Source organism: Amblyomma maculatum, chromosome 3, assembly GCF_055883805.1.
Source record: "Amblyomma maculatum isolate TAMU_Amacu chromosome 3, ASM5588380v1, whole genome shotgun sequence".
Classification (NCBI taxonomy): Eukaryota; Metazoa; Arthropoda; class Arachnida; order Ixodida; family Ixodidae; genus Amblyomma; species Amblyomma maculatum.
In genome coordinates this window covers 57,361,915-57,619,202 of record NC_139346.1, presented here as the reverse complement: position 1 = coordinate 57,619,202, position 257,288 = coordinate 57,361,915, and the positions used below count along the sequence as shown (strand labels likewise).

At 45.6% G+C, this 257,288-nt stretch overlaps 3 protein-coding genes, 1 long non-coding RNA gene and 1 pseudogene across 7 annotated transcripts; 3 read left to right on the top strand and 2 right to left on the bottom strand.

Moving 5' to 3' along the window:
* Window positions 1-29,716: 29,716 nt before the first annotated feature.
* Window positions 29,717-31,330, bottom strand: LOC146194819 (uncharacterized; annotated as a pseudogene).
* A 12,065-nt stretch (window positions 31,331-43,395) lies between these two features.
* On the top strand, window positions 43,396-103,511 carry LOC146194817 (monocarboxylate transporter 12-like). Of its 4 annotated transcripts, none has more exons than XM_084597568.1 (7): window positions 43,396-43,709; window positions 71,704-71,830; window positions 73,887-74,100; window positions 84,631-84,774; window positions 86,117-86,435; window positions 97,901-98,439; window positions 103,026-103,511. In XM_084597568.1, the coding sequence occupies exons 1-7, from the start codon at window positions 43,663-43,665 to the stop codon at window positions 103,202-103,204; spliced, it is 1,569 nt and encodes a 522-aa protein (XP_084453694.1). In that variant the 5' UTR covers window positions 43,396-43,662; the 3' UTR covers window positions 103,205-103,511. The 4 variants fall into 4 exon arrangements, with proteins under 4 accessions (XP_084453694.1, XP_084453695.1, XP_084453696.1 ...); XM_084597569.1 differs by lacking the exon at window positions 43,396-43,709 and adding an exon at window positions 71,439-71,548; XM_084597571.1 differs by lacking the exon at window positions 43,396-43,709 and adding an exon at window positions 72,288-72,394 and having other exon boundaries at window positions 73,845-74,100.
* On the bottom strand, window positions 49,479-52,023 carry LOC146194818 (uncharacterized). The gene is made up of 3 exons (XR_014705483.1): window positions 51,919-52,023; window positions 49,905-50,054; window positions 49,479-49,653 (listed from the first exon to the last, which is right to left on the bottom strand). It is a non-coding gene; the product is annotated as an uncharacterized LOC146194818 (long non-coding RNA).
* Window positions 103,512-119,543: 16,032 nt separating the features above from the next.
* LOC146194816 (monocarboxylate transporter 9-like) lies at window positions 119,544-223,576 on the top strand. Its single transcript, XM_084596646.1, has 5 exons — window positions 119,544-119,719; window positions 122,713-122,856; window positions 125,437-126,468; window positions 128,923-128,996; window positions 223,487-223,576. Exons 1-5 carry the CDS (start codon window positions 119,548-119,550, stop codon window positions 223,574-223,576), a joined length of 1,512 nt encoding a protein of 503 aa, XP_084452772.1. The 5' UTR covers window positions 119,544-119,547.
* A 1,478-nt stretch (window positions 223,577-225,054) lies between these two features.
* LOC146194815 (monocarboxylate transporter 12-like) lies at window positions 225,055-251,053 on the top strand. Its single transcript, XM_084596645.1, has 6 exons — window positions 225,055-225,451; window positions 227,726-227,920; window positions 231,713-231,856; window positions 236,881-237,211; window positions 248,854-249,380; window positions 250,884-251,053. The coding sequence occupies exons 1-6, from the start codon at window positions 225,385-225,387 to the stop codon at window positions 251,051-251,053; spliced, it is 1,434 nt and encodes a 477-aa protein (XP_084452771.1). The 5' UTR covers window positions 225,055-225,384.
* The last annotated feature ends 6,235 nt before the right edge of the window (window positions 251,054-257,288 follow it).

Below are 257,288 nucleotides of genomic sequence, written 5' to 3'. Positions count from 1 at the left end.
ACACACTCTTACCATCCGCGTGCCATCATTGTTACTTGGAAGCGACCAATGAGCTGACGCGTATAGAAAGGCCTGTTGGCGTCATCGGGAGGCAGCCCGTAGGTAGATGGCGCCCTAATCGGTGACGAGAAGACGCCCGAAGCAGGGGGTAAAACTGAAATTTTTTTGAGTGCGACTCGAGATCGGGTTCACGCCTTTCAGGGTCGGCCTCGGTTTCGGCTGCGGAAACACATTTCATTCCGGTTCGAAACGGCTCAGCCCTGCCCGAACCGGCTCAGACAGGCTCAGGTAAAATGACACTTTACGTACGCTTTTGCACTCCACTTTTTTAATAGTGAGTTTTCTTTCTTGTTCTAGTACATAAAAGCTGAAAATTCATATAGCAGTCCGTCTATTTTTTTTTGTCGTTTGCTTCGCTGGATGTAGAGACCTCAGAAAGATGTTTTAATGAGTGACCGACAGTTAGACCAGGATGAGAAAAAAAAATATTATTTTCGTTAATATTTAACTAACTAAAGCGGTCACCGCCGAAAGAAACCTAAAGGAAGATGTTTCCTGCTGAGCTTTTGATGTACGCAAAATTTTACATCTGCTTTATTTTAGAGTCTACCGTCCGCTACTGAATGCACAAAGTTTCGTCCGGCTGCCTCTACTCTACTTTGAAGTCAGAGTCAAGGTCAAACCAAGTAAAGACCCAAGTACACCCCCATATATATATATATATATATATATATATATATATATATATATATATATATATATATATATACCATATGTGTGACTATACATCGCATAGCACACACGGGCGCCTTTGCATTTCACGTTTCTACAAACGTAAAACGCAAAGCACCCATGTTGTGGCCTGAAAGGCTCTGATGTAAGTCCCCTTCGATACGTAATGGTGTTGAAGTGGTTGTTGTATTTGCTCTAACACCGGATTAATTGTCTCGCTCATGTGGATGTGACAAGATACAACCACCGTCTTGTTGCGCTTCACGGTTTCTTGCTTGGGTGCACTATACACATTCATCTAGAACAACTCTGAGTCCAGACTGGCATGTTTAGTCACATACTTCTGCAACAGGCATGACATGACATCATGAATCCTCGCACACATTTCATTATGGGCTCAGTAAGTGCTGACAAGTTTTTTTTTTATTTGCCAGCAAAGACAGAATGAAGAGGATAATGTCGTTCTTTGTTGACATCATCGGGGATGACAAGAGACGGTATAGTTTATTTCAGAAAATGCTGTCTCAACGCTGATTTATGTAGATGTCACAGATAGAGGAATTTTAGCTAGTGAATACAGTTATGGACGGCGCAATGCTTTCTCCTTCCAAATTTCAAGACTCGTGTCTGCTTATTCTGGACATCTTTTAAAAAATGTAGAGCCGGTTCTGCACTTTTTCAATTTTAAGATAACTGCCGCTGTCTCCGAGTTCTTGCAGGAAGTCTATAGACACTGATCACGCAAGAATCCTCGAAACTGTTAACAGAGCTCTAAGTATTCATGTTACGCTTAAAACCGAGATGGATGCCCTAAGCAAGCGAGTCCAGGAGCTTGAATCATGGTCGAATCGTTGTCAAATGTCCCTGCCACCAGGAATGTTGATCAAGGAATTTGTAAAATACAGGACACAATTGACGACCTTGAAAACCGCTCTCGTAGGTCAAATGTACTTTTCTTTGGTATCGAGGATTCCGATGAGTCTGAAAACTGGGAAGCCTCGGAACGTCTCGTTGGCGTCATTTGTAGCGAGATGATTGGTCTAACTGCTTCTTCCATCGCTAGAGCTCATCGACTCGGTCGTTTTTCGACTGACAAATGTCGTTCTATAATTTCTAAATTTTATAACGACAAAGATGTAGAAGCAGTCATAAGTATGGGCTTCAAACTAAAAAGCAAATGTTTCAGCATTTTGCGGGACTATTCCGAGGCCGTCCGTGTCAAACGTCGCAAGCTACTGCAGTTTTGCAAAACGATTAAAAAAGAAGGCGACAAAGTGCGTATCAGTTCCAACAAGCTTTTTATTATTGAATGGGACACTGATGCTAATCATGCTGTGTGCGTATCACGGCGCAGTGCGGACTGACATTCCTCACGTAGTCGGTCGCTCGGCAGTTCACTACATTCAAGCCAACGTCCACCTACACGTGTGGACACTGTGCTTTCTGTACACTAACATCTGAAGTGTTTTGCCGAAGAGCGTTGCGCTGTCATCATTCATTGACTCATGTTATGCGTCACTGGTAGCTTTTACCGTTCATGATGATTGTAATTTAGTACAGGGGTCATTCTTTAATTTTTTAGGTGCGATAGGAACTCTCGTAGTGGAGGCGGCGTCCTTCTCGCTATCAGAAAAGAATGTATTGTTGTTCCAGTCACTGTTACTTCGTTTCTCGAGTGCGTTTTAGTCTCAGTGCGGTGCGGAGCAACTAACAATATATTCGGTGTTTTTTATTGTCCCCCCGACCTAGTAACTGGCTTTTCGAAAGAATTTTCTCGAATTCTGAGTGAGATATGTACGCGTTTTCCCAACAGTAAGTTGATCATCTTCGGCGACTTTAACTTTGCAAGCATTAACTGGAACTCATTAGCCGTCCCTCACAGTAACACTGAAGCTCATGCTTTTCTCCACTCCAGTCTTGATTTTTAGTTGACGCAGCTCATTCATTTGCCTACGCGATCCTCAACTAGTTCTGCTAACATTTTGGACCTTGTGTTCTCAACCAATCCGGACCTCTGCTCCGACCTAAATCACCTGGATGGGCTTTCTGACCATGCCATTATAACTGGCAATCTTCCTTGCTCTTACAACGAAAAGAAAATCAGAACAAAACAAGTCCTATGCTACAATAAAGGCGACTATGTGTCTATTAATAACAAACTGCTCCGCCGGGGTGGCACACTAGTTAGGCACTCGACTACTGTTCCCAAGGACGCGGGATCGAATCCCGGCTTCGGCGGTCGCTTTTCCGATGAGGCGGTAAGGAAGCCGCCCGTGTGCTGTGCGATGTCAGTGCACGTTAAGAACCCCAGGTGGTCTAAATTTCTGGAGTCCTCCACTACAGCGTCTCTCATAGCCTGCGTCGCTTTGGGACGTTAAACCCCGCAAGCCAAAGCAAACCTAATAACTAACTGCATCTTTTTTCCCTTGAGTTCCTGGATGACTTGTTATCTCGCTCTGTTGAAGAAAATTAGACACTTTTCAAAGATACTCTCACCGACCTTATCAATAACTTCATCCCGATAGTTACAATCAAAGAGAATAAATGTGCACCTTCGTTCAATCAACAGCTTCGTCGACTAAGTAATAAAAAAAGAGCCTTTACAGGCAAGCAGATAAGGACCATCTTTCGAGTGCGTGGAAAAAATACAAGGAATGCGATAAGCTTTACCAAACGTCCCTCAAGTCAACCAGGCACCGCTTTTTCATTAATCACTTATCATCCATGTTAGCAAATAACCCTCGCCGTTTCTTGAAAGTGATAAACCCAAAAAGCCATCCCGATATAATTCTCAATGATAGTGATGGGATTCCAGTTCCTGACGCCCGCTGTGTTCAGGTATTTAACGATGCGTTCTCTTCCGTTTTCACAAATGAAGACACCTTGTCAGCGCCTAGCTTAAATAACTTTCCTAACATATCAATGTCCGAAATATTAGTCACTCAAACTGGTATATTATGCCTGCTTAATAATCTTAAGATTTCTGCCAGTTCTGACCAACATGGCTTCAGTCATTATATACCCAAAAGGACATCGCACTGCACTTGTTCAATAATAACTGATCTGTTCTCTCAATCATTATCATCTGGTCTCATACCTCATGACTGGCGGGTTGCCTAAGTAATACCGATCTTCAAAACCGGTGATCGTTCTTCTCTGCTTAATTATCGCTCTATATCACTAACGAATACTTTCTGCAAACTTCTTGAACACGTCATTAACAGTCAAATTTATAAGTACCTGGAAAACAATAACATCATTTTCAAATACCAGCACGGTTTTCGCAAGGGCTTCTCTTGTGACACACATCTCGCCGGATTCGTTCATGATTTTCATTCATTCATTGATGCTGGTGGTGAAATTGATACTGTTTTTCTCGATCTTTCAAAAGCTTTCGACTGTGTTCCTCATCATAGGCTTATATTCAAACTAACTCAGTTGAATATTGACCCTACTGTTGTTGCTTGGACTGCGGACTTTCTCTGAGCTAGAGTTAAGTTTACCTCCATTAATAACTACAACTCCACTCACTCTGAAGTTACTTCTAGGGTACCACAGGGGAGCGTCCCTGGCCCACTCCTTTTTTAATTATATATTAATGATCTACCCAACGCTGTCTCTTCTCGAATTAGGCTCTTTGCGTAATATACCGAAATATTTCTTCTATCATTGACCAACAATGTTTGCAAACTGACCTTGATGCAGTAACCTCATGGTGCACAGCTTGGCTTATGCCACTTAATACTTTTTGTCTTTTACTCGCAGCGCTCTCATTCCCACACCTTGGCGTTCATCTGCAATCTGACTTAGCATGGCACAACCACATTAATATAACTTTAGCATCCGCACATCGCTCACTCGGCCTTCTAAAGCACAACCTCAGACAGGCTCCCCCCCACCTGAAGAAACTAGCGTTCCTCACACTCATTCGTCCGAAGATTGAATATGCATCAGCCATCTGGGATCCCTGTACAAGCCTATCTTATAGCTAACATTGAGTCCTTGCAGAACCGTGCTGCACGTTCTATTTATTCTGACTACTCACATACTACCAGTGTCACTGCGCTAAAAAATCGCACCGAATTAGACGATTTGCCTTTCCGCCGCAAACTATCACGGCTAGCACTTTTCCATTTACTGTATCATCATACATCGCTCCGCCACGATGTTTTCGTATCACCATCAGCCTTCTTTCCACGGCTCGATCATGCGCACAAAGTTAAGCGCATCGCGTGTCGTTCATCTGCATTTGCGAAGTCATTCATACCACGCACTATCATACAGTGGAACGATCTGCCAGCACACATAGCCATTAAATCTAACGCCTCCACATTTCACAATATCATCCGCAGTGACGTTGACATTTGAAATGTACTTTTTTGTCAATACGTACACGCTATAGTATGTTCATTTCTGTTACGCCTTATTGTTTTCTTAAACCTATACCTTGTACTCTATTGATTTCTATAACCTGTTTCTTTATTCTCTGGTGCTTAATTATTTTCCATGTTATATTTAGCCTGTTTATTGTTCATTTGCTTTTGAATAATGTTTCTGTTACATGTGTTTTTTGTTTTTTACCCTCGATGAGGGCCTTTAGGGGTATATTGAATAAATATATCCCCATCTCGTAAGCTCCTAAGAAGGAGATTCTGCTGCCACCTATAGCGGTACTTTATTCCGCCGGTAATCCTGCGAAGCCACTTCCAAGTGGTGACCAAATGCGGTTTTGCCCGGAACCTTGCCTTGTAGGTCGAAGTATTGTGATATCGAGGGTCTCACCCTGCACTTGACTGATATCATCACAATTACTAACATTCGCTCCTGTGGATTTTTCCCTTAGGACTGGTCACACGTTCCTTCGCTTCGCTTGACCTCATCCCTCTTCATGCTTTTCAAGGTTTTGTCCCGACTTTCCTCGTCAGAGCGCCATCCGTAGGCCAGGGTATGCATGGATTATATTTTCTCTCAATAGTGTTCTTCCAGCCTTCAATACAATCTTTCTTGTCTGTCTTAAGTGGGATAATATTTTGCAGATCCTCGGTGCGCAATCATGTGACACATGGGCAATGTACCCTATGTGTCATGTACAAGTATCTTGTGAAGTTTTTTGTTGCTTATTTTTCTTTTAGAGAAGTGCACTTTTAGGAGGGCGCGACAAGGGGGAATGAAAAGGCAGCACCGATTCATATTTTCGCACGAGATCTGTCATTTCGAGGTGTGTCCTTGTCTAGCGTTCCTGCCATCTCCAATCCCTCTCTTGTACGCACACCGAGGTGGCTCCATGCGGTAGAAGCGATCCTTCCAGTGGGAGGCCAGTAATCGGCCCTTGCATGGCCATTGCCACTGTGGCCAACCAAAACTCATCGGCCCAACTTCGGCCGCCAAGCTCGGCCCGAGCGTGGGGATTGGCAATGCATGGAAACGAATAGGTAAAAATAGACTTCGTGTTGCCGTTGAAGTATCGCAAATCAATCGCAAATTTTCAACAGGGACTGCTTCGAGCTTGAGGGATGTTTGCGGTGTGCCTAGGTGCGAGAACTACGAGTCACCTGTTTGCGCTGCGGACACTTAAGGTATGTCAAAGGCTAATGAGGACGAAAGTTGACGTTTTAGGACGACTGCGTGTCACAGCATTGACGCGGCTGAGGGTGTAGGCCGGAATGTAGTCAACACCACTAATGTCTCGGATGTCTGTCGTCAACTCAGAAATGAAGGCGAGTTCTCGCTCTTCTCGAGGCATATATAGGGATGCAGATCAACGAATTGAGTAGGTGAGAGGCTTGTGATCCGTGAAAACGGTGAACACTCGGCCTTCAAGTAAGTGGCTGAAACGACGTACTGCCAGGTATATAGGGAGGAGTTCGCGACCGAAACACTGTACCGTGTCTGAGCAGGGGTCATGCGTTTTGAGAAACATGCCACACACCACTGCCCTGCTGCTGAAGAACTGCACCGAGTGCTGTGTTGGAAGCGTCCGTCTTGAGCGCGAGGGAAAAATGCGGGTTTCATTGAGCGAGTAAAGTTTAGCCGGCCAGGCCGCGCTTGATGGCATCAAATCCGTCACCCGCAGCGGTGTCGCAGTGCAGTGTTTTCGCAGAGTTTTTGCCGCAAAACATGCTGTCGAGGAGTTCCGTGAAGGTGGTGCAGTTTCTCATGAATCGGCAGTAAAAATTTGCGAGGATAAGAAACTGGCGGAGCTTGTTGGTTAAAGTGGGCTTTGGAACTCGATGATGGTTTGCATTTGTCAGGAAGCGGGAGGATGTTGTTGGTGCCCAAGTGATGGACTAGAAACTTGAGCGTTAGTTGACCTAATTCACGTTTTTCTGTGTTGACAACAATGCCCTTTCACGAAAGGCATTGGAAAAGTAGGCGCAGGTGTTCGAGGTGTCTTTCGGGGGATGAACTTGCCGCGAGAATGTCATCCACGTAGGCGATCACGAAGGGTAGGCCACGTACGACGGAGTGGTTGAGACGCTGCGTGGTTTGTGCAGCATTGCAAATTCCGAATAGTATTCCTAAAATTCGAACAGTCCGAATGGTGTTGTGATCGCTGTTCTGGGGATGTATTTTTCGGCTACCGAGATTTGATGATAGGCTCAAACAAGACATATTTTTAGAGAAGACGTTTGCAAAATGTAGCGCTGAAGTAAAAGCTTGTACGTTTGGCAGTGGGTAGCGATCTCGGGCAGTCTTGCTGTTCAGGAACCTCAAGTCTCCGCATGGTCTCCGGTCTCCTGTCATCTTAGGAACAAAATATAATGCAGATACCCAGCTGCTGGAGGATGGTCTGATGATGCCAAGTTCCAACAAGTGCTCGAATTCAGCGCGGGCCACTTTGAGCTTGTCAGGCGCTAGGCGTTGTGGGCGTGCGAAAACTGGTGGTCCTGATGTTATATGGTGCTGGATTTTGTGACGCACTGATTGAGTCCAATCTGGGGTTGACTTTAGCTTGGGGAACCCAATAAACAGAGCTGCGAATGGCTGTTTAACAACTATAGCACTTGAACGTTCTGCATCAGTAGTTGCACACGCTGCGATGCCGTGAATGAAGAGTTTAGTTGCGAAGTAGGCGCTCTCGCTTGACGTTGACGAAGATTTCATGCTTGGTCAGAAAGTCGGTGCCGATGATGACATAACCGACATCAGCAGCCAAAAACACTTACCAGCAGACTCTTCTAAGCCCCAGGTTGAGCGTCAAGGAGCGCTGGCTGTACACAGGGATGCGAGTGCCTTTCGCTGCTTGCAGGTAGGCAATTGCAGCGGAAGCACGTTCCGCTTTTGTGGCTGGGAGAATGCTCACATGAGCCCCGATGTCAATGCGAAATTTTTGTCAGGTGGTTAGGTCAAACGATTAGTGGTTAGGTCAAAAGCCTAGTAAAGAGCAGAGACGTCAGTCTGCCAACCAAGATCCGTATAACTCGTGCTATGGTCTTTCCAGTTGTGATGTATGGATGCGAGAGTTGGACTGTGAAAAAGGCTGACCGCCGAAGAATTGACACGTTTGAATTCTGGTGCTGGCGAAGACTATTGAGAGTTCCTCGGACTGCCAGAAGATCAAATCAGTCGATATTGTCAACCATAAACCCTGACTGCTCATTGGAGGGTCAAATTCTAAAGTTAAAGCTCAGCTACTTTGGTCATCTTATGAGAAGAGAGGAGTCGCTGGAGAAAGATTTGATGTTGGGAAAAGTTGAGGGTCGCCGGAGAAGGGGTAGGCAGCGAACGCGATGGTTAGATGGCATCCTCGAGGCACTGCAGATGAAGTTATGTGATGTTAGGAAGATAGTGAGAGACCGGAAAGCGTGGCGTGACATGGTCCATAGGGTCACGAAGAGTCGGACACGACTGAACGACTGAACTTAACTAGGTCAAAAACGTGGAACAGGCGACACCTTTCTTGGCACTGACCGCTCGTCGCCGCTAGTAGGCGGCCGGCCGGTTTTCCGCCCAGACCCAAGGCAAGAGGCAATTACGGGCGTTGGCGCCGAAACGGCGGTGATAGTAACATGTTGTGGGGCCTCCGGATTTACTTCGTTCCCGTTCTCTATGCCGGCGAGGCGTTGATGACCGATGAGGTTGGTGTCCGTGGCGTCGGAGCGGCTTTGAGATTTTGATTACCGTGATGAGTTGCTCGAACAATGAAAAAAGGCGGTAAACTTCAGAAGTGGCCGTGGGATGAGGTGGCTGGGGAGTGGTGACAGGAGCGGCTAACAGCGAAGCTTGTATGGATGTGTTGACGGCAGCGACGCTGAGATGTGGCGAGGCCACCAACATAACTTTGTCAGTCAGCGCAGCCAACGATGTGAAGTCCACGGTTGCGGCAGTGGTAAGCACCATTCGCAGGTTCGATGGTAGACGCTGTAGGAAAAGTTGGAGTAACAGAGCATATGGCTAGACATTCTTTTTCTGTGACGGAGTAATAGATTCCGCTTTTGTCAACGAACGGCTCGCCTATGCAACGACGTATTCTTCAAAACCGGGTTTTCGTTGCGCATGGACAGCGCCGAGGCCGACGCCACTGGCATCGGTATGAATTTGAGTGGGAACAGTTGGATCGAAGTGCCGTAAAATGTGAGGTAGACGAGGAGACGCCGCAGTGTTGTGAAAGCGGTGTCACAAGCGTTTGACCTACCGGTAAGGTCGTTGTCGCCGCGCAGGAGGTTCGTCCAAGGCGCGGTAATAGTGCAAAATTTCGGGCAAACCGTCGAAAATAAGAGCATAGGCCGATAAAGCTGCGGAGCTCCTTCATAGTGGACGGCTTCGGGAACTTAGCAACGGCGCGAAGCTTGGCAGGATCAGGAAGTACGCCGTATTTGTAAACCACGTGGCCTAAAATCGTGAGTTCACAAGCGACAAAGCGACACATTTTCAGTATAAGTTGGAACCCAGCTTGGGTCAAACAGTTCAACACGCACTCCAAACGGAGAAGGTGGCTCTCGAAATCAGGAGAGAAGACTACAATGTCCTTTAAAAAGCAGAGGCAAGTTTCTCACTTTAGGCCATCGAGTATCGAATCCACCATGCGCTCAAAAGTGGCCGGCGCTCACAAAGTCCGAAGGGCATGACGTTGAATTCGTATAGACCATCAGGTGTTACAAAAGCAGTCTTGGAGCATGCGGCATCTGATAGAGGTACTTGATGATATCCTGATCGCAGGTCTAACGATGAAAAGAATTCAGCTCCTTGCAAACAGTCTATGGCGTCATCAATTCGAGGGAGCGGATAGACGTCTTTGCGTGTGTTGTTAAGGCGCCTATAATTGACGCAAACCGTATAGCGGCATCCTTTTTCTTGACAAGGACGACAGGAGAGGCCGGCGGACTACTGGACGGCTGAATGACAGCTCGCTGAAGCATGTCGTCGACTTGATCGTCAATAATCTGTCGTTCAGCTGCCGAGACACGGTATCGGCGCAGACGCAGCGGCCTGTGGGTACCGGTATCAATCTCGTGGGTGACGGTAGCCGTGCGGTTGAAGTGGCTTTTTGAAATATCGAACGAAGAGCAATACTCCTCCAGTAAGTGAAGAAGTTGGGAGCGCTGTTATGGCGCGAGGCTAGCGCCGACAGAGCCAACAAAGACTTCGGCGCATCAGAAGAAGTAGGCTCAGGAAAAGTAAGTGAGACGACAGGAAGAGGGGAATCAGTGCAAAAGTCCGGGCTGATCACGCCATCGATAGTCTTTACAATACCCAGGCACTCACCACGAGGAAAGAGCAGGGGCTCAGCGAAGGGTTGAAAACTTGAATTAGGCTGCAGCCGTCTTGGACAGTGAGCACTGCGTAGGGTAGAAGCAGGGCGCGGCGAGGTGCGAAGCTCTCAGACGGGGAGAAAATGACGGCGCCATCAGGTGCGGACAGGCAGGAAACAGGAATGGTAATAAATCAGCGCGGAGGGATCTCGATGTCGGCAGTCAGTCAGCTTGCTGGACGCAGGAAACAAATAGATATCCGAAGGGGCGTTGCACGAGAGAAGTTCGATTTTGGCGCGAGCGCAGTTTATAATGGCGTGATGGTCGTAGCGAAAGTCCCACCCTAAAATAAGGTCATGTGAGCACGACGACAGAACGACAAATTCTATGGTATATAGTAAGCTTTGAAAGAAAAACCTGGCTGTGCAAGCCTCCAAAGTCAAGACAAGCTGCGCATTAGCGATGTGAAGCGAAAGGTCAGGTAAAGGCGTCGTCATTTTGCGTAGCCTGCGGCACAGTTTTCGATTCATCACAGACACAGCAGCGCCAGTATCCACAAGGGCTAAGACAGTCACTCCCTCCACAACAACTTCAATCAGAGTCGAAGGGATGAAACGAGGCCTTAAATTGCTCGACGCACTCGCAGTTCTTGTATCGGGAGCTGCGCTAATTAGTTTTCCCGAGGCTCGTTGGTGTAACGACGCATCGGTGAAATCGAGCGCCTCGGTGATAGAGAGCGGCGGCGAGCAGGTGGTCGATTGGCAGCGGAATCAAGGTCGGCAGAAGAGGGACGTGGCGCATATTCAGCAAGCCCGTAAGCATAAGGACGAGAATAATCTATAGGCGGCTTGACGCGGCGAAGACAGTAACGCATAATGCGTCCAGCATCACCACACGCGTAACAAATTCGTAGGTTGTCCCTTGTACGCCAAGGGTTCGAACGAACAGAGGTCGGCCGAGGAGGATTGAAAGGGGCTGGCGGCGGTGGAGGACGGGCGAGAGGGGGAGGGCAGAACGAGATATGCGATTCGGTGCTGGGGCGTCTGAGGATGTCGGCGTACGTAGCGGCCGCTGCGACTGGAACCTGCTGAGGTGTGATTGGTAGCGCCTCAACCACTTGATCCCGAATCACGGCTTGAAGGCTTAGGGCTAGGTTAAAAGCAGGATGCTGAACGCTTTGAAGAAAGGACCGTTGTCGGGCGACCTCCTCGCACACAAAGTCCTTGATCTGGTCGTGCAGCGAGCTGCTGGTCGTCGACACAGCCAAGCTTGATAGTGAATCAGGCTGTACGGATGGTTGTGGGGCTGGATTACGCTGTTGGCAGAGCTCACAGTATGTCTGACAAAGCGTGAAGACTTCGGCAACGGTGTTGGGGTTGCGACTGACAAGCATCTGAAAGGCGTCTGCTTTGATTCCGTTTAATATATGCCCGATACGCGTTTTGTCCGGCAGGGACGCGTCTATACGTGTGCACAGACTCGCAACATCTTCTATATAGCTGGTGAAAGATTCACCGTGTTGCTGGCGTCTAGATTTCAGGCGCTGTTCGGAGCGCAGCTTTCGGACAGCAGGGCGGCCTAAGATATCGGACAAGGCCCGCTTAAAGGCTGACCAGGTGGTGAGCTCTGTATCGTGGTTATGGTGCCAGAGACTGGCAACGTCCGTCAGGTAGAATACGACGTTGTTGAGGTCCAGGGCTTCGTCCCAACGGTTGTAGCCGCTTACCGGCTCGTAAGAGGCAAGCCAATCCTCCGCATCATGATCATCAGTCCCGCTGAATATGGTCGGGTCCCGCTGTCGGAGCGCTCCTGGGCGCACGACGGGGGTTGATAAAGAAGCAGAGGGTTGGCTCACATCGGTTGTCATTGTATGTGCGATGGTGTGGCTGCGTAGCTCCAGGATGGTAGATGAAGGGCCGAATCAGCGCACTCCAAGTTTTAACGAGGTTTCTTAACCTGGGGATCCGAGAGAGATAGCTCGCTGAGGCGTAAGTCCGAGGCTTCTTTTTCAACAACACCATCTCGTGCCGTACGCTCGCGGTGCGCATGCCTCAGAAACTCATCTTCCTCTTTACACAGCAATTAGTTTTTTTTCTGCACCCCTGTCCGCATAGCGTACTTGCGAAACAGCTTTGATGTACATATGATCATTTATTGTTAAAAATTGGTAAACTGTGTAGATGAGCCACGCCAAACTGTTTTACTGATCGATTTCTATATTTTTCTATGCCGACAAACCCCAGCAGTCTGCATTTCACGACGCACTTTACAAGAATGGCGCTGGACTATACACAGAAAAAATAACACAATGAACCTGTTTACACAGAAGGAAGGATGAAAATGAGAAACCTGCATTATTAAAGATTGAGACAAGCATCATTGCATATAATCGAAACTTTGTGACAACATACCAGGTAGAAAATATCGATATATCTGTGCTTTATGTAGAAAGAGAACACGTTGGCATGATTAGCGCGGCCAGTTCGTATAGAACAAGCTCACACGTAACTTCAGTGTGGCATTTCAGCTGCATATCATAAAGAGAAGTGACGCCCTGGTTTTCTCGGGGCACATTTGACTGTGCGCTATCCCGCTTGTTAGGCCGCGGTGGCCCTTTCTTTAGTGTTTCGGCGCGCGCGCAGCAGCAAACTCCAAGCTACGAGAAAGCGACGCGACCGATTACGTCATCTCGGCCGCCGCGCTGCGCCTCCTCGCCCTCGTCGCCATGCGCGGAGTCAAGCGTGCATTCCCCCGCACGGTCCCGGCCCTCCTCCTCGCTTCGCGCGGGAGGGCTGCGCGTGTTGACCATGTTCGAGAAAGTTCGAGGCCTCTCCAGAAGGCCAAGGGGGGAAGGCATAGCTTTGGCAGCGCTAAGCTGTTTTCCGTTCCTCCTCCGCATCTAGAAGGTTCGGCGCTGGCTATTTAAGAGCACGCCGCGCAGGCACCCACGGTTTTCTGATTCGATTCACGCACGAAGAAGACAGCGTACCAGGCAGGCCCCGACTGAGAAGTCGTTAAAAGAGCTATGCGCTCGTTTTGCCATTAGTTATTCACTCAGTCTCTTTTGCAAAGTGTGTCGCCTCTCAGTCTCGTGTAAATAAGTTTTCTGTACCCTGTGCTTCGTGTTCTTGTTATAAAAAGTTAATGTTGGTTTTGTTACGGCGAGTTCGTCGGCCTTCGTCAAAGTGTGTTTGTGTTTGAACTGCACGTCGCCTGCCGAATCGAGGAGCACCTTGAAGAGGTGTGGAAGATTTGAAGAAGAACCTTTGACGTTTTTCTCCGCTTTTCTTTTTTCTTTAGCTTACAAGAAATGCAGATTACAAATATTGCTAGCTATATCCATATGTCTGGGCTAGACGCCTTATCAAAATAAAGCAACTGTGTTTATTCATAAGCATCTTTTTTATTTATTGCTCACTGCTTTAACCAACAGCGTAGATAACAATAACCCCATCCACGACAATTATGTGAGATAATTTTTTTCTGATTACTCTTTAGCAGATAGATCTATGTATAATGAAAAGACAAATTACACCACGCAGTTCCTTAGGCCATTTCTAATTATCGACAATCTCGAAGGCGGACACCCTACAATGCCCCGGTAACTTGCTCGGGGGCTGCCATCATTCTGCCTCCCCAACGGGGTGCTTTATAAGAATTCTACATCGAGCGCAAAAACATACTTGCTAGTTATACCAGCTGATCTAAAGCACAAAATCCTCCTGGCCTGCCACGACGAACCAACTTCCGGTCACCTTGGCTTCACACGCACCCTAAACCGAGTACGGCAGAACTATTACTGGCAAATCTTACTCCAGGCGTTAAAGGTTATGGCCAGACTTGCCGACAATGCCAGAGGCAACAAAATTCCATTCTCAAGCCATCCGGCATGTTGTTATCTATTGAAACACCCCTCACCCCAACAAGGTTGAAGACTGGGCAAATTGGTAAGCGTTCATACTTATCCAGCCAAAGGACGAGACACAGGAAAGAAGAGGACAGGACAAGGCTGGACTAGCAACTGAATGTTTATTGATTAGAAGAAAACAACGAAGACTCCTTCTGAAAAGCACGCGCACAACCCAACCGGTGAAATGGCAAGAAATTTGGAAGAAGATGAAGAAAATTCAAAGTCAATTCAAAGTCAAGGCCTAACCAATGACTTTTCTAATAGATCGAATTCCTTACAATGAAGGCTAACCGACGCCTAGCCACACACTTGTCCTCGGCTTTAGCAATGTAAAATGCTTCAACCAACTCTCTGCAGAGTTGATTACCATAGCTGTAAACTACACCCGTATTATCGAAATCAGGCGCACAAAAGGACGGGTCATGCTCCGACTTACACTCTCGGGATTGCACATGTAGCGCGAGATTAGAACTCGCCTTCCCTCCCAGATAATTAGAGTGCTCCGTCAGGCGCACATTTAGACATCTGCCTGTCTGCCCGTAGTAGCACCGGCCACATTTGAGTGGAACGCGATAGACCACATTCTTTCTGCAGGTGGTGAACTTTTTCTTATGTGACACTGCACAACAAAAACTATCACGAGCTACACTGTCTAGCCCCTTTCTAACTCTGGCGCACAAGCCTTCTATCTTGTTTCTCGGTGTAAATACAACGTCAACATCGTACCTTGCCGCCAGTTTCTTAAGTCGGTGCGAAACGCCATGGAGGTACGGTATGGCGGCGACCTTCTTTCGCCGCGTCGCCATACCGACATCACCCTACCCCGTTTTGCTCTTCCTCGACCGTGTTAAAACACGTTCCGACAGACGAGCGAGATAGACAGTTGGAAAGCCTGCCGCCAACAACTTCGAAATTTGTTGTGAAAATGCATCTTCAACACGGTGATGACAAGATTTACGTAATGCGGACTTGATGCATGCGACCGCCAACCGCAGGTTCATGTCGGTAACATCATTTCAGCATCAAACAAAACACTCGGTTTTCTAAAACGTCACCTTCGTCTTGCCCCACCACGTGTTAAATTGCTCGCGTATAAATCACTTATAAGACCCAAATTAGAATATGCATCCGCCATCTGGAGCCCACATCAAGCATATCTAATCACCGCATTGGAAGCTGTGCAGAATCGTGCTGCCGGATTCATTCATTCCTCATACTCATATGACGTCAGTGTGTCATCCTTGAAAGCTACATCCGGACTGCCACCCCTCTCTTTACGTCGTCGCATTGCTAGCCTCACCCTTTATCACAAATGCTTTTATTCTCCTCTCAATCAAGCACCGTATATCACCGCCGCATCACGCATATCTCACCGCACCAGTCATCCCCTTCAAGTTGCCCGCCCACTATCACGCACTGCTACGTTTTCAGCTTCGTTGTTTCTTCGAGCAGCCACGGGCTAGAACGGCCTACCCCATGACATCGTCGCCATCGCTTCAACATCTGCTTTTCAAGAACGCGTAACAGATCACCTTCAATGTTAAATTACCATCGCTGTTTGTTTTCCTCACTACAAATGTAATCCCCCCCCCCTTATGTAACACCCCCTGAAATGGGGGCCTTTAAGGAATAAAACTGAACTGAACCCATCCTTTACCAACCTCGAGTGGTCCGATTCAAAGCTAAGCAGAGGCTTTCCTCTGGAGCAACACACGTGATTGTCTTCAAAGCACAGGTCCAAAACCATAAACTGTATATGGTGATCTTTATGAAACTCGTACGTAAAAGACAGGCCCTGACCTTGCTCTTTGAACATTCGTAACACATCTTGCGCCAAACTATCGAAACCATCCTTATCCAAGAAAATAAGGTAGTCATCGACGTAGCGAAACGCTACTATACCGATGGCATTCAAACCTGGCTTCAATGCGCTGTTAGCTTTAGACAGAAAAATGTCGCTGAGCACAGCAGCGACCTGCGACCCAATGCATACCCCTGACTTCTGGATGTATGTGCTGCCCTGCCAACAGACGAAAGTGGAACTAAGGTAAAAGGATAACAGCTCCAAGAAACTAGCAACCGATATACCGCACGCATTAATAAATGCCAGTTCATCATTATCTACAGTGATGCAGTCTTGCACACACCTTAGAAGTCCGTCCTGCGGCAAAGAATAATATAAGTCCTCCACATCAATGCTCATTGCAGAGCACCTACCCGGATTTCTGTCCAATAAAAATTCTAGCACCTTAGAAGAACTCGGAATCAAAAATGGGTCCTTAACTTTTAACATCTTTAGATGATTCTTCAAAAATCCCGAAATCTTGTACTGCCATGTTCGACGTTCCGAAACAATTGTCCTGAAAGGAATGTCCGTCTTGTGCGTCTTCGCCGAGAAGAAAACATCCAAGTTGGCATTTGTAGCTGCCTTCAACCTCGAACTTAAAGCCTTCAGGTTGTGATCGTCTAACCAAGCGATAGCTTGCTTCCTGTAAGACGATGGCTTCGCTTTCACCTTAAAGTTCTTGGCAATCGCAGCCGAGGCTTTTTCAGAGAAACAGCTGTCAGGTACAACGACGAAGAAACCTTCCTTATCAGATACCAGCTTTGTCCTGTCCTCTTCTTTCCTGTGTCTCGTCCTTTGACTGGTTAAGTATCAACCCCTCACCCCATTTGAGCAAGTGGGCATGGACCGTCTAGGCCAATTGCTTTTATCCTCTAATGAAAAGAAGTGGATTGTAGTCGCCACAGACTACCTGACACGCTGCGCTGAAACAAAGGCCCTTGCCCGAGGTACTGCCGGAGAAGTTGCTCACTTCTTTATGAATGAAATTGTGCTTAGAGACGGTGCACCGTCGAACATTATTACTGACCGAGGCAAGGCATTTACTGCTCGGCTACTGAGGGACACCTCAACTCTCAGCCATACCGATCATCGCACGACTACAGCCTATTACCCACAAACAAATGGCCTACCGGAACGACTCAACAAAGCGTTGGCGGACTTGATTTCAATGTACGTTGACGCTGAACATAAAACGTGGGACGAGATCCTGCCGTATGTCACCTTTGCCTACAATACAGCGCTCCAGAAAACCACGCAGTTTTCACCATTCCCTCTCGTATATGGCAGGGAGGCCCGCACGATGTTCCCGTTCAGGGATGAAGCGGTAGAACCCGATGCCGCTCATTTCGCGGAACAGGCCGAGCAAGCTCGCCAGCGGTCCCGCTTGCACATCAAGGAGCAGCCTGCCACCGACGCTCGATACCATAACCCTCGGCACAGGGAAGTCCACTTCAAACCAGGGGACCAAGTGTGGGTGTGGACCCCCGTGCGTAACAAAGGCTTGTGTGAAAAACTGCTACATCGGTATTTCGGACGCTATAAAGTCATTCGCCGCTGAAACAGTGGCAACTACGAAGTGTGAGCGTCAGTGTTCAGCGTCAGCGACCTGAAATTGTGCACGTGGTACGCTTTAATGCCGTACTTTTCACGTGACTGAGTGCTGCGTCAACGTCGCGTTTTGTAACCTTGCCGCTGCATGTGAGACCGACTATTTTACAGCTCACCTCACCCCTAATTTTTTTTTCTCTTCTCACCATGACATTGGGACGACGTTTCGCTTTCGCGGGGGGGGGGGGCCCGCTGGGGGGGATGGGGAATAATGCCACATGCCTAGCGCCGCGCGGCCGCCGTGCTTGGTGCCGACGTCAACGAAGTGGTTGTTGGCTTGACAGGCGCGCTGGTGCTGGACACTGTCATCGGAGCTAGAAGCAAACCTGACTCTCGGGTCGTAACTTCACGGCTCCTGTGGCTTGAGTTGTGACAATATTTAAGCCTCACAACTTTGCGCAAGTTATATCTGAGCGGAAATTTTTTTCCAAAATTCTTTATATTTTAGTATTGCTCGCTCGCGGAAGTTATATCTGAGCGCAAATTTTTCTAAGTTAACTGAATGCGCTCTACAGCCGTAACATAGCAATTTTTTTATCTGCAAGCACAGTTAAACCAAGAAGCTTCCCCGGTTCCGGGCGTTCTGTGCTGGTCATCTCCAGCAGAAGTTATCCGCCAAGACGCATGCACTTAAAAGCGACACGGAAATCTTGTCGCAAATATTTAGAAGGACTGGGTGCAAACGATACACTTGCCTCCAACACGCGATGGTTGACTCTTTTTTTATGCCTCCCCCCCCCCCCCCCCCTCATCTATGCTTCGTCTCACAAGATATCTTCACCATTGTGAAAGAGCAGCCCTTGCAATTGTGTCCCTAAGTGTCTCCCGCTCCTGGGCACTATAATAGAGAATTGTGCTCATACTGTCACCCCCAAGTCGGTGCGTAAGAGCACAATTGCTTGATGCTACGCTTGATGTTGATTTGACCGGATGCCTCTGGCTTTCGCAGTGCTACAAATATCTTGTGAGACAAAGTGCAACCTCAAGTTGTATGTTGAAGCAATGACGATACTTGACAGCAGTACTGGCGTCACGAAAACCCCAACTTTGTCCATGTTCACAGAACACGCTTGTCTCGTTCGACGGTTCACTGACCCTTGATGCATTTTCTCTCTTTTTACCTCTCACCCTCTACGAACGATCCCTACGCTGCGCCAACACTCGCGCACGCCGCGGCGGACTGAAAAAATGGACGGGGGAACACGGATGCGCCTTTTCGGCCCAATACTTCTCTCAGCACAACCAAAATTTTACATTCCATCAATACACTTATCAGCACTAGCTGCCAAATGAGTGAGTACATTTCTTGGTTCTGTCTTAAAAGTAGTATTTTGCACGCACATTCTTGGCCTAAAGGTTTGCGAGCTGGACAATGAAAAACAAAAATAATCATTTATCGCTACTTGGTCTCCAAGGGTACAAAATTGTTCATGTATTATTTCAGCAGATGAAACTCTTAATTCTAATCATTTAGTTCGGTTTTTCATCAAGCACCTTGCGTGATTGGAACAGGTAGTTTTTGTTTTGAGATTCTTAGCCTGTCCTTTTTTTTTGCATGAATGCGCCGATATGCTCTTAAGCTGAAACAGCTGAAATTTTCCCAAGGAAGATGGTCTTATATAATTCGTTTTACTAAATTTTCGTGCTCCATGCTCTGTACACCGCGCCTGAGGGGCCGCATAAAAAATAAAGCGATATATAGGTTAACATGGAGCAGTTTTTCTTTTTTACGCCAGTACCATACAGGTCATTTCTAACGATGGTTGACAGAGTTGCTTCTCGCTCAGCCTCAGCCTACCTAAGTTCGGAGTATTTCCCAAAATTAGGGCTCCATTCGATGTACACAATTGTACTGTTTGTTGTGGTATTTATTTGTTTGTAAAGCTGGCTGATCATTATGATTTTCTGGAATAAAATGCTGTAGCGTGGCGTGAATTTCCCAGCCTCAAGGCTTTTCTGTACGACATTTGTTTTCACGTCTGCTTTGCAAAGGAAAATATCTCTTACTATTCTAATCAGACGCGGAGCGTACATATACGCGGTGACATGCGACTGCTTCGTACTCTTGATCAATCACTATTTGTTGTACGCATAGAATGCTGTTAGCTCTCACATATTTTATGACCAGAAATATTTAGACTGATTGGTTTCTGCATGAAGGTTTCATTTCGTTTTGCTTGCAATGCCCATCTGATCTTAAATTCTGCTTTAAGGGTCAGCATCATTTCCAGTTATACTGTCCATCTCTTCGGCGACTGCAATACAGTACCTTGAGTATCATAAGCATCGTGTCGTAATGAAGCATGGAGAAGAAAGAAAACAAGCATTTAGGCACTTGGAAGCTCAGCGGTAGCAGGTGATGCTTTATATAAGCTAGTCACACTTCACTTCGGCTTATAACAGTCCTGCTTTTTTATTGGTCAGCGCTTAGTACCTCATTACTCCCTTTTCTCTTCTTTAACGCATAACAGGTTTCTAATGCCTCTTAGCAGTCGAGCTGTCTCAGTGTATCTCTTTTCCATGAAACTACGCAATATTATTCCTCCATGGACAACTTCACGTGTTTTTGTGGCCGTAAATTTCGTTGCCGCACACGAACTTTGCCATGCGCCTGAAAGAAATTAAGTCAACATGTCCTGCATTTTGTTCCTGGCAATCAACTGCGGTTGAGCGGCGTTCGATATGGCTCGGTCTCAAGCCTAAAAGTGCTCCGCTTTTTGAATTAGCGGACATAAAGCAGGAATATCACCTGCCACGTTTCCTAAATCTGCACGCGCATGACTTTCACTTGCAGTAAATGCAGTACAAGAGGCCTTTTTTGTTGTTTTGCAGGAAAAGAGCTTTCCTTGATGCTTACTGTACTACGAGCTTCCCATATCTCGATCATTGTTTCCATGCAGCGTTGGCTTATAACGCCACAACGCAAAAAAAAATCCTGGTTGTGCGACTATGAACTTAGAAACTTCGCTGCAGAAGAAAATGACTAAGCACATATTACCCATCCTGCAATGTTGTAACAGTTGCTGCTGAAATCTCTCTGACAGAGCTGTGACATACGATAACTGCGCGTGGGGAGCAGCGCCAACAGTATATTTCTTTTGATTTTCTCTGTTTCCGCAGATTCTATATCCATTACAAGGGCGACATAACATCGCTGAAAAACAGGTTTTCATCATCAGATGGATTCCCAGAGCAATCGCCCGTGGAAAAGGGTGAAGGAGACACCTGGCTGAGTTTCCTCACACGGCATCTGGAACTGGCCACCATTTAGCCTCTTGTCCTGCACTTGGACCATACCGGCGTTACCTTTCGAAGAAACTCGCCACTCACCAGCCACCTAAATACAAATGGTGCTGCCACTGGGCCTTCCAGTAAGTTCCAACAACCTCCGGTACACATGCGCGCTCTCTTATTACTAAATAAAAAAATCTCATTCACAATACATATTTCTGGTCTTGCTTCAATGCATTTTTCCAATGAGTTGCACAAACATCTCTAGGCATGTGAATGACTACAAGCAACCGATTGGTAAAAAAACAAAACACGAAAGCAACATATAATTCAGATACTAACATTATGCATAAAGTATATAGGCTTGGCTTACAAATACTGAAGTGACAATAAATTTGAGAGGATGAAAATTTTCACAAGCCAATGAAGAACATCCGACGACAAATATTACGATAGCCGACAATCACGGTTCGGTTGCCAATAAACAACAGCCAGTCATTAAGAATATATATAAATATTGGTTTGAAAGTGGAAAACCAGCATCGAAGTATGCCGGATTTTGCAATGGCTAAATATAGGTCCTATGTCAGTTTTTAGACCGGTTATATATTGGCTCGGGTTGAATTTGGGTCAAATGCCAATAAAGGTCCGACATTTGTGCCAATGTTTTCCTATGCTGTGCCGGTTTTGGTCCGATGCTGTTGTGCTACTTGAGGAGGCACACACGGAAACTATACGGTACCGCCTTCGGCTGATAGCAGCAGGCGTGCGCCCAACGCACTTCGTCAGAACAGGAAACATCACGGGCCAGCGTCGTTAGGAGAGCTGCCTACAAACCTTGCGCAAAGTACTGGAAAAGAGAAAGCCTAATGGTCCGAATTTGGATCTGGTTGTTTGGTATAGCAAGGCTGAACTCATCAGACGTGCAGGTTCCCGCTCACCCAACAGGTAGCGTGCACAGATTTGTCTGGCGACACCAAACACTGGTGTGAAGAAGGCTGCATGACGTGGCGCGAACTGTGCTTTGCGCGCGAACTCTTTGTGAGGATTGCCGATCACATACGCCCCTCAATAGGACAAAAAATGTTCGCCCATTCTGTGCACCTTTGTGAAATTGATTCTGTACTAGACCCATCTCGTTTCACAAAGTTCATTTTGTGTTGCATTCATGTGTGAAAATCCATACAAGCCTTGTTTTCGTCGCGGGTTGTTGCGGCTTTTATTGTATTAGGATAGGATGAGCGGAGACTGCGAGCTCATTTTTTAGGGGGTGTGCGTAAGACCGCGATAAATGCAGCATTTTTTATTGGCGCTGGCACGCGTAGCTCCGTGTTGCGTCTAAAGAGCAGCCGAACCTCGCTCCTCGGAGCCAGGATTCAAGCGTTTTGTTTGTTTGTTACGCGCCTCTTTTCCGGTGCCGGTAGCTTCCCGAGTACGCTTGGAATGCGGGAACATTACGTTTTTGTCACCGCCTCGACTTTGGAAGACTTTCAGGACGCGTTAATTGCTACGCTCCCCTCTGCCTGGGAGGGTCTGTTTTCCAGAAACACGATTTCTCGGTGGTCCCTCACGGGGTGCATGCAGCTAACGAAGGAACAGGGCAGTTGATGGACCTGTTCGACACACGGCGTATCGAAGACACCCCAGCCGCGCTCTATTCAGCCCGAAAGTTGGGTGCGCGGGAAGGCATTGTTTATAAAGCAGTGGTGCATTGTTTATAATGCAGTATAAAAAGAGACACTTGGTGGGCTGTAGCGGCGGGAAGAACGGCCGTCTCACAGTAGCGAGTAAGATGATCCACACATACAACAATCCAACGATTTCCTTTTCGCGACTTTGGGAAAGGACCCAAAAGGTCAACTCCGACTTTCTCAAAAGGAGCCTCGGGCGGCATTACAGGGTGAAGCATTCCGGGGGTTACGCTAGTAGGACTTTTGTGACTGACACTCAGGACAGCTGGCCACATACTGGTCAATCGTGTGGCGAATCTGGGGCCAGTAGGATCGCTGCTGAGGTGCGGTGAAAAGTTCTCACCGATCCCAGGTGTCCGGAAGCTGGATTTTCATGCATGACGCGTACAACAGACAGACGGAGGCTTTTAGGTACTACCAACTGGAACCGACGACCAGTGTCTGAGTAAATATTCTTGTACAGCAGACCATCGCGTACAGAAAAGTGGTTGTTCGAGTTTGGGTCCTGAGAAGCCTGCAAGAACGGCTTTACGTGCTGGTCGTTCTGTTTCTCTGTTCGGAATATTGTGAAAACTCGTAGATAAAGGAGCGATGTAATGCGCGAAGTTGTCCGCGTCACATTTTGTCGTGGCAAGTGCCAACTGCCAGAGGCAGTCCTCATCTGTGTGCCGTCGGCCACTCTTGTAAGAAATAGTATAGTCGTATTCTTGTAATCGAAGAGCCCAGTGGGCCGGGTGACCAGACGGATCTCGGAGATTGAGCTACCAGCATAGGGAATGGTGGTCAGTTACTACTACGAAAGACCGTCCATATCAGTAGCAGTGAAAGTTCTGCACGGCGAGAACAGCTGCCAGACACTCCTGCTCTGTGATAGTGCAGCTGCACTCAGTCTTGCTTACAGTCCGACTGACGTAAGCAATCACATGTTCGCGGTCATCATAGTGCTGAACGAGGACAGCCCCGATGCCTATTCCACTTGCGTCAGTATGCACGTCCATTGGAGCAGAAGGGCTGAAGTGCCGTAAAATAGGATATGAATTTAATAGGAACTTCACTTGCCGGAAAGACGAGTCGCACTCAAATGCCTACTGGAAGGGATAGTCTTTGTGTAGCAGGCACGTGAGCGGGTACGCGACATTTGCAAAATGAGGAATGAAGTGTAGAAAATAGGAGCAAAGCTACAGGAAACTGTGAATTTCCTTCACATTTCTAGGTTGCTGAAATGCAGCAACCGCTACGGTCTTCTGAGGACCAGGCCGGACGCCCTCCCCATCAAAGAGGTGACCAAGCACCAACGCCTGTCGTTCACCAAAACGGCACTTCTTTGAATTTAAAAGGAGGCCAGTTTGGCGCACGCAGTCCAGAACGAGCACCAAGCGGTCGTTGGGCTCTTGGAATTTTTGACCAATTATGACTACGTCGTCAAGATGGCACATACAGACCTGCCATTTCAGTACACGTAGTATAGAATCGATGAATCTTTCAAATATCGCAGGCGCATTGCAAAAACCAAAGGGCATTACATTGGATTCGAACAGTGATCGGGAGTGATGAAGGCGGTGCATAGGAGTCTGGAAGTATCCAGACCTCAGGTCTAGAAATAAAACATAGGACCCAGAGTACAAGCCGTCAATAGCATCATCAATGCGGGGAAACGGATAAATGTCCTTTTTAGTTACTGAACTCAGGTGGCTGTAATCTACACAAAATCGCCATGTGCCATCTTTTTTACAAGAATTACTGGAGAAGGCCACGGGCTGCACGACTCTTGAATGACGCCCTGCTTCAACATTTCACGAACTTGCTCATTGATCACCTTGCACTCGGATGGCTCCACACGGTACGGGTTTTGGCGAATAGGATGCGCATATCCAGTGTCAATGCATTAATTGGAGCGTGATCTCGTGGCTTTCGAAAAATCAAAAACTGATTAAAACTTCGATAAAGGATCGAGAACATCACGCACTGTGACATTAAGGGAATGACTAATCATACCACGGAGCTCAGCGATCACTGAGGACGCTGAGACATGCCGCTTAGGTAGATTCGTAACCAAGACCACTGATACGGGGACGTCTTCACTACAAGACGCCAGCTTCATGCCAGCTGCTAATATAACTGGCTGCGTGGAGCAGTTACTGTTCCACAATCGCGTGCGGCCCTGGGTTATCGCCACCAGAAGAGATGTCTTCGCACACTTCGAATAATTAGGCGTCATGGTAGCATCAATTCCTTGCTCGCACGACGAGACCACGAAACCGGAACGCACTGCACAGGCATCGGGGGCACAACGGTACCGTCGTACACACAAAACACGTCATCACGAACAAGAGGTTCGTCGAATAACTCAGGCAGAAGGCAGCCTTGAACTCTGATTTCGCCCGTACAGCAGTCTACGTTTGCGCCACACATGCGCAGAAAATCGGTACCAAGAATTACATCGTGTGTAAAGTGGGGCAACCCGACGAATTCCACTGGAAACACGGTTCCACCAAGACACACATTGACGTTAAACACTTCTAAATAACGCTATGGAAGTTAGCATTTCGTTTCAAGAAAACGTTACTTTTAGTCCCAGCATGCTTTGAAACGATAAGCTCATAGTCAAATTGTCGCACCCGTGTCCACTAACGCCATTGTGAAAATACCGTCAACTGACACACGGATCCTATTTTTAGCATGGTCATGGAATGAGGCATATCTGCGAGTAGCGATTGCTCTCCGGCGGCCTCACCTCCATCGGCCGCAGCGTCTAATTTCCTGGAGCGATGCAGCGGAGACGGCGAATGGCGAACAGCGAGCACGAAATGCAGGGGGTGGAGCTAGATTCCGGTCGGAAGCTGGGGAGTTGTTGCGTACGTCACCGGCTTGAAACTGACCATGCGGAGGAGGCGGCCAGTATCGATGGGCGTCAATTGGGTGATCACTGTGATCACTGGTCATGCCTGAGTAAGTTGGCCGGCCATACCGTGTTGGCGACGATGGCGGCATTGTCTTGAGATATGGCCTGGGATGCCGCACCAGTAACAGATAGAAGCAGGCCGGAGAAAAGGTCGGTCCTGAAAGTACTCGATGTCAGGGTGTCGATAAGAGCCAGGGTCGCGCTGATCTGTAAACCTGGATGGTGGCCTAGGTCTTTGTGGTCGAAGGTCGTTACGCTGAGTAGGATGCCTCGAAGAAACAGGGCTTGAGAAATGTTGCTGCAGCCATTCGTTGGTAGAGGGAGGGTGTGCGGTGTGAACAGATGGGTACTAAGGCTGTGACTGCAGCGTGTAGGCTGGTTCCCAAGGAAAAGATGGGTGGGAGGACACTTGTGAGGTGTGTCGGCTGTGAGAATCGAGCCGTAGCTGCTCTTCACGAATTGTTCGTCGGATAGTCGATGTAAGGTCCGCCGGCACGTGCTCGTCAACACTGGCGACGTTTGTCACATTGGAAAGTCTTGCAAACTTAGGCGTTATTCGACTAGTCTTCAGTGCTTTAAATGTGCGGATGTTGCGAAGGACAGCGGAGACAGTCGAGAGATCATCTTTAGCGATGAGAAAGTTATAGACATCATGTGCAATGCCCTTCAGAAGATGCCCGACTTTGTCCTCATCCGACATGTGGGAGTCTATCGTCTTGCACAATTTGAGGATACCTTCGGTATAGGTAGTGCAGGTCTCACTGGGTAGTTGGACACGATGGGCGAGGGTCTGCTCGGCCCGTTTCCTGCGCGCGGACGAGTCACCGAACCAATATTTCAGTCAAGTGACAAAGCACTGCCAGTTCGTCATCGTGTCCTCGTTGTTTTCAAACCAAAAAAGGGTGGTGTCGGTAAGGAATACTACGGTGTTGTCGAGCTGAGTAGCGGCGTCTCAACAATTCTAGCGGCTCACCCGTTGCTAGTGGCGGAGCCAGGTGGCAACATCCTCTCCCGTTGCGCCAGCGAAAGAGCGGAGCTCCCGGTACGGTGTATAAAAGGCTGAAGCAGCTTGACTTGAAGTGGTAAGAAGCACAGAAGTAGACTCAGTTGGGAGCGGCATGGTATTGAACATTGGCGGAAGTCCAGCAATGCGGCGGCTACGACGATGCTCCAGGGGCGCGTGATGTCGAGGAATCGAAACCGCTCTCCACGGAACTGTAGCGGTCTTGGTGTCACGACTGCTATAGTTTGGAGCAGGAACGACACAGCAGGCGAGCAATCTTCGGAACTCCGGTTTATTGCGATCTGGCCGCGTATTTTTCTGGCCAACAAATGCCCACGAAACATAGATTACAGCGCGCTTATATCAGGATAAACAGAGAAGGAGAATGGGGCAGCGCTCTTACGTCGACACGTTGCCATGAGCTAGCTGTTCGCTTATCGAACAAACACTACATTCCCTTCTCCCTAGACGATGCTTATATGGTTACACAAGGCTACAATAAAGAAACATTTTGACTTAACACAGGCATAAGCCAAAAATACCTTCACAACACTGACGAAACTTTCTTTTGCACAATCTCGGCTGCGATGTATACCGATACGAGGGACGTCTTTGCCTCCTTGAGTACCAATGTTGTGTTGCAGGTTCGTTGTCCGTGGTACTCGGAGGATGCCTGGAGTCGCAACTGACGTCTTCAGAAATGAGGGGTTCCACTTCAGTTATGGTTGTGGCTGGTTCCCGAGGTTGCCTGGTATGCGGTTTATCAATACTGGCGTGACGGTGATTCAGATGGTTGCCACAGTTGCCAGGAGTCATCATCATTAGCGCTATCACCCTGACTGGCAGTGGTCCCTGGGTCCAGCTCCCTTACACGTATATGGTATTGATGCCGTTTCCAGTCCATGACTCCACGCGGTGTCGTTACCTGTAAGGCATAGGACCTTGGCCTCGAGCGTGATGTCACAGTTGCCTCCAACCATCTGGAACCTTGTCTATACTCCGCGACAACTTTTTTGGCACCGCTAGCGAAGCTACGGGGGAAGAGCATCTGTAAATGTGTCCCTCCGCCATGTAGTTCGGAGGGTCGACTTCCACGGAGCCTCTCACTGCAGTTTCAGTTTCATTTCCGCGGCCAGAGAGAAGCGCTTTCCGCAGATTACTTGTTGGAGTCCGATATCTTTTTTTAATAGGTTAACGCGCGCTTTATAGCCACCATTAATGAAGAGGAGCCAGACGAGAATGTACTGACATTGCACACGCTCGTCCAATGTCCATATACTTGTCACACGAACCACTTCGTGTATATTTACGAGCACTTACAAGACACCGTTTTCACCCATTCAGCAAGATTCTGGATGAGAGGCCGGACTGCAGTTTTACAAGTGCACTCCGCTGCCATCAGTCGCAAGTACCGACAGGATATGCCCTCCCATATCGTCCCACCCAACCACCATGGAAGATGGATAAACCTTTGGTGCACCTTCGTGTTCCCGGAATACTAAAGAAATCAATGGTACCAATTAGTGGACTCAAACAACTTACTCTGCACACATCTGGTCAGAATATCCCAATTATATACACGTATACACCGATGGATCTGTGTCAGGACAGGCATCCGCTGCAGCTGTGGTCATACCAGCTCAGAAAACGACTCTGCATTTCCTTTTGGGACATACCTCTACATCAACCGCTGCCGAACTTGTAGCCATTCGGGAATCTATTCGCTATATATGTGGGGAACCACCTCAAAAATGGTGTATATTCACGGACTCGAAGACTGCATTACAAATTTTGGAAAACTTCTTACGCCACACTGTCTATCAGTCCCTGGCACTAAACATTATGGAGCTCATCACATCTGCCCAGCTGCAAGGCCACATGATAATGTTTCAATGGATCCCTGCCCACTGCGGCCTCCATGGGAATGAGCAGGCCGATGTTGAAGCGAAAAGCGCACTCATCAATGGCTTCCAAACAACTGTGCCTTTTTCAAGAGCGGATACGACGTGTCTTCTAAAGAGTTATATGAATATTGCTACAGCAGCTTAGTGGGCTCAACCAGACGCCCGACACATCCGTCTAAGAAGGCTCGATCGAACATTTAAACTTAATGTTCCGCGCAATATTCCGCGTCATCAGACATGCTTGTTACAAAGACTTCGTTTAAACGTGGCTTTCACGCGCAAGTACTTACATTTAATTGGACAGATGGACTCACCGGAATGTTCAACTTGTGGCATCCCAGAGACTGTGGACCATGTATTATTGGTGTGCCCAGAGTATGCGAGCGAAAGAAATGTACTAGCTGCTTCATTGAAGCTTTTAGACAAGAGGCCTCTGTCGGAGGAACTGCTGCTGGGCGCTTGGCAGGACAAGGGGAAGGGCGTCCAGGCAGTGCGTGCTCTTTGCCGTTATTTGAGCGCCAGCAGACTTGATTCACGCTTGTAAAGCAAGCTGCCGTGTCTGTATAGGTATATTTCATATGCCTTCTCCCACATCGTCACCCATCATGACCTTCTTTCTTCTCTCCTTCGCCTTCCAAAGTGCAGAGTAGCAGGCCAGATTTGAATTATTCGGGCAACCTCTCTGCCTTTTCCTTTCAATAAATCCATCTATCTATTTTTTTATACGTGCAACCAACCGTGCGCAGCAACTCTCAGTAAGGCATTATAACTCTTGGCTCGCACATTTTTCACTAACGAAGTACAAATAGATAGCTTACCTATTTTTTAGCACTAGAAGCCAAAACTAACGTGCGGTATTGCGCGATTTATTGTTACGCTTCCGTGAGAAATAAAAAGTAAAGTGCAAAGAAGAGACAGCGCCTAAAATGATCTTTGCTAATGCTAGTAGAAACCATACATATATCTGTTCTGTGTTTGTCTAAGTAAGCATTCAATAAATGATTGGGCCAGTAGATCACACCACGTATTTTCATATAGCACAGAAAGCTACAGCAGGTAGTGTTTCTGCGTAAACACAGCACTGTAGTCGAATAAATTAACAAAAATATATGGATGCTCCACAACACTGTCATCACACAACGTGACAATATTTCAGCGAAAATAATAGGAAATTCCTTTGAATCAGCAATCTTGATGTCACCCTTCCAAATCTTCCACGCCACTCATTTCGCTGCTTTCGCTGGATGAGCTAGATTCCGAGTCCAGAGAAGTTATAATGGCATCCAGCTGCGTGTCAATTACTCCATCACGTTCCCATGCTTCTTCTTCAAGGCGTACAACATGGGCGCAGTCTCATGAACAATTCTCTCTTGCAACGCGGGAGACCCCTTCGTCCACGAGTTTTTCTACTGCGGACAGAGTGAACGTAGTGTTGTTGGCAGCGACGTAGCCTTTCACTTGACTCCACACCAGCTCAATTGGATTAAGTTCACAATGATAAGGAGGCAGCCGGACTACGTCGTGGCCAGCACTCTTTGCCAGAGCATCAATGCGGTACCCAGAATATCGATGTTTGTGTTGGTTTACAACCTGCAACAGTTCCTCCTTTAGCTGGTCGCCCGAAAACGGAATGTTTTTTTCGGTCAACCAAGATTCAATGTCGCTTTTTCGAGTACGCGAAGTTGGTACTTTTTCCAGTTGCAATCTGTGGTACGGAGCGTTATCAATCACTATTACACTGTTTTGATCAATGTTCGGCGCTAATTGTTTCATGACCTACTTTTCGAATCGAGCACCGTCCATTTTGGTGTGGTAATCGGCAGTTGCTTTTATAGCGCTAAAGATCAGGCACGCGTTTTCGATGAATCCATTCTCAGTGCTGGCGTGAACCACGATCAATCTGCCGCCTTTGCCGCTTGGTGCACGAAGTCCAGTTGTTAGGGCTTGGCGAAAGGCATCTTCCCTTGACGCCACTGTGGTGTCTGTCCAAAATTTATCTTTAACGTGGCCTGCATTAACCCAGGTCTCATCAAGGTAGCAAACGGTCTTGCAAAAGGAAGTGAATTTATGTGGCACGCGGTTTTCTGCATCACGAAGAGTCGGACACGACTGAACGCCTGAACTGACTGACTACTACTACTACTACTACTACTACTACTACTACTACTACTACTACTACTACTATATTACTACGACTACTAATAGTAATATTAATAATAAAAATAATCATAATAGTAATAAACAACGAGCCCAAGGTGATTTTGACGCGATCTTCGATTTAGGACGGACAGAGGTTTAAAAAAAAAAGCATACAGACTTATACATGCAGCCCCTAAGCGGCCCCGTCGCTATAAGTGATCGCAGGGTTCGTGAGACGATGCACCTGGACGGTTTTTATCGCGATCACATGATACGACGAAGCCGGCAGCGCAGGGCACTCAACTTACGTATGACCGTATCACTTCGTCTATTATGCGCCTGCCTCTTCAGGTTCATCCAAACCGCTTCCGACACTGCACTGCGCTTTTCCATTGTAATTGTCTTACAGCGCTGCAATTAAAAAACAATACATATTTCATCTTTGCCTTCTCACATAATGCATGCAGTTACATGTCCAAAAATACCTAACAAAAAGCGTACTTGCCTCTGCTTCTTTCTCATTTCCTGGATCGTCCGGGGGTACTTTCGTCGCCACACGGCGATGCCGTATCTTCCTAGAAGGGAAGAGTTTCGCTTGCGCTTCCGGAACGCAAACCCGATATCGTTTAGTATCGTCTGCAACGTACGGACACTTATATTCGGCATATCCATATCGTGATCATTTACTACGTCCTTCCGTAACTTTGCAGCAGTCGGCACTTCGTCGCGCATATAATACTGATGAACTTTGCTACTCAGAGCAGCGAGAGTGAAAGTGTCGCACCTTTCAAGCCGCATCTTCCCGGTTTTTTTTTTTAAATAAGCCCAGGTGACCACTTCAGCTTTCTTCGCTTTGGAAATTTAAGAGTGCAGAGAGGGTCTCCGCTTTAATACGGGAGACGGCACGCTCACTCACACCGGTGAGCTCGCTGACTTTGCGGCGCACGGATGATATAGAAAGCTGAGGCTCACTGCTCCTTACACCAGCGTACACGTTGCACACCATCTCTTTTCCCTGCTTGGACAACCATCGGTTTTTCAGTCTCACTTGCATCTTCTTTGGCGAAAGAAGAGGTATATAGTTTCGGAAGAACCCGACGCGGCGCAAAGAGAAGACTCCATCCTCTTCTAGCGCGCTCGTTGTTTTGAAGACCCGCAACGGAACTCAAGGAAACCAAGAAAACCCGGAAAAGAAAACAAAACGCTTCGCAGTCAGCTTCCAACGCTAGCGAATCGTAGTTATGTTAGAAATGTGCTTAAGATCACAAGTTTTATGATTTCTATTTTCTTCAAGGCTAAACACTAATTTTAACTTGGGAACTATATTCACCCGAGCAGGGAGACAATGCCTTTCGGCCCCGCAGTCTTCCCAGCGGTGCCAAGAAAAGTTGACGCGGAGTATAGCATTTCTCACGAACACTCTTTCACCAACGGCAAAATTTCTGTGCAGTTCTCTTCGCCTGCGTGTCTGCAGAAACTGATTTTGCTCGACTGCTGAACGAGCACTAGGCTTTAGTATATCGAGCCGCGTTCTAAGGGGTCGCCCTATCAAAAGCGTTGTCGGCGATTGCCGAGTCGTAGCATGCGGTGTGTTCCGGTATGCTAGAAGGAAACTGGCTAGTCTCTTTTCAATAAACCGGGCTTTGATGTCTTTTCGGAGAGCTTCCTTTATTGTTCGGATGAACCTCTCAGCCAAGCCGTTACTTGACGGATGATATGGGGCTGACCGCAGATGTTTTATTCCGTTCATCTTGAAGAATAACTGTATTTTTTTGCTGCAAATCCGTGACCCGTTATTAGTGACGATAACCTCTGGTTATCCGAAACGGCCGAAAAGGTCACGAAGCTTACCAATAGTAGCTTCTACCGAATTCGAGTGCATGAAGAGCACCTTTGGCCACTTTGAATGGGCGTCTACCGCCACCAGAAAGTTGTGTCAAAGAAGCGGATTAGCGATGTCCAGATGAAGCCGGGCCCATGGCCTTGTAGGCCACGCCCATGGATGAAGGGGAGCTTTGGTAGGCAGCGAACGCTGCTGCTGGCAGACCGAGCACATCTGTACGGGGTTTTCCATGTTGGCGTCAATTCCTGGCCACCAGACGTAGCTTCCAGCAACTACCTTCATCAGCACAGCGTCGGGACGGCTCTCGTGCAACTCGTCCAGGATCACCTTCTGTAACGACATAGGAACCACAATGCGCATTCCCCAGTATAAAAAACCTCGTTCACAGACAGCTCCAGTCTATTCATAACCAAAGGTTTCATCCCTTCATCCGTTACATGTTCGTGCCATTGTATCGTGACCGCGTGAAGAACCTGTCGTAGAATGGGGTCTCTTGAAGTTTCTCGAGCAATGTCGGAGCTTGTTATTGGAAACGTTTCCCAGCGAAGTGCGTAGCATGCGGTTACTTCATCGTCATCGTTCTCGCGAGTGTCGGGTAGTGGTAGACGAGACAGACAGTCTGCTTCCACGTTGCTTGCCCCTGAACGATAGACCCGGTCGTAACGGTAGGCCAGTAGCATAGTGGCCACCTATGCAACCGAGCATCAGCAATGCTTGGTATTCCTGTCTTTGGACCAAAGATGGTCTCTAAAGGCATATGATCAGTTATCAAGTTAAATAATCAGCCATAAATGTAATAATATTTTTTTTTATTTCCCAAGACAAAGGCTAGAGCTTCTCGCTCTAGCTGGTTGTAGTTTCTTTCACTGAGAGACAATGTGCGCGATGCAAACATCATCGGCCGTCTAGAACCATTTTGTTCCACTTTCGCTAGAACGGCGCCCAGCCCACATGATGAAACATCACACACTACCTGAAGCGGTACTTCCGGATCATAATGTGCCAACAGCGGCGCTACTACTAGTAGCCTTTTTATCTTTTTGAAGGCAATGTCGCACTCTTCACTCCATGTCCACGGCGCATTCTTACAGAGCAGTTAATTCAGTGGAAACATTACCGCTGACCGCTCTGGTAGAAATGTTCCGTAGTATGTTACCATGCCCGTAAGCGCTCTAAGCTGCTTTTTCGCGTTGGGGACGGGAGCTTCTATTACGGGCTTAACCTTCTCTGGCGCTGCTCAAATTCCTTGCTTACTAACCACATGACCCAGAAACTGCAATTCTGGCTTTAATAATTCACATTTCTCTGCCTTAATACGCACTCCTCTTTCCTGTAGCCAGGTTAGTAGAGCCTCTAAGTTATCGAGGTGTTCCTTTTCGCTTCGGCCCTTAACAAAAATGTCATCTAAGTAGCATATTACCCCGTTCAGCCCCTTTAACAAGTTGTCCGTGATTTTTTGAAAGAAGGTGAGAGCAGAGCCAACCACGAACGGCAAACTTTACTGCAAACAGTCCTTTGTGGGCATTTAGGGTGAGGTACTCTCTAGAAGCCTTGTCCATTAGCATTTGCTGGTACGCTCGACTCAGGCCAATTTTGGAGAACACTTGCCCTCCTGTCAAAGCAGCAAATATTTCTTCAATCTTTGGTAAGGGATAGTTTTCAATATTTAAGCACGGGTTCAGTGATGCCTAAAAATCCCCGCAGATGCGTACACTGCCATCTTTAATTACTACTGGCACAATTGGCGAAGCAAAACGACTGTTCGAAATTTGCTCGATCACACCCAGACCAGCGAGCTTATTCAGTTTTTTCTCCACGGCTTCTTTTAACGCAAACGGAATGCTTCTAGCTTTACAAACCTTTGGCTGCAGTTCCGGCTTGATAGATAGTTGAGCTTGCTCACCTGTAATTTCACCGAGATCGTTACTTAACAACTGGCGATGACGGTCCAAGACTTCTTTCAAGGTCCGGTGGTCTTGAGCATCCACGTAATGAACGGTACTCCAATCAATCCTGAGCTGATACAATCAGTCCCGTCCTATGCAAGCAGGGCGCTCCTGGCGGAGAATGTGAAGAGGCAGCTGTAAAGAGTGGTTCTTAGGCTTCACTTTTACTGTCCCCACCCCCTCTGGACTCACACACTCCTCCGTGTACGTATGAAGCAACACCGATGCTGGGCGTAACTTCGTTTTTGTAAAACATGACCGGAAAAGCCGGTATGACATTACCGATACAGCTGCTCCCCTGTCGTGTTTAATTTCAAGCGGCACTTCCTGAATACACATTGTGAAGCATATCGGCTCTTGTTGTGGTTTATTGCCCGCTGCCTGTAGCAAGAGGCTCGACATCATCCTTGACCTCGAACACGCCGAAGCTTTGCCTCCGGCCATCTTTTCGCTGTGTATCTTGTCTGTTTGCGTTCGGAGAATGCGAACAAGACGTCGGCTCGGAGCCACACGGCTTCTGAATATGCCTAACTTGGTGACATCTAAAGCATGTAGCTGTTCGGAATCGGCAAGCATGGTTGCGATCACGCAACCCGCATCGCGTACATGGCGAACCGTCTCGTGACCGTCTACCCTAGGCAGAAAAGTTCTGAAGGTCCTCCTCGGTCTCCCTGCTAGACTGGCAGTCTGTTACGTTCTTAGAAGCCGCCTCGACTGATAGTGCAATCTCAACCGCTTTTGTGAAAGCCAGAGACGAATCCTCAACAAAACGTCTCTTTTGGATGTCGGCCCGGGTCACACCACACATAAATATGTCTTTCAGAGCTTCTTCTAAATTCGCGCCGAAATTACATGTTTCCGCGGACTCCTTGAGGTCTGCTACGAACTTCGCAATGCTGTCTGTTTCAAGGTGAATTTTTTGGTGAAACTTTGCTCTTTCCGCGATGACAGATGATCTGGGCAAAAGATGCTTTCGTAATGCTTTCTGCAGTTCTGCTAAAGGTCGACTGGCTGGCGCACTCCGGGTGGTTAAACTCTCCAACAACGTGTATGTTTTCGCACCCAAAATGCTCAGGAAAGAGTCTCTTTGTTGGCGTCTGGAATGGTATTCACTCAAAGGAATTCGTTATACCTTTCTTCATATGTATCCCAATCTGACTGAGATTCGCCGAAAGCTTCCGCATGCCCAATCGTGGCCATCCTGGCTGCTTCCCAGTCGCTCTGCTGTGGGCCGTCTTCTAAGACCGGATGAGTCTCTGTTTTAGTAACCGTAGCAGACGTGGTCACCGGTCTGCTTCACCATCCTCGTCGCCAAGTTGTTGTAGTTTGGAATAGGAACAACACAGCAGCCGAGCAGTCTTCGGGACTCCGGTTTATTGCGATCTGGCCGCGCATTTGCCTGGCCAACAAATGCCCGCGAAACGTTGATTACATCGCACTTATATCAGAATACAAACAGAAGCAGAAACGACGGCACCCTTACGTCGACACGTTGCCATGATCTAGCTGTTCACTTATCGAAGAAACACTACAACGACGTAAGGCAACGCTACTCCATCCAAACTACACCCGAGCCAGACAGCAACTCCGCTACCACACACTTCTTCTTCGTCCTCCTACACTTTCAGCTCCTCTTCTAGATCCATCTAGTCTGTAACAATATTTTCACCTCACGGTTGTGTTAGAGCAAGTTTATTTGCATTGTCGTAGAGTTAAAATCGACTCGTTAAAATTAAATTTAGTTTGTCTATCACGTTACCGTAACTTGGGCTCAGCATGCAGCCGCGCTATAATTCTGCCGTTTCGGTACCTTACTGATGAGAAGACGTTTGTGAACAATTGCAAACAGTACTCTTGCGTACGACTCGCATATAATTCAACTTGTAATGAGTTCTTCCTTCCTGTGAGCGATTTAGATCCTCACCAATTCGGCTGTGTTGTCGCTTGCATGGTGTGTGCCTGTAACACCGACATATTATAGCGGTGTGCTGTCAGAATCAACAAGCTAACAGCAGGCAAGTTTTGTTGCGATTTATTTCTAAACGCCGCCGCATCAGGATTGTTACTTTTCATCACTGGGAAATCTAGCGCCCATCAAACCGTAGTGCCTTCACGTCAAGCATGATACATTTCTTTGAATCCTGCACGCACACTGTCGTACATGCCAAAGGAAGAAACAGCAACAAAAAATGCTAGGTGAAGCATGACAACTCAGTTCTCATGTGGTATATAGAGGTTAGCGTACAACAGTAGCATCGGCTATGAGGTACGCCGTAGGGACGTGCTCCGAAAAATTAACGAATACCTGGGGTTCTTTAACGTGTGATGGCATCGCACATTACACAGGCGGCTTCAGCTTCGTCTTTGCCGGAGAGCGGCCAGAACTTTCGTGGTTGCACCCATCTCCTCCGGCTCAGCAGTCAAAAGCCCCATACAATGAGCCACCACAGGAGGGTACAGCACCGTTTTTCCATTTCTTTTAATTTTTGAACAAATATGAACGCAGTAGCGGCTGAATATGAAGCATTTTGATGCTTTCGGTGTGTGAGAAAGATCTGTTCAGCTGTTCGGGTCAGGTTATAGCAGGTAACGAAATTTTGTTGCGTCTCAGACTGAAACAACAAAAAGCTACTACGCTCAACAGTTTTGCATGCCGACCTTCTCTGAAATAAAGAAATAACGATTTGGTTTTCCAGACTAATTTTTGCGCAGTCTGCACTCATGGATTACCCAACTTGACCAAGCGACTATTATAGTCGGACTTAAACTCCCGTTAAGACACGGCAAGGGAAATTCAAGAACGATCGAACCACTGGTGACCGATACACGTTTTGCTAAGCAGCCTTCAGCGCGAAGCTTACCGATTCGGTTAACATCTCACACCATGGAGTCCGGTCCAAATCCTACATTATCATATGCAGAATCAGAAAAGTAAAAAAGCAAGACGTGTGCGTTTATTACTTGTCATGAGCTGTCCCAGAAAAAAAAGAAGCGCCACCGCGGCGCTTAAACGGCAATTTACATTTCGCAACCTGCATGGTAGGCAAACTTCGTATAAGGCGTCAACGAGAGAACAGCGCGCTTCAAAATGCTGTAGTACACTGTGGAACAAGGTAAAAGGTGAGTAGCGAGGCAGAGCACGCACGTAAATGCATAAGTGGTAGAATGCGTTAACGACGGAATTGAAGAACAATCGTTCACGAACACGTATTCAACGCGAGGCGCCTGCGCGACCCACGCGGTACCGCAGTCCCCTGAACGCGCTCGCCCGATAGATGTCGTCTGGTGTCGAGAGTAGGAGCGCGCTCGCAGCCTGAGCGCGAGGGTGAAAAAATGTGGTCTATAAACCGTTTACAAAAAGCAAGCAAGAGAGGTGGAAAATGTTTTCTAACCAGAGTCGTTGCCCGGCCCATTGTTGCCAGCACCGTGGGGGCCGTGCATTCGCACGCTTCATTCATTCCATAGCAGCCTTGCCCGTCGGTATATTGTCGTTTGAGAGACTTAAATGCCATTATGAGAGCACATTTTTAGTGTAATGTCATCCGGAAAACAGCGCGTGTTCGTGGACTGCAAAAACAATAAAACAAATTGCAAGGTGAATGCCGAGATCGTATGCGGAAAGCATGCAATGACAGTCTGAGTGCGGCTATGATATGTTTCTGCTTTGCCGCTTTCCAGTCCACCTGATTTGAACCGCCTATGAACATTTCGTGTAAACCAGACAGACTTAGTATCAGTGACTGACACACGAATACGATGTCCATTCTACTTCCTCCGCTGTAGTAAACACGCACGCCGAGCAGGCCGTGCCTACCGCAAGACCTCCGCGCCAACCATACGGTGGATTTCTTCCGCCCGCGGCAGAAGAGCGTGCTAAAACCTGTTCTTCACTTAACAGGCTGACAGCAAAAACATATATTTCTTGCGGATCTCTAATCCATACCGTGTTGCTGATAACTGCAAAACAAACAAGTTTCTCAACACAGCTAGCTGCCGCTGGTGCGGCGCGCTGTTCATCGTGCGCACACTGGCTTCGCTGCTAAGGCGTCACCGAGGTTTACATCTTTCTTTTATCGATACAATGGGATCGGCAGTAACGCAGTTCCACAAGAGACCGTATTCTAGCGCTGAGAAATTACAGAGCGCCGTCGGATATTCCTTCCATGCGAGACAATTTAGGCCTAGCGACGACTAGGAAAATAGCGCTAAGCGAGAGTGCTGTCGTCCGCCACGCCAGCGGGCTGCGCCGCTTTCTCAAGCGCTGCTGTATGTACTGTGAAAAACTGCGCCGAGCTTAACACACCACAAGAAAGAAGACGAGACAAAGGCGCTACTCACAACTGAATTTATTGAAACCCACGAGTGATCTTATATAGACGAAGCTGAGAGCGTACCATTTTCGACATTTTGCTCAACAATACGTCGTGCAAACGATGTTTTACGACAAGACGGAGATACGACGTTGCTGCACCGCCTGACGTAAAACAAGGCTGCATAGAATGTCAACGGATGGTACCTTAGACACTGCTTCTTTTACGTGCTGTTCTCGAACCATGGTTTAACTTCAAAGTATACATTGTTGAAGCAAGACAGCTCGATCGTACGCGTTTCGCACTCGGTCGCCGGCGCACCACCGACATGCATGCATTCGTCAAGCTCGGTGAGCGATAGCAGACCTTAGTGGTGTAACCACGGAGAACGCTGCCCGCGCCTTTAGCGAGAAACGAAAGCAGCGCAACACCGAATTTAAATATGCACTGTCGAGAGGAAACACACGACATGAAATTGGTCGCACTTCACGTTAAATCATTGTGGCGATGACTGAAAGCATCTTTCGTATATTATCTGTATTCCGTGTTCGGTAGCTGCCCGTATGAATCATTCGCCGTGTATCTGTGTGTACAGTTCCCATTGCAATTATTATATAATTGAAGGTACATGTATTGTGAAAGATACAAAGGATACATCCTCACAGCCAACTGTGACGAGTTCGGCCTGCGGAAATGGAGCGCAGTCCTTCGCAGCTGCCCCGGCCGCTACTGCTGTTTCCAACAGCTGCCGCCATGCCAAATGAATAGTAAACGGTTTGCTGGAGCGGACAACAGAACACAAAAAAGCTCCGAAGTGCCGGATAGCTTTCATGAGCAAAGCGATACAGCGCGTTTACACTGCCGCATCGCAGCATCAACACGCAGAGCACAACCAAGCTGGCGCCAAGAGGAGCCAGAACAGACTTTTCAAGTTTGATTCATACGGGGCGCCGCCATCTTCTCATAAAGGCTGCGCTGCTTAGTCGGACACGGACAAAGGATTGGAAAAACGCTGAGTTTAAGCGCTGATGTTATCCAATCTTTTGTCCGTGTCCAACTAAGCAGCGAAACCTTTATGAGATATTCCGACTAGCCCAGTCCCAAGCACGCAGCCATCACACTAAGCAGGCTGCGTCCAGGCATCTAAACTAAAATGATGGATACTGCTGACAGTAGTCGATTTGTACACAGGGAATAAGGACTTCCTTCTATCGCACTGTCATGGGCAGTAATGAAAATGGTAGAATATAAAAATATACTTCTCAGTAAGGAGACTGGCACTTTGCGCTAGGAATTTTTTGCGGAACGGTAAATTCTACAGCTCCTTCATTTACTCTCGCTGTAGAAAAGAACCCTGTTATTTTCTACGACAACACATAGCGTACAGAAATAAGTTATTAAAGAATAGCATGGTACAAGGAGGAGCAGAATCACGAAAAGAACATAGCGCTTATATTAAGGCCAGCATTTCTTTTGTAGCCGTTCAGGTGTTTATTGCTTTAATTGTAGGCCTTTCGCAGAAGTGCATTTATAAAATTTGCAAATGTTTGTATCTAAATATACAAGTTTAGCGCAAATAGCGACGCCAGCAAATGCTTTTAACACACCTCCTTGGAAGGAGAGGTACGCGCGCAGCAGGCTTCTAACTCTGAAAATTTATTAGGCCAGCACCTTTATCACTAATATTCGCAAGCGTGCCTTGGACTGACGCCAACGCTACACAGCTATGCGCCGCTACCGAAGCAATGTTCTCATCATGTTTGCGAAGACTAACGACCGCTTGAGGGCGTTTCGATTTGTCTTTCGCATTTGTCTGACTGCCGGGGAGAGAGAGTGCGTGCTCTTGACGGGCCCACATTTTCGCGTAGGCATGGTTTGCTCGAAAGCCGAAAACATGTCGCATATTTTTCTCTTTCGGCAAGCCGACATGGTTTGCAACAGCTCGCGCCACGTTACAGTTCGACCTCAAAGCTGCCGCTTGAAAACGAATGGAAGTTAGCCTAAGCACAGTTAACGTATATTTGTTGCGTTTTGACGGTTGGGTAGTAGATTAATAAGACTAGAGTTCAGGTTGGTCTCAATGGCTTCATTTTTTAACAGCGTTCATTGACGTGTTTTCTCGTGTTCGTGTTCAGGGTTGGTATTCCAAGTTTGCTTCCTTATCTCATCTATCTCCATGACCTTCAGTTCGCTGACTAGTAGCAACACTGGAACTGCAAATGGAACTGACATCCGGTTCCGCTGTTTACACCAAACGAATGTCCCGAGGTCAATCAGATAGCAACACTTGAGATAACAACGCGAACGCGGAATACGGGACCAGATTGCCCCTTTGGCCAGACAACTCAGGACGATCGTACATTCTCGCCTGTCAAGGCTGTCTATATAAAGGGGCGTTTCGAAATAACAAAACATCGGAGGAAGTTCAATAATATTTATGATTCCAAGCTAATTTTGACACCCGATTAGGAGCAAAATATTGTTACGGACAAGGAAGAAGAAGCGGGCAGTGGCGCGGGCAGAAGCGCTCGCGCTAGGCCCTCCGCGAACATTCATTAAACGTCATCTACCATCGCCATCGGTCATGTTCTGTCTCCTCTCTTGATCGGCTTACCGCTTCGTAACATTTGGTGGAGGTGCTGGGTACGACATCCCCATCCTCCCCTTGGAGCATCGAGACCATCTTCAAGCCGGGACCATCACCGAGGGCCCAGGGACATCGCCGAGCAGCTTCGCCCAGCCCTTCAAGCCCAGACCTGAAGAACTACCACCGCCCAGCCCCCAGCCCGGAAATGAAGACAAGGAGAACAGACATAGCAATCAGAGCCAAGACGAAGGACCCGAAAGACCCAAAAGACCCGAATGACCCGGAGGAACCGATAGACACGAAGACGCAACCCCCGCCTAAGCTGCCCGACGTGACCTCGAGCCATCGGTCCCATGGTCTCTGGTGACGGATGGTTGACAGCTCCAAGGGAGGCGGATCAACCACGCATCAGACATCGTATCGGCAAGCCGTTCTATTCTTCCTTCTTCCTTTTCTTCTTCAAGCATCCAGACACGCCCATCATCACGCCATAAAATCATTAACATCGCTAAACTTCCTCGTCCACGATCGGGACGATCGCTCGGTGGCCCCGGGTCATGTTACGGACAAGGAAGAAGAAGCGGGCAGTGGCGCGGGCAGAAGCGCTCGCGCTAGGCCCTCCGCGAACATTCATTAAACGTCATCTACCATCGCCATCGGTCATGTTCTGTCTCCTCTCTTGATCGGCTTACCGCTTCGTAACAATATGTTTAGTTGTATCCAGACATATAATAAAGAAGCTTTTCAGTGGAATATACTGGCAATATAGGCATCGTAACAAATGGCCGCCTCTTAAGTGCACATAACCAAATAATAAATTCCTGGTGCGTCCTGGGGGCCTAAACATCGTAATCCCAACAATATTTGCAGTAGAATCTTTAAACTTGATCGGCCTGATTACAACAAACTTAAAGCAATGGATGCTCAAAAGCAAAAAGCTTTCGCGCATGCACGCACTATGCAATGCAAGCCTAATTTTGCGGAAGCTCTTTTATTCCGCATGTTTCTTCTAAAATGCATCCCCTGCCAGCCGCGAATTTTTCACAGCAAACTGTAGCGCCGATTTTCTCTACGCATAAGGCTAGCCATATTCTAAATAGGGCGTGACAGGCGTGCCATGAGCACGCACTTTCTTTTCCTTTGGTTAAACAGAAACGCAAGACATGCAACGTCAAACTGTGCTACTGCTACGGTGATCCGCGGCTAAAATATCGATTTCATTGGCTCTGATACAGCGGCTTAGGGTGTGGTGGAATGGCGTCAGCGAATCGCACTGCCTGATTGTCCTTCTAACCATCCGTGGTCACCACTCAGCCACGATCGCGGTTACACCTGTATAGAGAGAGAGAGCGAGAGACCCTTCAATGAAGAACAGAGATTTTAGCCGGCGTTTAAATTTCGCTGACATGCTACTCTGGGTAGGAAGGGGTATTGGGGAGGAAAAGATTGAAAAAGAATCGTGAAAAGATTAAAAGAGTGCAGGTATGAATTCGTACAAATCAGTTCGGGACTACTACTAATTCGCATATGGGGCTTTGGCTGCCCAGAGGGAAAATGTGATAGCCGTAAAGATGGTGGGCCCAGGGCAACCGGAAATAGAGAGAGAACGTTTTCCCAGAATAGAACACGGCAGTAAGCACTGTTACCCAGACCGCATTGAATTAATGTTATGTTTTGCACTCGATGAGTGCGATTGCTGACGCGGTTGCAGCGAACGCAAGGACAGTCAGAAAGACAGACGTTGCCCAGTTTAGCACCGCGAACAGGAGAGTTCAGACGAGTTTCGTTTGTCATGTGTAGTCGTGTGTGTGCGTGTGTGACATTTTCCAAGGCGCGGAGATGGGAAGGGTCGCTAACCTCGGCTAGCGTGAGTAGTTTTTACCCGACACTAGTGTGCAGGTCTCAGAAATGCCTGTTTGGGCATGAACTCAGGGTCGATAGGGCCGACACGCGAGGATGTTGAACTTCACAGAAGGGCCCACCATAAAAACAAATGCTCCGATAATGTGTCTCTTTTCTTTGTGTCGTTTACGTTTCTGTCAACTTTTCTACGATGCAAGGTTGAACGTTGTACTTGTTACACAACGCCTTGGTTTTTGAGTTGACATTTAATGCTCAGCGCTTGACCACAGGAACATCCAATGAGCACCTTTCCACAACTCTTTGGAGCTGTGTGACGTCCAAAAAACATCTAGCAGCAACACTGCTGCACCTTCATGTTCGTGACAACGAATGCTAGCGGAGATATGCGCTGAACTGTATGCCGAATACCTCTACGCGACCCTAAAGCTGTGCAGCGAGCCCTGTGGGAAAATTGGATGCCTGCAGCTGAGCGACGTGTCCAGATTCCTGGCTTCAAGGCTTTGTGAGTGCTAGGTTTTTTTTTATTACTGAGTTTTGCCAGATTGGTTGATGTAGTAAAAAGTACTCAAAATAGTGTTTGTTTTGGAACCCAATTAGGTTGTTAAAAGCCAACAGTGGAACGTAGAGAAAGAAGCACTTAAAAAGCAATCCATGTGAAGTCGTTGCGCAAAGCGAAATTTCTGGAGCTGACGAAGGAGTTTGGTTGGATGTCTCAGACACACGCAGAAAACCAGGGTTTGAATTACGATTTGGAGCCGTTTTAAGAAGTGGATTCGCTTGTACCGCCTTTATCAAACTCGTGGAATCGCTGGCACCGGTAGTTATGCGTACAGAACAGACATCCGGTTCCGGTACTTCTGCCTATCAGATGACGAAGTAAGGGCGAAAACTACACCCCCGAAAACGATGCAAACTACCCAAGCAGCACACCAGCATTGGTCCAACAATGGTTCATCACTGGAAAAGAATGGCATCAATATTGGACTGATATTGGCATTTGGGCATTTTACTACATTCTCCATTCTTGGCCCATCTTTCGTTCCAAGATTGGTCCAGTGTTCAACCAAGCTGGAGCCACCAATGTAGGCACAATATAGACTTTCCATTCATGCACCATGATTCTTGCCAATACTGTCCAGCATTATACCATCATTGTATTACCAATATTTGTTTAATACCAGCTATTCCATTGATGGCCCATTGTCAATGCCAATATCATACCAATGGTTAGCCATTGCAGGTGCACTGGCTACTCCATTCATGCCGCATATTGTCGATACCAATATTAATCGAATGGTTTATGGGTACACCGGCTACTCCATTCATGTACCATTGATGATGTCAAGATTACACATTTTGTGGCACTGCCTGTGCAGGCCATAAAATGCAGCCTTTTTCATTCTAGCCATATTCGTGACAGCACATCGAACTTGCTGGGACAATAATGGCCTTTCAAATAGGAATGGCCATAATAATTCAAATTGTCGCTCATGAGCAACCATTAGATATTCACAAAACAAGGGCATGGTTCACAAAGAGATAATATTTATTGCAATTGTTACTATAGACGGCAGTTGTTACTAGCCAGCGCTGAGGGCACACACAGCCGCAGTTAGCAGGGCAGTGGCAGGGTTGGTCAGGGCAGGCCGGGCTCTCGGGAAGTGGAAGGGGCCAGGGAGCTGGAGGGCACACTCATAGGCGTAGTGAGGGGGCTGACCCTGCAATTGCATTCACAGGTGGCATGCCTGGTTCGCCAGGGGAGGTTTCAGCAAAACGCCTTTTTCTTCCACCCCCCCTGTCACAGGAACCAGGCAGCCACCTGCGAATAAATGCGAGAGCCTCCAAATCGTCCACCCCAACTTTTTCGCAAAAGGCACCTGCACAAAAACAATGAGGAAACAAAATTTACAACACTATTACGAGGCATATAAAATCGCGTGCATTATTTTAGGAAGATGTAGAAAATTCCAGAATTCATGTACAGAAATTCATGGTCAATGAGAAACACTATACTGATGAGTTCCAGATTAGTTTCAGCTGCCTTGGGTTTATTAGGATGAAAGACGCACATACATTGCATAGCATGTGCCCTGTTGCATTTTGATCGCCTCCACAGCAATACGGCTGAGACAGCCAGTGTTTCATCCCACACTAGGAATAAGTGCTTGATTGTTGGCTGTCTACGCATATGACTGGCGCGCTAGTTTTTTGCCGCTCCTACGCTTTCGGCGATGTGCAAACAGTTTATACTAAATATCGTTACCAAGAGAATGTTCGGCGACCATTTGAATTTTTTTTAAATGGCTAGATATAATATACACAAGCGATCTAAGCCCACGACTGCTGCACTGGCCGCTGGTTAGCTGATATACGCTTTTGACTGGTTTTGTGGGTAGTTCACTTAAACGGGAGCTCACTTAAACGGGTAGCTCACAGGTGCATCATTTTTACACATATACTGCTTGTCCAAGCAAATTTGATCCAAGGAATAAAAAAAAAACATTTCGGAGGCAGGCAAAGGAAACCAGATACATATTGCTGGAAGCTACCTTGAGCGCCACAGAAAAGGTTTTGTTTGGAATCCTTAATTGACATTATTTACCTAAATTACTGATTATTGACTTACACAATAAATGGTGTTGCTACTTTGAAGAGTACCGGCACAAACCACGTTTGATTATTTGCGATAAAGAGCCCTCACGTCTGCATTTTGAACGCCAGATACAGTAGGAAACCACGAAAATACAAAAATCAGATTCCTGGACAATACAATTGAGGACTTGGCTTGGCTCGACAGCCCTGTGTAGCGTTAGATCTACAAGTTGCCTATGGTTTCTTCGTCCGCGCCAGCACATTCGTCCAGCAAGACTGTATTTGTATTTTACAGCTAAAAAATACTGTTCCACTCATTTGTATCCTTACCGCTTTGTAGTCATTATCCGCATTGCAAAGTTCGGCGCGCTCATTGTAACTCGAGCCTTCATGTGCGCCAAAGGGTCGACGCGAAGCAACCATCGCCAGCATATCACCCTTACTCATGCATGGGTCTAGCCATCATAGCGGCAGGTTATTTTGTCCGCTCAAAATCATGTTGTGAGCAGCACAATCGAGGTGCGCGAATGGGCTGGTAACGGTATCTACATAACCCGGAATTTATCTGCAGCTGGAAAAAAAGGTACACATGAGGTTTCTAACCGCAAATATTGAAACAGGGGTTTCCGAACGTGCTCACCGACTCTAAGTCCTACTTATTGTCTAAAGTGAATATTTAGTACTTGAAGCGAATAACCTCACTTCGCTACGTACACAATAAAAATTTTCTGCGCTGTCCTAAGTGGCTGCCAGCAATGCGCCACCGGTTTCCATCGTGTTTCTAATGGTTTATTTATAACCCTTGGCTCAAGATATGGGGCGCAGCAGGTGTGATGTAGCTTGAATAAAACCTGCAAGAGATTGGGTAGATTTGTAAGGTTTACAGATTTCACTTACAAATTCTACGGGAATCGCGTCACTGCGGCCTTTCTTTGACACGTAATAGCGCTATATTCGTGGCTAAAATAAAGTACTCAACGTATTAATTAAGCTTAGCAATTGCAGCTATAACAGAAAGTGAGGGCCGGCGACAGCTAAGGTGTGCCTAGCTTTCAAATTTTCTTAGATGACACAACCGTTCGAAATATGGAATATTAAAAAAAGCCCTTGATATTGGCTTTCTCACAGCGTATTATGGGTGCCTTAGTTTAGAAACATAATCCAGGTCCCATGGCCATCTTTCGTTTCCAATGAAATTCTTATATGTGGTGGGCGAATATCAAGACACAAAAGAATTAACTTAAGTTTTTCAAGATACGCGTAGTTCCCTCGAAAAAAAAAATTGTGTGGTATATCTCTAGAGGTAGAAAACGCTGTTTTTTCCATTTCAAAATGTTGCAAGTTTGGATACCATGATTTTGTCATCTACTATGTTTTACTCACTAAATATATGCAGGTTTTACATTTACAAACACTATTAGAAACCTGTTTTGTTTTTGCAGTTGAGTTATTAAAAAATCGCAAACTTTGCTTCAGGAGCGTTATGCTGCAAAAATATTATTCATTTTTAACCTTATGTACTGGCATATGATGCATTAGGTTGGTTGCACTAAATATGTTTTCACTTCCTGACGCATGCTCTTAATTCCAGGCAGTATCTGGAGCTCTAGACCACTAGGTGTGTTCTCCACAACGGATCAAAATTGCTCAGAATTCGAAAACAGCAGTAAAGGGCAAATTTGCTGCAATTAAAGAAAAGATCATCTCCGATTTTCATTCAAATCCCTCTCAAAAATCTTCAGTACCTCAAAAATATCGCGGACTGAAAAGTGTTGCGTTATACTGTTTAAAAATATAACACTAAATATTAAACCGAGTGCTTGTGCTGATAATGGCCAAATTCAGCCTTCATTCTTGCAAGATCCAATAATATCTTGTCACGGAAACTATTTCTCTACATTATCTAGGTTCCATTCTTTATTTATGAAAAAATTTGAAGCTCTAGATTTGTGTGTGTTTCTGCATATTATTTTGAAATTGGACAAAAGTAAGAAAATGTTAAAATAAGGAAAACTGATTAGAATTGAAGAAACGGCCGCAACATCAATTTTTATCAAAATCTGTGGAAACAATGCAAAGTATATTATTAATATGAGTCAGTAAATATATTGAATTCTGCAAAATGTAATATTAGAAATATAAAAATGCCTGTTTTTGTTCTATAGATGTGCTTATATGGCTCCCCCTTATGGAGTAGGCATCAAAACTTCAAGTTAGTATTTGCTGAATTTAGTTACATTTTACCTTAAGTAAAATTTAAAACCTTGTCAGCGCTTATACATCCTTTTTCTGCTTCTGGGCAAATAGCTTAAAATGGTATTGATTCACTATTTCTGTCAATTTCATGGCAGAACGCAAGTGAAGGCTGAACTTTTTCTCTGTCCTGCATTCTTTTTTATTGCTAGGTGCAATAGTATTCAATCTAGTTTATTAATATATTATTCCATTTCTCAGCTTTGACCACCACTAACAATACCATATTTTTGAAGATGATTTTTCAATGTGTAAGTTTTATAATTACAATCATAAGCAAATCGCTTTCCAGCGTAATTATTTTGGTGGCGTTACAGAGAACACACATAGAAGGTTAGAGCCTCCAAATTCTGCCTTAAATTAACAATATGACCTGCGTAATAAACACAGAATGTTTTAGTGCAAACGACGTAACGCATCACGTCAGTATGTAAGGTTGAACATTAACATTTTTGTAGCGCGTTGTTCTTGAAGCAAAGTTTGCGATTTTTTACTAAATCAACTGCATCAATGAAACACACTTTTAATACTTCTTATACAAGTAAATGTTACGCAAATGCGGTGAGTAAAAAGCAATGAATGACAAAATTTTACGCAACCAGCCGGCCTCTAAACTTGCAACTTTTTGAAACGACAAAAACGGCGTTTTCCAGCTTTAGTGATAGGCATTTTTTTTTTCGAGAATACTACGCCGCATCTGGCAAACCTAAGGGTCATTCCTTTGTGTCGAGAGATTAGCCCACTACATATGAAAATTTAATTAAAAAAAATGGTCATGGCACCACGATTACTGTTCCTGTCCGAAGACATCCATATTTGTTTTCATTTCGTCTCTTCAAACAGGCTGGTTTAGCCAATGCGGTGAATAAAAATATCATCGCATATATTAAAGATTTTCGCGCTATATGTTATAGCTAAAGCTACCTATATTGTCACAACTGTCATACATTATTTGTAGCTGAAACAACATCACAAAAGGGATTCGATTGCAAATTGTTCGCTAGTTAAATAGACGTACGAGATGACACACGTATACTTTGTAGAATAAAATTTAGGAAAGAGCAGATACAAACTACAGGCGAATAATGCTATGATAAGGAGCATATGTATTACTCCGATTAACAGTAAAAAAATCAACTTTTAACATATTAATATATTCGACAAACTATTGGATGCCCACATAGGAACACAGTTAATGAGCTCATCCACGCATATAATGTCTATGGGCATTAGATGTGTGGATGACTTCGTTTTATTCCAATTCGTGCGTCACTCAAAATAATTGAGCGAGAAAAAAGTTAATGTCTACACAATTTTCAGTGAGTATACCACAAATTATACTAAGGTGCCTCATATATGTCACATCACCTAGCAAGTGAAATGGGATAACAGAAGTAATCTGACTCTAACTCTGATCAGCATTTCGCTTTTGCGCCATCTTTGTAAGTTTTTAGGCGGGCTTTTCCACTGATTATCCTCTTCTTTATACCCCTGCCACCCACAGGACACAAATCTTCTGGGGGCACCGAACTGTTGGTTTTCGCACCAGTGATACAACTTAATGGATCCATTTATACGTAGAAAACACTCTCGATGCGCACCTAAAAAAAAAAAAAGGAAAGCATGTATGTGTAGGCGAAATCATTCACCGGCGATTTAATAATATGATTTGAACAATAAAATCACACTCGAAGTAACAAAAAAGTGGTGGAGAGATAGGAATTGAAGCAATGAAAGGCGGTTGCTTTCTGCAAAAAGAAAAATAAAAAGAGGTCCACCGTCTATAAGAATAGGCAATAAAGATAAGGCATATTTAAAGGTGCATGCAGCAGTTACAGTGATGCAGTGCTACCTTTCTTTAGGCAGGCTTTTCCGCTGATTTTCTTCTTCTTTATTGCCCTTCCAACCACAGGACGCACATCTTCAGGGGGTTGTCGGTTTTCGCACCAGTGATACAACTCAATCGATCCATTTCTACGTAGAAAACGCTCCCGATGCGCATCTAAAAAAATGAAAGCATGTATGTGCAGGCTAAATCATTCACACATGATAAAACAATATGATTTGAACAATGAAATCAAATGATCACACCCAGAGAAACAAGAAAGTGGTGGAGAGACAGAAATTGAAGCAATGAAAGACGGTTGCTTACTGAACAAAGCCTATAGCAAGAGGTCCTGCGTCTATAAGAATAGGCAATAAATTAAGGCACGTTTATAGGTGCATGCAGCAGTTAAAGCGATGCAGTGTTACCTTGCTTTTTCACTGCAGTGATTGGTATAAATATTACAGCAATTGCTAGGCATCTCAGGTAACCCCATTGAAAACTTCATCCAAGATACCGAGGAGCAGTGGCGTGTTATTTGCAGCTGTTAACGGAAAGACAGGCTATCCTATGAGTGCATGCGCATTTCCTCCTTTTTGTACCTTGAATAAAAGCGACTGAACAGTGAGTGTTGCAAGAGGTGCAGCGTCCCTAGGAATGGGGAACAAAATTAAGTTTTAGTAAACAGAGGTACAGAAAGAAGCAAATATGCCTGCAATAATAGCATGATGGCCTACCTTTTGATCAACAGCTGTAAACAACCTGTCACTGCCAGTCGGTTCTTTAGATAGGCTTATCAATGCCAGAGCTTAAACCTAAGAGCAATATGAGTAATATTTATTGCGGTCACGGCCGTAAACAATTCTAGCGCAACACTCCATTACTGTAACTATTCAACAGTCCATTTATACATATCGTTCATTAAAGAACCATGCACATCATATTAAGTTGCTCTTTTCTACTCCCAAATGATTTCCTATAGAATTAGAATACGTGGATCGCTGCTTCGGTTTCAACATTCTTGCACGATGGCTATGGCGTGCACTTCACGCAAACGGTACGGTACGTGAGGTACAAAGAGCTGTAATTGCCGAACAGGCGGACCTGACGGCCTGTCCCATTTCGCCTGAAAGTGCGCGCCGTGATCGAGCGCTTCGCGAGCGACATATTTCGGGTGATATGGTTGCCTCATACCGGCTGTCAATGTTTTGTACAATGTGTCCCGCGTGCACGTTGTTTACTTTGCAGTGACAGGGACGCAGTGCACACAGGCTTATGTGTCTTTTTGTTTGTATTGTTATTTTCCCCCGCCTTCGAAGCGCGTCTGCGAAATCGCTCTCCTATTGTCGCCGCTTTCTGATAACGCCCTCACCTGAAGGCGCGTGCGCAGAAGGGGGGCGTCGATTAAAAAAATTTTGAAAAGGGGCTCACTTCCGCTGTTCACGGCTTTCAATTCCTCAATATGATATTAACCCTTATAAAAGTGGAGGTTCATTATGACTTCATTATAGCCTAATCATCAAGCGGCATCACGCACACAATGTCCGCCCCACTGTAAAATTCGCTTGCACAGACGGCACGGACAGTTTTCAAAACTTCGTCTGTACATCTGAAAACAAAAAAAAAATGCCCTTAACTCTTCACAAAATCCAAAAACTGTGTGAACATGGCTTCCTGCGCGCATAAGAGAGGCTGTCCAAAATATATGTACAAAGCTTGGCGCATAGTATCTGGTTACTAATTGATTGCGGCGCGCTGCACAGTCAAAAAACTTCGCAAATGGCTGCCTGCAGTGTTCTGTCACGTGTTGGTGGCATACACACCTGTTACGCACGGCTCCTCTATTTTCGGCGCAAATGCTATTCATATCGCGTCCACGCACTTGGTTGCATGTAACCCGGACGAAAATTCGCTTAGTTCTTGAAGTCATGCTTCGCGCAGTTGTTTCGAAAAGAATACGGAAAGAGAACATTTGGGACTGGCGGGAGATTATATAGAACCAATTATGAAGCAATGGCATGCTGCAAATATATATACTCACGGTCTAAGATGACGGCGTTCACTGAGTCCGATAATGCCGATGGTATTCCGCCATTGCTGTAATCCGTACTCCGGCGACATTTCACAGCTCAGCTATTCACTGATATGTAGCAAGCACAAACCGGAGCACATGGACACGTATAGGCGCAAGAGAAAATTATGCACAGCGCAATGAAAAAGAAAATTAATGAGGGAAGAAATTAAAGAAAGGTTTAAGAAGCTGTCACAAGTCTTGTAGCGTCTTCAACAAGCTCTGAAATGAACGCTTCGGGAGGAGGCCGCACAGCAGCGCAGCTGGGGATGCTTTCTGTTGTGTCTTGCACGAAGACGCGTAGGCGAGGGGCAACAGCGAACCGCTCAACCAGTGCGCGATTCCCGCCGCGGTGTTGTGTTCGCATGGGCTGCGCGTGGGAACGAAGGACCAACGACCCTCTCAACATTCCGTTCCTCCCAGCCCTCTTCTGCTTGCACCGGCCAGCCGTGACTTCGGACCGTGCCGATGAGCGGCCGCCAGCGCGCACCGCTCGAGTCGAGTTCTAAAAAATAGTTTTGTTTTGTGTGTTCGCAATCGCATTGTTTCTTCAAGCCAACCACGTACATAACATTTTCTAAAAAAAAATAGAAAGCCTCCCCATCTACCATCCACATTCTTGCGTAAATCCATACAGTTGGTGCATCGACAAATGCGAGCGTCATCTTTCCCCTCCCGTTCGCCACCTATGATCGAACAAAGGATGGTCGTTCGACCTTTTATATTTACTTCAAAATATTATATATTGTTGCGTGATGACTGATTAATAATGTCGAAAAGGCGGAGTTCCGAGCTTCTCTTCTATTCTGGCCAACTTTGGTTATAGATTAATCAAATTATGTTCAAGTTATCTAGCTGAAAATTATCTGACTAAATATATAGTTTTTATTTGTATTCAGTTGTTCGCTTTTCAGGTATGAGTAGATGTTTTTATAAAAATTCTCAACATCGGCCCAGGAAATGAAAATTTCCTAATTTGCAGGCCTTTATTTCAGAAAACGTTCATGGTAGAGCAGCAATAATTCCACAATATGTTCTCAGCATAATTATCCGCAAACAGCTAAAACTCATATTTTTATAACATTTGAATACAAAGATACGATCGCGCTAATTTACAGAATACAGCGAATATTAAAAATTTTTAGGAAAAAAAAACAGTTTTAAGATTGTTCAAGCTTTTTCCACCCATTCTACACTACCTCAGCTTTCAAAACCATTAAAGAACACCTTGCATACTTTTGTAGCGCAAGTAATTATGGCCACTTCGATAAAGCCTTTGTCCAATTATAGCGCACCGCGCAGTTCTGAAGATTCTACGGAATTTGTGAATTGTTCAAGGTTTTTAAATTTTGGCATATAATTTTGTAACAGGGAGAAATATATTTACAAAAGAGGATTAAATATACATTGAGGAACAGCCAAGGAGCCAGGCTACGAGGGCCCCCGTTCGACGCACTTCTTTTTCTTAATCTTCCACAAACGAGCGCGCCACTTCGTCCTCATCATTCTCCAGCTATAACAATATTTCTTCGGTCATGTTTTGTCTCGACTTCGCGAATCGACGATGACAGACACAGCAATGAATGATTCAGAATCAATTTTGTGCGCGTCGAGGTTCTGATGCGCTGTGGCATCAGGCAACACACAGACGTTTTTCGCAATCACCTTCACCTTAACGCGGATTGCACAAAAAGACGATAACGTTCAATGAGCAAGCAACGTATTCCAAATCATTTTAGTAGAATGAAAGAATTGGAAAGGGCATGGAAAACTGCCTCATTAAAACAATGTTTCTGGGCTGCATTCGTTTTTTCGAATGACTCGACAGCGCACATTATTTTCATTCCTGTACAGTTTTTTTATTCCTTTGCCACCGCCTAGCGCGGCTGGAATGGTCAAACTCTAAACTAATAGGCGGAACAAACTATTTTTGTTGTTTATTGTCGATATATATGTTGTGCGCCATATAAATGTACCGGGGCCTTCATGCTGGCAGTCTGCGCGAAAAACTGTCATTTTTTTACCACCGTGTGAATGCCCAAAACTAAAATGGTAACCTCGCGAGTCTTTCGGCTTTTCATTTTCATGAAAGTGATTGCCAGTGATTGCGTCCAGAAAGTACACACATCATATTCGGTCCTTTCTCCAGGTAAACAGACGATGCTGCGCGTAGTTCCTTATGGATAATACAAAAGCACTAGAACAAAAACATCGCTGAGAAAATGGTCATTTGTTCCTTCAACTTGAGGCAACGTTTCCCTTCTCGGCAATGAAAACGCTACCTTCTAATCACTAATTTAATGTCACATGATCATGCTATGGCGACACGGTTTCGTTTTGTATGCGCGTTCTCACTGACAACTGGATTTGTACTAGAGGTTAAGTAGATGCAGGGATGTAATCGGCGTCCAATACAGGCATATCGGTCGTGAGTGCTAGCCGGCCTGGGGTATACATATGTGGTCGCACGGTCGTGCTATCATCAGATATAATTGTGCGACAAACGTATGCGCCTGCGACAAAATCTGCATGCATGCCAATAGCCTAAAACCGTAAACACATTTAGCTGACCCCCAAAAATGCGCAGCATATGAGCGCACCGAACAGACGAATCCAGACAACTGCAGCGGTACGTGCTTGAATGCGTTATAGTAATTGTCCCGTACGTGGTACTCTGTGAGGTCCGAACGATCGATCGGCTGAAATGTTGTCGGAATTAAATGCCGCGGTTCGGCGTCCAGAGCACGTGTATTCAACCATAAAAATGTAGAATTTGTTTTGATTGAATGGTCAACGGAAAATATTCACTTCACCATTAAAGCTGCGTTTTTAGGATGGCAATGACAATCGGGAGATCAGGGTGCAAAGTGGTCCATCGTGGGCAGTTTTCATACAGGGATAGCTAATATTGGAAAAACACAAGACAAATTCGTCCATTACAGCCAGTTTAAAAAAAAACGGGACTTTCAACGTCGGAAGAACACAGGACACCTTGTTTCATTGTAGCCAGTTTTAAAAACTGAACGGGCAACGTCGGAAGAACACAGGACAGCATGGTCCATTGTAGCCAGTTTTAAAAAAGGAATGGCCAACGACGGCGGAACATAGGACAACTTGGTCCATTGTAGCCAGCTTTAAAAAACTGAACATCCAATACTGGAAGAACAGAGGATAACATTGTCCATTGTAGCCATGTTTAAAAACCGGAGCCTCCAATGCTGGAACAACACAGGACAACTTGGTCCATTGTAGCCAGTTTTAAAAAACGGAAAACCCAACGACGGAGGAACGCAGGACAACTTGGCCCATTATAGCCAGTTTTAAAACCCGGTGCGACCATATTGGAGAAACAATGGCAATCTCGGTCCAATATAGACATTCTATATGTACGGCAGCGCCAATATCGGGAACTCACTGTACATCTTGGCCCAAGCTAGCCAGTGCTGGCTATTGGCAGTGCCAACACTGGGAGAGCACTGGCTAGCCTGGGCCATTGCTGGACATGGTGTTGACTGGCATGTCCTATGTTGGGAGCATGCTGGTTAGGCTGGCCCACTGTGGGGCCACTGTTTGCCATCGTACTTACAACATTGGCCCAATGCTTTGTGCTGCCTGGGTAGTAACATGGAAAATGAACTGCCATAGGCTATCCTGGAAGGCTGAAGATGTCGAGGTTTCGAAATGTCCTGGGATCACTATGGAGGTAAGGTGGCTAAACAACAACAGGAATAAGAACGTAAACAACGAGAGAAAGAGTAGCGCTATCGACAACACATTTTGTAAATTAAGCGTCTCGAGGTAGAAATGAAACGCGCTCGTTTTGCGGGCGGGAGAAAGAGTGTCACTTAAAATGACTTACCTGATGGAGCATATAATGCTTGGAGAGGACATTGCTTTGCTCCTGGTAACTTAAATTCGAACAAACGAGCGAGAAGCAAAGATTCTCTCTTGAAACTTGGCCAGAGCGCTTACCCACGTTGGTACCCGATATGACGGCTGATGTAAATGACAAATTGAAGAAAGAGGGAGAAGAGTATTTCGACAAAGTGAACTCTAGCCGGCTAAAATGTACTGGCTGTCAGCTGAAGCCTTCCGTTAGAAGTTTTGTGATAGGGGGAACGGCAAAACTTTACGAAGTTTTCCTAAAAGCATTTATGAAACATTCACGTTAGTCTCAAAGAGGAGCAAGGGTTTGGCGACGACGAGAAAGCTCTGCAGTGTTTGAGGCAGGAAACGTTTTATGAGTCTTATCTGAAAACATATCGGAATATTGTGGACAGGTGTTCGCCCTACAGTGAGTGTAATTCGACTTATGAATGTGATTATGACGATCTGAGAACGAGCGATACTGTCTACAGGATAAGCCAAGTTTTAGTACAGTGACATAGGGCCGCAGAGATGGCCGTGGGGTGCATGATGCCTCGCTCTCATGTATCACGAATTGTTAAAAGGATAATTCTCTCCACGTTTGAGATATTTTCGTCTGTCAGAATAAATTAAAAAACAATAAGGCGCAGATGCAAGTCAAAGAAGTACGACCGAACATCTTTCCGTTTTTAACTTTTTCAGCCTGTACCCCACCATGAACGGAGAAACTCCTTTGAGGAAATGAGATCGCTCGCATTTCATAGAACCAGAATTTTGGCCACTTTTCTGCGCACTGTTCAAAAGCAAAACCAAATATAATTTTGTCTCGTGGGGTACAAGCGGAGGAGGAGGAAAAACTTTTTTTTAATTAAAATTGAGGCAGACACCCCCTGTAGGATCCCTTAGTCGAGGAGCTCTTTGGCTGTTTTCTCTAGCTGGGTCCGCTCGACCAGTTGTAGCTGATTTGTGGGTTGCGTGCCCAGAGGGGCAGCCTCCCAGGCGAAGGGGATAAGGTTTTGGATTGGAGGAAAGCGGTTGGAATATGGAAATTGCGGTAGATAATGTTAGAAAGCGGGTGGGGTAGCGTCGCAAGTGGTGCAGTATAGTAGGAAGACCGTGGGGTGAAAGATGTGGGCGAATTGAGGAGATATTGTCACGTGGTGGTGACCAGGTCGACGACACAAATGAAGGGTCGATGATTGCACTGAAGGAACTCTTTATTGGGCTGACTTGCGCCCGCAAAAGAACTAAGCAACTCGGCGGCGGCAATAGCAACAAACGTCCTCGTCGGTCGTCGGACAAAGAATGCTCGTCACACTCGGCAACGCTCAATTTAAAGGCTGCACAGAACAATCTAGATAACGTCGCCAACAGCTACCAGCACGGGCTGGAACATTGTGGAAAGACAACTGAGTGGCCGGAACCTTCGAGACAGTACTTGGTGCATCTTGCGCTACAACAAAGCTGATAAAGGTGTGACTCGCGACATCCAGCATTAACAAGCAATGATTACGGAACTGATACGCAGTCCAGAATCAGAGTGATAAGCCTGTATGCCGGCGGCTGTTAAAAAACAACAAATACTGTTTTGAAGGTTTCGCGGCATTACTCCCACCTTAAAAAAAAAAAAACATCGCCTCGATGTTCCAAAACAAAGAAACATAAACACTGCAAAGTTTAAACACCACAGATTCTTTAACGCGCGTAATATGGCTTCAGTCGTACAACATGTACAATTTCTGGGCGTGCGCGTCGCCTTTGTAACGCTGACGTTCCGTCGGGAATGACTTCATAGTCCGGTGGTCCGACGCTGCGAAGGATTTTGTATGGCCCAAAGTATCGATGCAACAACTTTTCACTTAATCCGCGACGTCGAATCGGTGTCCAAACCCACGCTTGGTCTTCTGGATTGTACTCTGCGTGGCGTCGTCGTAAATTGTATCGTCGGCTGTCGGTGCGCTGTTGGTCTTTAACACGTAGTCGTGCGAGTCGTCGAGCTTCCTCTGCACCCTGCAGGTAGGTGGTGAGGTCAAGGTTGTCTTCGATGGTTACGTGCGGCAGCATTGCGTCGAGCGTCGTCGTGGGCTGCCTGCCGTACACAAGCTTAAACGGGGTCGCTCTGGTCGTTTCCTGGACTGATGTGTTGTACGCGAAGATCACGTATGGCAAGATGGCGTCCCAGATCGGCAGCATTGCGTCGAGCGTCGTCGTGGGCTCCCTGCCGTACACAAGCTTAAACGGGGTCGCTCTGGTCGTCTCCTGGACTGCCGTGTTGTACGCGAAGATCACGTATGGCAAGACGGCGTCCCAGGTCTTGTGTTCAGCGTCGACGTACATGGCGACCATGTCCGCGATCGTTTTATTCAGGCGCTCCGTAAGACCACTGGTCTGGGGATGGTACGCAGTTGTTCGTCGATGGCTTGTGTGACTGTATTCCAGGATGGCTTGCGTCAACTCTGCCGTAAGCATCGTTCCCCTGTCCGTGATGAGCACTTCTGGGGCGCCGTGTCGCAAGAGAATTTGTTCAACAAAAAAATTGGCGACTTCTCCCGCGGTACCAGAGCTCTTGCTTCGGCGTAACGGGTAAGGTAGTCAGTGGCCACGATGATCCACTTGTTACCCATAGACGAAGCTGGGAAGGGGCCGAGGAGATCCAACCCAATTTGTTTAAAGGGCAGGTCTGGGGGCGGAATTGGGTTTAGTGGTCCTACTGGTCTGATCGGCGGTGTCCTGCGTCGTTGGCACTCACGACACGTCTTCACGTAGTGGGCAACTTCGGCAGGCAGTCGCGGCCAGTAATACTTCTCCTGGTTTCGACGCAAAGTGCGTGAAAATCCGAGGTGGCCTGCTGTGGGCTACGGCACTACGAGAAGCTGCGCGGTCTTGTTGGGTGCGAAGTTCTTTTTCACGAAGACGGTCTTGTTGGGTGCGAAGTTCTTTTCCACGAGGAGGCCATTGCTTAACGTGAAGGATGATAAATGTCGCCTGAACACACCAGGAGGGGAAGCGGTCTTTCCTTCCAAGTAATCGGCTAGCGCTTTCAGCTCAGGGTCTTATCGCTGTTGTTCTGCGAAACTGCTGGCGCTTACCGGTCCTAAAAAGGCGTCGTTGTCATCGTCCTTCGGGGGAGCATCGACGGAAGCGCGGGATAAGCAGTCTGCGTCGGAATGCTTCCGGCCCGACTTATAGACTACAGTCATGTCATAAATCTTGAAGTCGTAGGCTCCATCTGGCAAGGCGGCCGGAAGGATCTTTCAAATTAGCCAGCCAGCAGAGCGCGTGATGGTCGCTTACCACCTTGAATGGTCGGCCGCTTAGGTATGGACGAAACTCAGAAGTGGCCCAGATGATTGCAATGCACATCTTTTCGGTCGTCGAGTAATTGACTTCGGCTTTGTGAGGGATCTGCTAGAGTAGGCGATTACTTTCTCCTGTCCGGCACTCTTCTGAAAGAGAACGGCTCCTAGGCCAACACTTTTCGCGTCGGTGTGAATTTCGGTCTCAGCGTTTTCATCACAGTGCCAAGTACAGGAGGGCATTGTAGTCGGCGCTTAGGTTCGTCGAAGGCTTCTCCTTGCGGCGCTTCCCATTTAATAGGTACGTCAGCCTTTGTAAGCTGCGTCAACGGTTCGGCGATCCGCGAAAAGTTTCTGACAAATCGTTGATAATAAGCGCACAGCCCAAGGAATCGGCGCACAGCTTTCTTGTCGACAGGTGGTGGGAATTGTGCGATTGCAGCTGTTTTCCCCGGGTCCGGGCGAATACCGTCCTTGCTAACGATGTGACCTAGGAACCGAAGTTCTTCGTAAGCGAAGTGACACTTCTCTGCTTTTAGCGTTAGTCCCGATGTTTGATGGCTTCCAGCACTGTCTGTAGTCGTTTTAGGTGGTCTTCAAAGTTTGACAAGAAGACAACAACGTCGTCCAAATATACCAAACAAATTTGCCACTTCAAGCCGGCCAGGACTGTGTCCATTACTCGTTGAAACGTGGCTAGTGCGGAACAGAGGCCAAATGGCATCACCTTGAACTCATAAAGGCCGTCCGGTGTGATGAATGCGGTCTTCTCGCGATCTCTTTCGTCGACTTCAATTTGCCAATATCCGTCGATGAGAAGTACCTTGCATTGCAGAGCCGGTCGAGAGTGTCGTCGATGCAGGGAAGCGGGTAGACATCCCTCTTCGTTATGCTATTCAAGCGGTGGTAATCAACGCAGAAGCGAAGTGTGCTGTCTCTGTTCTTGACCAAAACGAATGGTACCGCCCAGGAGCTGTTCGATGGCTGGATTACGTTATCACGCAGCATTTCCTCAACTTGATCGCGAATGGCCGGCCGTTCTCGCTGCGATACACGATAAGGGCTTTGGCGCAGAGATCGGTCGTGTTCGTCAGTTATAATGCGGTGCTTGGCCAGTGGTGTTTGTCGTACCTTCGATGATGACTAGAAGCACTTCCTGTAGTTTCGAAGAAGTCTGCGAATCTGGTGTTTCCTGCTGTGGGTTAATACTGGTTTTATGTCAAATGTGGGCTGACCGAATCGGTCCGGCGCGTCTTCCAGCGTTTGGTCGTGGAGGGTGAATACATCTTTGAGGTCTGCTAATTCGTCGAGAAAAGCGATGGTCGTGCCCTTGTTGAGATGCCGGTATTCTTCAGTGAAGTTTGTTACCAGCACCTGAGCTTGTCCTCTCCGGAATTTCGCGATGCCTCTTGCGATGCCGGTACCTCGTTCCAAGAGCAATTGGATATTTCCTTCGACGATGCCTTCAGCGGTTTCGATGTCTGTGCTACCTATGGTGACGGTCGCCGTCAGCATAGGTCAGCATTGATCGGGGTGGCACGGTCAATTCTCCATCGAGGACGTTTAGAGCGACGTGTTGCGTCGAAGTCGTCTTAGCAGGTATGGCTTTGTCTGCAGAGAGCTTGATAAGCTTGGATCGGAGGTCGATGATAGCCCTATTTTCATTTAGGAAGTCCATGCCTAAAATCACATCGCGGGAACACGGCTGCAAGGCCACAAAGCTGGTGGGGAAGGTACGCTCATTTACGGTTATTCTTGCTGTACAACGTCCTGATGGAGTAATCAGGTTTCCACCTGCGGTGCGAATCAGCGAGCCATCCCAAGCGGTTGTAACGTTCCTGAGGTGGAAGGCTAACTGTCCACTGATGACTGAATAGTCAGCTCCGGCGTCTACAAGGGCAGTGACTCTGCGACCGTCGATATCAACTTTAAGGTCACTTGTTCGCGTCCTCGCATTGCACGTGGGCCTTAGTGTCCGATCTCGACTCCGTCGTTTCTTCAGGTCATGCCCGGGCATACCGTTGTTACTTCGCTGGGCGGCGGTGTCTGCTTGCACTCTGGTCGTGTTGTCGTCGATGTCGTCGTGTGGAGCGGCGATGAAATGGTTGCGTCATCGTTAGTGGTCGTCGGCGGCGGAGGATCTTCGCCTTTAGCCAGTGAGCAACCTCACCTGCAAAGGTTGCTGCCTTTAGTTTCCCATACGAGGGCTAGGAGACCGTCCTTGCACGTAACCGCGGCCCGGCGAAGCAAATCGGGCATTGTACGGTGATGGGGAGCGTGACAGACGCCTTGGCGACGAGTTCTCTCCTCTGCGCAGGAAATCGTTGATTTCCTGTGGTCGCTCGCCAGGACGGGGTCGTGGGGCGTCGACAGCGAAACCACGGAGGCCGATCCGCCTCTACAGGCAGTAACGGAGGATGTGTCCTGCCTCACCACAATGGAAGCAGAGCGGTCGGTTGCTTGCGGTCCTCCAGGCGTCGCACTTTCTGGGGCTTGGGGGTCGCTGGTAGGTTAGGCGGGCGGGGACCAAGGGGCGGCTTTCAGAAGCAGGGCGGTAGCGACGAGGGCTTGGGAGGTCGCGTCGACTTGGGAGGTCGCGTCGGGGTGCAGGACGACATAATGCAGCTGCATAGTCCATCGCTGCTGATTCATGCTCTGGAGCCGTCAGAGTCGTCGCTTTAGGAACGCCCAGCGCCTGCTGAACTTCTTCACGGACGACGTCCGCGAGCGTCGCCACCTGGGGTTGTTGCGATGATGGTAGCATTCGGCGGAGCTCCTCTCGCACGATCTCCCGGATGAGGTCCCGAAGGTTCTCTCCGCTTGCAGATGCGTTGGGGTAGTGGGTTGAGCAGTCCGGCTGAAGTGGTCGCTCGTAGGGGCGCATTCGGGTGGCCAACGTCTTCTCGATAGTAGACGCCTCCGTGTCAAATTCCGCCACGGTTTTTGGCGGATTTCGGACAAGCTTTGGAAAAAGCGATTCTTTGACGCCTCGCATTAAAATTTGACTTTCTCACCTTCGGTCGTGTTAGGGTCGGCGCGGCGAAAGAGGCGCTTCATCTCCTCAACGTATGCCAGGAAAGACTCGTTAGTAAGTTGAAGTCTTGACTGAAGGAGGATCTGGGCTCTTTTCTTTGGGACGATGCTTGAAAAAGCATTCAAAAACGCTTCCTTGAAAATCTCCCAATCCTTCATAGCTGCCTCATGATTCTCGAACCAAACTCGGTCATGTCCTCGAAGGGCAAAGTAGACCTGCCTCAGTTTCGCAGCGTCGTTCCATCCTTTGAATTCTGCCCCATGGCCGAAAAGGTCCATCCAGTCTCCAGCATCTTCATCCGGGTGTCCGTGGAAGCAGGGGGGCTCACGGGGTTGGACGAAAACAACTGGTGCTGTAGTAGGCTGGGCCATTGTCAGCGTCGATGCCTTCCGAGATCGAATTGGTTCAGGCAGCAGACTGTGTTCGGGATGTAGGCCTTGAAGTCGGCGGCTGGCTCGGGGACCTGTAGGCTGGTCTTCCAGGGCGACAGGAACACGGCTTGAGACTTCGCTTGAAGGATCAAAGGCAGTACCGCCCCCAGATGTCACGTGGTGGTGACCAGGTCGACGACGCAAGTGATGGATCGATGATTGCACTGAAGAAACTCTTTATTGGGCTGACTTGCGCCGGCAAAAGAACTAAACAACTCGGCGGCGGTGATAGCAACACACGTGTACGTCGGTCGTCGGACAAAGAGACTCGTCACACTCGGCAACGCTCAATTTAAAGGCTGCACAGAACAATCTAGATAATGTCGCAAACAGCTACCAGCGCGGGCTGGAACATTGTGGAAAGACACCCGAGTGGCCGGAACCTTCGAGACAGATCTCGGTGCATCTTGCGCTACAACAAAACTCATAAAGGTGTGACTCGCGACATCAAGCATTAATAAACAAAGATTCCGGAACTGATACATGGTCCAGAATCAGAGTGATAAGCCTGTATTCCGGCGGCTGTTAAAAACAACAAATACTGTTTTGAAGGTTTCGCGGCAATATGAACAAATGAGTCTGGAATTGTCGACAGTATGCGCTGTCGACGCGAGTTAGCGTGTGATGTAGTGGCGGGTACTTGACGTGGCAACGACTATAGTGCTGAACAATTGTAGTGTAGTTACGAGGTTCGATGAGGGTGCATACTGAAGGTTTAGGGAGGCCATCCACCGGTGCCCGGAAGCTCAGGTCTCGTGCAAACGCATGATCACGCTCATTTGCGAAGATGCCCTCGTGTCCACGTACCCATGCGATGGTGATGTGATCGGGAGGTTTAGGTAGTGTAGCCAGTATTCTAGCGCATGAGTGTGGGAGGGTCCCTGGCTGGAGATATCGGTATGCTGTTTGGGAGTCTGTGCATATCGTGGTGTGCTGAGTTAGAGAGTGTGATGGCCAGGCATTGGGCCTCGATAATGCTAGTGCATCGGATGGAGGCCGCATTGAATCTTGAAATGCCAGTGTTCTTGAACACGGCAGTGCAGATGTGAGGAATGTGTGGGTTATGTGAAACATCCGTGTAGATGATGTCCTGTGGTTCGGAGTACTGCTTAAAAAGTTATAAGGCCCGGGCTTCATGACGGCCTTTGTGGTGTTCAGGATGCCTATTTCGGGGAAGGGTGTGAGTTCGAGGAGGCTCTGTAGATGCAGTGGGACGGCTGTTTGAGTGTGATGTGAGGGACCAGAGGTATTGTAGCCCATTGAGTGCAGGAGATGAGTGCCTGTAGGTGTTGTGCAGAGCCGAGGTTGCTGGATGGATAGGTGCGCCTCTGTGATCTCCTCAGCATTGTTGCGTACGTCTATTTAAAGAAGCTGAATTGTACTTGTATGACGAGGTAGATGAAGGGCAGTTTTACAGTCGCACTAGTGTAGGACGTTAAGTTTAGTGAGTTGAAGCTTGATGTGGTGGTAATAGAGAAAGTGGTAGGCTAGTGGGGTAACGATGAGGGCATCTAGAAGTCTTAAATGGTCTTTTTCTTTGAGGCCGTGATGGCGGCTTGCAATGCGAGGGATCAGATGCGTGATCTGGTATATCTGGCTCTGCAGGAGGTGTGCAGTTTAGGCTCCTCTCTTGTCCTGTTGAATGGGGTGACCCAGCACTCAGATTCGTGGTACTCTGGCAATCGGAGCGTTGTCAAGGAGTACAGTGATGTTCGGTTGCACGTATGGAAGGCTTGATCATGAGGCGTACAGGCGCAACCTCCTCGTGAACGGGCAGCTGTGAATGCTTCGGGATTCCGTACCTAGATTAGAAGAGTTTCTCCCCTCTAGCGGAGAGCCCGACATGTTCACGGGTGAGCACGTCAGGAATAAGAAAGCTGTAGAAACTCGCACCATTCGTTCGCAGACAACTAAAGTGCACTTATCGGACCTACCGGATTGAGATCAAAGCGACGGTGTCACCAGCGCGGCCCGTATTTTTTAAAAGGTCAGGTCAATCCAGCGCACAATGGGGTTGTTTTAAGGATGTTATCGCTTAGGCCTTGACCAGCTCAAGAGCTGGGGAACTCTGTGCAAGGGATAATATTGCAGAGGCGCCACTAGCGAAAAGTGATAAAATATTGGAAAGGTTCCTTTCGAACAGAAATATAGGGTTTATAGCGAAGCTGTCGAACAACGAGAATCAGTCGGGGGAGCAGCACGATGAGGCTCAGGGCACATTCAAGCTGGCTAGATCTGGGCTTGATATTTTGAAAGAACCAGATTAAGGCGAAACTTTGGAGAGGCTACAGACGTAAGACGAAGCAAGTGAAGTCCAGTTGAAAAAATCAACGGATTCGGTCGCCTTTAGAAGGACAAAGCGCTGCCCAACAACAACAGCAGTTCCGCGGTGCCAGATCAGCTGACGAGCTATTAGTGGAAGCTTCGGAGAACGCCAAGGCGACGCAAACACGGAGCCCGAGAACAGCCTAGAGGAACATGCCGCGATCAGGAGGTCTAAAACAGCACGAAACTATTTCAGTAAAAAAGCCGGTCAACAGAGTAACTTGGTATCTGGTGCGCTAAGAAAAGGCTGCGGAGACTGGCGCGAAGCCGTCATTTAAAAAATGAGGAGGGTTCAATGCTGCTGAACCGAATATGGAGCGAAAGCATTAGCTGCGGGTGACCGAGCTTTCTTCTTTTCCTTTTACTTGGTCTTCTTGTTCTTCTTTTTATTTTCCTCTACTTCTTTCTCTTCTTCTTTAACTTCTTTCTCTTATTTGTCTTATTCTTCTTTCACGTTTTTTCTTTCTCTTTCTTTTTCTTTCATTTTTCCTTTCTTTTTCCTCTTTCTTTCTTTTTTTTCTTCCTCGTTTGTTTTTTCTTTTCCTCTTCCTATTTCTTTTTCTTCTCCTTCTTCGCGGCGACTCAAGGTCATTTGTGATTGCGGCCACGAACTACGCGACGGTCCGAAACGTGGTGCATTAATGCTTTCCCAGCAAAAGCTGAGAAAATGAACTATGAGTACTTCCTTACGAACGAAGAGCGACTGGTTAAAGTCAATTATACTGTAACGCAATAATCCCAAATTCACTGATAGGACGACCTCGTGTAGCATATACAGGAACGGCGTGAATGACAAAATGAAAGCGCACCTGACAGGAGAATATAGCCAAGAAAGAGGAAGCGAAATATAATTTGGGAAATGCAAATGCTCGCCAAGTTCGCAGATGCATTGTAGTTTTTATTGCAGGAATACAGTAGGCAGAGCACATCAACGGCACGAGACAAGAAGACAATGTCGAAGCGCGCGTTGTCGTAAGTTGAAGCTTGCCTTTGCGACTAAAATTATTCCAAGTTCATTAATAAAATTCAGTCCATACGGTAAAGGCGATCGCTTAAGTCTAGGCCCCTAACGTGAGAATCAGCCTGAAAGTAGTTCATTTTGCGAATTCGCTTCATGATGCAGCAACTTTAACGTATTGCCTTTTTCAGGTGGATTTATAAATGAAAACAAACGCCTGGCATGGCTTATTGGAGTCCGCGTCGTTTCCTCCTCCTTCTTCGCGGCGACTCAAGGTCATTCTAAGTCAGCGGTTGAGTTTTTCGCACTTTACTAAAGGTTGCTGGAGACGAAAAAGCAAGAAAATTTCCGCGATCTCACTTTGCACAGTCCTTTGCAAACCTGAAATGGAAAAGGAAGTCTTCAGGCTGTGCTGGCCTCAAGAAGCATCAAGACTGAATTGTGTTTGGAACATCACAGAGCAAAATACCTTTGCTTAAGGTATTCTGTCCTCTGCTCATCGGCATGTCTCCCCCCCCCCCCCCGCCCCCCTTGGGACTGTCTGTTTCGTTTCACCTCTTTGAGTGGGATCGCCGATGCAGCTATAGCAGACGCAACAGCATCAGGTAGAGCGACGAATAGTTTAGCTCTTCACGTCGGTGAACGCCGGCCGTGCCCAGTGGTATCCTAAAGGCGCCGATTTGAAAAGAATTCGACAAGCATGACTTGTGCATGGACGTTTTTCAGCCACAAATATGTCTCGTGTTGCCTGGCTGTACCAGAAAGCTGGGCCGGCATGCACGCTATCTCGATATTTTCTTCATTTCCCTCAAGTGATCGAATGTATTTCAGCGGTGGTTGCTAATGCCTCCCGACGGGGGCCTTCGCCCTTTGCGGACGAGGCTTCTTGCCACCGTTGTATCTGTGTCTGTTGTGCATTCCGCCATCGCCTTCGCCACTGCTTCGGGGCCGGCCAGTGGCTATTGCAACACGCGTCTTTCTTTCTTCCTTCTGTCTTATTATCTCTTTCATGCCTTTTTTCTTCCTTCCTGTTTTTTCTTTCTTTCTGAAATACCTCAATTCATTTCTATCCGCGATGGATCAGCTATAGCCAATTGGCAGGTCCTCGCATTCTTTCTTCTCCTTCCAATGGGTGCGAAAACAAGAACACGGCTCGTCCGCACATACGAGCCAACGTTTTTTTGGGGCGGAGAAGACCATCCTGGCACTGTGTTTGTTGGCGAACTTCTTCATGTCATATGTGCCACCTTATGTTCATAAGGGGCAACAATGGGTGTGGTTCCAATATTGCTGTCACTAGATGAAACAGAGCTTCGATAACAAGATAACGGGCTTCTATCAGTGGGATATCCTGAACACCTAACGGTAGCTTTTAGAGTCCCTATTGCGGAATATGAAGGGGCACAGACGTTTGAAAAAAAAAAAGACGCAATAACGGAAAGATTGGATCCAGCCCTATTGTCGCCCCTTATATACATAAGGTGGCACATAATATGATTTGACACAATAGTTCAGGATCTCGCTACAGAAGAGATGTTCCGCTCTAACCGAGGATGGCAAAATTACCCTAGAAGCAATGAATTTTCAGATAAATCATTACTGAGTGCGCGGTAGAAGTAGGCGGTAGGATAGTTAGAGAGGATACCGGTAAGCTGTCTAAGGAGACGAAAGAATTGATTAAGAAACGCCAGTGTATGAAAGCTTCCAATCCAAGAGACCAGATAGGACTGGCCGAGATATCAAAGCTAATAATAAGCGCAAGGTTGCCGATGTAAGGAAGTATAACATGGAGAAAATTGAGCATGCTGTAAATAACGAGAGAAGCCTTAAAGCGGTAAAAAGGAAATTGGTCATAGGCAAAAACCAGATGTATGCGCTAAGGAATGAGGCGGGCACCATCATCACGAATATGGAGAGGATAGTCAGAGTAGCCGAAGAGTTCTATACATATCTCTATAGTAGCCAAATTAGTCAGGACCGTATTGAGATTGGCGATAGGGAAAAACGGTCAGACGTTCCACCAGTGACGAAGGACGAGGTCAAGAAAAGCATTAGAAACTATGAAAAGAGGGAACTTAGCTGGAAAGATTCGGATAACTACAGATTTGTTGAAGGATGGCGGGGATATCCTGCTAGAAAACCTGGCCGCCCTGTATACGCAGTGCCTGGTGTCATCGACGGTGCCGGAACCATGGAAGATTGCAAACATTATCCTTATTCATAAGAAAGGGGACGCTAAATACTAAACGTTACAGACCAATAAGCTTTCTATCTGTTACGTATAAGGTATTTACTAAGGTAATCGCCAATAGAATCAGCACAACCTTAGCATGCAATTAAGCAAAGGATCAAGCAGGTTTTCGGAAACTGTACTCTAGTATTGATCGTATCCGTACCTTCAACAGGTGATAGAAAAATGCTCGGAATATAACCAGCCCTTATACATAGCATTTATTGATTACGAAAAAGCATTTGACTCAGTAGAAACATCGGCGGTGATGCAAGCATTGTGAAATCAGGGTACGTGAAAGTGCTCGAAGATATATATAGTGGCTGCACAGCAACTATAGTTGTGCAGAAAGAAAGTAACAAAATTCCCATAAAGACAGGTGTTAGGCAAGGAGACACGATATCCCCAGTACTATTCACAGCCTGATTAGAGGAAGTATTCAGAGACTTGGAATGGAAGCAGTTAGGTATAAGGGTAGATGGAGAATACCTCAGTAATCTGCGATTTGGTGATGACATTGCCTTGCTATGTAACTCGGGGGATGAGCTGCAAATAATCCTTGATGAGCGAGACAGGAAAAGTAAAAAAAAGTAGGCTTGAAAATCTATATGCACAAGACTAATGTAATCTACCACAGCCTCGGGAAGGAAGAGCAGTTTTTGTTAGGTAGCGAAGCACTGGAAGTAGTAGACGAATATGTCTACTTAGGACAGGTAGTAACCGCAGGTCCGGACCATGAAAAAGAAATAACAAGAAGAACAAAATTGGGATGGAGTGCATTTGACAAGCACCCACCGTTGTTGACTAGCAGCTTACCGGTATTCCTCAAAAGAAAAATATACAACAGTTGCATCTTATCTGTACTCACATATGGGGCTAAAACGTGGAGGCTACTGACCAAGAGGGTTCTGTTAAGTTGAGGGCAAAGCAGAGGGCTATGGAACGAAAAATGGTAGGGGTAACATAAAGATAGGAAGCATGCAGAGTGGGTCCGAGAAATAACTCAAGTTACTGACATTCTAATGGAAATCAAGAGGACGAAATGGGCATGGACAGGACATGTAGTGCGAAGAGAGGATAACAGATGGTCGCTGAGGGTAACAAACTGGATTCCAAGGGAAGGAAAGCGTAGCAGGGGGCGGCAGAAAGTAAGGTGGGCGGATGAGTTTAAGAAGTTCGCAGAGGTCAGGTGGATGCAGCTAGCACAGAACCGGATTAATTGAAGAAATATGGGAGAGGCCTTCGCCCTGCAGTGGGTATAGTCAGGCTGATGATGATGATGAGGCTATGTGGTCAGTCCATTTTTTGTTTAATGCATCGTGCGCATTCAGTATAAAATATTCTTGCTTACACTGGCAGAGATAAGCAAACATCAGCGCTCCAAGTCAGCATAAAAAATCCTCGAACGACCAATGAGATTAACGTGGCACTCTCGAGTAGCGTAAGCCTTCATCAGCGTCCTCCGTTAGTCCTCCGTTAGTATAATGAGAAGCATCACGGTTGCTATATATAAACGACTTACCTTGCAAGATTTCCCCTAAACATCGAACGTATGCAGATGAATGCGTGCTATAGACCCTATTCACTATCAAGTTTAGAAGTCGGCCGTTGTGGCAACACTGTATTGCGAAGCCGCCATAACGTTGGGCGGTTCGAAAGTCGTCCTTTTTTACCCTGCTGCGCTCCGCTCCGCTCATTTGTCGGATACTTGAGACGTCGTTTGTAAAGCCGTCCAAAGAGAGCTCGGATTTGACCTACGCCGTAGCCTAATTCGCCATAGGCCCTCTCGCTTTTTCTTTCCCCCTCTCTCATGTTGCGTTGTGTGTGCCTTGGTTGCCAGTAAAGCAGCGATGACGTCATGTGAATAAGCTCTATATAACATAATTTCATCTCCCCTAGATCACATTTGCTTTAATGAATCATTAGTTATATTTCTAGATATCGGAACATGGGGCGGGGGGGGGGGGGGAAATCAAGATGAACTGTTGTAAAAATGCGGTGATATCAATTACTAAGAAATCTCGCCCAATAATACGAATTTAATGATAATCATCTAATGTAAAGATATTGGTCTCTTTTCACTACCAAGCAGTCCTGGTCGAAGCACGTTGATTCCGGTAAAGCAACTCGAAATAGGCTGAGCTGAGGCCATCCAGAAAAACGCCCTTAGATTTATGTACCACCGTTATGACATTCAATTTTTTTATTGCAAGACATGTCTTCACTTAACCTAACATCTCTTGCTCAACAACCGACGGTACGTCAAATTTTTTAATTTATTTCATCGCAGTATTCAGTCGTTCTGTCGCCTCTGCAGTAAAGCATATATCAACTTCGCTGAATTATCTTCTAGTAGGAGATATCATGCGCTTAAGATTGCACCTTTTATTGCGCGTGCAAGCATTTTCATACTGTTTTTTTTTTTCAAACAATAAAATTTTGGAATTCACTACCATGTGCAGATGGTTTTCTTCAATTAAACAAATTTTTTGCCTGTGCTTCAATATCGTCGTCCCTAACAATTGCTTCTGTATATCTTTGACAAAGCTTTAGGCCATAAAAAAATACTGCAACATATTCCCACTCCTGCTATAGCGCCAATGCGGTTAAATAATAGTAAGTCTGAAAGTAACCTAGGATAACTTCAGTGGAACCTCTTTTAGTTTCCGGACTGGAAGCAGGAAAAGTTGAAAATGCAGGAATTGACGAGTACTAACAAGGCGATGAATATATGTGTGCATTCTGTATTGCTGTAGTCTCTGCAGGCTACGTCGCATATAAACGAAAACTTTGTACACAGTTCTTCTCCTCACCAGGACTCTCAATTACAAAGTCATATATCACCCAGGTGAGCAAATATATATACCTGTGAAATAAAGCGCGTGGCGGAGCCCTATATATTTTGGCTGCTGGTTGATATCTACTTCGTTCTCATTTACTCGACATTAGCAAGCTCCAAAAACAGTCACAGTAAAGCAGAACGAGTATTCTCAGAACTAAAGCTGCAGCATAGTACAAAAACATAAATACGAATTTGAAAAATGCATAGAGGCTGCTCATGTATGCGCAGCTGCACATGAGGTGCAGGAAGTACTGAAGCAGTGAAGCTTGCTGGTGGATAGAGCATCGACGCGCTCGACATAAGCGAGCATAAGGCATACAGGTGGAAGATAGCATATAGGGCATGCAGCTTAAAACGTTTCGGACGAGCAAAAAGTCATAAAGATAGCAAGGAACGTGAAAAGTGGCGGCGGTACATAAAGCAGCCTCCAGCTAGGTATTTGTGCACGCAGGAGACCCGGCTTTTTATCAGAGCGTCCCACTAGCGCTCGTGCAAAACGACGTAGTTGAGCTGTTACTCGTATCTTTTGCTACTGCCTTGATATCTTTTCTTCTGGCTTTTCCGTTTCTGGTGCATAGCAGAAGCTACGTGGAAGTTATAGTCCGTCGATTGGCCTGGTAACACAAACAGTTCCATGCTCGACACCACAGTTACGTCGCGGCTTGTGACTAAGGCGTGTTTTCGCCCACCACACTCTAGTCGTATTTCTCGGTCGAGATTCGAGACAGCTTGTCAACCATGTGAAACGACCCATATGCATGGTTTTGTCCAGGTGCAGCCCCGGCAGACGAGCGGGATTGGATTTGACCCAGCGACAGAGTGCATTGTTTGCATGCCTAAGGATGGAATGTCCAAGGGAGCAGCAAATCCGAGAGCGGAGCAGCGCCTCTCATAACGTGGTAAGCTGGTTATTGTCATACTTAAAAAAAAATCACATTTTTGAGCAATATTGGCTAGCCTGCTGATGAAGTCATCTCACTAGCAAAAGGTCTACTACCTAGTGACGGAGCACGCGTTACGCAATATACTCTAGCACTGCATTATAATAGATGAGTGGCTAACAGGAACAGAGAAGGATGATGCTCTACAGGTACTATATTCGCACAGCAGACAATAAACGAAATTCCGCTTTATTCTGCATTGTGATCGAATTCAGAAATGTTGTGTAACGTTTCAGATTCTGAACCAGACTCTGAAGATCAATTTTCTGGTATACTTTCGGAGAGCCTTGTTGAGCTCTGTACTCATCATTGTAATTGGTGCGTCAAGATGGAGGAAAACTTGCTGGAGAAATTATTTCTTGCCTTAAGGCGATGTTGATACACTGCATTGCCACATTTGCAAACGCTTCCGCAGAATACGGTGCGTGGATAAAGGTGAAGCAGCCGGGGCGCCCGCAATGAGGCCTGGAATGCCAACTCTGCGTTCTACTTCTTACCTTCTCCTTGTTTGCCATCAGTTCTGTAATGTATACTTTGGCTTGCTTTTTTACACTGTTAGAGTCATGAAGTGTTGTCTTTCCTAGAAACCACAATTCTTTCTCGTACGATTACACAGAATGATATTCTAAAGCGCCATGTTTTCTCTGGCGGCGCTCTGACTACCGCCATACACACAAAAAAAACATCCCATATTTGATAACAGTATCGAACCGCATGGCACATGTTTTGTTATTTGCCAGAATAATGTACGCGCCGAAGTTCCTTACCGGAAGGTGGATTTTAAATGAATGTAACTAATCTCAAACTTACTTTTTGACAGGGGAGATAGCACTACGTTTTAGTATGTTCCTTGTTCATAGTTCACATTGCTTTCCTTCAGTGAGGTCCCGCATGAATTGAGACTTTTTTTTCTTTCACCTCCCCATATTTTATTAGTGATTTGGCACTGATCAAGCGCTCGTATTTTATGTGTCTCTAACCATCATGTTGTTTATTAATATCGTGTGTGGCCCTCGCAGTCATCAAGGCAGCAAAGCGTGTATTACATAACGTTGTTTGTGTCGCCGCGGGGTGGAAATAGTGTTTGCTTGACGCCTGCATTCGACATGACGTTCAATAATAAGCGAGATATGTTACATGCGTGTAACGGAACATAATATGTCTTCGCCGAAATGTACTAATCAATGTGAAGGATCATAGCGAAACAATATCCGTTTATAAGGGGAAAACAAAGCAGTTTTGACTGCTCACTAGCTGGTACCATCACACTGCTGAAAGAATTTTGTTGACTGTGACCTTACAATGAGGGCCGTACACTCCATCGCCGAGTTTATAGCATGCTGGCCAACATCGTAAAGCTGTAGCCACCAAGTACGACACGAGCGCATTTATACTGAAAACGTTTTCACTGATATACGGCCGAGTTTGTTCTACCTTATCCCTACTTCGAAATTCTTGCGTCCATTAGCTGCGCACTGGGCATTTGCGTATGCGAGATGGTGACAACATATGAGACCACGTTGATACGTGATTGAGATAGACATAAAGCCATGCAAATCTTGAAGCAAGCCTTGAAGCAACTTGAAGCAAGGTTGATGGGACCGGCAGCGTCAGACAGCTGGTATTTCTAAGAATGACGCGTAGAGAAGTGGAATTGTCCTGTTGTTTCTCTTTGGGTATTAGTTTTCTTCTTCGTTCACCAGAATTCTGCCTTACAGTATTAGTTATCTTATTACTACAAATTATCTAGGGAGAGGTAATTTTATCTTCGAAAACGGACTCGTCAGGATCTGTGTTCTGACTACACTAATGCCACGACCGCTCGATGGAAGCGCACTAGTGCGCTTCCATCGACCGGTCGTGCTACTGCTTCGAATGACATAACTAGCCATTAGCTTTTTCAATAGTCCTTAAAAAGCCGGATCGTTGGACGTTCTGCTTTCTTATGAGCATACTTTATTGTTATTCCCAGCTCGCTTAAGATCGAACTGGCCTCATTCCGCCACTCCGTCAGAATCCCCGCGATATGGGTGATGGTGACCGGGAGAGAAATGGACCGGATCGCTGCTGGAGCGTGCCAATTACGATGGCCTGTGCCACTTTCCTGCTGTGCATGCCGTTCTCCAGCTTCGGCCTCTTCTACGTGCTGTTCGTGGAAAAGTTCGCTGTGACACGCGAAGAAGCATCCTGGCCTCAGAGCGCCTGCTCCATGGTCACTCACGTGGCAGGTGAGACTGGTATCAATGTATCTGCTTGGATGATAGTTATCGCGATATGTTCCTGCACAGGCTAGGTTTTCTTTAAAAAAGAAATGTGAGACGAATGAAATAATTTTTTGAGCGTCCTTGTCGTGTTTTGATTGTTCTGTTCACAGACATTTGCACTACTCTGCACGCATAGGCATGTAATAGATGTCTTTGTCTAGCTGTTGGTAACATGTTCCCTGAATGCTTCTGGGGTGGGGAAAAGGGTGCTAAAATGATACGAAACGCGCCTGTGCGTCGGCGGGCCTGGCCATATAAGTAGCCGAAAAGAAGTATTCAGGACTGATGTCATCATCATCAGCCTGATTATACCCACTGCAGGGCGAAGGCCTCTCCCACATTTCTCCACTTAACCCGGTTCTGTGCTAGCCGCATCCACTTGACCCCTGCGAACTTCTTAATCTCATCCGCCCACCTAACTTTCTGCCGCCCCCTGCTACGCTTTCCTTCCCTTGTAATCCAGTTTGTTACCCTCAGCGACCATCGGTTATCCTCTCTTCGCACCACATGTCCTGCCCATGTCCATTTTTTCTTCTTAATGTAAAGAAATGATGTAAAGTAACTTTATTGCTTTCCAGATATTGGGACAACTTGTACTGCCATGCAGATGGATTCGATACCGAAAATGAGTGAATTTCAGTCAAGATGCGGCCGTTGCAATTAACGTTAAGCTTCCCATACTATTTTCATGAAGTCACTTTGCAAAGACATCTCTCATACCTTCAGAATTAAAACTGACTACTATAACCACCAGGAACATGATGATATGGGTGCAGGGAAGAGTTTAACATGAGTACCTGTATATCGGGCCTGTGCGGTGGATCATTTGACAGGAATTTAGGTCAAAGCTTTACTAGTCTTGTCGAGCCAAGGCCATCAGCTGATCTAAGCTGCGGCGCGAGAAGCCAGCGCCGTGCTTCTTCGCACGTGTGGCAGACAGACCCGGCGGCGCTCGCTTCTACTTCTGCTGCTTCGCTTCTTCTTCAACGTGGTGCTTCTGTGTTTTCACATACCTGGCAAACTTTATGCGTACCGGTCTTTATCTCTTCAAATGCGTAATGTGGTCCCCCCAGTAAAATGCAATCGACACAATCGTGTCGGCTTGACCCAGCTGTGATATCCTTGAGGTTCACGTAGAGCCATGAAGGAGGTCAATCTATGCAAAGTAAATCTGGCCATACTTAATCGAGCTTCTGCTCTGTAAATTAGGTTATCTATATGAGTCTAGCCTGGCTTAGCAACAGAGCATAACAAGGCTTTCACCTGCACAACCACTTTACCTGAGCTAAACCGCACCCATTTTTAATTGTTTCGCACTGGGCCTGCAATCCGAGAGTGCGCGTGGGAGCGAAATTGTCGGTGCTTCCAAGAAATGCAAGTGCTTGTACACATTTTTCTTTATGGGCATAGTCATAGTATCTCAGTGAGGCCCTTCATGTTTGGTCAAGTACATTAAATCTGGGCTGACTAATTCTGTACCAATAATTCTGCTGCTGGTGATGTCAAAATTCAATATGTCACACCACTGCAGGGTCTGCGCCTTTTATTAGATTCTCATTTTGTACGACAAATATACAGTAATTACCGTGCTTAATTGAAAGCCTGTTTAAAGCGGGATTGTTTTCGCAGAGAAATATTACGTGACCACGTAATTCGGTTTATTCAAACTCCGTCAAGCCCGGTGTCATTACATGGCTACATTTACCATGTTACGTGTTTTTGAACTCTAACTCTCGGTTCAAGGTGGATGGGGGTCGTTTCTTTATATGGTACGGGTTGACATGAATTAATGGGAGTGGCGCAACTAAGGTTCTTCTACCCTAGTTTAAATAGCATAAGGATTTCCATATAGCAATATACACAATGTTGCATTACGTAATATTATAACAAGGTTTTTTATTAGGCATAATTTTTTACTAATTGTATGCAACTGATTTGCTTCACTAAGTGCATTTGTGTCAAGGAACAGAGAATTTAAAGAACTGAAGAGTGCATATATTTATTAATTCTTAATAATTGACTTTCATGGCACCTGCCATACGAGGGCTGACACCTGTGGTACTATCGCCTAGACTCAGAATTCTGTAATTTCGAATAAACAAGGGTAAAGTCAATAGCAAACATATAAACCTTGGGCAGCTTCGGTATACATCTTGGGCAGCTTATTTGCGTCGTAGAGGGGAGGAATATGTTTACAGGGTACTATTATATATTCTAAATTATACTATGCATATAATTGTGGGCAGTGCACCCTGCCAGGGCTACGCAGTGGTTAGGGTGCTCGATTACTCTCCCCAATATTGCGGGATCAAATCACGTACTCGGTGGCCGCTTTTTACTGGAGACGAAAAGCAAGGTGCCCGGGTTCTGTGCGATGTGAGTGCATGCTAGAACTTCCCACGTAGTCAAAATTTCCGCACTGTTCCGATACGGCCTCTTATAACCATAGTCACTTTGGGATGGTAAACCCCACAAACCAAACCAAACCCTTTGTGGTCAGTGTGACCGTACGAGCTCACGTTTGCAGACAGACGACTCTCAGCAGGACGCGGTATGATATCCCATTTAGCACAAACTGAGTCACGAATTGTGGTCAACACAAGGTTCTATGTGGGCAATGCGAGTGAGCCCGTGTGGGATCAATGCTGGTTCCTCAACGGAGGCCGGCGTAGGTCAGCCTACAAAGACCCCTATGAATCTCACTTCGGACTGTTGGAGGAAGCCCAATCGGGGCTGACCACATTAACCCTTTCATAATGCTAAATGTGCACATCCCAAATTTGGACAGATTTTTGCAGTCGCTTTGCCTTTGAATTTAGTTGTCCTCTGCTATAATGGCATGGAAACAATCCGTGTTCAACAGGTTAAAGCCCAGTTCGTGCTTGCTTAAACTATTTCCGTAGGGGGGGGGGGGGGTATAGATAATTGATGGCCAGCCCCAATCCCACGTACGTGGCTCACCTTTATTCATTATTTACTACTTGACTGTCTTTTCTAAGCGAACCTCATTGAATTTTACAGCCAGTGTCATGTAAGCAATACAGCCTCAATGAATTCGTGTTAAACGTTTCTGTCAGTCAATTTCCTCGTTCTGAACGATAATAATGTACACAGAGCTGCAGCCTGTCTAGAACTGCCTCATAAAGGGTACAGTTACGGGTGTTTATGGTCCAGATAATTGTGCGCTATTTACGTGCAAGCAAGAAGACAAGCCATGAAGTTTTTCTAATCGAAAAAAAAAAACGCTTCTCATTATTCCACAATTTATTCATAATATTTGTAAATAAAGCATGGGCAGAGCGCATGCACACTAGCATGCAAGCACTCGCGTATGCTCTGCCCATCTACGGCCAATTTAGGACTGACAGCCGCATTTAATCGACAGCTTCATATAACGTAGCACTATGTTTTTGTGAAGAAACACCGCCCTTAGTTTGCGCCGACCCTCGTTCTTAAATATTCTGATGTAAGCAACACACGTACGTGCGAGTTTTCCTCATCCCGAAGATCGGTATGGGAGCTGCACTGTTTTTTGTAGGCAGTCTCAACTGGTCTGAATTCCACTTCTTCCCTTTCAAACCTATGTTGATGTTACACCTGGATTAAGATCCTCTAAAAGGGACCGATATGTGACGGCCCATATGAGACCTAAATTGGTTAGTGCAGGCGACATAACATGTGCTTCAGGAGGCTTAGCCATTAGATGTCTAATTCACGGAAGATTGTACCTGCTTTTAAGGGACCAATTGGGGCTGCATGAGCGCCCATTCGTTTTTTCGTTGCCCTCAGCGATTCATGTTAGGAACATAGCGATTTATTTAAATTTATTGCAGCTGTGCCCCATCAGGGACCGATGTAGATAATAGAATGGTTGCCCCAGAGCATTTGCTTAGATTGGACGCTCTGGGACCTCACATCCGCTAGTGCCTGGTTAGTCAGCTATGATGCATTATAATATCGCATTATACGGGGATGAGGTACGGTGGGGTGTTTAAAATAATGTGCGTCTTTGAAATGCGAATTTTAATGTTTAGAGCTTTTCTGCGGGCTGCGATATTCTTCGTATTAGTTTGAAAATCGTGGGATTGTTATAGGGCACCCATATTCGCATCACATCTCAGCCGAAGTCCGAACGCCGCGGCTTCGATACTGCCTTGCGATACTGACCTGTGTGGACAGATTCGATACCGACTAGAGCGAAAGGGCTACAGCAAAACAAAAGATTATTGTATTTGCTGATATAGAAGGGGTCGCAAAAGCTATCAATGATCCAATAATCACAATGTCTGTGGTTCAGACTGCTTCATGAAATGTTGAAATAGCTGGAGAGAGAGTTCTCGCATGTTTTTGATGACCAGCAATACATCCCTTAGTTTACACCGTAATAACCACTGTTATATTACCTGTTGTTTTGACTTGGCGTTTTAACAATATTGTGTGGTATGTGCAGATATTTTAAAGCGGTTTCTCACTAACGCTGGATCGGCCAAGGTTGGGGGCACCCTGAAATGCCTGCAGTGCTGCTTCTAACACTGGCGTCTACAACTAAAACAAGCTTTTTTCGTCACGAAATATGTTTCTACCTCTAGATCACTTCTCAAAATTCTATCTCTCAGCGGTAGCCATTGCCAGTAGATAACTCTGAAACTTGTCTTATAGTTAGCGTTGTGCAACACATGCTACATACTCTAGCATATGTGGCTAGTCAAGTCTCGTATTCTTAAGGACAAATTCTGTATAAGTAGGCTTTGCACAGCTAATATTCGGTTTGTGGGAAATATGCCTGCGCACAGAAACCTCTTCGCCTTTGAAAAAAGTCAGATCACAATACCGTTTAACCAGCTTTATCGGACAAGAGACGTTCGTGCTGTTTGAGTTCAGAATATAATGACATTTGTCTTGAAGTTGGATGCATAGAAAAGAGGACATTCTTTAGCAAACAATTAGTTCAAGGGACAAATTCGATCTTTTAAACGTATGATATATATATTGAAGCAGGGAAACCCATTCCAACAGCTGTTTATTGCACATTGTGACCACAAAAAGAGCTCTATATCTAGCCTAGTATGGCGAGGGCGTTCACCTGCGGATAAAAAAAGGATACAACACATGAAAAGGCCCATCTGCTTCTCCAGCTGGTTTCTCCTCTGTCTGTTTCAATTTCCGCTGAACAGTGAAAAGCATACAGCTTGGCAGTCTAATGTCAAATGGCATTCGCTTGCGTAGAATTGCCATAGAATATTTCATGTGAACAATAACCTCATCGGAAGGCCAGCAAATAAATTCAACGTTACGCTGGTAGAACGAACTTAGCTATGAAATAATATTGACATAACAGGTTGAATATGAAAAAACTTGAGAACATGCTTGCTTCAGAAATTTTTATTTTCATCTCTTCCAATATATATCTGTTGAAAGGAAGCAGTCATAACGCCTAAATGACTTCACTGTTAATGATCGGTCTGCTAAACACTGCTAAGCGTTGACTTAGCGAGCGCTGGGCAGATGTCTTCAAAGTGCCTTTCAGTCATCGCAGAAGTTTACTCGGGACAGGGAGCTTTATTTGCTTCTAACATGACACAATACGAATTAAAATCTATTGTCAGGATCCCGTTTCCAGTGGACACATGTGAGGTCAAAGGGGGAGGGGCAAGCAGACAGTTATAAAAAGGCTATGAAAAACATTGCAGTCAGTGCAGATTAAAGTGCTACGTGTGTCGAGGTACCATATTGTAACCCGCGCTCACGATGTCAGTTCTGGAGGGGAAAGAAGACGAAGATCGTGCGAAGTGCGCGTGGTTTTGAGCCGCCGCTGTTTTACCTGGTCAAGCGCCTGCTCTCTGCCTCTTGTGCCTCAGCGCCCCAACCTCATCATTTGACCCTGTTCTTCTGAACTGCCATCCGGGTAGCAAAAGAACCCGTGACATTCTGGTGGATACGCGGGATAAATGCAGCACAGCCCCTCAACACCCGCTACTCTGAGACCGCGCCCAAGTCTCAGCCGCCGCCCCTTCGACGTGGAGGCCGGGATACGTGCCAGCCGGCGATTTCAAGGGCTTGCTCCTGAATTTGGTCTGTTGCCGAACTCCGGCTCTCTACGACTTACAATGGCCCGGAGTACCACGACCCAATGTCAACAGACGGACTCGTTTCTCGCACCGTCCGTGGTATATTTACCGATTCCTCCTCGTACGGCTGCCACGTTCCATGGCCATGCCTCCGAAGATGTCGAGGATTGGCTGGAACAGTACGAACGTGTGGCCCGCCACAATGACTTGAATGCCGAAAACTTTCTTCAGAATTTGTATTTCTGCCTGGACAATACTGCTCGACACTGGTTCGAAAACCACGAGGCCTCCTTTACATCCTGGGACACCTGTAAGGAAGAGCTGCGACGGACGTTCGCCAATCAGTATCGACGACAGCGAGCAGCCCTTCCGCAAACAAGAGTGCAACGACCCGACGAAAGAGTGACAAATTTTGTGTTCAAGACGTCTTCCGATTCAGCTTCCGGGCCGACCCCCGTGCCACCTACAAAAAAAGGTGCGTGCACTCATGCGGGGCGTCAAGAATGATATTTTCGGCATGCTTATTCGGGATCCGCCGACTACAGTGGCGCAAAATGTAAATGAGGCAAAGAACATCGAGCGAGGCTTGGTTACGCGAGCGGACCATTATCGTCGCCTTGCTAGAGGTTCCAGCGTTTCCAACCTTTCACCTGCTCGCTTTCCTGTTGGTTCCCTCGACACCGAAAACCTGCGCGAAATCATCCGCGAAGTTATACGAGAGGAAATACGGCTGCTGCTTCCACCTGCTGATGGTAAGGCATCCTGCGCCCTCACGGATGCTGTCCGCGAAGAAGTACAATGTGCCCTTTATCCACAGTGCTCTATTGCTTATTAATCTACTCAGCCCGTTGAGACGTACGCGTCCGTTGCTAGTCGCCCGCCGCCGCAGCAGCCTCCACCGCCGCCTGTTCGCCGTCAGTACTTGCCTACACAACTCCGTATCCCTGCGTACGATCTTCGTCCGCAGCAGCAATGGATGAACAAGGCCGACGCGTGGAGGACAACCGACGAACGCGCGCTATGCTTCCTCTGCGGAGAAGCAGGCCCACGTCTACCATCGCTGCCCTTACCGCAAGCTTGGTCTTCGCGGTTTCCAGCGGAATGCTCCCCGCCCGGATTTCGGCCAACAATCGCGTGACATCGCGGATTATCTGCGCCGTTCACCACTACCCGACAGGTCTTCACGTCGCGACCTTCGCTCGCCACCGTTCCGCTTTTACGGTTCTCCCCTTCGCCGCAATCGACGCGAAAGCCTGTCCCCTCGTCGGGAGAACTAAGCCCGGTGACGTTTGGAGGTGATGTTGCAGAATCCTTTCCTGTTAAAGAGCCTCCACGTTTCTCGCCCCGCTCCCCCACGCGAACCGACGATCAACCCGACGACCTTCCGCCGAACTTCCTGCCAAGCTTTCCGACGAGCTTTCTGACGAACTCCCCGACGGAGCTTCCCACGACCGTCACGCGGCACAGTGTACAATAACCTTGATGCTGTGATCGGCGGACACGACGTGACGGCACTCGTCACACCGGTGCAGACTATTCTGTTATGAGTGGAGAGCTATGCCGCCGACTTCGCAAGGTAACGACGCAGTGGGATGGCCCCGATATCAGAACCGCTGAAGGCCACCTCGTGAGACCAATCGGCAGATGCACTGCTCGTATTGAGACTAACGGTCTCAGGTGCCCGGTTACCTTTGTTGTACTATCAAAATGTTCCAGAGACATTATTCTCGGCATGGATTTTTTTAGTGATCGCAGTGCTGTGATCGACTTTACCGACCGCCGTCTTACGCTTCGTCAACCTCGATATACCTCGGCGCAAGCAATGCCCCAAGTTTGCACGGCACCCGTCTTGGCGGAGCACGTGCCCTTACCGCCCCAGTCTAGCCTATTTCTCCCTGTCACGTTTGACCACGTTGCTTCTGGTGAAGTTCTGCTGGAATGAAGTGCTCAGCTAGTTCTTGAACGGGGTCTTGGCGTTGCTCGAGGTCTCGCGCAGCTGTGTACTGGCTGCGTACACGTCCTTGTCACCAACTTTTGTGGCACTCCACAGCGCCTTACGAAAGGCAGGGCACTTAGTACCATCGAGAGCATTACCACCCCTATTCAAGTTGTTGCCCTGTCCGAAGGTGCTTTCTCTTCCTTCTCTTCGCAGCAGAACGATTCACATTTGGGTGTAAGCATTGCACCTAATCTCTCTGTGAGCGAGAGAGCCAAAGTGATAGCGCTGCTTGCAGAATTCCAAAACTGCTCTTCTACGTCATCCGGAGTTCGCCAGGCGACCATTGCCAAACACAAAATAATTACCGATGACGCTGCTCACCCTGTTCGTGAGTCGCCTTACCGAGTTTCTTTCAAAGAACGTGAAGTTATTCAGAACCAAGTTCAAGAAATGCTGGCCGACAATATATGTTCCAACCCTAGTACAGCCCATGGCCAGCTCCAGTGGTACCAATAAAAAAAAAAAGAATGGCACTCTTTGATTCTATGTTGACTATCGCCGCCTGGACAACTTCACCAAGAAAGATGTTTATCAAAAGTGGTTACTGGCAAATCGAAGTGGATGAGCGTGCCCGACAGAAGACTGCTTTTATCACACCAGATGGTCTATATGAGTTTAAAGTGATGCCGTTCGGCCTCTGTACCGCCCCAGCAACCTTTCAGCGCGTTATGGGCACCGTCTTGGCAGGACTGAAATAGCAACCTCGCCCAGTCTACCTTGACGATGTAATCTTCTCAAGCATGTTCTCCGATCATCTTCGCTGAAAGCAGTACTACCAGCTATAAGAACCGCAGGCCTCACTCTGAAGCTAAAAAAGTGCAAGCTTGCTTTCGATGAACTAAAATTTATTGGCCACGTCGTCAATAGCGCGGGTGTTCGTCCAGATTCCGATAAAACAGCCGCCGTCACCTCCTTTCCTACACCATCGGACAAGAACGCCGTACGGTAGTTTCTGAGCCTTTGTGCTTACTATAGGCGCTTTGTTCCAAATTTTTCTCATGTCGCTGCACCACTTACTCATCTCACGAAGGAGAACTTCGCCTTCCAGTGGTCGGTTGAACCGCAGCGTGCATTCGACCGCCTTAAATAAAGCTTACAGACTCGGGCGCTTTGACCAGGACGCCGAGACTGAAGTTCGTACAGACGCCAGCAACAAGGGCCTCGAAGCCGTGCTCATTCAAAAACAGAACGGGATTGAGCGTGTAATCGCGTACGCAAGTTCAACATTATCGAAGGGAGATAGCAGGCGCTTGACGAGGCAAAGCAGCGGCGGCTTAGAACCACCTGCACTTCGCACGATCTTCGTCTTCTTCCCCCTCCAGAACTGGCACGGTTAGCGCGGGTTACACGTTTCAGTTACGCTGGAGTGCGCATCGGGACGATTCGCCTTTCAGGGGCAGTAGTAGTGTAACCCGCGCTAACCGTGTCAGTTCTGAAGGTGGAAGAAGACGACGATCGTGCGGAGTGCGCTTGGTTCTGAGTCGCCGCTGCTTTGCCTCGTCAAGCGCCTGCTCTCTGCCTCCTGTGCCTCAGCGCCCCAAACCATCCTTTGACCCTGTCCTTCTGGACTGCCGCCTGCGTAGCGACGGAACCCGAGCCCATACTTCGTGAACATCTGAACGACAAAGAAGGAAAATTACACTTCTCATGAAAACGAAACCGTGTCGAAGTGCATTTTCATTCCATGTACAAAAAATGACGTAATATAAGGATTATAGTGCAACCCAAAGAACAATTTCCTCTTCACCAAATGTACAACAAAACAGACAAATCAACAGAGGAAATTACAGACCAGAGAAGAAGAGCGAGAAGAAATACCGCAAATTTTAAAAACAAGGTATGTTTGCCCATGATTGTCTAGAATAATGCAGATGAAGAAATTTAACATGGAGTAATGCTGATTAGAAACAAAAGCTACCTCGGAATCTGCAAATATAATTACAATTCCACGCGGTAGATAAGGTTTATGTTATTATTTCGGCTAATAAATATTGTGTGAAGACACTGCAGTTTTGTGTCTTTATTATATCGTAATTAGAGTAACGTAATTCCAGAGCTGCTAGCTTCCTTATTTCGACATTTTGTTTTCATTGTTGTCTGATAAAATGGAGCGAGCACACAATTTTAAAGCTAGGATCTGGGATAACATTGTTTATCAAAAAATTCACCTAGCAGGTCTGTCGCAACCGGCACTTAGAAACAAGTTCACTACTCTTTTTTGCAATTAACTTGATTATGTTAGGTTTTAAGCAGTTGTAGCGATCAGCACTAAGCAACAATACCTTAGTGCCGAAGAAAAATTGCAATGGTGATGCAATAAACTGGTATGAAATGTTTACGTCTGTGGGTTCCGGATAGTGTCCAATGGAATAAAATTGGCTTCGCGAAACCATCGAGCTCAGAAGTGCCTATTTTTATATATTCCAGGATTGATTGTATTCACGCTTCAACGCCATATAAGCACGTACCACATCGTTCTAATCAGCTGCATCGTTAACACAGTGGCGCTGATCACGTCTGCCTTCGCACCGACCATTGTATGGATGACCCTGACATTCGGTATTGTTCATGGTGAGTCACCGTTCAGCTGCTTTGGGTTTAGTTATGAGAACTTCATTTTCAGGTCGAGGTACCATCGTATTGCTGCAGACCTATGCAATCTTTATTTCTGCTGCCAACAACAGCTGTCGCAGCCTTTTATTTTGCTTGTAACGCCTGGAATAACTATGCATCCTTTGCTCATGCACAGGGTTGCTGAAACTGGCTTTATCAATTATTCTCGGCTAGTTATAAACAATAAGTGTATGTTTTGTGGCTTACTTTAGATGTCTCTCCCTCGATTTGAAATTCAGAGCTGGTGAGTGCAACTCCCAATAGACGTTCGACTCCTAACGAGCACATTGGCTACTTGCAATCTCTGTGGCCAAATCGCTCATTTCTTTTGAGTGCTATACTGAGTTAGATAAGAAGCTTATTTCAATGCAACCCAAGTGTCTTCATTTATTGCCTCCAGCGTTTTAACAGGTCGCCATAATATTCTTGAAACGTTCTTACATTTTTGAAACTATCAATTATGAACTCTTTAGTTTGTTACTCACTTGCACATGCCTTACTCACACCTCTTCCGCTATTCACACCTATTGCGCTATTCAGTGACTCTATTGTGCTACGCGGTATGAATTTACATAGACCTATGACCCTAATGGGGCGTTCAACTGAAAGCTTTGTATAGTTTATTAACTTAGACGATTCCCACATCAGATACTTATTTACCCGGTTAACGCAGCTGGTAGTTATATCTAAGCTACTGCAGTGCTACTTCGAGGACAAAACGCTGTCAAAATTTTGTCACTCAGCTTTAATATTGCTTTACTGCATCTACCTAAGCGGGTATTATGGCGTTTCTGTTGTGTTAGAGGATAGACCTTTCAACGTAGGTGAATTGCTTCTCCTCTCGCCTGGTGGCACCCCTTCTTGCTATGGCGGGTATGAAACAAGTCTGCTCGAAGCCTAGCAATGTTGTGCAACGTATGTTTGCCTACGTCTTTAGTTCTGGCGAGAAAAGTTGCGGCCTAAATTAACCGTTCTCTCTTTAAGTTATTTCTTGTTTGCTTGCGGGCTATTACATCGCGCTCCAGGTTACGTAAATTTTTGAGATACCTGTTTTAACTCTGTATACCGAAACCTTTAGTAGTTCAGCCTTTTTACATACAATTAAACCATATACTTCTTCCCGTGCTAAAGGTTGTGTTCAATGGCTGTTGAGTGTGTGTCGAAAGCTATTACTGGGGATGAGCTGTAGCAACTGCAGTAGCAATTTTTGTGAAAATAAAAAGAGACATTAAGCACATATTGCCCTCAACACTCGTCAGTAAAAGTGAAAACAATGGTGTTAACTTTCATATACTTGCAGGTTTCGGGCACGGCCTGTTCTTGACTTCGGGTGCAATATATGTCTTGCTTTTCTTCGACAAGTACCGTTCGACCGCAACTTCGCTCATGTTCGGCGCTTGGGGAGTAAGCGCCGTCATCAGCCAGTACGTGCTCTCCCGCCTTGTTGATAGGTACGCACCAGATGGAGCAATGCTCATCTTCGGCGGTGTGCTCATGAATTCGGTTCCGGTCGTTATGCTGGCCAAGAATCCCTACACCATCGGGGTTCTAACGAGAAAAATCAAGCCATCTCACAATGGATGCGGCGCTACTACAAGTGACGCTACAGTAAAAAAAAGGTAAAGGAAAGCAGTGTTGCCAAATCCTAGCGACAATTTAGTCTTTGTAGGTCAAATGCTTCTAATGAAACCTCCGTTTTTTGCATCGCTATCTCTTGATATGCAGTCTCTCATAAGAGGCTTCTACCTTATTTACTTACAAATGAGCTCTGCTGATTCAAAGATCCATCACACATCTGAATAGAAGGTAGGGGGGGGGGGGGGGGGGGGCAGTGCAGATCTGCGTTAGGCGGCAGCAAAACTGGCGCTGTGCTTTTGTACAAAGAGTAGAAAAAACGGTGACTCAGGCTCTGATGAACTCTTTCTGCCCATTCTTCCCCTCATATTCGAGCACCACTTATTGCGACAATCAACTACCCTAATGGTTTGCGCTACTCAGTGAGTCGCTACTTGCATCTTTTAAGTCGTTTGTCAACCTCACCTAGAAATGCTGCAGTCATGTTGATTACCCCTGCGTGCTGCCGTTTGCATAAACCAACTATCTGGAAGTTCAACCGTGATGCCGCGTTCCCACCATAGCAATATTTCCCAGCTTTCATTAATAAACGGCTGGCGAGCCACAGTCGAGACGCATAAAGCGGTGCATGTAAAGCAAGGTAAACCTAATGAAACGAAGATAAAATTGCCTTTATTTCAGTTGTGTTTATAAGTAAATGTAAGTGGAGTGGTTAGATTGGAATGGAAAATTCAAATGAAGCAAGGAAAAAAAGCAAACCCCGGGACCCGAGTAAAGCAAGTTTTGTCAACACCCAGCAGGAATACATTCGAAATATACAGTTTTGGAAATGTGACAGAAATTCGTACTGCACCCCTCACGAAGTTCGCACATTACAAATATGGGTCCCTTTGGTGGCTTGACTCTTCTATTTGCTGAACTTTTCGTTTAGTCGTTTATAATTTATTAAACCTTCCAAATATTCGTTCTTACGTAAGTGGCCTGTAGAGCACTCTAACACATATTTTGCTTTGTTCATTGTATTGTGCATTTCTTTAATGTATGTCATATCGCGTCTTTATTATGGCAACCTTTCCTGCCTGGTTTTTAGATGCTACGGGTAGTACAAATATAATCGGCTTTCATTATTAAAGGTCCGTGTTGCGTTTGCCTTCCTTCCTCACAGAAAACGAGGCATCTCCAAGTTTGAAGAAAAATTTACACAGGTTCAACTTTGCTGAACCGAATGTGGAGCGAAAGCTTTGGCTGCGAGCAACAGAGCGTTCAATCAAAAACAACCAGCATTCCGTTTTGCCACAGCAAATTTGAAGGCCCCGCCTTCTAGAGAACGCGTACGCGAGGCTTGGTCTCCCTTAACACGTGACAAATTCGATCTGCATTAAAAGCACCAGTTTATCTCGGAAAAACGACAAAGCATTCAGAAAAGAGCAACATCGGTCGTCACTGCGCTGCAAACTCGCGATAATGCAATACCAATAATAAAACAGAGCGAGGTGAGGGCTTTAACGCGGCAAGACAAACACAATGCGACGCGAATACCGCGAGCTATACGGCCAAACTTTAACGACGCTACAATAAACGTTGCTTTTCGCGTAGCAGCAACTCACGCAAATACGCCTACGCCACCTCTGCATGCACCCTTTCCATGTTCGTCCGGACAGGCCTCCGTTCCAATTACGTCCGTGAACATCCCGCAGGCCAGTGGCCTCGAAGGCCGCGCAACTGGCCCTCGCCGGGCTCTCGCCGGGCAAAATCCTCGAGTCTTGCTTCGGACGCACTTATCTACGCTCGTTTCCTCGTTAATAATATGCGGCGCCCACAATTGCCAGCTCGCACATGCGCGCTCGCACTGCACGGGTAAGCACCAATACAAATAGAACAAATCCCGCACGAACTGAAACGAAAAATGGTGAAGTTCATCAGCGTTCTTGCATTCTATCCAGAAACCGCTTTTATGCTCAGCGCAATTGGTAAATAAATGACTATATATATGCAACCTATTCATATGTGTTACTGTGCATGAATTACAAGAGTTGTGGAATATGGGAGCTGTAGGATATATGGATTGTAGGACACAGTCGGCGTCCCTTGTGTCAGAGAAAAATGCTGGCCCCCCCTGAGTAAAATGTACGCAGGTAAATTACAACGGATAAATAAAACAAAACTTACCGTCTGCATCGAGAATTGAACAAGCGTTCCCCCTCATGCCAGCGCAGTAAATAAAGCATTATAAAACAGGAATGCGTGGTTACTGTGGCTATATTTGTCCTTTTACGGAGTCACTTTTATTGTTTCGCACTTTCGCAATTAGTATTCTTTTCCCAAGGGCTGTCGTAATTCGCCGATCGCTCTCTAAACGCGCTGACTCTTGTTTTCTGCTTATCACCGTAGACAGCCAATGCCCTCTAATATTAAATGCAACAGTTTTATTTAATGTACATCTTAGAATATCCTAAATTACAATAGGCTGGCTTTTCGTCATCATCTTGAAGCGTATGTGTTTCTTTTACATGCAGAGATATATGCTTTATTGCTGCATGGCATAACGAATCTCTTATCTCCCATGCTGCCTGCGGAGCAGCGGCGGCATGTTTTGGTTCCCACTAAGTGTTTGTATATGCATAACTACAAATAAGTATCGCAGCTGTCGATTTATAGTTAGGTGGCCGGTTAGGTTTTTCAATCATGCTCGAGCACGCGTGGAATGTTCCTGGAGAAAGGCTACTTTATTGCTTGCACGTCCGCGTTACAGGCTCCTCATCAGTCGAAGATAAGAGCCTGAAGCCTAAGATCAGAGGCGGTACAGCGATTGTTTCTTGTAATTAACGCATACTTCACGGGAGCCCAAGTAATTTTCAATTCATATGAATTTCACAAATGCTATGTTGTTTTAGCTTTTGATTAATTTAAATGAACATCAGACATGTATATAAAAATTCGCCTTTGCAGCCTTGCACAAAAATATCCTCAAAGTTTAGGAGCACATCTACCCCTATATCATGGTAATAAGTCCTGTATCGGAAATCACAGGACCTTATAATAAGACAAATACCCAAATGCTTGAGTGGGTGGGGCTGACACTGGAAGACGGTTTCGGCAATAAAGGCAAATGTGTCCAGCCAGCCAGAACGTGTGACAAATTGGTCGGTTATCTGTCTTGCGCCAGGAATTGTGTCATCTTGGAGCCGGTCGAAAATAGGTAGCTGGGGCTTGAACAGGCACTGACAGTAGAACCTAAGTTCGTGGCTGAGGTCGTGCAACCATTACGGCGTAAGTCAAAGGACCAGCGACAGGCTTTGGGATGACATCGTCATAGGTCATGGGAGTGGCGACAGGTCTTGAAACAGCGTCAATATGAGTCAAAGTAGCAGCAGCGACAACTGATTGCGCATGGAGAGGCGGAAGCACCTCAGAAACCTGCTCCTGGATAGCCTGTCTCAATGCCGGAGCCGAGTGGTGTGGCTGCTATTGAGGGCTAAGAAGCAGGAAAAGCTTCCACGGCACCTCTTCACGAAAAAATGCTTCAATTTACGGCAGTAATGATTGGGTTGTCGGCTGCAGGCTTCAGTCTGAATAGAAGTTCAACCTGTGCATGGGGCTGACGTGTCAACACCCTCTGCTTGTGCAGCTCCTCGAAGCTCCGGTAGAGTGTCAAGACTTCTGAAACGGAACGCAAGTCGCGCACTGACAACTGGAAGGCGTCATGGTCAATACCCTTCAAGATGTGTTTGATCTGTGCGGCCTCTGACATGTTGGCGTCCACACGTTTTCACGAGTCGAAGACGTCTTCGATATAGCTTGTAGCGCTTTCGCCAACCTGCTGCATCGTTCACGTAAGCGCTGCTCGGCGCGCAATTTCCTGAGAGCCGGACGACCAGACGTTTGCGAGCGTCGTTTTAAATGCAGCCCACGTACGGATATTGCTTTAATGATTACGGTGCCACACGTTTGCCGTGCCGGTTAGATAAAATATTGACACGGCGCATTCCTCATCTTCGCTTTGGGCTTTCGCGAGCGCTTGGCTTCTCGAGACAAAGAAGCCGAAGTTTTTGTGTTGAACCGCTGGCCTGAACTTGCTCGCTGCCGCTGTGTGACGTCTGCTAAGACCAGACCCCGTGACATCTGGTGGAGGTGCTGGGTGCGGGAGAACTAGAAGAGGCAACCTTTGAGGGAAAGGTTGCTAATCAGAAAAATGCTAAGGTCAACCCAATGGTCGCACCGTTTCACGACGACACGACATGTCCTATTCTGATCCGCTTCCTCGACGCACCTATTCTCCGATGACACGGAACCATATTGAATTAAAACGAAACGTCTTGAGTTAAAGTTTAGCGCGCCTACTTGATGATGGAAAACCAACTAGCTGTCGTTACAGCATTGCACACGAAACCAGCTTGTGTCCCTACGGAGCCATGACTGGACCCCACGACGTTCCTGCACAAGCACAGCTGTCCCCGCCGACCTGAACATTTCAGTGGACGCAACCGAGGTCACAGCGCTCGTTGATACCGGCGCTGATTTTTCTGTACTAAGTGGATCATTCGCGGCTAATCTGAAAAAGGTGACTACACTGTGGAAAGGCCTGCAATTTCGTACTGCCGGTGGCCACTTGATCACAACTACTGGTACATGAACGTGTCGAGTAACTGTGCAAGAAGCAACGTATCTATTTACATTCGTCGTATTTGCTCAGTGTTTCCAAGAAGTAATACTTGGCATAGATGTTTTAACAGAAAATGTAGAATTTACTGACAAAGACAGACACGCCTTTCACAAGGCTCAAGGAAATGTACTGCTGGCCTCTTCTTAATTCACACTTTTCACAGTATATCCAAACGTGTCGCCGCTGTCAGCGTCGTAAGGTGCCGCCGACCAAGACTGGCATGGACGTGCTGGTACCATTTCCCCTTTCACTCTCCGGTAACCGGTTGGGTCATTATTGCTACGGATTACTTCACACGATACGCAGAAACATCCGCTCTAAGCAACAATACAGGCCTAGAGGTCGCAAAGTTTTTCATCGATTGCGTTGCCCTGCGTCATGGCGCACCGGTGATTGTGATCACTCAAAGAGGTGCCGCATCAAAGTCCAATTGCTGAGCAGATTTTGATTCACAGCCACACATAACACAAGAAGACGACACCGTACCCTCAAACGGACGGCTTCACCGAACGGCTGAACAAGACAATCACTGACATGCAATCTCTGTACGTCGACGCAGAGTCCAAATGATGGGGTGAAGTGCTATCCTTTGTCACTTTCGCCTACAATACGGCGTTCCCGGAAATAATGAACATGTCCCCTTTCCGCTTAGTCCACGGCCGCGAAGTGACCACAATGCTTGGCGCCATGTTGCCACAACTGGACGATGACAATCAGCACGATGATGTTCATAACATTTTACACCGCGCCTAAGAGGCCCGTCAGATAGCCAGGCTGCGAATTCACCAGCCAGCAACGCTGAGATGCCCAACGATACAACCTCTGACGCAGTGATCCTCATTACGCAACTGTGGTTTCGGATACGCCGACGGGGCCTCAGCAAAAAACTCCTCTGCCGATACTTCGGAACGTAAAAGGTGCTACGACCGATCAGGGACCTAAATGACGAAGTTGTTCCGGATGGCATCCACAATTCTTGACGCTCCGCGCTCCCTAAGGTGGTCCACGTGGTTCACCTGAAACCCTATTACGACCGAAACAGTTGACATTTTTGCTAGCGTTTGTGTGTGTGTGTGTGTGTGCACATATGTGAACCCATCAACTGCTTACCGTACTACTTTTTTTTCTCAATCTCAACCTCCCAGCATCGGGACGATGCTTATTTACCCGGGGAGCCATGTCACGGCGCATTCCTCGTCGTCGCTTTGGGCTTTCGCGAGCGCTTGGCTCCTCGAGACGAAGAAACCGAAGTTTTCGTGTTGATCCGCTGGCCTGATCTAGCTCGCTGCTGCTGTGTGACATCTGCTAAGACCTGGCCCCGTGACAATATGAAGTTGTTCAATTTAGTCTCGTCGTCCCATTTATTGTTGACGCTCACCTGTTCGTAAGGAGTAAGCTAGTCTTCAACATCGTGCTCTGAGAGCCGCTGAAGACAGCCGGGTCCCGCTTGCGAAGGGATCCGAAGCAGATGAAAGTTGGACTCGCCTGCATGCCAAGATGTTGAATGTTGTCTGGCATGGCAGGTATAGGAAGAGTGCAGCTACGGAGCTCCAGGACCGACGTTTACACCCCGCACCTCCACCAAATATAGCCTGGGGTTTATTAGAGGTGCTGGGAGCCCGATCTAGGAGCCCATCAGGAACAGTCCAGATACGAGTAGGTGCAGAGCACACACCGATAGCGATGTCACTGGCAACAGCGCACGGGAGTTTCTTCACTTTGAACGTACATCTTCCTCTTTACATAATAATATAATCGATCAATCAATCAATCAATCTTTATTTTATAGGCGCAGGAATAACCATGTGGTCTTCGTGCTGCAGCAGAAATAAAAAAAAGAAAGAAAATGAAAATGCACACACAAGGTTTACACACACCGATAGAACACAAAAGAATAAATAAATAACACGTGAAATGAAACTTAGACGAAAAGTATCACGGAAAGAAAGAAATCAATGAGTAGCATGTCATATACACAGTGAGAGAATTGTTTAGCACATCACCAAAGAAAAAGAATCGATAGAGAGAAAAATGCACCAAATAACTGACATTGGTTATAGTAATATAGATATATACATAAAATAGGCTACCGTTGCAGGCGCAATAATGGCGTGGCACCTAATAATAATAATAATAATAATAGTAGTAATAACAATAATAATAATATAATAACACCTTCTTTGAGCCATATGACATGACAGAGAGACCGGCAGTAAATGCTGCCACATAGGACATCTTGAAGCCTTCGATATCTCCTAAAATATATCCCTCATGCGATATACAGGAGTAAAAGGAGAGTGGTAGAATACAGCACCTATATGCATGCCCCATGCGTCCTCCTGCTTACCCTGCATGCATCTTTTTGGATCCTTTATGGTCTTAGTATGCTCCTACTTACTGTCATATTAGTTCATAACGGATATAAAAATCGCATTCAAACTTCGCGTTTTCTATACCGGTATTCGATACCGGCAGACGCTTACCTGTTCCTCTGTGTCAGTTCTCGGCAGCGCGCGCATGCAAACGTGAAACTACCGTTCACCTCTTTTCTGCACCGGCGCATGAATCGGTTGTAATGCCGCTGCCTCCCTGCTCTCAGTGGAGAGCACTACGTACCCGACGAGTCACCCACGAACGGTTTGCGCATGCGTAAGGAGGCTGAATACCTAGGCACGTCTCAGCACGTGTCAGCACGGCAGTGGGGACGGGCGCGGTGCAGCGGCGGAACACCTGTGGAACGGCGCAAGTGGTAGCCATGGTTACGGCGCATGCGCAGTTGTGGCCTCGGACAGGTACTGCGAAACTCGCTTTTACTAGCCTAGAGCAGCTTTCGCTCCAAAACAGAGTGATGGAGAAGCACTTAGGTTCCGTTCTTAGGAATATGACCCGACAGCGGTATAGAGTCCGGTTTGCCGCCTCCCTTCGAGATGTCTGTGCGCGTAGATGCAGCTAGCTGCTCACTTACTGTATAGATAATTAACTCGTGCTCATATGATGTTGCATTTATTCAACAACATACAGTCATAAGCTGCCATGTTATAGGATCTACCACCCAACAATTGTTTAGAGCCTGTGTTTACCTTGGCGTAGTATAAGAATGGGACTGCGGGCATATGGTCAATGTTTTTGACCAGGCCTCCAAAGGCCCACGAGGATTCGATTCCCAGTTCACCCTTACACTCAAAGGAGAATCCAAGCAAGCGGCTCCTGCCAACAAAGAGATGTCATGAGGTCTCATAATGTCGCACATCCTGTCAACGAAACAGTGCGGACCATATAATAAGCCTACTATCACGTACCTGAGGCACGCTCTTAAAACTTCGCGGACAACACCCAGTATGAAGAGGCCACCACTTTTTAGAAGACCGGTCCACAAACGCCAACGCGCTATAGCTTAATGCAGGTGTGTCCCGCACCGGCAGGTTCTTCAAGTGAAATGCATTAATCAGCATCTAATCTTGAGCTGGGATCCAAAAGGCTGCGCTATATGGCTATTTCTGAAGAACCATGACAGCCCTTTTTTTGTGTCGTGACAATACACTTTAGAATTCAAAAGTGAAAAGACATTTAATGTCAGTTTTGTCCCCAGAGATATCATATTCTGCTGCCACACGTATAGAAACATGTCCAAAAAGGGTTATTAAATAAAAGTTCATAGAGAACAATGACTGCGATACTATTCCTATGAGTTTTCGTTTAACGAAAGCTGGAAGTCTACATGCCAAAGGTAACATGAAATAAGGCATAGCTGGCACTCTCGCCGTTCCATGCACACCGAAATGCACGAGGGTGGCGCTTGTGAATACTTTCAAGTGCCCTACTAAAGGCAGTGCCCTACTTTTTGAAGCTAGATCAGGGTGCCTTAGAACACGCAGCTACAAAAAGAAGTTTAACAATGGAGATGACGCATATGCTGTATGTGGAAACTCCAGTGAAAAAATTGACCACATTATACTCGAATGCAATGGTATCCATCCGGAAGTTGATGCAGGCGCAATCACTTTTCCTGAAGCTCTGGGGTTTAGAGATAACAGTGGCCGGGTGAATAAACCGGCGGTGGAAACTAACAAAAAACGGCTGGAAGATTGGTGGCTTAAAAGCAGAGAAGTGACATAATGTTAGTAATGTAGGAGCAAATTTTAATAAATAGAATGATGGTTTAGTTAACCAATCTAAATCAATAATTAAGATATATGGAGAAAAATGAGCATGATAGCTACTGCTACCACCCCGTTTCAAAGGGGACGCTCCTATATTCCATCCATCCATTCCATCCATCCAAGTAAAGTAAATAGATACTTATTTAACGATTCCATATAATGGTAAGAATCTATGGTAGAAAGAGGGCAGATAGGTGGGATTTTCACATTGCACAAAAACGTGAACAATGTTTTTAGAAAGACTCAATGAGCTAACTAACATTTATTCGTCTGTGCAGACCTTTTACTTAAATTTTGCCAAGTAAAATTCAGGCCTTCAACCCTTCTTCAGGTTCATTTTTTTTTGGTCGGTTATAGTAGGTAGGACTATTCCGCCATAACTGAGTTGGATAAGGCCATAAGCAACATAGAGAAGCTTCAAATACAACTTCCATTATTTTACACTTTGAACTAAACTGCTCTTCAAGTGAAACATTATAACAATATACACATCCGAATGAATAATAAGACCGACTGCAACAGCCCATTACAAGATTTTCTTCTAATGTGAATTCAGGTGTTTCTATCCGGAGTTTTACGGTTTTGTTGGGAAAGCAACCCTACGCTAGTCGTCGAGTCATTTCGCGTGGTTCAGCGTGGTCCAAGCTGCGCTTACACGAGGAGCCTCGTGACAGAAGCAGAAACTAGTTTGTCGGAGCTGCCGTCGTGGCAGCGTTTGACAGCGCGCTCCGCTGGTGCCAAAGAAATGACGTTATAACATCGGCCGGCACCAGCTGCGCAACACTCTATACGTTGGATGCGCGGATAAGAAGTGTGTGTGGTGTGTATATATAGCAAGGAACGCGCGGCTAGAATCGCCCAACTATGCAAAAGGCGAGCCCGACCGCTGTTCAGCGCGTAGCCTAATTGCAATTCTAAGCATAGCGATGCCGCTGTTGGTTTCACAACTCAACTAGGTGTAACCGGAGCTAGACCACTGTCAATTTTTTGTTGGTTGGAAGTCCATCTTCTGCTGGGCAACCTTCCCATCTTTACGTCTCCTGCTCCTTTTGTAGCGTCTAAAATTATGGGCAACATTTAAACTCCGTCTTAAGGGTATGACGCGAAAGCGTAGACTACCGGCGACATATAAATCCCCGTTTTAAACAAGCCGTGTGAACGTGCCTCTTTAACCTAAGAGTAGTGTGAACGCAAGGTTCCTGGCAGGCTGATTCTGATATCGCCCTGCTATATATACCTCCTGCAAACGTAATGCCAGGAATATCGATGTCGATGAAGGGTTCGTTCATGTGAGCTGCCAGCTAAAGCCTGCTAGTCTCATGCTTGGTATTTTTAGCTCACAATGTCAACTCCAGCGGACGGCTGCCAACACCGGACTTTCGGTGCACGAGGCTTTTAACGTTTTTGCTAAGAACATATAGCAACTAACAAGCTTCTTCCACGCCATGCTATTTCGAGAGGGCAGTGTTGCTTGAACCTATTGTTAACATCACGGCCTCAAAGCCTTTACTTTTAACGCACCCCACGTTGCGGCGACAGTGTGCTTTATTGAGAGTATCAAAAAGCGTAGTAAAACGTCACAAATCTCGCGCTGTTCTCTGGTCTATGAGATTTTAAAAGAAATAAAGAGCGGTTTATATTATATCTTCACCTAGATAGTCAGCGGCCTCTGCTGTTCTTATTGAGCGTTTAGTCATTCAATGCGCAGAGGAAGCTATTTTGCTTTGTGAGTGAGGAAAACAGCCTAAAATTGAATAAATTTATTAATATTAAAATAATATAATAACTTGCAAAATGATGCAGTAGGTCACAAGTAGGGTAGGAATGGATGGTACCATTAAGTGGTATGACTATGAATGAGATGCAAATAGGGTGTATGCAAATCAAAAACGGTTACGTGTTCACGACAACGTTCAAGTGGTTATGCAGACAACATGAGCGTGTTCGTTATCTGAATACCACACCTCTTATAAACGATGATTAGTAAATCCTTAACCACGTGTATGTGCCTCAATCAGCCAAAGATAGTGAGCAGCACTTGAAAACATTTGAGTATAAAAAAAGAGAGAAAAATTTAAACATTGATGAAGATGAAACTTGATAAGAGGCGGAAACCTTTTCAATTTGACTCTCGGTACGAATAAAATTCCTTTTATGCCCTGAGGCAATCAACTTGACAAGCAAAAAACTGGCATTCTTTGTCACTTTTGTGCCAATCGACATTAAACGTTAGTTTCTCCAATATTTGTAGAAACTTTAAAGACGTTTCTCGTCAGTTACCCTATAGAGAACAAATTGCTCGCTGTTTGGTTGAAACGTCCAGTTTTATTGATGGCGAAGCGCAAGCTTTGTATATTGTGTGATAACAGAGCATGTTGAAGCTCTTGCTATGGTAGAAAATTTCATACTCTCCACTGCGTCATTCCAAAATGCGATAGTTCATTCGCGACGTTAATCCCCACGAAACCAAACAATAATTCTCTTTTTGTTTCTCTTCAAGGACGTAATGTAAAAAATTGTTCAATAAAACTTGGCCAAAAGACATGCGGCCATCTTTTAGCTGTTTAGTAGCATCACATCTTAATAACGAAAAATATGTAAAGATTGTTCGCCATAAGCTCCAGTGTACACAAAACGTTTATCGGCTGCCATTGTAATTACTAAAACCATGTCGTTTTCTTTTCAGTCCGACGTTAGTGCAAGCCACAGTCTTTCCGGATGGAGAGCAGTGTAACACAAGAGAAGGAGCCACGTTTAAACAAGCCTTGGCGTTATTTATTGCGCCAGCTTTCTATGTCCTCCTGATAACCATTGTGGCAGGTGACTACATCTGCACGGAGGTTACGAAGACTGTCGTCGACTATGGCATAGATAAAGGAATGGCACTCAGCACATCGAAGCAGTTGATAACCTACTTCTCGGTGGGTCAGCTAATCGGACGCATCGCGTTGCCTTTGATGGCCGACCTGCTACCCATCTTCCGGCATCCTCTTTACGCCTTCAACTTCCTAGCGCAGAGTGTTGGCCTTGTGGCTATACCTCATGTTTCCAGCTTTCCAGTTGTGGCTGCGGTGTCCTTGCTGGTGGGAATGTCACAAGGATACATCCTGTGCATGAAGTACGTGTTGGTTGCATCCTACTTGGGCGTCCGCCGTACTGCGGCATGCTTCGGCTTCATTGGCGTCATCATGATACCAGTATCCGCACTAGGCCCATTGACAGTAGGTGAGTATAGGTGCCCCTTAAGGTTTCCGAAAGAACTCGCCACCAGACAACTTATTGCTGCGTGTGAGAAATGAAAGAGCAGGGTGACACAGTGGCAGAAGAGATGTGTTTTAATGGCCAGCGCATCTTCTCGCCACTTCATTCCTCGCCGCTGTTAGTCCGCAAAATGTGAGCAGACCAAAATAGACAACACATTATTCACAATATCATGTAGAGGGCAGAGTCTCTTTCCCACATCTTTGGGTCAGTGCGCTGTTTACGCTTTAAAATTCGAAAACGTGCTTCAGATCGTTTTTTTCTGTTCACCAAATATTATTTTTGATTGCCTCTGCGCCCTGCCCTAGCTAGAATGAACCAATACAGGTATATTATTTAGAATTTGTATCTGAGTAGTACAAAGTGGCACTTTAACTGAACCCTTCATGCAAGCGAATAGATAAGTCCATTATGAACTTCCAAAGAGGTACAAGCACACGGATGTTTAAATTGGGGGTCTCAAAGGCCCTAAAAAAGTTAGCGAGTTCGCAAAGTCTTCAGAGGACACATTATAGAACCTTTTTTTTTTGCAGAAAAGTTATATTACGCGAAAGGCAAACTAAGTACATATGTCCTATTAATAGCACTCAGTTTCTACCCGCCACCATATAAGTTCTGTATTGTGCTTTCCGCACTTCAAGTAAAAACGAGGTGACCCAGAAGCAATGACGCTCTATATGCTTTCATAAAAAACGCGTGAAAGCTTTATTTCATCCCTACATAGTCGCGCTGTACAAGTTGTGCGAAACAATTTTAATTAAAATGAGTACACCACGCTGGATATGGTATCATTTCAGTTCAGTTCAGTCGTTCAGTCATGTCCGATTCTTCGTGACCCTATGGACCATATCACAACACACTTTCTGGTCTCTCACTATCTTTCTATCATCACCTAACTTCATCTGCAGCTCATCGAGGATGCCATCTAACCACCGCATTCACTGCCTACCCTTTCTACGGTTTACCTCAACCTTTCCCAACATCAAATCCTTCTTCAGCGACTCCTCTCCTCATCAGATGACCAAAGTATCTGAGCTTTAACTTTAGAATTTGGCCCTCCAATGAGAAGTCAGGGTTTATGGTCGACAATATCGACTGATTTGATCTGGCAGTCCAAGGAACTCTCAAGAGTCTCCGCCAGCACCACAATTCAAACGCGTAAATTCTTCGGCGGTCAGCCTTCTTTGCAGTCCAGCTCTCGCATCCATATATCACAACTGGAAAGATCATAGCACGAGTTATACGGATCTTGATTGGCAGTCTAATGTCTCTGCTCTTCAATAGGTGGTTAGGCTAGCCATGGCTCTCTTTCCCAGAAGCAGGCGTCTCCTAATTTCATGGCTGCAGTCTCCTTCCGGGGTAATCTTGGAGCCCAAGAAGAGAAAATCTGTCACAGCTTCCACTTCTTGTCCCTTGATGCTCCAGGACTTGATAGGGAAAGACGCCATAATATTTGTCTTTTTAATGTTCAGTTTAAGCCCAAACTTCTCACTCTCTTCTTGTACGCGCATCAGAAGTCTCTTGAGTTCCACTTCACTTTCTGCTATTAAAATGGTATTATCCGCACATCTAAGGTTGTTGATACGTTTTTCAACAATCTTCACTCCAACTGGAGACTCGTCCAGATTGGCCTTCCTTCTGATGCATTCAGCGTATAGGTTAAATCGGCAGGGCAAGAGTATGCAGCCTTGTCTCACTCCTTTCTCAATCTGAAACCAATCAGTAAGACGATGCTCTGTTCTGACTGTGGCCTCTTGCCCTTCATACAAATTCTTGAGACAGATGAGGTGAATTGAAACTCCAATCGATTGGAGAGCTTGCCACAATCTGCTGCGACCTGCGCAGTCAAATGCTTTCGCATAATCAATAAAGTAGAAGTATATGGTGTAAACTCACCCAAAAATGAGTCAGTAATCTGCAACGTGCGATACTGCCACGGCTGTTTTGGTGCGTTTCGAGGCGAATGGATGAAACATATGACGCTCAAATAACACGACCGGCTTCATATAAAATATATTACTTATGCTGTACGTATCGACATGCGATAATACAGAGTTGTGTGGTAGACAAAGCTGAGCAAAATATAAAAAATCGCACCATGCCAAGGAAGCAACTTTACGAAGAGTAATATGACTTCAGTTCCTCATCAAACATATTCGATTGTTTAAACACACAATTCTGTGTAAATTCCATCCCAGGCTATTAAATAAATTGAAAATATCTTCACATCAGGAATAACTTGCTGGTGCATTCTGAAGTGAAAATGTAGCAAGTTTTTAAAATGCTCCATATGATATAAGTAAAAAATAAGCGCTACTATGGCATTACGTCACAATATGCACATAAGAATATTTATTTGCGCTAGCTTGTCAACCTAAATCTCATCCTGCGAATGTTTTGGTCAAATCAGAGCAGAAACCAGTTTGTAACCGGCACAACTATGCCAGGCTCAAGCAACATCGCACAGTGTTTTTCATCTCCTCCAACAAATGTCCCAAGACCATGAGATCAGTACTTCCCTACCTCTTCCAACACACTTCCTTGCAAGATTATATAAAGTTTAGAGACAAATGAACATCCTAATAATAAACAGGATTGGGTTAGCACAACGCAGAGAGCTATACAACGCATAATGGTAGGCGTAACGTTAAGAATAGGAAGCATGCAGGGTTGATCAGAGGAATAAAACGAAATATTAATATTTTGGTGGAAAATAAAAACAAAACCTGGACATGGGCATGGCATGTAATGACCAGAGAGGATAACCAATGATGACTAAGGGTAAAAGGTGAGATTCCAAGGGAAGGAAAGTGTAGCAGGGGCGGCAAAAAAGTTGATGCGAGGATAATTTAAGGACATTTAAGGGGTGTATGTATTCGCCTAGCACAGGAATATGAGCGAGGCGACCGACCCTTCAACGGGAATATTCTGGTTGAGGATTATGATCATGATGATTAGTCTAGGGCATACGCAGACGCATTTTGTATTTTGCCGTCACTACATTTATCGAGCCTTATGTTCTTAGCTTTGGCCTTCAGTACCATTCAAGAAATGAAATTTCGAAAAAACAAAAAGAGTATTACCAAGCATTGAGACATCCATAACTTAACAAGGAGGGTCTTGAAAACGGGCAGCAGTTACATTTTAAAAGAAAGTAGAATACAACAATTTATTCAAATTATGCGCGACAGCCTGCAGAGAGGGTAGTACAGCCACACTGCTCTACCCAAGAGCGCCATCAAACTACACTGTAGTTGCGTGCCTTCAATGAAGGCGCGATTTCCTCGGGTCCCGGAACTGGCGACGAAAAGGACGGGCTTTTGTTCACAAAGATCCCCGTGTCATCCGCTTAGTACTCGTGCGATGTGGCGCCATCGACGAGTGCTACCGCTAAGTCTACGCTTCCTGCCAAATGTTCGCTATAACCCTTTCGCGCCTTCTTGCGTACATGAAGCTCGGTTCAACAGCATATTATCTAGAATTCCCTGGCCCAGCACTGAAAAAGCATTGTTGCAGCAACAAAGCATTATTCCGAAGTCTATATGAATGTGCTCGTATTAGAAAAAAAGAGTACGCAGTTCTGCATGTCGCTTGACACCTTTACAATCGCTAGAAGAGCGTCCATGCAATGGTCATAACAACAAACTGCGTTTCAAGGCAGCTGTTGATAAATGTGCATTGTAATTCCCGCGCTAATTAAGACCACGCATGTAAGACGCCATCCTTAGTGTTTCGCAGCATCCATTGTGAATATGAATAGCTGACGCAGCCTAAGAACAGTATAGTGGTAATACTTTAAATGATATTCAAAATAAAAATGTCCCTGATTCCTCAGTAAAGCGCTGTGTTTGCTTAGGCAATTCACAGTGCCGCTAGAGCCAATTTAACCCTAGTATTTGTTTTTTTTTGTTTTGCTCGTGCCCCTCAGTATAGTGGTATTTGCTTCTGAAGGGTCTGTATTTAACTCATGCGTTGCACACAGCCGTATTAAAGCGAAAAACGTTGCTGTTTCTTTAGCATTGTTTCTCGTCTCTTTACCTGCCGCTCTTCACCGAGAAAAAGCAGCAGCATCTTTACTTCAATATTTCAATGGTTAAGATGATGATAAAAAAGACCAACCAGTAGTCATTTCTTGTGTACATAGGAAAAGCGAAGCTTTCAACGTAGAAGAATAAGGTTTAAAACAATTTTTCCTTGAAGAAAACTTGCATAAAACATTTATTACTATTTAATGAATATTTACTTGCAGTGCATTGTTTCGTGCGATATGGTGTTAAGCGATTTTTCTGTCCGAAACAATCCTTGAGACTCTCTTTGACTCCACTCTTATTAAAGCTTTTAACAACAATAAATATTGGATGTTGATGTCTTGTATGAAATGTCGGAAATCGTTAGGAGTGACGAAGTAATAATTGCCAACGTGAGAGCGCTGGCAAAATATAGCGGCTGGGGCGAACTTCCACGTACAACACATTCAGCATTCAGAGGAGACCTTAATAAACTCTACCTTTGTTATCTTTTTCAGTTCTAAATCATTTCACATATTTCAGGTCTCTTCCGAGATGCAAGAGGATCATACGACAACTTTTACCGGATGCTTGGAGGAATCAGTTTCGTGTGCTTTGCTATATTCCTCGGCTTTCACTTTTGGAACGTGTCACAGAAAAAAGTGGACGATTCAAAACCTCACAGCAAGGAACAGCGCCTCACAAGAAGGGATAAGCAATAATATCTCAGGAAAAACAGAGGCGTCTCACAGCAATTACAGGGATAACAGCAGCGTGTTACTGCCTTTCATAATTGTAATAGAGAGATATCACTTACTGATACAAAATCAATTTTGGCGAACGCGCAATCATTTTTTTTTCTTAACGCCCTTCCTCCTTCGTCACTTTCGGTCAAAGGGATTGTGACGCTTACAGTAATAATCATATTGGAAATTTTGCAACAAAAGTTTCGACAAAAGTTTCGAGGCAAGCATCTGTGGTCTCCGCACTGTTACAAAACATCACGATAAATACAAAATGTTTTTACTTGCAGAATCCGTCTCCTGTGTGCTAGATTGTCCTTGTTCTCGACAGCGCGAACCATGGAACATTGAGCATAGTAGGAAATGGCTGTCTGACGTTTAAAAAAAAACATTGAGCAGATTGAGTAGTAGATAGTTGGAACGACAATTTGGAGAAAATGTATCATCCACATCACCGATGAAACTTTCTTCTTCCACAGGTTGAATGAACAAATCAGGAGATCAGGCAATAAAAGTCTCACCAGTAATCAATTTAAAGCATTGTAGAGTTGATATATATACCGGGTCTCCCAGCAAAATTGAACCAAGGGTTAAAACATAAAATATGTGAGGTAGGCCAGAGAAACCAGTTGCATAGAACTGCCAGCCGCTTTGCGCACCAGAAGCATTTTTGTGTTTTACAATTACTTAATAACTATGTTCATTTTTCTTAATTAACTGAATAATCATTTTCGACTGTAACTGCGAGTTTCAAAGTTGGAGAGCACCTTCGGAAAACACCATTCCATTAACCGCGGTAAAGAAAACGTCACGTGTATCTTTTTTTCCAGGCTCAAAAGAAAGCCCGTGAAATACAAATAAAAAACAAAAATACCAAATAAGTAATTGCAAAACAAAAATTGCCTGTGGTGCATATTGAGGCTGGAAGTTGTATGCAACTGGTTTCACTGATCTACCTTAAAGATTTAATTTTGTAACCCTTGGCTCAAGTTAGCTGGGACACCCAATATATATATATATATATATATATATATATATATATATATATATATATTCTCCAATCAATTTGAAGCATTGTATCGAGCAGATATATATATATATATATATATATATATATATATATATATATATATATATATATATATATATATATATATATATATATATACATATATGCAATGAAGCACAGCAATGAAACACAATGAAGCGTACACGTCGCTCTATAGTTTTTTAAAGCGGCTTAGTATGTTAAATGTTCTCGCATCCTATATATCCTATATATATATATATAACTATATAAATATATATATACATATATATTGTTACGAGTGAAATTGGTTTAATATTTACAGAATATTCGGGGAATCCATGAAAGTACGTACATTCTCAAGCACAGTCTCAGCGAAGCTTTTTCCCGAACGAGTCTACGCTTCACTACTTCGTTCTTTTTGTTCACAAGCGCCCCCGTCCACTTTGTCCTTTTCTTGCACATGCGCAACACCGCGCACCGCAGCTTAATTGACATAACAGTTTCCCCAGGACAGATGAAGCTCGTCCTCGAGCGAGTCAAGGAGATTGGGAATAGCAACGCTTCAGTCGTGCTGCATGAGCCAGCGGAGTCGTCCGCTAGCATCGATTTGTCGATGTTTCTTTACCGATAATGTAAGTTCCTTCACTTAAACGACTTACAACAACGAAGGATCCGGCGTATAGCCACAAGAACTTCTGGTACAGTCCGCGGCGTCGAAATGGCGTCCGAAGCCAAGCCAAATCTCCGGGTTCATAAGTTACTGCAGAATGAGCCGCATTATACCGAACCTTTGTGCGGTCTTGGGAGGCGATAGTTCGCAAACGAGCAAGACAACGCGCTTCGTCACCAAGACAAAGATGTTGCGAGACGGAGGGGTCATCGTGCACAGAGAATGGAAGAAGGGTGTCCGGGAAGGTTGAAGGTGAGCACGCATAAAAAAGAAAAAAGGAGAATATCCGGTCACTTCTTGCTTAGCTGTGTTATAAGCGTGAGTTACAAATGGCAAGACGGCGTCCCAGTTCTTGTGATTTGATGTTACGTACATTTACATCATGTTAATGAAAGTCCGGTTTAGACGCTCGGTAAGGCCGTTTGTCTGAGGGTGATAGGCAGTAGAATGACAGTATTCGGAGCCATATAGAGTTCTTCCACAATATCTGCTGTGAACTGCCGACCGCGACATCTGATGATCACTGGGGGGGCGCCGTGGCGAAGTACGATCTGGTAATAAAAAGTTTGACACATCGGCTGTTTTCGCAGAAACGAGTGCAGACCTCTCCACATACCAGGTCAAATAGTCAATAGCTACGATAATCCAGCGACGGCCGTCAGACGAATTGGGAGAGGGCCAATAAGATCAATCCCAATTTTCTCGAAAGGCACCCTAGGGGGCTTGACAGGTTAAAGAAGGCCAGCAGGTGTTGTGGAGCTTTGTTTGAGACGTTGGTAAGGGATACAACTTGCTATATAGCGTTTCGTTGTCGTGTGCAACCTTGGCCAATAAAATCGTTGTCGGACCCTCGCGAGAGTGCGCGCAAAACCAAGATGATCCGAAGTGATGTTGTCATGAATCGCATGTAGGACAGCATTGCCGAGAGAAGCCGGGACAACAAGCAGAAGACGGGCACCATCAGTTGAGTAGTTCTTTTTGAGGAGTAGACCATCTTCAATAAAGAAAGGTGTAGATGCAGAATTGGGTGCCTTATCAAACAACGGAATAAGTTCATGGTCTTGACTTTGCTCTTGCCGAAATTTTACGAGGTCTGGTAATGTTTCCGTCACAGGCGCCAGACAGTCGTCCAGATCATCTTCACCGACTGCCGTGTATGGAAGAGTAAATTGGGACAAACAATCAGCACCGGCGTGGCGGCGACCACTCTTGCAGTGCGAATTTACAATTTTGCCGTTTGGTTTTTGTAATGCTCCGGCAACATTTGAGCGGATGATGGACACCGTTTTGGGTGGCCTAAAGTGGAAGACGCGCCTCTGCTACCTCGATGACATTGTCGTCTTTTCTCGTGACTTTGACACACACCTCTCCCGTCTGAAGCACGTTTTGACCTGCCTATCTGATGCTGGAATGCAGCTGAATTTGAAAAAAAATGTCGTTTTGCCGCCCGCCAGCTCACCATTCTCGGCCCCGTTGTTTCCAAAGAAGGTGCATCTCCAGACCCTGCCAAACGTCGTGCCGTAGCAGCCTTTCCCAAACCGACTTCTATCAAAGATCTAATTAGCTTCCTCGGGCTGTGCTCTTACTTTCGCCGCTTTATTAGGAATTTTGCTTCCATTGCTGTTTCCTTGACAGAACTTCTGTCCGGCAGTTCCGACCTTTCGTCGTGGTCACCAGCGTGCGACGATGCCTTCAATGCTTTACGACCCATCCTCACGGCACCGCCTGTCCTACGTCACTTCGACCCCACAGCGCCTACTGAGGTCCACACAGACGCCAGTGGTATTGGTCTCGGCGCTGCGCTCGCTCAGCGCAAAGCAGGTTATACTGAATACGTGGTCACCTATGCTAGCCGTAAACTCACGAAGGCTGAATCCAATTACTCTGTCACTGAAAAGGAGTGCTTAGCGATTATTTGGGCTCTTACTAAATTCCGTCCTTTCCTCTATGGTCGCCCTTTTGACGTAGTGACGGACCACCATGCGCTTTGCTGGCTTTCCTCACTGAGAGACCCGTCCGGCAGACTGGAAAGATCGGCTCCTCGTCTTCAGGAATATGATGTCCGCGTTGTTTACCGTCCTGGCCGCAAACATTACGACGCCGATGCACTTTCCCGCTGTCCCCTTAAAGCTGAGGTCGCGAACCTTGCCTCTTCCAACGATTCCCCGCCATCGCTTCACATCAATGACATGCCATCAGCGTAGCGGCAAGACCCTTCAATAAACTCTATCCTCGATTTTATCTCCAATCCTACAGCTGCTTCTCCATCGCGTGCTCTCCGCCGCCATGCTTCCCACTTCGCCATTCGTGATAACCTCCTCTACCGCCGCAACTACTGCGCAGATGGCCGCAAGTAGTTGCTAGTTATTCCCCGGCAGCTACGTTCACAAATCTACGCTGACCCGCAATCCGGTCAAGCGGGCGTCTTCACGACATACACTCGTCTCCAGCTGCGTTACTACAGGCGGGATATGTACACCTTTGTACTCAAGTACGTTCGCGCATGCCTCACCTGTCAACGTCGCAAGCCATCTCCTCAACGTTCTGCTGGAGAGTTGCTGCCGTTACCCAGCCCACCACGCCCTTTCGACCGCGTCGGCGTTGATTTGTACGGGCCGCTTCCCTACACTGCGGCCGGCAACCGCTGGCTATCGTAGCCGTTGATCATCTGACAAGGTATGCAGAAACCGCCGCACTTCCATCTGCCACAGCGTAAGAAGTAGCTTCCTTCATTTTGCAGCGATTTGTTCTTCGCCATGGCGCACCTCGAGAGCTGCTCAGCGACAGAGGACGCGTTTTCTTGTGTGACGTTGTGAAAGCCTTGCTCACCAAGTGCAACATTATTCATAGAACCACCTCCGCCTATCATCCCCAGACTAATGGCCTCACTGAGCGTTTCAATCGTACCCTTGGCGACATGCTCTCTATGTACGTCTCCTCCAACCACTCAAACTGGGACCTCGTCCTTCCATATGTCACGTACGCATACAATACCGCAACGCAGTCTACTACCTGCTGGCTTCTCTCCTTTTTTTTCTCCTCTATGGCCGTCACCCCTCTGCTACAATCGACACCATACTCCCGTATCAGCCAGACATATCAGTGTATACACCTGCGTCTCAAGCAGCCCAGCATGCGGAAGGCTGTTGACAAATCGCCCGCGCATTCACGGCTAGCTCCCAGTACCGCCATAAATCTAACCATGACAGCCAACACTTGACACCGCACTTCTCGTCTGGCGCTCTTGTGTGGCTATGGATACCTTCCAATGCCCTTGGACTGTCTTCAACATTTCTTGTTAAATACCATGGCCCATGCCGAGTTCTGGTGGCGCAACTCTCCGGTTAATTATGGGGTGGAACCTGTTACGCCGTCCCATGATCTACGCCGGCGCGGACGCGAGATTGTTCAAGTCCAGCGCCTCAAACCCTATTACGACCCTGCCGTCTTGCTCATGCCGTAAGTCTCCAAGATGTCTCCTCTTCGTCCCGCGGGTAATTGTGAAGAGGAAGAAGTGTACGAGGAACATGCCAGTCAGTGGCATCGTGATCGCTGCGCGTGCTGGACATGACTGCGTTCGCTGCAGCTGTGTTCGCCGCTGATTTGCCCAGTCCTGCTGATCAAGTCCTGTTGATCTGCTGAATAAACCCCCATTCTTTTCTTACAGTATATATATATATATATATATATATATATATATATATATATAGCATAAGTAAATAGGCGTATTTGGTTGCTAGAGGTGTTATACACAGGTGAAAAATGGCTTCCTACTGTTTCTAAGTTTATTTGGAGCTGACGTTTCGGTAAGAGCCCTGCCTTTCCGAAACGTCGACGCCAAATAAACTTGGAAAAAGTATCAAGCAATTATCTTTCACTTGTGTGCATATATATATAGATATCGCGTGTTCCCGTTCACTTGGACCAAGGTTTAAAAAAATATGCTTTGCCCTATCCCAGTTAAACAAATTTCGAGATGTTCAGCGAAGAGCCTATTATTATTTTTTTTTGTTTTGCATTCTTCAGCTCGCTCAACGTTAGGTCATGCATGTGCACACTGGTGAACCTTCAATAATTGACCAAGCAATCTACTGACATATTTGTCAGTGTTATAATCGGACTTCTAGCCTCGGTTCCCACGGCCCCTGCAGTCGAGCGTGTGCTGGCGAGCGCCTAACGCCCGCTTACAAGCTCTGTGCACCAACGCAAGCTACAGCGCACTTATATGAACCCTCGGCGTCTGGCGTGTCTGGGTTTGCCACAGGAGAGGCCAGACATTCTGGCGCCTCAATGACCGCCGGCACCACGACTGCGCGCCCTGATCTCCTACCTCCTCGCCCCGCGGTGGGAACATTGTAGGCTCTTTATTGGGCCTCTTGGCCCGCAGTCAATTGCAGTGTTCGGATTGGACAGTTTGAACACCAAGGGCTTTCTGGGCGCCATAAAAGAAAGCGCTCGGCCGATGGCCGAGCGAGACTCGTTGAGTCAGTCGCAAGTGTCGTCGCATGCCGTACGTGCTATGCGCCTGTAGTGGACATGGCAGGGTCTCTCTGGCCGTCGCTGTACGGACAGTCGCGTCAATCCAGTAACTTTCGGCCCCTGTTCCAGTATTGTTCTGCACTGAACCATGATTGTAAATATTGTATAAATTCACCTATCGTTCACCTCATCCTGTGGACCTGGAGCCTTAATACCAGGACACTGTCCAGAATCGTGACAGCAGCTAGTGCTTTAATAAGTGCACTGATGGAATGTAAGAATTTGGTTGGGCTGAGAGAGGAAAGTCCTGGGTCAAAAAAGCACATCCGTGTTTCACCGTCCATTTCAAAGTCGGCCGCAGCGTACAAGAGTGCTGGCGCGACGCGCAGGTAGAGCGTGCAGCGCGAGGCTCGTTCTTGGAGGATTAGAGGGGTGAAAGGAGCAAAATATGCAGCAAGGATCAGTAAAGCACCGAAATAAGTAAGCGCGTTTCTTCAGCAATAACATGAACAAAGGAGGCGATTCAGGGAGCCGTACTGCTGTCAGATGTCTGCATTAATTGAACAGGTTGAGGTTCAATGGTGAAGGGGGGAGTGGAGGGGGCAGGGATGAAGGAGGAATTTTTGGTGCGTTAACGAGTGCATTGTTTGTACTCAGTACTCTCCGAAAATTCGCGACAAGATTTTTTGCGTCACCTTCAAGTGCATGCGCCCTGGCGGATAGCTTTTGCTGGAGCTGACCAGCACAGATCGCCCGAAACCGGGAACGAGCTCAAAAGATATTTAACACATTAATTAGAGACTTTGAGAAGCTGTGATGTCGCCGCTGTAGAGTGCATTACCTTTGAAAAAAATGCGCTCAGATATAATCTTTGCGAACTTGTGGGTATCAAATCTAAAGGAATTAGCTAGAGCATGGTTCAGAGTGCTTTGTCTTTTCATTCTATGTAAACCTATTCCCTAACGACATTACAATTATCTCAGTTATCAGGAAACGGCTTATCGTTATCCGCGCTCTTGGCTGTAGCAATGAGCAATAAAAAAATTAGATGCCGATGAATATAAACACATTTGTTGTATTTTGATAAGATGTGAAGCACAGATATATTGGTTAGATAGCAGTATTTGCAATGTATATTTCTTGCAAGGTAAAGCAAAAATAAAAGTGGGATAGCGCACAGCTAAATGTGCCCTGCTACGTTCTTCGTCTGATAACGCCATCTTTCACGCGGAACGTAATGTTTCATCTTGTTCATGATGAAGCGTATGAAAAGCCGTGATATCGGGGGCGATAGAAGCGCCTCCTCCATGCGCGGCGTCGCTCTTTCCTGGCCGGCTGCCGAGATGGAATAAAGGCATTCCTGACAAGCTTCAGTGTGGCCGCTTGCTCTTCGTTCGTCGAAACACTCAGAAACGCAACAGCAGGTGGCAGCGGCGGCAGCTTACAGTACTATTGAGAAAGAATGTGCTTGCTTGGTTTGGGCTACTGAGAAACTTCACTGTTACATCTGGTTCACTAAATTTATTCTCATTAACGATCATCTCCAGCAACTGTCTCATGATAGCTCCAGCAACTGCCTCGAAAGAATGGCAGATTGCTCCGGTGGACTCTCCGGGAATATGCTTTTGTGATAAAGCATAAGAGAGGAACAGAAAGTTGGGCGTGTTGGTTGCTATCCATTATTTAACAGCGCACAAAAACGAGGACGCTAACACACACAACACGAGCGCTGACTTTAAACTAAAGATTTATTATCACGTGTGTTATTTTTGCAGGATTATGTATAAGAGTCGTTCGTGATATTAAATCTTTATTTGAAAGTCATCGCTCGTGTTTTTGTGTGTGTTAACGTCCTCGTTTTTGTGCGCTGTTAAATAATGCATAAGAGAGGTAAACTTCATGCAAACACAAATTTCTCAAGTCGGGCGCACAAATAAGTATACCTTCTTGTGTTCTTGTTTCTTTTGCTCATCGGCATCAATGTAAATATTCTCATAATGCAATCATTCATGCTGACTACTCTTTTCCAAAGTTTTGATAGGAAGTTTTTGAAGGTAAAAGTCTGGTTGCGTTTAGAACGACTTTTGGGTAGCCTACTGTGGAAAAGAAGCAATACTTTTGGTAAACAAGATGGACGTTTTGGGCAGCTCGGTGGCTTCTTTGGGGCTTGATGGTTGTTGTTTGCTTCCCCGACTACTCAGCCGTCAGCCTCTTTCAAGAATGCATGAGTCCCCGGTGGCATCGACCGAAGGTTCCCTGGGACACCGTCGGGTCAACGCAGTAATCCCGGGCAGTGCATTCGACACCTTTTCAACGGCACGGAGGTCGTGGCACTGACGTTTGCTACTTTTCATGGGTCTGCTACACGCGCCTGCCAGATTGCTGTGGTGATGTGCTGCGGTGATGCGCTGCGGTAGTGCTCTGTGGTGATGTGCTGTGCTGATGTGTTTGTCTTTTCATCTGTGGATTCCGCCGCAACATATCTTCGAAGCGGGATTTCGCCAGCGCTGAACTGGTTATTATGACAGTTTTTTAGATCAGCGGTGTTAAATTCAAAGACCTCACTGTTGTCGACTTGCGAATGTCAAGTAGTTCTCGGCTGTGTACAACAGCGGAGTGAAAATTTATTTAATGTGCCTGATGCCGTCCTAAAAAGAGGAAGAGTTGTTACGTTCTTCGGCTGATAACGCCCTCTTTCACGCGGAACGTATTGTTCCGTCTTATTCATGATGAAGCGTATGAAAATCCCGGATATCGGGGGGAATATAAGCCCCTTGTCCAAGCGCAGCGTTGCTCTTTTCTACCCGGCTGTCGACTTGGAATAAAAGCATTCCTGCCAAGTTTCAGTGTGGCCGCTTGCTCGTCGTTGGTCGAAACACCCAGAAACGTAACAGCCCAGAGAACACCGAGCCATCGCTTCTCTTAATGAGATGCAGCTGAAATTGCACTAGTAAGTTTCATCAGAGTGACGTCATGTGTGAGCATGTTTTCAGATGCACTGGCCACACTAATCACGTCAACGTGTTCTCTTTCTTCATAAATCCAAGCACAGAGGTAGTGATATTTTGTACCTGATTTGTTGTTACAAATTTTCGAATATGTGCAATGATACTTGACATGTTCTTTATTCGTGTCACTTTCCCATTGTCATCTTGCTTTCTGTTTCAAACTATGTCCATTGTATTATTTAACTTTCTGTGTATAGTACAGCACACTTCTTGTAACGTCTGTTCGCAAATGTAGGCTGCCGTGGTTTTAGGCATTAAAAAATCGACAAATTAATCAGCAAAATAGTTTGGCGCTACTCATCTATGCAGGTTGCAGATACTTAACAATAAATAATCCCAAGTACATGGAGGCTATTAGCAGGTACACTAAGCGGACAGGCGTACATAAAAAAGTAATTGCTGTTATCCACCTCCTATTTAAATACGATGGAGAAATATAATATTCAGCCTCTTACTATATTGGAATGTAAACGTGGAGACGGTCACATTTCTAGATTACTCCAATTTGGTGAACTCTTCTAGATCGCATGTGCTACCAGATATTAAGCTGTAAATATTCAGTTTCGGTTCTCGTATTCGTGCTTAAGTGTCACAATGGCCGGCTGAACGCATTCAGCTGTGACGAGGTATTTCAAGACACTCCAGGTGCCAATGATGTACATAACAGATCTTTACGTTTCGCCTTTGGAAGTCGCAGTCGTCCAGACCGAAAGCAAACCGCATCAAGGCTGTTTTACATTTATTCTCCGTCTTGCGTGCCTATTCACATGAATTAAATGATAAAGTTAGGAGCGTGTGTCTCAAAAACCGCATCTACAGTGCGAATGCATCCGAATGGAGCAGACTAGGGATGCGACTGCCTCTAGTTATATAATATAACAAAGGCCGGTAGCTAATGTTGCCTGAATATTCACGTACCGCTATTAGATAATGCTGTGGAAAATTATTACGCCTGGTTGCATAACCTACGTATACGAAGAAGTTCAGTGGGCTGCTGACTGTTTACCTAAAAACTACAAAGACTAATTCGGAACACCGATGATCTTAGAAGGATGTCTCATTCTGAAAAGCCATATCTCAACCAACCGGAACAGTGTTGTCAACAAGTGAATATCAAAATACGTGAGGTGTAAGCAGTCAAGGGGAAAATGTAGACCAAAACTCGTTAGCAGTCTGGCCTAAGAACTGTGCTATGTTGGTCAATGCATGGCAAGATATACCTTATTTTTGAAGCGCGATCTTAAAGACGGAACAATATTTTCCAGCATATATATAATGTAATGTATTTCTGACAAACAGCGCTTAGCGAAGGGACAAGCCACAAACGCTGTCTTCCAACTATCTTTATTTAAAAGAAACACGACTTCTTATACCATCTCACCACACATTTAATCATATGAGCCGCAGCCATATTATAGAGGAAATCTCAAATGACAAGCACAGTCCTGTAACAAAGAAGCGAATCATATAATTAAGAAGTTCAATTCCTCTTCGGTTAGTGCAACGGATGGCGTGCTAAGACAAAAGTCACTCATCCTGGCTAATGAAGCTACCTTGATAATCTCTCGGACCAGTCGTTCTTTGTGTCTGGCAATTACTATGCATTTGCTGAGTTCAGGTTCACGGCTCTGAAGGATAGTACCTGTAATGAATCCCCAGGTTCCTGGATGCTTCCTCGAAATCCGTTGCATGTTATAGAAGTTTTTCGTTTACACACCTGCCTGTCTGTCCACTGTACGCTTTTCCACGTGTGACTAAAAACTAATGAACTATGGCCGTTGAATATTCCACAAACTGGGTTTGGTGCCTAATGGACCATGTGGTGCTCCACTCTTTTAAGGCTGCGCGTTTGCTGCAAGCAAAATGAAAAAGGAATGATGGCACAAACACCTAAGAACGAGATTAAGATGCTTGGCGTCGATGTTCTTTCCCAGTCGGTCCGTGAATGCTACATTTTGTGCCGAAGTTGGGCATCCAAACTGAAAACAAATTCGGAGCTTGTAGCCATGGTGCGACTTAATTCAAAGGCAGGGCCTATATCGGAAAATGCAAGGTGCATTTCTGATGAGGTTGACATCGTTGGCCGTCACCAGCCCTGCTACGAAAATCGGCCAGTAGAAAGAACTGTAAGGTACCTAAAAGACAATTTCCTTGCGTTGCTGACGTCTGACAATAGCTAATCTCTAGTTTTGCTGTAATTTCCAAGCATAATTACAAAGCTAAAGCGTTAGAAGCCGTTGATTTAGTTTTTGACTAGCACAAAGCATCGGCAATCAGGAGAGCAAGGTCGGCTGCTATGAAGCTCTGCAATGCACTTAGGCCTGACTCCTGCTTTCGAGGCATAAAAACTTGCAAGAAAGACAATTTGGACGGGTTTTTCACTGTGAAAACTCGGAAACCTGACTGGCCCTTCAGGGTAATAATTTCTGATGGTGGCCCTTGGTGAAAGACGCTTGCCTGTCCCATGTTATTTGGGACGAAAATGGGTGTCATCAAAAACGCGGTGTATCCATTTGGTCGTGTATAGAGCCTTTATTCATTGATTTTTATCTAGCTAGAACAGGTAGGTTCCTTCACCAAACCCTCGCTGGCTCAGATGTTCAGGAAGTGCTTATGTATGTTGATGACTACCTTGCTCTTTGTAACGGGAAAGGCGGAAATCCTCTAGATAAAGTGATGGAGGCAGTGGGTTGCTTTCTGCAAGTTTTGCAACAACTTTCCGTCACGCATGAGCTTCCTGCCTAAGGTCGCTCAGGTTTTTGCACTTGCGACTTGAGTTCACAAGAGGCCATATCTGTTGGGCTTATGAGCCTAGAGGGGAGAAACAACCACTGCTATTTCATTACGCTCAATCAAAGCTGGCCAAGAGAGATATTGTGAATTTGTGCATGAGAAAAGCTCTGAGGAAGTCGTGTATCCACAAAATGGAAGTCAGCTTTATTAATCATATAGAAGCTTGGTAGTGTGGATACACCCCCCCCACCCTGCGTACTTACCGGTATCGGTTGCCAAGCAAATGAAAAGCCCTTGATGCGGGCTAGGCCCCAACCGCATGTTGAGCTAAGGCCACTGCGTTGAAGAAAAGAAAAAAAGATGGCAGCGGACACCGCTGCAGCGGCAGTACTGTAAGTCATCATTTGTCTATCCCCCGCCTTCTTCCGCCCTTCTCATTTATTTCAGACTCATCTCACCTCCCCCTCTTCTCCTTCCTCCCCCCTTAACTTTACTTATATCTGGATCAAGCCCCGCGTCATGCACCCTTGAAGAAGGAGTCGGGCCGGCTACGAAACGTCGGGTTTTCTTAAAATAAAAAAGTGATGGTTGGAGAATTTTCAAGTTTCACTTTGTAGAATGCTTCTTAGGAGCATTCCTTGACGGCGGAAATACCACTATTGACTAAAGATGTAATGAAAAAGAGTAAGGATGATTAACTGGAAAAAAAGATAAACCTAGTAAATCGTCATACAGCATACAGACTAAACGGAACATATCTAGAGGTTTTCAGAAGGTATCACATTCACACATGCGCGCGCACACTCAACCACGCGCGTGATAAAATGCACACTCACAACTTACCCAGATCCTGAAACATTTCCGATAATTACTAGTAAAGACTGGACCTGTACAAAATATGACGCTAACCTCGGCACATTTGCATTATCTATCGATTCAAAGGAAGCCTTCATATTGCTAGCATTACCACTGAGTAGGCGAGGGTGTCAGCAAACTTCGCTGTCACACAGTCGTGCTAAGAGCGATTCGTTCTCAAAATGGGATTGCAGGCTCCGATTTATTGCACCGCCTTCCTTGCAGTATTCAAACCTTGTGCCTGGCACCCTCGTTTTAACCACCAAAATAAAGCACTACACTACATTACAAGCTTACAAGCGATAAAGGATAATCTTTATCCCCCAGACTAATACGAATATTTCCTTGTGTCTGTTTTCACCAACACGCCTACCTAAACGCACTCATCAGTCGTTCATGTTTCTTTAACCGCCGCTGACGCTCCTTGGCTGGCCTAAATTTCCCAGATGGCTGTGTATGCTAATCTGTAACATTTTCCAGGCCCCTGCTTGGTTGTGATTCAATCCACCCACCACCGTGCACCTCTCGTTAGCATGGTGCGCCTGGACAGCTCGTACAAGCGAACAGACCAGTTGGCTTCGGTTACTCTAGCTCAGGATATCCAGTACATTTAGTGTGGCGCTTTTCTCTCTGTGTCCGTATCTTACACACAAGCGTTTGCGATGTCAGTGCACGCTAAAGAACCTCAGGTGGTCGACATTTCCGGAGTCCTCCACTACGGCGTCTTTCATAGCCTGAGTTGCTTTGGGACGTTAAATTCCAAAAACCACCACCTACACGCAAGCGTGCACTGACCACGTTTTGTTTAGGAAGGTATATACGCTGGCTCTACAGTAATATATCTGCGTGAATGTACTGACGGCATATTCGACCTCATGCCTGGCTCGATACACGCACGTGCGCTTTTCAAATTACTCTCTCCACACCTTTCACCATTCTTTTACGGTGTCTTCATATTATAATGCGAGCGATAAAAATACAATAGTACTTCGGTACTAACATGCTTAACCGTAGTAGTGCTGCTATCAAGGTAGGAATCATATTGATGGCTTACCAATTATAGAACGAAACGTTTAAAAATGCGAAAGCCTTCAATATTTACCTCCAAATCAATGAAACGGAGGAATCATCGACAAAGGAAACATTGCAAAACTGCAAGAGCGTTCCAAAAAGGCGGCCAAAGGCATGACTAATCGGCCCAAGCCCCTATCGCACAAAAGTTAAACTATGAAACAGAGTGATGTATGCTGGCCGAGACTCTCAAATAGCACACGTGCTTCATGGAATGTGACGCATTGGTTGGACAGAGTGTGTCATACTGACACCAACGTTCAGGAAAAAAGAATAAACTACATTTGTCAATTATTTTTCTCTGAGGCTCAGACATCTGTCATGGAAGCTCACGCAGCTCGCAGGCTCTGCATTCTGACAGGAGCTACTGCGGTGCATGGCATTGTGAACAAAATAGTTACTTCTTCATAGTGTTTTTTTTTTTTTTGCAGAGTAAGTGTGTTTTCATGCCGAAGCTCTGTTGGAGGCGAGCAGATTTATATGTCGGGAGGCAAAAAAAGCCAGCTACCATTGCTATGCCAGCTTTTTACATTGCATTTATCCGACTGCGAGTAACAATTCGGTATAGAAAGTCACAAAACCGTAACTTCATGAAAATTTCGCACAAACTCTTCATGGTCATAACATCGGTAAAAATGCCTGGATGGTTCATTTTACAAGCGACGCAATGGCATGTGAGTGCTAGTCAGTTTGCGGTTCAGCTGCCGCCTGTAGACGCACGTGATTGCTCATGCACTTGGCATGTGGACGTACTCAGCCTTCCCAACTGCCTCTTCTGCAACCGTGGAAATCTACCAACAGGTTCTGCTGCTTTCCGCAAGAACGCTGGCATGCCAAATGCATGATACATCTTTTTGCGGCCCGCGTTTTCCCAGCTATATATCTTCAGAGCTCTAGGGGTTAAAAGGAATCACTCGCGCTGCCAGAGTCCCACTAGCCACCTCTCTTTGCGTGAAGTCAAACGTCACCCTGTGAGATTTTCTCGCAGCGTTTATCCGCGGTGCGATACCGACACCTGCGTAGGTTTCTAACGGCTGGGTAAGTTGAGGCCTGGAGATTTGATGTCAGGTTTACATATGTTGCTTAACCAGATTGGTTAGCGCAGTTTTAAATTTATTGAGTATGACTGCTACTGATCAGCCCTATTTCGACTGATTCCTACTCACGAAAGCGAAGCGAGGAGCGCGTTGTAGGGAACGTCACATTCCAGTGAGGCTATAAGAGCCTCGACTCGTTGATAGTGGAGGCTTTATATACATAAAAACTATATGTCATTCTCGGCAAAGGATGCTATCTAATGCTTGTTTAGAAGAGTGACGCTTATTACTCTACAGTGGCGTTTTTCAAACACCACATGAGTACAAGCCGTACCTATCTTCCTATCGTGCATTGTTAGAAAACGTTTGGAAGAGTATTTTGGAGTAAATATTCTTCCATGGTCTCTCATCCAAACACGGTCTTTCTTAAAGCCATTTGTCATGTTTTCCATCCAGTAAGCACGGACAAAACTGCGAGACGTTGCGAAATGAAAGCGCAACAGGTCGCAAAAACTTAATAATTTGTTTCCATCCGTTCTGACACAAGGTGCTAGGGTTGAATAGTTTGCGCAACGCATACTAATACTGCAATTAGTACGCATTACCTGCTTGGGATATATGTCATTAGTGGACAACGCAGAATGATATGGCTTGATCTCGCTGCGTTTTGCATTGAGCGTGTACATACGGGGCAGCACCTCAGTGCATGTTTTAAGCATATAATTGTATCAGCAAAGAAAACAGAATGATCGTGGTGAGAGGCAAAGCGCAGAAAACTCTATCAAAGAAGCGAAGTAAGCACGCCACGATATCAATATTTCGCTAGGCTTCTCAGTGTTGCTAAATGTACTTTGCAAAATGGGTCAGTGTCATCTCGCTACCATTTGTGGCTCACTGAAAGGCATTCGCATGGGCTGACTTTTTCAGCAAATCAAAACTGTATTTGGGACGTTTGTTTTAGAGTGTAAATTTTTAATTCCTTTAGTATGTGCATATAGTATTCATATGTCTCTGGCTGACAAAGAAGATTCTTTAGGAAATGTTTTCTAGATATTGGCATAAAACCTGCAGGAATTTCAGAAAAGCTGCATTACACGTTAGATATAATTGTTATTTGAGGAGGATAGAAATGAGAAATGTAAAAAAACAAAACGAAGAGACCAACAGCTTTGGAAACGGATAATTGCGGAGGGAGGATAGATGTGTGCGTTTAAAGCTTATGTTATATATTCGCGATCTGGAGAGATGCCCACATTGCTTTCTTTGGCGAAATAGTTCCCCATGGGTTATAATGTAGCCCTGTCGCTTGGTTTCGAAAACAAAGCAGAGAAAAGGAGATGATTCTTGCAGATATTCAACCGCAGACACTCTTAAGTGTCCTCATTCAATGTGTTGTAAACTTTGACCCTTGTTTCGACAGAGCAACTATATCACCAACAATGGACAACTGCTGGAGCATCCCATTGCTGTCGTCGGCTTCCATTCTCCTGCTGGCAATTCCGAGTACCTGCTTCGGCATCATATTTGTCCTCATTATGGAAGCTTACGGAGCAACGCGTGAACAGGCAGCCTGGCCCGAAAGTATATTCATCATGACCGGCCACCTGTCAGGTATTTAACCCCAGCCGAAGGAATGTCCTAAATTCTTGATAGGAGAATCAGAAACTTTTTCACAGAACAACTGATAATTCAGGGAAAATCAAGGCAAAGATAGACATGTAGAAGTTCTGAGAATGGTCAAAAATGTAAGATAAGTATCGCTCCCACCTGTTTCACTGCAAGAATATCGAGAAAAAAGCAGACCGTGGCGGGTCCCAACATTCGTTTTAAGTCATACAAAGAAAGCTTATTCCAGTATTACGCCTTAAGACTTACAGACATTGGCAGCGGAGTTGGCTCCATGGCAATTCAAATTGAAACTTTGCAATTGCAAATTACAAGAGATGTGCGCTAGCTTATCTCAATGCTCTAGGACATCTTTTAAGAGCACATGCACGTTGAATCCGAAATATTCTCGACGGCAGCCGCCCCTCTGGTGACAGCAGTGATAAGGATGATCGCCATTTATGAGCGTCTTGAGTCAATAGTCTCTATCATACGCTGCTACATGGGGAAAGTTTTGCGGAGTAATAAGACATATTGCAGGACAAAATACGGTATTTGACGCAAAAAAGTCACAACCGAGGCCATTCTTTAAATTCGCAAGGCACTAGCTGCAACTCTATGGCCATCTACAGTCGTGCGATACTTCGAGCCAAAATGGAACTGCAAAGGAGTGGCTACCTTTATATGATAACGACCGTCAATTTTTCAATACTGTGTTGTCCCTTGACCGTAATAAGAAATAAGTCTGAATTTGGCTCATGCTTCACAATTCATCAAGTAATTACGTTCTATACCGTACTTAACGCCCACTTTCTAGTATGATGCACCTTGCACAGACAACACAGAGATAGCTTTCGTAGTTATTAAAGCAATAACCTGCAAGTGGTGAAAATTACCGTGCACATATATAAACACAGTTCAGTTCAGTCGTTCAGTCGTGTCCGACTCTTCGTGACCCTATGGACCATGTCAAGCCACGCTTTCCCGTCTCTCACTATCTTCCTAACATCACATAACTTCATCTGCAGTGCCTCGAGGATGCCATCTAACCATTGCGTTCGCTGCTTACCCCTTCTCCGGCGACCCTCAGCCTTTCCCAAAAATGTTTTGACAATAATTCCGCTTGTCGAGTGCTTTATCATCTATGTTCAAATGCTGTTATTTTCAACATGATTCTTTTACACAGCCGAAAAGCGTCCAAGCATTACTGATTCTACTGCAATGTTGGTTCAGTGTCTTCATTTAGAAGTATGAAATCTAGTGTTGCGATGAGGATGGGATCTCCAGAGTGGTGTTAAAGCGCTGGTCTTGAAGATGCATTCTTTAGATAAAATTTTCTAGCCAGGAAATTGAAGGATGTTTTTTCAAATGGCTACCATTTCTCCGTTTTCCAGGAAAATATTGTAAGTTTGGCGCCATCACCGTCCGCCCAAATGTCATTAAATAAATGCTACCCATTTAAATATTCTGAAGGCCTGCGTCTCTAAAATAAACGCCTTAAACTCTAATAGGCACAATAACAGGTGCTGTGTCCCAACTGCCCCACATGATGTTTTTAGTTTTGTTTTCTTTCAAGATCCAAGAACACTGTATGCACAATTCGAAATCGGCGGGAAGCTCTATTGAAAGTTCATTAAAACTAATAACTGCCGAAAGGCAAGATGAGGGTCGAATTAGACAAAGAACACGAGAAATGAAACACAGTTATTGCCTAGACCTGAGACGAGGCACACAACCGCGCTGTGGGCGCCCTTCAGGGTTAGGGAAAGTTTCGAGTATTCTCGTGGATGCAGTTTGTTTGTCTTTTGTTTGTCTCCAAAATATGGCAAGAACTTTTGCTGGAATAAATGTTGTTTTGACTTCGAAATCTCCAGTGAAATTTTAATTCAAGGGGTAGAGTTTGCGTGGAGCCTTTTCAGAATAGAATTTCAGAAATGCAGTAGGTTCTTTAACTCTATGTACGGAAATGATACAGCGATTTTCAATGAACCGGCTTGCGCTGTAATAAACACTACATCGATGTACCCATGCATAAGTTCCGTAATGTTTATGTGCAGTAGAAGCTGCTATCCACGTATGTTAGAGTAGCGCGCATTGCTTAGTAGCAGAGTTCTGTTTTTCTTGCCTCGGCGTAGTGCACGTCGCATTTGTCTATAGAGCAAACGTGATGCTTAAAATTGGGTTTTGCGTTATTCTAGTGATAGTCGTTGCGTTAATAACAAACTATTTGTACTGCTCTGGCTGCAGTAAGAAAGGTGTGATAAAAAACTATCGACTTCGCCACAACAGAACGTGCCCTTTCATGAATCAGTTGCAGCAATATGGGAAATTAATATATCTATATTTCATTTCACTGAAAAATTAGAGGCGTTTAAATTTTAGTACCTACGAATTTATCTTGCAATGTGTCCATCGTTTAGACAGCAAAAAAATTTCGGAAATTAAATGCTTTTTGTTGAGTAGCGTGCAGTCAGAATCGAGTGGGGCGAACAAATTCAATCAGAAACTCATTATTTTTGTCTTTTTTGCTGCACAACCAAACATTTATTTGAAAGCTAATATGGTGCGTTGTAACCCTATTGAAACCCCCTGGAAACGCAATTGTGCCAGTCGCATTCAGGCTACGAACACTGGCCAGTCGAAAAGGCGTTTCTATCGCTGTGACCATGAACTGACAACAAAGAATAAAAGATTCGCAAATAATAAAAAAACGTTTTTAGCAACTGAGTTCGCACATGCCACGAAGGATTGTTCTCATGTGAGTTAGAGCGGCACCCATTGCATGTGTTGTGGAGAGCATCACTTGCTATCGTTTGTTTTGGGATGCGAATTGAGATTGCAGTAATATAAGTGGAAGGTTTATAAATTTAAACATCATAGATTTTAAATTTTCACAAATTAAAAGGGGGTGTCAAAGACACCCTAGGTGTAGTCTTAGCGTGAAGCTCAAACGTCCTCGCTTTTTTTAAACGTCTCAAGCAGTGCAATTCTTTTTTTAGGGCTAAGCATCGCTTTGCTACAGCGGCATATTTCGTTGTACCGGATCATTGTTCTCAGTGCCGTCGTAACGGCCGCAGCAATATCGGCGTCAGCCTTTGCTCCAAGCATGGTCTGGATGGTCATAACCCTAGGCGCTCTTCACGGTGAGTTTTAAAATAAAGTGAAAAGTGTGCTTGAGCTTGAAATATGCTTTGCGAACCGTGAAGGTAGTAGCGGCACGAAATATATATATATATATATATATATATATATATATATATATATATATATATATATATATATATATATATATATATAAACCTGCTTGACCGGCCAGCGTATCAATTATGTAGGCACCTACTGCGAACAGTACTTGTATGATATTGTATGTATGACAACGTATTCTTGTGTAACCGAACGGCTCATGCGTTTGTTTTATGCTAATCAAGAGGAACGATAATATATAGCTTATATATAATAATTTATGCAATCAGTTGATGATCGTGTCCAGCGCTCTTATTGTCCAGAAATGCGCGCCGCTTGGCAAGCCGCTTTGGCTTCACTTGAAAGTATGATCAGATTGGGGGAGGGTCGGCATTTCTGCTATGTCTACAAATGTCGACAGCTTTAATAGGTCCATTCGGCGATGCCACATTAGGTTCCACATTCTAGTATGTAAACGTTGTTTTTCTTGTCTTCATTATTTCCTTCTGTTGCGACTCTAATATTCCACACGCAGTGATTTGCACATGAACTTCAGATATCACATTATCTGAAAAGCCGCAAAAGACAGATACTTCATTCGGCCTGAAACAAGGCGCACGACCATGCCTGCTGCTCTATATGTTAAGTAATTGGTTTTGCATGCAAATGTCGTAGATAGTCGGTCACCGATTTTAAAACCGCAACTCTATTTGACAGGTTCTGACACCTAGTCCTGGATGCGTAGTCTCGACATCGTATTCAGTTCCCCAGACCACTCACTGCGCCGCGAAATCAGGTGGCAAGCACTAACCTGCCAAACGCATGCTTGCGACATTTGCACAGAATGCCGAAACACTTACACTGACTCCAGAGTTTGTAGGGAACAGAAATTGAACGCTTACACTTCAAAATCTGCTTTCACTTGTGTGTCGTATCGCCATGCATGCCAAGTTTACTGTTCTAACCTCAAAGGCGAATTTCGCCGCTTACATAAAAAGCCCTAAGAAATATAACCATTCGCAGTAAACGTGTTCAATAAATGACTTGGTGTTTATCCTCACGAGACCACAATAGGATATCTCATAACACAGGTGCTTCAGAGGGGGGGGGGGGGGGGGATTTCTTTACTTAGACCACGTAGAGCCCCGCACAATCTGCATTCGAGCAGAGTCTAAGCTTCTAACAAAGTTGCATGCATATCCTTGCATGGCGAAAGCGTTCATGTTTGTGAAACTGTGAAGGTATTTTTTGTGCGTGTAAGGCGCCTCAGTTAGGCATACGACATAATGCATCCCATGCTTCTGGGAGAATACCTACCGGTGTTCTGCCCACTCCGAAGTATATAGCCTTCTCGTATTTCCCGCTGTTTGCAAATACTGAGATACATTATAAAGTGCTCGCTCTTGAATACGCCTTCGAGTGGGTGGCAAAGCTAAAACTATCACACGACTGCCTTATATACAGCGGAGAAACATTTTGCACAATGCCACTATCACGCCCATGCCTGCAGGCATGCTAAATATAGTACCAAGAATGCGCGTCAAGAATGCTCTTTTGAAGATACGTGTCCAAGATTAACCAATAGGCGACGTACATATTAACAAAAATGGAGTCATTTGCGTCAGAAAAGGCTTTATTTCTATCTGCACAAGAATTTTATAACACCGTTACATAGACAATGCACCATTGTTCTTAGCTGTCACCGTAAATTTCAACCGAAACTAAGTTGTAAGAATTCAAATAACTCTTCTAGAAAGCTAGATTTATTCAATTTTTGGTATCGTTGCCGCGAAGCGACGAGGCGGCGCCGACGTCTTTACGATTGGTTTTGAGCGTCTTTTACTGGTTAAGGTCAAACTAAGCAACAGTCACTGCACTTAATGTTGTCGCGAAATTTCAGCACAACGGTCGTTTCACAGTCGCTGGCAAAGAAAGGCCTCCTTCTATTCAAGGTGGCGGTACTGTTCAATTCAGATGACAGGGTTAAGCCACCGGCTTTCGTTATGCAGCGTATGGCTCTGGAGCTGTACCTGCTTTCTAGACACGGATGGTTTCACACAGAAGGCAGCGCCTTTAGCATGTACATACCGAAGTATAAATAAGGCAAGTAGGCTACCTAATAACAGCATTACTATAGGTTATCGATTCTGGCGGACCAAAGTTTAGAATTGTGTGGGGCAATAAGCGCGAAAAATACGCGCATGAGACACGTGGACATGAGGAAAGGGGTGTGGTCTTCTTTCAAACTGTTTTGAGTGTGTCATGACTCGTTTAGGTAACATTCGACGATTTTTGAGAATGACTTCAGATCCCCGTCATGGTCTATATTGGGGAAGACAATGACTGCAGAGAGCTTATAAAGTAGCCGCTTGCAACCTGCTTTACTGGATTGCTGCACTGAAAACCCACGAGGCGTTCACCTAACAAATTGCCTACTTTTTATCATAGCTCAAGATATATTTCTGTATTACGCTAGAATTTCACAGTCCCCTCGTGCTGACAATTTCTCAAAATCGTGATTTTTATTCCTTTATTGCCAGGTTTTGCACTCAAGGTGTTCTTTACAACGGCTTCCATCTACTCACTTCATTACTTTACAAAATACCAAACAACAGCGCAATCTTTCATCAACTCAAGTTGGTCGACCGCCGGTACCGTTGGACCGATGATTCTTTCTTACCTCATGCATGAGTTTGGTTTCAAAGGAGCCTTACTAATAAGCGGCGCGATTATCGCTCATGGTATTCCTTTATCTATGCTGCTTAAAAGACCGCTAGCGATCAGATTTCCCTGCTGCCGAAAAAAGACAGCTTCGAGTAACGATACGTCGAAGATTGCTATTTCATATTTAGACGGAGCAAGAAATCAAGAAGTGATTGGACAACCAGCGAATAAACAGCTTTATCCTGCCCCGAAATGCCCCTGTGAGAAACCACCGGCCGCGCTGAGCTGTACGACGGCCTCCGCGGACCCAGAGATTCATAGCATTTCTATGGCATGTGCAAAGTGTGAAAACTCATGTACATCCCGTCATCAGGGGGGCCAAGCAGATTTCACGAATCACTCTATAAAGAAGGATATGCAGACAAAAGAAGGCCTTCTGCAACAACTAGTGGATCTCTCCAGGAAGCCTGCGTTCTACGTATTGGTATTGGCCAACATGGCCGGAGACTACAGTGATTCTGCTTTCCTGGCCACAATAGTGGACTATGGCAGAGACAAAGGCATTGAGTTCGAGATAGCTATGAAGCTGACCACTTTTTCGGCCTTGGGCCGGACACTTGGTTCTACAGTGCTGCCTGCCCTAGCAGACGCTGTTCAGCGAAGTCGGTCACCGCTCTACGTAACCAGCTTTGCAGTTTCCAGCGCGTGTCTACTGTACATGCCACAAGTGACGGACCTTGTGTGTGTGGCTACACTAACAGCAGTGAATGGACTGGCGATGGGCTACCTGCAATGCGCAAGATATCTTGTCATCGCGGAAAATGTTGGCGTTGGACGGACGGCAACTTGCTTCGGCATGAGCGGGCTCGGCATCATTCCATTATGCTTGGCTAATGCATCTATAATAGGTGAGTTGTTACCCCTTGTTATACTGCAAGTACTGAGAGGTCATTTTTAAGGTAAATCACCCTGAAATAAACAAACAAGCAATTTGGCTCCCGATGCTGATTTTGAGAAATCTAATTTTCCTTCTTTCTCCAGCATACATCAGTCAACAGATTTAACGATAATCAATTCGCAGCACGTAATAAATTTAGTTCGGTGATGAAAAGCCCTGCCTGTACATGATACATCTTAAATATGAGCAATTCTCACTGGTACACGACGCTCTAAGGAGATCTTAAGGTCGTTTATTACAAAGCTGACACTCTCAGTCTGTACTTCGACTGAGGCCTTGCCAAGAATTATTGCTTGAAGCGGAATATCTAACGATTGGACAGTTTTATTTGGAGCCGAATACATACCACTACAGACTTACTCAGCACAACATATGCGTTTATGGCGACTCAAGGTTATTTATAAATAGGTATCTATATGACTTTCAATTTATTGCTTTCGTTTTTACGTCTTAGGCTTGTCTATGAAAAAGCTCTGCTAGCAAAGTGATGCTGTAGCGAATCGTATCAGCTCCACAGCAGTTTGGTGAAACAACACCACAGCAACAGTTGCTTTCTCTGTACTCAACGTGCAATCAGAGACCTATTGTCAAATATTTCAATCCGGAAAAATTCAAATATCGGGCCAGATGGAGTTCGGGATTTTCTTTTCTTTACAACCTTCTAGATTTAAGGATAAGAAACATTTACACTAACTCTTTGCACATTACAATTTTATCATCAAAATAAATCACAACATATCCCAGATAACCCGAAACTTATCGTCTATAAAAAACGAGAACGTCACCTGCGCGATTATTTATACCGACAATATTGTAGAGGTTCTGGTATCCTTGAACCAAGTGTCGCGAGTTATAGCCATTTGCTGCAACCGAGTCGCTGCTGGTGCTTCGATTTTGGATAGTTTCCGCGTTTTTCGCAGCCTGCTAGTCGTGCTTATCGTTGCTTGATGGTCGCAGCAACCTGTATGGCAAGAAGCGGCCTTTCTCTTCAGGAATAATGTCTTCATCTACCCCAAGCAGCTTTTTTTTTATCATACCGCTTGGTGGATTCGCGCGACACTATGACCGTGGCCCTCGTGCATACTCGCTCAGTGTGTAGCATATTTACCTGGGCTTAATAAAGGAGCAGCGCAAGTGAAACTTTATGAAGACGGCAATATTTAGTGCACAGCGCGAGACAGTGTGCTAAGTTAACGCGAGGCGTAATTCGGTTACCGTTATAGAGCATTGCTCTCATGCCACGAGAGGTGAAGATGATCAGTTTGTTCTGGGGCACTTCAGAACCCAGTTACATCAGTTGCGAGGCGCAGATGATAATTGCGCATGCGCATTACCTAGCTTACGCATATTTATTTTTATTTATTGATGCACAGTGCAGCCACTGCTGAGCCTATTCCAAGAATTGCTTGAAGAAAATACATAAGAATATAGCAACTTACAAAGCAAACTTAACATATTTATACACATACTGGACACAACATGGTACAGACACTGAAAAAATGAAAAAGAGAATGAACCAATACACAATAAGCACAACGCAAAAAAAAAAGAAATTGTAGGGCATAAATAGCTAATAAAAATATGCCCAATGCAAGTGACTATTGTAGCAGGAATTGTGTTCAATTTTCGATTGTCCGCGGGCAAAAGTTGTATATAAAATATTTTTTGGCGAAGTTCTGATATATTACGAAATGTTTTATATTGTAATAATATTTACTTTATGATTTAATTCAAATTTCAATATCTTAATAAGTACTACTACAACTAATATGTAATAATACATGGAAATGAAAACAATGTTTTTATTCACAGTGCGAGAGTAAGTGGAATGCTCGAAGACAGATGACCTTGAGGTTTGGCATGAAAGATGTGGAACTTACGCTCCAAAGCACATATTTTTTTCATTCAAACGCTATACATTGCCGTGCTCAGCGGCGCCACTGAATGGTGGTCCGTACTGTGTATATCGCATTGCGACTCAAACTGGCTTTCTCAAAAAGTAACCTCGAAATTTGTAGTTTCACCCACATTCAATCCAGCCCAAAACATCGAACGCAGGTAGCTATGTGTAGCCAATGTGTTAATTGTCTGTTACACCGAACAATGTTAAACAGCAGACGCAGCCCCGCAAAGACGGTGTGCACATTGACAGTCCATTTTCGCAATTTGTGCACTTTTGGAATACTGTGTTATTAATAAAGCTCAAGCTCATAATAAGTCGAAAGACGCATTTGTTTGTGGAGGGGGGGGGGGAGGAAGGGGGGATATTGTCATGTCACTGTTCGCTATGCTGTGAATAACAAATTAGGCTTCGAAAGCAATTCTTTTTCTAATGGAAGGGAGTAGATGCTGAATAAATGATGGGAGTGCGCATTCATTTCTTTTTGGTTTCTTCCTCACGCAGGGTACTTCAGGGATGCTCAAGGTTCATACGACAACTTCTACCGGATTATAGGAGCTATATACTTATTCATCGCTGTGCTCTTCGCTTTGTTTTATTACTGCATTGAAAGAAACAAGCGCAAAAATTCTCTTCAAAGCGTCAACATCTGTTTTCTAGAAGATAGTCAAAACCGCAGAGATTCTTCGTAGTTTTTGCTTCAATGCTCCAAAGGAATGGCTAGTAGATTAACTGGGTCTAGTTTTGTACATTTTCCTCCCTGCCACGTTGAAAGGTAAAGGATACGTGTTCGAAAAAGCTTGTAATTGGCGTGGCAAGCACATTTGACCCCTTCCAAACGAGGAATCACTGTGGCAGACGTTTCAATCTATTCATCGGCGTCATGCCAAAAACAAACAGTGGCGATTTCATAGCACAGTGTTTTCAATTACACAGTTTCTTCAATACTTTGTCATCATTAGAGCTTAAGCTCATAACGGGTCAAAGGACCATTTGTTTTCTTTGGGGCATATTATCAAGTCACCGTTCACTATGCTGGTAATAGCAAATTAGGCTAATTAGACACTTTATTTCCTAATCTATGGACTAATTTATTTATATTATACAGAGATATATGTGCATTCTAACGACAATATTAGCAAGGTTTTGGAGGCCAGCTTCCAAAATTATTGCTAGCAGCTGCTACCTTTAGTATAAATTAAAAGGCCACAAAATGCAGCCGCGTCAACAGCCGTCACAACTTGATGATTCCACAAATAAAGTGTGGTGCGATGCTTCTGTTTCCTTTTTTCAATACGAATCTCATAATCTGCACCGTTCTGCTATTGACCCAAAGTGATGGTAAGAGGAAACTTCATGGTATGCATGACAAGTTTGAAATGACTCGTTAGAGAATTTCGCATTTTATTCTCTTTCACAGATTCCTATTTTTTTGCTGGAAGATAAGCAAGTATCACATTTCTAAAAAGAAGTCAAAATGTCTATTTTTCATAAGCTGAATTTCTTTCAAAGCACGAACATTTTCAACGAGAATAATTTCAGCAAAACTATATTTCGGATGTCACAAGATTCCAGAGAAAATCGACATAGCCGCTGCTGATCTGTCTGGACCCTTTTAGATTTTTTTCTACTTACTATCGAGAACACAACATGCTTGTACTGCATGGCACACATAACTATTTGATGCCAGCGAAGAATACAAGAAACACGTTACTAAGAATTACAGAAGCGGATCACACCCATTGAATATTTCATAACTGTATCTTACGGCAATTCATAGAGGCATCAAAATTTACTATGGTGTCCAAGAATAACCATCGCAACGATGAGTCAATGAAATGTCCAATCGATCATTGGTCTCGATCGGCCGCGGATAGGATTCCCGCCACAGATGTCACGTTTATGCGGACGCTTTACACAAGCCTCTTTATGCGGTGTGGTATCAGTGCACTCTAAACAATCCCCCGTGGGCGCAAATTATTATTGGGTTACATTGCGTTATCCCCACTAGCCGACATTGATTTGGAACGTTGAACCACACAAAGCAAACCAACCTTAAACCATAATCGCAGCAAAACGAAACATGGTATACTAGATGATAAATACAGAACATGTCAACAAACGCTGCACTCACAACTTATTTCCCTGGTAACAGGGTTTGCTAAATATATTCTTGGCCGGGATCTTTTCGATGGAGGCGAAAAGCAAGGCGCCCGTGTGCTGTGCGATGTCAGTGCACGTTAAAGAACCGCAGGTGGTCGAAATCTCCCGAGTCCTCCACTACGGCGTCTCTCATAGCCTGAGTTGCTTTGGGACGTTAAACCCTACAAACCAACCAACCAATCTTCGAATCCGTGCCCCAAAGATATTTAACCACGTGTCAATGTAACACCAGAAAGATCTTACCTTTTTGCCAAGAAAATGTCGTGTTCGGATAAAAACAACCCATCGCTAATAGACTTATCGCTTCTTTTCCTCATCTTTAGTAATAATAATAAATGCAACACGGGAAACAAAACACGTAATACCTGTCACACTTGCTAAGGGACACGTGTACGGCGGCGTAAGAAAACATATGAAGGTGCGAGTGAAAGTAGAAAGAGAGAAAGGGGTGCCGTATTGGAGGGTTTCGGAGTAATTTCGATCTCCTGGGGATCTTCAACGTGCGTTGCCTACATCGAAACGCAGCCGCCGGCGGTCGGGGCCTCCAGTAGTTCTCGTGCGGTTATATTATTGTTCCTCGTCCGTGTGCTGTGCGATGTCAGCGCACGTTAAAGATCCCCAGGTGCTCCAAATTACTCCGTAGCCCTCCACTACGGCTCCTCTTTCTCTCTTTCCACTGTCATTCCCACCTTCCTCTCTTCCCTTACGGCGTGGTTCGGGTGTCCACAGAGCCAGTGTGACAGTTACTGCACCTTTCCCTTCCTGTGAACCAATTTAACTTAACTTAACTGCCTAAACCTCTATTGCTTTCGAGCCCCGTTGGGGTGGTGCAGTGGTAAGACGCCCGACTACTGTGCCGTAGTACCCGGGCTCGAACCCGACCTCGGCGGCTGCGTTTCGATGGACGAGAAACGAAGTGGTGTCCGTGCGCTGTGCAATGTCAACGCACGTTAAAGATCCCCAGGTGGTAGAAATTACTCCCTAGCTCTCCACTACGGTTCTTCTTTCTCGCTTTCCACTTTCACTCCCACCTTCCTCCCTTCCCTTGCGGCGCGGTTGAGGTGTCCACAGAACACACGTGAGAGTGTTACCGCGCCTTTTCCTTCCTATAAATCAATCAATCCTCTATTGCCTTCGTTACCTCGCATACACTTCCTGCATGACTCGTAATGCACAACGAAATTCCGCACTTCTTTTGTTGCTACCGACAATGTCATTAACACGTCGGCCACCTTTAGCTGATATATTTTCCGCGCGTAATTGTCGCATAACGCGAAGAATGTTTTTCGGCTTTTATGGTGGTTATGGTAGAGGTAATTTGTTGTATATACAAAAGAAAAAAAAAGATGTTGCTTTCCAAACTGTGCCCTTGTATCTTCGGATGGGAACAAGAAATTGATTTGGAAGACGTCCACCATACCCTTTATGAATGGTACTTCAGGAGTGGTCTGCGAGATGGTATACAGTCTTGAGCAATATGAGCTATAACAAAGTTTCAGAATTCATTTATTGATTACTCGATAATTTTCTTTGACAACAACAGATTATTTATTCTTTTAGGAGGCTTCCTTTCGATGCATAAAATCCATAGGTCGCCATTATATTGAATAGAGAAATACATGTTCGCAACTTCGTGCAAAGACTTTAGGTTTCGTTTGGTTTGCGGGGTTTAACGTCCCAAAGTGACTCAGGCTATGAGAGACGCCGTAGTGGAGGCCTCCGGAAATTAGACTACCTTGGGTTCTTTAACGTGCACTGACATCGCACAGCACACGGGAGCCTTGCTTTTCGGCTCCATCGAAAAGCTGCCGCCAAGACTGGGATTCGATCCAGCGTCCTTGGGCACAGTAGTTGAGCGCCGTAACCACTGCGCCACCCGGCGGCTTTATGACTCATAATGCCCATGACTGTACCTGTGGAAAACCGCCTGCTCGTCAGACTGGCAAATGTGTCGAAAACCGACCCGGGCAGCGCCGAATAACTTTAAAGACCAAAGAAAGTCTGCATTTTGTTACGTATTGCGAGTCATGCGGGATGTCTGCACTGCGTTTCGCCAGCGCAATAATTCTAGGAAGGAGTAAGGATGTAACGACACGAGACCTCCTGGAGGCCTGTCACAAACGGAGGAGAAGCGATAATTGTATTAGCCATGTGTTAATTTTAAACGCACGTCGGAATGTTGCCTTTTCTTCGCAAAAAAAAACTGCAGTTTTCGGCTGTTACTTTGGCACGTGGTTGTAGTACTCTCCGTAGGGCGCAGACGCGAACAACCTTCATATCTAGCAAGCCCACTTATTTACTAAGGTAGCCGTGAGCGCAGCCTTCGTCCGTCTTCTCTATCTTCCTCCATCGTGGGATCCCCTCCGCGGTTACTTAGTGGTTAAGATGGCCTGGTATCATTCCGGAATGCCCAGGTTCGAACCCGGCCGCCGGTGGCTGCATTTCGATTTGGGAGAAACGTAAAGGCATCCGTGTCTTGTGGGACTCAGTGCACGTTCAAGATCGCCAGGTGGTGGCAATATCTGGAGCCCTCCACTACAGCGTCTCTCATAACACCTTACTCGCTTCGGGACGTTGAGGAGGAGGAGGAAGAACATTTATTTCCGCCGAATATGGTGCAGCAGCCACCTACGAGTCCGCACGCAGGCGTCTGGGGAGGCAGTCTGTCACACCGTGGCCAGAGGACACCCGGCCTCGTCTAGGAGAAGAGGTCTTCAGCCTCGGCCGCCAGGCGGACGGCGAATCGCTGTGTTTTTTCGTCGGAGCTTCTTAGCGTGGTCTCCCATTCATCGCTAGTTTTAATCGCGTTGCGCCCTGGGGCACGAACGCATCTCCATATTATATGATCTAATGTTGCCACGTGGCCGCAAAATTTACAAATTTCGGTTTCTGCACCGTCCCTCTTCCGCCCTCTGGTACCCGTCCAACTCCTCCACAGGGGCGAAAAGAAATTTCGAGCTTGGAGTCTTCTCCAGTCGTACGATTCCTTTTTACTCAGGGATCTAACCGGTGGCGGATTTATCCTCCGGTCTTTCTTCAAGTTGTCGGTTACATCCCTAAAGGTACCTATACATTCTTTGGTTTTAGATGTTGTGGAGGCGTCCGCAGCACCCCGAGGTAGCGAGGAGCGGGCGAGCATGTGGGCAGCCTCGTTGCCGGCGAGACCGGCGTGTGCTGGGGTCCAGATTATGGTCACGCTTTCGGCGAGAGACGACTCGTTCAGAAGTTTTGCAGCACGATTGCTGACTCTACCCTTGATAAAATTTCTAACCGCCGCTTTGCTATCGCTGATGACGTGTTTCACGCCTGGTCGTGAAATGGCAATGGCTATTGCAATCTCCTCCGCCTCCACCGGCGGTAGATCTCGATTTCTTTCTATTCCTATGGCGATCCCAGTGTCCAATAGGGCGACCGAGGTTACGTCGCCTTCTTTCCCGATCGCTGCATCGGTGTAGGCGACCGATCCCGGCGGGAGTTTGTCCAATTTGTTAGCGAGGTGCTTAGCTCTGCTTTTCCTCCTCCCCTCGTCGTGTACGGGGTGCATGTTCTTCGGTATGGGCGAGACGTATAGATGCTTTCTGATTTCTCGATCTATGCTTTCTTTGACACTTTCGCCTTCCCCGGGCGCTAGTAGGTTTACCCAATCGAGGATTTGCCTACCCGCCGCCGTTCCTGCGAGTCGCTCTCTCTGGGACAGCCTGACCGCCGCAGCCAGCTCTTTCCACTCATTATGCAACCCCATTTTCTCTAGAATGTCGTTAGAAGTAGTTATGGGGAGTCCTAGAGCGCACTTCGTGCATCTCCTAATTATGGTGTTTAATTTGTGTTCTTCGGTCTTGTTGATATTTAGGAAGGGAGTCGCGTAGCACATTCTGCTCGTGACAAAAGCTTGTACGAGTCTGAGTCTACTAGCCTCCTCACGGAGGCTAGTAGACTCCTTCTGTTGGACGTCTTCTTAAATACTCTGACTACGAGCTCCGCCTGATCTTTTAATTTCTTAATCAGGCTTTTGTTACTACCTCTGCGGTTGATAATCATACCTAATATTCTAATTTCATCTACTTTCCGGACTTCGTTTCTGTTGACTTTAACTTTGATATCTGGAGTTATCTTCCCACTACTGCTGGTCATTACCAGGAGCTCCGATTTTTCTGGCGAACAGCATAGACCTACGTCCTCTGCGTGATAGCTGATTATATTTGCTGCCTCTTGGAGCCTGGATGTGATGTACGAGTCGTTCCCTTCGCACATCCAGACGGTCACATCATCCGCGTAGATGCTTAGTTTTAAGTCATCGAGATGGCCAAGCTTACTGGGGAGCTTCCTCATTACGCTGTTAAAAAGGAAAGGTGAGAGCACAGCCCCCTGCGGAGTGCCTCTGTTACCCAGCGGGAACTCCTCCGAACATAAGCCCTGAAAGCTGATGATCGCCGTCCTGTCTCGCAGGAATGATCTAATGTAGTTGTAGGTTCTTTCGCCTACTCTAAGCTCAGCGAGCCCGTCGAGAATGGCGTCGTGACTGACGTTGTCAAAAGCTTTCTTAAGGTCTAAGCCTAGAATAGCTTTCGTATTTTTTTTCCTGAAGTCTCTGACAACATCGTTATGTAGTCTGAGCATGGTATCTTGCGTACAAAGGCCGGGCCTAAATCCGACCAATTCAGCCGGCCACGCATGATTCTCTTCGGTGTATTTGGTTAGCCTCCTCTGAATAACTTTCTCAAGTAGTTTGCCTACGCAGGATGTTAGTGATATTGGGCGAAGATTCTCCAAGCCCGGTGGTTTTCCCTGCTTGTGGATTAGGGTGATCTTAGCCCTCTTCCACTCTTGGGGTACTTGACCACTCTCCCACACCTGATTTAAATATTTGGTTAGGGCATTGATCGATTCGTCGTCCAGATTTGCGAGCATCTTGTTATTAACGAGGTCCGGCCCGGGGACCGAGCGTCTTTTTAGGCCGGGACGTTGAAGTCCATAAAGCAACCACCCAACCAGCTTTTATGAAATAGCGTTTCTTTGCAGATACGGTGATTCAAGGTTGTGACCAACTAGCCGAGAAAAGCGGTTCACTCAAACAAAATAGTCTTCGTTCTATTTATTAGTTAACTTACGACACACTTCTTCCCAAACTGCAAACTCTAGAAATATAACAATCGTTTAAGGTGACCTCTCTCCAAGATTAGAATATCAGTAGTAACCAATTTTATAAACGTGTAGGTGCAGGTGTATGAACCAGGGACTTTTCACATGCAAAGCCAGTGCTCTTTATTTTTCAACATGGTATTCATTACAGTGAACAATGATCTACGTAGAGATAATAAAGAAAGCATTTTAAGATCAGCACGAAACTCTATAAGGCGTACTTAGGCAGTTAAGGTCTACAAAAGAGGCAATGCAGTTCATATCGATCACTAAGAGTGAGTGCTATTCTGGTTGAAACTTAGCCTCTGCATACACTTTTTTTGAATGAACAATCCCACAAAAGTGTCCCTTGCGAAACAACACATTCGCAATGTCAGTCCACATCGCGTTTTCCAGATGCTGTGCGATCCATTAAGATATATGTACAGAAGGCTCAAAACCTGAGTGAAATAGGGTATTCATATAGAGTGAGGTGAAAATAATAATAATAATAATTGGTTCACAGGAAGGGAAAGGCGCATTATATTTCACACTTGCTTCTGGATGGCACCTATCCACGAAGTTAGGGAAGGGAGGAAGATGGAAGTGAAAGAGAGAGAAAGGCGAGTCGTATTGTGGAAGGCTATGGAGTAATTTCAACCATTCGGGGATCATTAACGTGCACTGACATCGCAGAGCCCACGGGCGCCTCTTCCTTCCGTCCCCATTGAAATGCAGCCACCGGCGGAGTAGATTGAACCCGGGTACTCCGGCCCCGGGGCAGTCGTTAAGAGGCCTGTGGGCCTCTTAACGACTGCCCATCGTGCGTGGCAGAGTGCGGTGTCCAATTCAGTCTTTTAAGGAGCAGCTTATACAGCTTATTAGGCTCAAACGCAGTCGGCTTCGTATAGTTGTCGGCACAGAGTGTAGGAATCAATCGGTGACTGCATAAAAACCTCGCACGATACTAGTTTCCCATTCTATCGATTTGCGACTGATAAACGTTTGCTAGGCGATGATGAGTTAATAACGTAATTTCAAATAACAATGAATAACTGAATTTAAAAAATCAATAAACGTAAAGAATTTGGAAAGGCGGTTAAAATGTAACAAACTGCTGAAAATGAAAATACAATGCTTAAGAAAGCCAGCTAAGAAATTGTAGTGCGTGCAATCAATCAATATTGAATTGAAACAAATAAAAATTAAGAAACTGGAAAAACATTTTGAGTAAAGGGTGCCAAAATGCTCAGACTGAATGTAAAACTCGTATCAATGTTGATAAAAGAAATTTAAAATGTATATTGGTCAAATAACAAAAATACTTAGAAAATCAAACATTGCAAAAACATTGCATGGGTTTAAGCATGGCTTGAACATAGTGATAGAGCGAAAGCCGCGTGTGTTGCAGTGATAGCCTCAACCACTTTCCCCACAAGTTCAGCTCAGATCGACGACTGCAGTTGGGAATTTTCAACATGTTAGCTGAACTAGTTTAAGCCCATAGGACAGCACAAGTTACCCGCTTGTCACGAAGCGTTGCGGGACACGTAATTCTCAACAAGATCCACATACATCTCACTGAGGAGGTGTGCGCAACATCCCATTTATCGGCTGGCATTACTAGCAGCCTAGTTGATAAACCTGTGCGATGTCAGTGCACGTTAAAGTACCCCAGGTGGTCAAAATTTCCGGAGTCCTCCACTACGGCGTCCTTCACAGCCTGAGTCGCTTTGGAACGTTAAACCCCACAAACCAAACCACACCAAACCAATAGCCAAAAACATGCTACCAGGCAGACATGATTCCCGCAACGAGAAAAGGGCACAGACCCTTGAGATACAGTACAAAGACGATCCGCAAGCAGTGTACGTAGATTGAGCTCAACACATCAAAGACGGAGCACACGTGGCATGTATGGCCACTCCAAAGTCAACCTTCATTCACGCCATAACATTTCTTGCTAGCTCCATATGCGAGGCAGAGGAAGTAGCTATCGCACCAAGACTGTTCTACGCGACTCAAAGAGTGCAGTTCAGAAAATTCTGTAAGCGCACTCGCGACGCGAATTCTGCGCAGCCGATCTGTTAATCACAACATCAATATCGTAAGGGTTCCGGCGCACACAGATAAACCTGGAAACGAAGGGGTCGATCGTGTAGCCCGAGGTTTAACCAACCGAGAGAAGGAGGATCTATCGGGAACGGATGCGCCTGTAGAGGTGCCGCGCACATACGCAGAGATAACAAACTTTTATCGCGAGCTACGATGCACGTACCCCGTTCCTCGCACAGATCTGGAACGGGATGCCTGCCACTACACTCAGACGCCTACAAACAAAGGCGATTATTAGCGCCTACTTATTATCGTTAATTATAAACGGAGAATAGAACCCTGCATGCCGGCACTGCGGTGACGGGACGCAGGCCACTCAGGACCCTATAATGTTGCTGTTATTGTTGTGGCTGTAAAAAAATTAAAAGGAAATGTACGGGCCTTCTACTGGCTCTGTCCCTGAGCCACCTCCGCTGCCTAGTGCAGACAGAAGAGAAAATAAAATATAGAAGGAAGAAACGGAAAGGAAAGAAGGAAAGGCACGCGCCGCAACAACAGCCGTCGTCCACCACCGAAGCAGTTGGGGCAGTAATGAAGGTCTACAACAGATAAACATTAGGTGGCAAGCAAGCCCCCGCCGAAGCGGCGGTGATCTATTTGTGCCAGCCCCTGCATGAGGAGATAGCATACACTGCGGAAATGCGCGAGTAATCCCCCTCCAAAGGCACTCTTGCCAGCTCCCTCATTGGAGGAATGGGACAAGCTGTTGGCCAGCCCAAGAAAAGCTAGTAGTAGTAGAAACATTTTAACAGAGGAGTTCGAGACGCGGAGGCTCCTGGGCCCCGCACTGCCCCACTACACTAAAACGTTCATGTTCCTACGGTTCATGACGACGGCAGCTCCGTCTGTGGCGGTCTTTTGCCGAACCGGGTCCTCAGAGCATAGCAGGGTCTCCCATTCCTCCCAGGTGGTGAAGTGCTCCAGACCCGGCGGGGGAGGCTCTGCCGGGCATTGGAATAGAATGTGGGCGAGGGTGGCAGTGCGGTTGTTGCAAAAAAGTGCAGGAGGGGTCGGTGAGAGTGGGGTGGTAACGGGACCTAATGTAAGGGAAAGGGAGGGTTCGCGTCTGGAGGCGGCGCCATAGTGTTTAGTGGTGATTGCTGAGGGAGGAGTGAGGTGGGGGTAGATCTGTCTCTCGACCCGCTAGGCCTGAGTCATCTCTTTAAACGTGTGCATTCACTCTCGGGAGAACTCCGACGTGGGCACAGCCTGTGCCCGGCGTATTAGACATCGGGCTAAGCTATTGGCGGCCTCGTTGCCAGGGTTCCCCGAGTGCGCAGGCACCCAGATAAGCTCCACGTGGCGGGGCGGGTTGGCAGTGGGCAAGGTCAGTATGCAAAAAGCAGAAACATGAACTCGTCCACGTGCAAAATTTAGTAGTGCAGTTTTTGAGTCTGTTAGTATATATCTTGCTTCCGTGTCGGCAATTACAAGTGTGATCGCTGCCTTCTCGGCCACTTCTGAGGACGTAACAGAGGGGAGGGGGAGAGTTGCAATGGACCGAAGGGACTGTTCATAGCGGCTGCCGCCGCCTCATCGCACGAGCATGAGGCGTCGACCCATACGGCATCCGCCTAGGAGCAGTAATATTTGTGCAGCGCCTTTGCCCGAGCTCAGCGGCGGAGATCGTGGGGTTGTGGATGGGAGTTTCGGGGAATGGGTTTGACAAGAAGGTTGGAGTGGATAGGGCGTGGGATAGAGAGGGGTGTGGCGTGGTTAGCTGGGATGTGAACATCGAGAGTTCTGAGGATGTGACGTCCAGTGCCAGTCTTTGTCAATCGGATATACTAAGTCTGTCTGTGGGCCTCCACAAGCTCCCCAACCGTAATGTGGAGACCCAGGTGAAGTAATTTCTCTGTTGAAGTGTTGAGGGGTAGGTGGAGGACGGTTTTTAAACATGGTACTAGGCATCGCGTCAATGGGAGCGTGTATAAAAATCGGCTGACGATAAAAGCATGAATGAGACGACATAGATCGTGCTCCCTCATGCCCCTAAGGTGGCCCGAAACTCTGCGAATGAGGTGCAAGATCGCACCTGTCACCCGCTTGAGTTTTTATATTTAGAGGCTTTTCTACTGTTGCTTTAAATATGAAGACCCAGGACCCGGAGAGTGTCCACCTCCGTAATGGGGCGATCATCAAAAGCAACGGTTATGGATGTGCTGGGAGGGTTGCGAGGAGGAGCTCGCACTTCTCTGGGAAGCATGAGAGTCCGATGCGTCGGGCGTGCTCTTCTGTTAATATGGCGGCGTTTTGTAGTGCCTTCTATGTCGCCATCACTGCTGTCGGTGGTCCACAACGTTATGTCGTCAGCGAGGGTGTGCTGGAGGTGTGGTATCGTGGTGAGTTCGCGGGCGAGTGAGATCATTATCGCATTGAACAAGAAAGGGTAGAGGACAGAGCCCTGGGGTGTACGACCCCTTTAAGGGAGTAAGGAGGTGATGTGTGTGGGCCGAAGTGGACCTCAGCAGTGCGGTTGTTAAGGAAAGCTCTGATATAGGTGTACGTACGCACATCCACATCAAGGCAGGAGAGGGCTGTCATGATCACGGTGTGATCAACACGATCAAATGCTTTAGATAAATCCAAAGCCAGGACGGCCTTTGTATGGCCCGGGATAGCCGGGTCAAAAATGTCGGTGGTGAGCTGCAGCATGGCATCCTGCTCGGAAAAACGGAGACGGAAGCCGACCATGCTGGGGGGGGGGGGGGTAGAGGTCATTGTCCGTCATGTTCTGAGTGAGTCTCGCCAACACGACGCGTTCGAAATGTTTTCCCAGAAACGAAGTGAGGGAGCTTGGTCGGAGGTTTGCTAGTGTGAGTGGTTTATTTGGTTTGGGAATAAATCTCTCATAGCCCTAGTTGCTTTGGGACGCTAAATCCCACAAACCAACAAACCAGCCATAACTTAGGCATGAAGCCAAGACTGGTGGAGGGTGCCTTCCGCCCAGCATTTGTTAAAGTAGTCCGCAATTTGGAGGATCGATTGATCATCCAGGTTGCGAAGCATGGAGTTGGAGATTTTGTCAATACCAGGAGCGGAAGAGCTGCGGAGAGTCAGGAGGGCTGCTCGGACCTCAGCTTCCGTAATCTCAACATCGAGAGTAGAATTTGATTGGCCTGTATAGAAAGGAAGGGGGTCGGATGTGCAGGGTGATGTACGTGTTTGTTTTAGGTTGTCCAAAAGGACGTCCGGGGTATAGTCCGTGTTGTATATGAGTCGAGTGACGTGATGTTGCGTAGCTGTTTTGGACTGTGTAGAGTCGATAAGATGTCGAAGGAGTTGCCAGGCTCGCTTGGCGGACAGATTGCCGGCCATGCTGTCACAAAACTGTTCTCAGTTGGACCGGCAGAGCTCCTCTGCATGATGGGTGATCTGTGACTGCAGTGCGGCCAGCCTCTATTTCAGCTTGCGGTTGTGTTTGTTCTTTTTGGAGCTCTCTAGGAGGCTGTGATAATCTTCCAAGAGGTGGGCGAGTCTAGAGTCTAATGTAGGAGTGTCCTGTGTTGTTTTGATGTGTTGGGTGTGTGTGGAGACACTGGTCATGAGTGAGCTCACCCATTGGTCGATATCTGTGATGGTTGAATCTATTTAGTCCATTCGCATTTTGCGGATGGCATTCCAGTTTGTTAGCTTGTGTGTAAGGAATTTTTGCTAGGCTGTGTAAACGGCACCGCGAGAAAGATAATGTATTGGTCGTAGCCTAGTGTATGATGTGTCCTGTTCCAGGTGATGTCCACGAGGTGGCGGCTGAGCGATGCTATTGCCGATTCGTGTGGGAGTGTGAAAATTATTGTGCACAGTGAGACGGAGCCCACGTACGAAGGACCAGAGGCGTTGCCCTCGGCTCGAGTTGGCCCGATAGCCCTAATTTGTGTGTGCACAATTGAAGTCCCCCCAATGATCTGCGAATCGTTGGTGATCTCGCAGGCGCGTTTGCAGTGAGTACATTGGGCGGGAGGTTGGATGGTATATGTTGGCTATAAAAATAGATGGCACAGTGTGTGTGCGTGATGTATATTTCGGTGATGACGCAATGCACGTCCACGTTATGTCATGGGTTTGAAATGTAAGCGAGCGGTGAAAGAGAGTAGTACATGCCTGAGGGGTAAGGATAGTATCGGAGTGAACTGAAACATGACTAGGGAGCGTGGCGGGTGAATTGGTGTCCTGTAGGAGGAGGATTCGGTGTGTGGGAGAAGTTGAAGGGAAGCGCGCTTGCCCCGGAAGCTGCGACAGTTCCATTGCAGGAGAGGTAACACGTTGCCACTAAAGGTTTGCCCCCCATATTGGAGCGTGGGGAGTTTGAGGATTGGGGGTTGGGGGAGGTACTAAGCTCATTTCTATACGTCTAGAGCATTCTGGTGAATAATTGTTCCATCTGCTGTTCAAATCGGTGGGTGAGCTGATCTATGATGTAGCTAAATTGTGCCTCGAAGCGCGCCTCCATTTCTTGTAATTTTGCGTTGTTTTTCTTCTAGGTTCCTGTGATCGTCTTGGGTGATCTGAGGGGATTCTGTTGCGCGTTTCTTTTTGGCGGGACGGGGTCGGGTTGACAGTTTGGTTGGCTAGGGACGGGTGATGAGAGGGCTTCTGTGGGATGGGATGAGTGAAGAGTGGTAGGAGAGTGTGGGGGAAGGGGTTGAGGGAATAAGCCAGTTTGTGTTAAAAGGGGTGGGAGAGCAGTGGTATGAGAGTGTGGGGGAGGGGTTGAGGGGATGAGGCAGTTTGCGTGGGAAGGGGTGGGGGAGCAGTGGTATGAGAAGGTGCTGGGATCAGGGGTGAGAGGCGGCTTACCTCCATCTTTAGGGCCCGTAGCTGCTCGTCTCTGGGATCCGCACTAGATTCGCTGCGTTTCTTGCCTGCAGCTCGGTCGGCCCATGAGAGTTCGTGGGACGCAGTAGATGGCTTTGAAGAGAGTCCTTCCTCAGGTGTGATCGTAATCTTGGGACACTGGAGCGATCTCTGGCATCGGTTTTCTCGCGTTGCTGTGGAGTGTCCTAGCGGAATGTGTTGGTTGATTGTCCAGCTTGGGTGACTCAGTGACCACGAGCCTTGCATCCAGCAGTACACGTCATGTGGGGCCCCTCATAGAGATTGCATACTGGCGTGCACTAAGGTGTGTTTTCTCGGGGGTGTGGAATGCCGCACCTGGGGCAGTTGCACGTGCGGGGTAGTGTGCAGACATCTGTTCGATTCCCTGGCTGTCTACAGTTAGTATACGCGTCCACATGGCTTCGGTATGGGGTGCACAGGTTCAAGCCGTCCTCCATATATAATTTTTGGGGCACTGGCCCTTGTCGAAAGGTGATAAGAATAGAGGTTGTGTTGCCCATCCTTCTGGCATCCACTATAGGGCCTGCGGGCTTCCTGTGACCAAGTCATCCAGGAGCTCAGTAGGGGTCGCTTTCCAGAATGCATTGCTAATTACCCCACGTACAGACCCGTCGGGGGGATCAATGTATGCCGCTACTGCATAGCTAGCGGCTTGGAGTTCGAGATTTGGTCTGGTGACAATAGCTATGGCATCTTATGGAATGGGCGTGCTCGTCGTGCACGTGTTATTAGGGTTAATGTGTATTTGTACATACCTTCTCTGGCGCCGAGAGCTCTGATATTGCGAGGAGAAAGGTGGACCGTAGTTGGCGAGCGGGAAGGGTGGTGAGTTGGAGGCCTCCTCTGGAGCGGAAAACCACCTTGAAATCAGTAGCCGGGAGTGAAGGCTGCTGTCGCGACCTTTGGGCCATTAGGCATGCAGCACGCAGCTTTTCTGCTAATCGAATCTGGGACGCGGCGGGTGGCAATGCGACTGTCGCGCTAGCGCTCACGGCGGCGTTCGAGCCGGCCGTCGAACCAGCGTTCATGGTGAGAGCTTCTCTTGACGGCGTTGTCTGGCAGGCAGCCCGTGTGGCCGGGACACTCAAAGTATGGGTCCAGTCCCGGGGATCGTATTTCCGCTGATCCAGGGCTTCACTTGGCACATGCACCTTCATATTTGCGGGTCCAGGCACAGGCGACGTTCGCAGATCAGAGACGGCGGCAGCCGCAGGGCCGAGGAGACAGCAGGCCCGACTTGACAGCCGCGGCTGCGCGAGGTTCGCCAGACGCAGACGTTTTTTCAGGGAACTGGAGCCCCGCTCGGGGCGATGGGTCGCGTTTTACGGCGAGGGGGGCCGGCGCTTGGTCTGGAAATCACCACACCGGGTCCACAGCGGTTGATGAATGTCCTCTGTTTGAAGACGCATCGGTGCTAGGCGCCACCGTAGCTTCCCATGCTCTCCCGATGTCGAGCTTGGCGTGCTGTCAGAGTTAGTGGGCTGGCGCCCGCTTTGCAACTTTCAAGTCTGGTAAACATCCGAAAAATGGTCCTACCGCTTGAAATATGGCACCAAGGGGATCCAGCAGATGATGTCTTCCAGGTCCGAATAAAATCCAGTGGCAAGAAAGCTTGGTCCGGTGAAATTGGTCAAAATTTGAGGAGCCAAAGTAACGCGCGTCCGCCTACGATCTGGTGTCACGTTAACCTCCAAGAAAAGCTACACAACTGGCCCTTGTCACGCGAGCTCAAGAGGTCGCCCCCAACTGGAGGCCACCCTGGACTCGCCCCAGCGCGAAATATTTCCTTTCACTGTGTGGTAATAAATGTTGTTACCACTGCCACCCACTTTTCAATCTGTGGTTTTTCACTATTCTTATTTAAATAATTAAATTGGTTCACAGGAAGAAAAAGGAGCAGTATCTGTCACATTTGGTCTCTGGACATCTGAACCGTGCCATAAGGGAGGGTACGAAGGTGGGAGTGAAAGTGTAAAGAGAGAAAGGGGAGCCGTAGGTGATGGTGGTGAAATGCTTTATTTGGTGGAGCCGCGAAATGCTCCTTACAAGGGCTGGGCCAGCTCCTGATCACTGGTAGTGGCCAGCAGGCAGTGCCTGACGGCGACCGCTTCAGACCAGTCGACCAGTCTCCTTTGTGGAGCCGGTTCTGAGCTGGAGACCGCGATCTTCCAAGCCTCGTTGTCCGTAAGGCGCCATTCGGCCAGTGGTTGAAACTCCGGGCATCTGAACATAATATGTTCGAATGTAGCTCTCAGGGCCTCGCAGAGGAAACATTCGGACTGATGCGTAGAGGGGGAGAAGAGTGCCAGCAGTGCTGGGGAGGGAAAGGTACGGGCTTGAAGGTGTCTCCATGTTATTTGTTGTGGTTTAGTTAAGGAGGGGTGTGGGGGCGGGTAGTGAAGTCTTTCAGACCGGTAGTGTAGTGTAATGTTGTAGGTGATCAGCCGATCTCTGGCACTGGCTAGGTCCTCGGTTTCTGTTGCTCGGTCGACGTATGCTCGAGCAGCAGAATTGGCCGCTTCGTTACCGGGGTTGCCCGAATGGGCTGGTACCCAGACAAGGTCTATGGGTCGGGGTGTTTGAACGTTGGTAGTTAAGATTTTGTGAGAGGCAGCATGTAGCTGGCCTCGGGCGAAATTTTGTATGGCAGTTTTAGAATCGCTGAGGATAAGGGTGGCAGTGGAAGAGACTATCGCGATGGCTATAGCGGATTCTTCCGCTTTTACGGACGTTCGGGTAATGGTAGAGGCTGATATGATGTGTTCGAAGCGGCTGGATACCGCGCATATCGCATAAGCTGAGCAGTGTGGATGTTCTGCGGCGTTCACGTAGATCGTGTCGGGTTCGTTCGCATGTGCTCTGTGTAGGGCACGTGCTCTTGCTTTCCGTCTGGCCTGGTTATGAAGGGGATGCATGTTTTTCGGAAGTGGCTGGACAGTGAGGTGATCGCGGACTGTCTTTGGAACTGCATAAGTTTTTACTGGAGGGGCACCTAACGGTCTAAGTTGGAGAAAGGAAAGAATGTGGCGACCAGTTGGGGTAGTGGAGAGCCGTCCTAGTTGGGCGATGCGGTGGGCTTCCACCAGTTCGCTGAGGGTGTTATGAACTCACATGTCTAAGAGTCGATAGGTTGGGGTACGCTTAGGTAAGCCGAGAGCTGCCGTATAAGCCTGTCTGATGAGAGCATCCACCTTGTCTGTCTCTGTTTTTGTTAGATATAAATACGGAATCGAGTAAAGAATGCGGCTTATAATAAATGCCTGTACTAAGCGTCTGAGGTCATGCTCGCGCATTCCACAGTGCTTGTTGGCTATACGTTTGATTAGGCGGGTGATCTGATGTGTTGTGTTAGTCAGTCTGGAGAGTGTATCCGTGTTAAGGCCGTTGTCTTGTATGAACATACCTAGTATTCGAAGTTTGTGAACTTGTGGAACTGGCTGACCATCTATGGTGATGAGCATAGGGGGTTCGTGGTGTTTCCGCGGGCTTGGGTGGAGTATCAGAAGCTCGGATTGGTGGAGGAACATGCAAGGCCTATTAAAGCGGCGCATCTTGACACCATGTCTGCCCCCTCCTGAAGAGTTTCTTCCATGCTACCTACATTCCCAGTGGTGGTCCACAGGGTGATATTATCTGCATATAGAGAATGGGAGAGGTTTGGGATCTGTGACAGCTTTTTAGCCATGGGGATGAGTGTGATGTTAAATAAAAAAGGGGAAAGGACTGATCCATGCGGGGTGCCTCTATTACCGAGGGTAAAAGCGGGGGATTTTAGGGGACCGAACCGAATTTCTGCTGTGCGATCCCAGAGAAATGCTGAAATGTAGGCATGTGTTCGGTTTCCCACATTCAGAGTGGATAGTGCATCCAATATAGAGGAGTGATAGACATTGTCAAATGCCTTTTGCAAGTCTAGAGCCAAGAGAGGTTTGCGTGTTTGTCCAATAGCATTGTGTTATGTTTTTCGTGAGTGTAATATCGGGGGTGGTGTTGTTCTGTACACTGTTGCCGATGCGCGTGTACTGTTGTGTATCATTGACAAGGGTTATGCCCTCATTTTGGGGAAGTGTCCAGATTCGGGCGCCTTTACTGCAAGTAGTTTTGTATCCCCATGTGATATGGCGCGCATTAAAGTCTCCTGCAACTATCAATGGTTGGTTAGCGCTGATTTGAAGGGCTTTTTTCATGGCCGCCATTAGAGGAGCAGTTTTCCCTTTCGGGGGGCTGTAGATATTCAGAATGAATAGACTCGTTTCTTTCCGCTCTTTGGGAAGCAGCTCTATCAAATGGAAGTCGATATCTTCAACATCCATGTTGTGATCAGTTGCTGTGTACTTGCGGTGAACCAGCGTCGCCACTCTGTACTGAGGACAGTTTGTTGGTGTATGAGGAGTGTAATTGAGCAGTTTTACAGGGGAGTTTGTTTCCTGCAGCGCGATTACCGCTGGTGTTTCATCGGCAGGAAGGGATTGAATGTAGAGCTGCAGATTACTACGCTTAGAACGAAAGCCTCTGCAGTTCCACTGCCACACCTTAATGTCCTGTCGACGACGTCCTGCCATCTTGGGGCTGAGATTAGGTGGGATCATTTGAGATACTGTGGTAGAGAGTAGCTTTTCTAGAGCAGTTTGAATCTGGATCTGTTGCTGCTGCATCTGCTGCTCGAGCACCGCTATCCGCGCGTCTACTCCAGCTGCCCATGCGTTCGTGCTGGTGACCATAGATTCAAATTTTTCCGCAAGCTTCTCTTCGAGTAAAGCTATGGAGGCGCCAGATAAGGCTTTTGGGAGTCGACCACTGTAGGAATGTCTCGGTGAGGTGCCTTCCGTTTGGCGGGTGTATGAGTTTTAGCAGTAGATGCTGTGTTGTTGCATGTGGGAGGAGGAGGCGGAAGTGGGGTGGAACGACTTGGGAGGGGAGTGGAAGAACTTTCCATTCCCTCTGCGGGGGAGAGCCTGTGAATTAGCGTTTGCATTTGCGGAGTGAGCTTTGCAATATGATCATTGAGTTTTTTTATTTGATCATTCTGTTGCTGAATTTGCTTGCCCTGAGGTTCTAGCTTTTCTTTAAGTTGCTTATTTTCTCGGACAAGGGAGGAAGATCGTGGGCCCCAGCTCACCTTATTTTCCGGCGGAGGCTGGTCGGTCAGGGGCGGGAAAGATGGCGAGCGGTTCCTGGCGTTGGTCGAAGCGGCGGACGCGGCGGATCTGGAGCGGACGCGGTTAGTGGAACTCGTCCGGTGCTTGCTTCGGAATTGCCGGGTTGTTTGCTCGGCGTCTGCACCAGCTGTCGAGGTTGTCAGTCTCTTGTTGCCCGGTCTGTTGAATCGATCCGAGCAATCGCGGGAGCCCGTAAAATGGGGGCCGCCGCATAGAATGCACTGGGGTGGACACGTTGGAGGGTCGGTCGGTACATGGGTCTCCCCACATCGTTGGCATAAGTCTTTTTTCGGTGCCGTGCACACGTCGCTGCGATGTCCCGTAAGACGGCAGTTGAAGCAGGCTTCTGCTTTGGCGATGAATGGATGGCAGTGGTAGACCGCTCCATAGAAGCGCAGCTGTTTAGGTACTGATTTGGTATTTATGAAGGTGACCAGAATTGATTTGGTGTGGCCGAGTCAGCGTGCATCGGTGATGAGATAGGAGGGGCTTTGGTTGAACGTTTTTAGCTCTGTAAAAATTTCTTCATATGTCTGGTCGTAGATAGCATTATAAATGATGCCTAGAATGGCGTTGTCCGGAGGAGCGATATACGCTTTCATTGTGTAAACTTGGTCGATTATCTTTATAGATTCTAGTTGTACATATCTGCGGGCACGGTCTTAGGCTGGCGTGCTGATAGTGAATGAATTGTGCCTGGGGTTGATTCGGATGGCGTCTTGTGTTCGCACTGCGTCTATCGGTAGCTGCAGAGCGCTGCTGACTAGAGACAATATATAGCCCTCGTTATGTTTACTTAGGTCGAGGCATCCACCGGGCCGGAACACGATTTTAAGGTCTCGTGTCGGGAGCTTGGGCAACGGTGGCGGGCGCTTTAGAACGGTGGAAGACTTGCCTTGCGTAGGCTGCATTGGTGTGGCTGTGCCGGCCGGGGGCTGATGAGTCGAGCTCGTGGGGGCTTGCTGGGCAGAGAGGACAGACATCGGGGTGAGCCATACGTCGAGCCTCCATGGCCCGGTCCTATCTTGATGCAGTATCAGTAGTCCCATCTTCAGTGCGCACCATGCCGCTGTTGGTGGGCCGTGAAGTAGGGAGAGTGAAGGGTTAGGCCTAGGCCTAATGTGGCGGTGGCCGGCTCCCAGAGCAATCTCATAGTTTATCCGCAAATTCGGGAAGACGGACCCGAAGAGAGGGTGGACAGGTGCTGAACACCTTCATGCGTCGATTGCGGCTATTCGAAGCCGTAGTTGAGGGCTTTATCATGCGATGACATCGCACAGCACACGAACACCACTTCGTTTCGCCTCCATCAAAACGCAGCCGCCGTGGTTGCCATCGCACCCGGGAACTCCGCTTTCGATCCTGACCACGGCGGCTGCGTTTCGATCGAGGCGAAACGCTGCACAGTAATTTTACCACCTCGGATCTTTATGGGGCGTTGACATCGCACAGCAGACGGACGCCTCTTCGTTTCGCCTACATCGAAACGATGCTGCGAAGGTCGGGATCGAATCTGCGCACTCCGGCACATTAGCCGGGCATCTTAAGCATTGCACAACAGCAGCGAGACATAATTTGTATTTAAAATATGCTTCTGGAAACGAAGGAGCCTTAAACTTTTGACTGGACGCCACCTTCAAAGTCTTTCAAGGTGAAAACCTCCTTGACGCTGACAGCTCGAAAAGATGGCTTTCACTTCAAAAGTAGGTTTCGACCAGCTGAGGATCTTTACTGTGCACTGACATCGCACAGCGCATGGACGTCACTTCGTTTCGCCGCCGTCGTAACACAGCCGCCTGCGGTCGGGATCGAACCCGACCGGCGGCGGCTTTATTTTGGATGCAGGCCTGCACACATGTGGCAAGACACGAAAATTCATCAACCATTTCTGGAACATCCCACTGGCAGAAGTGCAATTTACCATAGCAACAAAAATTCCCCTTTTTCCTAACCACGTCTAAAGTGACAAAGTCTCAGTCGGTAGTTTTTTAAAACTTCGTATACAGCAAGGGGGCACTTTCGCACTCTTTGGAGTACATCGTGTCTCGACCAACCAAAATACAAGAAACTGTACACGGGTTGAGGGAACAGTGTTTAATTGATTCATTGTGCAATTGTTTCCTACGCACTGAAAACACGATATCAGAGGAAAAGCAAACAAGTATAGAACAGCCAGATGCACCTCACGCATTGTACCCCATATCCACGGGCAACCAGAAACGTTAGAAGGCACATTAAGATTAGGTAAAACATGAACTAAACTTGCCTTAAAAATGCATGCGTTATCGGGCTAAAAGAGGCATGGAAAAACGTGAAACGGGAAACAAACTGACACCTCATCGATGCACTTGAAGCCATCCAATATCACGCAGCACGTTTCATCCACTCCAAGTTTTCATACATAGTAAGTGTATCAGCCTTAAAATCGCAGTCTAACTTACGACGTCTTTCTTGACGTGGCCGCACCACCACCCTACTGCTTTTCAACAAATATTACAGCTCACTCCAACGACAGTCATATACCTGTGCACCTTAGTCACATATATCCCATCACGCCGGCTATTCACTTCAAGTCGCTCGTCCACGCACCCGTACCGTAACCTTCTCCACTTTCTTCTTTCTACGAGCCGCGCCTTACTGGAACGACCTACCCCACTCCATCACTGCCATCACCTGCCCATCATCCTTGAACACCAACGCTGAAATGCGTATCTCATGTGAAAATTTCTGAAAGAAGTGTAACATTTGATGATTATCTCCCCCCCCCCCCTTATGTATTATCTCGAAAGGGGATTTTAAAGTTATTAAATGAAATGAAATGAGATACGGGTATAGTACTTACTTGCGGACTAGTTGGTTAGATGACTCGGAAGAAATCTGAAGTTGGAGCGGATCATCGGTTTGAACGTCTTGCTGTAATCTCTTGTGTGTGTATGTTGTGTTTTTGTATCAATATGTAGCGCGAGAGGTCCTCACAGTTATACGGATGGACTGAACAAAGACACACTATGTTCACAGGCCGCAAAAGTTATCACGCCTCATGGATTGAAGAGTGGTATCCCACACGGACGTTATGAACACTCTATGAAAAAGATTGATGTAAAGTCTTGCGCACCGAATTATCTGGAGAACGTAAAACATTTTAGCTTCTCAAAAGTGAATAAAGGCTGTCGTCCTCCCGAAAATAGGTACTAATATGAGTGTATAGCACTGAAGAGCTGGCTTATAATCTTTCCAGTAATGAGTACTATAGTTTTAAGCATCCAAATGACTCTAATTCATTCAGTGTCCAAGACATTCAAGCCCCACCAGCATAATAAGCAAGTGTCGATCCCCATATACAAAACCCATGACCAAAATTTTGGAATGTATTATTTGAACACCTGACAGTAAAACGCATTTATCCGTTAAATATATATTCTCATCTATATTTGTAGCTTTGTTAGGGACTCAAAATTGAAATCTCGTTCTTTTCTTTATCAAAAAACGTGCGTTCGCTTTCAGTGGGCAGCATAACGACGAAGGCAGGGCGAGTAATGGTAAAGTGATTTTCTGAGCAGCCATGGTGAAGAGCTGTAAGCCACCTTGTCCTGAAATGGCTGGTACCAAATATTTCCCATCAATGGTCACATTCCAAAACGTCACTATACGCAGCAGTAGAGACGTTTTAGCATAACCTACATGCCATGATATGAACCCTTCACCAAAGCACAGAAATCTACTTGGCAAGAGTAACAAACTGCAGTCTACATACCTCCCCCCTCCCCCTACTCCCGCTCCCAAAAGAAACAGTTACTACCTGCTGTATTGCCCGCTGAAAAGGCTCGCGCTCCACTTGCATTATATGGCCCTTTACGTATACCCCGCCACTAATACCCCTCCCTCTACCCGCACTGAACAGCGGGAGGATTGAGGTACCGGCCTCACATCAGGGTACAGTGAGGTGCCGGCCTCGCATCAAATTCTGATGCACGCTTCAGCTGAGGACTCCTCCCACATTGCTACATTGCTCTTATATAGATGTGTTGAACTGTTGTCTTTTTCTCCGTATAAAAGGCTGTATAAAAAGTGCTAAACGAATATGAACCAAGAGACACAGCAAAAGATGTAAGCAAGTTTAAGTGGTGCTTATGTGATCTTTGCTTCATCACTTTTAAGCTAACAACTACCGCTGCAGGAGTTCAATTGCTATCGTACTCGGCTACTGCCAACGACAGAGGCCGAGCGCCACCTTCCGTCCGCGGTGACCCTTATCAATGGAGGCTAAATGTAAATTTATGTTATTACCCCGGGTACTAGGACACATTCACAAGCTTTGACTACAGTGTACCCTACTTCTGACATCGTTTTACTACGTCCATAGGCTTGCAACGAACCAGTCATCGTTTTTTTTTAATACCAGATTTACGAAAACCTTTTTTACGGTAATACAATTCAACACAAAAAAATGAGTTGACAGCATTTATGAGTTGGAAATATTAATTTCAATATTAGGCACTACTCTTAAGAACATACGTAGTAATAAAACGCCAATAGCTCTGCATGATGAAAATAAAAAGGATCGTACAGAGGAATGAACATGGCTTTATCGCTTGTAAAAAGAGTGGTCTACCTCCGAGCTACACCTTTATTATGTATTGCCAGGGTTTGAAGGACATCAAAAAGCATTGCAGAAGAAAAACGTAAAGCCACCAACTCCTCTGGCGATTATGGCTCTGTCGCAGGAAGATTCTCTGAGCGCAATCAAGGGATCTAAACTTGGTGACCAGTGCGGGGCCAATGTTTGAGATTTAAGTTTTCAATACTTTCACGAGAGTAGATGAGGAGGCCGGGGATTCATATCAAAGTGATAAGTCGGCATTCGGGAGCGACATATACAATAGAGGCCCACGAGCATAAAAGAACAAACGGGCCACCATTTTCGTTACCTGTAGGCAAAAATCTAACTTCATATGATGTCAGCGGTAACTCTATTTAAATTAGTCCTTCGTAGCACGTCCCACAAATAAATCCTTCCCAGGAGTGCAAAAATACGTGATCTATTCTTTCTAGTTGTTTACAGATGATGCTGGATCTCCATGGGCGGAAAAAGTCATATTTTACAGACAAAGTTCCCCCTTTGCAGATTGAAAAGACATTTTTTGTTCCCGGTGTAAGCACAGCCGTCCTAATCTTATCTAAAACATTACGGCCTGGGCCTTAAAAGTATAAGGCCGTTACGTGGGCTGTGGAAACAGTGTCGGATAAGTCTCTGTACAATGTTTATCGCTTTGCGTTGCTTATGACACTTTGAAAACCTGGCAGTCATACATCTGAAACGGAAAATAACTTGTTTATAAAGAAGTAATTGCCTCCGGTCCTATACACCCCGATATTCTTATCAGAACAGTGTATAGGCCTCTAAGCTAAGCCCGCTTTTTACGCAGGCATTTAATGAACTGAAATTGTGCTATATTTGCCTATTTATTTTAAAGAGGCTTTATGAGAAGTCGCAGAGGACACTTGAAAACCCACATCTTTAGAACACTAGATGGAAGGCAAGGCAAAGCACTTCACCAGGACAGAGTGCCAGTGCTGTTCAAAGTCGGTCTGTTCATACACATCCTTCAGTTTAACCATCAGCTGCGCTTGTTCTTTTCTTTATTTGCTGTTCGCATTGAAGAGTAGATTGTGGTAAAACTAAGACTGTACTGCGGTTCAGGAACGTTTTAGTTTAGCCTGTTACAACAAAACTGGCATTCATTCAAGCTTCTCTCTTTGGGCATTATAGCTTGCCTTGTCAGATGGAAGGAAGGATGCACTAGGTGCGATCCTCCTGTGAGGGTACAGACCTCAACCTGCGACTATAATCATCCAACGGCTACCCCAGGCAAGGCCTTAAGGTTTTGGGGGGTATTTGCTTTGGGGAGCGGGCTTTTCCCAGCCAAGGGGCTCATGCAATTTGGCCTGTTCCCACCGGGGCGGGGTCGCAGTGCATATGCGCCACGTCCGCAGCACCCCGGTGGGTCGAAGCCTGACGCGAGCAAGTCTAATAATATATCACTTCTAGTTTTCCGTTTTCTTCTTTGGATATCACCATTGGGTGTCCCCATTCTTCATAAAACTTCTTTCTCCCTAAGTGGCGTCTCTTTCTCTCTAGGTGGAACCATAGTTAATTCTGATTTTGGCCTTCACTTCATGGAGGCTCGGAGTCTTGTTCGAGTAGGCCGCTTTGTAGCGGGCCAACCACACCTGATAGTTGACCTCTGCCAGTGTCCAGACAAACTGCTTGCGCCCTTCCTTTGGAAGCGGGTTGAAGTAGCCCACGGTGGGGTATGGGATCCCGGGGAGGCCGAACATATCTCTCATACGCTCTAGGAGTGCTGCGGGAATTAGGCAGTCAAGAAGATGTGCTCCGCTGTCTCTAGGGCCAAGCAGAAGGGACACAGGTCAATCATTCCCGACGTCGCAGGGACGAAAGCACACCTTCTGATTGGTAAGATGCCTCTTGCGAATCTCCACATCAGGAAGGCTCGGCGTGCATCGAGGAATTGGGCGGTTATGTACGGCCAACAGGGTCTTTCTGCACATAGCATGTAGCATGATAGGCGGGCAGGGAGCGGAGGGGTGATAATATTGATAATATCATTCAGGTACATGGTTCGTGGGTCAACGCCAGACGAGTTTTATTGCAGGTACTCTAAGTCTCTGGCTGCGATTCGGTAAAATGATAGGGGTGACCCTGCATGCGGGGTGTTGTGGTGTAGGGCCTTCTCAGTGAATGTTCGCAGCCGTGTCGACAGATAGTACGAAGCCATCGTTTTTGTTAGCAGCATGTCGCATTTGACGGCTCTGAATGTCCATTTGATGTGCAGAGAGAGCCCTTGCGAGAATATCCAGGTCGGGCAGCCCCAGGCCACCTTTGAATCAGGGCAGGCAGACAATGGCTCGCTTTACCTTATCGGGGGCTCCCTGCCACAAAAAGTGGTATATATGTTTTTGGAGCTCTTTTTTCTTGTCTGGGGGATGTCAAGAATGCTGGCCACAAAGCTGAGGGTAAAAATCAGCATTGTCTTGATGATGGTGGCCTGCGCCGTCAGGGGACATTTTAGAGCACCAAGATTGTGGGTTTTGATGCTTAATTGCTCTTCAGCCCTATTCTAATTTCTAAGCGCTGGTCCAGCCGAATCGAAGAAATATCCGAGGATTCGTGTCTCGCGAGTAACAGAGATCGGTTGGATAGTGGCAGGGGAGGGGGTCGTGTTCAAAGTCATAACAGTGGAGTTCTTGTGACTGAGGCGAGCCCCACTCGCTTGGCAGTATTCCGTAGTTAATTCAAGTAGTCTCTCCACTGATGTTGTGTCTGGCACCACCACAGAAATGTCATCCGCGTAGGCGAACACTGGAGTGCAGGGAGGGCCCGCTGGCAGTGGTGTTTTGAGGATGCCGCCATCTCTAACAATCTTTTGCAGGAGAGTTTCAATCGCCATGACATAGAGCAAAGGGGAGAGGGAGCAACCATGTCGGACAACCCTTTCCACGGGGAAGGCATGGAGGTGCGCCCCTGTACAATGACTGCTGCTTGTGGTGCTGCATAAAATGCCTTGCACATATTTATGTATTGTACCGGAATGCGCGCGAGCTCAAGTGTCCTAAACAAGTACTCGGGACTCAGGCGGTCGAATGCCTTCTCTTGGTCCAGGGAGCAAAGAAAGCCATTGAGGCTGCGCGATTCCATCCATGACAAAAGGTCTCTCAGATCAATGCCATGGAGTTCTACCGAGCGGCCTGTGATACAGCAAGCCTGGTGTGGGCCTACTATTGACGAGAGAGCAGGCGTCAGGCGTAAGGAAAGACATTGGGCAGTTGCCTTGTAGTCCATATTTAGAAGGGTTATTGGCCTCCAAGACTTAAGGTCGCTGCTCCTGGAGGTGTCCTTGCACAGGAGTGTGATGAGGCCTTCGTTCATACTTGGAGTTAGTTGTGAAAACGGTCTTGGAGAAAGCGGTCTTTAGCGACGGCCAAAACTTTATGTAAAAGGTTGGCGGAAGTCCATCCATACCCAGGCTTCTGTTTGGCTTCATCTGTTTTAGGGCTGTGCGTAGCTCTTCAGGCAACAGCCATGTGTCGTCCAGGTTAGGTGTGTCAGTTGCTGTCTCCAGCTGGAACGATGTAAGGGTGCAGGGCTCAGCAGCATAAAGTTCGATGTAGAAATCGCGTGCTAAACTGAATACCTGCTCAGGGTTCGTAAAAATGTGGCCGGTGAGTGGATCTTCGACTGAGAAGAGGGTTTCGTTCTTTCTGGCAAGGCGACGGCGTAGCAGATGACGCGAACACCATGCCTCGGATTCCCATCGTTCAGCGCATGCTGTTCCGCGACGTCTGTCCCAGCGCCGATTTAGAAGACGATGGAGCTCCTTGCGCAGGGTGGCCAACACCGCGGGGATGCTTGGTCCCTGAGAAAATAGGGCCGATAGCGCGATGATGGCATCCGAGACTATTCGGATTTCTTCTCTCTCTTCCCGCACCATCTTCTTCCCCCCTCTTGGAGGTAAATCTTGATGGAGGTTGTTATAATATCCCAGCTTTCTGCATCCATGTTAGGGGGAGACGTAACGCTTTATAACTTTGGCGACTTCCTGCTGGACACGCTCGTCATCCAGAAGTCGCGTGTTTAAGTACCAGCAACCCTTTCCTCGTGGAGTAATATCAGCCGCACACAAGCGCGTGATAAGCTGCCTGTGATCACATAGGGCATTGGGGAATACACACAAAGAGTGCAGGGAACCTGCTACGCTAGCAGAGACATAGACGCGGTCAATACGGCTTTCGAGACCACGGCCAGACCAGGTCATGCCGGCGCACCAGGTTGGAGTGCGCGCCAAGCATCGGTTAAGTCTAACTCCTCCACCAGATCACGCAAGGTCTGTGCGCCATTGTGGTTTCGTCTAAGCTGCCGCGGTGTACCCCGAAGAGAGCGGCGGTCTTCTTTGAAGAGGACACAGTTAAAATCGCCCAATAACACTATTTTGACTGGGCAAATAAAAATCGCTTCTAGCCCCTAGAAACATTCTCGCTGTCCAAAACTGCATGGGGCATATACATTATTGATGCGCATGCCATTGTTAAGGTCAATCGAGACAAAGCGTCCGGCGTTGTCCCGACAGTGGCGTAGGACTGACAGGCCGGCGTCTCTTAGGAAGATAAGCGCAACTCCCCCTGAACCCTTCCTTCCGAAACTCCAATAGGAATTTGTGCTGAAACGGAGGTCAAAGTTTTCAATTTGTTCTTGCCGGTGAATATAAGTTTCGTGAAGTGCGAGCATGTCTATATTTTTGGCGCGGGCTATGTCTATTGTTTCAGATTGTTTTGAAGCTTTAGTAAAGCCGCGAATGTTTAGAGTTGCGAGAACGAAGGGAAAAGCCAGGATGTAGCTAAAGGTAGGAAGGGGGGGGATGCGGGACCACCTCATGAGGAGGTAGCGGTGTCATGAGCAGTGGGAGAAGCGGAAGGTGATTCCGCTGTGGAATCGCCGCCGTAGATGTCCGAGTAGCAATCACAATTCGTTGTGTCGCAATTGTGACAGTGAGGTTGGCTCGGCATTTCTGTTTCAGTTTCAGAGCTGCTCTCGCTTATTGGTGGAGGGTTTTTCAGAAACGCACGCTTCGTCAACGGCGCGTCGGCGAAAGATTGGGATGATGTTGATGGCGCTGATTTTTTGGTTTTCTTTTTTCTGGGACTGCGCTTGCGTTTGGGGCGCACTGTGATCGTATCCATGTCCCTCTCTTCATCTTCTTCAGTTTCAACCGATCGGTCTTTTGTTGCGGCAGCGACGCCGTCTGCACACTCTTGTTCCTTACCGGTACGGCCACTGAGGGCACCTGGCAGTGTCCAGTTTCAGTTTTCTTTTCGGGGTTCTGTTCGGGCGGTGTAGAGGGTGCGTCAATGTCAGCAACCGCTCTCCCGGCCGCGGGCGTTGGGGGCACCTCGTGGTCTTCATAGACAACTTCTGCTTGTTTTTCCTCTAATTCTTCAGATGGCGCGGCCGCAGCCGTCGCCTCCTTGCTATCTTCCTCGGTGATGGCGTTTGTAGACGCATCACCCTGCGTCTCGGTATCTTTCCGGTTCTCAGGAGTTGACAGCACGAGTGCTGGTGCGGGCTGCTCCCAATAATCGGCTGGCTGTTTATTCACGTCTTCATTCCCTAACAGCGACGCAAATGCCTTCTTCTTACATGCCTTCACAGCGTGGTCCTCACCACACTTAGGGCACACGCCATCACACACTTCATGCCTATACGCGCCGCAACGCTCGCACTGTGGTGTGTTTCAACTCGCGCCCATGTGGCCTTCGTATCCGCACTTGCGACATACCCTCTTGACTCCTTCATACTCGCGCTGGATGGTTGTATCAATCATATCCAGGAAGTTCGGAATCTCAGACTTCATCTCTATCTTGATCCGTCGGATCCCCGTGGTGACGAACGGGAAACCGGGGACGGTCTCTAGAGCGACGCTGACAATTTTTCCATAGGGCTGCAGTGCACTTGCCAACTCGGCGTCATGGTGCTCCGATTAGTAACCAAAGACGTGCACCAGCTTTGCGCGCGTGCCCCGATACTCAAAAGTCACCGCAGTTCCCTTAACATCTACGACGGGATCCTTCAGGAATCTCTGAACAGCAGCCCTAGTCTTCATTAAAATCTCGAACTTCCCGCCTGTGAAATCTTGAACGCCACCAAGTTCCGTTTTCGAAAAACGTTTCACTAGGATCTTCGTCAGTTCTAGCGTTGTGGTGCCTTGCGGCACACGGCCGAAAAACGTAAAAGGCTGCAGCCGCTTGGCTCCTGGCATTGCGAGAACGCGCCGGCGAGCGCCGAATGCGCAAGTGTCCTCTCAGCGACGCGAGGCAAGAATGGCGGCGTGGACACACAATAATCAAATCATAGGGCCAGCTGGCCAACTCACCCCTTTAGGTAACGTATCCGTCCTTACGTCGCCTTCTTTATCGCGTAACATGAGCGTTGTTGTCCCGGCACATCGGAGGAAATATTCCCTCGATCAGCCAGCATCCACTTCAGAGTGCCTTACAGCCATTCTCGTTTTGCATACACTGCGAAGGCAAAGCAACATGATTGAGTAGTCTTTCACACCCCCGTGATTATGGACAGGTAAGAAACGTGCATAATTTGCCGGATTGTCTTGAGTGCGGGTGCTTCTTCTGCTGGCTCCCGACCACGACCCCCTGACCACTGGACCTGCCTTAAGGGCCTGCCTGATCTGTTATCTTAGCGACCTTTTTTTGTCGATAAAAACATTCTTTTGAAGTTAAAGCTGCTAAAGGTTCACTTATATACCCGGCCCCAACCGTGACCGAGGCCATGGCAAACGCTTCCCAGATCTTTATTATGACCTTGTTGCACGACCTGAGCAGTATTGGAATACTCTCCAACATGGCCGTACATTTGTGTCCGGCGCAATCACTGCTACCTTACCAGATGTGGTGAAAAAGAGTTATAGTTATGTCCGCGCAGCCTTTCATTCACACATATGCCCGTCTGGCCATCTCACCAACTAGCGCCATTTAAAGTATTATTCACCATATCACATGATAGGCAGGTTCTTTTTTAACGACCTCCGAAAAATGTCTCAGACAAGCAATGTATCTCAACAGTAAAAAAAAATACCGTCTATGTTTTCTTGTTTATAGCAGATCTAGCTGTCGACCGACCACAGGACAAAAAGAGCCTTTTCTGTCAGCCATGCTGTAATAGGTACTGTACCACCGTGCAAAATAAAGCGTAAAATATTTCTGACGATCGTACACATGGCATCATTATAACTGGGTGTGTTCAGGTAACATGACTATTTTTGTTTTTAATGAAATTATTATATCTGGTGGGCAATTGTCTCGGCACGAAGGGTTCTCGAAAAAAAATCACATATTACTGGAGGTGGAAAACGCCGTTTTTGCCATTTAAAAAAGTTGGAAGTTTGGTTGACTTGCTGCTTCCGCGAAAAAATATTGTCATCTTTTATTTTTATTCGATACATTTGTGCAACCTTTACTTTTATAAAGATTATTAGAAACCTGTTTTGTTATTGCGGTAAGTTTAGTAAAATATTGCAAAATCTGCTTCAAGAGCTGCGAGCTGTAAACATGTTCCGTTTAAACCTTACATACGTCCTTGATGCTTTAAATTCATTGCAGTAAATTTTATTTTTTTTATTATACGGTTATGTTCTTTATATCACCCAAAATTGGAAGCTATATATTTGAAATTTGAAGAAATATTGGTGTGTTCTCCACAACGTATCAAATTCGCCAAAATTTGAAAACCGCAAAAAAGAAGGCAACTTTGATTCCAGTTAAAAAAAATATCCTCGCTGATTTTTATTAAAATCCCTCTCAAGAACCCCCAGCAGCTCAGACACGTTATAGACTAAAGAAATATTGCATTATATTATCTAAATTTATAAAAAGTAAATATAAAAGAGCGCTTGTCCTGAAAATTGCCATTATAACCCCTCATTCCGGCAGAACTCACTAACGTGTTGTCACTGAAACTTTTTGTCTGTATTAATCACGCTGTGCTCTTAATTTCTGAAAAACTTTCAGACTCTATAATCGTCCGTCCTTGCTACATAATGGATTGAACATGGCCAAAATTCAAAAGTATCACAGCCGGCTGCTGCATTTTGATGGAGGCGAAATGGGATGGCGTTCATGTGCTGTGCGATGTTAGTGATGTTGTTGTTGTGGCTGTAGAAAAAAGGAAACGAAAATGCACGGGCTCTGCAGTTGAGCCACCTCCGCTGCATCGTGCGAACAGAAGAGAAAATGAGAAAAAAGAAAAAGAGGGAGAGAAAGACGAGCAACGCAATAGTCGTTGTCCACTAACGAAGCGTTAGCTGGTGCAATGATGGCCTACAACAAATAAAAATTCGGTGGCAGGCAATCCCCCGCCACAAGCAGCGGAGACCTTCCTGTCCATGCCAACGTTTATATAAACGTTGGTCCATGCCTCATCAGGGCCAGCATCAGCCACCCTCCAACTCCTTCCCCACGTTAAAGATCCCCACGTGTTCTAAATTACCCCATAGCTCTCCACACACGCTCCCCTTTCTCTCTTTCCATTTTCACTCTCACCTTCCTCCCTTCCTTTACAGGCCGGTTCAGATTTGCACAAAACTATTGTGACAGATACAGCGCCTTCCTTTTCCCGTGAACGAATATATTGATAAAAAATGGAGCATTTTGAATTTAAAAAACTGCCGAACTTTGACGCAAAACAGCCATACATACATTATAAATATCAAGCACTATTATTTAAATTAAGATTTCAAAAATAGATAGATCAAAGCAGTTTTTTATAGCAAATAAATGTTTAAGTCACCCCCTTACGTAGCAGGCGTGAAGCTTTGGAATTAGCCTTTGCTGAATGTTACATTTTATCTTATGCAACATCCAAAGCCTTCTAAATGCTCATAAAGTTTTTTATGCTTGTTGGCAGAGTTTAGGATAGCCTAAATTGGCACAAATTCGCTGAGAACAACTAGCTCATCAGTTAACTCTCATAAAGTTTGTCAACCCTCTTTTCTGGTTATCGAAACACAATTGACCCTAGTGGGAATAGAATATGCCTAACTGCTCCGAGCCAAATGTCTACTTAAACGGAATTAAAAACAGTGTCGTCAAGAACGCCACATGGTGGAAAACGATATATTCTTTATTCCACTCAGCTGCAGCTGATCCCTTTTTCTTTTTATACCCTTGCATCAGGCTGCGTGAAAAACTCTGTATATATCATATGCAGTTCAAATACGCTGTTAAATACACATGTTCGGTATTTCCCTTACTTCTTGCTCGGGGAAGCTGTTTGAGCGAGTTATTAATACCCGTCTCACCAGATATGTTGAAGTTGAAGGCATTTTTCCGCACTCGTTTGGCTTCCGCGCCCACCTCTCTACACAAGATATCCTAATCCAACTGCAATCGGATGTTCTCACGCACCCAAATAGACATCAAGTACGAGCCATCCTGGCTTTAGGTCTGCGCGGTGCCTTCCATAACGTTACCCATAGCAGCATTCTTTTCAGCCTGAACTCCACCAACTGTGGTTATCCTGCTTACAACCATGTATGAGCTTTTCTAACCAATAGGAAAGCCATCCTTAATCTGGACGGAGCTACTTCCACACCCACCAGTCTGGGCCCTAAGGGCACACCTCAAGGCGCGATACTTTCACCGCTGCTTTTCAACCTTATTATGAAAGACCTTCCCAATAAACTCAACAGCCTTCCGGGAGTTCGACACGCCATCTACGCCGACGATGTGACCATTTGGATTGCCCTTGATAATGAATGCGAAATTCAAGACAACCTCCAAGCGGCGACAAACCTAGTCAGTGCCTATGCCTCTTCTCGTGGCCTTGCCTGTGCCCTGAGAAATCAAAAAGTCTTAATATTGACCGCCCGCGACATCCCCCTTAAAGTGTCACCTCGCCAATTGAGGTCATCTTGGACGGCCAAATGGTAGAAGTAAAGCCGGAGATCAAGAACCTCGCCTTCGTTATCCCAAACGACCGCTCCCATTCCTCTACTCTCAGTCATTTATTCAACACTACCGATCAAATTATACGAATGCTTCAACAAGTTAAACATCAAAACTACGGAAACAGGGAGCGAGACGCACCGCAGCTGGTCAACACATTCATTATCACCCGCAGTACCTACGGCACGCCATACCTTCCGCTTCGTAAGCAGTAGCTTAATCGTTGGAACACTGTTGTCAGAAAAGCGGTCAAGATAGCCCTGGGGTTTCCCCAATGCACGTCTACTGACCGCTTACTCCGACTTAGCGTTCATAACACCATTGAAGACTTGCATGAAGCACATCGCCTGGCGCAACTTGTCCGCTTAGCAGCCTCGTCCACTGGAAGACATGTCCTTCAAACTCTCAATATTGCCCCGCCCTATACCACCCAAAACCGCGAAGATCTGCCACATAATATCCGCCAAGCTATTACAGTCAAACCTCTCCCCAAGCACATGCATTCTGAATATCACCAAGACCGCCGACAGGCAAGAGCAACTCACCTCTCTCGAATATGGGGCAGCCAACCGAATACTCTGTACGTAGACGCTACATTGCCGCCGATCAGGAGAGGCACCTATCAACAGCCCTTAGTTAGTTTCACTGTTCTAGGGCATTCAGTGTTTTTATAACCGTGGTTACGTTTAGGTGGGACACACTGTATGTATGTATGTACGTATGTATGTATGTACGTATGTATGTATGTATGTATGTATGTATGTATGTATGTATGTATGTATGTATGTATGTATGTATGTATGTATGTATGTATGTATGTATGTATGTATGTATGTATGTATGTATGTATGTATGTATGTATGTATGTATGTATGTTTGTATGTATGTATGTATGTATGTATGTATGTATGTACGTACGTACGTACGTATGTATGTATGTATGTATGTATGTATGTATGTATGTATGTATGTATGTATGTATGTATGTATGTATGTATGTATGTATGTATGTATGTATGTATGTATGTATGTATGTATGTATGTATTGTAATGAACTACACGAGGATATACAAAGACAAGGATAAAGTAGGCGAGAATATCACGAAGACGAGGATAAGGACGACGAAGTGCCGCTGCGCTGCTCGAGCTCGCTTGTGGAGACCTAGACTGGCTGTGTTCTTGTGTGGTTCACCGTGCAACTTCGAGAGGGCTATTATCCCTGTTGAAACACACTAAAAAACCCTTTCACTTGGTGGAGGTGAGCATTTCCTGCCGCCCTGGAGCTCCGCAGCCGCACACTCCCGACAAAAGCAATGATCGATGCTACCACCCCTAGTCCCTCATCCGCCGTGTTCTGTGCTGGAGTTTTGCGCCAGCGTGATCCTCCTATCTTGAGCGGAACCGGCGACCATGACGTGGAAGACTGGCTGGCCTCATATGAGCGGGTCAGTATTCACAACCACTGGGATGACAACCAAACACTCAATAACGTCATTTTCTACCTAACGGACGTTGCAAACCTATGGTTCCGTAACCACGAGGCCGATATCACGTCGTGGTCCACTTTCAAGGCTAGTTTTGCCGATATTTTCGGCGGGCCTGCAGTGCACAAATTGCGCGCTGAGCAACGTCTGCGCGGCCTTGCACAGCTTCCTGGGGAGACTTTTATCAGCTATATTGAAGCTGTCGTAGACCTGTGCAAGCGCGTGGACGCTTCAGTGTCAGAGAGCACCAATATTGATCACATTATGCAAGGAATTGATGATGACGCGTTCCAGATGCTTCTGGCTAAAATTCCAGCCACCGTCGTCGACGTTATCAACGCATGCCACAACTTTGATGAATTACGCAAGCGCCGTAATATCACTCGCTCTTCGCTCTCACACCCGGCGGCACCTGCAGGTTTAACACCTGAAGCAGACCAGTCCACCTTGCTGCCACAAATAAAGCAGTTCGTTCGAAAAGTTGCCCGTCAACTATCCCTCGTTCGCCAACGTCCTGACGCTCCCACTCCTTTAGTGCCAAAGTTGCAGAAAGTCAGCCGCCAACAAGTTGCGGAAGTACTCTCCACACTTCCTGAAGCTCCTTCTGTGGCTCCTTTGACATACGTCGAAGCACCAGTCCAGTATAGTGAACCTGCTGTTCCAGCCCCTTTGACCTACGCGGCTGTGGCTGCGCGGCCACCGCCTGAGCCGTCACCACGCATGCAGCCTGTCCTACGCCCTGCACCGCTTCCTCAAACGGCCCCGCTTCATCCTCCCACTCCGCACTATTACAACCCTTGGCGTACTTCGTACAATCGTCCTATTTGCTACTAGTGTGGTTTCGCTGGACATGTGGCCCGTCGATGTCGTCGTCGCATGGCCGAGCCTGCGTCTTCTGATTACTCGCCACCGCTGCTTCGTTCTGCCCACTCTCCGCCTGCGTATGCCACAGAACAGCGTTCGTGCAGAACCCGTCGTTCTCCTTCTCCGCGTCGCCGGTCACTGTCACCAATGCGCCGGCGACCACCTCCTGCTCACGAGGAAAACTAAGCTCCGCGGTTCCTGAGGCAAGAACTGCGTACTCTGCGAAAAGCTCAAGACCTCATATTTCGCCCACGAACGTTACAATAATTTCTATCGACGGTCTGTCCGTATATGCGCTGGTCGATACGGGTGCTGCAGTGTCAGTGATTCATGAGCAACTCTGCCGACGATTACGAAAAGTTACGACGTCATTTAACGGTTTGTCACTCCGCACTGCAAGTGAAGAGAGGATTGCACCTTTAGCAGCATGTACAGCGCGTGTCGTCATTGAAGGTATTTTGTACAGTGTCGAGTTCGTAGTTTTGTCATCTTGTTCTCACAACGTGATCCTCGGATGGGACTTCTCGTCTAAAAATAACACCGTGATCGATTGCGCCCTAGCTGAAGTAGAATTTTCTGCACTGTGCGACGCACTGCCCGACAACAACCGTTCAGTGTGTCCTCAAAAGCTCACCATCGCTGAAGATGTCTACGTAGCACCAGAGGCTTGTGCCCATGTGCCTCTTTTGTGTCCTGCCGCATCAGATGTTAGTGTTTTATTTACGCCGTTTGCATCCTTCATCCACCTGAAGCACCTGCCGTTGCCATCTGCTGTTCTCGATGTTCACGGTGGTTTCACGAAGCTACTCATCTCCAATCAGTCTCCGTGCCCGATTACTCTGCTACGTGGGGAATCTCCCGGTTCTATTCAACTAGCCCACCTTCTCTCTGACCAGGACGCCTCCGAGACCTACCGCAGTAACTGCATTGATGCTCTGCAGTCCAATCCGACGCCTGATTCGTTGCTAGACGACTTCTTTCGAACCGCCATCGATGACGCTCTTCCTTCCACCTACCGGGCTCAGCTTGTGGCCCTTTTACAGACATTTCGCTTCGCCTTCGACGCCGCCCACACACCTCTCGGCCGTACTTCCACAGTCGCGCATTACATTCAGACCGGCTCTAACTCGCCTTTTCGACAGCGCTCCTATCGTTTGTCAGCGGCAGAGCGTCGTGTGATTAATGAGCAAGTTGAGGACATGCTACAACGTGGTGTAATCCGTCCATCACAAATCCCCTGCTCTTCACCAGTGGTGCTAGTGAAAAAGAAAGATGGCTCGTTTCGCTTTTGTATCGACTACCGGCGCCTCACCAAAATTACCCACAAGGACAATTACCCCCTTCCGCGTATAGACGACGCTCTTGATTGCCTCCAAGGTGCCGAGTAGTTTTCATCTCTTGATTTACGGTCAGGTTACTGGCAAGTGCCAGTGGCCGCCTGTGACAGAGAGAAGACCGCATTTGTGACGCCGGATGGCCTCTATGAATTTAATGTGATGCCCTTCGGTCTGTGCAATGCGCCCGCCACATTCGAGAGGATGATGAATAACATCTTGCGGACGTTCAAGTGGCACATCTGCCTCTGCTACTTGGACGAAATTGTTGTCTTTTCCACCGACTTCGCTGCGCATCTAGAGCGCTTGCGGCAAGTTTTGGTTTGCCTTACTGACGCCGGCCTGCAACTGAATCTCAAGAAGTGTTACTTCGGTGCCAGGGAGTAACTATTTTGGGGCACATCGTCTCTAAGAAAGGTGTTCGCCCTGATCCGGCCAAGCTGCGCGCAGTGGCGGAGTTTCCTAAGCCGGTTTCGCTCAAGCAACTTCGAATCTTCATAGGTCTATGCTCCTATTTTTGGCGCTTCGTGCAGAATTTTGCTTCGATAATTGCACCCCTGACGAAACTACTCGGAGGAAACAGTGACTTAACTGCGTGGTCGGCCGAATGCGATGAAGCGTTCAACGCATTGCACAGTCTTTTGACTTCGCCACCAATCTTTCGCCACTAAGACCCGACAGCACCCACCGATGTCCATACTGATGCGAGTGGCGTTGGCCTCGGAGCTGTCTTGGCACAACGGAAAAACGGTTTTCACGAATACGTCGTCGCGTACTCGAATCGTGTCCTCTCTAAAGCTGAATGCAACGACTCAGTTACGGAAAAGGAGTGTATGGCAATTGTGTGGGCATTAACGAAATTCCGACTCTACCTTTACGGTCGCTAGTGTGACGTCTTCACGGACCACCACGCGTTATGTTGGCTGTCCTCTCTTAAAGACCCCTCCGGCCGCCTCGCAGGATGGGCTCTCCGCCTACAGGAATTTGACATCCGCATTATATATCGCTCTGGCCGTAAACTTATGAACGCCAACGCACTGTCTCGTTCTCCCCTCTCCAACGAACCTGCTTGCTCCACGGCGGCTGATCCCGCCCTCCCTTCTAACCAACGCTGACATGCCTGCGGAGTAGCGCAAAGACCCGTAGCTCGCATCTCTTATCGAAATCGTGTCCACTTCTCCTAACGCTGTTGCAGCTTCTCGGGCTTTACGCCGTCAAACACCACACTTTGCCCTACGAGACGGTCTTCTCTACCGCCGCAATTATATGACTGATGGTCGACGGTGACTTACCGTCATTCCCTGCCATTTATGACATGAAATCTGCGCCTCTTTCCATGCCGACCCTCAGTGTGCCCATCCTGGTGTAGTCAAGACGTTTCAAAGAATCTCTCAACGCTACTATTGGCGCGGCATGTACGGTTATATTCATAAATACGTCCGCTCCTGCATCGCCTGCCAGCACTGGAAGTCATCCACACCTCGTGCTTCTGGGCCCTTACAACCACTTCCATGCCCGGCCCGCCCTTTTGACCGCATTGGCGTTGACATTTACGGGCCACTTCTCTGCACGTTTTCTGGCAACCGGTGGATTATCGTCGGCATCGACCACCTCACCCGGTATGCCGAGACCGCCGCTTTACCCGCCGCTACTGTCCGTGAAGTTGCCCTGTCCTTGCTACATCATTGTGTTATTCGCCACGGCGCACCGCGAGAGCTGCTGAGCGACCGAGGACGCGTCTTCCTTTCCAACGTCATTGAAGCTCTACTGGCCGAATGTCGCATCATGCATCGGACCACAACAGCCTACCACCCTCAAACTAACGGGCTGACTGAGCGCTTCAATCCTACTCTCGGAAATATGCTGACGATATACGTTGCCGCCGATCAGACTAACTGGGACGCTGTTCTTCCTTTCGTGACATACGCTTACAACAGCAACACGCAGTCAACTACTGGATTTAGCCATTTCTTCCTCCTTTATGGGCGTGAGGCATCGTCCATGATGGACACTATTTTACCATATCGTCCCGACTCCTCCGAGTGTACTCTCCTTTCATACGTTGCCAAACATGCGGAGGAATGTTGCCAGTTGGCCCGGTGTTTTACATCGGAATCTCAAGGCCGCCAAAAGCATCACCACGACAAAGCTCAGACGCCACACGTTTTTCCTGCAGGATCCCTTGTTTGGCTTTGGGTTCCCGGCACCCCACCGGCATTGTCATCAAAGTTTCGAACCGAGTATCACGGCCCCTACCGCATTATCCGTCAAACTTCCCCTCTGAATTACATCGTGGAGCCACTCACTACCTCTTCGGACATGCGTCATCGCGGCCGCGAAACTGTGCACGTGAGCCGCCTCAAAACGTACTACGATCCGCTCCTCTTGCCCTCACCATAGGTCCCCAGGATGGCTCCTCCTCGCTCCGGGGGAAATTGTACTGAACTACACTAGGATATACGAAGACAAGGATGAAGTAGGCGAGAATATCACGAAGACGAGGATAAGGACGACGAAGTGCCGCTGCGCTATCGAGCTCGCTTGTGGAGACCTAGAGTAGCTGTGTTCTTGTGTGGTTCGCCGCGCAACTTCTAGAGGGCTATTATCCCTGTTAAAACACAGTAAAAAACCCCTTTCAGTATGTATGTATGTATGTATGTATGTATGTATGTATGTATGTATGTATGTATGTATGTATGTATGTATGTATGTATGTATGTATGTATGTATGTATGTATGTATGTATGTATGTATGTATGTATGTATGTATGTATGTATGTATGTATGTATGTATGTATGTATGTATGTATGTATGTATGTATGTATGTATGTATGCAGACGTTGGACTCTGGAATGTTATTTCTCGAGAGAAGCATATTAGTCCAACCGGTGCAAAGCATACCTGTTCATTGGGTGAGCCCTATAAAAACGAGATAAGTATTCCATCGCTTGACATTGTACCGACCATGCATGCGTTCGACAGTGTCTGAAGCATGCCCTGTCCTCACGACTGCCTTTCTTGCAGGCTTCATGCCACAGCATCCTCTTACGCATTTGCGGCATTCCCGGATGTTAGTATTGCACACATGGACCTGTCGACTGCGCGGTTTCGGCTCCATAGCGCCTCATAGACCAGCAGCTGCTTCAATTGTCCGTGCCGTGTTGTATTTTGCCTTAAATGTGAAGCGTGATGTTTTGGTCCTGCATGTGGCGTCAAACATATCAGGAGTAAAACATGAGACGCGTTAAGCTATAAGGAGGCGTCCCGAAATTTTCAAGCATGAACATGAAATGCGTTGGCGGCATGTTTTCTGTAACCGCCGCATCCAGACCAGTTGATGTACGAGAAGGCGGGCAGTACCAGCAAGATAATGCTCCAAAAATAGTTGTTTTGCGCTGCGAAGTCCCCGTTGCGCAACTGTGAACCATTTCTGAATGGAGTTGTAGGCCCACAGGGAGATGGCTCCGAGATGCGCATACCTGCACGGGCGCAGCTGTGGTCCTGCGAGAGCAGGGTAGCAGATCAGAGAAATCCTAATTTTGTGCTAATTTTCATCTGAACCATCGCTACTGATCTGGCAAAAGGCTGCATCATATATTTCTCCACGATGTATCACGTTCAAGAAAAACCGTGACATAGGCATTGCTATACAAATTATATGTCGTCAAACTCGCTCAAGAATTACTTGATTGAACAACGTGTTGGTTATAAAAATCGACTCCGGCGCACCACCAGGTTTTCCGTGCTTGGTAAAATAAATGACTTATAAGAATCCTACCAAAGCGCAATGTCACGGACCTCAAAGGAAACAAAAACAACAAAACACTACAACCACAAAAACACAACCCAAGTTAAAAATGTGTGAGCGCACATGAGGCGATAGCAGAGTCGGTCAACGGGTCGGCCTGGTGCTGTGAAAGTGAAAGTCATACCGCAACCAGGACACAGATGTCTTGCGTGCCTGGAAAGGTATTCTTGGCGATGGAGGGGAAGAGAAAAGACGAAGTTCTCAAATTTATTGTGTGGTGGAGGAGTGCATTCTGAACTTTTCTGGGCCGTGCCGCTCGAAGCAAACAAGCAGACGTGACAGCGCTTGAGCATCACATGCTAGACCAAGTGTGCCATTCTTACCTCCGTCAGTCAATGAAGAATGTTTTCTTTATCATTCCACTTTCACTGTTCTCACTGTCTTGGAAGCTCAACAGATGTCCTGTCAAGAATTCCTTCTTGAAAGCTGGCTCTGTTAGAAATGTCGGTGACTCAAAGGTTCGCGAGGCTCCCAAAGATGTAGTGTTGAGAGGAGATGTTGAGAAGAATGATTACTGTTCATGTGGTGTAGTTACGTAAAAGAGAGATACAGGTGAGATGATAATCTCAGCTGTCATTTTGCTAACCGCGACGATAAATAAGGACATATGCAAAACACGCCTTATGAATACCTGGGTCGCTCTAGAACTTCATTTTTCCTAAAGGCCCCCATTCGTTTGTCCGAAATAGTCAAGTACGCACACAAAGATCTGAATAAAATGTGCCTTCAACTAGTGAAAGCTGACTGAAACAGGTATTCTTCTAGCAAAGGAATGAACACTCTCTGTTACTCTCCTTTCATTATAAGCTCTGAGGTTTGACATTTTTTTTTATTAATCCGGGTATAACAAATATTTCTTATAATTCTGGTATTTACATGGTATATCGATTCAGTCATCAGTGTATGTGGCTGCGTTTGCGCCAAACACAAACCCTTCTCATCAAATTGCAATTTCGGCTCTTTCAAAATTTTGCTAGAAGATACTTTTACCAATTACATCAGTGCATACATCCAATCTTCTTGGGCATAATGCGACTGCTTGCGCCTGCATGGCAAGGAACATGTAAGCGATAATATACTGCAAACTAAAGGATTCACTGCTTATCCAGTAGTTAAGTGCATGCAAATACACGAGAATGTGAAATAGATATAGACAGGAGCTGTTAAAATTGACGCGTAAACTTAAGTGTACTTTACATAGACATTATTGTAAAAGCATTCAAACTATCACCAGAAATGAACAATATTTTTCCGTGAGCCTCGTGGTTGCCATAGTAAATATAACAACAGCCTTTGTCGGGTCACCGAAGCGGCGAGTGAGACGACGGTGTGAAAGTAAGATCCCCCTTTACAAAAGATACGGCATAGACAACCTCAATATGGGGCCAACATATATGCTAGTTGCCAAAACATGAGCACACCCTGGGTCGGCTCGTAATATATCGCGAGTTGCAAGGTTTGAGGCATAGCAATCGTTTCGATTAAGCGATGCATTGCAAATGCTGTATCAAGGCTAGAAATAAACGTATGCCATACGTAACTGCGACAATATTTTAATCTCGAGGGTGGGAACTACGGAGAATCATATTGTGCATTGAGTAAAGAATATTTGTCTGCTGACAGTGACCCACCCTCAGCTTAACTAGTCTACGAATGCACAGTGTGTGATACATTCATCCCCTTTGGGCGGGTAAGTGTGAGAGTATCTTCATTACACTCGAAACTCACCTGTGCAGAACACCTTTTTTACAGCATTCGAAATTTGATCTCATCGGCTAACGAAAGTTCCTCCCCCCCCCTGCGTTATTTGTGGTCTCTTGAAATTGGCCTAGGAATTTTCATGAACATACACTATGCCTTACTATGCCTTCTTCTAACATACCTTGTGCATGTACCATTTCGTCTCTGGATTTCAACTGGAGTGCCGTTGGCTTGCGTGTGCTCCCTGATCCCTTCTTTCCTACTTGTTGCACTTTAGAGACGCCCTTGATCCCTCATACCTGAGGAGACATTTGAACGCGCCGATCCCCCTTTCATCCCCAATAGAGAACCACTTCTCTCTCTCTCTCCCTTGATTACACACGCATCCTTCATGTAGATGTGGGACCCCCGAGCGTTCATCTTTCATTGTATAAAATTTGCCGGAGGTCATCTCCCTCTCTGGAGAGAAACTGGTGTGGCTGCGGATTCTCGTACCAGCCGCAGCGCAGCTCTGCTAACACACTTTAGAAGCTTTACTATATAACCCGCATCAATTCGCTTACAGAAATGTCGGAGGGCGTTATGCTCGTGAAGGTTCGGGCTGAGGAATATGCTAGATCATATATATTTATCCTTAGTGTACTGCTGTCTATCATATAGATCAAGCAGGCGTCCTTAATGTAATGTTTTAGTGAGGCTTGCCTAATTTTGTGGAGATACGTAAGTGTGGTGGCTTGGGAGTCTTTCATTGTCAGAATGAATTAAACGTCAGTGCTGTCACTAGAGCGCTCACGTATTCAGCTCCTGTGGTATTGTCTATGAGGTTGTGATATGTGATTGTGTGCAGTTGGCGATCGGATGATGGGTCTGTGGTTATTGTACGTGGTTGGTTGTTGACGATAGCAAAGTGTATAAAATATGGTCTTCGAAGGAAAGCTAATATAGCCCTTGCTCTGCCATTGCTGAATAGTGTGGGTAAGTTGTGAACATCTTACCTCTAAATCAATGAAGCTGCGCAGGCCAAGACTCAAATGGATGCTTTACGGCTGCTGTCATTTGCTCCTTATGTCCCTAATATAATCGGTGCATGTGCAGTAACATAGTGCTTTGTTTCAAGACATTGAGCTCACGTTGAAGAAGGCCGAATGAATAGAGAGAACATATGAAAAAGTTGTGTTTTCGCATCATTGTTGGCAGAATAATAATGCCGTTCTGAATTGTCTCGACCCGCTACTGGTGTCCCAAAAGCTTGCATAGTTTCTGTGGGCTCCCTTTTGCAGAGTCAATTTGGTAAATCATTATTCCGGCAGGTAACAGAGCGCTCAGCATCATTTAAAATTTGCAGCCCAGGTCACTGCGTACCTTCTTATATTCAGTTCAGTTCAGTCGCTCAGTCGTGTCCGACTCTTCGTGACCCTATGGACCTTGTCACGCCACGCTTTCCGGTCTCTCACTATCTTCCTAACATCACATAACTTCATCTGCAGCACCTCGAGGATGCCATCTAACCGTCGCGTTCACTGCCTACCTCCTTATATTAGGCGCTTTTAATAAAGGCACTGCTAATCTAGTGAATCATAACTGCTGCTGATGTTTTATGTTTGATGTTGGGTGTTATTCTCAGGCTTGCTATATTATAGTCACGGACACCTGCTGGAGCATTCCCATTTTGGCTTCAGCATCTACGCTGTAGCTTACCTACCATGCAATCCAGCTGCTTCGGACTCCTCTTTGTATACATAGTCGAAAAGTACACCGTGACAAGGACGGAGGCGGCATGGATGCAGAGCTTGTTTATCATGACTGGGAATTTCTCCGGTATCTATTGTAGGCAGAAGAATGGTCTCCTTTGAAGCGTTCATGAAGATCATGCTAGAAATATAAAACTCTAGGTAACTTTGAAATGTTAAAACATCCCTTACCGCATGTAAATTTGGAGTTGCATCATCCGATTTTGCCAGTTTGCCTGTTATGGCAATAATGTTGTTATAGTTTGTGGATACAGACCCTGTGGAGTTTCTAATGGCTTTATGTTAAAACTGTACGATTAGTTAGAAAGATACGGATGGCACAGAATAATAATAGGTGGCGATTTTATTCTGCCAGAGAAAAGATTACAGAAACCCTACTCGACATGTTACTAGCTTATAATCTAAAACGAGTTGTTTTACTCCCCACTCGTGCAACTGCATAAATGGTGTCAATGAACTAGTAGTTTTCAGTTGTTCCCTACAATTTCGACGGGTAAATTTTGCTTGGAGCAAAATTTGCTACAAGCTAGCATTGCTAGCAGCGTATACCTTTGAGCTACCTCGTCGGCGCGTTCGTTTTCCGCTAGGTCGGTGTGTCCTGGACGTGTGTGCCTTTTGGGGTGTCGCGCTCTAGAGCTGCCTGAGCGCGGCGCGACCTATGCGGCCATTCATCAAGTTACAGCACGTTTCTCTCGAATTTGACCCCTTCCGTTTGCTGGGCAGCGCTCCGGAAGGGGTCATCAAATGTCCAAGAGAATATTTAAAAAGTCTTAATTTTTAAAAACGTCTTTCAAAAATTATCACTCTTCATTTAGGATCCATCCGGCAGTCAAATTGTAGGCTAGTTTGGAATAGAGCTTTGAATCGGCTAGATGTGTGCCTCCATTTGTATGCCATTTGATTGTAGCATGGGCGTCCACTGAGAACTGAGACGGACAATGTATCTTTTATTTCTGCACACTAAACTAATTTTGATATTGGCGAAGGCACACTATGCCAAACTATGCGCCAATCACCCAATGCCAGTGCTGTGCGAAACAATGAAAAACACTTTTTCACACGTCCCAATTAGTTTAGGCGGAGCAAAATGCAGGCAATTTTTTTCAAACTTCCTGAAAATCATGGTTGAAGAAAATAGCGCAGGAGACAGGACACCAGAGGTGGGCATTTGACCTCAAAAAGTGCAACCTCACCTTAACCTCAATAAAAATTTCCTGACCTCACTCTACCTCAACCTCACGCTTTGAGGTTGAGGTTTGACCAGGTGACCTCACCTCAATATTTCTGATGCCACCACCGACCTCACTCAACCTCACCTCAAACTCAAACTGTGAGTTTGAGGTCGGTCGCTCGACCTCAAAAAAAAAAGAAAAAAAAAAGAAAAGGTTTTTCACTTGAGAACACTAACTATAAAACGTCATGGCACAAGTCCTGTGCGGTGACACGCCAGAATGACGACATAAATTTTAAACAACATTGAATGTGATGAGGGTTACTTGTAAAGTAAGCAAATTTAAATGAACATTTGCCAGCGGGGCTACTGATTCCTAGCAGGCTGACCTAATAACGGCAGTATAATTGGTCAGTTTCAACTCTTCAAATTTTATTTTTATTTGTTTTGATATGGTGACTTTTGACCTAATTCCTGCTGTAATGCTTATGTGTCCTTGGTGCTGCTGGATGCGAACTCCCGAAGGTCTGCAGTGAAACGTCGCACATATCTGTGACCGTCAAATAGTGTTTCCTCATGACAAGCAAGTCATAATTTCTTGGTGAAAACATTATCCTGCGATTTGAAATCGAATCGGATGACAAAATCACAAGCAATCTAATGTTTTTTCAGTGTTACGTCTCTATTACACAAAAAAAGTAGATCGACCACTTACGTATATATGAAAGTTGTAGTACCATAACATTCTTTTATCAAATGGACTTCTGACGTGGGACTTATCACAAGAGGCCGACAGAACAAAATATTGCCTAATGCAGAGACGATTAGTTACGAAAAAGTAAAGCATGCTTGACTTTTGACATTGCGCTACTTTGGATAATCCTGACGAGTGGGTTGTGCTGTATAGAACAAACGCCGTGACAAATTATTGGAAAGATTACCCTCCCTTCTACTTATAATAACTAACAGTGAATTTGCAGCCCCAAAACATTCCTTTTATCATTGATGTAAGTTAAAGAAATAATACGTTGGATTAGGGATAATGCGCACATTACCTTGAGATGCCGAGAGAAGCTCAAAAGCTGGTTTCCTTGTCCACACAGTTACTTGTCGCAGTGAATGCATTCCAAGTTTACAGTGTTTTTCGTTTCTTTTGCATGGCTACTGTAACGGAACTGGCCTTAGATGTCTTTTTCAATTCGACAACTGCACGCGCGCACATCATCGTTGGTATATTTAGATTGTTTTGCTATATCTGCCATAACCACACCTGCCATAACCGCAACCCTGTCATGCACCCTCGACGCCAAACGCAACAATGCCAAAGACCTCGAAGAAGGGCAGACCTCAGCTGGAAAGGGCAGAAACTTCTGTCATAAATTACAGCAAGTCGCCGACCACGGCATGGCTGCGTAGTCTTCGCTTGAAAAAGACGGCCACGGTAAATGGCGAAGAACACAGCATGTTGTTTAGATGCTGCCTTTTTTTTTGACGATTTCGGTTGGCTCACCGACGCCGTTTGAGGGTGACTTCCAAGCAGACGTTCCAGGAACGATTGGTGTCGATGAGAATGTGGGGCTGAGACACCAGCTTCTAGTCGCGACGAGAGAACCACGCCCACTGGGAGAATGAAGCGCGAACACTTAACCCATGCTACGGGAGTTGTTTCGTTTTTCTTCGACTGCACAATATCCGTCAAGAGAGGAAGACTAGCGGGTGGTGAGCAGGGTGGCAACGCGTCTACACGGAGGTAGAGCAGAGTTTGAACACTGACTAGCGTGTCCCTCCTGCGAAATGATGAGATGGCTGCATGGCCGACAAGCGACAGAAGTCCGCGCAGCCGCCGCGGTGTTCCGAGAAGCGAGAAGGGCCTGTCTTTATATTTCTTTACGCCAACAGGAATACGCCAGTCGGAGGTATAGCGCACAACCAAAAGCTAAAGAAGAAAAAAAAAAGAAAAAGAAAAGAAAAGAATGTTGCGAGAGGAATTGTCTCTTCTGCTTTTTTTGTCTTTTTTTTTTCTTAGGCGGAGGAAGGGGGGGGGAAGGGTGACGATTGGCCGTACCGCAGAAAAGCGGCCGGTTGTGAGTAAACGCGGGTGCACAAACGCGAGAGGGGGCACTGGTAAGTGACCACACAAAACGAACATAAGAAGTGAGGAAAAATAGGGGTGGTGCAAGTGTACTGAAAAACTAAAGAGAAGAGGAGACGCATATCTTCACTCGCGCATTCACACGCTCGAGCACCGCGCACACATCTCGCTGTCTCGCCCACACTGTCACTGTCCTTGTAACTCTCGGCCCCGTTGACAGAAACGCACTTAAAAATACCTAAAACTCACAAACTCCCAGAGGCGCGCGTATGTGCAGTGGCTTACTTTCCAAGAAATGCCGAGGGGTTCCCGGGTCCGCGCTTTGTCCGCTAGTTGAGATCGGACACCGGCTGCGGAACCGAAAGAGCAGAAGCCAGCTTACGAACAAAAGGCGCGCCCGCCACTAGCTGCAAGCTGTAAAACGGAAGGGAGGCTCTCGATAAACAAACATGTAAATGAAAAAGGCGCAAGGTCATGTAGGGTATGAGAAAGGAATGACTTCAAGTCACATGTCTGTTCTTCAATTATTCTTCGAGAAGGGCACATTAAATTTATCTTTTTATGTAAGGGTTAATTTAATGTCTAGTGACTAATAACAATAATAATAATAATAATAATAATAATAATAATAATAATAATAATAATAATAATAATAATAATAATAATAATAATAATAATAATAATAATAATGATAATAATAATAATAATAATAATAATAATAATAATAATAATAATAATAATATAATTATAATATAATAATAATAAAAATAATAATAATAAAAAAGAGTGGATTGCACTGATACAACTACGATCTACCGTCCTATTGGTTTCTTTCGTTTTAACTCGTACCATATACAGTAGCAAAAGCAGATTTTATTTACTAAAATACAATCTTCGTGGGGTGACTTCTCGTCAAGCCATTTATCTCTCGTCTCTTCTGAATCCTTGTTCTTTCCATATGCCTCTCTGAAACCTCCTCTCTCGTGCCATCCTTACCAAGCAATTCCTTGGTTGCTGGATCTTGCGCTTCCCTCTTTTCTACTATTCTAGCTTTTTTTTTTCCGAGAAGCCGACACACCCACGTAGGTCTGGAAACCCTTCGAGTTTGCGCAGACTTTCTTTACTTCCCAAATTCGCTCGGAATGGTGGCGGGATCTTGTTTCACCTTCTTTCGAGTCTGCAGCCGTCGTCCGACCCCACTCGTTTGCCGCGCTGCACTTTACGCCCCCCACCCCCCTCCCTTTTTTTCCGTGTCGAACGCAAACGCACAGACGCAAACTGTTAGTTACGTGCGCGTTGGTAGCCAAAAGAGTGTACACGACAGGCATTATGAAAGGTGTTTTGCCGGCTATTTTATCGCTGTGGGAAACAATAATTTCGACCTCACAAGCCGACCTCACTAAGTTACGACCTCACTCAACCTCAAACTCACGCATGAGGTTGAGGTCTCATTTGCTGACTTCACTCAAAAATATTTCAGGTATTGCTGACCTCACCTCAACCTCACCTCACTCCGTGAGGTTGAGGTCATTTTGAGGTTGAGGTTGACCTCATCAGGTCGAATCCTCATGAGGTTGCCCACCTCTGCAGGGCACAGAAGTAGACACAACACGTGCGTTGACTAACAACTGAATGTATTCAAAGCGTGAGCGTACGAATACACCTAGCGACAGATGTGCAGGAAGGAAGAGCAAAATTTAGAGCAAAAACAGTTTTTTTTTCTGTACAGCACTCTCGTAAACTGAAAATTTTTAAATTGCAATGGTGTTAAGCAATATTGAAAGTAGTGAACAGTGGTTTTGCTTTATCAAATAAAAAAATGCCGAATAAGACTTTCAGCATGAGTCCATGGTCGAATATTGGACATCATTGGAGCTATGCACACTTTTGCTAGGACCGTAGAGAGTCCAAGTTGACCAAATTGCCAAGTTAACAAAATCAGGACAGGTGAGAGTTCACTACCTGTTATCAAGGAAGCATTTTGTGCTTATAAAAATGGTGTAGTTTTCTTCATCATTGGTTATTTGAGCAATGCAGTGCATGCGAAATGTGCTGTCGCAGTCAACACATGTCTGCCAAATTCTGCAGTGTTCTAGGTGACATTTTGTTGACACGTTGCATACTTATGAGTTCTTCAAAGTTTACGTGTATTCCTTATGTGCATGCAGCATCACAGTCTTTCTCTTTTTCTTCAGCTAGGGCATGCTGAACTCGCACAAGCAGAAGAAAAAGGAACGTCATCAGCCGGGAGTATTGTGCTAATAAATTGTTTTGCCCCAAGTAAGGTGTTTTTGATGTGCATGGCCATACCTAAGAATGCATGGAATGCAGAGCTGGACTGCTGCTCCGCAGCTTCATGTTAATTTATCAATAGCAACTACTTGACGAGGCAGACTACAGAAATGCCCCTCACTACACAAATACTACACACCAGGAGACAGACTGCAGAAGGACAACACTACAAAAGACAGACTATAGACATGCGACACATGGCAAAAAACAGACTACAAATATGCGACACACTACATAAGACAGACTACAGAAATACTGCACAAGACAGACAACACAATTACGACATGCCGAAAATAGGACAAACTACAAACTACAGGTATTTTTTCTATAGTATTTCTGTAGTAAGTTTTGACTGGGCGGCTGCACAACAGTGGAGAAAAGGTTCGCGTAACAGGTGTTGTGACAGTGACCCAAAAAGAAGGTGGCGCGCAACATATAATCCATCACCAGATTTTTAAAATATTGGCTGTGGTTTAACTTCAATTAAACCTAGTGTGAAGCGATAGCTTAAGCATGGTTACGCATGATAAAGTTCATTACAGTATTATCGTTGCGGTGGCGTTTCGCAAGATGCTCCACATCGTTCCGGTGTCTCCGCCGCTCTTTTGGCTTTATCCCTTTCTTTTCGCCTCCGCAAACGTTCAGCTAGCAACGCGATTTTATCCGGATCGCCAGATAGAGCCAACCTACAATCGTAACGAGCATGGCTGCTCAGCTGCTCTTCCTCCATGCCCATGAAGAGACGCCAGCCGAGGCACGTGGCGCCCTCTATTAAGGCAAAAGCTTTTAATGGCTCCTACTCGCTGCCATGACCCTGTTCGTACTACTGCGAGGAACTTCACACATCTTCGAGAGATTCTGGGGGATACTGCGAGATTATGACTTCGACACCTGGTCGATAATTCCTCTTGTCTACCGTGAGGAAGATAGGTAAAAATAAATAAATCCTGCCTCCACTAGAAATCCAATATCTTTCCGTTAGATCTGCAGCCGAGCGCTTCAACTAACTGAGCCCGGCCGGGATTGTGAAACGAACATTATAACCAATATATTCTCCTTGTCTACCATGGTGATAATAGTAGCGGGATAACGTGAGTTATAAATACAGCGCATTTCCTTTCCTGTAAATGAAATATAGAACGCTGGGGAACTCTGATGCGTTCAACGGAAAGCTGGTTCTATTCGACAAGGTGCGCGCGACGTATCGTCACGACTAGAATGCATCATTTGGAATGCATCATTTGACACGAGCCATTGGGTTTTACACGAAAAGGGAACATTGTCTCTTACAACACCATAACTGCACAAAAGCTGAACTCTATTTTTCAAATGTTGTCGAAGGCGGCTTTGTCTAATTCAGAGTCCTGACGATTTTATGTTTAACAACATTTTGAGGCACTGTTTCAACAGCTAACAGGTTTCTGAAATCTCTCCATGCGTGCAAAGCTCAATGCATATATTTTGAATAGGAGGAAAGGCTCACATTTACGATCTGACTAGGCAAATTATACGAACTTATCATCCTGCTTTGCACAGCGTATTAACAGCATATTTTCGTTCTAGCTGTGGCATGATATAGCCGCAATGACGAATATTGACTAGGGACGTCAACTCTGACCCAGGCAACAAAGGAAAGCACTGGGATTGCATGGATTTAAACTGTGTAATCTGCTCACTCAAGCCCGGAAAAAAAACTTAAGAAATTCGGGGACGGCGATAGCACTGAGGATGATGTTCAGTCATCGAACTACAAAGGCCCTTTCCACTCTTTAGCGCTGGACTTGTAATCAGAAACTAATAGTCTAATATCATCTGTCAATGAAAACTGAAAAGGTCTGGAACAAAACGGAAAAAGTTACGCTTAGCGCAATCGTTCGAGATGAATACCAGCACATCTAGCGTTATAAAGACACAAACGACAAAGATAAAGCCATGCCTTGTGACACCAAGCTTCAGCAAACAGAATGGGAGTGTTCCGTGCGCTATAATCAAAGTGATACGGCCACGTGCAGGCGGCTGTCGGAAAAACAACGAGGATTTCTATTATTGGCGGCAATGTATGGATCTTGTATTCTTATATTGTGATACAGTTCTTCATGGTTCTTACATTCTTTAATGGGATGTGCATTAAAGCAGTTAAACAGCTGTCTGGTTAACCAAGGCACTTTAACGTTTCACTTTAATACCTAATAATGCAGAAAAAAAACGAAAACAATTCTACCACTTTTCTTGGAATTATGCTTGAGAAAAATAACTTTTTTCAGCCCTTGGTACAGCAGAATTTCAACGTTACATTTTGTTCTACCATATCATTATTAGTGCTGTAGCACTCACCACTGTGTCATCGATTGCTGCTGGCTTTGAACCAAGCATGTTTTGGATCAGTATAAGTCGTGGTGTTGTACATGGTAAGAATGTGCGGTCGCACACATGTTCTGCCTATGCATTGCTACCAACAAGTTCGCACAACGTTGTCAGTACATTGTTGCTATCAGTTCTGCCCATTTCATAGCCTCCCAATCAGCCAGGGTCGCAAGGAAACACATAACTAAGGTATGTAATCTGTCTAACGGAGGGCGAGTCAAGCGCTGTACCAGATTTTTGCCTCGTTGCCCATGTTAAAACAATGATAGATTTTATTTCATAAAACGTTTTCAAAACTTTTCCCTTGTATTTTTACAAGTGCGCAAAACAAAGCTGTTGAAATTTCAACCAATAAAATTGAGGCTATAATTAGTTGTCTGAAGTTTAGGCAGGTGTACTATCCTCGCGTTCTCGAATGCTATTTATCTGCCAACCTCTGTTTTATTTTGTATTCCGCTGAGGTACATGCGCCGTATTTGAATGCGGCAACCAGTGACTTTAGTTTCGACCTCGAGTGCTATCCATTATATAGAACATTTGCCGTGACCAAATCGCGATGACAGTAGCCAACTTATCTGCAACAAATCCTTACGATTCTTAATTGCCTTTACTTGATGTAATAATCATTTGATTGAATTGAGAATTAGACGCACAGAATTCAACTCCCTCCTGAAAAAAAAATGGCTCAGATTATAGCTTCTTAGACTGGCTCTCTTTATGTGACTGTTCGCGCAGCTCACAAGTCAGCAACGTAACGTGCGTACAATAGTATAATTACGTTCGCACAAATCCTCGAAGAAACCCCGCACCAAATACACTTGGTGGTTTCCTGCCATTACGCAAACGCTTACTAATAATGTTCATTATGTACATGTGCTTTGCTTACCTCTTGGCGCAACTGCAGCCTTTTGTGAAGTCACATTAAGCCACCGAGAACTCACTCGCTTATCTTGGGGCACAAATATATGCAGACGCAAGGCAACAGACTTCCCCTACCTATTTTGTTTTCGTTCCTTCATTCATGCATCCCTGATTGCGCGACCGACGTATCCAGTGAGATATATTTCCAGCACCTTTCCTCTTGCAAAAACATTTGTTTCATTCCTAAAGATTACTGAGGAACCATGTTTGAATAGAATCATGTCGCACACGCCTGAAACCAGTCAGCCTTAGCTAAAGATGTGAAGCAGTATATTGGGAGCACAATCTCTTACGCAGAAAAGCCCGCCAGGAAAGCCTGTGCCAAGATAAATGTTAATGTTTTATTAGTTAAAATCAAGTGCATATACAATTCATGCAAATGTATTCTTTTCTCTGGGAGAGGGGAGGTGGAGTCCAAGAAGAAATATTCGAGTAGATTGTGCTTCCCAGTGATATATTTAGAGAAAACGCCTGTGTGCCTTGACCAACCAAGCTCAGTTTTCAGCAATAAGCTGCAATCGTATTGTCGCTTACTCTTTCGTTCTTCAGAAGCGCTATAAAAAGATGGTGCAACGCATTTATAAAGTAGGAGGAGGAGGAAAAAAGGAGGGCTGAAGGCAGGGATGTTAACCAGAAATAATTCCGGTTGGCTACCCTGTACTGGGGAACGGAAACGGGGAGATTGAAGGGGGGGGGGGGGTAGAAGAGGAGAGGAGATGAGAAAGTCACAGTCTGGCAATCAGGCTAGTCTCTGTTAAAAAGCGAAGTGCCTGATAGGCTTGGAGCGCAGATGACTTTTGTGACGACCATGGTCCTAAGATGTTCCCTTCCGTTAAAGGGTAAGCGTCCAGACGATCCAATGCAGTTCGCAGCGTATTATCTTTCAGTTGCGAAAACAAGGCACTCACAAAGGAGGTGCTCAATCGTTTTGTCCACGCCACATGTCAACAAGCAGAGCTGTCAGCTATCCCGATCAGGAAGGCGTATTTGTTTGCGAAAGCAACGCCACGCCATAGGCGGCACAGTAACGTTGTTTTACGGCATGTTGTGTGGTGATGAATACGCAGGCGCAGACCGGAGTCTAAGCCTTGAGGCGACGGTTGGAGAAATCTCCGGTGTTCCACGCTGAATGTGTCAGCTCCACAGCCAAACAGCGAAGCTCACTCGCTGCGTCGGCTCTCGTTAAGGAAATTTGGACTGTAAGTCTGTTGTTGTGGGCTGAAGAGACAGCGTCGTCCGCCTGTTGTTTCCTGCAATGCCACAGTGCCCTGTAAAACCACTGGTAGATGATGTCATGAACTTTGTATATTGCGGCGTGGCGCAGCGTGCGCATCTCTGCGTTGAGTTGTTCATTTGAACCATGGCGTATTGCCGCTTGCATACTATGAAGGTCTGGTTTGGTGTTAGTGAAAACTGACCATTCTTGGGGAGTGTCATGGTTGATGTATTCGACTGCAGCCCATACGGCAGCAAGTTCCGCACCTGTCGACGAGGTAAGATGTGTAGTTTATCAAAACTAACCTTGTCGGTACTACCACTGGCCACGCGGGGCTGGCTGACTTAACTGAGCGATCCGAGTACACATGTATTTGGTGATAGTGCTTAGAATGAAGGCGATCCAGCGTCATTTGTTGCAAAACAAGCATTAATATGCAAGCTTTCTTCATTTTATCTGGAATTGAAAGGTGAATCTGAGGTTCATGTAGGCTCCATATAGGGTCGCATGGTCTTGAAACAGGGGTGAACTGCAAGGGAAGAAAAGTGCGGTGAGCTTTAATGGTTTTAGAAAAGAAAGTACATGGTCTAGTTGCTGGGAGATTTGCAGTAGATGATTGTGAACTCGTGCGAGGTGTCTAATGTGTGTTCTCAGGGTCTCGGCAGCAACATGGCAACATGGCAGTGACAGGATGTTCCCCAGCTAGAATAAGAGTTGATGCCGTTGAAGTGCATTTAGGCAAACCGAGGCAGATGCCGAGACTTGCGCTTGCATACTTTGGAGAGTCCGAATGTTCGTCTTCGTGATGTTGTGGAATATCGGAAGGCTGTATCGCAGGTACCCCATAAATAATGATCGATAATGTTGTAGCATCGAGTGCGCTGATGCGCCTCATGACTTTCCCCCGAGGTAGGGGAGAACATGGACAATGGCAAGTAGTCGCTTCTTCATGTCATTCAGACGTGGGCTCCACAAGAGATTCCTGTCGACAACTCCCACGAAGCGATGGCTTTTCTCATAGGGAATGGCTTTCCCGTTTATAGATATGGTGTAGTGTGACGCTGGTTTTTGTTTGAAGGCCACAAGTGAGCGTTTTTCACTTAAAAACTTAATTGAACAACAAAGATAAATTGAGAATCACGAATTAGGAAAACATACTCAGATAACAAGCGCTTAGAATTTTTGCCTTATTTCTCTCTTAGCGACAGAATTAGCGGTTTGGCGAAGCAAGAAATGAACCGTGGACATGCAGTGAGCACGTAGAAAATGAGCTAATGACATGCCCGTAATGGAAGCAACGATGAAATTCAGGGGCGCAGCAATACTTCTCGAGGTGAAGACCCGTTTATCGGCGCATTTGAATGCCATGCCTCCAGTGTGGCCTGAAATTGGAACCCTTAGCCAGAATCATACGAAAAACATTTATTACCATGAATCTGAAATTAGCGCGGGCAACTAAAAGAAAACAATAGTAATCTTACCCGGCGCGAACCACCAAACGCACAACGGGCTTAACGGGCATTCCTGAAACGAAAAAAAAAAAGAAATAATGGAAAAAAGAGTTGGGGGGGGGGGGGGGAGTAGGAGGTGTTTGAGGGCAGCAATAGTTTTTTTTTTTCATTTTCTTTACAAATTCAACCTCTTTCTGTTTTCATGTTTGGGTTGCCTGCACATATGTTTACCTTATTGATTGATCACTTACACCTTGTCTCTTCTCGAAAGAAGGAGTGTGATAGATTTAAAACTTTAATGTATAACTACCTTATATATATGGAAATTGAATATTACATAATCGAAGGAGAGGAGATGGTTCACTTGCACACTCAGCCTTTAATTATTCTCCCATGGTGTCTTGCTGCTTCCTTGCAGTTGTAGGGCGAAGAATTTTCAATCGTTACTCTATTAGGTATTGTTATTTTGGACAACGTAACTAAATATTCACTAAGGTGTTGACAGTTTTTTATGTGCTGTGACAGGTATATCCATTTTTCTGACCAAGAAACATGCCTTTCTCGTGGGTAACGACACATGTTCACCCGCCCTGCTGATGCAGGGGTGTGGCCGCAATGAACTTCGCCCGACCCGACATAAGCCAGACGATAAAGCACTGCGCTTTTGTGGCGCACGTAGGAAGCCGAATATTTTTTTTTAATTCGCTCTTAGGGAAAATCCTGTGGTGCTCGAGTTGACGGGAGTGAATGAAGTCAGTAAACTGACATTGCTGTATTTTTTTCTGCTCAACCCTTGAGCAGCATTATAGAATGAACTTTCATAGCAGCATACTGCAGGGGCTCAACCAAATGGGGGTAGACCAATATAAACCCTCAACACGTAAGGAGCGTGAGCCCACATTGCCCATAAAAATAAAATCTCGTTGTTCAGTAAGCGGGCTTGCGATTGCTATGTCGGCACCCTGGTAATGACAGCCTTCGGTTGATATTCCCAATTTTTTGTGGTGCCTCTCCCTTACGTCTAGTGACGGAACTTAAACTCAGCAAATTATGTATTACAAAATATTATTTCATTTATTGTTTTTTGAATTTGCACCACCGCCTCCTGCATGAACAGACCAGGGAACCTATGGCGCTCACTTCACAGCGGGTGCGATGAAAACAAAGCTAGGCGACAGCCAGGAAACCTAAAGCAACGTACTAAACATCTCAGTGTCCAGGCCGGCTGGAATCATACACTGGACCTGCGAACGTTAGTCACTATCACCAATTCCAGTGATGCCAACCGAGTTATGGTGTTTGAGGCCAGCGGATATAGCCTTTACAGAAATCTGGTGAGTACTTGACAATGATGCTGTGTTCTTCTAAATATTAGTTACCTTTGAATAAATGACATGTTCTACGCGCTTCCATACCTAGCTCCCTAATGAAATGGGTCAATAATTTTGTGGTGGTCAGTGATCGCCGTAATTAAAAATGGGCACAAGCTTAGGTAACTTCCAATCCTGTGCAGCAAAACCAGAGGCAAGTGACTGGAAATATATAGTGGAGAAGATAAGATGAATACCTTCAGATATGTTTGTGAGTATTATTTTGTTTAAACCAAGGCGATCAGATGATGCAGCTGTTTTATGTTAATTTAGTAACGATAAAAAAACGTTCTCACTGATACGTGTTTCAGAAATTGGGGAGTTAGAATGATTCATTGTAATAGGAGATAAAGAACCCTCTTCTTTGTTAAAAACACGTGTCAACGTCATTGAGAACTTGGGCTCTCTGAGGAGCTGGAACACTGATCCGCTCTGTGTAGGTTACACCACATCGGGATGATTAGAAGGATTTATTTTCTGCCCAGAACACACAAAAAAAAAACAAATAAAACTGCGGCATTTGATTTGTAGTCTTCGCATACTACTGCAAGTGAGGAAAAGAAAGAGGGGAAAGCAAAAAGGCTAAAGGCGGACCTCATGCGCCAGTGTAACTGCTGTCAGCAATCGAAGTACCTTCCCATAGGTCTGTCTGTCCGCGTTGCACTTCAATCAGAAACAAATCTGCGATTCGCCAGATTTAAGTCGTTTCTGTCCGGAGTTTAAAATATTTTGCTAATAACAATAAACTTATTTTTATAATGTCTTGGCATTGAGCCTAAAAAGCACGAAATGTCACTCTGTGGTGATAAAATATATAATACACTCACATTTCCAAGCATTATCAATTGGTGTTTGAACACTTTACTGCACCTTTGCATAAAAGCTGTCAGTGCAAATGTTTCTTATGACCAAACGTTTTCTTCATTCCACAGGTTTCACCGTCAAGTTATTCATAACAACACTATCCGTATACACAGCACATTATTTCTAAATATATCGTGATACCGCTCAAGGCTTACAGTCAAAGTGTCGTTGGTATCGTAGGCGAGTTTGTTCTTTCTTTACTCGTAAAATGTTATGGGCTGCAGGGGGCTTTACTTGTACTGGCTGCAATTCTGATGCCCGCAATTTCAATTGCTATGCTCCTCAAGACGCCACCAGCAATCAGTTTCTACTTTCTCCACGGAAAGAAAGCGCTCGACTTTCGTTCTAACTCAACAACGCTTTTTGGATCCAGAAACGGTTTGGCAAAGCTAGGCAAGCATAAAATATATTCTGTAGTGGAAGCCGGCTTTGGGAACGCATTAACTTCTCTTCTTCAATCAGTAGTTGAAGCGATAGTTTTTAAAACTGGCTTATATTGAGCGGATCATAGTTCTACGCTGGGAGCTTCCGGATTTGCTCCTCGTGCTTTGTAGCTATGCCCCATGCGTCGTCCCTCCCTTCTCTTGGTACATTTCTTTCCTTTCAAGGAGCTGCGATGGGATGAATTAAGTGCGTTAGGTGCGCAGGTATTGCGGATCACGTTGGCGTAGAATGCATGGCAACTTGATAGGGCATCAGTGGCCTGCCCATTGTTCCGCGGTGTCTGGCAAACCTGACAATCATTGCTGAGTACGTAAAGCTCCTCTAATCTTAAATTGTTCAACGGCGTAAGTTGGAACTGAGTCCCCATTGCAAACGTAGAAGACATTGACCTCAAAATTGAGCAACTTGACCATTGCATGTTTGATCAAACGCACGTACTCGAGAGCACAATAGGCGGTACTCTTCAAGGACTGATTAATGGCGGCCGCTATGCCTAACCCGAATGCATCCATATATATCTAGAAAATAACATGCGCTTATGCCTAACGCTTTGCGACGGCTGCGGTTTCAGTGTGTGCCTGTGTTATTTTGTTCGCGTCGAAGAGTTAAATGCTGTATGACTTGTATGTTTGTCATGACATGAATAAGTAAATGCTCAGCCGTTACAGGAAGATAGGTACAATGTATTTCGTAGTCCATATATAATGGTTTACCAATCATCGCCGTCTTCTGAGGTAACGGATTTGGATAATCTATAAGTTAGTAGATGAGTGCTTGGATAATATTTACTTCCTTTCTCGAAAGTAACGGCGGTTTGAGATTATGTACGCAATCACTTTCAGGTTTCTTCCGCGATGCGACTGGGTCGTAGGACAAATTCTATCGGATGCTTGGAGGGATCAGCTTGTTGTTCTCCGTTATATTCATCGGGCTCATCTTGGGCAAGAGAACCTCGGAACGGTAGTTACGCATAAGGGGTTGGCAGTGACTGTATCATGGCCTGTTTGCTCATTATTATAATACAACCGCAAATGTTCTTTTTGCCGTCATCACCATGCAATGCATTACTCCGCAATTTATTACATGACCGTACAACCTTTTTTATAAAATAATATTTATCTTAAACATCGCTTATTTAGCGGTTAAATTGACGTATTCCAATTTTGATTTCTTTGTTCGCAGAGCTTGCAAAACTCCTATTGAATACTGAAAAGCAGGATTGGTAATCTATCAGACTGATAAACTTTCTAACTACTGTGACTGTGTAATCATGATAGATCTTCGACGAGCATAATAAACTATGTAACCATGCCGGTTACGCAGCAACCAGAGAGGTATATGCAATGTCTATAAATAGCTGTACTGTCAGTTTATCACAGCTGCTTTTCAGTTTTCGAAACGAGCTACGCCGGGTTTAAGAACAGAGGAATCTGATATAAAACACATTGTTTGAACAGTTATAATTTATGCTTTTTAGTTGTGTCCCACGCTCAATCAACATCAAAAAGGCTCATTGTCATTATGGGGTACTCATCTAGGCTACCAAGTGCTTAATATTAGATTATTTGTGTAGTCAACAATATTGCTACATTTTTTATTTAATAATAGATTTATAACTGTCCGATTTGGGGAACATATTAGATTGTTTTGCGGGCCGTCAGAGTCATAGGTGAGCACCGTTTATATACTTTTTCTTCCTCATTGAGGATCAAATTAATGAACATCAGAACTATGCATTTGAAAGCTACTTGAGTTAGCTTTCGAGCTTCTAATAACTATAAAATGGCGCCTCTCCGCGCAGTATCGTTGCCAAAATTATGCTATGATATTTACTCACCTATAGAGATAAGTTTGGATTTCATGAGCATTAGATTTGAGCGAATTCATTTTAAAAATATTCCATTTTAAGACAAAGCCTATGGACAGTTTTAATTCTCATTTCACTTTTTTGACGCTAAATGTTTGAACCTCATTTTCAATTATAAAAATAAATACTAATCACGTTTATAGTTCCCGGCGCTCGAATTGAGTATTTCAGATCGCCCCGAAGAAAATGAATTTAAAAATTTTTTTAGGTGAATTTATTTAATTAACAGAAATGCAATACGTTTCTCACGTATAAGATGACATGGCAGCTGTATAAACGAACTGAACCGAACGTATAAACATATCTCCTGTAGATAGAAATAATTTGTAAACGGCACAAAAATCTCGAGCTACTTCTGTCTTGCTTGTATCCTCGCTTTGATCAATTTTTGAAGATTTTCTGATGCTTATATATGATTAGTGCAAGAAGCGCAACTGCAAATATATAAGTCACTGCCTGGGCTACTAAGTCCAATGTCTTCTTTTAAGTAAAGCATAGAAAAAAACGTAGGATTGAAGCTCGCACGACAGACTGTTGACTTCTACACGTTTTTGAAGTATCTGTCCATGCTTTGACAATCCCTTTCTGGGCAAGCAGGTGTTAGAGTTGCTCGGTGGAATAAAAGGATGATGTCCTAAAAAAGAAACTTCCAGATGTCTTCAATCACAGTTCCGCGCGTGTGCTAATGTGAACTAGGCACGAGGCTTATCACTGTAAACGAACTCGGGCTTCAGTCCACGACTTGACGCGCAGTATATTAGTTGTTACTGCGGCTGAATACATACGAAAGGTGTTGCACACGTTTTATAGATCACTGCTCGAACTGCTACTAAACTGCCTGTACGTTCCTGGCAAGTTTTATCGTTTTCAGACCCCAAAGTCGTGACACATGCACCCATAGCTGCAGTGCTTATTGCAAGTGTTATTGTTTTCTTATCTCTTTTGTGGACGCTTTTTTGTGGCCGGAAGGGAATTCATGATGCTACCATAGCAGTATACAGCGTTGTAATAACGAAGAAACCCTGTCTCGAAAATGCATAAAGGTTGTTGACATCGGCGCAGTCCTAGTTTAAAGTCTGTTTATGATTTGGTTTTTTTTTTGGTTTACCTTCCCAAAGCGACCTAGATTATATAAAGACGCTGTAGTGGAGGGTCCCGGAAAATCCGGCCACCTGGGGCTCTTTAACGTGCATTGACATCACACAGCACACGGGCGCCTTGCTTTTCGCCTCCATCGAAAAGCGTTCATCGCTGCCGGGATTCTATCCCGCATCCTTAGGCACAATAGTTGATCGCCCTAACCACTGCAACAACACGGCGGGTTGAAGTTTGTTTATATTTATATGGGTTAATGTACGGAAGGCACCCAGAGACGCAAACTAGAGGCTTCCAGAAATATCGAACCCCCGAAACTCTTCAACGTGCACTTATATCGTAATGTATTTGATGGCGTTGAATTTTCCCTAAGAAAAACCAGCCGCCGCGGTCAGGTTGCAACCCGAACCGTAACTGTCAGTAGTTGAGCACCGTAACCAAGGTCTATGTACTGCTTAGTCAACGCATAAGCGCAGCGTTTGAAGCGGGAGTGCTTTGCAACCGTTAGGGAGGAAGGTATGTTTTCCCTCTCGTCGGCCGTGTTCTCTAGATAAGTGTCGATAGACGGATGTTTACGCTCGCAGCTGATGGCTGTACTTAGCGCTGACTACCGCTGCCGATAAAAGTAAAGACGCGAGTCAGATATTCGCCGTGAGATTGACCTGGAGGTTTCGCAATCGTAGCTCCGATAATGTGGATTGGCAGCCGGCGGCACTAACAGAAACACACACGTCGTGTGTCTGCTTCCGAGCTTACGGCGGGTTTGTTGGCAATGAAAACGTGTCTTAGGCAATCCATTAGCAGTTTACTGTTCAGAGCGTTCCAATATCGCAGGAACAAAAACCGTGGATATCGCCAATACAGAAAAAAAAAAGAAGAGGCGCGGATTTTAGGAAAGAAGGCACGAAATCACCCCTCTTTTAAATTTACTGGCATCGCTTTTCACGCTTTTTGCGTTGTACGGCATTCCCGTGACTCATACTTGGGCCTGAACATGACATATCGTATCGCCTTTTCAACAGTGTGGGAGTGTCTTATACGAGTGAGACAGGCAAATTTAGTGTCAGACACAGGGAGATACAAAGTTCGTGCTCTGACCTGCAGTACTTTAGAATGAATCGAGACAGCTTGGTTCATTATGTCATGCTTACCTCTAGGAGTAAGCAGGTTGGTTGCAGTAATGACAGCGCACCACCCGGCGGGTTGACGTAGACTGAGTGGACATGAGCTCTTACTAGACCACCAGGCTCAAGTATTCCCCAGAAATGAGATTACGCGGACAGTGTACAGGAAACCTCGCCGCACATGAAATCTAGCTGCTTACGTGTAGAGAGCTGAGTGCATTGAGTTTGCCGAGCTCACAACATGGCGGATACTTCTTGTGGCAGATAATGTGGTGTTGCACTGTGGAACTACTCTTAAAGATTTCCTGAAACCGAGAGAAGTATAAGAAATTCATGATGTCTGTCATATTGATAAACGGTAAATTAGTAGTGTGATTATAATTTTTTTAATGTCAATAAATATCGCCATGTGCCAGACCCTTTACGCACTTGACAGGACTATCAGCGATTTATTTTCAGCAACGGTTGTGTGCACGTTACGAATCAGTATCTACGAAGACATCATAAAAGCTGCGCATGGCCGCTGTTATGTTCTGGCAAGAAATATAGAGGCTGAAGATTTCTTTATCATTGTAACCTTTGTTGAGCAATAAATCAATCTTATGCGAAGCAAAGTATTGGGTACTTCCAAAAAGTTGCCGGATATAAAACAGTCCTGAAATAAATGCAGTTCATTTTATCATGCGACTATAAATATGTATTTATTCCCGAAATTCCCGAACTAAACGATTATTATTAAGCCCGTATGACGCTATTTTATTCCCCTTGTCAGAAACGAGTTTGCTCGAAAGACAGCACATACGAAAAGAGATTTTAATGATTATAATGGGCTACCAGTGTACATTTATCTAGTTGTATTATGTAAAATGTAGTAAAACAGGTGCTGAGAAGGTTTGTTTTCAAACGTTCGAGCTTTTCTCTAAAGTGAAATGCGCTCACAACCACTGTTAGGAGTATGCAGAAGCCTTGAACCCCCCCAAAAAAGAATAAAATAATTGCATCTATTGGTATAACCCGCCATGCGACATCGGGTATATGACGGATGATGTAGGAGCGGGCTTTGGTGTCGTTGACCACATTGGACTGTTTAACGTGCATTCAATCCCAAAGCCGGGGAACGCCTTTCGAAATGACCGGGATAGAACCCCCAGTTCTCGAAATCAGCTATCGAGCGCCCTACCACTGACACATCGCGAGAGAGGTTTCAAACGCAAAAAAAAAAAAGTACTCAGACAACTCTATCGTGGATACAGAAGGCACAGAGTAGCTTGTTCAAACTGGATTTTGCCAAGCAGTAGTCTGCGATCGCATGTTTCAGTAGTTGCGGTATTCCAAACAAAAATGCGAATAAACAATTTTTGAGCGTTTGCATTAAGTTGTATTGACGGCTGCAACCTGTTTGCTTTGACACGGCGCCTAACGACAGCATTGCTTCCCTTGAAACACCGCTTGTCAAAGAATCTCAAGCGCTCAATGGCTTTCCATCATGACATACTTGATATGGGCAAGTATTTCTTTAATCGAGCCTGGGGCGATAGCCTGTTTATAGTTATTTTGAAAGAGGTATATGGGTAAGCAAGAGCACACAGGAAGCGCAAAACAAACAAAAAGCACTCTTGTAAACACCGCACGCGCTCACGTAAATCACTGTGGTCAGGCACGCTACGCGAACACACATCCAAACTGAGTAGGGTTCGCCTCTATGCCGCTAGGTGGCGAGTCTGCTCGATCTCGATGTGATAAAAAGTGCGGAAGCTGTCAAGGTAGGCAAAGGATTAAGACCAGGTTGTCCTCTATCACGCTGCTGTTCATGCTTTATATGATAAGTATGGAACGGAGAATACAAGAAAGTAACCTAGGTATTAGGCTGTCATATATATTAGGCGGGAAGGTGGTAGAGCAGCGCCTTCCCGGTTTAATGTATGCAGATAATATTGTGCTGTTAGCGGGTAACCGGAAAAACTTGCAAACTCTATTTAAGTATCGCGGCGATTAAGGGGACGCTCTAGGCTTCAGGTTTAGTGCAGTTAAGTCGGGTCTGATAATTTTCGATACCTCAAGTGATCACAGTCTTAAAATGCAAGGTCATGAAATACCCAAAGCCGCAGAATATAAATATCTCGGGGTATGGGGAAAAGAAGGATTGGCATATACATTGAAAAGCTTGTGCAATCACTGCGAGCAAAAGGGCAATGAAATGCTGGGGTAATGAAGCATAGGGCATTGTGGGGATACAACCGGTATCAGGTGTTGAGGGGTACTTGGAAAGGTGTTATGGTGCCTGGGCTTACTTTCGGAAATGCAGCTTTGTGCCTAAAAGCAGAGATACAGTCGACATTAGATATAAATTAGAGAGCCGTCGGATGATTAGCACAGTGTGCCCGCGGCACAACCACAAATGAGGCGGTGCAGAAAGATATAGGCTGGGCATCTTTCGAATCACGGGAAGCTCAAAGTAAAATATGTGAGGGACGCCTGAGGAAATTGGACAGCAGCAAGTGGGTAACTGAAGTATTTAAATACCTCTGTCTAAAAAGCATTGACTGACAATGAAGGACAATAACTATGAAATTAACCAGTAAGTATGCTGGTCCCAAGGACGACAAAATAAAGAGCGTTAAGCAACAGATGAAAAACACAGAAGGCAAAAATTGCATAAATTGTATGGAAATGAAACCGATTGAGGAACAACACCGAAAGTGGAAAAGGCAGACCAGGAAGGAAGCTTTCTTTGATAACTCAAGGGGTAGTGTACTACTTTTTGGAGCTAGATCAGGGTGCATTAAAACACGCAGGTAGTAAAAGAAATTTAACCACGGAGATGACAAATGTGCAGTATGTGGTAAATCCACAGAAACACTTAACCATCTTGCACTCGAATGTGATGATATCTATCCGGAAGTCGATGCTGGTGCAGTCATTCTTCCTGAGGCCCTGTGTTTAGAAATACCAGTGGCCGGGTGAATGAACCTGCGGTGGAAGCTAGTAAAAAACGATTGGAAAACTGGTGGCTTAAAGGCCCACTGTCCACCCTCCGGTCGAAAATATTTTCTTCCCCGGTGACTGTGAGACTTCGCCCCTGGAACGCAAGGCCGCAAAATGTTTTTGAAAAGAGTAACTAATAACGCAGTTACAGCCACCGCAATCACCCGATTCTATCCTGCCTCTCTCCTTTCGTTCCCTCGCAAAGGTTTTTCACTCTCCTGCCCGAGGTCGTCTAGCCTCCGCAATACAAATTCCCCTTCCTCCTCCGCGTTTGGCGGGAGGTGGGGCGTGGCTCTCCGCGAGCGCGAAAAAAAAAACCGTCGAGGGAGCGCGCGCCGCTGGATTCAGTCTGGCCACGGCGAGGGAAAAGCGCGCTGCGAGCGGTAGACACCCATCCTTCTCCCGTCAGTCAGCGAGACGGACCAATGGACGTCGTTCCTGGTACGTACGTCATTATCGGGGCCCGTCGGGCCAGCGCAGGAAGCGGTGAAGCTGGCTTCTCAAAGGAGAGCATGAGGGAGCTTTGAATTCTATTTTCGATTTTGCGGCGCGCGTGTCGCTGTAGAATTTCGCACAGACTATCTCCGGTACCTGATCGAAACACTGAGCTCCTTTTCTTAAAAAGGCCTTCCCTGGACAGTGGCCCTTTAAAAGCATAAAAGTAACATAATGTAAGTATTCTAGAAACAAAAATTTAGTAATTAGAATGACAGTATAGTTATGTGACCTAAACAATAATTAAGATATAGGAAAAAAAGAGCATAATAGCGACTGCTAGTACAACCAATCCAGCTGGTTGTACTTTTTGAATGGGGAGTCCGAAATTGTGCTTCTAGCAGTGGCGATCAAGTACATGAGTGTGCATTGGTTTGCGCGTACACGTTGATATATTATAAGCAGTCAGCTTCTTGTAACGTATCATACTCCAGCTTTATTTTAAAAAAAAACTACGAAGAAACATATTTTAAGTTGGATCAACAGATTCCGGCATATAATATTGATACAAACTATAGTCGACGACGAAGCGGAGATAATCAGTGGCTAGTTGACGTAGACGATGAAGTGGTTGCTAGTTGGCGTAGACGACGAAGTTGGTTGCCTGGAACCGCGCTCAGACCGCTGCTCGGACCGCTCTCGGACTTCGGCAGTCTTCTAGTCTCAGGGCGTTGCCTGGACGTTTGGCTCAATACCCGTTACAGTCCGGTGGAGGTGCTGGGTACGTTTTCCCACGTTTACACGCTTCACGACGGATCTGACTCCGGTCCACCAGCGACTCAGTCGCCGCCTCCGCGAACAGTCGCCTGAGGTTAGGCCCCTTTCCACCCCTACGAGGATCACGCAGCCGCAACTCTCGAGCCACCTCGACATGGCCACTGATTCCAGGCTCTCAGCTCCGATCCTTTGCCACCCGCCGCGAACACCACCATCTTTTCACGGCGACGTCTTCGAAGACGCTGAGGATTGGCTGGCTACCTTCGAGCGAGGGGCTCGGTACAACGGCTGGAGTGACGAGCGAAAGCTCAATAATGTTTACTTCACCCTAGAAGAGTCTGCGCGTACGTGTTTCGAAAACCACGAGAGCGCCCTTACCACGTGGCAAGCATTTTGCCATGAACTTCTGACCACCTTCCCCAACGCCGATCGCCGCGAGAAAGCTGAAGCTGCACTTCAGTCCAGAAACCAGCGGCCAAATGAAAGTGTACGCATGTTCTGTGAAGACATGACCCGTCTTTTCCAGCGCGCAGACCCCAATGTGAAAGAGGAGAAGAAGCTTCGCCACCTCAGGCGTGGAGTTAAGCAGGAGTTGTTTGCGGGCCTCGTTCGCAGTCCACCGCGTACCGTTGCTGAATTCCTCGCGGAAGCAACGACCATGGAAACGACGCTCCAACAACGGGCCCGGCAGTACAACCGAGATGTCAGCAGCCTGGCCCCAGATGATTTTTCGTCGTGCCATGGAGGCGGTGCGGACGCCTTACGTGACCTCATTCGGTCGGTTGTTCGAGAGGAACTCCAACGTTTCCGTCTGTCTCAGAGTGCGCCAGTGACTTCACTGACCAAAGTCGTCAGAGATGAAGTACGCCAGGCTGCACGTAAATTCCCGGTCACCAACGTACTGCAGCGCGGCGATGAAATGCCCACGCACACATCCGTTGTTACTCAGGCAGCTGCCTACGATCCTGTCGCTACCATGCCTCCACGGGTCGACGACAAACGAACGTACGCGTTCGTTACACGTCAGGCAGCTGCCTGTGGTCCTATTGACCCGACACCGGTGGTTAGTCATATCAGTCTGTATGACGTATCGGCTCAAGCTGTGGTGCCTATTACACGCCCTCGCAAGTCGGATGTGTGGCGTAAGCGGGACCGCAGGCCAATCTGCTACCACTGCGGGGAGACCGGCCACCTTTACCGTGCATGCCCGTATCGCCGAGTGGGACTTCGCGGCTTCGCACCCGATGCGCCCTGTCCACGGAACAGCGAACGGCCGCTCGAAATAGAAGCTCATCTGTCGGCCAGTCAGAGGCTTGGGAGATACAGGCGCTGACTCAGGATCGTCATCTCCGCTGCGGTACCGTTCCTCAAGCCCTCGCAGAGACCCCAGCAATACTGAGCGGCTTTCTCAATGTCCACACCGGGAAAACTAATTCCAGCGTTCTCCGGAGGCAGGGCCGATGCTGTCGTAAAAAGTGAAGATCCTCCGCCGTCGATACACCGCTTCAGACGACATCCTTAGCGCAAAAAAACACACGCACACGAGAGAAAAGGCGGGACAAGGGACAAGCGTGTGCGTGTGTTTTTTTGCGCTAAGGATGTCGTCTGAAGCTGAAAACCATCTAGCCCGTCTAAAAGTTCTTTTAAAGTCGATACACCGATACGCTGATTTCTCACAGGGGCAAGGTAGCGACAGCATCCGACGGGCTACTTCTGATTTGTGCGTGACACTTGACGGAACTAACACGATCGCGTTACTTGACACCGGTGCAGACTATTCAGTGATGAGCCACGCCCTCGGCCAGAAATTGAGCAAAGTTGTGACGCCATGGTTGGGCCCTAGCATTCGCACGGCTGGAGGTCACCTCATTAGCCCGGCCGGAAGGTGCACAGCCCGAATTGGCATCCGCGGTTTCGTCTACGTTGGGGAATTCGTTGTCTTGCGAGAATGTTCGAGAGATTTGATTCTGGGGCTCGACTTTCTGCAGGCAAACGGTGCTTTCATCGACCTACACGAGGCACGAGTCACATTCTCGACCAAACGGGCAGTGGCACGCTTAGATACCCGCGATCCCTGTAGCCATGCTCTGGGTATTGTGGAGGATGATGTCACGGTGCCACCCCGGTGCAGTGTCGTAATGCGCGTGCAGAATGACCTATTTCATGACTTTGAGGGCATGGCGGAGGGTCATGTCCCGCTGCTGCTTGAGAAGGGTCTCATTGTTGCCCGAGGCCTCGTCCACCTACGGGATGTCTGCACTACCGTTCTGCTCACCAACTTTTCGAACGAATTTCAGCACCTCGTCAAAGGCACGGTAATCACCTTCCTCCAAGACGTCGCGGAGTGTCCACATTTGTGCACCGTGGAAGAAGCCCTTCAAGACGACACTGGACCTCGTCACGTTCTGCCACCTGTCGAAATAAACACCGAGTTATCGCCGGCTCAGAAGGATCTTCTTTCGGCTGCTTGGCAGATTTTGCAAACTGCTTCGCAACGTCTTCCAAAGTGGGCCGAACTCCGGTCGCCAAGCACCGTAGACGAGACCACGCGCCCCGTATGCCAACGCCCATACCGCGTTTCTCCAACGGAACGAGCAGCGATTCAGAGACAGGTCACCGAAATGCTTTCCGACGATGTCATTCAGCCATCTACAAGCCCGTGGGCTTCGCCGTTTGTTCTCGTCAGAAAGAAGGACAATACTCTGCGGTTCTGTGTCAATTACAGGAAACTTAATCTCGTCACTAAAAAGGACGTTTACCCAGTTCCCCGCATAGACGACGCACTCGATCGACTGCGAGATGCACGGTACCTCTCGTCGCTAGACCTAAAAAGTGGGTACAGGCAAATAGAAGTAGATGAGAGAGACCGGGAGAAGACGGCTTTCGTGACACCCGATGGCTTGTATGAGTTTAAGGTGCCACCGTTCGGCCTATGTTCTCCACCATCCACGTTCCAACGCATGATGGACACCGTTCTGTCCGGTTTGAAGTTGCAGTCGTGTTTGGTTTACCTGGACGATGTCGTCATATTTTCGACCACCTTCGACCAACACTTAGAAAGGTTACGCCTTGTGTTAAAAGCTCTCCGAGACGCCAATCTGACAATCAAACAGGAGAAATGTCACTTCGGCTTTGAGGAACTCCGCTTCCTTGGTCACGTGGTCAGCGCAAAAGGTGTTCGCCCGGATCCTGAAAAGACAGCTGCCGTTTCTGGTTTTCCGCACCCTACTGACAAGAAAGCGGTTCGACGGTTCTTAGGTTTGTGCTCCTATTACAGACGCTTTGTACGAGACTTTTCGCACATCGCAGAACGGCTAACCACACTGACTCGAGATGACACGCCGTTCCTGTGGGGAAGTGAACAAGAGGCCGCTTTCCTTGAGCTTCGCAGCCGCCTACAGAATCCTCCAATACTAGGCCATTTTGACGAAAACGCCGCAACTGACATTCACACTGATGCCAGCAACGTTGGGGTTGGTGCAGTACTAATTCAGTGGCAAGACGGAGCAGAACGGGTCATCGCTTACGCGAGCCGAACACTTACCCGCTCCGAAACCAACTATTCAACAACTGAGAAAGAATGTCTGGCGGTAATATGGGCCCTCACCAAGTTCCGACCATACCTCTGCGGCCGACCTTTCCGCGTGATAAGCGACCACCATTTATTATGCTGGCTCGCGAGCCTCAGAACCCTCAGGACGATTGGCTAGATGGAGCCTTAGATGACAAGAGTATGACGTAACAGTCGTATACAAATCAGGACGGAAGCATCAGGATGCTGACTGTCTGTCGCGCTCGTCCATCGCCATATGTCCAGAAGAAATGGCCGATGATTTTACCTTTCTGGGGGATTTTAGCACAACTCAAATGGCGCAGCTGCAGAGAATGGACCCAGAGTTAGCGTCACTCGTCGACTATCTGCAAGGCGTCGACGCCCGTATTCCCCGTGTTTTTCATCGTGGGCTTCAAACGTTCACTCTGCGTGGTAACGTGCTCTACAAGCGAAATTTCGCTAAAAGTGAAGAGACGTTTCTCCTTGTTGTGCCCTCCGAATTGCGCCAAAATATATTGAGTGCCTGTCATGATGAACCCACCGCCGGCCACCTGGGGGTTAGCCGCACACTTGCACGAATTTGTCAAAAGTATTATTGGCCCAGGTTACTCCCATCGGTGCGGGCTTATGTACGCTCATGTCGTGACTGCCAACGTCACAAGTCTCCGCCATTGAAACCCGCTGGATTTCTTCAGCCTATTGCTCCGCCGAAGACCCCTTTCCATCAAGTGGGCATGGATCTTCTCGGTCCTTTTCCGAAGTCCTCGCCTGGCAACCGTTGGGTAGTCGTCGCGACAGACTACCTAACACGGTACGCAGAGACCGCGTCCCTTGTTAAAGGTACTGCAGCCGAAGTTGCTCAATTTTTCGTTCATAACATTGTCCTACGTCATGAGGCCCCCGCCGTGGTAATCACTGACCGTCGAACAGCTTTTACGGCTCGCCTAATCCGGTTGGTCATGACTCTGACTCACACTAGCCATCGACGTGCGACGGCGTATCACCCTCAGACCAACGGGCTGGTGGAGCGCCTCAATCGCACCCTCACGGACATGATTTCTATGTATGTGGACACAGAACATCGCACCTGGGATGCGATTTTGCCCTATATAACTTTCGCGTACAATACCGCCACTCAAGAGACGACGCGACTGACCCCGTTCCAACTTGTCTTCGGTCGCCGAGTGAGCACGCCGTTGGATGCCATGATGCCAGTTAGTCCTTCTCGCGGCTCTGACGCCGAAATTGACGCCGACATCTTTGTTCAGCGTGCTGAGGAAGCGCGGCAACTAGCACGCCTCAGAATCCACCGACAACAGGCGAATGACGCTGCTAGGTATAACCTCAGCCGAAGAATCGTCACTTACGAGCCGGGCGACGTCGTCTGGGTTTGAACACCTGTTCGTCATCGCGGCCTATCTGAAAAATTACTGCGCCGATACTTCGGTCCTTACGAGATTGTTCACCGTATCAGTGAAGTCACCTACGGCGTTGTTGCCGTAGCTTCAGCTCCATCCCGAAAGCCACAGCGTCCTGAAGTTGTGCACGTGGTTCGGCTGAAGCCCTATCATGATCGTACATGACTGAACTTTTCGTCAACGCCGCTGGGTCCTTGTGACACTTTAGTGCACCCTTTCGCTGACTTCTTCCTAGTAGCACCGCGTCGCATCGAGTCGATGCAACAGAGGAGGGGGGCAGTGATACAAACTATAGTCGACGACGAAGCGGAGACAATCAGTGGCTAGTTGACGTAGACGATGAAGTGGTTGCTAGTTGGCGTATAGACGACGAAGTTGGTTGCCTGGAACCGCGCTGAGACCGCTCCTCGGACCGCTCTCGGACTTCGGCAGTTTTCTAGGCTCAGGGCGTTGCCTGGACGTTTGGCTCAATACCCGTTACAATATTGGAGCCCTTACAGAGCTCCGCAGTGATATATTTATGCCTCTGCACCGGCAACATATTTTAATTGTCTCGCTGTTCTGTGGCCGTATTCATGTTTTCGTATTTTCGTCCTTCCCATCTCTTCTTAGTAAATCTGCGGTATCGAGTTATATTGCCCCAACATTTGCGTCTCAGGCCATTAGCTAAAGGAAATCACTCAGAGCATTTTTAAAGCACAGCACTGAACTCTCTTTCTCTGCTTTATAGCCATGTTAGTGCTCTCTGCTGAGGCAAATTTCGTCCAAGCTATATAAGTACCCCAATTTATTTCATGCGTCTATTCTTGTTGATTTGTAGTTCGAAAAAACAACCAAGTGTACTAAGGCTGAGTATTCTTTACTAATTTTTCACTTTTAAACTACACCCGACCTACTACTCGGAGGAGACGCGAAATCGGTAATTTCGGCCTTTAGATGGCATTGTGGAGGAAAACTTTGAACTTTCAATCTGTTTAACGAATTATTACGAATTCATTCTCGCCATGAATAGGGAAATAGTTTTTAACGAAATTTTTCGCTTAATGTTTAATATTCCACTGCTGGTTTCTATTGACTTGCATTGTTTTCCGAAAATGCGGACCAGTAGTTTTCTATACCGGTGTGTTTTTATATAGGCGAAGGACAAACTTCATTATCGGATTTTGAGAAGCACTCGAATGTTTTTCTATTTCCAAAAATATATTCATAAATCTACCTTACAACATTTCACAGCGGCCGCAGATAAATTACTAATTATGAGGACGGTAGAAAGATCAGAAAAACTTTGTACGCAACTAGAAGCTTAGACCATTTAGCTTAGCTTAGATACTCTCCATTCTATCTTCTCTTTGGAAGAGACCCGTTACTGCCTTTCGACACTTTGCTTCCCGCCGCTGGCCCCGTCACAACCTATGCCCGCGATACCATCGCCCGAGCCGACGCTGCTCGCCAGATTGCTCGTCACCATCTCACCATCTCTCAAGAAGCTCAAAAACGCCGCTACGACGCTCACCACCGCGATGTGCACTATCCTCCCGGATCTCTGGTGTTGCTCTGGCTTCCGTGCCGTCGTGTGGGGTTGTGTCAAAAGCTTCTGCCCCACTACACAGGTCCTTACCGTGTACTACGCCCAGTGACCGACGTGACCTATGAGATTTCACCGCTCCACCCAAAGGCACCGACTGCTACACCCACTTCCGAAATCGTACATGTCGCCCGCCTAAAGCCATATTACTCCCCCTCCACATCGCACGCCTAATACGCACCGGGACGTTGCCTTTTGCCGAGGGGGGGGTAGTGTTACCTGGAAACGCGGGGACCAAAGTAATGTGCTCACTGACGAAGACGACGACCGAGGAACACGGGCACGACAAAGCGTTGAAAAAGAGGACGACGCTGACAGAGTGAACACTGCACGGCTACTGAAGTCTCAGCGTCAAGTCCAGCCCATCGCAGTGTTGTTACATTAAGTACATCCCCGTAACAATATAAATATATTCATAGAAAGCATCTGAGAGAAGAAAACAAGATGCTTCTGTGCTGTGAAAGCAAAGTGATATGGCCGCACGCAATGGCTGCCAACAACAAACAACACATAAAGATTACGAGCGTTTGCTTAAATATTGGATAGTTGCATCCCAATATTAACATAAGTAGCCTAAGTTGGCATCAAAAGTGTTCCAAAATGTGCCTCCAAAACTTGTTCGCCTCGTCACGCCTTCACCAACTGGCGTCATCAGTCAATGAACGGTGGAGAGTTGGAATTGTGTAAGGAAGAGCTCTATTATCAACGAGTCATAAAGTCATTAGTTATGTTACACGAAAGTTTCGAGTCATGTAATTCATGATTCGTGAGCCTTGTGAGTCATGAGTCATGTAAAAAAAAGTGCTGAGTCACGCCAAGTGATAGCAACGCAGGTCGAAGAGTGGCGGTCGCATCCTAACGGAGTGGGTAAGTAGGCGTAAAAGAGTGTCGATTAGGAGCTACCAATATCGCGCTCATGGTAATGCTTTTGCATTGTTCCACTCCTATTCTGCAGTGATGGTTACGTCGTTTTTTTTTCTCTGAAAGTCAGTACATTCCTTTTCTATTACACGTTAGTTTCTTCGCTCCGAAACCAACTTAAGGCTTTTTAAAAGAAAATAATTTTCACGCATGGGAAGCGTAGAGCATGGCCATCGACGTTTACCCTAACGGTATCTTACATCCCACTGCTGCCTCATAATTAGCTGTTCCAGAATCCCCGACCTATGAATGGTTAGTGTTTGCAAGCAAGGCGGTAGTTCCAGGTTTTAATTGATCTCCTTTCTCCAATGCCTCTCACGTCGTCCATTCTTGTTAAGGTTTTGCTGTAAAATACTTGAAATAACGACAATTATACAAATCCTTTCTTGTTAATTTTTATTGCTGTATACTCGGGAATTCAATACTAGTACAGTGTTACCTGCGAGGATTACAAGCAAGCGTACTGTAAACTTTGCAATTTCAAGTAACCGAGCCAATATCGCTCCAACAAGATTTCATGTTATCATTTTGTTGTTAAACTTACGTGAACAGGGGCGTTATTCTTTAAAACTGGGATAGAGATAACGAAGCTGTATTGTTGTTAGTATTTCAGTTATTTTTTGATAGCTAGCACTGAACTGTAGTAAGGAATTTATGGCATCTTCGTTTTTCTTGATGCGCATAAAACACAAGCGGTTGGGATGCGCTAGCGAATGACTGCGGAGAAATCATAACCTGAAACGTTGAAGCTGGCGCAGTGCACAGCACTTTCGGGTGGGATGGCAGTTATCTGATGTTACTGTATATAAAAATGGCTTGTATGTACTACCCATGCAGAACTGTGCTCTAAAATGTGAAATTTGAAATAACCGTATTCCACAACCTGGATATTCATTGATCACGAGAGAAACCGAATCTAGAGGCTTCATGCAGTAATTTGTTGGCCGCATACGTGCTTTCTGGCGAAGGTAAGTTGTTTCATAATCGTCAAGCATTGAGTACAACACTATTTTAGCACTCGCTTCGAGTGAGTGTTCATAGAGTCTAAATTGTTTCTGCTTTTAATATTGAGCACTCTTTCGCCGACATAATTACAGCAACCTAACTTCGCGAATAGTCACTGTGACTTTCCGAATAAAGCCCTTTTTATCTTGCTGTCTAGTATTGCGACATCACTGGATACCTAACGTTTGCGGAACGCTCCCTAGAACGCTTAGAATCCGCATTCAAGTGCGCATTGTATTAGAGAAATGATTGTGTTCTTACTAGACAGTACATGGACAAAACAAAAGGAGACATAGGAAGAGTTCGAGAGGCTTCAGACTGAGCACGCCTGCAGAGCCGTCGTCAATGTGTCCGGCATTATCGGCTCTTGCTCATGCAAACATCACCTTTCAATAGCACCTGCACTATTGTTAGTTGGACACGAAAAACTCGGAAGGGCAATGCACTCGTTAAAGCGCTTAGTAGAGAAGACTGCAGCCAAAAATCACCAAGCAAATATCTACTATCATGAGAGAGCTTTGTGCGATTCATCACCTTAGCGTATCAGTAATGTGACAGAGGTCCTTAGCCACGTTGAATAAGATCAGTAGATTGTACAAGTCGGTGCCGGTATTGGAATTTGAAATTCGGGCGCTCTTTGCAGCTCCGAAAGTCGCACATTTAGACTACGCCGCTCTCCACGGTAGTGCGAACTGGCATTTTAATCGCCTAGTGAGACAACGTAACTGGGCATGATGCCACCAGCTACAATTTAAACTACTATAAATGTATTAATGAAGGAAACAACAACTGCATTTGCAAAAGGTGCACCCTTACTTATTATTCCCAAGGTTTTCGCTAGTCTTACATTACAAATGTGGTGGCTGCTGTTTTAGACCGGACCACAGTGCGCCAGCCTTGGAATTTCATTAGTGATCTCATTTTGTCAGTACATGGGATGCAAATCGACGCAGAAGAGCACCTTACAATCCCCAATCTACCATTGATATATTTGTATCGCGCCATGCATAAAACCATTACATCATTTCAAATTTTTGCAGAATCACAAAACTTAAAAGAATTAAAAAGATATGCAGATGAAGACAACAAAAATAAAGTAACAGGGCATCTAAGATTACTGTGCTACTTATCACAAAACCCTTTAGGTTGAATACCTAAGCTTTATCTCTAGGTAATTGCTTTAAGGGCCTTTAGTAGAGGTGTTAAACCTAAGGCTTTACCCTGTAGCCTTTTATCGCTGTCACATATCATTCCTGATCCTCATGTGTATTCAGGGACGACCATTCTTGTTCTGAAAACATTAATAATAAATGCCTTCACCCCTAAATCTTTACCTAAAGGCGTTTATTCTGAATCTTTCCTCCTTTTTGTCGTTTACTTAAAGGATTTTAGCACCAATTCCTTCAACTTATTGCATTTCCACAAAAAGCCGCCACGTTTAAGGCCTTCAAGTTACTATTATTGCTGTTATTAACATTAAATAATATTTTTCATTCATCGAACAGCCTTTAAACAAAAACTCTTAGGCTGCCTGAAAGCAGCCCATCTCAGGTCCAGCTAGGGCACTTGCAGTTGCCTCCATCTTCTTGTTCTGCTTACTTTTCGCCCCGGTAGGAGCACCACTTTATCTATTCCGCTATGAGAGATGCCCTCATCATTTCCTAAAGCAAATATATTCAGGTAGGTCACTGCCGGATCTTTCAAACGGCGCACCACATCAGCGCAGCTTATCGGTCAGCCGAAGGCATGGCCAACTGCGTTGAAGATAGTGGCCATAGAGACATATCTCTGCGGCTCCCTTACCGTAAGTATCTCGGCGGCAGTGTGTGCGCTGATGTTTTCATTGTTTTGACTGGCGCTCAGGGGAGCGTCCGGCAAAGGTGAGTGCCTGTTTTTGCTGCTTTTTCTCTATGCTCCTACCGTAAGTGTATGTAGCGGTAAATCTGTAGTGTAGTGTTTATGGAAGAAATTTATTTTAGACTTCATTAGCGTCCCTTTCGCAGAAAAGAAGCAACAGGGGCTAATATATTTTTAAACTTTTTATATGCTTTTTGTGGAATTGAAAGTATTACATTTATATTCACCATATTTTAAAATAACTAATTAACATTTACACTTATCTAAATCATTAAGTTGTGAACGGTATAGAAACTTATTTTTATGTACACCTCGTTCATTGCGGTTTCCAACGCGTTTCGACAAACTTCACCGCCTTTGCAATGAATCCCTAATTCAGTCTTTGAAATGCAAATACTATTATTGCGTCGCCTTTCACAAGTGTAAGCCACCTATACACCAATTGGTTTTTGCTAATAATAAGCAAATTTTTTGTTATTAAATTTCCTATCACTAAATTCACCTGTCTCAGATAATGTCTTAGGTAGACACTCGAAAAGATAATACCCATTTTAGAAAATATGTACCGTTGTTTCAACGCATTTGCGACGTAGAGCATATTTAGTGCAATTTTCTTTTTGCAGTGATAAGCTCACCCATTAAAGAGTAAAGAGGCTCTCTTAGAGAAACCAATATGCACTGGCCTCTAAATGACACTCGCCGACTCCAGCTTCTATGTTGTGCGCATGAGCGAATCGGTAGCGCATGCGCTGAAAAAAAAGTTTCAGAAGATAGAAGTTTAAAGAACAACACTGAAGAACAAAGCCATCACCAGAGCCTTGTACCACGCGTGCAATGCAGCCACTTATTGTCGCGCTGAACATCGTCGTCTTAGTTAACTTCCATTCGTTTGCAAGTCAGTCACAAACAAAACCACTTAGTAAGTATGACGTAGAAGCCAAAACGTGCCAGCCCCTTTTAGGACGCTTTAGGGGAAAGTTTAAATGACTCACATTTAAATGAATGAGTTATTACCTCATTGCATCCATCCGACGGCAGCCATACGGCTTCAAGAAAACTTATAGCTTCTCATATGCCAAAATGTTTAAAAAGCGTCACTGCTCTCCCATGTATCCGTACTGCTGTTTTCGGCTGAATTATTATACCGAAGTCTTTATTCCACTTGCCTTCCATTTGAGAAGCGTGGGGGGCAGTTACCTTTACCGAGCGCTTATCGGTCGATCCCTTAACACCAGCAGCCTAGGCAGCCGTGCCGTGCTGCCAGCGCTAATGAATTCTTCTTCTCCTCCATGTCATTGCTATCACTTATAGCAGGGATACAGATCAAAGCCTGCTCACTTTGCTACCTGCCTATATCTGAAGCTCTTTATCACTCCATACCTTTCTGTTGCAAACTGGCATGAGATATTAAAACTGAAATTATTTACGGGTAACCTTCATTGAAATAAGCATACGGATCCTAAGAAAGAGCGCTATAATACGAAACCATGATTCAGTCCGTTATCTATACCTCGGCTATTGTCGCACTTAGTTCACCCCATTCTATTTTACCTATTCTCATTTCGGCATATTTTCTTTCCCGCTTCTTGTGCCACGTGGCCGCTACCTTTATCTCTTCGTGTAGTCGGCTCAAGCATCTCGAACCGAACCACCTGCATCCGGGAAGGCTAAATACAGACACCTTATCTGCCCAAGCTTTTTCCTTACATTGAATGGCCACGAAAAGATTTTCATCAGCATTTGCCGATTCTTAGCACGCTCTGAAGATTTTCTAGTATATTACTCATGGTATCCAAGACTTGTTTCAATCTAATTACCAGCATTGACCGCTTGTATGTAATAATTTTGTTGTAGTTTGCCTGAAGTATTTTAAATGTTTCATACTTCATTCGCTTTAATTGAAAAAAAATATTGTACTCTCGCCGGCATTCTAAAACCTATTTATTTTACATGACTCTTTCGATTGCGTTTAACAAAGCTTCCTTCTTTGTTGGGTAAGTAGAACTGTTTTTTGGGCTAGGGGGTGCATTTTTGAAATCACAAGTAATAAGGCGGGACAGAGAAAGACAAACAATATGTTTATTCACCAGCTTCCCATTCGGAGTTACACTCTCTCTGCGAAATTGTATTTCAAAGTATTTCCCTCTGCCTTGTTACAGCTAACATTGGTAAATCGTCAATTTGTTTTCGCGATGCTTATTTTGGTGTTTATGTAATCAAGTATATAACTCGATCTTATTTCTTAAATTCAACAGTTAAAACAGATGCAATAAGCTTCTTAGCGTCCTTCCATCTCTAAACCGATTCCCCTAAAATCTAGATATATTTGATTTTATTTATGGTTACTAGCACAGCTAATGGGGTCTTAGAATGCATTTTGAGCTGTGTCTCTGCGTTCCAAGTATCCATGGACTTCTTCATTTTCCCCTCGACATGATATGTGCTTCTACTTTATTCTGAGAATACCAGACTTCGATTTCTGTCTATGTTGTGCATAGAAACCTGGGCTTTTTGGACTTTTTGTGCTCTCTATACAATATCACTGCTTTGAAATTATTTCCATGATTTCCTTGTTCCACCAGCTTTATGGCTTACTTTAATCTTGCCTGCCAGTTCCAACGTTTACTTGTTTCTGAGTATACGTTTTGCACATTACTAGATTAAAGCCCTTCCTTAAGTAAATTGAACAAACTCACCGAAATATTTCCTTTCAAATTTTTTGTACATTCCTAGACGCAAGACCTCCGCAGCAAGTCATACAAATTTTTCTACATGTGATTCGGCTGGCCTGTTTTGCTAGCAACTGGATCCAAAACTTACAATGACATCTACTGACTACCTCGGTTTTTAAGTGTAATATAGTTTTAGTTACATTTCACACAAGTTGTTCGCAGCCATGGATATGTGGGGGCCACTTGTGTACCACGGGGTGGAGGGGGGACCTTGTGCGGACAGTGCCACAGCTACGGAAGTTAGAAATGAGAGATGGCTAAAGTGGCTTCTAAAAACGTGCACTTGTTAAGCCAGCGCGCCACTGCCTGCAGAAAGTGTGGGGAAGGGTGGCGCGTCGGCGCCCGTATGCATGCCGTTGGAAGAGATTCGACTCCTCAAAACACCGCGTCGCTCGCGTGTCGGACACCCAAGACGCTTTGCATTGTAGTCCCGTCCAGTAGTGCAGTCAGAGCTCAAGTTTCACCTACCGCGGTTTCTATTTCCGTTGTCTTCTTGCGTTTTCTGCCTTTCAAGCACTAAAGTGTGCTTTGAACAACGGTGTTTTTAACCCTGAAAAGCAATATCTAGCCAGGCGAGACTTATCACGCGATCTTTCTTTTGAGTTCGTAGCACTTCTGGCGTCAGTGAAAGATTTGACTGGTAGCGGCCCGGTGCCTGATTTTTCTTTCATTCTTCTTGAGCATGAGGCGCGAAAGAGACGGTGGCGACGCTGCGAGCCTTAGTGTTGTAGCTCCGCTTCGTGCTTCTTAGCTAATGAGAAGGCGGAGGTACCTCATAGCTACAGCCAATGAGAGAGCGTCGCTTACAGCAGTTGCGGAGGCCAAGGCCGTCACTGGGCAGTGCTGTACAATCGCGTGTTACTCCGGACTTAGTAGTCGTGTGTCGCTCTCACACACTCAAGTTTGCTCTCTCTGACTTAGCGTGAGCAGCTTTTCGGCTTTTACGCAGAGCAGACATGCATGTGTGGTGCTGTCTCGACCTTGGCTTCGATCCGCTCCCAGGGCCGCTCGGTGATAAGAAGCACTGGAGATGATGTGAAGAGAGCTCAGGACGTGTGAGCTTCGCGCTTTTGATTGGTGTCGCTATGGATTAAGCTGGGCCATTTGGTGTGGCAGCGTAAGCCGTGCTACGCACCTATTTCGTATTTGGGTAACTATGCAAGTCAGGTGTGATTGTTTTATGGTTGGGGATCTCGCGGACCTGAAAATTGCTTCTCGACCCCTGTGGTATACGCTGACTCCCATTTGAGGAACACCGTGTCGCATGTTATGTCAACGTTTGTGTTAATTTTCGATCTTATGGCAACAATTTGTGTGATGTTTATTCTCTTCCATTTTCGCGTGATGTCAGCGCGTTTTATCAGCTTAAATTTTCACGATGCAAAAGAAACTACGTCCGCGCCTTCCGCTAAACTCGTCCCTCAATTCTTTCTCGATAATCAGCAAGCGTTCCAGAAATGCTCCGATTGAGGCTAATAGCTCGTAGTTTCTGATGCTAAATCGTAATATTACCTTGAATGTTGTGATATTTACTATTAGACTGAATAGTCTAAGTTATTATATACTTAAGCATAATGTGAATCAGTAAAATCTATGAAGGTCAAATATGAATGTGTTAGAAATGAAGGTACACTTTTAATTTTGGTTCCACATAAACGCCGCCGGTTCTCCATAAGTTCCACATAAATCGCTTTTTCTTTATATTTTAACTGGAACCAGACACCATTAGGTTGCTCTATGTGTGACGCTACATTTAATCCGCGTCTCTGTCCCTCTTTTTAACTGGAACGAGCTCGTATTAACTGGAACATACTTTACTTAAATGGAAAAGCCGTTTTTCCAATTTCAGCGCGTTACACTTACCCACAACCTGTTCGAAGGAAACATTGTGGCGTTCGAAATAAAACCCGGAACTGTCAAAAAAGAACATGTTGATTCCATTCGAACATTATCAATTTTTTTTCCTCAGAGCAGTTGGCACCATGTGAAATTTGGTCCAATATGTCAAACCCAGTGGTCCGACTAAAAGTGAAAACTAAATTAGAAATTTTCCATTTGGGAACAGCTGTCGATTTTAGACTGGGTGATCACTGCAGAGCGCAAAATATTGTTACCATTACACACGGTACTGCATACATTTGATTTAGAGTTTGAAAATTGTTTTTTACTGGCTTGACTATTTGAGCAAATATGTCGTATTTCTTATATTTCCGTAATATTTAGCCCTGACAAGGACTATAGTAAAAATGACAATTTTATGCTTTATTAGGGATTTTTCCTTTTTGTCTGAATTATGGGCACAAGTTTCTAATTCCGTGCACTTATATGTGTGTTCGTGTATTCTGGGGCGTTACATTTTTATTACATAAATTGTCTTTCGATTTTTCCCGGCTGTTTGCAATCAAAAAAGGAGCTCTATTTTTGCGGAGCTGCTTTGATAGCTGAATTTAAATACGTTTGTCGTCGTCCGATAATATTACCAGAGGGCCTGAAATGCTTTGTCGATTCTGCCGAAGAAAGCCAAGTAAATATACTCGATTCAAAGAGAATCGAGGAACGAAATATTCGTGTAAATAATCAGACGCACTAGCGAAATGATTTTAGAAGTGTGGAGCTCAGATGACTAGCTGGAAAAGAGGTTTTAGTGTTTGACGTAATCGCACTTGGAATTTGTCTTGTCACAAAACACAAAAACTGCTGTTTATAAATCTCTTTCCCACTACGTTATTTCTACCTTGGGGCACTACAACTGCTTTCAACATGACCAATGTACGCATTACAAAAAATAGCCGCTCGCGTACCTTTACATGCTGATTTGCGAACCTGACCTCGCCGTCCCAGTTGCTAATCTATATAATTGAGTTCATGCATCATTCTGTCAGACAGCGATAACAAAACGGCCCTTACCGCAAGGTAATCTCTGCTGTGAAATTACGTCAAATATCTGACAACGCAGGGAAAGCAAACCTGTGCTAGGTACCATAAACACGGACTAATAGGGTAGCCAGATGATACGGTACCCTTTACCTAATGTTATAAATTATCACCATCTTACTCCTCTAAAAAGTGTACTCTGTATTTCTAGTCAGCCTAGATTGATCTTTTTTCATTGCATGTTAGTCCATTTTCATGTCCGCGTTTTTCAAGACATAAACACAAAAATATATCTCGTTACTGTGTTTTCTGCACTCCTTTTCGCTTACTTTAATTGCACTGCGGATTCTTGTTTTAATATCTATTTTCTTTTTGAGCATTAAGTGAAAGTGCATTTATCCTGAGCTTGCGCTCATCAGATATGCGCGAGGTCGAATTTCGGGGGTTCAGGAGGCCACGTTGGGGGGTACCCAGATTTGGAGGCCACCATTAAATTGGTGATAATAAACTTAGGTTCTACACTATTTTTGGTTAAACGTGGACGAGGTTAAATTTCGGGTGTCCATGCGGCCCAATTTTAAGGGGGCTGGAAATCGCTCTCTAGTGAAACTTTCCTCGGACAGATTCTGCATACATGGTCTGTTATACTCAGAAATTAAAATAATGAAGGCCAGCTGCTTCGCATGGACGCTGCTCATTTCACGGTCTGGAGTCGGCATATATGCGCGCGGACATTGTAGACCCGTGGCATGTGCCATGAGCTCCTAGCACGCTGCCGAACCTAACCGCGGAGGCAACGGCACAGCACTTCGGCGCCTATTACGCTTCGCCTTTATATGCAAACGCGGCTGCATGGTTGGGTTCGAACATTAATTGGTAATCCTGTGAAGACCCTCCGAAAGTTGTGTGCGCCGCCCTCGATATCGCATTCGCAGCGGCGGCGGTCTTTGACCACATTGATGAAAGCTAAACCAAGCCACTGCGTGCGTGGGTGTAAATGGAGCCCTACATTTTACAGGCCAAGTTACTTTATTGCTACCCACGTAAAAGAAACAAAGTAAGCTTAATTGGCGCAAACTCGCTGCAGATAATATGCAGGTTCTCTATTCCACACGTTCCTGCTTATAGCGATGAACGCTTGCGAACAAGTTTCTGCAATCATGTGGTTCACGCTACAAGCACGCGCTAGTCACCTTACCCATCGTACGTGAGTGAGCGTTCCCTTCGAATAAGCTTGTCACGACACTTGCCACAGAATGTTCACTCTCCCTATACAGACAAAACATGCAGCAAATTAGCCATTATCAAGCAGACATGACAATTCCGCTTTGTTCCGTGACGCCGAGCTTGATACTCGCCGAAGATTGCAAGATAGCCAAAGAAACTCGAAGTGCACTCAAGTTAAAGAAACACGAATGAGCACACGGCGACCTGTTTACGTTCGGGACGATGAAAGCAGCCCGAAGCGCTTCATTATGATAAGCCATGGGCGCGTTTCCCGGTGGCCACGAATCAGAGTGCCGTATCAGCCCTACGATTTCGTTTTGCTGCGCTCCTCAGTGCTCTTCCTTTCTTGTCGCGCCGGAACCAGAGGAAAGCTCACTGATTTCGAAGCTCCGTTAAAATAGACTATGGCGACTGCGACACCTGGGCCGGCTTGCACGATAAAGTCCGAGCTAAGTCCAGACTTAAATGGTGTCTTTAGAAAGACCAAGCTTATTTTAGACGGCTCGCTCGTGTTCCGAACGTCGAACGCTTCGGGTTCATGTTCACCAGAGTGGCTTCCCAGACGGCCTCAGCAACCACTTGGGGCATTTTTCCTCGTAACACAATTTTTAGCCGCAAAAAGCAATGGCATGGATTTTACACAGCGCGAAATTAACGGAATGTGTACATCTTACAGCAGGGACAGTGCCAGTGCATCCCTGTATTTCCCTAATTTCTCTACTTAGACACCTGGCGTCCTTGTGTCTTAACCAAGACAGCACTAGAGTCGTAATCATACAAGCGACTTATTCAAGTCAGGACTGAAGCCCAGTCTTGACTCCAGTCTTAAGCGTCCATGCTAGTGGCCTATTCTTTAGACTCCAGTTAAGTCTGGACTTAGCTAAGACAGTCTTAAGATTGTTTTGTGCAAGCGGGCCCTGGTTTGTACAGCCCAGAAGGCCGCTGATAATTAATGTACTTAGAATGGAATCAAGACCAAGCAACGTTTGTGCCACCACGACCCCAAGGCCACAACCTGCAGACGGTTTAGTGCCTAGGTAAGTGCTTACTGCTTGAAAACTTTGCTCTTTATTTGAAACCTCGATGTCTCGTCACAAACAGTATCGTTTCCCTAACTCGCGCAAAAAAGAATTCACCATGCAGACATTCATGATATGCTATGGCTTGCATGTTGGCCTCTTTTTTTGCTCAATGTTACAAACTTTTTTCCTAAAACAGACCTATAAGAAGCGCATTCTCTGCTGTATGCAAACAACTCAAGGCTGTTGGACGCAATTACGCAGATTCTATTCTGATCGCGGCGGCCGCTTTTCGATGGAGGCAAAAATCATAGCTCTCATGTGCTGCGCGAAGTAAGTTAAAAATAACCTCATGATCCAACTTTCCCGAGATGTCCACAAAGGCATCCCTCGTAACCTGTGTCACGTTGCTGTAATAATCTCTATGAGAGAAAAAGAACATAGAAATGTGCAGACATATTACTTGTACCATTGGGCCCATTTTATTGTAGGTTACAAGGTGTCTGTAGGATTAAAGTTGCACCGTGTTGGAATCCCAATCTATTTTTGAATTGATTACGTAGCGCGCAAGTACACCTTGTCATCTGAGGCTGTGATATATCTTCTTGGTAACTCCTGATATTAGACAAGTGATATTATTTGTTGTGTGGTTGCGATTTTGTACATTTTTCACAGGTGTGTTTTATATCTCCTTACAGTCTGTCATTCTAACATCATTCTTCAAAGAATGGGTTGTTCAACTGTGACAATAAATATGTGGACAGCGAGGAGCCCACTGCAGCGAATGACAATACTTGTGGCTTGAAACGCACCGTGAAAGTGATGACCAAGGCAACATTGTCATTGGGAAGGTGTATTTTATGTGGATACTCGCCTGTGACACATAGAACTTCAACAGGCGAGACAAGTAATTTTGAGGCGACAGCTTATACAACTTGCTCTGCCGAAAAGCCGTCGGCATTGTAATTGTCCGCAACGCTTGTCGGATGTAATAGGTGACAGCGTTGAAAAAAAAATCCGTATCATAATTTGTCGTTGTATTGATTATTGGTTGATTGCAATGACGATTTATGAAATATTTATCATGAAATCATTAATTAGGGAAATGAAAATTAACAAGTTGAAATAGGTTGTTAAAGTGTGTCAAAATGCCCAAAAGAAAAATCCGATGGTGATGATGGTAATCAACAATATTTAGGAGTCTGATTGATCAACAAAATTATTGAAATAGTTAAAAAATTGAAAAAGCGGTATTCACAGCTGTCAAAATACTTAAACTGAGAAGCCAATGGTTAATGATGCAAAACAAGAATATTTCGAATGATTAATTGATCAAATAATTGTTATAGTTGCATAAATAAAAAATAAGAGGAATCAACGGTGTCCATATGCTCACAATGTAAAGCCGATGCTTGATTATGCTAATGATGAAAATTTAGAGAGTAATCGATGAATTAAATATTTTATTTATTCAAATACAATATATTGCACATAAGGTCAAACTGCTCAAAACGGAAAGCCGATGTTTGCTAATGCTAAGTATCGGGGTGCAAAAACTTCACAACAAAAAACTAAATTTAGAAAGTGTAGACAAAAATCGTCCTTGTGTGTGAAACGCTATAGCGTGTCTCTGGGTTTTGTATGCATCAGTCTGCAGCGGGAAATTGACATCGTAGTTCAGGACAAGTTATGAAAAGAGTTCATTAATACCCTGAACATAAAATACATATAGAAAAAGATTGGGGCGAGAAGTGCATTGCATAACTAATTGTTGAAAATTTGAAAAGGAAAGAACAATTACGGCTCATTTTCAATTAAATTTTCTTTTATCAGCATCTAACATGTTCTGAATTGCAAAGACGCGCGAACCAAGACAATTGTGTCAAGGTAGTATGGAATACTGCCAGATAAGTTAATGTTTCTGTTTAGCGCGGGAACTTCATGTCCAGGCTCAGTTTATTCATTGGGGCTACTTTTCTTGTGCTTATTCATTGCCATTCTCTGCCATGTCTGTCATCTGCTTGCTCTTATTCATAGCATGTTGGAAGAAGCTATACAAAGGCTTTATGGAAGGAGTATGTAGGTATAATACCATTAGGGAACACCTTAATGGCGCTAACTGGTTAATGCTATTGCCTATAAAGCTAAGTTATATATGCAATGAATTGGTGATTCTTCTGCTGTTTATAGTTGTTTGTTTTGAAAAATAAGAGCGCAATAATACTTTTCAGAATTCGATAGAAATACATATCCAGCCTTGAAAAGAACAAAACTCCAGTTTAGGATATAATATAGCAGCTACTATAAATCAAACTGGAGCGGATTCATCTTTTCTGCGAGTAATCAGATGCTGTAACTACGAAGAATAATGATACCTGAAACAAGAGTTTTTCTGACAGGAGTTTAAAAATGCATTGAGATCTTTTGGAATGAGTTTCCAAATTAGGAAAAGAATGTTGGAATGCATAAACAGCACATTCAGTCATAAATGAAGCGGCCTGACTAATCTCTTAGAGGCTGATTCGCGGGACACAGAAAAAATAAACATAACTAGGTGCACTAGAGAGGGCTATTGGTATGAAAATATTGATGGTGATTTGAAATGAGTGATCAGTGCCAAAACATACAATAAAGGCAGTCGTAGCCTCCATGAAAAGGAAAGAAAATTAGTTTGTGGAGAATGATGGGGAACATTGAAATGTGGTTCGCCAATAATATATTTCATTATAAAAAATTGCTTATGTTGTTTGCATGGGTTAAGAAAGGCAGAAATTGATCAAAATTTGTTTGCTACATGGTTACCTTTTTTAAACGTGACACCTAAGTGATAGCAGGAAGATATGTGTTCATGCTGAGAGTAATGGATAAATATTTCTAATACAGAAACAATGTTTCAAACATTCGTACATTGCTGACCATGATTATTGTTCAATTTCAGCTTGCTTTTGAGTCAAAGCTTCATTTCGAGACTAAAGTTGACATAATAGAAGACAAGCTCATCGAAAGGAAGCATAATCTACAGCTTGAAGACTTGTACTGAGAGCTGCCTTTGCCCCAGAAGAGCTGCGTTCCGTCTCCTCACAAAGGTAATAAATTCAATAAGGCTACTGAAGGCAAAGCACCAAAATTGGTAAATAAAAAGAAAAAAATGTTACGAATATTACTTTGTATTGCGTATCCTTCCAAGTGACGGGCACACAGCCCTAATACAGCATGAAATGCATAAAATGCGATCTTCTGCCGCTAATATCTAATTGATTCGTGTTGCTTAAATTAAATAATAGCAAGCAAGTGTCTGTATAGAAGTGCAATGCAAAATTATATGTATGTATGTATGTATGTATGTATGTATGTATGTATGTATGTATGTATGTATGTATGTATGTATGTATGTATGTATGTATGTATGTATGTATGTATGTATGTATGTATGTATGTATGTATGTATGTATGTATGTATGTATGTATGTATGTATGTATGTATGTATGTATGTATGTATGTATGTATGTATTAATAACTTTATTAAGATGCCAGCAAAGTATTTGCTTTATGTACGAGGGACAGTACATACAATATACTCTAATCTAATATAGTATCAGTTCAGTTCAGTCGTTCAGTCGTGTCCGACTCTTCGTGACCCTATGGACCATGTCACGCCACGCTTTCCGGTCTCTCACTATCTTCTTAACATCACATAACTTCATCTGCAGTGCCTCGAGGATGCCATCTAACCATCGCGTTCGCTGCCTACCCCTTCTCCGGCGACCCTCAACATTTCCCAACATCAAATCTTTCTCCAGCGACTCCTCTCTTCTCCTCAGATGACCAAAGTAGCTGAGCTTTAACTTTAGAATTTGACCCTCCAATGAGCAATGAGGGTTTATGGTCGACAATATCGACTGATTTGATCTTCTAGCAGTCCAAGGAACTCTCAAGAGTCTACGCCAGCACCACAATTCAAATGCGTCAATTCTTCGGCTCTCAGCCTTTTACACAGTCCGACTCTCGCATCCATACATCGAAACTGCATCACAACTGGAAAGACCATAGCACGAGTTATACGGATCTTGGTTGGCAGACTGCAGACTGGTTGGCCTCTGGTTGGCAGACTGGTTGGCCTCTGCTCTTTACTAGGCGGTCAAGGCTAACCATGGCTCTCTTTCCCAGAAGCAGGCATCTCCTAATTTTATGGCTGCAGTCTCCTTCCGAGGTAATCTTGGAGCCCAATAAGAGCAAATCTGTCACAGCTTCCACTTCTTGTCCCTTGATGCTCCAGGACTTGATAGGGCAAGACGCCATGATCTTTGTCTTTTAATTGTTCAGTTTAAGCCCAAACTTCTCACTCTCTTCTTGTACGCGCATCAAAAGTATGTTGAGTTCCACTTCACTTTCTGCCATTAAAGTGGTATCATCCGCATATCTAAGGTTATTGATACGTTTTCCAGCAATCTTCACTCCAGCTGAAGGCTCGTCCAGACCGGCCTTCCTCATGATGCACTCTGCATATAGGTTAAATAGGCAAGGCGACAGTATATATGCAGCCTTGCCTCACTCCTTTCTCAATCAGAAACCAATCAGTAAGACTATGCCCAGTTCTGACTGTGGCCTCTTGTCCTTCATACAGGTTCCTGAGGAGACAGATGAGGTGAATTGGAACTCCCATCTCTTGGAGAGCTTGCCACAATCTGCTGTGATCTACACAGTCAAACGCTTTCGCATAATCAATAAAACAGAAGTAGATGGATTTCTGGAACTCTCCTGCTTTTTCTATGATCCAACGAAGGTTGTCAATTTGGTCTCTAGTTCCTCTGCCCTTGCGAAACCAAAATATAGTATACTGTGTAATATATGCAAGTTGTGTAATATATAAGGCAGCACTCAGTTGTCACAAATATTGGTAATCAATGTGGTTCTTTTTATCACTATAACTTCATTAAGGAAACATTAATTTTTTCGTCAAAGGTACCAAACGGAGATGATGGAGCTTCATTTCGACCGTGTATTTCTCTGACGGAGGAAGAACTCAATTATGTGTGGGAAACTTCCTGTTTGCTTAGCAGCAGAAACTAGCTTTGAACAAGCTTTGTTCTTGTATTTGGCCGCGCACTTCATCTTCGGCTGACATACCCCAATTATTTTGGCCAGCATTTGGGTTTCTTCAAACGGTACTCTGTCAAATTCAACCAATTGAGGTATGTCTCATGACTTTAAAGCTGAAATCTGTTTTGGAGAAGGTCTAACTACTTACTCTAGGTGCAAAGTGCGCGCCGATTACGAACCCGTCAAGTGCCACTGGGGTAATTTTGCGAAAGCTTGTCACAAAGTTTTGTTGCCAAGTTGAATGTTTTATTTAATCAAGGGTACGAAATTCGACATGTTGTTTGTAGGGTACTGATTGCTCTATGAGTCACAAAATGGGCATCAACAGCACACCTATTTGAGCGGTTCCTGCAGTACCACTTTTCCTGTTCACATAAACAACTTGGTTTACAGATCAGCCTGCAAGACCAGTTTTTGCTCTTCAATGTGGCTACCTCTATTGTCCATGTGACATGCGTGAATAAATCGCGTGTGATCAGATATTTTTGAAAATGATCAAGTAATCAACTGATATTTGATGTATACCTTATGAACAACTGTGTCACACACACTTTTGCATATTTACTCAAATTGTTTCAAGAACTACTTTAAGAATTCGGACTGCCTACTGATTCAGAAGTTCGCTACGCATTAGTGACAGGAACAAGAAATGGGGATGCACACACCGGCACTGTGTTTGCATCCCCTTATTTGCGTCTGCCACTATTGCCTTGTGTACTTCTGCATCATGAGCCAGCAAGCCAGCCACTATATATTATCCCCATTGTTTCCCTAAGTTTTATGTTTCCTCGTGTTATTCCTTTAGTGTTACATCTCTCACGGTCCAGCCACTACCCCAGCTTGCCTTGTGAATTTTCAATAATATGGCCTCTTATTTCTTAAAATCAAGAAACACTGTAAATATCGCTTTATTGCTTGCAAACATAAATAATGTAATATAGCAATAAAAAAATATTTGAATAAAATATGCACACATTACATTGCAAACACCATTCCAAGGCTTCTTTCTGATGTCACTCCTTTGTTCTTAGAATTCGCGAAGATCACGAACATTTACGATGGCATTCCTTCTACTGTTTACTCATATTTCTTATAATTCACATGCAAGAACTTGTAGCCATATGACTAAATGTTTTTGTCGGCATAGCGTTAATAAAGGGCACCACTTGTGGAGGTTTCATTATTACGAAGTCGAATGGCTCAATACACATAACTTGTTTCCTAATAGGTGTACGCTTTGGTCTTTCAAAATATAATTCAGAGCTATAGAAAGCATAATAGTCTGAACTCAGACGTTCTCAAAGACATATTTCCAAAAACTATGACTTAGGTTTATTCAGGGTGAAAAATATAATTACCTGAAAAGGAAAATAAAAAGGCAGCAGCAGCAAGGAGATGTAGTTTTCGGAATGTGTAAAACAATGAAAAGGCAAATTTATTTTTAATTTAAAGGCTCCGCCCCACGTTGAGGTATGGATTGTAAAGGTCAGACAAGGAAACACAGTTCCGGTCCTCTGTGGGCGTATATTTGCGAGAGTATAATATTTGTCCTAATTTTCCATTCTGTAAGCTTTTGTGGGGCCTTTATATCAACAGTGTACTTAGCCTTGCACCTTTTCTTCTGCTGTTGCCTCTATTTTATTTTCGAAATCATTGAACCACGGGTTCTCAGTACTGAAAAATAATCCCCAAGGAAACATTCTTTCATTTTCTGCCCTGCTCGACTGCAACGACCACATTTCCTCTTTTTGAGGCAAACCCTACATAATACCTGCCAGGGATGGTTGTCATTCCCAGCTGAAAACGCATGTCTAAACTTTGGCTTGCGAACAGAGGCTTGCTTTGTATTGTCATTCAATTTTCTTTGGTAGTGCGTACTACCTTCTGCTGATCGCTCTACCTGATCAACATTATTCTGATTACTTCATTATTCTATTCACAAAAACCCCTGCACGTTTTTTTTCCTGAGATTGCAAGTACTTCAGCAGCACCTAACATAAGACAATTCTGTGCAGATGTGGGGTCACAGTAAACATTAAGCACTATACCTTTGAGTATCCAAGTAATGCCGATGGTGGAAACGTTTGTCTCACATGTAGAAGAGCTCTTTTAATGCAGTTAATTGCTGCCTGAAGTATCAGTGTCACCACCGCAGCAGAAACTGCAGTGGGATTGCAATCAACTGTCAAGTACGTTTGTCTCCCCTGTTAGGCAGGGATGTCGATCAGATATCAAGAAAATCAACCAAGTTAGGCACTCCTGTCGGGCAGCGACTTCTAGCAGTGAAGCCATCTGAGAGCACAACCACAAAGCTAGTTAGGCACTCCTGTAGGGAAGCGACGTCGAAGATAGAAGCCATCAGATAGGTTGAGAAAACACCATCCAGAATGCGTGGAATGGTTTTCGAGTTATATATATGTTCCACATAAAACCTATACAATTTGACAAAAACGTTGTTCCACTTTTATCTGGAACACATATCTGTAAAAAGCTTCGTTTACTAACTGGAACTTTATGTGGAAGAAGATTGAGTGTATTTTTTATGTGTGTATACGATTGGAAATTATTTATTTTGACGTGTGTGTACGATAGAAAAATTGTTTTATTTTACATTTATGCATTTCTGATAGGCTTGAAAAGTCAACCAAGCTTATCTTCCTTCATATGAACCCAAATTTAAGAAAAATGGGGCGGGTTCGTTCCTTGCTGTCATGCATTCGACGCATTGAGAAAAACAAAAAGCCAGCTCCTTTAAGTATCGCTACCCATGAGCTGTTTCCTATAAAGCCGCCCTCTTTTTCTTCAATTCAAATTAATCATGACCGCAATATACTGTTAATGGCATTATTGTGTATATATAACCAAACTTTTCGTTTTAAATCTCATAATGAAATTGTTCAAATGTCTGATGCAGTTCTAGAATTACTTTCTTTTCATATATTTGGCACTTCTTCATTATGCTCTTTATTGTTTTATCGGATGAATCCTACTTTCTATAAGGTATACTTTCTATAAGCGTGGTAAAGCTCAGCGCATCCGCAAGCTGAGCTTTACCACGCGCCAAAAAAAGGACCGCACCCTCACGAGCCACTCCGCAGGCGCAAGCCCATTCTCTAAATTTTTGGTACACTGCTACGATCTGAGCGTCGAAGCTGAAAGCTGCTGCGCAAGCCAATTTTGAAACACCAGCGCTCAGCATAGGAGGTGTAATTCAGTTCTGTAACATTACATAGACGCTATATTAAATGAGTTAGCTAGATTACTGTTTGATTTTATTTTCTTAAGCAACGAAGCAGGCCTCGTGACAAAAGCCTCAAGCCTTCGGTAAGCTAAACTGGCTTCACTGCACGACAACAGCTGCAGCGAAATCTGAATTCTTCGCATGGCAGCAGTGTCGCGTTGAAAACAAGCATGCCAGACTTAAAGCAACCCCTAAAGGGCAGTTGAAAATGTTTCAGATTTGAAGAGCTGAGAGGGGACAAATGTATAGAACTCGCAAATACCAAATAAAATGTCTTTTGTTGCTACCATTTGTATTCCCGGTGTAATCGTCGAATTAAGTAGCGCAGGCATCAGACTTTTCCGCAGTGCACCGCGCCAGGCTGTGGCCGCAACAATGACGTCATGGAAAGCGGCACTAAGGTTCAAGAAAAAAGAAGGCTGCTTGAAGGGACAAAGCCAACGCCACTGAATGTTTAGCTCATGAAGATGTGTAAGGCAGCCTACGAGGACGCCCGACAGCATGTGAGCGAGGAGAGAGGAAATTTAAACATTCGGCAAGAGTGACGTCATTAGGAGGTTTTCCGAAATTCTCTGGTATATTGAGTAGAAGACTTAAAATTTACTTTCTGTTTACGTCATAATTTTAAAAGCTAGCGCAAAACCAGGTAAAATACTTTGCTACACACTTAGCACGTTCTAATGTTTTTATTTCCTCCAAATATGAAATACAGCCACTTCAGCTTCCCTTTAAGTGAACTCTAAGTTCCCGTTATCAAGCTGGTATAAAGCGTTACCCTCTCAGGAGGCGCACAAGTTGCCGCAGCCGGTCCGGCTCCGCGCATGAAGACTTATGCTTGGGGTTATTAGGAGAAGGGCACTTGCAGGGACACTGCTTGTAGTTCGATATATCGATTGGCTCACTGAACGGGACTTTGATAAAAGCGAACGCTATATTCCCGTAATTTTGGTGCATTTTTAAAGAAATATTTTCGGAGTTTAAAACGATGAAGTATTATATATATATATATATATATATATATATATATATATATATATATATATATATATATATATATATATATATATATATATATATATATATACAAATATGCTGCTCTCAACCTTCGATTCACCGAATGAAATCAGCTGCGGCCTTGGCTCCACGACTGCATCCCCGCGACAGGCCGATATGTCTGCGATGGTTTCTTCGTCTGTTTCAGGCAGACGGAGGACGTGACGTTGCAAGTGACAGCGAGCTCACCACGCTGGCTGCTACCATCGCTAACATATCAGCCTACGGCTGGTACTGAGCTGTCGAGTTAAGGCGGCAGCTAATTTCGTTCACTCAAACTACGATTGGGAGCACCACAATTTCTGTGCATGAATGCGTTATTCACGTGATTTTTTTTTATTATTTTGCGTCCTTTTTTTAGTGCTTGGAAAAACGATACACGTGAGGTTTTTTTTTTTTTTTTTTTTATCGCAAATAAACGGAATGGGGGTTTCAAAAGGTGTTGTCTATCGTTGCAAATCCTATTTATTGTTTAAAGGAAATCTTGTATAATGATAAAACAATTTTTAATTAGCCATTGGAAAAACAAAAAAAAAATTATGTGCAATGCGCCAGACGACTATTAGCAGTATACAAGTGATTTTTTGTCCTATCTATATTGTTAATTTTAACCCTTGGCTAAATTTACCTTGGACAAACTGTATATATCCGATTTAGATAACCGTGATCGCCTATAAAGTCATCATCATCATTCGCTGCACAATACCCGTTCAAGGATGAAAGCCTATCCCCTACTACTTTAATTAACCTGTTCCTATACTAGCTGCATACACTTGACCTCTGCGAACTTCCTAACCTCATCCACCCGGTACCTTCTTACCGCCCCCTACTACACTTTCCTCGCCCTGGAATCCAATTTGTTACCCCTAGCGGCCATCGGCTATTCTTTCTACGCACTACATGCCCACCCATGCCCATGTTTTCTTGATTTCCACTAGAATGTCATTAACTCGAGCTATTTCTCTGGTCCAATCTGCATGCTTCCTATCTGGTAGCGCTACACCTACCCTATCCCTTCCATAGCTCTGCGATGTCTTCAGCTAGAGCAGCCTGCTTTTGGTTAGCATCCACCATTAAGCCCTATAGGCGGGGAAATGTCAGCTGCAACTGTTATATACTTTCCTCTTGAGCGATACTGGTGATCGGCTAGTCATAACCTGCGAGTACGTGCAAAATGCATACCTACAAACCTTATTCTCCTTGTTAATTTCCTTTCATATTCCGGATTTGCGATTACTACCTGTCCCAAGTAGACATATTCACCTACCCCTTCCAGTGTTTCGCTATCTTTCTGCTTTTCTTGGGTAGACCAACAGTCATTCTTTACAGTTCTTCCCCTGGGTTACTTAGCATGCCAATGACATCAGCAAATCGCAGATTACATTGCTGTTCTCCATCAACCTTTATATCTAACTGCACCGATTTCAAGTCTCTCAATACTCTTCAAAGCAAGCAGTGAATAGTACTGGGGAAGTTGTGTCTTCTTGCCTAACACTTTTACTTATGCGGATTTTATTACTTTCTTTACGCAGAACTGTGGTTGCTGTGCAGACACTCTAGATATCTTCCAATACTTTCATAATACCGCTCACCTACACCCTGATTTCGCAAGGCCTATATAACTTCCGAAGTTTCGTGTGAGTCAAAATTCTTTTTCGATAATCAATGGTTGCTGTTTAGGAGGGCTTCTTCAATTACTAGAATACAAGATATTGGATGTTTTTTATTAACAAAACGAAAGCTATTATGTTTTGCATCAAACATATTGCTAACGAAACAAAACCGATGCTTGTGTCATTTGTGATTAATTAATCTTGTAGAGTCTTTGCAGCACGAGGAAATGAGGACAGGAAGAAACGGCAGCATTCGCCCCATTGTGCGTGTTTCTTCGTGTTCTCGTTTTTCCGCACAGCAATAGTTTTATAAGCAATTTTTAAGGGCAACTGTGTTTTACTTTAGAGTCTTTAGACGCAGAACGGGCACTCATCAACGCCAATCTTATCCAACACTGGCGAGTCAGCGCACTTGGACAAACCACTCTCTGAAATGCCGGGCGATGCTGAATCAAAATGGGTACCAGCACTTTCGTCTCACGAACCATCACTCCGATCAGGTAGGCAATCCAATATCCAAAGAAGAATTTGCATGGTGTTTTCATTATTTTATCGCAAGAAAAAAACAAGGAGGATTGGCTATACTTGACCAATTTTAACTGAAATGTTAAAGAAGCGGACGTTAGACCAGAACACAAAAACGTCGTGGAAAATTGCCACTCGCAGTTTTCACTCGTTTAACGTGCAAAAGTTTCTTGCTTCTTTTTAATAAATAATTCTATGCGCCATTTTCTGTTAGTGTGGCGCCTGCATCAAGAATAGTCTTGAAGTGTTCTGGGTAATGTACAGGATAAGCTTCAACTATCATCTAACATCTTTCATACAAACTGCGTCGTTCATTATTACCATGAATGGTCTTTCATGTACTGGTATGTTTGTATGAGTAGAAAGTGAATTACCTATGACAGGTGCAGAAGATATTTTACTCTAATAAAATTTTTGGAAGGTTTCTCCCAAAGTGAAAAATATGGCAGGGGGAGGAAACTAGTCCTCACATTTAATGGTATGACGTCACAACGATTGCTTTCATCCGCCGGCTACCCTCACGGATACGCGTTCGCAGACTTCCACATGCTGCTCCCATATTAGTGATAATTTAATTTGTGCCTCTGTTAACTCGCACATACTCGTTAGCAACAAACCGCAAGCTACCATGTTACATGAAAGATCATCCAACTGGAGTAAAAATCCCCGCTTTAGCGAAGCCATAGGGATCTGCCTGCGTCGTCTGGAGGCACCGTGGCTAACTCAGTATGCAGGGCACTGGAAGGGTGAATTCCAATCTCTTCCGCCAATAATAATGGCGAAGGTAGAGCCGACAAGGCTTGCAAGCTCAGTCATGTGATGTGGTCACATGCTGTAACAACCCTATGACCTGGCAGTGGCCGACATATTAATCAGGCAGCACGAACCTTGGCTCAGTAATGGAATGTATTGGTAATATATTGGCGATAGGTAGGGTTGAATATTTTCAACGCAGTGCTATACTGAGTGTATCGTTTTTCAGTCTGGGCGCCAACATATATATACTACAGCCCGTAACACTGACACACCGATACCCCACCGCCATAACCTGGCATCACAGCAACAGGCGCCAAACGTGTCGGAAATCTCACGGGTTGGTCGACTGCCCTTGACGTCACAACTGCTTGATATCACGTGAGAGTTTGAAGCAGAAGCATAATTCAAATAAAACTAATAAAGTTGCGGAGGACTCAAATCAAGACAAATTGGCGTGCAGTTTCCTTGAATAGGGATACACAAGAACTTCCAGAAGCCACATATGCGGTCTTCTCTATCACAAGTTAGCACAAGCGTCGGGCATACGGGGGAGGACAGCTGCGGTGGAGCAATCGACCTTAATCGAGTCCACCGTCCTCCAACAAATAGCACAAATGATTGCGTCAACACCACCGCTCAAGCTGTATGTACCTCTTTGGAATCGCTCATAAGGTTTCTGCCGTACTATCAATTATGTGTGTAGCATGAATGATGTGTGTAGCGTGATGGTCTGACTTAAAGTGTGGTTTTTCTTCTTGTTATCGAAGGTGGGTACATACAAAGTTCCATGGGTTTAACGTTATTATAAATTCCATCAGCAGCTATCCTGCGTAAGGGCAACATTCCGTAAAATCATTATGTGACCTGCGGATAAAAGTAAACGGAGCACGCTATTTGCTTCCAAAATTTTTCCCACGTTGCATAATTGAAACTGGCAGTCATGGTATGTGTGAACCTTTAGTATACACCAGTGGCCTTTTACTTGGATAAATATTGTTTTGTTAACTGCAGTGTAGAAAGCGTGATTTTAATTTAACCGGAAAAGCGTGCTCCGTGTACTTATGTCCGCACCTGTACATGTCTTCAACCATCACATGCATTCGACAGATTCAACTGCTTATATCCCACACACTGCAAAAAATGGCCAGGTGCAGAGTTGCACGAATTCTCCACGAATGGATCTGAAATACTTGAGCTGAGCTACCTTACATCAAACTATTTTTTTAACTGCGTTTGTTAGCGTACATATTTGGGAAAACATGACTTCCGTCGACAATTTCGTAGCATCTTGAATGAGAAGTTAAACATAAAACAAATATAGTGTCATTAAATTAATATAGAAGCATTGAACTTGCCCTCTAGACGGATTAAATTTTTTCATTCCAGATGAGACTTAAATTGGCGGCAACATCCAAACAAAATATCTCCATAAACAACGACTAATTAGTTCTTTTTTTTTCTATTCACTAATTATTCAATTCCTCCGAACGCAGTACGGAGGGAAAAAGCGATCCCAATGGACACGTGCTGGATTGTGCCTGGGGCGATGGCCGCTGCTGCTTTCCTGATAACCATGCCTTGGTCATGGTTCGGCCTGTTATTTGTGCTCTTCGTAGAAAAGCTCGGAGTTACGAGGGAAGATGCATCGTGGCCGAAGAGCGTCGGCATAATGCTCAGCCATCTTTCAGGTTAGGCTGACAAATATCAGTGCACTGGGAGTGATTTTTATATTGTGTGTTTCTGTATTGGGATGCTGAGTAATAGGGAATTGTCTTGTTATGCTTTTTGTTTTTATAAACACGAAGGCCGGCAAGACGATTTCATTGCCCAAGTTTGCGTGAAAGAGCAGCCAAAACACAAGAAAACACTCCAAACGATGAATTTATTAAGGTTGGATTTGGAAGAAATATATCACATAGGTAAAGGTGACTCTAAATGCGTGAATGATCTTTCGCCATCTGTGGACAGCCGGGAGTGCCAAGAGCATTAATTTGCATTTTCTTTTATAGGTGCGAACAACTTTCTTTGTTTGCTGAACTAATTGACCGTAACGTATTATTAATCGTCGTTAATAAAGAAATAAAATTTTTAACATCGTGAGTAGGCTTTCGATGAATGCAAAAAGAAATTTTTGCAGAATTATCTGTTTTAATTTAAATTAAATTGGTTCACAGGAAGGGAAAGGCGCAGTAACTGTCACACTTGCTCTGTGGACACCCGAACCGCGCCGTAAGGGAAGGGAGGAAGGTGGGAATGAAAGTGGAAAGAGAGAAAGAGGAGCCGTAGTGAAGGGCTACGGAGTAATTTCGACCACCTGGGGATCTTTAACGTGCGCTGACATCGCACAGCACACGGACGCCACTTCGTTTCGCCTCCATCGAAACGCAGCCGCCGAGGTCGGGTTCGAACCCGGGAACTCCGGCACAGTAGTCGGGCGTCTTACCACTGCACCACCTATGTCGTTTTTCCTACCCACCTGAAGCATCACATAGCTAGGGTAGTAATTAAAACATAAAATCTGAGAACGGCCAAGACGCAGGTTCATTCTGTGGGTAAAGTATCAGAAAACGTGATTTTAAGTTGTTGGATTTCTTCAATGCTGGCAAGAGGTCCGGAATGGAGATTCCAGTCGCTAGATGTTCACTCATACGCAGGTGTCTAAGATTCTCTTTTGTAAGTAATGTTTTAGACCGTCTAAGGACAGTTCATTTGCTATGATCAGTAGTAAGAAGAAAAATTCATATTCGTGCAGATATTCAGGCTGCTGCACTCAACCTGTAAGATTGAGGACATGTGCACTATCGATTTAATTTTGAAGGTCGCCCGAAAAACGAGGACAAAGAGTAAAAGGACACAACACCTCGTCCTCGTTCTTTGCCCTACCTTCAAAATGAACCAGATTCAACTCGCCCAACTTTCAACCCTACCGCTATCGGTTTGTTTGGAAAACAAGACAGCCGTGTATTTTGCGATGTCATTGAATGATACAGAACGTCAGCCGGGCAAATCTTATCTGAAGGGCTATTCTGTGTTATCACTCATTGCCTTTGTGTCTGTGACACATCCAGCTCCTATAATCGTCATCATCATCAGATTGGCACCGCCAGAGTAGGACAAGGGCATCACTAATATCCCTCCAGTAAACCCGGTCTTGTGCTGACAGCATCAACCATGCTGGCGCAATCATTCTAATTTCATTCTCCAAAATTTCAATCGGCCATCCTTAGCATTACTTGTTGGCTCTAGGAATAGTTATCCTAAGCGACCATCAGTTATATAACCTTTGCATCACGTGCCCTTTATTTGTTTTTATTTCTGCTAAATTATAATTATATTGCGTTTATTCCCTGACTCCCTCTGCTGGCTTCCTGTCCTCCTGTCATTGCTGTGTTGTTCTCATCTTGTCACACTTTTGCAATCAAATGCTTTTCTGTGCCAAAGTTTCTACCGGTGACAGGCCGCGTAGACGTACCATTTTCTTGTGAGATTCAGGCACGCCGTCATTAATGATCAGAGAGTAGTTGCGAAATACTCAGCACCTCATTCTCATATTCCTGTTTCTCTTTCCTGCGGTCATGCGGTCATTACTCACACAACATGCGGTCATTATTCATACCCAAAGGAGACATGTTCTATTGACACTGCCAGTTGATGCTGCGTGCGTAACCTGCTGACAAACTTGGATGCTGTTCGCTATTATTATGTTCCTCCATAATGACTTTAGACAGCATTCGGTTTTTTCAGTTCAGGTAATTGATAAAAATTTACTGTTCATTCCATGAATAACATATTACGACTGTGCCATTTGCGAATCGCAGATTTATATATTTCTTATTCTAATTATATTTTATCTATTTTTGTATCTGAATGGCCCCCTGACCTCGGGGTGAGTAGCGCTACCGACATTGTGTACGCCTGCCCGACATCCATCATTACTTAGATTTTATTATTTTCTTTACAGCGGACTGTTTTGGTCAATCAAAAGTTATGAAAATTTTCTCTTAAGTTTCCGTCTCTCTTTTATAATCCTCGGTGCCCTAATGCTTGTCTGCCTACTAAGATTATAGCCGAGGCAAATACTTTTTTGTTGCCTAGGTATTGACGTGGGAGTTTATTTCTGCGCCCTCTCATTACACTTGCGAATATGTTCTATCGTCAAGAAACCTCTACAATAGCATGAAAAAGTCACTGCATGACACAAAACGTAAACATCTATGCATCTCACTAGCAAACATGTTTTTAAATTAAAATATAGTGGTGTGTTATTTCTGTGTTCAGTAGCGTGACTCGACTGCATCAAGATCTCTATGCTGCGGCTAGGGTTCCAGATGGTCTCGAGAGCACATGTAAATGAAACATATTAAACCAGCGAAATACAAAGAAACAAAAGAAGGGAAGTGCATGGGACAACACTGGCCCGTGTATTTCTTTTCTTGTGTTTCTGTGTCTTTCGATGGTACCATATTTTAGATCCGCACAAATTAGCCGAAATGGTGACCATGATGGAGTGCATGTAATTTGCTGCTTTTTAATTTGTTTCCCATATTATGTCATACGTGCTCATGAGTTTACATTCATCAGTAACCGCGATGTACGAAAGTATACTCTGCAGATATACAAAGGGCCGTTTTGCATTACCCTCCGAATGTGCCGACGTGGGTTATGAGCAGCGCGTTAGAAATGCGACCCAAGGTTGCCGAAGGGTACTATTCTGAAAACCATACCATCTGAAATGAGATGTGTCAGCCACGGACAATTCGACAATGTCACATTATCGCGCGGTATCTCGCAACCGCGGAGCGATCAGGGCCCGGCTATGTCACCTGCGAACTGTCCCTTTGCAGATGCTTGACTGAGAGTTATCACTCGCTACAGCGAAGACGCCGACTTTCACAATTCCAACATCAATATCTCTTGGGAAAGAAACTGTGAGGTTCAGCCTGAGTTTTTTTTTTGTTTTCATGTAACTTATTATTTGATATTCTGGCTGTACGCGTGTAGTACAGAACCCGAGGTCTTATTTTTCGCTATACGGCAATATATACAGCGTCATTCTAGCATGTCTAGTGAATACCACGGGCATGAGATCTGAACGACCGCATTGGCCATGGCACTTGGCGGGGGTGTGAAATGCTCTCGCGCTAGCAGCTGGCATCCGCCCTGCTTTGGGATAACGCACCTTCGTCCCACCGGCCTTGCAGAGTACTGCGCATGTACTAGAAGATGCTATGATTCAACGAATGGTGTAGTGCGCGAACTTGGAAAATGTAATGGAACCACTTATATAATATTCGTGTTACGCAGTACTATGTCTGCATAAAGCAATAACGATTGCTTTTTTTATACTGTCATGTTACCGCGTATCCCGAGTCATTAACTAGCTTGTGAGAAGAACACTATAGTTAAGCATCCTTGAAGCACCCAACTCACGTCCGCAGTATTTATTTTACGTGGACATTTTTCTGCACTTTTCAATGCAGGGTTGGCCGTCTACGCTCTTCAACGGCGGATAAAGACTTACTACATCGTCCTTCTCAGTACCATTCTCACATCTACAGCATTTGTTTTCTCGGCGTTTGCGCAGGACATGCTTTCGATGACCATGACTTTCGGCGTCATGCATGGTAAGCATCCATCTTACCCAGACCCAATTTGTAAAATTTCCGACACTAGCTGACATCACCATTGCTAAACTGAATTTTCAGGGTCTCTCAAGCAATAGGACTTCAATCAACAATAGTTAAGCTCTTCACGACATTTCACAACGAAATAGTGATGATTTCTAGATAGTTAAATTATAAAACACAGTAATATAAATAACAATCAGAAACTTTTCTCATGCCAGAAATCCAATTTTCTTGTTGCAGAACTCTGTAGAGTTTATGCAATGCATTGAGCTGTAGTGGCTGGGATTTCCAGCAACCGGAAGAAATGTTCCAATGAATTGAATACTGAATTTGACAAAAGACGATAAAACAGACGCAGTTTAGTAAAACTAAACGTATTATTTATTACATCCGCAGTCAATTAATATCTTTAGCTCTTCCATAAAATGGCAGTCTGCGGAATGTCAGTGTGCTTGTTTAGACGAGAACATATGAACTAGCCGGTAAGTTCTCTGCGACAGCTTCATGGCCTCAACATACACGCATACACATACGCCTTTAGTCTTAGAAAAGTCTGCGTAAAATTTCTGTAGTTAAAATAATATGGACGCACTTTCTGCGAAATTACAACGACCGCTGATTGAATTAGGCGAGACAACCATGCAAGAAAAAAGAATAAGACGAAATCTGTGAACACGGCGCAAAATAAATGAAGTAATTTTATTCCTCAATGAGTGACAATAGCAATGAGCTTTACCCCACTACACTTAAAAGTTCTATACCATTCAGTCATCATATTTGGAACCACTTCTGACTCACCTTAGGCATGCTGCCAGAGGGACCAATATTCCTTAACTACCAATACTTACTAGCAGCGGTAAAACAGTGTTTTACCCTATACCAAATAGGTTCTCGTAGTTTGTTTTGTTAACGAGAATGAATTTCTCAAAGTGTACTGTAGCCTAAATTTCACGTAAAAAATACATCACTCGTAGCAGAAACGAAATTTTTAAATTTTTGTAGGTGCGAAATTTGTACCTTCCTGTAATCTGCAGGCTTACCACTTACCGTTTAACTGACGTCTTAGCCTTCACACGTCCAATCCATGTATATTACGGGTTTTTTCGGCATACTGGTAAAAAAGTGCAATGGATGTTTCAATGAATTATCTTGCAATAGTTAACGTTTGGCAGGGCTTAAACTACCGTATCACTTCCTTAAGTTCAGCTTTATTTGAATTGTAGTTTCGGCTTGTTGTTCTGGTCACATATTACGGAAAGCTGCGCAAAAACGAAGGCGCCCAACATGAAAGCTGGCATTGCAAGCGCTAGCCAGAATACCAATATTTTATTCAGAGCATTGAACAGCTCTTTAAATATAACTAGGGTCTGTGTGATGAAAAAGAAAATAGCGACAAAATCGAGGTAAGAAAATCCTTGTGCAAACAAATAATTAAACGTTGGCGCGTGCACGCCGAGATATCAAGTGGAAGATGAGGAGAGCCAGAGCCATAACAAGAACATAAGAGAAAAAAGGATCAAAATGAGAAAAATTAAAATCTGGGAGCTAAAGCAGGGTCCGAGATCTAAAATTGAGTCAGAAATACAAGTTAACAAGAGCCAGTTGATATTTCATAATAAAAATGTTAACGTTAGCTAAACACCAATATTATTACCAGGGATAAAAACACTGACCAAAATCTGAGTCGAAATTACGCAAACCCGAAAACGAATACGGGCAGTTCGAACTAAAACTAGCAAAAAATTAATTACACGTGGGGAATGCCACTTAATAAAAGCTGTGGCAAAATTTCCATCGTTCTAGGAAACCGCATTCCTTGTTACTGAGCAAAATAAAACGATGCTGACACGCTGGTCACCGTGTTTTTCGTCAGCAGAACCTCAATGATTACTGTTTCCATTTCTGTCCCAGTACATCCTCTGCCTCGCTAACGGATGCACAGTGGCTCCCATTTTGCATGTCTTCTAGGCGTACTCCAAATGGCCGCCGGCCTTGTTTCTAAGAAAGGCGCGCTGTTTAGCAACCTGTCATCAAGAAAGCTGCTAGATTGGACAATTTACGCACGCACTTCAATCTGGCTCATAAATATTACTAGTTGTACTTACATTCCGTGTAGGGATCTTTGTGTAGTAACCACTGCGCCCGCTGGGGTGGCGCAGTGGTTACGGCGCTCGACTACTGTTCCCAAAGGTGCTGGATCGGACCTCGGCCTCGGCGGCAACTTTTCAATGGCGGCAAAAAACAAGGCGCTCGTGTCAGTGCACTTTAAAGAACCCCAGGTGGTCGAAATTTCCTGAGTCCTCCACTATACGGCGTCTCGCATAGACTGAGTCGCTTTGGGACGTTAACTCCCACAAAAGAAACCAAGCCAAGTCTTCTTGTTTTCTTGTGAACGGTTTTTTCTTGGGCTAGCCAGCAAAGCATAGCAAGGTTGAAAGACTGCACAAAATACAACGTTAATGTTTCTTCCCTTCACCACCGTATTTAAGCTGTGGGAAAACTGATCATGGTGCAATAATACCATCATAAGCTTCCCCATCGTCTACAAGGTGGACGCTAACGCTTCCTTGTTGCCCTTCTTGCATTTGGCCATGAACGTCTGAAGTAGGCTTTCCGAAAGGCTGCATGCCAGGTGTGGAGAGAAGCACCTGCTTTCCACGCTTTCGAATTACGCCGCTGTACTCGTCGCGTTTTCACTATTTTCTAATTGCCTACTGCCACTGGTTCTGGCTAACCAGGCCTTCATCAGTGTTGAATTCTCACCGTGCTCATAAGAAACGTTCGACTTGCGGATTTATGGACGGTGTTTTCACATGAAGATTTCCGTCCTGTGCGTTTACTGTAGTTTTTTCTGGTGACATGTCATGCCTAGTCGGCATTTAAGAAGCGTCTCTTTGCTTTCCATAGATCGTTGGGAAGTCAGCACACCCCAGCTTTTGCGTTCATCCTTTTGTGTTCGACCGTGATTCTGAACTTATCAATGGGCAAGCATTAAGGCTACTAGCGGTATGTCGTCTTTAGAATCAGTCATTCTAGCAAATGAAAACCATGCCGACGACAGTTGACTGCTTAGGCCAAGTTCGTGATGGGACTCGACAGCAGGAAAGTGCTAGATATGGTCCTTTATTCGAGTGGCCGCCTCGGTCGAATTTCTCCTTGAATGAAGATCAACCACTGTCGGATGTGTTTCTTGGTTGAATAACGCATTTTCTGTCGGTGGTCCTTCGAGGCGTTGTCAACAGAACGTCATCTACAGACAAAGCTATGTAAAATGCAAAAATACTACGAACATTTTCAACCTATTAAGGCGAAATCCCTTAATGGCTAACACTATCGGCGTTCGTTCATTCGTTCGTCCGGTCAAACTATAGCTCTCAATCAAAAGACATCCTTCTCTGAAACCAAAATTAACGTCATCAGTGAAATAATTATCCGGTCTCCACCAGGAATGTAACCTCCATTCCTCAAATTCAGCCCCAGAACATTAACCAGCTACGAAAAGCCCGGAATCGTGGAACGAATATTATAATTCTCCTTGATTAGCGTGAGGTTGATAGTTAAATAAAGTAAACAAATCCTGTTTCCATAGGGAACAGAACCTCCAACCCTTGGATCTCCAGCCGAGCACTTTAAACTTCTTTCGCCACGCCAGGATCGTTAAAAACAAATCACAATTCTCCTTGTTGAGAGTGAGGATGACAGTAGCACAATAACAATGACGATGAAATTTGTAATAATGGCAATGATATCATTAGCAAATATAATGACTGCGAATTTAGCTGACAATGATAATGAGAGCAAACGTGATGCACCGTGTGTTCCAGCATAGCTCAGGCTTTTGAATTTCTGCTGTGTAGATTCACGGTGCTCTCAAAATATTCAAACAATAGATAATGTCAGCAAAGCTAAAAGTTATCGGTTCGTGCGTCCTTAGAGAACGAAAATAGACAGCATCGAGTACGCTCAATTACTGCACACAATGCTGAGAAGGCGACGCATAAGTGTCATTGCCAACCATGTACAAGTGTACTTGAGAGGAGTAGTTTGTTCTACCATCTGTGACTGAGATCGATAACTTCATGTAATTTCTGTTGCACTCACTAGCCTAAAATCTACCGTGCATGCGTTACAACCATAACAGCACTGGGCCTTTTCCTTTCGCTTCGGTGTCAGGCATAGCGAAGCGGAGAAGGCAGCGTTCTGCTGGTGTTAAAGCAGGGACACTCTCTCGCGTATCTGCGGCTTTTCCGAATGGCCACACTGCAAAACGTGATAATAAAACGTCATCGCAATCCATGTTTCGTGGGCGCTTGAAATATGAGAGTAGTGTCGAGATATTTATTCTCGATGTACGTAGTCCGGACGCCGTCCTTCTGCGCATTGAAAATATTGGTGGTGTTCCCAAAAAATATTCTTTCCGTAGTGTTTAGTTTAATATTTTGCTTCGGTGTACCTCTAACTATACGAACAAATTCATTATTTTGTCATTCAGTCATGGATTAGGAGTCTTGTGGAAACCTACTTCTCCTAGCCCCATGTTGTTTTTACATGTCATTTTTCTTCACCTCGTTATAGTTGTTTTTTCCTCGGCGTAGATGATAACTTCATCGTTAATGCGGCGAAACATATGCCAAATGAAATACCGCACGAAACGTTTGAGCACACGTACTGTCTTCGGAAAAAATAACCAGGCTGCATGTTTCACTTCTCGCTTGTATTCTAAAGGAAATATTATTTCCCAGAGGATCAAAACTTGTTAAGAAGTGAGCACAGGAGGTCGCCTTTACATTGCGTATATTTACAGCTTCAGAAGTATTGCAAATTTTCTGCCAGCCGCCGGAGAAGCGGAACACGCAGCCTGGTTACTTTTGGCAAAGGCGGTACATACACAACGAAGCACCGTTAAGCATAATGGCAACGGCTTCGCGTCTCCTTATGTGTGCAAAAAATGTAGTTTAAAAATAGAGTTGCATATATAGCGTACTGACGCATTTCAACGAATTCCTCCCATGCCATCCTAGGTTTGGGACACGGAATCTTCTTAACTTCGTCCGCAATCTACACTTTGCTCCACTTCGACAAATACAGATCTGTGGCCACGTCGTTCATCTTCATCGCCTATGGCATATCGGCGGTCGTCAGCCAGTTCGTGCTTAGTAAACTCGTGGATACTTACTCTCTTGATGGAGCGCTCCTTGTGTACGGAGGGATTCTCATGAACTCCACAGTGTTCGTCCTGTTGGCCAGGAACCCTGCTCCGATAAGATTATGGGGGCAACGAAGAAAACCTGACTGCCTGCAGAATGGAGGTATCAAGCCAACTTGTTATAATGCTCTGACAGGCTCGAAAAGGTGAGAAATATTCATTATACACTTTTAATACTTGAAGTAGCGTGTTGCGGTTGAAAAGAAGACAGATTGCCTGTTCCCACCTGCGAATATAGCTTTGTTCAGATCGTGGCGACGCCCCACCGTGGTGGGGCAGCAGTTAGAGCGCTCGACTACTGTGCTAGTTAGTAATGACGCCCCGCAGTTGTGGTGCATTATTTAGGACACTCGACTACTGTACCCAAGGATGCGAAATCGAATGCCGGCCGCGGGGGCCAGGTTATCGATGGAGGTGAAAAGCAAAGCGCCCGTGTGCTGTGCTATGTCATCGCACGTTATAGAGCCTCTGATAGTCGAAATTTCCAGAGTCTTCCTAACGGCATCTCTTATAGCTATAGCCGCTGCCGAACGTTAAACTCCACAAACTAAACCGATCCAGGTATTAACAATACGTACCTGGAACTGACATTTAAATTAGTAAGGGGACGAGTGCGTTAAAAGAGAGCATCGCCAGGGACTAACGCTGACCCATTAATTCAATAATTTATTAAACCATTCATACAAACAACTCATGGAATTTGCGTTCTACTATGCTATATAAATCAATTACCTCAACGGCTACGGTTCTACGCTTGCGATTATTGAGATAATAAAGATATTCAATTCTACTAACGTTTTATATTTGAACCGGTTCTGGCGCGTGCACTTGACTTCTTGAAACAAGTGTCCCCTTTTTCGAAGAGCTTTGTCTACGGCAATGTTATTTAATATGAGTACAGCCTGTTACAGTCAGGGAAGATGCCAACATAGCTTTGCCTTCTTTTGTGAGCCCCCCGTGTTAGTGATGCCTTTCGCGCCCCGACGGGGATTCCTTTTGTAGTGGGAGCTGCATTGGCCACATTCCCGCCATTTCGCCGTGCCTGTACTTGCTTGTCCGGTGCCTGCCTGTGCCTGTCCGAAGAGCGAAGAAAAAAGAATAAAAAGTTGGCCGACAATTACGTTACTTCCTAATGCAAAATGTGAGCACAACTCATTAGCTGTGTTACCTTTTCAACAGATTGTGGCAAATATTTTGAGCAAAACATGTATGTACAATTACAGACTTTTTTCACACATATTCCTTCAAGAAACATTCCACTAACAGTTTTTGACTGTCATGAAGCAAGCTTTGTGGTCGGAGAAATGAAAGCAATTAAGTTATCAGGAGGTTGCTGGAGGCAGCGCGTTGAGCCATAAGGAACGTTGCGCGACGAAGAGATAACAGCTACTGACTGATGCCGCTGACGACGCTAGCGAGTCAAGACAACGTGGCTCTGCGTTTCGGCTTGGATGCACGCACCGTGATCCGCTGATAGCGAGCCGGTGCTTCGGCAACCGAACTCGGATGATTGATTGATTTTAGGAAGGGAAAAGCACGGTAGCTGTCTCATGTTTTCTGTGGACACCTCAACCACGCCGTAAGGGAAGGGAGGAAGGTGGGAGTGAAAGTGGAAAGGGAGAAATAGGAACCGTAGTGAAGCACTTCGGAGTAATTTCGACCACCTAGGGATCTTTAAAGTGCACTGACATCGCACAGCACACGGACGCCGTCATTGCACCCGCCACCATTTCGGTGGTGGACGACGGCTGTTGTTGCGGCGTGCGTCCTTCTCTTCCTCTTCTTTTTCCTTTTTTTATTTTCTCTTCTGTCCGCATCAGGCAGCGGAGGTGGCTCAGCTACAGAGCCAGTAGCAGGCCCGTGCATTTTTTTTTTCCTTCTTCCTACAGCCACAACAACAACAACAACACGGACGCCTCTTCGTTTCGCCTCCATCGAAACGCAGCCGCCGAGGTCGGGTTCGAAATGATTGATTGATTGATTTATAAGAAGGGAAAGGCGCGGTAACACTCTCACTTGTTTTCTGTAGACGCCTCAACCGCGCCGTAAGGGAAGGGAGGAAGGTTGGAGTGAAAGTTGAATGAGAGAAAGAAGAGCCATAGTGGAGGGCTGCGGAGGAATTTCGACCACCTGGGGATCTATATAGTGGAGGGCTGCGGAGGAATTTCGACCACCTGGGGATCTTTACCGTGCGCTGACATCGCTCTGCCCTGATGGGGCTGGAGCAGGTGGGTCACCGATGCTTGCGGCGGGGGCTGGCCTGGCACCGAATTTTTATCTGTTGTAGGCCGTCATTGCACACGCCACCGCTGGTGGTGGACGACGGCTGTTGTTGCGGCGCGCGTCTGTCTTTCCCTCTTGCTTTTCTTTCCTCTCTATATTCTCCTCTATCTGCACGAGGCAGCGGAGGTGGCTCAGCTACAGAGCCAGTAGCAGGCCCGTGCATTTTCTTTTCCTTCTTCCTACAGCCACAACAACAACAACAACTGACATCGCATCGGGTTCGAACACACCGTCTCCGCCACGCAGAAAGAGAGGGGGTGGTGGACACGCAGTGGCGAAGGTCGATCGAAGAAGCGCGAGCCGCAATATGAGAACACATGCGGTCGCTGCCACAGAGGACGAGGTAAATACGGGAGCGGGGAAGGGGCGCGCGCTGCCCCAGCTGCGGAGCTGGTTACGAAGGGCAACGCCGAAGACGACGTAAAATGAAATTTAACGGGAATTAAAGGGCTGCGCTCTAAAATACGTCGTGTGAGGCGGTAGCTGGCAGCTGACGTGGCCGAGAACTAATGACACGTAGGGCTTCCTGACATTACGTTTGGCGGGAGCTGCCAACTTAGACCTCTCCTTTCATATGGTAGTGTAATACCGCAATCAACCTGCCAAGAACATTTCATTCACTTAATCCCTAGGCCAAGTAGGCACGTTGATACGGCTCGGTTAAAGCGGAGCTTTATATGTTAGCTAGTAGCTTACGGTGTTCCGTCATTGCGAAGGTGGGAGTGAAAACAGAAAGAGGTGCGTAGGGGAGGGCACCTCTTTCTGTTTTCACTACCAACTTTGGACCACCGCGAGATTGAGCCTTTCGTCGCATCGCACCTTAATGGTCACAAGTGCCTCTATGGCATGAAGCTGAACTAATAGAGTAAACTACTATGGTGCTAAAACCATGTCTTTACTTTCAAGTCGATACCTGAGCATAGCCACGGAAATAGCTGTCGCTTAACTCCAGGTTTAGCTACGAGCTAAACCACAGCTAATTTTTTCCGTCCATTTCTGAAAACGTCAAACGTTTACATGGTAATTACGAACAGCTGCCTGCAATTTTACAGATTCATTAAATTATGTGGGGTATAAAAGGTAAATGTGAGCTATCAAAAGTCAAGTAATGGGCTAGGTAAACAGTATGACTCACCTTTTTTATTATGTCAGCCACCACTGCTATTGAAATGCTCATAAAGTAAATTCAATTGCTCAATTAGCGCATTTTTACGCGACAGCTTTAAGGGCACCATGCCGCAGTAAATACAGTGTCACCGTTGTAGGTGTAACGCTAAAATCAGAATGAAATAAAAAAACAACAAAAGTTTTGCGAAAATCCGTAGATTCGAAAATGATTCTATCGCACTACGAGGCGACCCGCAACCACTCCGCTGCATAACAACATTATTTTTTTCTTTATTGCGTGGAAGTACTTCGAGCAATTTAACCAGGTGCATCCGCAACATGTCAATACAGTTACACCAGAATCGAGCTCTCACTCTGACCACACATCAAAATTGCGGGAAACATATACATGCATCAAGTAAGTGTAACACGGCAGGAAGTCGATAGTGTGCAGCATGTAGGCCCCGCACCATAGCACATTCTTCTCTGAACTTAGATCTCTATGAACGTGGTAGCTTTGCGTGGCGATCTGTCATGCGGCTCTTCCACAGGCTAAAAAGTTCTATGAGCACAAAAAGGTCACATGGAGACTCAGAAGTTTCCATTATCAGCAAAAATGCTACAGTATAGGGCGTAATATCAATGCCCCTTTTGAGAGTTGGTCGAAGAATGTCCCAAGAAAACACTGCATTACGGCAATACACAAAGAAATGATCTACAGTTTCTGGCTGTTGACACAAGCGAAAGTCTAATGACCATGGCACAAAAGTCTCTTTTGCACGAAGCCACATTTTGACAGGTAAGGTTGATGTATGAAGTTTAAAAAAGAAAGTCTTTGCGGAGGAATGTATATACATTCGTTGAACCCGCTTTAATACGCTATTGTCTAGAAAGGGGAGGTAAGGCTGCCAATACATCGGTACAAGAAATAATGTCTCAATAAGAACTTTTGTCATCTGTCTTCTGGATAGACTGTAAGGTATTCCAAGAAAAACTATACAGGAATGAAACGGAATGTTTCGGCAACTTCCTTAAGAAAACCCCCCAAAGGACCCTCACTCCCATGACCAGTGGGAGCAAACAAATTAGGCAAATGGGCACTTAATCGTCTATTAAACACAGATAGGAGGAAGCGATGTTTTGCTGTTTCAAAAAAGAAAAAACCGATGAAGGTGCGTCTGAAGGGAAAGTTACGTACCGATGCGGCCTCTGCGAATCGAACGACCACGAGATAACATCTCCAAGTTGTCCGACAAAGCAAAAGGCAACGCAAAAGGCTTGTCTTCGGAACGCTAAGCGTTTGCCAATATGCAGACATCCAATCGCTTTGCAGCTCTCCAGTGGGATGATGTCGAGTGGCCAGAGCTTCCTGAGCCCACTTCGAACGCACCTCCAGCTAAGCCAAAGTCTAACTATACGGTGCTCAAGAAACGCCGTCGACAACAGCCGATACAGCAGCGTACTGATCAACCAGACGACGATACGGCTGTAGTGGATGAACAAATCAATCGTCTTTTAGCAGAGATCTCTAAGCTCCGACAACACCGCAAAATGCTTGCCCGACGTCGGCGAGCTGCAGAAGTAACCGCCCAATCTAGTAATTGCCCAACACAGCGGCCTTCACCCCACGCAACAGGGCCATTTTCTGCCTCTTCCCAGTGTACCACAACGCCCAATGATAACTCTGCAACATCGCTGCTCCGCTATATGGTCAACCAATTAGTGAGGGCGGTTCTGCAGCCACGTATTGTTTATCAGGCCCAGTTCCAGCATCTTGCAAGAGCACAATGGGATCGCCTTGAAGCCGTAAATCGAGAAGCTATGAGGACCATAACATGCCTTCCACGACTCACACCGGTCGTAGCGTTACAGGAGAATGCGCAGCTCAACACCATCGATGAACTGGTGCAGCAGCGCCGTAATGTTCGCATACTCAAGGCCACTTTGTCACATTCCATGCAAGCACTGAGGGCGTATGCAGCGTCACACATTATTATTCAGCCACCTGCGCCAGTTCTTCCTCCCTGGGAATTTATACAGTTAGGAGATAACAAGCCAACTGACATCCGCAAACCAACGTATGCAAACTCGGCATCGTTGCTTCGCCAGAAATTTGAAGGGCAAGATACTCAACTGCCTCAAGATTCCATAGTAATGTACGTGGATGGAACCCTGTAAGGCTGTGAAGCGAAAACGTCAATCTACTGTCCACGGAGACCTAGCCTGAATCAGACAACTACGTTTCAGCTTTCGGAACCACTTGCATCTTTCTGCGCTGAGCTTGTGGCAGTTCAGGAGGCACTCTGCTCCGTGGCTTCCATAACCATGCTCCCTACAGCACACGTTGTCATCCGCACTGACGCACTTCAAGCAGTACGTCAACTCCGACGTGTCAGCCGCGGCCCTAGAATTTGCCAAGACATCCATCAGCTTGCGGCGCGCATCCCACAATCAATACGCATTGAGTGGGTCTCACAGGATCTGCTGCCTTCCCAAAGTTAAGCTGATTTAGGAACCCGCCTCGTGAACCAAGACGCATCAATCCCATGGCTCCTCGAAGTTGATGACGCTGCCCTCCTTTGTCAAGAAAGGAGCACCTCTAGCGCCGCACACGTGCCCTTATACCTCCGTGTGCGACATCCCTTCCCAGCGGTCTCTCCCGTGCAGAGGAGGTTGCGCTTAGGAGGATCCGGGTCGGTGTTGCCCTTACACCAGCTGTCACTAGGACGTGGTCACACTTCCAACACTTATATCCTTGCCCAGGATGCCCGCTCTGTAGAAACGAAGATGTCGAGGCCGACATCCACCACTTGCTAAGGGACTGCCCAGCGCTCAAACCAACACGAATCCGGCACCTGAGCATTGCTGGCCTTTCAGCAACCAATCCTGCCTCATACGTCACTTAGACGCAGAGACCTCATCATCGCTCACTTCTGGACTTCATAAAATCAGCCAACCTTCTTCCATTAATTTAATCATTCATTCACCCTTGATCTCATATCCTACTGATGCCCTGAGGCAATAAATATCGACAGAAAAAAAAGAAAAACCTTGAAACAAGCGGACGAAAAAACAAGTGCTGAAGACAATCTCCCCCAGCCTCCAGAGGGAGAAACAAATCTGGACGCATAGGCTCCCATTGAGAGCGCCACACAAAAGCAGCACAAATTCTATCCATGGACTGTACTTTGTTTCTTGCACAATGCAACACCTGCAATACATAGATAAGCTTAGAAATCAGGAAGACATTGCAAACTTGTGCTAGTGCAAATAGAGACAGCTATAACTTCTGTCCGATAAAAGGTGGGCTTAATGTATGCGTTTCCTTATCACGGTCAGCTAATGTTTAGATGCGCCATTGGATAATTACAGAATTTATAGTTAAGTGAAGAGCAAACAACATTTCTGCTTTGCTTAACTGTGATGTGCGGCTCTCATTAGAAAATTCCTTCGATCGTACACAGCTGCCACAAGAGATGGCGGGAATTGCGCCCGTTTCAAAGCCGTATGCATTTATCAATCGTCTTCAAAGCGTTGGTGTTTAAATACAGCGCAGCAATCGCATTAAACTCTTGAAGACAATCTTAAGCATCCTCCTCTCAGTTTTAATTATTCTTGGTCATCTTCGCTGGAACACCTGGTATATTATTACTGCGGCTTCCGATACAACTCTGACACTTCGTAGGTACACAAATACTCCGTGAGAATAGCTGTGCTCGCGGGCTCTATCAGCTCGGTCTTCGCGTTCGCAATGGAGTGATTGGACCAGAATACTGCTCTTCAGTATTATGGGATAATGAATTAGAGGCGATCTTCCTATTCCGCGCAGGCACATTTGTAAGGCTGGAATAAAGGAATGTCTTTGTACGTATATTGTTACGGACGATCAAGGAAAAAGAAGCGGGCAGTGGCTCGGACAGGAGCACTCGCACTAAGCCCGGCAACAATTTATTAAACGTCATCTCACTGTCATCGACCATCTCTCTGTCTTCTGTTATGTTTTCATCGGCTTGCCGCTTCGTAACATTTGGTTGGAGGTGGTACGTCATCATCACTTCCTCATCCTGGTCCGAAGCTTCGGTGCCCTGCGCCTTCTTGCGCCGTCGGCTGAAGGTCAGGAAGCATCACGTGGCAGTTCCCCAGCCTGCCGGACCCAGCAAGACTTTGCCGTTCCTCCGCCCCGACCACAAGACGAAGGAGAGACTGACCCGAGACACCACACATAACCGCAAGACACCAGAAGAGACCCGAACGACCATTGCTGACCCCACTGACCAGATGTGCGGACCAAAGACCCCACGACCAACACACCGCTACACTTCAAGACATCCTCCGCTGCCTATGCCATGCGGTGCGTGCCTTGGCCTCCGCCATCGAGTCGTGGCAACGTGTGGTCCGAGAGTGTCCTGGGCCAAAGTTCATCGGGAATAATCGTGCCGGCAAGCCGTTCTATTATTACTTCTTCCTCTTCTTCTTCAAGCATCCAGAGACGCCCATCATCATGCCATGGATTCATCAACATCGGTAAACTTCCTCATCCACGATCGGGAAGATCGCTCGGTGGCCCCGGGTCATATTACGGACGGTCAAGAAAAAAAGAAGCGGGCAGTGGCGCGGACAGAAGCGCTCGTGCAAGTCCCGGCATTGATTGATTGATTGATTGATTAAAACTTTAATTTCCACCGATTTAGGAGACCCCCTACTCCCCGCTCCTGGCACGCAGGCCTGAGGAACGGGGGCTGGAACCTGCGCGACTAAGGACTGGCGAATATATATTGGTTATTCGCGGCCTCAGCCGCCAGGCGGACGGCTTTCTGCTGGTCAGCGGGGACGTCGCTTCGCAGTAGGGTTACCCAGGCTTCTCTGCTTTTAATGTTGTCCCTAGCGTCCGGAGACTTAGGGCATTCCCAAATTATATGGTCGAGGGTCCCCCTCGCTTCGCAGGCTTTACATTTATCGTTTTTTCTCTCATCTATCTGGGTGTGAAACAACCAGACAGGGTTCGGGAAATTTCTGGCTTGTAATCGCCGCCAGGCTATGGCCTCTTTATTATTTAAGCTAGGATCCGGTGGCGGCATCAGACGTCTTCCTAATCTATAATTTTCGATTATTTCTTTATAGGTTTGCAAACGTTCGTCCATCGCCTGGCAGTCGGGCGGCTCCGCTTTTGCCCGGAAGTAGAGATATCGGGCTAAATCACGGGCCGCCTCATTGCCCGGGACGGACGTGTGTGCTGGGACCCAAATTAGGGTGATTTTGCGATCGATTTTAGTTGCAGCTTTTAGAATTCGGGCGGCTTCTTGTGAGACCCTGCCTTTTCCGATATTACAGAGAGCAGTTTTACTGTCGCTAAAGATCAACCTAGCCTTCGTTCCGACGCAAGCGAGCGCTATTGCGACCTCTTCAGCCATGTCTATGTTCCTGTTTCGGATGGTGGCGGAGACGACTGGTGCGCCGCAACCATCGACTACCGCGACGACTGCCGCCCCTGATAGGCCGCTTGCAGCGTCTACGTAGGCAACTTCTTTTACACTGAATTCTTTTGCACTTTTAACCAGTGCTTCTGCTCTCTTCTCCCGTCTCTCCTTGTGGTTTTCTGGGTGCATGTTGCGGGGGAGAGGACGGACAATGATGTTCTCGCGACATTGTGGTGGTAGGGCAACCTTGTCGGCTGTGCCCCTATCTATTTTTTGACCCACCCATTCTAAGATGGTTCGACCTGTGCTCGACCTACTTAATCTTTCATGTTGGGCGATTCTCACCGCTTCAGCAAGTTCAGCCCAGCTATTATGCACTCCCATTTCTATCAGGCGTTCTGTAGAAGAGAAGATAAGTAGACCCAGCGCCTTCTTGACGCAACGCCTGATGAGTGCGTCTATCTTATCTTTTTAATTGGTCCTGATGTTGAGGACTGGTGTGGCATAGCATATTCGACTTATTATGTACGCCTGCATCAGTCTCAAGAGGCTTCTCTCTTTGAGGCTCTGCCTTTCAACGCAATCCTCCTAAATATCCCTGTTACTTGCGTCGCGTAGGTAGTGAGTTTTTTTCTCGTTCCGTCGTTATAGCCGTCCTCTAGAATAAAAAGTCCGAGTACTCTGATTTACTGGACTCTTGGTACGGTTTTGCCGTCGACTTTAATTTCTACGTTAAAGTCGCCCTTGCCCCTCATTGATTTTGGATTATATATGAAAAGTTCGGATTTTTGCGGAGAGCACGAAAGACCCCTTTCGGCCGCGTAAGACGCAATGATGTCCGCCGCCGCCTGTAGGCGTTCCTCTATGCTGCCATCGCTACCATTTTTCATCCAGAGATTAACGTCGTCCGCGTAAATGCTGAACTTCAGGTCTTTTATGATTTAAGAGCGGCAGGAAGGCCTCTCATCACCACGTTAAAAAGGAAGGGGGAGAGCACCGAGCCTTGCGGAGTTCCTTTACTTCCCAGGTGGACAGTGGGGGATTCTAGGTCCTGAAACTTTAGTTTCAACGTCCTGTTTGTCAGGAAATCCATTACGTAAATATATGTCCTCTCGCCAACTCCTAATTCCTGTAGTCCCGCCAGAATTGCCTGGTGTTTTACGTTGTCAAATGCTTTTGTAAGATCTAGTGCTAGAATTACCTTCGCGTCTCTGGATTTCGAGTCAATTATGTCATGTCGGCAACAATTCATTAAACGTCATCTTACTGTCATCAACCATCTCGGTCCTCTGTTCTCCTGTTTTCATCGGCTTGCCGCTTCGTAATAATATCTTGTTTCATTGCATATAACGTGGCTGTTAACGACGTTGTACCGATATGTGTGTACCAATGGTACGGATAGAAATGTGAATAGGAAAATGTGTACGCGAACAAGAATCTTCAAATCAAGAATCTCCAAACACTCTATCGCTCAGGTTTACCAACTCTAATTGTGTATCACCTTCCGGTACATGCAATTTGCTTCATGTTCGAAACGCTAACCATTTATCCCACCTCTGTTGTTGAATATATCGTGTAGGATTGTAAGCCATCACATTAAAAGAAAGAACAGTCATACACAATAATAAAACCCGCTTTAATAAAGCATTACGAGGTAGCCCACGCGGACTAGGGCTAGCGTGTCTCACTCGAGACCCGAATATCCCTGTGGGCTCGATTTCTACCTCATACTTCCCTCTCACAGGAGTTGTCGGAGTTGAGATTGCTCATGTTCACTCGGCCGTTTCATGCGGTTTCCTGGCGTCGCTGAACCCGGCGATCGATCAATCACCTTCCACATGACCTGCGAAAGCAGAATAACAGCTGCCATAAGCATGCTCGCCAATTTAAGGTCTGCGCGTATTGACATTCGTATCCGATCGTGGGATGTGTCTGCTGGGTTTGACCGGTGAATAAAAAAAATATCTCTCACCGGATATCCATCCATCACTCCTCGATCCCCAGGCGAGTGTGCTAACCACTACTACCGGTCTGGCTTTTTTTATTTATTGTCAGGCTTTGACAATAATCGAAATACATCACCACCATTCTGGAAAAAAAAACACAGGCGTGGGGTAGTTTTGACTGGAGTTAAGAAGATATATACACTCCGCGGCTGACGTTTTTCTGAGAATCTTAGATGCGTTTAAATGCAGGAGAAAACTATACATATTATTTGCAAAACAATCAGCCTGTATCCACGCTACGCCGCGCTCGAAATTTTCCGTCTCTACCGTGATGATAATAGTAGCGATGACAACGACGATACATTTGGTGTCTATGATAATGATAATATCAACGATAATGCTGCTGCAGTTAGAGATAATCGCATGGATAGCAGTAGCTATCACAATGACGCTGTAGGTAATGATAATGATAATGATGGAAGTAGCTATGAAATTTACGGTGCATTTAATTGATATTAATAATAACGCAGGGTGGAAATGATTATGATAGCAGGGATGAAAATGGCGATTCATTTAGTGCAAACATTCATGTGAAGTTTCTTTCCCCATTTCCGCTCTTAAGCAGACGTAAGCACAGCCTTGTACTATTTATCACTGACGTCAATGCTCTGGATAATCTGAAGAATGGGGTCTTTCCCGCTATTCTAGACGAAATATTATTTAAATGGTCTACTTCGGATATGAGCGCTTTTGATGCTACTGTTTAATGTGCTTGATGTTTGATAGTGTGCCTTCAGGTATGCTGAGTTAAATTACAATAAATATGGCCGTTCAGACTAAAAACAGTTTAAGCATGCTCTCCCCCGAGCCTTCTTATAGATATCATCCCGATTGTCCAGTGCTACATTGTTACTTTCTCCATTCAGCTCTAAGTGAAACGGGAGATCGAAATTTACTTTGATACGTGCGCATGACTTTGTACCCTTGTAGCGAATTGTACCTTCGTTCATTTCTTTTTTGTTTTTGCAAGCTTAGAGTGACGGTGGACTGTCACGGAACGGAAGAATCATGTCACCATGAGAGCGCTTCCTTAAATCACATCCTGGAGCTGTTCTGCGCACCAGCATTCTATGTGCTTCTGGCAGCTGTTGTGATCGGGGACTATACGAGTGGCGAGTACTCTGCTACGATCGTAGATTATGGCGTTGACAAAGGCATTCCACTGGGCAGCGCCATGCATCTTGTGACGTCCGCTTCGGTGGGCCAGCTGGCTGGTCGCGTTGTGGTGCCTGTGATGGCGGACTGTTTACCTTTCAGCCGCCGTCCTCTCTACGTGATCAGTTTCCTGTGCATATTTGCGTGTATGGTTGCCATGCCACATGTATCCAGCTTTCCTGTGATATTTGCATTGGCAGCCGTCACTGGAGTGGCACAAGGCTATATTTTGTGCATCAGATACGTGCTCATTGCGGAGTTCCTGGGAGTCCAGCGGACGGCCGCCAGCTCCGGCATAGTCGGGCTCGTCATGGTGCCGGTCTCCTTGGTGAGCCCGGCGATAATTGGTGAGCAAATAACAAGTTCTTCCTGTTGTTCTGTAAATTCAGCATTAAAAAAAAAACAAGAAAAAGCAGCTTGATTACATTCTGCACTGAAATGCTCTGAGCATCTGTAAAAGTAGCCCGGAAGCCGAAATACCACACTCAGAAACGCAACCTGCTCCTTCCATTGACTGAACGAGAACTTGGATTGATTATAGGCTGAGCTTGCCTTGCGTTCTATTTTAAATAGTAAAAATAAACTGAACAATTTATGACATAATTCGTTCCATGCTCCGTTCAAAGAAAACGATAGGGCGAGAGCTCTCTATCATTTTGTAAAGATGTTTCCAATTCTTTCTCATGCCTCAAAAGCTTGTTAAATATGTAACTTCTTTTTGGCTTCCAAAGTGCCGGCGCTTAGGCCGCAGACCGATATGGGTTCAGAATTAGTGCGGTCAATAACGATTACGCATTTTTACATCAGAACAATATTAATTCCATGTTTCTGAAAACTAAAATTCTTCTGTAGCACCGTTTCATGCGGAAGGAACTATTTCTCACAGTAAACATTTATGACAGGCGATAAGCGAAACGCCTCACAACTTTGTGAATAATTACAGAACGCCTTGGTTTGTTTTGAATCTTGATGTTACCCTTATTCGTGGTCTTGAAATCAGGGCTGAAATTTCTCGTGCATTAGACTCTGGTTCGGAGTTTTGACAGTACCTATATAGTCATATAAGAATGAGGAAAAGAAACTCTCACTCGATTCAGTTCTCTGGTAGGGGGTATGGGAAAACTGTCATTTTAAAGTAATCCGCCATTAGCAAAACAGACAAACATTGTAACAAAACGTTCAAAATATTATAAACTTAGATGCGACTCTACTTGTCTTCGAAGATACGCGTAAAACTCACAAGATTTCGTTGTAGCAGCCCTAAAGCGTGCGTGTGGGCTAGTATGCGCGATGAGCGCATTTCTGACTGCTGCTCTCAATAACAACGCAAGTCATATACAAGACATTGATACACAGATGCTCGATGTTTGCTGTACACTATTCCTGACAGTGCAATGCACATCATTTTGGCTGAGAAGAAGCAAAATTAAGCTTAATCCACATGACCACAAGCCCACACTAGCATATCAGATGCTATCAAGCACCGCAATTCAACATGTCATTGTAAAATATGGCATTAAGAGCGCCGTGCTGCGATTAGTGTAAGAGAAGTCGACATACAACGCGCAGATCGGCAGCATGGAGAGAAACGAGGAGACAGAAGAATCTAGAAGCAGCATACCAATCCCTACAAAAAACCGAATTCCCCTGACAGAGGCCGACAGCCATTCCTTGAATTTAAATAAAGGCTTTCATAATTCTTCTACTGAGAGAAATTGAAAACGTTGATTTGAAACCTCTTTTGTAATACCTTGAGTTTGAGTTTCCTTAAACTTTTCCAATCAGGTACAAAATCTGATAAGGACATATTGCGGCAGATTTTTTTTATGTTTCTTTTCTTGCCCTCGCAGGTCAGTTTCGGGACGCAACAGGTTCTTACGACGGCTATTACCGAATGCTAGGAGCCCTGTGCCTTCTGGCCGGAGTTTTGTTTGGAGTGTACGACTTGTGCAGCCGAAGAAAAGCTTACAGTACTTCCAATGGCAAAAGGAAGAATCTCGAAGACTCCACACTTTATTAAATCGTTTCAATTTTTTTGGTATTGCATCTGCAGCCCGAGTTTACAATTGAAACATTCGGAAAAAGCATGGATAGTTTTCTGCGATGATTATGAAGATTTTGCATCAATTTTGTAACTTCCAACGAAGAAAAATAACTTACAAGAAAATTTTTATTTATTTGACACATCTACGGGGAGAATAATATAGTTTCGTTATGGCTATCTGAAGCTTCTTGTCAAGTAAAAATCAAGAAGAATGCCACAGCTCAAAATTTTGTTCAACGAAATCTGAAATCCTCTACTCCTGCTCCAAAACACACTGTTTGTGCTTGATTTATTTGAACGATACTGGATTAGGATGACTGTGTGTAGGGCAATCACGAAAGCCCTTTGATTACCAAACTGAAAGTATACAAAGTGGCAAGGTTCGTTTCACGGCAATACAGTGAGGGCAGAACTGCTCTAGAATAAGACCTGATTTGGATATGCGAAGGGTTCTCCCCAATCTGAAGAGAACTGCGCTTAAAATTCTTATTTGAGATATATAACGACAAGCCCGTAATTAACAAAGATACATATTTTAAACAACCTCACTGTATAGCTAAATGTACTGATCATGTAATACAAGAATATCGGACGGGAACAAGTCATTATGCCATTTGGCTCCTTGCAAGAGATTTAACAGAGTGGAATGTTCTGTCTTTCAACCAAGTGGGCTCAAATGAATGAATGAATGAATGAATGAATGAATGAATGAATGAATGAATGAATGAATGAATGAATGAATGAATGAAGGGATGGCTCTCGGCTGCTGTTTGGATAATTATGGAGTTAGGAGGGATGGGAGGGCATTTCTTTTCATTGTTCTTAAAGATGTTGTTCGTTGCTTGCCATATAAACGACCTTATTATAGTTGTAACTGCCCCCCAAGAAGGGCGCTTAGGAAAATCGAGGAATATTTAAAGAAAGAATATAGCTTCATTACAGTTGTAAGATGAGGGTAACACATACTTAATGCTACAGTGATTTTCATGCAAACACCTTACGAGTTATTTCAGAATATACATATTTCCATCAATTTCTTTGAACGCTTTGTCACGAAAGAAGGCGCTGAGCTTGCAAGCATGCGTTGACATTTTTTCGATCAGTATGCATTAGTACAACTTGAAGAACAATGAGCGTGCCAGCCGCGATGACGAGGCTTCGAAAAATATATATTTCACTTACATGCCCAAATATACCACCACCGAGAGCACTCTCACGTCCAGTGAATTGTGTACCTGTCCTCTGCCCGCGAAACATCCAATTATTTCACAGCCGTTGTTTCATGTACAATGTCGTCGACTCTTCAATGCGTCATTGCGCCTGAATCGGCTATGCGTTTTAGCAAAGTGGCAATCTACTGCGAGGCATCACCTCCAGGGCCATCTGTGCTTTCTCTTATTCGCTTCCATATGCGGAACAATTACAAAACATGGCGCTTCACAAATTGCTAGCGTGTTTACACTGAGTGAATGACGCTCTACATGCATTTTGAGGCTCGTTTGCGTTAGTACCTGAACCGAAGCGCGTCAAGGTCTCAGTGATACAGGGCTTGTCTAGCTGTAGTGGGCTAGGAACTTTATCGCTTAATGGGAGGGCGCGGCCGCTGCGACTGCAGCCCACAGGACTGTCATGCTTGTTCGACAAATTTGTCAATACCCACTTTGTCCGAGAAACGCCTTATTTTCCATATTTCAATTAGGACGGCAAATTGCGTTGGTTGGTTGATTCACAGGGAAGGCGCAGTGTCTATCACTCTTCTCAGTTTACACCTGAACCGCGCCATAAGGTAAGGAGGAAAGTGGCAGTGCTGTTCCTGGCCCTACGGGGCTAAGACGGTAGATCAACGCCGCTTGCGGCGGGGGATAATCATGCCACCAAATTTTAATCTGTCCACCGCTTAGGTAGTGGACGACGGCTGTTGCGGCGCGCGTCTTTTATCTCCCTCTTCTTTTTCTTTTTTCACTACTTTCTCTCTTCTGTCCGCACGAGGCAGTGGAGGTGACCCAGCTACCGAGCCAGTAGCAGGCCCGTGCATTTTCTTTTCCCTTTTTCTACAGCCACAACAGCAACAACAAAGCGGAGCGAGAAAGAGATCTATAGTGGAGGGCTATGGAATAATTTCGACCACCTGGGGATCTTTAACACGCAATCACATCGCACAGCGCACGGACGCCTCTTTGTTTCGCCTCCACCGAAACGCAGTCTATGGCGTTCGGGATCGAACCCGGTAACTCCGACAGAGTAGTCGGGCTTCTGGGGTGGCACAGTGGTTACGGCGCTCGACTACTGTTCCAAGGAAGCGGGATCGAATCCCGGCCTCGGCGGCTGCGTTTTGGTGGGGGTGAAACGGAGTGGCGTCCGTTTGCTGTGCGATGTCAGTGCACGTTAAAGAACCCCAGGTTGTTGAAATTTTTAGGAGGACTTCTCCACTACGGCGTCTCTCATAGCCTGAGTCGCTTTGTGACGTTAAACCCCACAAACCAACCAACCAATTTACAACTGTACCACTGCGTCGCGGCCAAATTTAGTTGGCAAGCATTCTTAGTGACTAAATAAAAGCGTAAAAAAGTCCTGACCTCGAGAACACCGCACTGTGTTTCAAGCTGAAAAGCTTATTATGCGACAGTGGTGGTATAAAATTTCTTGGGGAAACCTGGGTACATTAAAAAGATTCTGGTGGCTCTGATCCCGGCTGGTGTCTGCCAGGCCGTAAACGGACCTTTTAACGTCGAGATCTCTCTTTAAAATATATGTGTGTTGTCTAATGTAACTGGAACCGGAAGTCATTCGGTTTATTAAGGCAGGGTTCCCAGACATCGTGAGATCGCGTTGAACTTTTCGGTATCAACTGTATCGCAGCCGAAATGCAATTCGGAATGAACTTGAAGAGGGCTGCACTTCTTGAACTTCATACGCCCAACAACTGAGTTTCCAGAAGATGTTTGTAAAGTTGCTTTTCTCGTCAAGATATTGATGCGAATACATGCTGAGGGGAGTAATTTAGGTTTCTAAGATTCAAGAGTCATCATCTTCAGTTTGACTATACACTCTGCAGGGCAAAGGCATCACCCATATTACTCCGATTAACCCGGTCCTGTGCTAGATCCATTCGCTTAACCGCTGCTAACTTCTTAACAAAATCCGCCCACCTACCTTTCTGCCACACTGCTACACCTTCCTTCCTTTGTGATCAAGTTTGTTACCCTAAGCGACCATCGGTTATCCTCTCTTCGCACTACATGTCTTGCCCATGCCCATGTCTTCTTCATTTCCACAATAATGTCAGTAACTTGAGTTATTTTTCTGACCCACTCTGCATGTTTTCTATAATTTTATGTTACCCCTACCAATTTTCGTTCCATAGCCCTCTTCGTTGTCCTCAACTTAGGTAGGACCCTTTTTGTTACCCTCCACGTTTCAGCCTCATGGGTGAGTTCAGGTAAAATGCTGATGTTCTATACTTTCCTCTTGAGCGATACCAGTAAGCAGATAGTTATAATCTGCGAGTGCTTGCCAAATATGCTACAACGCAAATTTTCTCCTTGTTATTTCCTTTTCATGGTCCGGATCTGCGGTTACTACCTGTCCTAAGTAGACATATTCGCCTACTACTTCCAGTATTTCGCTACCTATTGTAAACTGCTGTTCCTTCCCAAGGCTGTTGAACATTACCTTAGTCTTCTGCATATTGATTTTCAAGCCTACCTTTCTACTTTTCCTGTCTAGGTCATCGATCATTATTTGGAGTTCATCCCCCGAGTTGCTTAGCAAGGCAATGTCATCAGCAAATCGCAAATTACTGGGGTATTCTTCATCTATTCTTATCCCTAACTCCTCCCATTCCAAGCATCTGAATCCTTCTTCCAAGCAAGCTGTGAATAGTACTGGGAAGATTGTGTCTCCTTTTCTAACACCTTTCTTTATAGGAATTTTGTAACTTTCTTTATGCACAACTATGATTGCTGTGCAGCCACTATATACATCTTCCAGTACTTTCACTTGCGGCTTGTCTATACGCCGATTTCACCACGCCTGCATGGCCGCCGAGGTATCTACTAATTTTTCGTAGTGAATGAATGATATGTATAAGGGCTTGTTATATTCCAAGCATTTTTTCTATCACCTGGTTGATGGTATAGATATGATCGATATTAGAGTACCCTTTTCAAAAACCTGCTTGATCTCTTGCTTGCTTGCAGTCCAAGTTTGTCCTGATTCTATTATCAATTACCTTTGTAAATATCTTATACATAACACACAGTAAGCTAATCGGTTTGCAATTTTGTAGGTCCTTAGCGTCCCCTTTCTTATGAATTAAGATAATGTTTGCATTCTTCTATAATTCCGGAATCGTCTATGACACAGGCATTGCATATACACCGTGACCACTTTCTCCAGCACGATATCCCCACCTCCTTACTTCAACAAATCTATAGTTATCTGACCATGTGTAGCTCCTTCCCCCTTTTGTAGCTTCTAATGCTTTCTTAACTTCGTCCTTTGTCAATGGCGGAACGTCTGACTGCTTTTACCTACCGTCAATCTAATTATTGTTCTGACTTTTTCGGCTACTGTAGAGATAAGTATACAACTTGTCGGCTACATTGACTACCTTGTTCAAATTCGTTATCAGATTGGCCGCCGTGTTCTTTAGCGCATACATCTGATTTTTGCCTATGCCGACTTTCTTGTTCATCATTTTAAGGCTTCCCGAGTTCGTACAGCATGGTCATTTTGCTCCATCTTATACTTCCTTATATCGGTCACTTTGCGCTTATTGATTAGCTTTGGTATATCTGCCAATTCTTTATCGTCTGTTGGATTGATGGCTTTCATACTTTGGCATTAAAGGAAATCTTTTGTCTCCTAGGACATCTTACCGGTATCCTGTCTAACCATCCTTCCGCCTACTTCTATAGCGCACTCAGTAATGATATCTCTGAAATTAGTGTTCATTGCTTCTAGGCTCGTGTCATCTTCGATTAGATATGAATATCTATTCTGTAGTAAGGTCCTGAATTCTGCCCTCCCCCTAACCGCTAATTTGTTGAAGGATTTATTCTCGTGCTATTAAGTCTGTTGCGTTCCCTCTTCAGATTTAGACTAATTCGAGACCTTACGGTCCTGTCACCACTGCATCGCACTTTCCAGATTTCCTACATCCTGAATAATGACAGGGTAAGAACACATTATTAAGGCATCTCAATATAACAGCTTGAGGGGCTAGTTGGTGCTGCATCGTATTCAGAAATGTGGCGCAACAAACACAAACACAAGAGAAGATACACAACACAGGCACACACTACCAACTGTAATAAGAATCTGAAAACACTTCCTATTCACCACTCCTCCTCCTCTACACTCAGGTACATCTCATCTTCCTCTTCTTCTGATCTTCCTCTTCTTTGCCAAGGGGATAGTGGCACTTTCTTCCTCGCAGACCATAAACATCGTCCAAACATGGCAGTGACCAATCTCATCTTCCTCTTCTTCTCTTCTTCCCCTTCTTTACCAAGGGGATAGTGGCACTTTCTTCCTCGCAGACCATATACATCGTCCAAACATGACAGTCACAAATTCTACACCTCTGTTTTGCCCAGTAACTCATACCACGCTGGACAAGCACGATCACCACATAGTCACATAGTCAACCTACCAACGTCTACGAAGCCACGAAGCCCATGTACTTGCGGTAAAAAGATTCTTTAAACTACCATGGCCCCAAACCGTAAGAAGAATCCAAGAATAACAGCTTGAGGCCATAATAATCTCGTTCTTTGCATTACTCAGGAGGATTGCTCAATAAAAGTCAACTCTTTTCTACGTAAACTCAACGAAGCTTCACTAATACATCTCTCTTCTTTCTTCTGTATCCAGTACGCCTCTAAAATTTCGCGCGCCATCTTATCCCGACTCTTTCCTAAAATGTTAAGCCTGCTAAACAACGGCTCACACTTGCACTTCTGACAGTGCAGGGGTAAGTTTGACTCCTTGCCATTTGTTATGGACTTCTCGTGTTCCCTCATTCTATCATTGATACATCTTCCAGTTTGGCCTATATATACTTTACCGCAAGTCAGAGGAACCTCATAAATCACTCCCACCCGACATCCAATAAACCTCTTCACATGCTTCTTATTGCATTGACCTATCTTTTTCCTCCCTATTAATGCACATAACCCACCTAGTTTTTTGGGGGCAGAAAACACAA

Coding starts and splice junctions, on each gene's coding strand:
- LOC146194817 (XM_084597568.1), top strand. CDS start 43,663: ATGCCTGCAGCTGAGCGACGTGTCCAGATTCCTGGCTTCAAGGCTTT. Junction 71,831..73,886: donor GCAGCGCCTCTCATAACGTG/GTAAGCTGGTTA, acceptor CCACTCCGTCAG/AATCCCCGCGATATGGGTGA. Junction 86,436..97,900: donor GACGCTACAGTAAAAAAAAG/GTAAAGGAAAGC, acceptor TTTTCTTTTCAG/TCCGACGTTAGTGCAAGCCA.
- LOC146194816 (XM_084596646.1), top strand. CDS start 119,548: ATGGACAACTGCTGGAGCATCCCATTGCTGTCGTCGGCTTCCATTCTC. Junction 119,720..122,712: donor CATGACCGGCCACCTGTCAG/GTATTTAACCCC, acceptor TTCTTTTTTTAG/GGCTAAGCATCGCTTTGCTA. Junction 122,857..125,436: donor AACCCTAGGCGCTCTTCACG/GTGAGTTTTAAA, acceptor CTTTATTGCCAG/GTTTTGCACTCAAGGTGTTC.
- LOC146194815 (XM_084596645.1), top strand. CDS start 225,385: ATGCCGGGCGATGCTGAATCAAAATGGGTACCAGCACTTTCGTCTCAC. Junction 225,452..227,725: donor CGAACCATCACTCCGATCAG/GTAGGCAATCCA, acceptor CTCCGAACGCAG/TACGGAGGGAAAAAGCGATC. Junction 231,857..236,880: donor GACTTTCGGCGTCATGCATG/GTAAGCATCCAT, acceptor ATGCCATCCTAG/GTTTGGGACACGGAATCTTC.